This window comes from Apodemus sylvaticus, chromosome X (genome assembly GCF_947179515.1).
Source record: "Apodemus sylvaticus chromosome X, mApoSyl1.1, whole genome shotgun sequence".
Classification (NCBI taxonomy): Eukaryota; Metazoa; Chordata; class Mammalia; order Rodentia; family Muridae; genus Apodemus; species Apodemus sylvaticus.
The window spans coordinates 15,713,784-16,002,141 of NC_067495.1; the positions used below are offsets into that span (position 1 = coordinate 15,713,784).

General features: G+C 39.2%; 3 protein-coding genes across 5 annotated transcripts; all 3 read right to left on the reverse strand.

Annotated features, from left to right (window-relative positions):
- Positions 1-2,561: 2,561 nt before the first annotated feature.
- On the reverse strand, positions 2,562-160,336 carry Klf8 (KLF transcription factor 8). The gene is made up of 7 exons (XM_052171580.1): positions 160,194-160,336; positions 37,414-37,607; positions 27,868-27,941; positions 17,897-18,458; positions 16,215-16,326; positions 15,511-15,650; positions 2,562-8,077 (listed from the first exon to the last, which is right to left on the reverse strand). Exons 3-7 carry the CDS (start codon positions 27,937-27,939, stop codon positions 7,896-7,898), a joined length of 1,068 nt encoding a protein of 355 aa, XP_052027540.1. The 5' UTR covers positions 27,940-27,941; positions 37,414-37,607; positions 160,194-160,336; the 3' UTR covers positions 2,562-7,895.
- Positions 160,337-205,528: 45,192 nt separating this feature from the next.
- Rragb (Ras related GTP binding B) lies at positions 205,529-254,067 on the reverse strand. Of its 3 annotated transcripts, none has more exons than XM_052171512.1 (11): positions 253,325-254,067; positions 252,521-252,554; positions 249,931-250,030; positions 245,639-245,722; positions 243,762-243,828; positions 241,509-241,731; positions 236,550-236,645; positions 234,327-234,449; positions 231,126-231,217; positions 224,244-224,359; positions 205,529-206,141 (listed from the first exon to the last, which is right to left on the reverse strand). In XM_052171512.1, exons 1-11 carry the CDS (start codon positions 253,417-253,419, stop codon positions 206,134-206,136), a joined length of 1,038 nt encoding a protein of 345 aa, XP_052027472.1. In that variant the 5' UTR covers positions 253,420-254,067; the 3' UTR covers positions 205,529-206,133. The 3 variants fall into 3 exon arrangements, with proteins under 3 accessions (XP_052027472.1, XP_052027470.1, XP_052027471.1); XM_052171510.1 differs by lacking the exon at positions 205,529-206,141 and adding an exon at positions 222,610-223,333 and having other exon boundaries at positions 253,325-254,066; XM_052171511.1 differs by lacking the exons at positions 205,529-206,141; positions 245,639-245,722 and adding an exon at positions 222,610-223,333 and having other exon boundaries at positions 253,325-254,063.
- Positions 254,068-262,631: 8,564 nt separating this feature from the next.
- Positions 262,632-263,540, reverse strand: Foxr2 (forkhead box R2). Its single transcript, XM_052170515.1, has one exon. The coding sequence runs from the start codon at positions 263,538-263,540 to the stop codon at positions 262,632-262,634; it is 909 nt and encodes a 302-aa protein (XP_052026475.1).
- Positions 263,541-288,358: the final 24,818 nt, after the last annotated feature.

The window sequence follows — 288,358 nt, forward strand, 5'->3', positions numbered from 1 at the left end:
ATGTCCCTCAACAGAAGAATGGATGCAAAAAATGTGGTATATATACACAATGGAGTACTATTCAGCCATTAGAAACAATGAATTCATGAAATGAATGGACGGACCTGGAGAACATCATACTAAGTGAGGTAACCCAGTCTCAAAAGATCAATCATGGTATGCACTCACTAATAAGTGGATATTAGCCTGGAAAACTGGAATACCCAAAACATAATCTACACATCAAATGAGGTACAAGAAGAATGGAGGAGTGGCCCCTGGTTCTGGAAAGACTCAGTGTATCAGTATAAGGCAAAACCAGAACAGGGAAGTGGGAAGGGGTGGTTGGGAGAACAGGGGGAGGGAAGGGGGCTGATGGGACTTTCGGGGAGTGGGAGACCAGAAAAGGGGAAATCATTTGAAATGTAAATAAAAAAATATATCAAATTTAAAAAAAAGAAAAAAAAAGAGGTTGAGAAATGGTGGAAGAAAAGATTGAGACCTTTAAAAGGGTCTCTAAAAGCAGCAGAGAGGTGCAGGGATACAGGACTGCTGCTGTAGGAATTGGTGTCAGCAGCAGCACAGAGGCAGAGATGATTCACCTCTGATCCACCCCGACAACGTAATAACAATCAGTCTCAATGCAGAAACTGGAAAAGGTAAAAAAAAAACTTCATTTGAGGACTTAGAAATTTCCATTTTGGAAGCACAGGTTCAGCAGCTCTGAATCAGTGATCTGAGGGTGGGACAAGAGCATGCTTGTATTGGTGGAAGCTGTTGGATATTAAGAAATGGGCTCCATGACAACGAGATGACAGAAAAGGGAACCCTACACAGAATGGAAATGCAAATGAGGAGACTGTCTGATAATCATTCGTCATGTGTGTTAAGCCACCAGGCACAAGATAGTAGTCATTTCTCTGGTCATTAAAGGTGCTTCTTTATGAGCAGGTGGAGATGTTCAAAGTTCTCATGTCCTGTTTCCTGAATGACGGCCCAACTTCATTTTGTAAAGCTCTCTTTAATGGTACTTTCATAATGATTTGCTTCTCATAAAATAGTGCTGGGAAATCTGTCAGCTCTGAATTATGTTTAGGATCTGTAGTGAAAACTTCATTCTGACAGCTCTGGGAAAAGCCACTCCTGGCTTCAATCTCCTTCACTGAATCTCCAGTCTTTACATTCCTCCTAATGTTTCTCTGGAATACCAATGTTTTTGATGAGACTTCTTCCAATGGGTCTGCTCGGGGCTACTGTTGTATTGAGATGTCTTGTAAGTTGAAAGTTCTCTAAATACCCTCCTTTACCTATTGACTTCCCCCACTAAAAATATAAAATGGCAAAGAAAACAGGGCAGAAAAACCTAGGTAAAGTCTGTACCCTTCTACTATCCCTGCCCAGTGGCCAAAATCTGTAGGGATCCTATATAGGAAATACAAAAACAAAGCTTGCAATTTTCAACAAGTCCTATTCATGGTTATATCTGAATGTATCAGCAAGAATTGGGAGGGCAGTCGTGCTTAAATAGGGAAAATCATGGCTTAAGATAGGCTGGTTTCCTTTGTTATGGCACAATACTATATAGTACTTCCATCACAACCTTTTTGTTTGTTTAGTTTTTGAGACAGAGATTCTGTGTAGTAGCCCTGGGCATCCTGAAACTCAGTCTGTAGACCAGGCTGGCCTTCAACTCAGAGGTCTGTCTGTCTCTACCTTCAAGTGCTGGGATTAAAGTGCTGAGCCACCACTGCAGTCAGTTTCTTGCTCCATGTTGAAGAAATACAATGAGAAGATACATTGGACACGAAATCCAGGCTTTCTGGTTTAAAATATTTTTATTATTAAAAAAGTACAGTAATCAGACAGAACATAATTGCTTAGTACTCAAGCACACAGCCTGGCCTGGAAGCTGCAATGGGAGGACCCCACTGCGCTATATCAGAGTAACCTCTGGGTAGCCATGCTGACTGAAGCAATTCTCTTCAGGTACACCACAGTCTTGTCTATGAGAGATTGCTCAACACCATACTTCAACAGGAACAAGTATAAAATGGAGTGAAGATAGGTGCTGCTCTAAAGCACTAAAATGAGGAGGCACAAACAGAAGAGTCATAGAGACTAATGCGTAATATACTGCTTTATAATTTCTTTAAAGAATGACAAAAATCCAATAAATCCCTTCACTGCAGGCTCCTTTCCCCACCACAAAGAGTCAGCTTCTGGTGCTGCTCTCCTGTTGTGACCTCCTGTCAAAAACAGGGAAGGCCAGCACTAGGGACTTTCTTCCCCCTTTATTCAGAAATACAATAAAAACAACACTGTATACAACATAGTTATAAAAGTAAAGTTCAACACAGCTATTTGTACTGACCCTAGGAAACATCTACTAAAAGGGAAGGAGAATTTGTTAACAAAATAGTATCTCTTCCCTTGTCCCAAACCCACCACCAGAAAAAAAAAAGAAAGAAGAAATGGAAAGTGATAAACTGGTGCTTGGAAAACACCTCTTCAATTTCCCTTCTCTCCCAGTCCATGCCCAACCCAACCATCCCACCCACTCCCCTCCTACCTTGACTGTTCAATGTACAGTAGGCGCAGAAAGAGAAATTTTAACTGATGGAAAAGAACTGATCAAAGACTGAAACCCTTTGAGAAATTGTCTTTGTGCTTCTGACAAAGTTCTATGTAATGCAGTCCAACCAGAGTAAGAAAGGGAGAAAAACCAGAATTTGAAAATGACGATGTACTTTGCCTCCTACTGTTTTAGGTCCTCGTAGGTTTCGAGTCTGGAAACAGTTGATAATCCTATACTTAGAGGATACAGGGAAAGTGAGGGTAACAGAACAAATAATCTTGCTTCCAGTGGCTACTCTTAATTGATCTTTTATTGACTTAAATTTAGCTGTTTACTAACAATGAGGCCAATCTCCTTTTCCATAGGATACATATAGGGTACTCTAATTATCATCATAGTAATGATTATAATACTTTCTTACTCACTTAGAGATTACATATTTTTTAAAACATCTATTAATAAGAAGCCTCACAACACTCCTGTGAGGTAGATATGTGGATCCCCATTTCGAGATGGGTGAATAGAGGCACAGAGAGGTGATGTGACTTGCCTAAAAACTGGGGAAAATATAGAAGAGAGGCAAATCAGGGTACCGCCCAGTTGTCAGAGATCCATTTTCAGTAGAGAAAAAGACAGTGCTAAGTGTTTCTTCAAATTAGATCCAGGCAGCTGCTTTCTCTTTGATCCCTTCTATAGGAATTAACATACTACGGAGGATCAATTATGTTCCCTTGGCTTACTCAAGGCTAGGTCAATCACTGATGGTTTGTTTCATGTATGAGAAAGCGTTTGGAGACTAGGATAGAATTGAGAATACAGATTATCTCCAATTCAAGAATCTTGTAGATCATTTTGTTTCAAAGGGTTTAAGTTCTAAAAATGTTGCTATCATGTACATAAGCACCAGGTTCTAGGAGATTTTTCTCATGGGTATACAGGATAACACGTAAGACACTGTTACGTATTAACAGTATTCCTTAGTGTTAATAAAGATTTCAACAATTAAATGGCAGAAGATGGAGCTATGGTTCTTGCCAATAGAATGGAAAGATACACAGATAACTAAGGATTGAAGACAATGATATAAACTCATATAAATCATCATAAAGATGATTATATGTGAAAATGTTTATAGGCATGTGCATATATATAAAACTTAATATATGCATATTCTTTGTTCTACTGACTGAGAAGGACTTGAAAAAAAATAGATCCCCAAAGAAGCAAGCATATATAGTACCTACACCTTGGTTTCTGATACAATTCTTCAGTAAAAGGGATTAAAACTTATTGACTATTGATAAAATGCCTGATTATAGAATTGACCTCCATAAAACAAAAGCAAGATGAGCTTGGAACATCCTGCAACACCAAAAATTAATCATGTGCTGAAAAAAAATGGGGGTATGTAAAAAAAGACTTCACGATCAATTCAAAAACACTCCTAACAGTTAAAGCTACAATTTGGACAACAAAATAAAAGTTGCATTGGATTATAAGATACACTATGAAATTAATATCAATGAGTCCATGTTGACAAAAATAAACAATTATTTAAGTAAATAGATCGAGAGGAGGCAAAGCTCCCATGCAGAAGAATTCCAAAATATTTATATGAACACTTCCTCTCAAGGACATAGTACATAACTCACCATTTCTGTATGTGTGGGCTGAGCATAGTAACTTCCCTCCAAAGACTACTGCAGGATGATGTTAGGAAAAGGATATAGTGAAGAAATCTCAGACACTATCTTAGTCATGAGACTAAGGATAATATTAAGAATAAGTCACAGAAATATGATGTTATGAAAATAGTAACTCACTTGTATGGTTGTTTGGACCCAAATCAATTAACCCATTAAGGTAGTTTTTTTTTCTGAAACAGGGTTTCTCTGTGTAGCCTTGGCTGTCCTGGAACTCACTCTTTAGACTAGGCTGGCCTTGAACTCAGAGATCCACCTGCCTTTGCCTCCCAAGTGCTGGGATTAAAGGAAAAGTGTTTGCCACCACCACCCGGCTTTCATTAACCTAGCTTTTTCATGAGAAAATTTTCATGAGAAGAGTATCAAATAAACCCCATCTGAAGAACATACTCCAAGGTCCTTGAGAACAAAGAACTCCAAGAAGCTATCACAGTGAGGAGGAGAATAAGGAGCTGTTATTATTAATACAATGTTGTATTTTAAAGGGGATATTAAAACAGAAAAAAAGAACAGCAGATAAAAGCCAAGGTAGTCTGACTAAAGCATTGTTTGTAATTAATACGAATGTATCAGTATAATTTCACTAATTGTAACAAGTATACCAAACTTATGTAAAATGTGGAGTAAACAGGAACTCTGTTCTACCTTCACATTTTCCTGAAAATCTCAAAAAAAGAGTTCCAACATGTAAAGTTTATTTAATAAGAAATTATCTCTACAAACATTTGTGGGTTTGTACATAATGAACTCAACTAATCAATCAAACCAGTTTACATTTCTTACACTTTACAATGGCAATTACCAATAATTCTGCTCAGTTGCCAGATGTCTACAGGAGGAGAAACTTCACTACAACAAACTCCTGAATATTATCCATCCCGACAAAATTTCCATATCCTAGGCAAATATCATCCTAACAGTCTTTGGCTGTTGTAAAAGCCCCATTACACTTAGTTAAACCTCAGATGTTAACCAAGAGAGGTGCAATGGCTTCCTTTCCATTCTACTATCTAGCAAACTTAAAATGTGCTTTTGGTGCAGTAATTCTGCACTGTACTGTGTTTGTTTGAGTTCACTTACTCTGTGAAGTTCTCTTAATCATGACACATTTGTAAAGACTATAGTTGATTGTAACTGGAAAGATTTTTGCCATTTGGGGACAAAAAAGAGCAAAGAGAATATGGTTAGAATTGGTTCTTGACTAAAGACAATGGACAAAGCATTTGCAAAGTCTATTATGACTCTACAGAAACATTTTTGAATAAAGGCTCAGAGATGCTAGGAACATCAGTATCTGGGATCCTCATTTGATCACCCCTATGAGTACTATAATTTCATAGTGCTCATTAATAAACATATGTCTCAGTATCCTGAAGTCTAAGGGGCACATGCCAATTCCTCTCTCTGGAAAACAAATTTAGGATCCAAAGTGGAATAGAAGTACATAACCCTTTGGACTCTGGTCTATAATACTCTGGTCTGAGTATTGTACCAACTACTCAATTACAAGCTTAAGCCCATGTATGGTAGTAATATACATTTATCAATCTGTCTTACACTGTGGTCCCCATTAGTAGACTAGCCCTAGATATTGATTAGAGCTTAGTAATTAGAATACAGCCTGGAACTTGTATACCCAGAGTCAGGGCAAATCCTTTACCAAGGTGGTAATGGTAAAACCTACATGCCATGTTGAAAAATACAAGTAGGCCTTAACTTATGGAGAATTTATGCTCTGGAAAGACATTGAAACTTGAAACAAGGTAAATTAGAACAAATCTAGAATTATCAAAAATGTGACTTGAAACACTGTGTGCCCAGTGTTAAGTGGCCATGACCATAAGCACGCCCTACTTACTTCGTCACCAAATATATATGAATTTTAAGTGACTTAAAGTTTTCTGAAGTATAACATAAAATTGGACAAATATTTCAACCAATCACATAACTTTTTTCTTTAATTTGGTTTACTAGTGTGATCCCTGGGAGAAGGAGTATACAGGTCTATAAGGCCTCAAGGAATTATCTGGAGAAAGAATCTGACCCGTATTTGCCTCATCTGTAAAACGTGAGGGATGGGTAGAAGTAGACAGGACCCCTTCTGGATGGTAGAATTCTAGGTTTTAGTTAGAAAGTACAGCCACAGGAGGTAGTAACCTAAAGTGTTCAGGCCAGAACATTTTGAATATCTGCCAAGAAATAAAGGTTTCCTATGAAGAAAACCTTTAGGCCAGAGGCTGCGTCCAATCCTACTAATACAAAGCCCCTCTCCTTTTTCCCCAGGAGAGGAAATATGCCACGAGGAGGTAGATATGAGGTCCAGGGCCAGGAACAGAAGGTTTTATGCCCCAGAGAATATTATGAACAGTCTGATTGGGCAACCAAATGTATATTATGCATCCTGCTGTTATGTCTAAATAAAATAAATGGTTTGGGTACTAATAAAAGTTCTAAAACATCAAAAATGCTTTATATATGTCAGTGTCAGAAAGAAAACCTTTTCCATCCCATTAAAAACAGAAAAACAAATGCCCAAAATGGCATGAAGTAAACAAAATTCCTTTAGTGCAACCCCCTCACCTCTCTATAACGTGCTCAGTGTGCAATTTCTCATCAGGTAATATGCTAAATGGTTGCTTTATGTAAACAAAAGAATAAACAGTACAGTGTAGCCCATCGAAAGTGCTGTTTCAACAGGCTGCCCTCTGAATGAGGTTTGGGATTAACAGCAGTTCTAACACCTTATCCAAGTAAATGTCCACAGGGTGCTCCCAGGTCTGCTCTTGCCTGTCACTGCCCCCATATTTTCCCAGTATACTTCTCCCTACTGATCTGTCTTTCTGTGCTTTGAATATTTGTCCAAACTTAACCTAAAAAGAATGGAATTGTGCCATAAAACCTTTCATTGTAAAGGAGCATGAGGGGGAAAAGGAGGTCAAGGAATCCCTTCGTTGCTTTTGATGAACTTCAAAGAGAGGGCTGGCACTGCCTGTAAACCAAACTATTAAGAACAAGGAAAACTGGATCTACAAAACCTTAAGGTTTAGCATGAGACTCTGTATTTCAGACTCAATTCCATGTAAATTTGATCAACCAACTCTACTGTTATACCCCTTGTAGCTACAACTTTGAAAAAAAAAACCCTCATTTTAGGACATTGCTAAGTGACATTAAGTACTGGTTACAGTATATATATATACACATACATATACATATGTATATATATACACACATGAATAAAATCTTTAGAAAACAAGAGAAAACTGGGGGAAGGGGAGCAGCGGATGTTTGTTCACAGCCTTGAGTTTGATTCCTGTTTTGTTTGTTATTGTAGGAAAAAATGTCTATAATATATAGCATGAGGGAATCAGGGAGGGCAGCCATGGGCGCCGCACTGAATTCAACCCAGGAAGAGGTTGCAAAAACTGAAGTCTGGACAGTGGAGAGGTGAAAGTGGAATATGGAGAGCCGCATGGGAGACCAGCTAACTTGTTTTCCAGTCTCATTAACCTGGCTCAGTAGGCTGTTCAAACCCCAATCATGGGGGCAAGTTGTAGTCAAAGAGGCAAACGTAGTTACAACTTCAGCACACACTCAGGAGGAGACCATTGCAGTGTGTCTGCTGTGGCCTATGATATTCACATGGTATCATGACGCCGGCGGTGGAGGGACAAGTGGTCAGATCGAGAAAAACTGCGGTTGCAGTCTGTGCACCGGAACGGCTTGATGCCCGTGTGCTTACGGAAATGGCGAGTAAGCTCATCCGAGCGAGCGAATTTCCAGGAACAGCCATCCCAGGTGCACTTGTAAGGCTTCTCTCCTGCAGGGAAAACATGAAGATAGGATGGTAATCAGGAGATGATTGGTTACCAGAAAAACAGCAGAATTACCTAATTTACATCTTATCAACGCTTCAGTCAAAAAGACAATTGCCTTGAATAAGTGTTGTTATTCACCTTTTAGATTAATTAGTTTGACAAATAAATGTCATATTGCATGTCTTCTACTAGTTTCATGATATGTACACACTACAGGACTGATTAAATATAGCTAACTAGCATATGTATTACTTCACATATTTAGTGGCTTTTTTGGTGATGAAAAACTTAAAAATTGCTCTCTATACACTGCTGCTTGACGTGGTGAAGCTAGGCTGAGACAGTGCAGCAGGGAAAACAGGCTCTCCAAAGAGTCATGGAATTCTGCTTGAATTCTCCCTTTACCACATTAACCATATATTAAGGAATCCCTTTCCCCTGGCCAAGTCTATTTTCTCAACACTAAACAGAGGCAAAAATATCTCACAGGGTTGTTCAAAACATTTTAAAGGGGAGACAGTAGAGGCCAGAGGCAGGGGGAACAGTGCAAGTTCAAAGCCAGGCTGGTCTACATAGTGAATTCCAGGCTATGCAAGGCTATATAGTAAAGCACGGTCTCAAAAGAAGGAGGGAAAAACCCCCAAACAAAAGAAAACCTAGCTAGTAAACAGTACAATCTGAACCGTATTAGTTACATTTCCCATTTCTGGGACCAAATTCCCAGCCAGACATGTTAGGGATAAAAATAGTCCATTATGGCAAAGTAGACAAGGCGATGAGAGGCTCCATTAAGTCAGGAGCTTGGCTCATATCTCTATAGATCAAAAAGCAGAAAGACAGAAAGTGAGTATGGGCTATAAGCCTACCTCCCAGAGATTCACTTCCTACAGCCAAGGCCCAACTGCCGGAATTTCTATAACCTCTCCCAAACAGCACAACTAGCTGGAGATTTCAAACACATGAGCCCATAGGCAGAATTCTACATGCAAACTATAACAGAGATCCAGGTTGCTGCCACTTTCTACCCAGCCATACTATTATAGCTATGATCTCTCATCTGATACTTCCTAAGAAACAATCTGAAATAAAGCCATCCACAATAAGAACGGATGACTCAGTGGAAAGAGCACTCAGCAAAAGCTTGCTTCTGTGTAAGGTTCGAAATTCATACATAAAAAGGAACGGGGAAAGTTGTCAAGCCCAAGTATTTTAGATAGCTCCATGCTCAGAGTCTTAGTGTTACAGCTGGATTGCATCATGAAACATGCATGCTAAGGAAAGGAAAATGGGGAGTAGTATAAGAAGAACTACCACAGCACAATCCACTCATATGCACAGGTCACATACATACAAGACACTCAGGATAATGGCAATCTCAACACATTGAAATGTAAATTATAGAAAAAGTATTAACAATGAGAAAAGTGAAGCTGAAGGATGGAAGGAGGCCTTTTTTTTACAACCTTTGTACCATATCAATACTTTAAAATCATGTATGTATCTGTGTTTACATATAACACATACTAAAAAAACTGAGGTAGGAGGGTCAAGAATTTGAGATTAAACTGGGTTTTTAAGTAAGTTTCTGTTGCAAAAGTTAATTAAATGGGGTTAGAGAGATGGCCCAATGGTTGAGAGAGCACAGCCAGGCTCAATTCCCAGCACCCGGATGTGACTCACTGCTATCTCCAACTCCAGTTCTAGGGGATCTGATGCCTTCTTCTGGGCTCTGTAACACCAGACACATACATGGTGGACAGACATACACATGGGCAAAATACCTGTATATATAAAATGAAAATAAGTAAATCTACTTTTTGGGGGCTTTTTTTTTTTTTTTTAGAAAAGGTTTCACTGTGCAGCCCTGGCTATTTTGGATTCACTCTGTAGACAAGGCTGGCCTTGAACTCAGAGATCTTCCTGCTTCTGTTTCCCAAGTGCTGGGAATTAAAGCTGTGCACCACTGCCTCTCAGCCTAGTTTTTTTTTAATTAAAAAGATAAGCTCTATATGAACAAATATTCACTATGATTTAAGTGTACACCATAAATCATAGTAATATTTGTTTTCCCTTAATATGCTTCTGTTTCTTATCTACTATAATGAGTAAGTATTTTATAATCAGAGACAAGCAGTAACATAGACACAAAGTGTAAGAAGAGGAAGTGAGGGACCTGGGTGGAAGAGGAGATGGGGAGAGGAATGAGGAGATCAGGAACAGGTGTGGGGGAGAGAGAAGACAGAGCCAGAGGGCCAGGAGAATAATGGAAATATGCAGCTGTGGGGCTTAGGGGTATAACTCTTAAGAAGTACCAGGGACCTGGGATTAGGGAGGCTCCCAATGCAGATGATTTTAGCTGTGACTTGCAGTATTGGGAATATGGAACCTGAAGAGGCCACCCCCTGTAGCCAGGCAAGAACCCCAGTGGAGAGATAAGGATAGCAACCCACCCACAAAACATTCCACCCCAAATTTGTCCTATGCAGGAAGAAAGATAAAGCAAGGACTGAAGGAATGGCCGACCAGTGACTGGCCCAACCAGAGACCCATCCCATAGGCAAGCACCAATCCCGGACACTATTAATAATACTCTGTTCTGCCTTCAGAGTCTAGCTTAACTGTCCTCTGAGAGGCTCCACCCAACAGGTAACTGAAACATATGCAGAGAGCCACAGCTAAATACTGGAGCTGGGGGACTCTTACAGAAGAGTTGGGAGAAGGATTGAAGGAACTGAAGGGGACAAGAACTCCACACAGGTGACCAACCAACAGAATCAACTAACCTGGAACCTTGGGGGCTCCCAGAGACTGAATCACCAACCAAAGAGCATACACAGGCTGTACTGAGGGCCCTGGCACATATATAGCACATGCACAGTTCAGTCTTCATGTGGGTCTCCCAACTACTAGAGCAGAGGCTATCCTTAAAGCTGTTGCCTATCTGTAGAATCCATTCCCCAGCTGGGCTGCCTTGTCTTGCTTCAGTGGGACAGGATTGCAACCTAGCAGAGACTTGATATGCCAGGGTGGGGGGATACCCTATAGGGGGTCCACCCTCTCAGAGGAGAAGGGGAGTGGGGGTAGAGACTCTGTGAAGGGTCACTGAGGGACAGCAATCGGGATGTAAATGAATGGATGAATAAATGGAGAATTAAGATTCTATCAGTCTTTGTTCTTCTATCCCACCATTGTAAAACTTCCAAGACATTTACATCATTGCAGTTTTAATTTCTGGTGGCAATCAGATTTTCTTTGTTTCTTTTAACTTACTGCTAACACCTACTAACCCTCAAGTGTTCACTAATTAGTTGTATAGCTGTTAGATAATTGGACAACAGGATAGAGTCCAGCCTGACTCATAGGTTTGGAGTGGTACCAGGAAACTATTTGGTTGATTAAAAATGTTAGTTACTGATCATTTCAGCATTCAGAATTTTTCATATTAGCCTCTAAGAAGACAGACACACAGCTGAATGTTTTAAGACTAAAGATAACCTGAGTGTAGTGGTGCGTACCTTTTATCCCAGACCCATAAGGAAGAAACAGGGTGATCTCTGAGTTCAAAGCCAGCTTGGTCTACATAATGAGTCCTAGACTAGGCAGAACTACATTTTCTATCTCTCTCACCAAACAAAAGGGGAAGGACTGGAAGGTTACACATGATTACTGACATCTAAAAAGGAGCATGGGATTTCAGAGAATATAGGGAATATAAATGTGGGGTTTTTTTTACTTTTATTTGATATAGTAGAAGCCCATCTCCACACGTCATAGCAATTTTGCTATGTTTAGAATTTATTATAGTTGCTCAAGGATGTCTCCTAGGATTTCTCCTAGGAAATCCTATTTTTACTACACCCAAATGATCAGCTTGTTAAAGTACTGCCATCATGTGGCATTCTGAGCTCACTGCACCCTGAAGAAGTCTTACCTTTCTCTTTCAAGATCTTTGCCTTTTACTGTGATCAAAGAAGTATGTATTCAAACTAAGATCAGTGTTATGTAGATATACACCAAAATCCGAAAAAAAGGCAAACAAACAAGCTACAGGCCAACACTCTTGATGAACATAGACACAAAAATCCTCAATAAAGTATTTTCAAACTGAATTAAACAGCATATAAAAATATTAAGCCATGATTAACTTGATTTCATTCTTGATGTGTCAGGATGGGTCAATGTACACAAATGAATAACGTAACATAGTAATAAGTAGGATCAAAGATAAATATCCAAGGATAATCTCAATAAATGTGGGACAGGACTCAGATATAAGCCTTGAAGAAATTAGGAACAGGAGGATCACATCTCAACCTGATAAAGGCATATAACCAGCACAATACTTAATGAGGAGAGACTAAAAGACCTTCCTGTAAAAAAAAAAAAAATGTATACAAGCCACAGTCCTCTTAAATATAGCACTGAAATTTTATGCATGGCAATAAGGTAAGACAAATAAGAAAGAAGAAACAAAGAAAGATAGGCTGAGAAGGTTCAGTTGGTAAAGGTGTTTGCTACCAAGCTTGACACTTCAATCCATATGGTAGAAAGAGAGAACCAACTCCTGCAATTTTTCCTCTGACCTCCATACAAATACCTGTGGCACAAGTGCCTACCCAACACACAAAATAAATCAATAAATGCCATTTTTAAAGTAACAAACCCCAATCACAAATGTCTAAGATTATCCTGAAATAAATCTAGCCAAGGAGACAGAAGACCAAAAGATGGAAGACTAAGAATGAAAATTATAAAACACTGAAAAAAACAAAACAAAACAATTAACAACAACAACAATGTGTGTAGATACTCCAACATGGACAGACCTCCCAGTTTCTTGGACTGGTCAAGTAAGTATTATAAAAGTATCACATTTCTGAAAGCAATCTACTTATTAAGTGTAATTCCTATTACATTCTTCAAAAAATAGAAAGAAAATTTCGTATATTAAATGTATATTAAAGCATAAGATCAAAATAGTTAAAACAATCCTGAGGGGCTGGAGAGATGGCTCAGTGGTTAAGAGCACTGACTGCTCTTCCAGAGGTCCCGAGTTCAATTCCTAGAAACCACATGGTGGCTCACAACCATCTGTAATGGGATCCAATGCCCTCTTCTGGTGTGTCTGAAGACAGCTACAGTGTACGCATATATATAAAATAAATAAATCTTTAAAATAAACAATCCTAAGAAAATGTGGAATGCTGAAGGTTGTTTTGGATTGCCCTGGTGCTATTGGTATATTGATGTTAATTCTGCTTCCTCATGAGGGGCTGCCCAGAGGAGGAAAGGATCACATACTCAGGTGATTTCATGTGAACCTTGTCCTCATTTTAACTGGTCAAATAAAGGCTAGAGCCTGTGATTGGGCAATGGAAGAGAAAGGTAAATCTGGAGGTTTTAGAGAGTGAGGGAAGAGAGGAGAGAGAGGAGGGGTTGGAGGAAAAAGAGAGGAAGAAGTGGGAGGAAGATGGAGCAGAAACACGTGGCCTGGAGAAGCCACACATAGCAAGGGATCTCATAGCTGGGGAATAGAGTAGTGTAGTGGGAAATCTGCCCAATCTAGGCCAACAGTTTATAAATAATCGTAAGTGAATTGTGTGGTTTTTTGCACAGGCTTATTGGGGTTGGAGATTTACTACAACAGAAGGTATTATAATATTTCATTTCAAAACATACTACGGAGCATTATTAACAAAAAAAAAACCCAAACATAACACTGGTATAAAATCAGACACACATACCAACAGAATAGAATGGAGAATCTAGAAATAAACCATATATCTATAGCCAGCTAATCCTTGACTAAAGCAAAACAAACAAACAACCCATACCATTATGTTTTGGTACAAAGTTTATGTCCCTAGATGGTAATGCTAGGAGTGACTGAATTATGAGCGTCACGATCAATGCTTAATCCATTCTTGTTCTTAAAATTCTGTATCTCTTGTACACCACCATGAGGTGAACCTTTTTTTTTTTTTTTTTTTTTTTTTGGTTTTTTGAGACAGGGTTTCTCTATGTAGCCCTGGAACTCACTCTGTAGACCAGGCTGGCCTCAAACTCAGAAATCCACCGGCCTCTGCCTCCCAGAGTGCTGGGATTACAGGCATGCACCACCACTGCCCGGCGAGGTGAGCTACGTTCTTCTACCATGATGCTTTGCTTCACATGAAGCAATGGAGGCAGGTGGCCATAGACTAAAACCTCTGAAATCAGGAACCAAAATAAACCTTTCCCCCTTAAGGTTGGCTTGCTCAAATATTTAGTTACAATGATGAGAAGCGTCTAATATACAAGTACTGGAGAAGGTTCATCCTGAAATTTTGCTGGGGAAACTGGTTATATCCATATGCAAAACATTAAAAATATATCCTTTAGCACTCACTAAACAACACTCAATTCAAAGTGGGACAGAAATTAATGTCAGAACCATCATTTTGAAACTATTAGCAAAAAGTAAGTGAAATAGTTCAAGATATAGGCATAAGCAAAAATCTCCTCAAAATGACTCCAATAGCTCAGGAAATAAAATCAAGACTGGACACAAGGGGTGATAATAAATTAAAATGCACTGCAGAATAAAGGACACAGTTAACGAAAGATCTTAACCTATAGAATGAAAGAAAAAACTCTGCCTGTTATTCATATGATAGATGATTAGCGTCCAAAATAGACAAAGAACTCAAAAAAATTAACAGGAAATGAGTAATTCACTCTCTAAATGGGAAGATAATGTGAACATAACACTACTGAAAAGAAATACAAATATTCCAGTAAAAACATGAAAGAATGCTTAGTTTTTACCTATCACAGATACACAAAAGAAAAGTATATTGAGATTCAACCTCAGCCTGGTCAGAAGGGCTATAATCAACAAATCAACAAATAAATAAATAATCAATCAATTAATCAATCGATCAATCACAATGTGCTGAAAAGAATATGGAGAAAAACAATATATACTGCTGGTGGAAAAGTGAACCAGTCCATAACAAATAGGATGAGGATTCCTTAAACAAAACAAAAAAGTTGGGGGTGGAGACAAAAGCATCAAAAATTCAAAGTCTGCCTCAGCTACATAGCAAGTTTGAGGGCTGACAAAACAAAAATCTAAGGGACTGGTGATGTAGCTCAGTTGGGAGAGTACTTGCATAGCATAGCATTCACGCTGCCTAGCACCGAAAAACTAGGCACAGCAGCATACTTGCTTGGAAGCTACCAGGCTTTTTGTTTTGCTAGACAGTTTTTTTTTTTTAAAAATGAAAGTGGTTTTAGGTAAGAATGCAAAAGGGCAAACCCCATAAGCGATCTTCTCTTCCTTTTAGGTTTTTTCCTCTCTCCCTAGGCTCATCTCTCATAGTATCTATGTAATGCAAGTATGTGATGGAGCTGGAATAATGGCAGGGGCAGGGGATAGGGGGGCAGGACGGACCTGTATGGATTCTGCGGTGAGCTTTCAGGTGAGAGCTTTTGGTGTACACTTTGCTGCATCCTGCAAAGTCACACTGATGAATCCGTCTTCTCTTTAAGTCAAGAGACTCTTCTCCCTGCATGTGGACCATTGTCGCTGGTCTAAGCAAAGAAAGAGAGACAAGATCAATTACAGTGGTGCTATTTCATACCATCTTAATGCTAGCTCCCCTGGAGAAGAAATAGTTGGAACCCTGTAATCCATTCTTTGAACCAGGCCATTCTGCTGAGGAAATACAGCTCCCTGGGAAAGCACCGGAGGTGGTAATTTTTCCTTGTCAAACAGTGTGAACATTTCACTTCAACAAGTCCTTAACAAAATACATTTTTCATACAACATGTTTTGCTCAATGCAAGCTAATTGATTTCAAATCATTTTAAGATTGGAAGACCAGGCTATTTTAAACTTATAGAGAAAAACATACAAAACTACAATTTATAGGAAATTAAACTTTTTTTTCATGGCTAGAATTCATGATATATACAATCAAAATATAACTCTATGTGCATGAGCAAACATGTATATGTATGTACACACAGTCATACAGTTCTTGGGAAAAAGCAGGTTGTTTTTTATTTTCCTCAGACTTTGACTATTGTGTCCTGTTAATTCTACCTTCATACTGGTATACCTGCATGCACACACACACACACACATTTACTCACTCATGATGAAATCCCTGGAGACTCTGTAAGGCTGAAGAGCCACTTTCAATTGCGCTCTCATCACTATCACTCGGAAACTCCAGTGGACACATAGAGGCGGGGTCAACTTTGACTAAGAACAAAGAAAGGGGAGGGGGTTACTGTAGACCAGGATGCACAGATCTCTATAATTATTTTCAGGATTTCCAGTTTGGCTCATATTGAGAAGTAGAGGTAAAATAGAAAAATCATTCAAAAAGAAAGAAGAGAAAGGCAGTAGCTTCTCAACATTTTTTTTTTTTTTTTTTTACATAGGAAGGGACAGAGGTGTCTTTGAAAGGAAGGTAGCAGCTGTCCTTCTAGTGAATTTCCCTAGGACACAATCTAAGTGTGATCCATCCATATCTAGGCCTCAGGCTCCTAGGAAAGAGTCTACAGAAAAGTCAGCTTTGATGTATCCTGGAAGCACTGACGACTGTGACTAGTTCCGTGTCTTAGGGAAGCCCTAGGATTAACCCAACATTTATAGCACTAAAAGACTGATATCACATACTTTAGTCATGATAACTATTTCAAACCATGTCAGAAGCAAGAGACTTTCTTTGATCATTTCTGATTATGAACTAAAATAAACATAATTGTATAAAGGGAACTGTGCTGTTGAGGATGATGTTTCGTTTTGTTACACTACTTGGGTGGAGTGCAGTAGTGTAATACTTGTTTAATATGTGTGAGATGATCAATTCAACTAGCAGTACTACGAAACAGTAAATACACAGATAGATGATAACATATGAAACTCCTCTAGGCACATCTTCAACCTTGCTCAACGAATGGTCTGTGGTGAAACAACTGCTAGGCAGCCCTGTGGTGGGTGTCTCTGGATAGTGCACAGGCACATCCTAACAGCATTCTGGAGAATGTCTAACTTGGTTAGGAAAAGGCCCGCATATTCTTGAAGTCAAATATAACCGTAAAAGCAATCAAACCTTAAAAGGAAGGTTATATAGGTGTCAACTAATTGGCTGCACAGGAAATGTGACTATACTACAGAGACTCTTAGACACCAGGGGAGGTGTTGGAGTGACCAGAGTTAAGTGTGGTAGTGATAGGAAGGTTGAGTTTTCTACCAAAACTTTTCTACCTAATAGCACGGGAAAAAAAAAAAAAAAAACTAGCACAATAATCTAGAAAGTCCCAGAGACAGACGGTGTCTTAGTGAGTGTAAACTTTTTTGTTGTTTAGTTTGTTATTGAACTCAGTGCTCAGATTTTGCATTTTGCTTTAAATCAGCAATATTTTAAATATAATGCTTTAAATGATTTACCATTAGATAATAGTATATGAAGATTCTAGGAAATTACAGACTATTTCACTCAAAAATATGCAACCCTGTTTGAGAAACACGGTCTAAAGGAGATCAATTATATGTTCTTTTGTGACAGGATCTCCTTATGTAACCTAAGGCTAGCCTGGGATCCATAATCATTCTGCCCAGCCGTGTAATCTGAAGACTACAGATATGTGCCAAGACATACATTCTTAAGCATTAAATAGAAATTAATTTTAAAACACTTTTAAAACATGATAATTAGGACAATTCCCCTTTGGAATAGTGTCCCTCAAAACTGCAAACAATGAAGAGACAAGATAGGCTGACTGAGGAAGAGAAGATCTCTGAAGGTACATGACCACTTGCTTACCCGATCCAGCACTTTTGCCATCTCCTCCAATCAGTGGGACAGTAATGGCTGCAGGGCTCCCATCTGCAGGCAAACTGGTATAGACCATCGGCAAAGACTGAACCACCAGCGGGATTGTCTTTAGTCCACTCATCTTATTTGGCAAACTGACTGAGGGGATGGTGTGGATCACATGTAAAATCGGCTGGCCACCGGTCCCCTGAGAGGAGGCCAGGATAGAGCCTGGAGTGAGAACAGTAGGAATGGCTGCTGAAGTGACTGTGTCAGCTGAAGTAGGCACCATAATGGCTTGAGGTGCAGTCGGTGGCTTGGGAGGGCGGATTGGAGCTTGCAGCATGCTAGCAGGCTGGAGCGGAGCCTTCGGTTTGTGAAAGGAGAGATCAACTGGTTCCACCTGGGGCATGTTGAAATCACTCTCCAGGAGCTCTTCTGGGGGCTCAATCTTGATATCATTAAACAGAGCTGGGTTCTCCATTGGGTTGGCAGCCAGGAATGATGGAGAAGTCATATTCCTTCTGTCTGCTCTCACAGAAGGATCTCTGATAGGGACAGGGCCAGTGACCTAAAAAAAATTACAAGGGGAGAGAGCCACCGTTGGTACTCTAATGAGACATGGGAACAATGAAAGGAAGAAAGCTCCACTCTCATGGAAAAGATACATGATGATGAAAGAAATGAAACAGTGATACACTAAAGAATAAACAAGGGAAGAGAATGTTATTAGGCGCCATTTTTAAGTACTGGCATTGTGCTATCATACAATTGATAAAAATCCTTAATTTTTCACAATCAAAGATATAAAATGAAATGCAATTCTAACTTGAAAAATCCAATAAAAGGATATTCATTTAGAAAATAGCTCTCCAAATAAAAAGAGAAGAAGGACGGAAGGAAGGAAGGAAGGAAGGAAGGAAGGAAGGAAGGAAGGAAGGAAGGAAACACTTTACACAATCTTCCTACAAATGCATTGTGCTAAGTCCACTGACAGCATTTATAAATAAGACACAGCTAAGAAGTACATATGAACTATAATGCTGATTTGACATATGAACAAGAAGCTTCAGAGAAACAAAAGAGGAAGTGGATGTGGCACAGTGGTACATCACTTGCCTAGCAAAATCAGTCACAGGTTCCAACAGGAGAAGGGTTTCTTGGGGCAGGGGAGGAGGTAGGTAATTTGTTCTATCTAGAGGAAGCCTTTAAGGAGAAGGTGACATTTTAAATGAGTCTGAGTTAATAGGCTTTCTCAAGGAGAGAAAAGAGGTAAGAGTAATACTTCTACTTGCAATGGTATATTAGCAGGTACTATGCACAGGAAATGTGATACAGGGGAATTGTTGACTTTACATGCAAAATTCTAAATTATGGAATATTAAAAAAATAAATGCATGGCTGTAATTCCATCAATTGGAAGGCTGAGGAGGGAAAGGCTAAAGATAGAGGATCCTGAGTTTGAGCCACCCTGAGATATACAGTAAGACTTGGTCTCAACACACACACACACACACACACTCACTCCCTACACATGCACAAAGATAGAGACAGAGGCATTTGCATTGCTATTCACTGTGGCTCTGTTGATTCTCAAAAGGAATACAATCCTGTCATTACTTCAACATACATGGAATTGGAGATCTTTATTTTAAATAAAATAATGGACACACAGAAAGATAAGCATCACATGATCTGACTCAAGTGTGGAATTTTATAAAAGCTCAGTCTATACACATTGGGAACAGAAAAACTGACTACCTGAGCCTGGGGACAATTGAAGGAAGAAGGATGGGCAAAGAATAATCAATAGGAACCAATCTGCTTTGATAAAGCAAAGAAGCCTGGAATGCCATCTCATAGCATACTGTGTGGCTACATACTACATTAAGAATGCTTACTGCTCTTGCAGAAGACTTGGTTTCAGTTCTTAGCACCTACATGGCAGCTCACAGGCACCTGTAATTTCAATTTTAGGGCCACCCAACATTGTTTTCTGCCACCAAATACACTGCATGCACATGTATTCATATAAATATATATGCATACATAAAAATAAATATAAATGTAAGAAACGGAGGAAAGGATTTTGGAAAATTTCATGATAAAATAATAAATGTTTAAGGAATTTAAGCACATTATTCAATGTATACAGATATCCAAATGTTGCATGGCACCATACTAATATATATGAACTTTGTTTTAAATTCATCAGTTAAAAGACATTTAAAAATCCTATTAAGCTGGGCAATAGTGCTGCACACCTGTAATCCCAGCACTCTGGGAGGCAGAGGCAGGTGGATTTCTGAGTTCAAGGCCAGTCTGGTCTACAGAGAGTGAGTTCCAGGACAGCCAGGGCTATACAGAGAAAGCCTGTCTCAAAAAAAAAAAAATCCAAAAAACCAAAAAAAAAAAAATCCTAATAGCTGGGAAGTGGCACAAGCCTTTAATGCCAGCACTTGGGAGGCAGAGGCAGGAAGATTTCTGAGTTTGAGGACAGCCTGGTCTACAGAGTGAGTTCCAGGACAGCCAGGACTACACAGAGAAACCCTGTCTCAATAAAAATAAACAAAAAATCCTAATAAATGGTTACTGAATATGTAATATCAACATATAAAGTCCCAACCTAATTAAAATATTTCTAAAATTTTTATCTAATCAGATGTCAAGAATGCTATGTACTGTGTATACAATAGCCAAAGAACACGAATCATGAAACTGGCCCTTGATTCAGTACACTTGAAGTAGTACCACTTCAACCAATAATCAGAGCAAGCCTTCAGTCTCAGACAACACGATATTTGAGTTATGGAAATTCTGAACAGCAAGAGATGTTCAAAATGCCTACTTTACATAAAACTGAGATAGTCTTCAGTTATATATTTGGAAAGAAGGTGAAAGGGGGTTCAATAAAAGTCTGGGTTATGGAAGAGTAGAGGGGCATGGGCAATTTTGTCTGCCCAGTGACAAGACAACAATGAAAGAGGAGTACTGCATTTAAGGACACCAGAAAAGACACAAACAGAACCGTGCTGGTAAGACATTTGGAGAAATGTCACTACTGACTGAATATATGGTTGGAAGAATTTTTGCTAAACATAAGGTATGACGAAACTACTACAGTAGTAACTATTATGTTTAATTGATAAAAAAAAAAAATAAGGACCTGAATTCTGCAAAAGATCAGGAATATGGAGTGGTAGTGACCTCTAGCTGTGACTTCATTTATAGACCACACCCCCTAAGAGCATTCTGGGAACAGAAAATGAATCTATACTCAACCTACAAAACTTAACCAGACTACCATCTGCTTTTCTCTTTTGCTTACTGAGACAATGTTTTCCTGATTTGTAAGGCCCTGTGTCAACTCATGCCTTGTATCAATTTTTTTCATTGTGCTTCTCCAGATGCTTTCTTCCACCATTTTATAACTATCTAGTGCATAACTTGTGTGGATTAACTCTTTGTTTGTAAAAGAGGGATCAGTAAAATCCTGCTAGCAGGAGCCGGTATGGAGTCAGGTGAAGATTAAAGTGATGAAGCCATCAAGAACTGCTTTATGGGGGTGAGGGTGGGAGGCTAAGGAGATGGCTCAGTGGCTAAGAGCTTGTGGGGCTCATGCAGGGACTCAGCTTCAGTTCCCAGCACCCACATCAGGTAGCTCACAACTACCAGTAACGCCAGTTCAGGGGATCCAATGTCCTCTTCTGGCCTCTGTGGGCACATGCACACTCATGGTGCACACACACACACACACACACACACACAATGCATGCATGCGTACACACAAACACAAAATTTTTAAAAATAACTGTTTTACTTAACATGGCTTTACTGACCTCTGGGCCTCCCTAATCAATTTAAGCTACCATTTTTCCTACATTCCTAATTGTCTCTGACCAACTAGCTTCATTCACTGGTAGAAGTAGTAAAATCAAAAGACTCTGTTAGCAGAGTAGGCCATCCATTTCCATAGGGTTTTTTTTGTTTGTTGGTTTGTTTGATTTTTTTCCCTACCAGGGCTTTTGATGATAATGAAGTTATAATAGGAGCATGTGTTGTAAGATGTAATATTTTTTCTCTTTTATTCTTCTAAAAAGATTTACTTTCATCTTTAATTATGTATATACCTATGGGTATGTGCGTGTGATTCTAGGTGTCAGTGGAGGCCAGGTGCTGGGAACTGAAGCTAAGTCCTCTGCATGAGCACCAAGTGCCCTTAACCACTGAGCCATCTCCTTAGCCCTAGTAAAGCAATTCCTAATGGCTTCATCACTGTAATCTTCAACTCTGCCCTGCTCCTGCTAACAAGATTTTACTGGCCCCCCTTTCACAAAAGGGCATTAATCCACACATGAGTTATGGATTATATTAGATGCTTATGAAATGATGGAAGAATGAATATGGAGAAGCACAAAGGTGATTGAATTCCCTGGTCCTGGAGTTGTACATGGCTGTGAGCATCCTGATCTAGGGAACTCAGGATCATCTGCAAAAACAGCATACATAATGAACCATTGAGACATCTCCTCAGCCCTACAAATGGTATTTTCTTTAATAAGATCATTGGTGCTGATGTATAAATAGACACAACAAGGAAGTACCTAGTTAAAAATTGTAATGGGTTTTCCAGAGTCTATGCTTTAGGTCTAGAATTCTAAGGAAGCCAAAATTCTGAGTCTTAAATATAAACAGAGATTATTTTGTAAATTCCCTCTTCTGCCAAGGCCATTTCTAGAACAAGGAGTGCTGCCTATGATTACACTATCATCAGGGGAGCTTGCACTGAGCTAGTATATGATCTGCAGTAACTCCCTTTGCTGAAAACACTATTTGAGAATATCCATAATGGAAAGTGAACAAAGAAGTGATAAAACAAATACATACTCAATTGCTCTGATGAGAGAGAACGTTGCAGGTTCTGTTCAAACAATCCATCCTGGATTGTGTGTCTATCCACCAAGCCTGCTTTGTGGTTTGTCAATTTCCCACCCAAACTATCTGAAATCATTGCTCTCTCTTGCTCCATGGCTTTGAAACAAATGTTAGGTGGTTATTTAGACCTTAGTGTTTTAGTGGCTTCCTCAAAGAATATCACCACATTTTCCTTCTGGACATATTGATTCCATGTGTGCTTGTTATGTGGAAATGAATCTAGACTATAGCAAGTATTTCCTGGGTGTTAATGCTTCTCTGAAAAAGCTTCTGAAGAGAATGTACTAGAGAGTAGCTGTCAAGGTTCTTCTTACTTTCATTCCAACTGCTGTGCACCTGAGTCTTCATGTGGGAGCAGGGGAAGTCTCTGACTACATTGCCTGCCGTTGGACCCTGTTCCCCTAACTGGGCTGCCTTGTGTATGCACAATAGGAGAAAATCCACCTAGTCTTACTGCAACTTGATATGCCAAGGGAGATTGATATCCATGGGAGGCCTTTCCTTTTGAGGAGAAAGGGTGTGGGAGGAGGGGAAGGGAGAGGGACTGGGAAGAAAGGAGGAAGGGAAAGATACAATTGGGATGTAAAGTACATTTTAAAAATGAGAAAAAAAAGATCATCATTCCATATTTATTCACTAGCATAAGCAATGCTTTGGTTTGCATGTGCCAATGATTTAAATATGATCAAAATAATTTTAGTAAAAATCCTGATATGCAGTACAATGTATCCTATATTCTGTATAAAATGGTCACTGTGGTACAAAAAAGAAAAACAAAAACAACAAAACCAACCAAACCCATGCACTTCCTGCTTTGTTTTCTTGTTCTACACAGCGTGTCCTAGTTGGAGACTCTAAAGATGCAAGCAATGAGTTTACAGCCCTAGAATTTTTGGTGACACACTAGGATGACTAAGGATGGGCGCTGTGCACGTTCTAGTCTTCATTGAATACAATGACTACAGATTTGAAAGCCCACAGGAAAATTGGCGTAAAGCTCTGCTATGAGATTTTTCGTGTTAACATACGCTTTTCCTTCTTCAATCCTGTGGGCCAGTTTCAGGTTTTGAGTGTCCTCTAGTCAGTTAATTAACTCTCCAAAGGGAGAATAGCTGCTGCCTTTTCCCATTTGTTATGTTAACACTTGAAGCTACAGCTTCCCAGTATTTCTGATTCTGTGAAGAAGGCTACATGTGGACAGTCCAGTAACTTGGGAATGGTGTAAAAGATATCTTACTTCCCATAGTCTTCCTTAAACGCCCAGGATCCTAATCAGTAAACAGTATTTGAGTCTGCAGTTTTCTTAAGCTCCTTACTGACAAATTACCAGAGATCATGTAGAAAAGGCAATTCAACAAAGAAATCCTGAAAATAGCGGTCACTTTCATAAATATTAGCTCTTGAACATCTGATGAAGACAGCCTTGGCTTCAGGAGAGTAAGGGAAATCAAGTGAGGGAAACCAAACTGTTACTTTTCATTTATTTGAAATAGCTCTGATGTGGAGCTTTAAAGCAGGAAGGCAAGACAAGAAAGAAAATGAAAGAACAAAATACTGCAGGCAGCACAGTAAGTAGAAAGGAGAGGAAGGAGTGTTGTCATGGTAACAAGATAAAACCCAGGCTCCTCCCCAAGAGAAAGATAAAAGCTGTTTTTGTACACAGGTCTCTTCTAGCTTTGCTCTGGGTTTAGACTAATCATTTTCATGCCTGGGTGCACTCGTGTGTGCATACACATATATTATGCACATTCATTATTTTGGTCGAAAAGCCAGTTTAACCCTCCAAAATTCCAATCCTTCTTCAATAATGCCATGATGTGTTTCAGTATTAAGAGAAAACTGGATGGAGATGAATATTATTAAAAGGCTAAATTTAATCTAAACCTAGAGGAATTTTGAATCTTACATCCCCATCATCTCAATGGTATTAGGAAATAAAGCGCTATTGGACAATTCTTCTTTATACACACTAATGAATATGACAATTTTAAGAGACCAGAATACTAACAAAAGCACACAGGGGGAAAAAAAACAAGATCAGAAATGCATACACCTATAATCCCAGAATTCAAGGGGCTAAAGCTGGAAGATATTCAGTTCCAGACTAACCTAGACTACATATAAAATCCTCTCCCAGAACACAAACAGAGAAAACCACAGAATATATACATGTGGATATATACATACATATATATTCATACATGAATTCTAGGTATTTTCTTAGTATACAGCATGGAAATATTAGTATCTAGCTTGAAACTGAAAGTAATGAAAAAAAGGAAATCATTTGTTTTTGTGTATGATTTCTTTAAATGATACATGATCAAAACTATTTTAACAACTGTATTCTTGTATTATATATTAGGAAAATAACATTGTACCAAGCTGAAGAATGGTAACCCCAAAAAATTTTGCCCACATGTTAGCGCCCAGAATCAATGAATATCACCAATTTGGGAAAAGGATCCTTGCAGATACAATTATGGATTTTTTAAGGCAGAGTCTCTCTGTAGTCCTGGCTATCCTGGAACTCTGTATCCAGGCTGGCCTTGATGTCAGAGATGTACCTACCCCTATCTCTTGAGTACTGGGATTATTAAAGGCATACATCACCACTAGGCAGAGTTACTGATCTTAAAGCAACCATTCTGGATTACCTAGTGGGTGGGATTTAGTGGTCAGTATCTTTATCGGGACTACAAAATAAGATGGCACACGCAGATAGCAGAGTAATAGGGCCACATGCCAAGGAATCCCTATATCTACCAGATGTATGAAAAGAGAAGAAACCTATTCTCTAATATGCACATTTCAATAGGCCAGGACAATGGGACAACTTTCTTTGAGACATCTGTTTCTAGGATTCTTCAAGAATAGATTTCTGTTATCTTACTAGCCACACTGGGCAGCTCACAACTACCTGAAACTACTTCAGCTCTAAGAGGATGCAGTGTTTCTTTCTAGCCTCCAAGGGCACCTGCACTCAAGTGCATATAGTCACATAAAGACACACATTTACATTCAATTAAAAAAGTCAATCTTAAAAAATGAAAAAAGCAAGAGAAATGTTAGTTATATGTGACATAATAACAACTGATGATAGTAAATGTGAAGTTTAGGAGATGAAAATCATTGATAATAACATGAGATATTTCCATGCTGCCACTGACAGTACAGAACAAGAAATGAGTAGAACTACATGAATGACTGATAGAAATAAATTAGTATTTCAGGAGTGTGAGTGTACTAGGTATTTATGGGCATTAGACTGTCAGGGAAAATTCTATAGAAGACACAGAATTGAAATCTGGAATCCCAAATGTGGTGAGGATTGGACAGACTTTCTTAGCTACAGTCCTGGTGGACAAAATGAAGTTTAAGAAAATATGCCAGCCGGGCCGGGCAGTGGTGGCGCATGCCTGTAATCCCAGCACTCTGGGAGGCAGAGACAGGAGGATTTCTGAGTTCAAGGCCAGCCTGGTCTACAGAGTGAGTTCCAGGACAGCCAGGGCTACAAAGAGAAACCCTGTCTCAAAAAACAAAAACAAAACAAAACAAAACAAAAAAACAAAAAAGAAAATATGTCATTGAAAATCTCTTTGAAATGTTTGTGTATGTATGTATGTATGTATGATGCCTGTTTGTTCAGGGTTGAGTTCTAAGGCATGGCATAAGTGAGCCCCAAATACAATCAGAATTACTTTGAAAAATCTGTCAAAATTGCATGTACACTGAACATCCAAATTTGTTTCTATGGTACTCATCTGATTCTTTTGGCCTTAGTAGCATGCCCATATTGACGGGTTTCTGTTCCTTAATTTTGTGTGTGTGTGTGTGTATGTATGTATGTATGTATGTATGTATATGCACATACATACATATTAGATATCATTATGGAAATATTGTTCATTTGGGGATGTGGCAATTCTTCTGGAGTTTTAGAGGAGAGTGATTATTTGCAGGTGATACCCAGCTATTGAGGAGCAAAGTTTCTTGATGCAGCTTACTTTCTAAGTAAAATGTATATATGGTGTGCTGTGGTGTGGTGTGGTGTATGTGTGTGTGTGTGTGTGTGTGTGAGAGAGAGAGAGAGAGAGAGAGAGAGAAATAAAGCATGTAAAATGTTAACAGTCAAAGGATATATATGGGAAGGGACATGTATGACACAGTAAGACTCTCCCAAGTTTCAAACAAGAGATTCCACTTCAAGAAAACAACTAGAACTAGAAATAAAAGAGTATGACAGCCAATTGCTCCATTGTATTAGGTATGGCTACAGAAATCCAGAAAACAGACAGCAGCATATATGTCCTGAGTTAGAAAGCTTTCTGTTAGTATTATTTTGTATTACTATGACCAAGCTCCAATGATAATTTGCAACAACTAGGAAGTTTTCGATGTACTAATAGCTTCTAAATGGCAGCAACTACAAAGGTAAACAAGATATTAAATTCAGTTTAACATCATTAAAACATTACAAGAAGTCTCATCCAAATGCATACATAACTTAGATCCAATTATATGCCATAGACCAATCTTTCACTGATTAATAATAGAAGTCATTAGCTGGGCATTATGATATACACCTGTAATTCCAAAACTTGATAGGAAAAAGCAGCACTTAGGCCAAAAGAATCAGATGATTACCATATAAACAAATTTGGATATCCAGTGAACATGCAATTTTGACAGATTTTTCAAGGTAATTCTGACTGTATTTGGGGCTCACTTTATGTCATGCCTTAGAACTCAAACCTGAACAAACAGGCATCATACCACATCTATAATCCCAGAACTCAAGAGCCCAACAGTAGGTTTGCTATGAGTCTGAGGGTGCCCAAAGTTATACAGCACATTCCAGCTCAGCCTGGTCCATGGAATAGTAAAAGCCTATCTCAAAAAATGAACAACTGTTCGCATCATTTAAAACCAGTTTTCTTTTCTGTGAAATGTGAACACTGAGATTGGTGATAAGTTATATTTTTCATTTGAAAATGGAGCTTCAATTCTCTAATGTCTAAGAGATATTCAACACATAAGCTCACCTGTTTGAATACCTGCGTCGAACCACTTTCTGATTTAATTCTGACATCCATGTTGTCTACGAATTTATCCATATCTAGAAAAGATACAAGCGTAAAATAGCTTTCAAAATATTGAACACAATATAGGCAGAGAGTATGACATGTACACTTGGTTTTACCTGTATGTTCTCTATAAACAGTTTTTCAGACTAACTTTATACTAGAAAGCCATAAAAGCATTCCAAATTAATCTACTCACAGAAAAGATCATCACTTGTCTCAGAGTCTAGTTGCCTGCCTATATCTATCTATCTATCTATCTATCTATCTATACCTCCTTCCCTTCCATCAAGTGAATCTAGCCTCTCCAACCTGTTCTAGTATGGTAATTATCAATATATAGTTTTATGGTTTCAACACCTTTACACTCCTGTTCCAGTTCTTGTTTTTGTTAAGGATTTTTAAAGTATTGCATGAACATTGACCAGAGCAGTATATGTACAAAGCCAACCATTTTTGTCTACACATCTTAAATCTATAACATAAGCGTGGTTAAAAGCAGTTTTCATTTTCCTCTATAAATAGCTGCTCCTCTTATGAAGACATGGTATTGATGGCTTCATTCAGATATTTTGAACCATCAGTCATCCCATAAAAAGTGCCTATGTTTCCCTTTGCAACAGGTTTTGTTTATCTACAGTTCAATTTCAGTAAAGATGAAAAGAGAGGTTAAGGATACAAAGCCAAATCTACAGTTTACCTACAAACTAACTGGTCAGGTATCAGATTATACTTTGCTTCCTCTAACCTGTCTGGTTTTAACCCACGGGAACACCAGACAGTAGATGACTTGTAATTTGTCCTCACTACAAATAAGGACTTGTCAAGGACACAATGACTTCAAAGTAAATAAACTCTTACAGGTTTTCCTGGCAGCTATCAATCAAGTTCTTCTAGCTATTGAGCGCCCCCCTCTGGATTATAAGAGAATTATCTGACCGAACACGGATTTTTTTTCCCTGCCATCTCACCTCCTTTCCCAACTCATCCTATTTCCCAACTTAAGAATTGGAAAACTCTTAGCTATTCCTTGTAACACGTCTCTCTTCATGTTACCGACGCCACTTGCATGTTTCATACATAATCTCTTCAATTTTATCTCACTGTTTCATACATTTTCTTAATTCTTGTTCTTAATAAAAAAAAAGTCCTCCTCCTCTCTTCTTCACTCCCCTTTCTTTCAGTGAGATCAAGATAATATTTTACACTGCCTGGAATTTGCTTGTACCTCAGCCTGGTCTCAAACACAAGCAATCCTCCTGCCTTACCCACCCAAGTGCAGGGATTATAAGGGTAAATACCACTCCTGACTCCTTGCTCCATTTTTTGTCACTACCCAGATAAACATTCAGAAATTTGTTGAATATCTACCATAATTTCAGACAATGTTCTCGGGCCTTAGAAGACATGCAGGGGTGTGTTTAAGAGCTTAAATTCAGTTAGAAGTCAAAGTTCTCTTTCATCTGGCCCTAACTGTTCTTATTCCTTATTTTCCCTCCATGGCTCTAACCCTGGGAGGCTCTATAGAAGCAGTAGGGCTCTGCAAACAATAATGTAAAATCCTATAATTCTAGATGGACAAGTTGATTGGACAAAGAAAAAGGCTTTTTCGAGTTATACAATGTGACTCATGAGCATCTAACACTAAGATCAATACTCTCTGCTGTGTTTTCTTTGTGCATATATATATATATATATATATATATATATATATATATATATGCATGCTTCACTCGCCTAGAGTCCAAACTGGTAGTATTATGCCTAGTATAGCCTAGTATAGCCTCTGAATTTTCAAATGAAACTGGAAACAACAGGTTTCAACTGTCAAAATTCTCTAAATTCTTCCTTTTATTTTGTAAAGAAGTGTCCTTGAGAATTATGGCTTTTTCAACTAGGGGTTTCCTCGGTTCTTGACTTTCGATAGATAAAATTGATTTTAAATTCATTTTTTGCTATTTTGTTTTGTCTATCTTGGCTCCAAATATGCAAACCACCCTCTTCTTACTGCATCTCTTTTGAACAGACGCTCAGTGTATTGTAGCCCAGGTTATTCAGGAACTCATAACACCACCCCCTGCCTTCGCTTCTGAAGTATTTGGATTATTAACACGTGCCACCATTACTGGCTCAAAACTCTATAATGGTAAAAAATTGGGCAAGAATTTCTGATATCCCTGTGACAATAACCAGCACATAGATTACTGTAGGATTTCTTAAGTAAGTGTACAAGTTTTTACCAACACCTAACACAGAAACTATAATCTTAGATTTTCCCTATTTCCTAGTCATGCCTATTTCCTAGTCTGTACCCCTACCATTTAGCAGAATGGAATGCAGGTAGAGGCATACACAGAACTTCATCTTCAAAATTTAAAGGCCACACCCACCTTTAAAAGTTCTGATGATAAATTTAAAAAGCCAGTAGAGTCTTTCTTGTCCTGTCTATTAAGATATTTTTAGTTGAATGGCGAATGGCATACAGAGGCTATCTGACAAGTGAGAATGCCTCACCTGGGCCAGGCACTGTGGTGCAGGCCTTTAATCCCAGCACTCAGGAGGAAGAGGGAAGTGGATCTCTGTGAGTTTGAGGCTAGTCTGGTCTACACAGAAAATTATGAGCCAGTCAGGCTGACATAATGAGACCAGGTTCACTTTGACCACTGATCATTGACACAGGCTTAATAAGAACCTAGTTCCTTAGGAGGATAGGGCATTTAGACAATGGAAAGAATCACATATCCACCTATATAACATTACAATAGGTAAAGGGACAACTTCATATAATTTCCATTGCATTATACAGATAATGGGCTTGGAGGCCTGAGCTCAGAGTTTAGAAGGACTGAATCAATAGAACTTTTGTCCTCTGAGTCCAATTACAATATAATTTATCACTTTTTAGTACCCCAAATCTAACGAGTACCTTTCTTTCTGAAAAGAAAAAAATGACTCATAAAAGGATAATTTTAAGATAACAGCCTAATTGTTCAAGAGAATCTTGAGTAGATATCATTCCGTTTTCTCTTCTGACAAATAGTGAAGCTGACATCATAGGTGAACGTTAGTGTGAAAAAGGAGATTGCTGGCATATGGTAGCTGCTTACATTTCAACTAGTAAAGCATTGTGAAAAAAATGAAGAGACAACGTGACTCTCAGAGACTCACTGACCCTTTCTATATACCTGGATTTTCTTCTGTGCAAAATACAGATGTGAGTTTAACCCTGTCCCTTACATGGTTGTCAAGAAGATAAAAAAAAAAAAAAACACATGGAATTTGCATAATGTAATTATAAAAATCTCCATGTAAGTTTTAAGGATTACTCCTTACATCTGTGTACTTAGAAAAAAAATAATCACAAAAGATACAAAACTATAGTCGCCTTGTAAAGATCCAAACCAGTTACTAGCATGACACCTATCATTATTTTTTTCAGTTCATCCATCATAACAATCTCAGAGGTTGAAGTTATGCAGTGTCACTTGGAAACGCCCCAGTCATGTAGGTGGCAAATAGCATAGCCTTGAGAATTTTCATCCATTTTGTCCTCTCCTCTCATGGTAGCTCTAAGCCCCATTTTCTTTTATGCAAGAATGAAACACGTACTACCGTTGATGTCATATACACACAAGGGAATACAGGATCAGAGAGATCAAGCAATGCTAAAGCCATAGAAGATAGAAGTGATCGGGCTGGGATCTGAGTCCAGGTTTGATGCTCAGTACAGAAGCTCTTTTACTACCCAAACATAGTTGAATACTTTCTTCTAAACATGATCTAGTTATCACACTCAGGAACGAATAGCAGCTGCACAAGACCTGCTAGAAAGTACCGTGTGAATGGAGAAGCTCACAAGGCTCCACCTCTCAGAAGCTACAGTTGCTGAGACTGAGCAGTCTTGGTGGGTGTGGCCATCAGTAGGTTGCATGTGCTCCCGCCAGTAGATGGCTCCACATCCACGCACAAGTGGATAGTAGAGGTCCTTAGACTTATGGAGGTTTTTTTTAAAAAAAAAAAAAAAAAAAAAAAAAAAGGAAAAACTGAAGTTGTGTGGGGAACAGATAGTGGAAAATTGTTAGTAGGGAAATGAGAGGTGGATATGATCATATTCTACTATATACATGTATAAAATTCTCAAAAATAAAAATTTTTAGGTGAAAACAAATACAGCCCTGCACTCTGGAATAGTTTGGTAAAGAGGTACTTTCATACCTTCGCAATAAGCTCAGTTATTGATAAAGAGAGTAAAGGTCCCCACTAATTGTGGTATTAATCATAAGACAAAATGTGCAGTGAATACAACTGGCACACAGCAGGAAAGTTCCAGTTGAGAAAAAGAATGAAAGGCCACAGCTGCAAAGACTCATTGATCTGTAATACTATATAAAATCTTACCATATTTTTTAATCTAATTATTGGAGAAAATGGAATCTAGACTTTAAATTAAATCCAACTTAAAAATGTCAGTAACTGGCCAATTATTAGGAGTATGGGATTAGGCAAAGTGGATTGATGCCCCCACACCCCCAATTTGTATGTGGAAGTTGTCACTCCTGAGGTGACTGTTTATAGAGATATGGCCTTTATGGAAATAATTCAAAGTAAATGAGGTCATCTAGGTAGCGCCCTAATTACAGAAGAGCAGTCCCCTAAAAAGAAACACAAGAGGCTTCTCCATCTCTTCACTTACACAAAGTAGACAGCCAAGAAGCAGCAATTGCTGTACCTCTGGCTACGCTGAGAGCCTGATGCCCAAATTATAGCCCCTGCAACTAAAAAACCAGAATTTCTGTTGCTTAAAGCATCGTTAGTGGGATTTTGCTTTACATATACGACTTAAGAGTTTTCATTCGTATTAGAAACATAACAGAAATTTCAAAATATCCTAAATGTTGATCAATAGAAAACTGGCTCAATAAAGCCTTAACCATCTAGTAAAAAACGATACAGTCAAAAAGAATAATGAGGCATTTTTGTGAACCTATAGGGAAGTATCGCCAAAGTCTATTTTTAAGTAGAAAGAGCAAACTGTAGAACAATAATGCAGAATGTGTTATTATTTGTATAGAAAGGGGAAGGAATATAATTAAATTACACTCTCAAAAATAAAATTTTTAAAAATTAAGGGATTAAAAAGGCAAATAAACAGAGAAAGGAAAATAAGAAACTGATAAAATTAAATGTATAAAATGTATAATTTATTTAATTAAATGTATAAAAACAAAAAATTAAAAATGAATCCAGATTAAAAAATAATTAAAAAAACAAAAAATGTTGAATAACGTATATGTGTGTATTTATTATTTGATATACCTCAAATATCTCCACAAATAATCATAAAAAATTATAATTTTAGCTGCCTCTGGTGAGGAAGAATAAGTACCAAATGGCCAATAATAAGAAAATGTCAAAATGTTTGTTGTTATCCAGACCGGTCCTAGAACTCACAGATGTGCCGGCCTCTGCCTTTGCCTCTGCCTCTGGTGGAGTTTTGGGATTAACAGCATGCCACCACCACTACCAGCAGGCATGTTTGAAATATCTTAACAAGGTTCTAGAGTTACATGATTGTATCTTCAAACTCTCATAAGATATGGATGTACTTATGTAGCATGTACAAGACCCTTACATTTAATTTCTTTCTTTTTTTAGTTTTTTGGATTTGGTTTTTTCGAGACAGGGTTTCTCTGTATAGCCCTGGCTGTCCTGGAACTCACTCTGAAGACCAGGCTGGCCTCGAACTCAGAAATCTGCCTGCCTGTGCCTCCCAAGAGCTGAGATTAAAGGCATGTACCACCACTGCCCTAAATTTAATTTCTAACACAGCCCAAAAAATCCATATTGTACTTTAAAATATCTAAATACACAGATAACATTTTTAGTATATTATACAGAACATGTAGCAAGTTCTGGAGATTTATAACTAACTTCTAGATCAATAATTTACATTTCTCCCCTTCAGGTACACAATGACATTAAAAAGTAAACAATACACTCAAAACTGGTGAAATCCTTAATTTCAATACATTATTTATAACTTTAGAAATAAGGAACGAGACTAGGGGAATAAAGTTGAGTTATGGTTCATAACAGATCAGAAATCTTCTACTTATAAAATCGAAATAAATGATATCCATATATAAGCTGGAAAGAATACCAAACAGCTGATCAATTAGGCCAACCACACTGATCAGTTTCTCTTTACTTACCAAAAAAGCAGCTTAGCTAGACAGAACCGATGGTGGCAAGAGCCTTTAAGTCCAGCACTCCAGAGACAGAGGCAGGCAGATCTGTGAGTTCTGAGACCAGCCCAGTCTATAAAGCAAGTTCCCGGACAGCAGGGGCTGCCCTGAGAAACCCTGTCTGAAAAAAACTAAAAAAGGAGTAAGACCTTAGATCATAATCTCACAAAATATGTACCAAGCGTTTGCAAGGGAAAGGTTGTAAGGGAAAGGTAAGTGGTATGGAGTGTCATCAACTATCTCTGAGTCTCGAAGGGAACTGGGGGCTTAGTTATAAACAGCAGACAGTGATCAAGGTTCCAAAAAATTCAGGAACAATCATGTAGTGCTTCAAACTAATATTTACAGATGCAAAAGATAATAAAGTTTTCATAGTAATGCATTTTAGGTAGAAACCAAAGAGGGATAGAACCAAAGAGGGATAAATATTCATCAGGTCACACATTAAAAACAAGCATATTTATGATAAGGCAGTTTATTTGTCTTATAGAAGAACATATGCAGATATCTGAACAATAGCTGAGGAGATAAGGAAGATCTGTGGAGGACAGAGACTTAAATAAGAATACAAATTTGGTTTGAAGATAGAGAAAAGAATTCAAACAGAAAACAGAGCTTTAAAAACTTCTCAGTGGTTATAACAGTCCATGCAGATGATAATTGAAGCACTCAGGAGGCAGAGGGAGGACAACTCAGAGTTCAAGGCCAGCTTGACCACACCCTGCCGCCATTTTTAAAAACTCCACAGGCTGGAGAGGTGGCTCAGCTGGTAAGAGCAGGGACTGCTCTTCCAAAGGTCATGAGTTCAAATCCCAGCGCGCGCGCAAACACACACACACACACACACACACACACACACACACACACACACACACACACACGGTCGCTCACAACCATCCATAAAGAGATCTGATGCCCTCTTCTGGAGTCTCTGAAGACAGCTACAGTGTACTTACATATAATTAATAAATCTTTAAAAAAAAAAAAAAAACAAAACCTCCAATAATACACTAGATCCTGGTTTCAATATCTACTGACTGAGAGGAGAGGGGGGAGACAGACAACATTTTCCCTTGGTCCCTAACATCCAGTATGTCAATTTGCTAAATGAATTCTGTATTTAAAAGGTATTTTTCCTTCATTCAACAATTTAAGTGAGCCCATAAAGTACAACTGACTCCACACTAAGGAAAACAAATAAATGTACAGGGTTGGAGTGATAGCTACAGGTTAAGAGAACTTTTTGCTCTTCCAGAGGACCCAGGTTCCGTTCCCAGCATCCATGTTGGGCAGCTCACAATTACCCATAATTCTAGCTTCTTCACGCATGTAGCATTTGCTTCATACACATACAAAGCCACATATATAAAAATAATGAAATACAAAAATAAAGAAAACATCTAAGTGTATCAGACATTAATAAACCCCTGCCAGAGTAAAAAACAGATAAGTAGCCAATCTCCTCCTCCTCACATGAGAAATAGGCATTCTAGCAAGACTAATAATAGCTGGTCTTGGTATCTTGGAAATTAAAAAAAAAAAACAAACCAGCAGAACCTACCAAGAACCTCATCTCTGAAATGCATATCCTTCAAAAATGAGGGTAGCTGAGGTGAACATTTTTCCCCACCAATTTTCTTGGCTAGATGCTATGAAAACAAGAGGGTTCTATGAAAGTAGAGCTTTTATGCAATTTTGTCTTGAGGACAGACTGGGTAGTTATATTTGTCACTTACACTTTTGAAATTATATTTCCACCCTTCCTGCATCTTTTGCCTATCTGTCCTCTAAGCTAATCTAAAAGCACTGTGCCTAGCGTGTCTCACCAACAGTTTCCAAGGATTAATGTCTTTCTCCTAAGGGGTTACCCCCAAATTTTGAAGAGAGGATGAAGTCACTTGTGAGCCACTAGTTTGCTGTCCAAAGGTCTTGGTTAAACTAACCAAAGAATCAGAAGATAAACAGATTAGTGGCCTTTTCTCTTGCAACTGATAAAACCCAGTGAGAACAATGTTAAATCGCAAACAAATAAGGCAGATATTCTAGCCTGTCTTTGAGCAAGCTATTAAAACTGCACAGGCCTTCTTTCCCCCTTCGTCTGAAATGTGCTTTAAGGACAGCAAAGTCCAAAATCAAGCAGCAGTAAGCCAGAGAAAACCCCAGAATAGAATAGAAAAGAACGTGAAGAACGGCGAGGAGGACAGCCTGTATCATATAGACTTTCTGAATAAGAATTTTTAATATGCATCCCTCAGGAGAAAAAGCAAGGTGCATGGTCATATAACTAGTTCATGCTGGTTAGAAGGGTTTCAAAGTAGATCTTTTTATTATCACAAACCAACTATCTTCCGGTTAAAATCCAAATGTAGAGATGAGTCTCATTTTTTTCTTTTCTCCATCACTATTATGCTAAGTGACATACAAGCACTTTCTAATTTTCCCCCCTGAAATTACAATATTACAGAAAATAAGGTATTGTTCCCCTGACCACCTGTTAGGACATGGTTTGGTTTCTACAAAATTCTTAGGGTCAAAAAAAGTACAAAAAGCTTCACCTTGTAGCTAATCAAGTCCCTTCGCTCCAGTAGTCACAGCAATTCTGGCTGATCTTCCACCTACACGAACTAACCCCTTGACCACATCTTAAAGAGCCTAGACGGGGTTATGCTTTGGCTTCCTCCTGCAACCAAGCTCAGCCCCCACCCCCTTTAAGAGGGGGCAGGTCCTAAGCAGCTCCTCCGCTGAAGGGATCTTGCCTTCAGTACCTAGAGGCCAGGCTCCCAACTTAACTCTTCGTTTCCCCCTCCTCCCTCGTTTTAGAAGCATCTCCAGCTACCTGCTACTGCTTGGGGGAAGGGAGGGGTGACGTAAGTGGGTTCAGTGCTCCTCCAAATCCTCTCGCGCAGAGACTTTGGAAGTATAGGGTTAAAGCAAACCTTGCCACTTAAGGAGGATTGAGAGCACCTAAACAGGACAGACTGAACTAGACACATCTATCCATTCGTGCCCCCCTTCAGTTTTTCCACAAGGCTCCCTGAAGTACCCTTCCTCTTAGTCTCCGCGATCCTTAAGGGAAGTCTTTTTCCACTGAGTTTAATTTGATTCCACAAAATGTTCTTACCCCCTTCCGCTTACTCGCCTCCCCCATCCCACTTTAATGCTAAAACCCAAAGCCAAGTGGGTGTGTGCGGTTGGCAGCGGGGTGCGGGGATTAGAACCTAGATTGAAGCCGTGAGAGCGGTTCTTTCCCCGAGTCACTTACCGCCTATGCCTCTAGCCGCCGCCGCCGCCGACTCCTGAAGTGTCCGGAGCTCACGCAGTCCTCTCAGAGACTCATACTCCAGAGCAGATCTCAAGGCAGCTGTTCCCCTTGCACCCGCCCATGTCTGACAGCGCGCCTGGTTACGCGCTTTAGCCTTCTCTTCCTTGGTCCCCCACCTCCCTGTTTTCTGCAGGCTGGAAAAGGATGGGGAAAACGAAAAAGGGAGGGAGTCGATTTAGACCCAGCTGGGCCACCCTCTGAACAAGGGAAACAAAGCTTTCAAGCATCCAAGCCCCGAATCGGGGCGGTGGAGCCGACTTCCTAAAAAGAATCCTCCCACTGCAGCCTTCCCTGTGCTAAAAATATAGCGGCTTCTCCAGAGCGAAGTGGCCAGCGCTGAAGCTCCTGCGTTCCCCTTTTACCTCAACCGATTCAGTTCCGGCCAAGCCCATTCTCCACCCACCTCAGAACTCCTCAAACCCTCGCCTAGAGAGCACGGGCGGGGTCCCAGCAAAGCACCCAAGCAAAGTTGAGAGGGAGAGGGAGAGGGAGAGGGAGAGGGAGAGGGAGAGGGAGAGAGAGAGAGAGAGAGAGAGAGAGAGAGAGAGAGAGAGAGAGAGAGTCAGTCAGTCAGTGAAGACCCACAAGGAGACAGCGCCAGAGGATCCCCTCCTCACAGCGGTTAGTGCCGCACACCCGGCGCCTTCCTAAAAAGAAAGGAGGAAAGAAGCTGAGGATTGGTTGAAACATATAGGAAAACACCGGCCCAGGGCAGGGACTCCCACACGAGTGGGAGGCACTCCCGCAGGACCGGCGCCTGAGAGACTTCTCTGTGGTACCTGGCCGCCCCACTGGCGTACAGCACCCGCGGGTCAAAACCTGGCTTCGCCAGGCAATCTGAGCAGATGGAGTACATAGCTCTTTCTGTGACAGACTAGGCCCAGAAGAGAGGTGCAACTACCACGAGGATTCACTCCACCTAGGGTAGAGTTCCTTAAAAGGGACAAGTGGCCGCTAGAGGGGAGTGGAGTAGGAGGGGGTAGCGATGGGTGGGGCAGAAGAGGCGGAGGGACAGAGGAGGGGGCGGGGCGAGACCTAGGAGCCAGGAGCCAGGAGCCAGGAGCCAGGAGCCAGGAGCCAGGAGCCGGTCTCGCCCGAGGCTGTCTCAGTTGGCCTCCTGCAGCTGCAGGTTGACTGAAAGCCTTTTCCAGAGCATCCTTAGTCCCCGGCTGGGGTTTTCAGGCACACTACTTGGTCACTTATCCACCGGGATTTTAGCTCTCCAGGGGAGGTTGGGAAGGGTGTGGTGATTTGAAGTAAGAGATGTCTAGGAAGAAAGGGAAGCGAATGGGGAGTGCCAGAAAGATGGTAACTGTGAACGGGTTTTTTTTTAAAACCTTCCCAGTTCTCCATGGCAACATGTGACACTAGCAAGGACAGAGGGGTCACTGTATCTTTTTAGGGATGAAGCTTAAGAGGAAAGGAGACTGGACCAGGGTGGATTTTCTAGAAGGAGGTGAGAGGGAAGTAGGTAAAAAAGAGTTGCTCTCGGACTGCCATTTTGGACTGCCAATATCTTGTAGCCCTGGCAGAAAGGCTCTCTGAGTCTCTCAGCTAGCAGCTCTCTAAGAATAGAGTTCTCAACCCCCTGAGACCGCCTCTCAGCTAAGCATTGGCTAACATCCCTGAAGAACTGGATCCGTAGAATAGAAGCCACCACGTTTCCAGCATTTCCTTGTCCTTGCCTTAAAGTCCATCTCTAGTTCATTTTAATGGAAACCCAGGAAGTCATAGTCAACCACAGCCTCCTTCCAGTGCCTCTTCCCTACCACAATTCTTTTAAAGAGGAGGAAGAGGAGAGAGACAGACAGAGACAGAGAAAAGAAACAAAGCAGAGGAACAGAAGAAACAGCAAAGCAATAGAAATAATAATAGGTTCCATGTCTTCAGCACCTCATATGGGCAGTTCACTGGGCCACGTACCATTATAGTCCTCAATTTTCCTTTATTCCTCATAACAACCCAAGACAGCAGGTAGCACTATATTTTTATGTCCCATCAGGGAGTAATGGAGATTGAATTCAGGGCCTAGTGTATCCTAAGAAAGCATGCTACCACTCAGTTGGATCCCCAGCTCATGTTCCTTCTTCTTGTTTGTTTTGTTTGTTTGTTTGTTTGTTTGTTTGTTTGTTTGAAATAGGAGGTAATCTTATGATAGAGCTCAGGCTAATATAGCCTAGGCTGTCCTCAAACTCACCAATCACCTGCCTTAGCCTCCTGAGTTCTGAGTTTACAGGAATGCACTGTCACACCCAGTTTCAGAAGAAAAAGAGTTAAAAAATAAAAAAAAAACCTGAGGGTCACAGCTCAGTATGTACCCAGCATGTTTGTCCATTTGCTTAATTGCTATTTTTGCTCAGATGTGTTTGAAAGGTCTCATTTTCCTTCCCTCCCCAAACAATTGGTTCTCTACCAGTAGCTCACCAGCTACCCAAATGTTCAAGGCAATGCGTTGGAGTCCTTTAACCTGCTGTGATGATCTGGACCCTGCCTTTATCTCAAAGGACAGGAGTTTTGCTGCTCTACTGGATTCCAAATCCCTGATAAGACCAGGCTTTTCCCAATCTCTAGGCCATGCGACATCTTACCTTCTTTGTCTGATGTGGCCTACACTCTGTTCACCCTTTTTAAAGGACCAAGTAAAGGTCATCTCCTCTTCTTAGTTCATTACTTTAGGAAGAGCTGACCATTTCCTTCTGCACCTCCAGGTATGTGTTGTTACAATTATTTCTCATTATTATACTATAAAGTCCTGGTTAGGAATCAGGTGTTACTAGGTCTGTAATATAATGCTAGGTATTATTATCAATAATAGTTACAGAGCAGTAACTATGTTCTGAGCTGTGTTCTGAGCCTCACTGAATTGTTCTGACAGTGATACAGGTAGGTATCAGTGCTATCATTTTCATATGTAGAAATCAAGGGACAAAGATTAAACAGCGGGTATATATACTTGCTACATGAAAGAATGTCCCTTTTATAGGGGTTTTTATAAATGCCTATCTCTCTATACCATATTTCCATCACTGCCTACACACCCGTCCCACTTACAAGGTAAGACTTATTGAGGGATCCACATAATATACAACTCTACATACTCATCTTTAAAAAGGGTCACATTATACGTTGAATCCTTATGTTTTTAATGTATAAAATCTAGTAAATATTACTTTTAAGAAAAGGATATTTCACTAGTTAAAGGCTATCTTCAGTAATGACAGAAGGTTTTAGATTCAAGGATGTAAAACTGTTTATATCAAAGACAAATACAGTTTTGTGATGTGAAAAACAAAGATGGGTAGACTTCTGTAATAAATTCTGCCATCAATAGCCCCTAGAATTCTTTAGGCTAGGTATATCCTTTCATCATGGTATATTCTTTGTTTAATCTATGCAAGTTCAAGAAGATGTATCAGTCCACTTGAAGGTAGCCAAACAATTTATATTCTCGCTAAAAGTTTTTCTGAAGATCTAATTTATTTTACATCCCAGTTTTTGTCTGCCTCAACTGCATTTGTATAGAAAACTGTACTGGATGGGCAAATTCTGATTTTGGAAAAAAACAAAGTAAATTATTAAACCTTGGGTAAATAAACTCGAGGATCTTTCCCATCCCCTTTTCCATCCATGTAGTTGATGAAACCTACTGAGCAACAACACACTTTTATCTGGGATAGGTGTACCCTTTGGTCATTTATGTGGGATGGAATGTTGTGAGGGAGCAGACATGAAGAACTAACTAGACATAATGCTTCTTCATTCTAGGAAGCACCAAAGGTCCCCTTTTCTTAAACTGCTTAAGAAATAATCAATTAGCAACCGGCAGTATCTTCAACTTCTCCCACTTCACCTGAAGCATAAGGGAGCCAAGCAGCTTGAACTGCCATCTACATGTGTAAAGAAGAGAGTTAACTTACATACTGGACTTAATGAATGAGGCCAAGAAGCCTGGAGACATCTGGGTCTCACTTGATGCTGCTCTTTACTGCCTTTCTTCCTTTTCATTCTTTTGCTTCTCTTTCTCCTTGACAATGGCAGCTAACAAATGATGGTGGTGGAACCATAGTTTAATGAGGGCAAGGCCCGGAGAAGAGGAGGAAAGGCCTCAGGAAAAGGCCTTCACCCCCCACTGCTCCCAGCAGAAAAACAACAACAATTTTAAAATATTCCAAGACCTGGGGCTAAGGGTGATGACTAAGAGTGGGGACAAGACAGGGGACCAGCAGAGTAGAGCAGCCTGGGACCAAGGAGGGAAGCCAAGTAGCACATAAACAGAAAAATTTGCTCCCTTGTGTTATTATTGCTCCTGAGACAAGACTATCACCCAAAACAATTCTTACTCAGACTTAATGGAACAAGATTGCCTCCCCTTCCCTCTTTTTCTTCCTTTGTAGTTCCCCAGGGGGTATAGTCTCCTGCAAGCACCCTTAGAGGGACACCTTTTGCCTCCCTGCTAATGTTGAACCAGCATTGAGTTCCTCCTGTGTTTCAGAGGATAACACTAAGGTTACTGGCAGCAAAGGAGGACTTTGGAAGAGGGATAGCTAAGAAGAGAAGACCCGGAAAAAGACAAGGGAGGAAGCTTGGTTTATAAGCTTCGTAGCATTGAGCAAAAGCTCTCCACATCTCTAAGCACCAGTTTCCATATGGATTTATTTTACAGAGATTCTGTTAGTCCTTACTTCACAGAACTGTCAGAAAAGATTAAATAACACACAGAGGAGGCCTTTGCAGTGACTATCAATGTTAAACTTTGGGGCTTCTTTCTGAGAATGAAAGGAACCTGAAAGGAACCAAACTGTTTTTCTCTTAACTCTCTCCATAGTCTTATCAAGCAATTAGTTCCTAAAAATCCTACCTCAGCTCCGGTGAGATTAAGGCCTACAAAGCACAGTCCTTGGCATAAAGGAATCTCTCAAAGGTTAACTAGTGGTAGTATTCTTAACAATAGAACCTCTGGACTTTGAGTCTTTCTGGCTGCAGAAGTTGAAGCAACAACCAATCTTTGTATTTACTACCCTTATACATATAAGCACACTGATTTACAAAAACAGTAACCAAATAGTTTGCTCTAAGACATCCAGAGGCATGATTAAGTTCACCTTAGGAATGTCCAGTGAGCCCAGAACCTATGGCCAAAATTTGAAATCCTCTTAGGAGAATGCCATCCCAGGCAAGCTCCAGCAGGCTAACTTTATGAGTAAAAAGCTTGATTAGCTGTGGTGCTAGTGGTGGTAGTGTGGTGCTGTATGTGTTAGGCTCCCGTGTGTTGGGCTCCCATGGATTTTCAAACTACTCAGACTACAGAAGTTACCACACCCATAAATTGGAAAAAAGAAGAGCCTTCCTTTATAGTTGGCGACCAAATCAAACCAGAAAAACTGGGAGCCTCGGCCTCACCTGCAAGAAAGGGGTAATATCCTTGGCCTTTTCCCTAGAATGTATATTCCAGAGTCAGTGTAAGACTTGAATTCTTGCTGTCATATTAAACAAATAAACATATGAAATCACCTATAAATTCTTGTCCATAAATGGGATAGGAATCCCTTAATCAGGGAGCTAATCCAGGCGTTCTAGGTCCCCAAACTCACAATAAGCAGTTATCATATCCCTATAGAAGGATTTGGCCTATATGCGATTGTCTCCCAAACAAGTAAGAAATTAATCCATACCCTGGGGTATGTCTATTCCCTCTCCCAGAAAGCAAAAGGAGAAATCTAAATGGGGTTAAACCTATGGTGAGTTCTTAGAATCTTTTTTAACACATGCTACTGAAGCTTTATCCTGTAGTTCTTTGGTTCTCCGGCTTCACCAAAAAGCCTTGCATTGTAGTAGATCCCTCAAGTCAATACGACAGATATAGTTAAAGCAGCCTGACAGGGAGGGACGACAGGGCATTACTCTCTCAAGTCAGTACAGCAATGAATGTAAATGAGTATGGCAGGCAGATTAGCAGCAGCAATTCACAGCCTACAATGAGATAAATGGTTTGAGTCTAATTAGTATGCCACGGGGATTCACCTGTTTACATGGGTGAAAGACACAACTGAAATGGTCAGGGCTGTATGGCCAAGTAGAGGCAATATGCACAGTGATACTAAAGATAAAATGTGGGAGACACAAATCCTCATAAGAGTTCCTCACCCCAGCTATAGAATGTTGAGGCGTGATGATGGTATTTCAGTGGTTTTCACCATGTGGCAGGTATACCAATCCTGCATGAAGCATCATTTTGGGTGGCACACAGATAAATATTTTCCCATACTGTGTGTTTATTTTGATGGCTGCCTTCTATTTACAGAAAATAAAACTGCTTTTCCATTTTCTGTCATGCTATTTTCATAGAAATTTATTTTTATTAAAGTAAGTTCATTGAAAGACTAATAAGTAAATGATGCTACAGATACTGTTGTAGTTCCTGAAAGTAACTCAGACATAACTGATCTTCAGCAAGACAGTGTGACTCTAACTCTCCCAATCCAACTAGTCACTTATTGAATGGACATCTTGATTTAGAGGAGGAGTTTAATACCCTGCTCTACAAATAAAAATCAAACTCGTCTGTTTCTCCTATAGCCATGGCAGATGGCATTTTTCAGTGCAAACTTAGGGAAAGCCACCTGCCCTTTTTTCTTGAACCCCCATTTTGTATTAAAAGGCTTTCTTCTGGCTCTTACATCATGGTGCATACCTCTCTCATAGGGCTCACCCCATTTTATTAAATTGATCTTTTGGTGCAATCTCATTCATTTGACAATTAGCTCCTTGATGTCAGGAGTTTAGTAGTTAGGAGTTTAGGTCAATTTCTTCACGTGTTTCATTCTTGAGTGTAATGCCTGTACCATGGCAAATACCCAGTGAAAGCTGGAACAGTGTAATAAATAAGAATAAGAGCTAGGTGTCTGCATGTTAAACGCTGCTATCATCATTTAGTAGCTGCATGGCACCAGACAACTTATAGAAGTTACCTGGGTCTTGCTTGGTTTCATTGCTTGTTAGATGAGGGATACACACACACACACACACACACATCAAGAAGGTACTTGGTACAAGAGTGAGTGCTAGTACATTTTGCTATTACAGGCTAAGAAACCCTAACCCAGAACTCTAAAATGTTCTGAATTCTGATGCCTGTTGAGTGCTTACATAATACAAGTGGAAATATCTCTCACCTGCCCTCATAGAATTGTAGTTAAAATACAGTTATACTAGGCTGGTGAGGTGTTCTGACAGACCAACCTGGAACTGAGTTTGATACCCAGAATTCACACGACAAAGAGACAAAACTAACTCCACACAATGGGTTCTTCTACTTCCATACTTGTGCACACCTGCATACACATACCCATGACTTAAATGTAAATGCAAAAAGTATATTTTCACTTGATATTATATAAAATTACCCTTTATTTCTATAAGTATGAAACAAAAATATGTTTTATGTTTAAGCATGAAACCTATACCCCAAGATATGTTATTGTATCAATCAATCAATATACAAATATTCCAAAATCTGAGAAAAAACTTGCAATTTAAAACACTTCTATTTCCAAGCACTTGGATAAGGGACTCACAAGCTGTATCTATGTTGGACTCATTTACATCTTATTGGTCCTGAGACTCAACTCTGGAGAAATACAGACAAGACTACTTTTTCCATTTATGATCATTCAAATGCCTCACCTTCTTCCTTTTCTCATTCCTAATGGCTCAATCTACTTCTGTAACATCATTTCCACACTCTTTGCTATCTGCTATCTGAGCTAGTTACGACAAATTATAGACTCCCAAATCAGTGAAGCCATCTCACAGAAACCAAGATGCTTTAGCATATTAGTTTACCAGGTAATTAAGTACAAGACTTAAGTAAGTCAGTCTATTAACAGAAAAACAGAAATAAAGACAAAGGAAAATCACTTTACACGTAGAATGGGGAAGAGATTTCAGTGTTCAACGGTAAGATATTAGGTAGCTAAATTGCAGAATGCAATGATAATACACTGCTAGTCAGATTTTGTGTGTAGTCTCTCCAAGCTCATATACTTAAACCTCTATTCCCAAGGTATTAAGAGGTAAGGTCCTTGAGAAAGCTATTAGTACTCTTATATAAGGGCATAAGGGAAGAAAGGCTTTGCCCCTTACCCCCTTTCCATTCCTGCTGCCATGTGAAGAAAATGCTCACACCTTCTGGAAGGGCAGCAACAAAGTACCATCTTGAGAGCAGAAAACAGTCCTTATAAGATACTACAGGATCCTTCATCTTATCCGTACTGGGTTTCAGAACAATGAAACATAAACTCTTATTGTAAATTTAGCCAATAAGTGATGCTATTATAGCGGCATAAAGGATATAATATGCAGACATCAGTCTTTATGCTTTTAACTATGCAGAGTAGCAAATGCCCAAAATCATAGATACCTAAGAGGCAGAAAAATCACAAAGTGGAGTCTGGTCTTGGCTGCTAAACAAGGCCCTGTCTCAAAATAAAAATATGAATAATAATATACTGCAGTGAGGATAGGCTTGCTTAATTTTGAGAAGCCAAGTCCTATGTTCAATCCCCCTAGAACTACTAAAAAGAAGCAAAGGAAGGAAGGGAGGGAGTAAAAGGAAAGTAAATTAACTTTATTAATACAATCACGGTTATATGAAATATTATGTAATATTGAGATGAACAGTAAGAGACAAAAGTACATATAGGGTATCATTAAATTTGTTCACACACACAGCACATTTTTGTTACAGAAATACATGTAGCATTAAAAAGAACTGCTTACAGAATTATCTGAAACTTTATCTACCTTTTTTGCATGGTGGGGGGGGGAGAGGAGTGGGGTGGGGATTTTCGAGACAGGGTTTCTCTGTGTAGCCATGGCTGTCCTGGAACTCTGTAGACCAGGCTGGCCTCAAACTCAGAAATCCTCCTGCCTCTGCCTCTGCCTCTGCCTCCCAGAGTGCTGGGATTAAAGGCATGCACCACCACTGCCTGGCGTTATCTACTTTATTTAAACTATTTTTTGTAATGATCATGAATTACTTTTAAAATTGGAAAATATGAGTTGGATATACATTATTGTTGTGGTGAATTGAATGTTTTCACTGTACATATACATACAACAAGCAGATATAAATTAAGTTTTAAACTCTAGTTGGTTTTCCTGACATTTGCCATCCTGAACTGCAGTTATGATTGAACAATCCAAGTCAGAAATTTCCAAAAAGTTTCTGTCTCAAGACAAAAACTAATGTTACTAAGTATGTGCTACAAGAAATGCCTGCAGAAATAACCAATGGTTTTCTCCACAATGGCATCTCTTCAATCAATATTTGCCACCTGATAAAGACACTGCTTTGTGAGCTAAAGTTCACAAATCTTGGCAAAATGTTCTTCCACACTCACATGTTTGGCAAATCAATTTTCCCTAACAATAATAATCACAATTTCTAATTGTGTACACTGTGCATTTCTGTGCTGATCTATTTCTTCTATGCTTGCTTCTCCCATAAGACCTCGTTGTAAGAAGGCAGAATGCAGGTTGGATTTACTCATGGATGTAATGTAGTTCTTGAGCCAAAAGTAATTGCTCAATAAATATTTGTTAAGAAAGAATACTTAGGGGGCTAGAGAGATGGCTCAGCTGGTAAGAACACTGGCTGCTCTTCCGAAGGTCCTGAGTTCGAATCCCAGCAACCACATGGTGGCTCACAACCATCCGTAATGAAATCAGATGCCCTCTTCTGGTGTGTCTGAAGACAGCTACAGTGTACTTACATATAACAATAAATAAAATAAATCTTTTAAAAAAAAAAGAAAGAATACTTAGGGCAGTAAGAGAAAAAGGGCAAGTAACATATAAAGGAAGACCTATCAGAATCACACCAGACTTCTCACCAGAGACCATGAAAGCTAGAAAATTCTGGGCGGAGCTCATGCAGACTCTAAGAGAACACAAATGCCAGCCGAGACTACTATACCCAGTGAAACTCTCAATTACTATAGATGGAGAAACCAAGATATTGCGTGACAAAACCAAATTTATACAATATCTTTCTACAAACCCAGCCCTACAAAGGATAATAGGAGGAAAACTCCAATACAACAAGGGAAACTATACCCTGGAAAGAGCAGGATATTAAGCTTCTTTCATCAAACCCAAAGAAGATAACCACACACGTATAAAATTAAAATCAAAAACCTTAGGAAGCAATAACCACCACTCCTTGATATCTCTTAACATCAATGGACTCAAGTCCCCAATAAAAAGACATAGACTAACAGACTGGTTACATAAACAGGACCCTACATTTTGCTGCATACAGGAAACACACCTCAATGTCAAAGACAAAAACTACCTTAGAGTAAAAGGCTGGAAGACAATTCTACAAGCAAATGGTCTCAGGAAACAAACTGGAGTAGCCATTTTAATATCAGATAAAATTGACTTTCAACCTAATGTCATCAAAAGAGACATGGAAGGTCACTACTTGCTGGTCAAAGGAAAAATCCAACAAGAACTCTCAATCCTGAACATCTATGCCCCAAATACAAGGGCACCCTCATTCATAAAAGAAACTTTACTAAAGCTCAAAGTACACATTGCACCTAACACAATAATTGTGGGTGACTTCAACACTCCACTTTCACCAATGGACCGATCAGGAAAACAGAAACTAAACAGGGAGACAATGAAACCAATTGAAGCTTTGAACCAATTGGAGTTAACAGATATATATAGAACTTTTTATCCCAAAGCAAAAGAATATACCTTTTTCTCAGCACCTCATGGTACCTTCTCCAAAATAGATCATATAGTTGGTCACAAGACAGACCTCAACAAATATAAGAATATTGAAATAATCCCATGCCTCCTATCAGATCACTATGGAGTAAAAGTGGTCTTTAGTAACAGTAAAAACAACAGAAAGCCCACATACACATGGAAACTGAACAATACTCTACTCAATGAAACCTTGGTCAAGGAAGAAATAAAGAAAGAAATCAAAGATTTCTTAGAATTTAATGAAAATGAAGGCACAACATACACAAATCTATGGGACACAACGAAAGCAGTGCTAAAAGGAAAACTCATAGCTTTGAGTGCCTCCAAAAAGAAATTCGAGAGAGCTTACACTAGAAGATTAACAGAACAACTGAAAACCCTGGAACAAGAAGAAGCTAATTCACCCAGGAGGAGAAGAAGACAGGAAATCATCAAACTCAGGGCTGAAATCAATCAAGTAGAAACCAAGAGAACCATACCAAGAATCAACAAGACCAAAAGCTGGTTCTTTGAAAAAATCAACAAGATAGACAAAGCCTTAGCCAGACTAACCAAAGGGCACAGAGAAAGTATCCAAATTAACAAAATTAGAAATGAAAACGGAGATATTACAACAGAAACCGAGGAAATTCAAAAAATCATCAGATCCTTCTACAAAAACCTGTACTCAACACAACTGGAGAATCTGGAGGAAATGGGCATTTTCTTAGACAGATACAAATTACCAAAATTAAACCAGGATCAAATAGACCATCTAAACAGACCCATAACCCCTAAAGAAATAGAAGGGGTCATAGATAGGCTTCCAACCAAAAAAAGCACAGGACCAGATGGTTTCAGTGCAGAATTCTATCAGACCTTCAAAGAAGACTTAACACCAATACTCTTCAAACTTTTCCACCAAATAGAAACAGAAGGAACCCTACCCAACTCCTTCTTCGAAGCCACTATTACGCTGATACCAAAACCACACAAAGATCCAACTAAGAAAGAGAATTTCAGGCCAATTTCCCTTATGAATATCGATGCAAAAATACTAAATAAAATTCTTGCCCACCGAATCCAAGAACACATCAAAACGATCATCCACCATGATCAAGTAGGCTTCATCCCAGGGATGCAGGGATGGTTCAATATGAGGAAATCCATAAATGCTATCCACTACATAAACAAACTCAAAGAAAAAAATCACATGATCATTTCATTAGATGCTGAAAAAGCATTTGACAAAATTCAGCATCCTTTCATGCTAAAAGTCTTGGAAAGGACAGGAATTCAAGGCCCATATCTAAACATAGTAAAAGCAATATACAGCAAACTGGTAGCCAACATCAAACTAAATGGAGAGAAACTTGAAGCAATCCCACTAAAATCAGGGACTAGACAAGGCTGCCCCCTCTCTCCATATCTTTTCAATATAGTTCTTGAAGTCCTAGCTAGAGCAATTAGGCAACAGTAGGAAGTCAAAGGGATACAAATTGGAAAGGAAGAAGTCAAACTATCACTATTTGCAAATGATATAATTGTATACTTAAGTGACCCTAAAAACTCTACTAGAGAACTCCTACAGCTAATAAACAACTTTAGCAAAGTGGCTGGCTACAAAATCAACACAAGCAAATCAGTAGCCTTTATATATCCAAAAGATAAGCAGACTGAGAAAGAAATTAGGGAAATGACCCCCTTCACAATAGCTACAAACAGCATAATGTATCTTGGGGTGACTCTAACCAAACAAGTGAAAGAACTATATGACAAGAACTTCAGATCTCTGAAGAAGGAAATCAAAGAAGATATCAGAAAATGGAAAAACCTTCCATGCTCGTGGATTGGCAGGATTAATATAGTTAAAATGGCCATCTTGCCAAGGGCAATCTACAGATTCAATGCTATCCCCATAAAAATCCCAACCCAGTTCTTCATAGAGCTAGAAAGAGCAATTCTCAAATTCATCTGGAATAACAAAAAACCCAGGATAGCTAAAACTATTCTCAACAGTAAAATAACTTCAGGGGGATTCAATATCCCAGATTTTAAACTCTACTACAGAGCAATAGTGATAAAAACTGCATGGTATTGGTACAATATCAGGCAAGCGGATCAATGGAATAGGACTGAAGAACCAGAAATGAACCAACACACCTATGGTCACTTGGTCTTCGACAAAGGAGCTGAAAGCATCCAGTGGAAAAAAGATAGTCTTTTCAACAAATGGTGCTGGTTCAATTGGAGGTCAGCATGCAGAAGAATGCGCATCAATCCATTCTTATCTCCTTGTACCAAGCTCAACTCCAAACGGATCAAGGACCTCCACAAAACCTGACACACTGAAACTAATTGAAAAAAAAACTGGGGAAGACCCTGGAGGCCATGGGCACAGGGGAAAAGTTCCTGAATAGAACACCAATAACTTATGCTCTAAGATCAAGAATTGACAAATGGGACCTCATAAAACTACAAAGTTTCTGTGAGGCAAAGGACACCGTCAAAAGGACAAAACATCAGCCAACAGACTGGGAAAGGATCTTCACCAACCCTAAATCCGACAGAGGGTTAATATCTAATATATACAAAGAACTCAAGAAAGTAGAACCCAGAGAACCAAATAACCCCATTAAAAAGTGGGGTATGGAGCTAAACAAAGAATTTTCACATGAAGAACTTCGGAGAGCTGAGAAACACCTTAAGAAATGTTCAACATCATTACTCATTAGGGAAATGCAAATCAAAACAACCCTGAGATTTCACCTCACACCAGTCAGAATGGCTAAGGTCAAAAACTCAGGAGACAGCAGCTGTTGGCGAGGATGTGGAGAAAGAGGAACACTCCTCCACTGCTGGTGGGGCTGTAAGATAGTACAACCACTTTGGAAATCAGTCTGGAGGTTCCTCAGAAAACTGGGCATGTCACTTCCTGAGGACCCTGTTATACCACTACTGGGCATATATCCAGAGGATTCTTCAGCATGCAATAAGGACATATGCTCAACTATGTTCATAGCAGCCCCATTTGTAGTAGCCAGAAGCTGGAAAGAACCTAGGTGTCCTTCAATGGAGGAATGGATACAAAAAATGTGGTATATCTACACAATGGAGTACTATTCAGCCATTAGAAACAATAAATTCATGAAATTCTTAGGCAAATGGATGGAGCTAGAGAATATCATACTAAGTGAGGTAACCCAGACTCAAAAGGTGAATCATGGTATGCACTCACTAATAAGTGGATATTAACCTAGAAAACTGGAATACCAAAAACATAATCCACACATCAAATGAGGTACAAGAAGAAAGGAGGAGTGGCCCCTGGTTCTGGAAAGACTCAGTGCAAGAGTATAGGGGAATTCCAGAACAGGGAAGTGGGAAGGGGTGGATGGAAGAATAGGGGGACAGAAGAGGGCTTATGGGACTTGCGGGGAGTGGGGACCCAGAAAAGGGGAAATCATTTGCAATGTAAATAAAAAAAATTTGTTAATTTCACTGACTGAATAACTAAATCATTGATTTTTAAAAAAATGTTATGTTTATCTATTTTGTTTTAAGAATGGGTCTCTTTGTGAGACATGTTCTGATCTCAAACTCACTAGTGTTCACAGTACATATGCCATAATTTCATTAATATCTTTAATCTGACCCACATTTTTCTTTAACCTCTCTGATCTATTAACACTTCCCGATGATATATGGATGATGTTTTGATGGGAATAGGGTCACTTGTAGAAGCTTCTTTTCCCAAAATGAGAACTAGAAAAAGAACTTGAGGAAGACATCAGTCAAAAGTTCTATAATAGAAATAGTACAACTTGAACTGGGTACTTGCTATGTGCCTATCACTGTTCAAAACAGTTTACAAATAGTAAAACAATCCCTTCACTAGTTGGGCGGTAGTGGAACACACCTTTTAATCCCAGCACTTGGGAGGCAGAGGCAGGCCGATTTCTGAGTTCAAGGCCAGCCTGGTCTACAGAGTGAGTTCCAGGACAGCGGGGGCTATACAGAGAAACCCTGTCTTGAAAAACCACACACACATACAAATCCCCGCAATAACCCTGTAAACGGCAAACACCATTGTTTCTACAGAGTAGAAACTGAGAGAAGTAAAATTTGTGCAGATCATATATCAGAATTACCAATCCAGTTGTCCTGATGGCATATGTAGTCCAGGCTAGCTTTTAACTCTCTACTTCATCCTCCCCAGGGTTAGGATTATTGACATGCACCACCTTGCCCACCTGTATTAAATTATTGTATTTAGATTCAAAGAAATCAGGACATACCATAGGCTCCTCAAAAATAGACCTTTGATATCAATTAAAAAACTTCTGAATTTACATAAATTTCTCCAAATAACAATCCATTTTTCAAACCCATATCTGTCCTTGATTATGCTATGCTGAAATGATTGGATTGGGGGTGATTCCTGTAATAATAAATAAAATAAAAACAAAACAAGATGTATTTTTTTCATGGTGACATAAAAGGCACTTTACTATAGAATGTTTTTAATGTAGAGCTTTCTTAAAAACTAATCCCTGCAATTCCACAGTGTTACTGCTCCCTTTTTTAGCATGCCAGAAAAGCATGTGCTTTTTTGCATAAAACAGTCAATATGGCATATTATGTACAATAAGAAGATATAATTTAACTTACATTATTTTTACCAAAGATACAAATCACTACATTAAAAAAAAGGATACAAAAAAATCAAGATTTCTTTTTTAGAGGACTGTCTGAAGTGCAACTTAGTACCGAGATGATTCTGTGATTAAGAGCATATACTGTTCTTACATGGGGCCTGAGTTTGGTTTCCAGAATCCACATTAGGTAACCATCTGCACCTCTAGCTCAAGGAGATCTGACACATCTGGCTATATGGGTACCTGCAAACATATATACACACACAGATACAGACACACACACACACACACACAGAGGCATACAAAAGAGGCAGAGAGAGAGACAGAGATTTTGAAACACACAGGCCTAAATGAGATGTCTCTATCGAATCCTTCCTCTCAGTGGTCAGGGAACCCACAAAAGAGAAGGCAGAAAGTATAAGAGCCAGAGGAGATGGAGGACACCAGGAGGACAAGGCCATTTAATTCAATGTGAGCAAAGCTGACATGAACTCATATCAGTTTAATGGTGGTTTTAAATTATATTTTGTTTTAAGAAAAAGAAGACAGATTATTTAAGAAAGAGCAGGTATTATATAAATTTGTGCATGAAACATGAACTAATTAGGTAAGATAAAAAGCTATGTAAATAGCATCTCTTTGTGAAAAATAAGTGCCTCGCCCAGAAGGAAGGTTTATGACAGTTCTTAAAACTCCAGAACTCCCACTTCAGCATGGAGACTCATCTGCATGTCTTCCTAAAATCCAGATTGTGGAGTCCTAGCCTCATTTGAGGACCGCCCCCCCCCCAATTTTCATTTCTTGGAGGTTTCCAGGAGAAGCTGCTGTTTCTATTTCAGAGAGCACACTTGGAGTACCATGGGGCCAGGGGAAGATGCATTCTTACTGTGCTACTGTTCCAGGACTGCTAGAAACTCTTGCCATATACACAGCAACTACTTTTTGCGGTTACCCATATCAAGGAATTATTTCTATCATTACTTGTAAAACGTTCTTTCCACGGAAGCACCTAAAAATAATGGCTACCATATTCACACACAATATACTATATATTCCGTTTACTTCTCACTACAACCCTGAGGCTCATATTTTACCCCCAGACCTACTATTAAATAACTAAAGACAAAAATAGCTCTAAAGTTCACAACAGGATAATAGTAATAAAATTAATAATGAAGAAGCAGCAGCTACCATGAATTGAATGTTATGCTTAGCAAACTGTTCATCTTATTTAAGCCATGACATCATCCTTAAAGTTGCCCCTCTTATTTTTTTATCAAGTACTTGCTAGATTATATGTGCACTTCATCCTTAATGCCTCTCAATATTGACTCAGCTTCAACCTTTCAACAATTTTTAGTTAAGTGCCAGAGGAGAGAGGCAAGAATGAGGAGAAATGGAAGAAAAGGCCATTTGGCAGAGGAAGGACACCAGTGGCCATCTCTTACTGGTCCTCATCTCATCAGACTATCCCTGGAGTCTAGCCTCCTGCTCATGGATTTTGTTCATTATGGCATGCTATTTTGTGTGTGTTACTGGGAATTAAACCTATGAAGCTGTGCATACTAGACAAGAATGAGGCACTGACTAAGCTCTGTCTCCAGCCTTGCAATATTTTTGTTTGCATGCTTGTACTTTTCATGCTCTGTTTGTTTGGTTTTGGGATTTTTTTGTTGTTGTTGTTGTTTTGTTTTTTTCATTTTGAGACAAGTCTCTCTAACTTGCCTGCACTGGTGCTGAATTTCCTCTTTATCCCAGGCAGGCACGAAAATTGTAAGTGTCCTGTCTACCAAATACCTAGAATAAAAGGCCTGCTCCACCAGATCCGGGTTTCACATTTTTTTTTTTTTATTATGAGTGCTATAAACTAAATCTGGTCCCTTTAGTAACAACCCAGTTTTAGTTGCTGACTCTAGTTGCTGGTCTCTAGGGTTTAGACCATTGTGTTTGTCTGCATAGAACATCTGATAAATTGATCCTTCCTATAAGCATAGCTTTGATAACTGCTCACCAACCATGTAAGTTTAAGGACACTATCTTTTATCCTAGCCTATCACAGGGTGAGCCTGAAAAATAACTTGGTCAAGGCCTTGTACTTACAACATATATCACAGTTAGACTTATGTCCTTTAAATTCAAATGTGGAGTCTACAGTTAGGTTACATCTTCAAGAGTTTATTATGAAAATTGAAAAGTAATTATATATTTTTTGTGAATTTCACAATTTAAAAAAATTATTCCTCTTCCTTTTTCTTTCTTTCTTTTTTTTTTTTTTTTTTTTTTTTGGTTTCTTTGAGACAGGGTTTCTCTGTGTAGGCTGTCCTGGAACTCACTCTGTAGACCAGGTTGGCCTCGAACTCAGAAATCTGCCTGCCTCTGCCTCCCAGAGTGCTGGGATTACAGGTGTGCGCCACCACCTTTTGAGTCTATAACATAATTATATCATTTCTCCTTTCCCTTTCCTATGTACCCATCTTTGCTCTATTTGAATTTCATGGTCTCCTTTTTCATTAACTGTTGTTACATATGTGTGTGTGTCTGTGTGTGTGTACATGTTTGTATGTATGTGTATTCCTAAATATGTAAGAACAACCTGCTAAATCTATACTTGTCTGTATATTTTCGGGGTTGACAGTTTGGTATTGGATAACCAACTGGTGTGCTCTTCTTTGAGCATTCCCTAGTAGCCTGTAGTTCTTTGGGTAGAATGGACATCTCATGGGCTTTCATCCATCCATGTAATATGTCTATTGTTTTTGTCCTTGTTCCACTCATGTTTAAATAGTCATGTTGGTGAGACTCTATGGGTGTAAATTCTGACATATGGAAGAGAAACAATCTCATAGCAAACACCCCACTCCCCTCTCTCTTAAAATCCTCCTGCCCCATCTTCTACAATAATCTCTGAGCCTTAGACATGAGACTTAAATTATAGTTGTATCACTTGGGACTGAGCTCCACAACTCTGCATTTTATTGGTTGCAGGTTTTGTTCTGCAAATAGTCTTCATCTTGTGTAAAGAGAAGTTTTCTTGTTTGAGGGGTGAAGACGATGCTTATCTGAGAGTATGTCTTAGTTTATTTTTTGATTTCTATGCAGACACCATGAGCAAGGCAACTCATAGAAGGAAGAGGGTTTTATTTGGGGAGGGGGGGCTTACAGTTTCAGAGGGTTACTTAAGAGTCCATGACCATTGTGGCTGAATGTGAAGCAACATGCAGTAGGCCTGATGCCAGAAGAGTAGCTGAGGACTTGCATATCATCCTTTAGCAAGAGGCAGAAAGCTAACTATGAATGGCATGCCTTCTGAAACCTCAAAGCCCACCGGCCATGACAAACCTCCCCCCAAAAGGACACAACAACTGAGCACTAAGCATTCAAATATAAGAGCATATAGGGTAGGCATGGCACTACAGACCTAGCTGAGACCTTCCATCCTTACACACATTTCCAATAAGAAATACAAAATGTACACTTTAAAGAGAAAAAGAAGAACACTAGGAAATGTAATGAAGAAGAACACTTGGAAATGTAAAGCCGCCCAAGGAGTGTGATGAAACAGATAAAACGAAACTGAATAGAGGGAGAGATACCCTCAGGGCAGGACCCCACCCAGCTAATCCAGCAACTTGTAAAAACAAAAGGCCAGAGGAATTATCTGTTCCTACCCAGTAACAAATAAAAGCTTGTGCAAATGCAGTTCAAGGAAAGGGCCAGAGTTCATCCCCAGCAGGCAGCAGAACTTGGGAACATCAGCCACCTGGTTCCGGCTTTAGAGTCATGAAGGATATAGGAATCTAAGGTTTGGGAACCTTCCTCTGAGGTTAAGGCAAACCTCTGAGTCCAGGGAGGCCACCGTGGGAAACTGTGGGAAGTGAAGCATGGATTCAGGAGATGCCAGAGCCCTGGGATATATGCAATGGAGAGCTGTGTACACAGAGTGGAAGCAGCCCAGCCCAAGAGAGAGAAGAGTGCTGCCCTTTGACATCAGACCTAAGAGTGTCAGGATTTGGAGTTTGCCCTGCTGTGTTTTAACTACATGTTTGTCCTCTACTTCCTCACTATCCCTCCCATTCCTCCCTTTTGAAATAGTAATGTATATTCTATGTTGGAAGTATTCAATTTTTTATTATTTCATAGGGGGTTACAATTAAGAGATCACCGTAAGACTTCTGAATTTGGACTTTTAAACTATGTTGAGACTCTGAAAGACTATGGGACCTTTTCAAGTTGTTCCACCTGCATTTTGCATTGTATGCCCACAAGCCTATGGGGGCCAGGGAGTAGAATGTGACAGTTTGAAAATGATTGCTTTTATATTTGAATGTTTAGTCCCCAGTATTTGGGAAGGAACAAAAAGTGTGACTTGGAGGAGGTGTGCCACTGGGAATGGGCATTCCCTGTTAACTTTCTGCCTAATGAGTGGATGGTGAATCAGATGTAAGATCTCAGCTACTGCTCCAACATGCCTGCCTAGCTGATGCCATGCTCCCCACCTTAAATCTCACAGTTTCACCCTCTAAAACTGTAAGGCTACACTAAATACTTTCTTAGCATCACAACAAAAACATTATCTTAAGTGAATGGTGTTTTCAGCAATAGGGACTTCCCTTCTTCCACAGAGGGACAGCAGCAGCAGGAAGAAAAGAGCCACAGGGCCTGGCTTGGACTTTGGAAAACCCAGAGCCAACCCATTCCTGTGACATACTTCCTCCAACAAAGTCACACCCATTCCAAAAATGCCACACTTTTAAATCTGTCTCTAAAGACCAAGGTTCAAATATTTGATCACATGGGAGCCATTCCTATTCCTGTCCTCTTTAAGGACCTCTATCATCATCCTACAAGCTGTTTTAAGGTTTTTTTTTATTGTACTTTAGCCATGTTGGATTACTCAGGGCCTGCTGTGATAGAGTTGCTGGGCTATAGTGGAGATGTATTGTCCTGACTCTTATTGATTATGGTTTTAAACTGATAGCTAGGTTCGAGAAGATTGTAATTGTAGGTACTGATACGTGTTTTTGTCTTTATAAGGTGGGTGTATTGTTCCTTAGTGTTGATTTCCCTGTCTGGTTCTTAGTAGAGTGTGGGGACTGTGTGTTGCCTGGTAGGAAATTCTTTTTGGAATCCTGATAGGTGTGGCCCCTGGAGGTTCCATGTAAAATGTGTTTATAGGTATTGGAAGCTGACACTTAGGGAATGAGGATGGGATACAGAGGGGGGAGGGTCTGATGGGGTCCACAGGAGGGAGGAAATCAGGGTGTTCCACCAAGATCTGCTTAGTCCCCTGGGAATGTGGGCAGAGCATGAGGAGAGGCCACAGCACATGCCTGCTACAGACCAGCATTGTTCTGTTATCTTTACAAAGTAATACTGTATTGTATGTACTTGTTAAATCTTGTCATTTTGAAGGCTAGAGAAACAGTTTAGATTTCAGAACCTACATAACAAGCTGTGCATATTACTAGCATGAAAACAGCTGTATCACCAGATCCAATGCATCCAACAGTCTCTTCTGGCTTCTGAGTAAGCCCAGGCACATTTACCCACACACAGATGTGTGAGTATACTCACATACACAAATGAAATATTTTAGTGTTTTGTGGGACCATTTAAAATGTGCTACATTTATGGACACTGTTTTTGACAACTCATTCAACAATATTCTGTGAGTTTCAATAAACAGTCCACATTCCTTTAACCACTATGAAGACCTGGCTTAATAAATACGCTTATCTCAGGCTCTAACCTGCCTCTTCAGGCTAACCTCACATTTCTACTGTGTCCAGGTGAAAGCCAAACCAAATGTTCAAAAACCTTTTCACAGTGCTACCGACTGGAACAGAGTGACCAATTTCTGAAAGGTTAACCTTGCTATCATCTACAGTACAATTAAAGAAACTTCTTACTGGCATTCCAACTTTCCTAGGACTTGTTTCTATTGGAGCAAAATAGCAATTATGTGCACTGATAAACATATTAGGTGAACTTTTAACTCTTTATATCACTAAACTATAGAGGGTTTATAAACCCACTAAACTATAGAGGGTTCTCTTATTCTTTACATGTTCCTCAGATAAAATGGGGATGTTCTTATAACACTGAAGGAAGACTGGGAGGAGATACTGATTTTATGCATACTGTTAGCTTTGCCTCTAGGAAATGACCAATTTACTTAGGAGTTTTATCACCAAACATTTTAAAATTACAAGAGTAATTTCATTTTCCTTACAACTTAGTATAAGTAACCAATCTAACCCAAACTACTCACTAACCTGCACTGTTGGGAGTGCAGAGCTTCATCTGATACCTCAGGTATTTATACGGTTCTAAATGAACTTACTTCAACCTTCAAGTTCTTCCTCACTTGCCACTAGGAACAGGTTATCTTGGCTCTTCTCTATACAGACACCAGCACAGATTTTTCCTTTCTACTTTTGGTTCAATGCTTCTACCTCTGATTATGTCTGCTGCTGAAAAGGCTGTTTAGCAGTCCCATCACTGACTCAATTAGGTGCTGGGATTTTTCCAATTATAGCTTCAGTGTGACCCCCCCCCCCCCCACACACACACATCTGCAACAAGTGACCTCAGATGTCACCACGGGCCTTGAATCTTGGGACTAGCCACCATTTACCCCTCTTAAGTGTGTACCTCATTTCTTATTAGTCCCTGTATTAACCCTCTTAGTTTGCTTCCTTTATTCAATATTCTACCTATAATATTTGTTCATTTCCAATGTTGCTTTATTACTCAAAGGCACATTTTTTCATCTGTTCAGAAAGTTCACTGAATTTCCAGAAGCAAATGCCAGTAGAGTACTGCAGGTCTTAGTAAATAAATCCTCATTCACAACATCATCTACTCTTATTCATGCGTCTTCAATCTTTAAAGGAGCAATTGAGAATAGCATGGCAGAGTACTGGATTGTGTGATTTTGATCACATAGAACCTGAAATAATTGCCTTCCAATTTAGAATCTGATAATAAAAATATGAACAATGGAACTTCAAGGAGAGATCTGGTGTAAAATGCATACTACATATGAAATCACTACCAAGATGTGGTTCGTTGTCCTTAAGTACGCTACCAAGATACAAAATAAACAAGTGCAAATTTTTCATCTAGTTACCAACCTCAAATGTGCAACACATATTTTTACTACCATGGTGAAACCAACCATGCATAAATTACCATTTTTAGCCATGTAGCATACAGCAGAGCTAAGTATGAAACATCAATAAAGACTTCCTCTCAATGAATCTACTTAACAGGAAGGTTTCATACATGATGTATGCTATGAATTAGAGACGATGGAACAAATCGGCATGTGAACACAATCTGCAGAAAGTACTCCTGCAAGAGGAGTATAGCAAGAGGAACAAGAATATATGCAGCAAACTATCAGAGTAAGAGTCATGTAAATTAACTTGTTATAAATAAAATGTACTTTTGAAACTCCCAGTAACCACAAAGTTAAAGCAGATAATAAAAAAATTACAGAGATTTAAAATATATTGCAGGAAAAGTCAGTCATTTAATCACCAAGTAAAGGTGTAAGACAGTAATCCTCAGAGCTCCAAACTCCAACACTTAATGTCTCCCTCAGATCAGATAGAGTGAGATTTTAAAACCTTGGATCGGCAGGTACTGTTTCTGTCCCTGTTCAGAAGTAAGGAATTTGAAAAATGGAAGATTGACCATTATCGACTCTTAATATCAGGCAAAGTCTCAGAGGGAGAAACTGGAGCAAAAGAGAATGGCAGTGAAACTCAAGGAGAAATAGGAGAAGAAAGAAGGTCCTTACCCCTGCAGCTGTGAATCAAGAAAATCTGAAAATTTTCTCCAGAGCTCTCAGGGACTAAACTAACAACCCAAGAGTACACATGGAGGAACTCATGGCTCCAGCTGCATATGTAGCAGAGGATGGCCTTGTTGGACATCAAAGGGAGAAGAGGCCCTTGGTCCTGAGAAGGCTCGATGCCCCACTATAGGGGAATACCAGGACAGGGAAGCAGGAGTGGGTGGGTTGGTGAGCAGGGAGAAGGGGGATGGATGGCATAAGGGGTTTTCGGAGAGGAAATGAGGAAAGGGGATAACATTTGAAATGTAAATAAAGAAAATATCTAATAAAAAAGAAAAAAAAAGAAAATCTGAAAAATACAATACTGAATCTTATAGTCAAAGCATGTCCCGATTTCTCTGTGACCTATACATAATAAAAACTTTAATTTTTTTTGTTTTGTTTTGTTTTTTGTTTTTCAAGACAGGATTTCTCTATATAGCTCTGGCTGTCCTGGAACTCACTCTGTAGACCAGGATGGCCTAGAACTCAGAAATTCACCTGCCTCTGCCTCCCAAGTGCTGGGATTAAAGGCATGTGCCACCACTGCCTGGCCCGTTAAATCCATTTTGATTTGTATTTTTATATTATTTGTGTTTAAGCTTGTATAGTACAGCTCACAAACTTTTATTTACTAAGGAAAAGTACTTCAGGTATACTCAAGCATACCAAAATGCTTTCACTTAATCTTTTAAGTAAGTTGAGCGATGTAACTTCAAAACCTACCAAAGCTGTATATATAGCTAGCATCAAGATGGTTAAATAAAACATTGTCTTAAGAAGCCCACACTTTTTCTTAAGACATTTTTTTGTTTCTTGGGTATGAAGCACATGCCTATTATCCCAGCACTTGGGAAGCAGAGAAAGGAGGATCTCTGTGAGTTCAAGGCCAGCCTGGTCTACATAGTGAGATCCAGGACAGCCAGGGTTATTACATGGAGAAAGCCTGTCTCAAAACGGAAAAAAAAACAACAGTAGCACCAACAACCCTTTTCTTAATCAACTCCTCTTTTGCTTTACAAAAAGAGAAAAGAAATGGAAATTTCACTTCATTCAATTTTACATTTAAGCACACAAATAGATCGAGAGAAAGGGGATGGGATAAAACATTCAGTGTGAATGAAAACCAAGAGAAATTATGAGTAGACAACTATTCAGGGACAAATAGAATTTAAAATCAAATATAGTATGAAGAGAAAGCAATATAATGATAGAGATACCAATTCAAAAGCAGCAAATAACAGCTGTAAACAATATATAATATCAAAGTATACAAAGAAATAAAAGTATAAAACAAATATTAATAAACCTAAATGAAGAGACAGACTGTAATTTATAGTAGTCAAGGACTTTAACAGCCATGCTCATCAACAGGAAAAGCATTTTGACATAAGATCAATGAAGAAAAAAGAGTTAAATTGCACACTTGGGGCTGGTGAGATGGCCTAGCAGGTAAGGAAATTTACAAGCAAACCTGGCAACCTGAGTTCAAGACCCACAAAATTTGGAAGAAAAGAAATGACTCCATGAAGCTGCCCTCTGACTTCCATATATATGCCATGATAATGTACCCCCCTCATGGCAATAATAATAAATAAAATCTTTAAAAAAATACATGTACCCTTCATTAAATGGAAATAATAAATATCTAAAGAAATTCTAAAGCAAGGAACAGTGAGCACATGAAAGGCTGAGGAAACTCATGCCAACTATTTTTCAAATCACAAAATGGGAAATCTAGAAATGAAAGACATGAAAAGAGTTTAAACTATACAAGTGTATGAAAATAATTATCTTTTGAAAAAAACAATGGAAACAGCATGGTTTTTCTGAAGAGAGGGTTAGCTGAAAGAACTAAACCCATGTTGTAAGTTCACAAAAACAAAGAGCTGCTTAAGGAAAAAAATAACTCAATGAACCTTGAAATGGAGAAAAGGAGAGAATACTCAAAGTATGAGATTACAACTGACAACAGGGGTGCAAAAGTATCTCATTAGAGATTATCATAAACTGCTTTATGTCCAAACTTCAATAACTTAGAAATGGAAAAATTCACCAAAACAAAAACATTACCAAAGCTGTATTAGGGAAACATAGAAAGCATGAACAGGCTAGTAGTAAGTAATAAAAATCTTCCTATTCCAGAAAAGCTCAGGATCAAAGAGTGTCATTAATAAGTTCTATCAAACATTTATAAAAGAAACAGCATAAAATTTTCTAAAGCTATTTACCTTAAAAAAAGAAATTCTTCCAAACATATTCTGTAAGGCTAGTATTAGCTTCCTATCAAAATCAGACAAGAATGCAACAAATATTGTAGTATAATATTATTTTTACATTTTTAATATTAAAGTTTTCATACAATATATTTGATCATATCGTTTTCCTTTCACCAAATCCTCCTAGATCTTCCATGACTTCATACACACCAAACTTCACATTCTTTCTCTCAAAGCAAAATAAAACCCCAAAAGACAGAAAACACTAAACAATAAAACAAAACAAACACACACACACACACACGCACACACACACAAAACATGGAATCTCTTTTGTATTGGTCAGCTACTATTGAGCATGAGGCCTGACCTGGATGGAGTGTTGCTGATATATCCAATATCACTCCAACAGAGAAACTGAATTTTCCTTTTCCCAGCAGGTAGTAATTGGAAATAGCTTCTTGGTTCAGATGGGCCTTTGTGCTCACTTCCCTATTCTCTGAGCTGAGATTTTTGTCTGGCTTGAATCTGTGAGTGTCATGTACATTGCTATTACAGGCTCTGAGTTCATGTGTGTATTAGTGCTGCTGTGTGTAGAAGATACCATTTTCCCAGAATCCTCTACCACCTGTGGCTTTTACAATCTTTTTATCCCCCTTCCCCTTCTACATAGAGCTCTAAACCTGGAGGAGAGAATGTGATACAGACAGCCATTCAGGGCTGAGTGCTTCAAGGTCTCTCACTGTCTTCATGTTGTCTAGCTGTAGATCCCGGTGTTAAGTGCCACCTACTGCAAGAAGAAGCCTCTCTGATGAGGGCTGAGCAGTGAGTGCAGTGATCTAAAAATTTCATAATTTATTCTTGATGAACAGGACCACTCAACTCTTCAACAAAATACTAGCAAATGAAATCAGCACACAAGATGATTATGCCCTCTGATAGCCAGAATGCAATGGTAACATAATATGTATGTCATCCATCACTGTTAACCAAAGGAAGGATAAAAAACATATGGTCACCTCAACTCATAAAAAAAGCATTTGATGAAATCTGGAATCCCTCCATGATCAAAACACGAACACAGCTCAGCATAATAAAGGTCATTTCATAGGAATGGCAACAGCTACCATTATGCTAAGTAAGGAGCAGAAGAAAAAACGTTCTCTCTGCTACATTTCGAACATGTGCTTTCAACTCTTTCATTAACGATGGTGTCTGACTCTCTAGGCAGAATGAAAGGGAAAGAAAAAATAAATAAAGGACATCAGGTTAGAAAGGAAGGAAAACTGTCAGTGATGACACATGACATGAGCTTCTGGAATCAAGAAAATACTAGTAAATGATTAGAATTAGTAAATGAGGACCAGCACAAAGGCTTCCAGGTTAAGACCCTTGCCACATAAATCCAGCAACTACAGAACGGGAGAACCAACTCCACAAAGAAAGTTGTCTGCTGACCTCCATCCATATGCCACGCCACATGAAGCACCCCAACAACCACAATAATAAGGAATGAAATGTCTTCAAACAATATACCAGAAGTGGAAATTGGTACTCTAATATACAAACAGCAGTAGTATTTTATACTACAAAAGTAAATCCTATAAACGAACCAATAACTGTAATAATATACTAGCTAGGAATAAATTTAACTTAAGCAATAAAAAAAAATTCTACAGTGAAATTATAAAATGTGGATGAACAAGTTAAATAGCTCTCCAAAACATTGAAGATATTCTGTTGTTATAGACTGGAAGAAACAATATTGATAAACATCATAATGTAAAGCAATGTACAATTCAATGCAATCCCTATCCAAATTATAATTAGCATATTTCTTTCTTTCTTTCTTTCTTTTTTTTTTTTTTTTTTTTTTTTTTTTTTTTGGTTTTTTGGATCTTGGTTTTTTCGAGACAGGGTTTCTCTGTGTAGCGCTGGCTGTCCTGGAACTCACTCTGTAGACCAGGCTCAAACTCAGAAATCCGCCTGCCTCTGCCTCCCAGAGTGCTGGGATTGCAGGCGTGCCCCACCACTGCCCAGCTTGCATATTTCTTAAAGCTAAAAGACATCCTAAACTTCATATTAAACCTCAAATATCTTCAAACAGACAAAGCTATTTTGAATAAAATGACCAGATGAGGAGGAACTATGTTACCTGATTTCAAAATATTCTACAAAGCTGTATTAATCAAAAGAGCTGACATTACAACACACAGATCAATGTGACAGAGTAGAATGACCGGAAGGTAATCTACACATCCCCAGCAAAGAGTGGAGTCAACTCCAGAATGGGATAAAATACTTGCCGTGCACATATTCAACAAGAGGTTGCTGTGAATTTAAATGAGAAAAACTCAAAAACATTTCTGAAAATAATACATAAATATCAGCAATACAATTAATCTTTAGGTAATCACAATTCAAAGCTAGTGGGTGAAGTGGTTCATGGGTTAAAGGCTCTTGCCATAAGCCTGAGGACCCCAATTTGATCCTTAGCACCCACATGTTGTAAAGAAAGAACTGAGTGTCACAAATGTCTTCTAACTTCCACGTGTACGTTGTGGCATACATGTTCTGTGCACCCTCACACACATACAATCAATCAATTAATTAATTAATTAATTAATGTAAAATGTGATGAGGCATCACTGCAGTCTAGTAAGAAAAGCTATTATCAAAAAGGCAAAGGAAGAGCTAGAAACATGTTTCAGTCCCTAAAGTCCCTAACATGATAACCTGAGTTAAGTGCTGGAGCAATGGCTTAGCAGTTACACCTGACTGTGGATCCAAAGGTCCCCAGTTCAAATCCCATCTGATAACCTGAGTTAAGATCCCTTGTACCCTTGCAAAATCCAGGTGCAAGAAAGCGCTGCTATAACCCCAGTACTAAAGAAGAGTTGGGACAGAGACAGGTGAATCTCAAAAGGTCTTTGGCCAGACAGTCTGGCTAAATCAATCAACTCCAGGGTCGGTGAGAGGTTTTATCTCAAAAAAATCAAGGTACAGTACAGTCAAAAACAGCATCTGATGTTGAACTCACATACATGAAAGCAGTACACATGGTACGTGCATATGCACACACATACAAGTATACACATACAAAGTCTAAATATAACAAATGTTCATGAGGATGTCGGTGCAAGGGAACTTATGGACACTGATGGTGGGAATGTAAATGAGTACAGCCATAATGGATAACAGTGTTGATGTTTCTCCCAAAATAAAAATACAATGACCATATGACTCAGGGGATCTACACTCCTTGTTCATTACAGCACTACACAGAATAGCCAAGAAGCAGAAATAACCTAATGGGAACAACAGTTGATGAATGGGCAAAGAAATTGTGGTCCATATATACAATATGGCTTTAGAAAAGAATGGAATTTATAACTTGTAGCAAGATGGGTGGAAGTAGCTATCCTGGTGGTAAGCGAAATATGTGACAGAAATGGAAGTAATACTTCACTCATATGTGGAACTTATTACAGAAGTATAGAATGGTAGTCATAAGAACTCAGGGAGCTTAGAGCTCAGGAATGGAAGAAGGCTGACAGTGGATAGTGAGTTATAAGTTGGATAGGATCAAAAAGCTACAGTGAAGTGGGTGTAAATAACGAGGCCAGGAAAAGGGAGTTTAAGCTTACACCTTGAGAAAATTGTCGTGTTTTTAAAATAAATATGATTAGCCTGATTTAAGCATTGTATAACACATACATATACCAAAACTTACATAATACTCAAAAGATAGGAACAGCTGTTTACATTTATGTATTAGTTGAAAAATAAAGCATTTCAGAAATGCCAGTTAAGTTCTGGATAGCTAATATAACTATACTGCCTAGTCAGTGTCCTACTGTATACTTAAAATGTGCTGAGAGTAGATATTTCCTTAAACAAAATTATATTTTAATTTATTCTTTGAGAATTTCATACATGCATACAATATATTTCTAATATAGTTACCTCCTACTCTACCCCACCAACTCCACACACACCTCCTTCCAACTTCATATACTCCCTTTTTAAAATAAATTTTTATTAATTCTTTCAGACTTTCATGCATCGTATTTTTGATCATATTAACTTCCCTACTTCAACTCCTCCCAGATCCACCTCCTTACATACCCACCCAAACTATGTGCCCTTTATACAACACAAAGTATAATTTATGCTGTCCATGTTCTCAGGGGTGTAGGGCTATCCACTGGAGTAAAGTCAACCTTCCAGGGGTCACACCCTTAAAGAAAACTGACTGCCCCTTCCTCAGAAGCCATTGGCTGTCAACAGCTCCTCAGTTAGGGATGGGACTTGTGAGCCCTCCCCCATGCACTCTGGATTGTTGACTGGCTTGATCTTGTGTAGGTCTTGGGCAGACAACCACAGCTGCTGTGAGTTCATGAGTGCAGTGGTTCTGTCAAGTCCAGAAGCTGTCCCATTTATTCCTGAGTACTATACAGATATGTAATCTCTGTACTTTTGACTGGTGCATTTCAATATTATTAAAATTAGCCAACTGGGTGGAAGCTTCCAGGTTTGATTTCTCCAGTTCTTGCGACTGAAGTATGCAGTGTTTTTCAGCAATGGGGGTCTCATTATTATGTTCTGGTGGGAATCTAACCCCAATGACAAAAGCTTTTATTATTTTGGGGGTTCTCTTGGACTGGCACACTTGACAGGATATGTCCCACACCTTGCACTGAGATTTTCTGCTTGGCAACCTATAGCTTGTAGGAGAAGCATTATTCTCTGAGTAGAATGTTCCAACTAAACTCCTCAGTAAATTTCCATATGGCCCTTTCAAATGTTCTTATTGTTGATTCTATTTCTCCTACTTCCTCTTCTGCCCTCCCTTTCTTCTCCCTACCTAAACGTTATCCAATTATTTGGGAATAGAACTTACATTGTATTCTCATAGTTTTAAAAAAAAAAATCCAACCTTCCAACTTCCTGTCCTCTTCTTTTTTAAATTAATAACCCATTAAGTTCATTTAGCACTTCCTAAGTGTTTGTGAGTATGGAGCCGTTCATTTATACCCAGAGATGGGGGCTGCTTGCAACCTTAGTCAGAGAAGCTTCATTTCAGTGCGGAACAGTCAAGACAAGGCCTAAAGTCTAATCAAAATTCAGAGAATGAGTGAGTGTGAGTGCTAAATAGGACATCGTTATCAACCCCCTTCTCTCAGTGTCAAGTTTTGGGAAACATCAAAGGAGGGAAGGGAGAAAAAATATAAGTAATCTAAAAAATATAATATCACAAATATGTAAAGCCTTTCTGTTTTTAGTCTCTTATGCTTTTTTCTCAGTAGTTTATAATTGCTATTACAGAGGTCTTACTTCCTTAGCTAAGTTTATTTTGAAGTGTATATATATATATATATATATATATGAGCTATTGTTTTCCTGATTTGTTATACAGTTCAAAATTTTGGCATATTAACTATGCATATAGCAATTTCTCATAAATTGTTAATTCTAAGGGTTTTTAAGTTTCAAAAAAAATTATTATTTTGTGTATGAGTGAGGAATAATTTGATGATTTTTTTTTGTCTAAAATTTCAAGTACTAAAATTGAATGGAAGTGAAAATGAAACCTTGGTCATGTTTCTGATTTTAAAAGAAAGGATTATTAGGTTTTCCATTCAGTATGATATTAATATGAATTTTCATATGCGGGTTTTTTTGTTTGTTTTTTTTTCTTTTTTTTTCGAGACAGGGTTTCTCTGTATAGACCTGGCTATCCTGGAACTCACTCTGTAGACCAGGCTGGCCTCGAACTCAGAAATTCACCTGCCTCTGCCTCCCAGAGTGCTGGGATTACAGGCATGCACCACCACTGCCCGGCCATATGCGGGTTTTTAAAACTATTTTATGTATATTAGTGCTTTGCCTGAATGTCTTTATGTATACTACATGTGTGCCAGGTACCCTTGAAAGTCAGAAGAGGGTGTCAGATCCATGGGATCCAATTATTAGAGTGGAGTTATGGATATAGGTGCTAGGAACTGAACCCAGGTCCTGTGTAATATCGTCAAAATGCCTTCATATTTTTCTGAATTCTTTGATGTGTGCTGTCATGTTTGCCTATTGGTTTCTGACTCTGTTAAATTTGGGTCCCCTCTTTCTTTCCTTTGGTTAGTTGAGCCATGGGTCTATTGACCTTGCTTATTTGATCTTCAGAGTATTATAAGGGACTATTTTTAAGAATCTGTATTCCAATAAACTGGAAACTCCCCCTGTAAACATGGAGAAATTGGAAGCCTTCCTATTAAATGAGACAGCCCCCCCACTGTCCCCACTCATTTCAGTACAGTGTTTGAAACATTAGCTGAAGCAAGAAGTAAAAGACAGAAATGAAAGGGATGTAAACAAGAAACCAAGGCACCAAATCACCTCTATTTACAGATGATAGGCTATTATATTTCGAGACTCCAAGATTTTACCAGAAAACTCCTTAAAACAGTAAACTACTGGAATGAAAAATTAGTCTTTAAAGGACATTTATATTTCATCATACATTTGAAGGAAAGAATGCAATAATCCACAGGAAGATTTGGGGAAAAAATTTAATAAGGAGCAGCTAGTACTTGAGAGGAGAGTGATCTAGAACATTCTGGGATAAAGAAGAGGAACAAAATATGGGTAAAATACAAGAACACGGGGTAAAGAGCAGCTAACCATTGAGGGAAGACGGCATCTAGAACATTCTGGGATAAAGAGAAGGAACAAATTTATGGGTAAAGTACAAGAACTGGGGCTGGAAGAATAGCAGTAATTGAGGTCAAGGGCTATAGTGTGTAATACCTTAGAGGTTATGAAACGACTAAACTTCAAATGAGATCCATGAGACCTATTGAAAGGTATTTCAGGGAGAAAAATAACAACATCTGATCAATATTTTAAAGGGATCAATTTAGGCCAGAGGCAAGTAAGGAGACCATTAAGTCAGTTATAAGGCTAGGTTAGTAGCAATATAGGTGATGAGGGTCAGATTCAGGAGGGACATGTACTTGATCTGTTTTTCTGACAACATGCAGAGTATTAGAGAAACATCTGAGAAAAGATTTCTGGGTTTTCTTCCCCTTCTCAAGTCCCCCTTCCATTCTGGAGAAGATTGTTTTCTGTGTAGACTCTGCTGCATACATGTGCTTTCTTGGCCTAAATAAATGCCTTTTTTTTCAACTTTGATTCTGTCTGCTATCTGTTCTTCTTGCCTTTTAATTCTTTAAAAGGCAGAGAAAAATAAACCCAATCAAGGCCCCCTGAACAGTATCACTTTGGGGACTTCATCCCAGGATTTCTTTTCTTTTCTTTTCTTTTTTGTTTTGGATTTGGTTTTTTTCAAGACAGGGTTTCTCTGTGTAGTCCTGGCTGTCCTGGAACTCACTCTGTAGACCAGGCTGGCCTCGAACTCAGAAATCCGCCTTCCTCTGCCTCCCAGAGTGCTGGGATTACAGGCGTGCACCACCACCACCCAGCTCCAGGATTTCTTTTGAGGGCCATCAATTCATGAAAGTGAGTAAGAAATCAGTTAAACCTTGAAAGGGTAAGAGGATATGCCCCTTAAGCTGCCTGCACCCTTTCCCCATCCTGGGAAGAGACTGGTAATTTTATTTTATTTTCTTCTATCAAGGATTGGCCCCTCAGACCTTCTAACTCTAATGTCTGTGTACCCGAGGAAGCCAGTTAAACTGTTTGGTGGTCAGAGACCTGTGAACAGACACTAAAGCTACACTCCTAGCCTAAGCCCTGGCTCCAGGGCAATGTAGCCTCACTCTGGTCAGAGTGAGATCTGATCTGTGTGCTGGAAGGAGACATTTTTATGGAGATTAGGAAAGTTCCTCTCTACCAGGAGACAAACAGACCTTTGGACATTCCTGAGTGCCTGCATCTCCTATCCTTATACTCCTCTGCAATACTGAGAAAGATACACACACAGACACAGACACACACACACAAAGAGAGACACAGAGACAGAGACAGACAGAGAGAGACACGGACACACACACACACACACACACACAGACAGAGAGACAGAGACAGAGAGACTGAGAGAGACAGAGAGAGACAGAAGAGAGGGACAGAGACAGATACCCACTACTGTTTTGAACTAAAATTGGGTGGTCGTTAAATTTCTTCCCTATACTGAGAATTCTGGAATTTTGGTTTCTTAAAAAAAAAAAAACACGGAAAATATTATAAGAATGTGCTTTCATTTTAATCCCAGGTGTGGGCTATGGGCCTGCTTTAGACTACCCGCAGCAGCTGACTGTGAATTGCCTCCTGCTCTAGCAGAGGCATAGTTTTGCCAGCTGCAGATAATTTCTACAGTTGTGTGACATTTGGAATTCTGGGAGCTTTTCAGAGAGTACATGAGAGACAGGGTTGGTCACTCGGGGGAGGGGTGGTGGTTGTGGTTTGCTAGTAGTATTGTTCAAAAAAAAAAGAAAGAAAGAAATTACATCCACAGATCTCTCTCCCCTCTATCCTTTCCTATCTAGTGATAAGGGGGGTGAAACTGGGGGGGGGGGGGATAAAGGATGGGAAAAGAATCAGCACAATGGCAAAGACCAGCTATCTAACCTTCCCTATCCCTCTAGAAGCTACGGGGGGGATGTTGGGGAGCGAATCTCACACTGTGGTAGCTACTCTGAGATGAGACCATGGAAGTCCTTCCTTTTAGTTTGCTTTTGGAGACCTATTTGCAGAGGCCTTAGGATTGCCTCCTTCTATATCCACACTTACTTAACTAGAGTACCATTTGAAAAAAAGGGTATTAAAGTCCAAAATTAAACTGTGAGATATGTGGATCCCACAGGAACTTGGGCCTGATGGGAGATGGTGGGCTCACCTTATCAGGGGGACCTGGGCGCACCTTGAGAGAAAGCAACCATGTGGCTTGGCTGATGATCTCATCAAGATGGAGACACCCATGTGACTTGGCTGCCATCTTTGCTAATGTCACATTTTTAAAAAGAAAAATGTCTCATGACTTCATCCCCATGCCTCCAATATCAATTAAGTCCTGGGGAACAATGGGATATCTCTCAAAATGACTTGTAACTGTGGAAAGTCACCTGCTCTCTCATTCAGAGGGGACCTCGTTGAGCAGAGACTGTCCAGTGTCTGGTCTACAAAGAGGGGGGTCAACAGGGAGGAAAAAAATTCCTCCACACTTTCAAATGAAACAATGGCCAATGCCTTTGACTTCTCCTCGTACAGATGGCTTAAGAGAGAGGATAGAGGAGTCAGAGAGGCTCTTTCCAAGTACATGTGACCCCTTAGGTCCAGATCTTCAACTGACACTAACAGTGTGTGTGTGTGAGAGAGAGAGAGAGAGAGAGAGAGAGAGAGAGATTAATTTTGCCCACCTACATGTTCTTTTTTTTTTTTTTAAGTTTACTTTTTTCTTTTCTTTTTGATTTGTTTTTTTCGAGACAGGGTTTCTCTGTGTATCCCTGGCTGTCCTGGAACTCACTCTGTAGACCAGGCTGGCCTCGAACTCAGAAATCTGCCTGCCTCGGCCTCCCAGAGTGCTGGGATTACAGGCCTGCGCCACCATCGCCCGGCTCACCTACATGTTCTTAATCACCCAAGATTAAAGTGATCAGTATGTTTCCTTAGACATTGTATTTAACCATATGAGATGTTATCTGGACAACTATTTTCCACTAATTTATCTCTTCCTCACAACACTCTCTTTTTCTATAAGATCACTTCTCATAGCTGTAATATGAGGTTCTATGTCCTAACCAATCATGTTCCCTGATTAAAGGAGGCTATCAGGTACCTTACTAAACTCACAGATTTGGGGAAAATTGGGAGATATCCTGGGACATTGCTGAACAATTCTCAAAAAAAGTTTTTTCCTCTTTACAAACCAGACAACAGCATCTAATTAACTCTTACACAGTTAATTAGTTGCTGTTGTCAGGTTTGTAACATCAGTGAAGGAAGTCTGGATTTCATTCAGGTTCAGTCCATATTGTATCCTGCGCCTAGATGTTACAGCTGGCACATGGGCAGAGGAATCTCTTGCTGATAAGGTACTGCCTATAGGCCTTGTACAGGATTCTGGTAAAAAAAAGGTTCTGGTATCCAGTGCAGCTACCTACACAATTATGCCTCACCTTAGTGAACCAAACTTAGGTTAACCATGATATTGAGTAACTTTCCACAGTAAAAGTTTGTCTCTTAACATTCCCCTTGAGATGACAGTAGAATAAACTTGACAGCTGACTTCTGAACTTAAACTGGCTGAGGAAAGGCTCCTTGAATTCTTGAACCAGACAAATGGCCTCCGTGGTGTATACCTCAAACCTTAAAATTTTAGCAGAGAAATCATAAATCATGTGGAGCCCTGTGACAAGTCTGCCAAGGATTCTCTACGTGGCTTTCTTGCCCATTCTCTTCCTCAGTTTAAGGGCAGAACTGCCCCAGCTATTTTCCCATGCTCTTAAGGCAGGCTCACTTTCTCTCTGTTTCAGATGCTACCCCCTTGTACAGCAATCTTCAGAGACTCCTATCACGTGGTCATCTTATGTTCTGGATCATCACCATTGGGTGAGTTTTATCCTGGCCTCTTAGATCCAGCCTTCTTTGAGCCACTCTGACTGCTGCCCTCCCTTCCGTCTACCCATGTTAGGGAAAAGCAGTTAAGAGCAGCCAGTGCCACACCAAGAGCAGTTAGGCTGACAGCTAGAAGCGAGTGAATAAGAGACTCCAGGTTAGATGGACTTTGGTAGGCAGACAGATAGGAAGAGAGGCAATAACTTCTTTCTCACTCTCCAGATTTGAGACAAAAGCCTAGTGGCTTAAAACAAAGGCTTTGCTGGCTATTCGACTGTTCGTCTGTTCCCTCTCCCACCAGCAAGCCCCTGCAGACGGACTGGCTCAACAAGTTCCAGTCTGCATCTGGACATGTTACGCAACAGTTGTGGGCCATTCGACCATCCTATTTTTACTTCAAACTAATTAACCCTAAATCAGAGGAGGAAAACTCTTCAGGGACTTCAAAACCGTGGCCCTCAGAAGGAGACAATTTTTCAGCTTCCCAAGCCCCCCCTCTGCTTTGCAGAGAGTCATTTTCTCTGCAGTATGCTTGTGCTGCCTTGCCCCCAAGAAACACATTTCTTCAACTGCTCAAACAAACAAACAAACAAACAGAAAGTGAAAGAAAGAAAATACTTGAGGATTTTGTCTTCAGCAAATAAAAGGATGGAACTGCCAGGTTAAAAGAACGCGACTACAGGTTGTACATGCCTGGTGATGAAGGAAAACAACAATTAAGTAGCTGGTAGATAAAAAGTTATGATTCTTATGGGCATGATTTTAGTTTGGTATGTAATACTGAAGAAAAATCTACATGGCATGCACAGATGGTTGTGTGAAGTCATAGATTTCGATTTCATTAAAAGGGAAAATGTTTAGAAGAGATAGAAAGATTGAGCTTTGTAGGACCTCAAAGTTTACAGGTAAAATGTGTGATTTAGCAAAGGAGACCGACAGAGGAGATCAGAGGTTAAAAGGAAAAAGGAAAAAAAAAAAAAAACGGTAAGAGCCTAGACGTCAGAGAAGGAAAATGATTTCACACTAGTGGAATGACTAAGGTTATCTCTTGCTATACTAACTTGGAGGTCAGCAGTGACTGGCTTTCCCACAAACATTTTCAATGAGATGGTGCAGACAAAGGCTTATAGCTAAAAAGAGGAAAAGAACAAATAGGATCAACAAGGAAAAGAATCAGAAGTGTGTGGAAACACGCGCGTTTCTCTCAGTAATAACTCTAAACATAAATACCTTAACTCCACAAATTAACAAACTAAAACTAGATGTTTGAATTTTAAAACCGGATCCAACTGTGCATCCTCTACTTCAAACACAACTGTTCTGGTTAGTTGCTGGACAAGTTGACACAAGTGAGAGCCATCTAGGAAGAGAGAAGGCCTCCATCAGATTGGCATGTAGACAAGTCTGTTGACCATTTTCTTAAGTAATGATTGATGTAGACAGACCCAGCCCACAATGGGCAGTGCCACCCTGGGCAGCCAGTCGAAGGGTGCATAAGAAAGCAGGCTAAGGAAGCAAGGGGGAGAGAGCCAGACACTCCTCCAAGGATTTCTGCTTCAGTTTGTGCCTCCAGGCACTTGTCTTGAATTCCAGTCCTGAATTCCCTTCACAGACAACTGTGATGATAGGGACATGGAAGTTACAATTAGCACTCTTACTCCAAGTCATTTGTGATCATAGGCTTTACAAAAGCAACAGAAACCAAACTAAAACATCACCTCCCAGGCAAAGAAGGACAGAATAGAAAGGAAAAGAAGAAAAAAACAAAAAAACAAAAAACAAAAAAAAATAGGAAAGGAAAAGAAGACAGAAATGGTATATTAAACACAGAAAGACAGCAAGCAAATTGGGTTAGCCATCTTCATATCTAACAAAATTGACTATAAGCCAAACTTTGTCAGAAAAGATAATGAAGTTCAGTACATATTAATAAAGAGAATAATCCATCAAGAAAATATAATTATTAAAAATATATATACATCAAACTTTCAAGTTTCTACTTTTCTCTAACTTGTACTACTGGGCATAAACAGATTGATTTTAAACACACAATAGCTGTGAGAAATCTCAATAACTCATCTAATAAGTAGACCATCAAAACAAAAATAAAATAGAATTAAATTACAATATACTTGAGTGGATTAAAATGACTGCTTAGAATATTCTATCCAATAGCTGTGGAATACACACTGTTCTAAGCAGCCTGTGGAACTTTGACACTTTAGGCTATCAAACAAGTCTTAAAAATAGAAAATTTAGAAATGATTTCTGGTACCTTATCCTAGCACAATGGAATAAAATAAAAAATCAACATCAAGAGAAACTACAGAAAGTGCATAAACATGGAAATTAAATACTATGCTCTTAAATGTGTTATTGAAATAAGTGGGGAGACTGAAAACTTGCTAGCATTGAATGAAAATAAAAAAAACAGTATTTAATGGAACATTTTTCATACAGCAAAAGTAGTCATAAACTGCCCATAAAACTTTCGACCCAAATTTTATCCTGTCTCCAAGAAATGCAGGCACAGGGGATGAAGCAGAGACTGAGGGAATGGCCAACCAATAACCAGCCCAACTTGAGGCCCATCCCAGGGGCAAGCACCAATCCCTGACACTATTAATGATACTCTGTTGTGCTTGCAGAGAGGAGTCTAGCATGGCTGTCCTCTGAGAGGCTCCACCCAGCAGCTGACTCAGACAGATGCAGACACCCACAGCCAAACAGTGGATGGAGCTTGGGGACTCTTACGGAAGAACTGGGGGAAGGATTGTGGGGCCCCAAAGGGGATATGAACTCTACAGAAAGACCAACAGAGTCAACTAACCTGGACCTCTGGGAGCTCTCAGAGATTGAGCCACCAACCAAAGAACATACACGGGCTGGAACAAGGCCCCTGGCTCATATGTAGAAGACTTGTCTGCTGCCTTGTCTGGTCTCATCAAATCTGGAAAAGACTTGATGTGCCAGGGTTAGAGGTACGGGGGTGGGGGGTGGGGGTGGGGTGGGGTGGAGTAGGGGGGTGGGGGTGGAGGGGTCACCCTCTCAGAGGAGAAGAGGAGGGACTGGGAAGGGAAGGGGAACAGCATTTTGGATGTAAATAAATAAATAGGTACCTTATGTCATGACCACATATACAAAGGAGGAGGAGAAAGAAGAGGAGGAAGAGAAACATTATAGCTAATGATACTACATTACAACAAATTGAAGAGCTCTCAGACAAGTAACCGACTGGCTACTTACAAATCCCGTCTTACAAACCATAATAAAGCTCTGAGTTGGTTCACCCCAACATCTATCCCACCTATGAACCACTGTAACACATGAAGGGGCCTGTCCTGCAGATCCAAAGCTGCGGGATCTCCATGACATGGGGAAATAACTGGATATCTGAGAAGAGACCTGGGGATGATCCAGTGTTGACGGTGTGGCAGAAGTCAGAGGTCTCGAAACAGACTAATGACTCATTTCAATGAACATTTGCAAGTCAAGCTGTATGGCCTAAAGGGTATATATACTGTGTGACACACCATGACACACTGCAGCTTCCAAGGCGAGATGTTTGCTTGTTTTTTGGTCTGGTTTTGTGGGGGAGGTTGGAGAGACAGAGGGCAGACATGAGGGGATGGGGACATAGGTGGGATTGGGGAACATGATGTGAAATTCACAAAGAATCAATAAAAACTTCAATTAAAAAATAAATAAAAGATACGCAATGTATTAATTAATAAATGCAAATGATGCTCTAATAATATGTTTTAAGTATGAATAAAACAGGCATATGTGCAGTTGAAGCATATGTTAATTGAGCCAGACTATTAAGATTTAAAAGGGGAGCCGGGCGGTGGTGGCGCATGCCTGTAATCCCAGCACTTGGGAGGCAAAGGCAGGCAGATTTCTGAGTTCGAGGCCAGCCTGGTCTACAGAGTGAGTTCCAGGAGAGCTGGGGCTACACAGAAAAACCCTGTCTCAAAAAACAAAAAAACAAAACAAAACAAAAAAAAAACAAAAAACAAACAAACAAAAAAAAGATTTAAAAGGGGAAAATAAAATCTGGAGTGCAATAAATAAATAAATACCCCCCACCCCCCCCCCATCCCCCGCCCCAAAAGAAATGCTCTGAAGGTAAAGCTTAGTGCTAGAGTCCTTGTAAAGCATGTCTGAAGCCCTGGATTCAATTTCAGCACGATTTTAAAATACTTAAAATGTGAATACCTTTCTGTCAGCAATGTCTTGCCCAGAAATCCAGTTATATGTGTCCAAAGAGACATGATTGCATCAAGGTATCCTCATCCCTAATTACACATGAATATGAACAAGGAGTTTACCTATACTACTCTATCTCATCCCCACAGACCTGAGGTAGCTCCACTCAGTACTCACTTTAATATGATGCAGCACAAGGAAGATGGGTTTTGTTTTTTTGTTTTTTTTGGTTTTTTTTTTTTTGGATTTGGTTTTTTTGAGACAGGGTTTCTCTGTGTAGCCCTGGCTGTCCTGGAACTCACTCTGTAGACCAGGCTGGCCTTGAACTCAGAAATCCACCTGCCTCTGCCTCCCAGAGTGCTGGGATTACAGGTGTGTGCCACCACCGCCTGGCGGAAGATAGTTTTCTTCTTGAAGAAAGTGAGCAAAAGAATCCCCACTTCCCACCATGGGTACTGCGTATTATAGAGTCCCAGGAATGTGTCTCAACTTATTCTTTTACATTTCAATGTTATTCTATTTGCTCTTTTCTCAATTTGGAACATCGTGTCAATATACCACTCCATGCACCATCTTTCTCCTGTTGATCACTGAAGATTTGGCTCCAACTGTAGGTCACACATTTATTTGCCTGCTCATAAAGCCTTCCAGACTTATATCATCAAGCTCCTTCCTTAAAAATCCCACAGCCATCAAGCAAAAGTAGTTAGTATGGCATTAAGAATTATAATTATTTTTTAAATTAGTGTATATATGTATGTGGGGCCTGAAGAAGATGCTGGGTTTTCTTATCTAGCACTGCCTTATTTCCCTGAGACCCAGTCTCTTACTAAATCTGGCAGGCCGCAAGCCCCAGTGATCCTCTTGTCTCTGCTCCCACAAAGCACTAGGGAGTAGCCAAAAAGTTGGCTTTTCATGTGGATGATTGGAATTAGAACTCAGGTCTTTATTGTTGCACAGGAAACACTCTAAACCAGGGGACATCTGCAGCCCCTGTATTCTTATATTCTTTCTTTCAAGGCATCATCTTTCTCCCCTAGAGTGCAAATATAAACAGTTTTATATGGAATAGTTTATGGCTTACTTCCTCAAGGTTTTATGAAGTAATTACTTGTCCCCAAATTTAATAAGGTATAAATGCCAAAACCGTGCATGTTTATAATATATACTGTGAGGTTTTAATGTATATACACATGTAATAAGATTACCAATGAGTCTTCATCTTAGTTTTTGAACCTTCAACAGTTCATGATTTGTCTATAGCCCTGGCACTAGAGAGACTACACCATACCAGACACTTGGTAAATTTAATATTCACCTTTTTCAGAAGCAGGGGCATAATTGAAAATAACAAAATTCCCTTTGGGTTTCATTGTAGTCAAAGAAAATAGAAAATAACCAACATATAATACGCCAAAGAAAGTAAGAATGTGATGCAGAATGCTTGAGACATTGCTTGGATATTAAAACAGACCCCTCTGTGGTGGCAAACACAGAAGAAATGAAGCCATGCGGCTATTAGAAAAGGATTCATGCATACAGAATGTCAGGTCCGAAGTGCCAGTGAGTAGAATTGAGTAGAAGATGGTGTCAGCAGGGAGCAAGCCTGAAGACTGTTGCATGCCAATGCAAGCATATTGACTTCAGTTGGAGTCAGACAGGAAAACAGATTTATGAGGAAAAGCAATATGGTACCATTCAGGTATAATAGCGCCACTCTAGCTAAAATGTTTGGAACAAAGACAGAGGAGCTGAGACTAGTCAAGAGAACAAAATAATTCTATAGGGAGGGAAAATGGCCCATTGGACCAGCTAGTGCAGCTTGATGGTGATGAGAAGGGATTCGATTTAGGACTTGTTTTATTATGTATAGAGATAATCTCATGAGGAATCTCTCACACACAGATGACAGTGACTGCTCTGATGACTGGGTGTAGGAGAAGTCTAAGAGGAGTAGGTTGGTGCTAAGCATGGCATCTTGAATTCTGTGCTTCAGCCAAGCTAAACACAGGGCAAGTTAAATGAATGAGTAAACACAAAAAATGTTCTCATTTTTTCCTACAACCAGAAGTTTGCATGCATATGTGTGTATGTGTATGTATGTATATACATACATATACATACATACACAAACATATACACATATATATAAAATATCTCCTGGAGTATTATCCATCACAAACTTCACAAACAAACCCATTACTGCTATTAAAATCCTTACAGACTAGAGCTGCAGCTCTGTGGCAGAGTACCTGCTTAGCATGTGAAAAACCCTTAGGGTTGGTTCCCAGCAATATACATGGAGAGGCCTGTTACATGTAGCCTGCAATACACAGAAACATCCTCTTTAGTTGTCACTGTCAGTTGATATATTTTACTCCAGTACTCAGACAATTGTGATATGAAAAGGTGTGCATACACACACAAACACACACACACACACACACACACACACGCACACACACACGCACACACACACACAAAGATGGTCATTAGTCCATAAAAGATATTAATTAGGTTTTTATTTTCTTTCCAGGAAACGAGAAAGAGTTACATCAGATCTCTATACTACAATGATTTGTGAATGAGCAAGATGTTGCTGGGTCTCACGTTCTGATTTAAAATTCATTGCCTCTCATACTTTACACTTTTTATAACTGTAGGTAAAAAAAAAGTTACTATCAGCTAGGTGGTAGTGACTTATACCTTTAATCCCAGTACTTGGGAGGCAGAGGCACGTAAATCTCTGGGAATTCGAGGCCAGCCTGATCTACAGAGATAGTTCCAGGACAGCCAGGGCTACACAGTGAGACCCTACCTCAAAAAATCAAAAGAAGAAAAAGGTTACCATCATATGCTTTCATCCTAGCATATGGAGACATGAAAAGAGCTATGCTTAGCTGACTGCAATGTCAGAGATCTTTCAGTAGTAGTCTGTCCACTTGATTGCTAGCCTAAAATCCACTTCATATTAAGAATAAAAGTAAAAAAATGAGATGATTCCTAATGATATTCTGCTATATTTGTAGGCCAGCACATAACCCAACTGCCATCAAAGGCTTCTGTATCTGATATAAGCAGATGCAAAGATCAACACACAAACATTTTTTCTTCTTTTTTTTTATTGGATATTTTATTTATATTTCAAATATTTTCCCCTTTCCAGGTCTCCCCTCCAGAAACTCCCTATCCCACCTCCCTCCCCCTGCCTCTATGAGGGTGCTCCCCCACCTACCCACACACTCCTATCCTCCTGCCCTGGCATTCCCCTACACTAGGGTATCCAGCACCCTCAGCCTGGGGGGGGGGGCTCCCCTCCCACTGATGTCCAACAAGGCCACCCTCTGCCATATATGTGGCCAGAGCCATGGGTCCCTTCATGTATATTCTTTAGTTGGTGGTCCAGGCCCAGGGAGCTCGGGGCAGCAGGGGGGGGTGTCTGGCTGGTTGACACTGTTGCTCCCACCATGGGGCTGCAAACTCTCTCAGCTCCTTCAATCCCTTCTCCAACTCCTCTATCGGGGACCCTGAGCTTAGTCCAATGGTTGGCTGTGAGCACCCACCTCTGTATTTGTCAGGCTCTGGCAGAGCCTCTCAGGAGACAGCTATATCAGGCTCCTGTCTGCAAGCGCTTCCCGGCATGCACAATAGTGTCTGGGTTTGGTAACTGTATATGGGATGGATACGCAGGTGGGGCAGTCTCTGGATGGCCTTTCCTTCAGTCTCTGCTCCACACTTCGTCTCTGTATCTCCGCCAGTGAGTATTTTGTTCCCCCTTCTAAGAAGCACTGAAACATCCACACTTTGGTCTTTCTTCTTTTTGGGCTGAATTGTATCTTGGTCTGAATTGTATCTTGGGTATTCTGAGTTTTTGGGCTAATATTCACTTATCAGTGAGTACATACCATGACATGCAAACATTAGCAAGAGCTTTGAGAACCCTGAAGATAGGGAGGGACGATTGAGGGACCAGAAGAATTGATTACACCAGGAGAACACGGTTCACAGATTCAACTAAGCAGGTATCATAGGAGCTCACAGAGACTAAACAGACAATCAGGCAGTTTGATTGGGTCCTCTGCATCTATGTTAGAGTTGTGTAGCTTGGTGTTATAGTGGAACTCTTTTTTTTTTTTTTTTTTTTTTTTTGGATTTGGTTTTTTTTTCAAGATAGGATTTCTCTATATAGCCCTGGCTGTCCTGGAACTCACTTTGTAGACCAGGCTAGCCTCGAACTCAGAAATCCACCTGCCTCTGCCTCCCAAGTGCTGGGATTACAGGCGTGCGCCACCACTGCCCAGGTTCTTTTGGAGCTCTTAATGGAAGGAGCTGGGGCTGTTTCTGATGCTTTATCCTGCTTTGGGACCATTGTCCTCCTACTGGTTTGCCTTGTCCAGCCTTAATATGCAGGGAGGCGCCTAACCTTACTGCAACTTGATATCCATGGGACCCCTGCCCTTTTCTGAAGGGAAATGGGGAAGGACTGGGTGGGGAGGGAAGAGGTAGGAGTGTTAGAAGGAGGGATTCCTGTGGTAGGAATGTAATATATGGAAGAATATATTAAAATATATATATATATATATATATATAGTTTACAAAAATATATAATATATATCTTAATTACAAAATATATAAAGCAAAAACAAAAAAGAGGCTTCTGAATAGATGCTGTAGTGTATTTCTACTTATGAACAACATACACAGTTGAACTTCCACTGATTTTGATCGTCATTAACAAAGTTCTCTGACTCTAAAGGGGCCAGTGAGAATAACTAGCCTCTAAAATACTGCCGTTAAATCAAACAAGAGAATCATTTTCTCTGTGTTCAGAAACAGCCGAGACTAAAAAAAAATGCACAAACCCTGATCATGTCACCTTTCCTCAGTCAGAATGACTCCACTGTCCATGAATCTGGTTAAACTGAGCCCATAGGGGCTTTTGTCCGCTGTGATGGCTCCAGGGAAATATCTTGCTGGTGATGAAAAACAGTCTGGCCTCTCCCTGTTGACACCAACGCATTCTATGGCTTATGAAGGCAGATGTGAAAAGCACTATGTATCATATGACATAAAATTGATGAATAATTTGTATTCTTCCGGTAGAAAGCTAGTATAGTCTAGTGTATAGTCTAGCGGTTAAGGGGAGGCACTGAAGTTGCCTGGGCTTAGGTTATATAGCCTCAGCTAACTTATCCAACACCTATTTATTCTCCTAATATGTACAAAGATACCTTAGGCATATTAGACTTCTCAATGAACAACTAACTGATGGGGATTCTTACCTTTGGAAAATATGAGTGAGAGTTCATCAATACTCTATTACTAATGAGCCTCTTTGCCATTCCTTTCCTTTAGACAACGTTCTGTTCTGTTTGCGGTTTTTTTTAACTGCACTGTGTGTGTGTGTGTGTGTGTGAGTAGTAGTAGTAGTAGTAGTAGTAGTAGTAGTAGTAGTGCATGGGGAAAGATACATGTATGGGGAGCGGTGTGTGTATAAATCAGGGAACAATTTGCAGGAGTCAGCTCTCACCTTCCACCAGGTGAGTCTCAGGGATTAAATGTGGGGCAGCAGCCTAGGTGGAAAGTGCCTTCATCTCCTAAATCATCTTGCTGGTCAATTTGTTATTGACAAAGGGTCTCACACTATAGCCTAGGCTAACCTCAGTGCCATTATATAGCTCAGTCTAGTTTCAAACTCATGGTGATCCCCTGCTTCAGCTGTGATTACAAACCTGTCCTACCATCACCAGCTTAGCAAACTTTCTTCTTATAGCCTCAGTATTGGCCTCTTCCCACATTCCTTACTTTCGTGTGATTGTTACAGGGATTATAGCATTAAAGAAGTCAGAGAGTGTTTCTAGTTATCACCAATTTTAGGTCATGACTAACCATGATTTGTGACTTTTTGCAAATTAATGGGATTGCACTGGCTCTCTGCCAAATACACTTGGCAAGAAAGTTTAAGAAATATAAAAAGTACATGTTCAAAAAAAGCAAGATGCCTCTTAAGACACTGAGATGTCAGGGGGAGCAGGTACACTCATACATAGCTTCTTGGTTCCCATAGACTTATTCACTTATCTAACATATTTGGTGTTAGAAGATGAGGATTCAGGAAGATGGGAAGAATAGGGCATGATAGCCACCAATGAATAAAATAAAGAATGGAGGGAAGTACAGGAAATCAAATGAAATGAGGGACTGAAAAATGACTTTCAAAATGTATCATTAAGCAGTATTTCGTTTTCTTTTAAGGATGAATAATACCCATTAGACACACACAGACACACACAGACACACACACACACACACAGACACATTTTCTTTATTATTCTGTTAACAGATACAAAGGTTGATCCCCTAATCCTAGCTATTTAAATAGTACCTACTATAGACATGGGTATGGAGTTATCTCTCTGTTAAGTTGATTTTAATTCCTTTGTGTGTATACTCAGAAAAGAGCTACTTTAATCATTTGGTATTTTTACTTTTTTTTCTTTAGAAACTTCCATACTGATCTTCCTCTTGGTTATAGTCATTTACATTCCCATCAACTGGGAACACTGTATCAGAGTTCTTTCTTCCATATTCTTACCAGAATTTGCTTTTTATTTTATTTTTAATCTCATTATTGATCTTTACTTTCCTGATGACTAATGATGTCATGTGACATGTTTCCACATGCCTCATGGCCATTGTATCTCTTCTTTTGAGAAGGACCTATTCTATTCAAAGACTTTGTCTACTTACAACTGCTTTGCTAGACCAGCATAATTTCTTCCCACATTCTAAATCTTACTCTTCCACCAATAGATGAGTCTAGCTTACCAAAGAAGCTTTGATTTACAGAAAAAAATTACCTTATGTTTATAGGTGTTTTTGCCTAAGTGAATGTCTGTGTACCGTACACATGCCTGGTGTCCCCAGCAGCCAGTTCCCATAGAACTGGAGTTACAGATTGTTGTGAACCAGCATATTGGTGCTGGGAATCAAAGCTGAATCCACTGAAATAGTAGGCAGAGCACTTAAGAACTGAGCCATCTCTCCAGCCTATTTTGTCCTTTTAAATTTTAATTATTGGGTTTTCTTACTAGCTTTTCTAAGACCTTTATATATTCTGGATGACAATATTTATTGTATAGATAAATGTCAATTTTTTTTATTCTATAGGATGTTCTCATTCAATTATTTCCTTTGCTGAGCAGGTTTTTCCCCCTTGCTTGGCATATATCATTTGTCTATTCTAGCTATTGTTTCCTTTGGGGGTTATGTAAAAAAAAAAAAAAAAGACAATTGCCTATACAAATATAAATGTTCTCAAAGGTTTCTTTCATATTTTCAGCTCATATGTTTAAATGTTTAATCCATTTCAAGTTAATCTGAAGCTAGCCTTACTTTGATACCAAAACTAGATAAGGACATAACAACAACAAAAGAAAAGCTCTACAATAATATTTGCATTGAGCAGAGACACTATAATTTTCAACAAAATGCTAGCAAATGTAATCCAATAGCACATCACAAATCTTATTCATCACTATGATGAATCCACTTGGCCCAAAGCATGCAGCTACTAAATAGTAGAGCCAGATTTGGAACTAAGATTTCAATTTTTCAATTGCCAACTTTTTCATGTAGTATGTTTACTTCCACGAATAACCTTTTCACATACCCCCCACTTTTCCTACATTTTCAAAGATTGATGAACAATAACTGAGGTTTTTTTCCCCCCTCATTTGGCTCATAGCTCATATCACAGAGTACAGCATATAACCAATAGTATTAATTTCCTGCCAGGCGGCCATAAACCTTTATGACATTATCAACACTTTAGCTGACAATCTTAACAGTAATAAAAATTACCAACTTTTTACTCAAGATATAATTGTCTATTGAGTATTGCCTAAGTACAAAGATTACATAATAAAAGCACACATGCAGATACTTCTCGTAAATTGGGCAGAGTGGTGGTATATGACCAATCTCAGTACTTTAGATATAGAAGGAGGACCAGCAGTTCAGGGCCAGCCTTGGCTATAAAATGTACAGAGTGGAAGCCAGCCCAGGCTAGAGTAATTACTTTCAAAACAAACAAAACACAGTAAGAGCACACCTCTAAAAATATTTCTCCTAGTTCCTACTCAGTTAGAAATGATAGTTCAAGGTATTACGTAGGTATTATTAGGTCTTCACCTAATAAGACCATATTTACTAAGTACTGCCTACTTTTGGATATCTTCTAAATGTACCTCAAAATTATGTAGGTGCTATTGCACTATTAAAAGCTATAAGGCCCTGATTGGAGCAGCAGGTCTCTAGCTAACTCTAAAACATGCCAGCACGGGGCATGTGACTCGTCTCTAATCATCTTCCTACTAGACTGCTTCTGAAAAGCTAACTTAGGCAGAAACGTATGACAAGGTCCATCACAATTCTGCTGCTCTGTCCTTGGAGAAAGAAGGTTTAGGTTATGTTTTGCTTGGGGCAAAGTGAGAGAATTAACAGCCAGTAAATACAGAAAGACTCAGCTAGCCACAAACAAGAAGCAGCACAGACAAGACAGTCCCACCCTCGCCTTGAGACATGTGCTTTTCCTTTTGTTTCCTTGGTTTGGGAAATGTCCCTTCCTTTTGTCTCTTCTTCTTTTCCTCTCTCTTTTCTTCCTTTCCCCTTTTCTGCTCCTGGATCTTTCCTAGTTCTGGGCAAGCCTTCTGTCCTTCAGTGTGGCTGAGCTATGCTCACACTGCTCAGAACCCAGCAGGGGTCCTTGAAAAAACAAGAGAAAGGTCAAACACTAACCCTCACTTGGAACCTCTCCATATCCTGGCCTCCATGGGGAAGGTGGTAGAGATTCTTTTGGTCTGACTTTGGCAAAAGGGCATGGGCAGCTAGCTGTAGATAGTGGGTACAGGCAGCCAGGACTACACAGTGACATTGAAAATGGAGAAACTAAGTAAAGGCTACATAAACTGGGGAAGTATTTTCTTCTCTCAGCCCTTCACCCAAACATCGAGACATAGAAATGCCTTGTGCAGCACACTGCCTGCAGGGACCCTGGAATGTGCTCTCTCTTAAGATGAAGGGAGGCTGAAAATAAGGTAGAGATAGGAAGACTAAGAAACACAAAGCTGTATTTGCATTGAATGTATATTGTTTCCCTTAGATTGTGGACTACCAACCAATTCATTAAACATGAAGTTTTCAAAGATGACCTTATTTGCATTTGATACAAAAGAACACCATCTGGCCACTTAAAAAGATGTCATGGATACTACTGATAATATTGGTATGGTTGAAAAATATGGATGAAAATTATGTACACCCACCATCACACAGAACCAAGTTAAGATGTTGTGTGAGGAAACCAGGCCTTCTCAGGTGGCCTCCAATCCTACCCCCTCTTCACCCTTCAATAATAGAAACCCTTTTGGTGAAGAAGGCCTCTAGCTGGAGGGAAGAAAGCTCTGTGGGAAGTAAACTGGTGTCTGATTTCCTCTTTCCTTCATCCACAAAACTCTTCAAACCATCGCAAGTACATTTTGATCCTAGGGCTCTGATGACAATAGCCCTTAAAGACTAAAGAAAACTAGCCTGTGTCCTACAACAATAAATTATTCTCAACTTACTTTATATCTACACTTTGGAATTTCTTCTCATTTAAGAATTTCTAAATCTTTCTCTTATTCCACCCATCTATGAACCTCTGAGCACTGCATTTAATACACAGAGATCAAATCTGAGATAGAAATACACACAACAAATAAATACATATACAGTAAAAAAAAAAAGCTACATTAAAAACTCCTTCACAATAGCATAGGCTCAGTTCAGTTTCTGTAGGTCTCATGTACATATACAACCTTTATAACTGATTCTTAAATGATTCTTAAAATACATTTATTTTACTTGTTTTTATTAGTTCTTTGAAGTTTTTATACAAAGCCATGTACCATATTAATATATTTAATAGCACAATATTGCTGAAAACACACAGTCACAGATTATGGAGATATCAAGCTGGAACTCACCTGGAAACTTCAGCCCTACTGCAGTAGATGACTGCAAAGAAATAGTATTTTCTGAATTCAACAGAGCAGCTGTACATACGACTTCACAGTGATTGTGACAGCATACATAAGTCCCCCATGTAAGCACAAACCAGCCCAAATCTCAGAATGAAGAGAGAAGAGAGACATAAAGTCCCGCCCCTAGATGAGGTGAGTGATATCCATTAGAAGAAGCAGAATATTGCCCCTGCTACGCTGATCCCAACTCAGTTAGAGACCACACATCCATGAATATATGGACATTAGAAATTAGACTCGACAGGTCCAAACCCATAAAATTGGGTGGATAGCAAAGGGAGGTGTGGATCTGGGAGAAATTGAGGAGGAGGTCAATATGACTGAAGCATATTGTATAAAAACTTCAGAGAACTAATAAAAAAACAAGCAAAAGAAATGTATTTTGAGAATAAAATTTGAAAAAAGAAGATACTACTTACTATTTCAGAGTTCTCAAGGTGTATCTGACTTTCCAAGCCACTGATGAAGTAACAGAATTCAGGAGCTGGCTTCCTATGGCACATAATAGTACATCATGACAATGACAGCTATTTACATAGAGCAGTAGGTGCCAGGTACTATATTAAGTGTTTCTTATGTATTACTAGTGTTTAAACACACAATCAGGTACATAAACTGTTCTGTGAAAGGGGAAATAACTTCTTTAAGGACAGATGTTAAGTTGTAGCCAGATGGTGGTGATGCACACCTTTAATCCCAACATTTTAGAGGCAGAGGCAGGAATATCTTTGAGTCTGAGGCCAGCCTGGTCTACAGAGTGAGTTCCAGGACAGCAAAGGCTACATCAACAGACCCTGTCTCAAAAACAAAAACCAAAGCAAAAGTTGTTATAAACTGAATAGTGTGTCTTCTTCTCCTCAGTTCACATACTGAAATCCTAATCTACTAAGAGGGATGTCTGTGGATGTGGTAAGGCCACAAAAGTGAAAGCCTCATAAACGGAATTACTTCCTTTTCAGAAAAAAACACCACAGTGGGATCTCTTGTCCCTTTTCTTATGTCAGAATACAAAGAAGACAGTTTTCCATGAACCCAGAAATAAGTCCTTATAAGATACCAACATCTGCTGGCACCTTCATCTTTAACCACCCAGCCTCCAAGATTCTTACAAATAAACTTAGTTCTTTATAACAAAAACAAAAAAAACCAAAACAATATAGAACAACAACAAAACAAAACAAAACAAAAAAACAATATTTAACCAGTAGTTGGCTACAAAAGCACAAGACAGGTCCTGTTTAGGTAGCCATATTGTTGGAGTATTATGAGTGAAACTTGTCTGTCCCTTTTATAATACACAAATTCATAGCAGAGTTCCTGATCCTCTAGCTCTCCCAGCCCTTTTTGGTAGTGCTCCCTAGCCTTAGGTACAGGAGTTATGTTGTAGGTGGTATCATAGGTGCATCAACTGGATTGCACACCCTATGCTAGCTATTCTCTACACTTTACCTGGTGGTAGTTTTCTGTAAGCAACTCTGCCACAAAGAGAAGTTTTGTTGATGAAGGTGAGTGTTATATTTATCTGAAAACATTTATATATTAATGTCTTTGGATCCTACACAAAACTCTGGTACATGAGGGATACAGGCGATCAGAAAGGTGGTGCACGCCTTTAAACCCAGCACTCGGGAGCAGAGTTCTGGGCAGATCTCTGACTTTCTGTCCCACCTGGTCTACAGAATGAGTCCAGGACAGACAGACAGGAATACAAGGAAAATCCCTGCCTCAAATAAAAATTACGGGAATTTACTAAATTTATTAAGACATTATTCTATCCTTTAAAAAAAGCAGAATATGAAAATTCTAGCACATTATGCTTCTGAACTGTTAGGTATTTTAAAACGAGAACATTTTAAAGTCTTACACACTCTATACCAACATTCTACCCCGGTATAAATTCAGTCTCAGTGCAGTCCTTTAACTCAAGTGCATTTGAGAGAAATCATGAGCAAAGCGGAAATTTGAGTTCAAACTTCTGGGACTTGAGTGCCAAATGCGTATTTCCTCTAGACTGAACTTGGAGTCTTCTCTAGTCACCATTATCACTGCAAAATCACACAGCTCACTGAGAAGTCAGAATTCTAGCCAAGTAGCTTTTCCTATAAAAGGACTCCCCCCCCAAACAAAATAAAATTTTTACAAAATATCCACAGGCTATGACACAAAACAGATAATCAGCCAAAATTTGCCTCTCTTAAGTTCTGGCAAACTAAGGGTAGCATCATAAGTATTTTCTAATAGTAATGTACTGTTTACATGTAATTTTCTAAGAGAGCATATTGTGTTTTTTCAACATACACGTACATATTAAATGATAACTGTGTCATGTGTATTATGTTAATTAGCTCAACTTGAAGAATTATATTTATATAGAGTTATGCATATTAGAACATCACATTATACACCAAAATATAAACAGACTTTTTCCATTAATTTATTTATTCACCTTATATGCCAACCATAGCTCCCTACCCCATGAAATTTGCATGCAAATAGACAGAGCTAGAAAACATAAACAGATTTTTATAACATTATACCTTAAAGTTGAGCGATAAAAGTCCACATCACACTGATAGGATATCATCTCCCCTTCTCAGTCCCTACTGGATAGATCTATACTATTCAGTGCCTTACTACAATTCAGTCCACAAGGCTGGGTGCACAGAAACCCAAAAGATTCCTGTGGAGACCCTGGACTCTGGTCAGCAAAAGCTTGGAATTGCTGGTTCACCTATCAGTCAAGGAATCAGCAGCAGCAGCAACAGGGGAATTAACTTACTAGCCAGGGGAAAGTCCAAACAAACAACAGGAGGAAATGACCTGCCTTCTACATTACCCTTCTTATCTGGACCCCTACCAGTAGGTACTGCCTAATGTCCAGGAGGGTCATCCTACATCAATCAAGGCAATGAGGCTCCCTACTCAGTTGATTGCAATTTGTGGCAAGCCGACATTTACACCAACCATGAAGCTTTAAACACGCTACATAAAAACTTTAAAATTTCATTTTTAGTTTTATGTGTATGTGTCTAGTCTGTATATATGTCCATGTACCATGTACATACAGGGCCCATGGAGGCCGAATAGGACATCCAATCCCCAGGAACTACAGTTACAGTTGTCTGTTAGCCACCATATAGGTGTTGGGAATTAGACTAAGGTCCTCTGAAAGAGTATCCATTCAGCAATGCTCTTAACTACTGATCTTTAACAAAGGTCCATGTCCCCAGCTCTTAACTTCTATACTGACACACAGAGATTTTCAGTAACTTCAATTTCTCTTTCCCACCTGTCTCAGTTATGGTTTTACTGCTATGAGCAGACACCATGACCAAGGCAACTCTTAAAAAGGACAACATTTAATTGGGGCTGGCTTACAGGTTCTGCGGCTCAGTTCATAAACATGAAGGTGGAAAGCATGGCGGCATCTAGGCAGGCATGGTGCTGGCGGAGCTGAGAGTTCTATATCTTCACCTGAAGGCTGCTAGCAGAAGACTGACTTCCAGGCAGCTAAGGTAAGGTCTTAAAGCCACACCCACAGTGACACACCTACTCCAAGAAGGCCACACCTACTCCAACAGGACCACACCTTCTAATAGCACCACTCCCTGGGCAGAGCATATTCAGACCATTACACTGCTCCACAATACTGAAGGCCAAACCTAGTACTTTGAGTATGCTAGTTAAGTACTCTTACCACTGAGCCATATCCCCAACACTTCTGTTATTTTGAGGCAGGGTCTCACTGTGTTGCTTGTGACACCCTAGAACTCACTCTGTAAGAGTGAGTTCCATGACAGCCAGGACCACACAGAGAAATCCTGTCTTGAACCCCCCCCCAAAAAAAAAGAAGTTAAAATGAAGCTATACTGAAATGGGGTAACAATCCCCCTACTAGACCATAGGCAAACAAATAAAATCCTCAGTACCAAGAATGGGTTCCTTCTTTTGGAATCACCAACAGTGAGGACCCATGGACACTTAAACATTACAGGCTCTTGCCAATGTTAAGACCTGATAGCTGAAAATACCACATACTTGAATCATAGAACAAAAAGAAGTCAAGCTGGCATTCAAATAGAAGATTCTTCTCTACTAGCTAAATTTCATAGTACTGAAAAGTGCTATACATGTTGTCAGAGTTGAAAAGTAATAACCAATTTTGTACCCTGCTGTGAATCCTATGACCAACAATAATATATGTCCTAGCCAAGTATGCTCACTGATACACTAGTGGCACAAACATCTACTTTCTGTTGGAGTCCCACTCCAAAAGATGAAAGGCTACTTGACACTATTAACAGGGCCAAGAACCTGTGGTCAGGTCATATGCTCTAGGAAGAGAAACTACTACCATTATTCTGTTAAACAGGCACAGTATTAAACCAACTCCTAATGACTTAACATTATACCCATAGATAGATGAGTTTTTCAACATTCATAAAAGACGCTTCTTCTTTTAGCAGATACTGAGAAACAGAGATCCACAATGAGCCATGCTGTACGTAATAAGAGAATGCTCAGCACCACATGGGTCATCTTTATTTTAAGCCTTCCTCCAAAGTCTAATAGATCATTTTAGAAGAGGAGGCAAAAGCCGGGTGGTGGTGGCTCATGCTTGTAATCCCAGCACTCTGGGAGGCAGAGGCAGGCGGATTTCTGAGTTCGAGGCCAGCCTGGTCTACAGAGTGAGCTCCAGGACAGCCAGGGCTACACAGAGAAACCCTGTCTCAAAAAAAAAAATCCAAAAACAAAACAAAACAAAACAAGAAAAGGAGGCAAAAAGAATATAAGAGCCACAGGTTGATGGCTACAAGCAAAGTGTTTTATGGACACAGCCAAGCAATTGCACATATGAATTCATGGTAGTTATGACAGTATATACAAGACCTATGAAAGCCCAAGCCAGACAAAATCCCATCATGGACACAAAGTCTTAAACCTCACTGAGGCTCCTTTGTCAGTTAACAGTTGTCAGGAGAAGGAAGAGTCAGTTTTCTTTAAGAATGCAGCCTCTTGTGGGTAGACCACACTTCAGTGGAAGGTCATACATACATAGAGACCGGACAAAATGAACTTGATAGGTTTTTTTTTGAACAAGACAAAGTTGGGTAGGTTGAGAAGGGGATATGAATCTGAAAGGAGTTGGGGAGGAAGGGGAATGAACATATGAAAGTACAATGTACAAAATTCTCAAAAACATGATAAAAATGTGAAATAAAAATAAAAATATCAATAAAAAGAAAATAATTAGAACTGAAAATGTCCCAAAGATATGAAAAGAGAAGTTAATCCAGATACAGAAAGTATCTAGGACACCAAACAAGCATGATGAAAAAGAACGTCCACTTGTCAATTGAAATACTAAATATACAGAACAAATAAAACATATTGGAAGTAGTAAAAGAAAAACCACTCACATATAAAGGGATTTTCAGATTACAGTGGATTATTCAACTGAAAGTTTAAAAAACATGTGCTAACCGAGGCTACTATACTTAAAAATCAGCAAAGTTCTCTGTCACAATTGAAGGAAAAATAAAAACTCTACATGATAAAAATAGACTGAAAGAATTTATAACTGCTAGCCCAGCTGTACAAAACATATCTGAAGGGATTCTTCAAACAGAAGAGAAAAACAATCCATCACTGAGACCACAGGAAAGAAGAAACCATGCTGGAAGAACAGTCAAGCACGAAAGGAAGAGGGGCAAAACCACCACAGAATCAACAAAACAAACCCCAGGAACTGGAACACAGCTCTCAACAATAATTCTTAATATTAATGGTCTCAATTCCTCAGTCAAAAGACACAGAAAAGCAAACTACATAAAAACAAGAAAATATCTACTTGTTGCCCCCCAAACATGCACCTCACCACAAAAGATTGATACTACCTTAGGATAAAAGGATGGAAAAAGGCGTTTCAAGAAAAAGGAACTAGGAAACAAGCAGGTATCAATCCACTAATATCTGGCAAAACATACATTAAAACAAAACTAGTGAGAAAAGGTAAAGTCACTTAACGGTGTTTAAGGGTACATCAAGAGTATATTACAATCTAAACATATGCTATGAACACAGATGTACTCAATTTCATAAAAATATTATTAGATGTAAGGTCAGAGTACAACAGTAGTGAGTAACTCCAATACCCCACTCTTACCAACTGAGATGCCTTTCTAACAAAACATAAATGAGAAATATGCAAATTAATTGGTGTCCTGCATCAAACGGACCTAAGAGACATCTACAAAACATTCCATCCAAACACCACAGGATGCGTTTGTATTTTCTCAGCAGTTGGTAAAACTTTCTCTAAAATAGATTATATATTAGGGTACAAAACAAGTGTCAACAAACACAGGAAAATCAAGATCATTTGTTGCATTCTAGCTGATCATGATGTGACTACAAATCAGTAGCATAAGAAATTCTTGGACATACAGAAACATGTGGCAGTGAAAGAGCACACTGTGGAATCATGACATGGTCCTAGAAGTCAAGAAGAAAATGAATGTTCTTGTATTCAAATGAAAATGAAAACACAGCATATTAAAATGCATGGGATACAATGAAAGCATAGGGACGTTTGTATCCCTAAGTACCTACATTAAGAAATTGGATAGATCTGCTGGGGCAGTGGCACACGCCTTAATACCAGCACTTGGGAGGCAGAGACAGGCAGATTTCTGAGTTCGAGGCCAGCCTGGTCTATAGAGTGAGTTTCAGCACAGCCAAGGATACACAAAGAAACCTTGTCTTGAAAAAACAAACAAAAAAGGCAAAGAAAGAAAGAAAGAAAGAAAGAAAGAAAGTGGATAGATCTCAAACAGCTTAGGGAAAAGAAGAATATACAAACCCCAAACGTTAGATGAACAGTAATCCAACATCAGGGCAGAAATTAATGAAATGAAAAAAGAAAAGAAAATCATCATAAAGAAACAATATTTAGAAACCCTTAGCTAATCAAAAGAGAGGAAATATCAAAATTAGAGATTAAAATGTAGCCATTACAGCAGATACTATTAAAATCTACAAGATCATTAGATCTTGCATCAAAAATATATAGTCAATTAAATTAAAAAAATCTGAAACAAATGGATACTTTTCAAAATGCATATTACCAACCAAAATTATGTCAAAATGAGATGAAAATACACAGTTTATAACAAGCTGAGAGACATAACCATTAATTAAAAGCTCCCAACTAAAAAAGTTCAGGCCCAAATGGATTTAGTAGTGAATTTTATCAGATGTTGAAAGAACTAACATCGATGCTTTTAAAAATATTCCCCAAAAAATGGAAAAGGAGCATTACCAAACTTTCAAAAATGAAAATAGTTGTACTGGCTGGTTTTGTGTGTCAACTTGACACAGGTTGGAGTTATCACAGAGAAAGGAGCTTTAATTGGGGAAGTGCCTCCATGAGATCCAGCTGTGGGGCATTTTCTCAATTAGTGATCAAGGGGGGAGGACCCCTTGTGGGTGGTACCACCTTTGGGCTGGTAGTCTTGGGTTCTATAAGAGAGCAGGCTGAGCAAGCCAGGGGAAGCAAGCCAGTAAGAAACATCCCTCCATGTCCTCTGCATCAGCTCCTGCTTCCTGACCTGCTTGAGTTCCAGTCCTGACTTCCTTTAGTGATGAACTGCAATGTGGAAGTGTAAGCTGAATAAACCCTTTCCTCCCCAACTTGCTTCTTGGTCATGATGTTTGTGCAGGAATAAAAACCCTAAGACAGTAGTACTGATCTGATACCAAAACCAGGTAAAGACACAAAAACAAAACAAAAACAGAAGCAAAAGGAATGAAAATTAAGATTTTTTTCTATTTTTTTCTCATGCAAAAATTCTCAAAAAAAAAATACTAACAAACTAAATTCAAGAACACATCAAATAAATCATTTACCATGATAAAGCTCTGTTCATTCCAGAGATGAAGGAATGGTGAAATGGACATTGGAGAGGCAGAGACTAGTACTCCCTCTTGCTGAGAAGCAACAAGAGAGGAGGTATGGGAGGAATGAGAGAAGGAGGAAGGAGGGAGAGGAGCTATCATAGTGGTGGGCACATGCAACATGCTCCAGGCTGTGCCATGGTGGACCCTAGCCCACAAGGCCAGCTGTGCACACTTGGCAAGCAAGTGGTGGTATATGATCAATAAATGATGTTATAAATTACATAAAGGTATTCAACAACAGAAATCATAATGGTCATCTCAATAGGCACAGGGAAAGGATTCTGACCAAATCCAATATCCCTTCATGTTAAAGGTTTGTCTTAGTCAGGGTTTCTATTCCTGTACAAACATCATGACCAAGAAGCAGGTTGGGGAGGAAAGGGTTTTCCCATGTTGCAGTTCATCACTAAAGGAAGTCAGGACTGGAACTCAAGCAGGTCAGGAAGCAGGAGCTGATGCAGAGGCCATGGAGGGATGTTCCTTACTGGCTTGCTTCCCCTGGCTTGCTCAGCCTGCTCTCTTATAGAACCCAAGAGCACCAGCCCAGGGATGGCACCACCCACAAGGGGCCCTCCCCACTTGATCACTAATTGAGAAAATGCCTCACAGCTGGATCTCATGGAGGCACTTCCCCAACTAAAGCGCCTTTCTCTGTGTTAACTCCAGCCTGTGTCAAGTTGACACACAAAACTAGCCAGTACAAGGTTCAAAAGAGACCCAGAATAGAAGAAATATGCATCAACATGCAAAATGGTATAAGAAACAAACCTATAGTTAAGACTATACTAAATGGGAAAATTCAAATAATTCCCACTAAAATAGGGAACAAGAAAAGGGTTCCAATTTCTTTACCCATATTTACTATAGCACTCGAAGTCCTTGCCACCACAGTAAGACAACAGAAGTAAATTAAAGGACTCCAAGTACAAAAGGGTAAAAGGGTATCCTTATTTACAGATGGCATGACCTTCTGTATAAGAGACAATAAAGACTCCAAAAGAAAACTCTTAGATTTAATAAACACTTGCAGCAATGTGGCAGGATACAACACTGTCATAAAAAAAAAAATCAGTATCCTTCCTATATACCAATGACAAACTGAGAAAAAAAAATAGGGAAACTTCTATTTGCAAACAAAATACTTCAGAGTAAAACTAAGGAAGTGAAAGACCTCTACAATGAAAACTTTAAAAGACTAAAGAAAGAAATTGAGAAATACACCAAAATCAAACCAAACGAAATAAACAAGAACGGAAAGACCTCCCACATTCCTAGACTACAAAACTCAAAATTCTGAAAAGGGACATCCTATCAAAAGCAATCTACAGATTTTATGCAACTCTAATAACAATTCAGTGAAATTCTTCATAGAAACAGGGGAAATCATAAAATTGATGCAGAAGCACAAAAGACTTCAGCCAGCCAAAACAATCCTGAACATTAAAAACACCATTGGATCTACCACCATCCATGATTTCAAGTAAGGCTGCAGGTTCATTTTAAGGAAAACAGCGTGGTACTGTCACAAAAAAACAGGTGCAAGGCAATAAAACAGCATAAGGGACACACATAAAAAGCCAGGCTACCTACTGTGACTAGTTTTTTTTTTTTTTTTTTTTTGACAAAGATGTCAAACATACACTTGAAGGAAATATCATCATCAACAAGGAAGTGCTGGCAAGTGGGTATCTGCATGTAGAAGAATGACATTAGATCCTTATTTCTCATCCTTCACAAAATAGCAATTCCCAGTGGACTGAGGAACTTTCTTATTTTTTAAATTTTATTCGATATATTTTTTATTTACATTTCAAATGATTTCCCCTTTTCTAGCCCCCCACTCCCTTCTATAAGATCCTAAACTCTGGAACTGCCAGAGGAAAGAGTACAGCATATTTCAAGAGATAGGTGCTGGTAAGGACTTTCTGAATAGGATTCTGATCACTCAGGAAATAATGTGAATAATCAACAAATGGGATCTCATAAAATTAAAAAGTTTCTGTACAGTACCAAAGTAAATTGTCATTCAAGTTAAGAGGAAGCCTACAGAATAGGAGAAATGTTTTGCCAGCTTTACACACAACAAAGGATTAGTGTCTAGAATATACAACGAATTCAAGAAACTTTAATCCCAGCACTTGAAAGGCAGAGGAATGTAGATCTTTGTTAGAGGCCAGTCTGGTCTACATACAGACTTCTGTGACAGCCAGAGTTACATAGAAAGACCCTGTGTCCAAAACAATAAAAGAAAAAGAATTCAAGAAACTAAACATCAAGAAGACAAACAACCATGCTAGGTGGTGGTGGCGCACGGCTGTAATCCCAGTATTTGGGAGGCAGAGGCAGGCAGATTTCTGAGTTCGAGGCCAGCCTGGTCTACAGAATGAATTTCAAGACAGCCAGGGCTACACAAAGAAACCCTGTCTCAAAAAACAAAACAAAACAAACAAAAAATAAGACAAACAACCCAATCAAATTCACATTTTGTTGAATGTGATTATAAGGGCTACAAGATTCCATGGGTATTCCTTAGGGCATTAAAATGAGAAGCATCTCATTTGAATTGGGGGCTCATTTGGATTCTTCCTTTTCTGTCATTTTCCTTGCCTCATTCTGGTTAAAGTTCCATGCTCTACTGAGTGGTGAGAGTGGACACAGTCAGTTCAGGATTCTGGAAGAAACAGTCTGTCTTCATCCTGTTCATCATGGTGTCTGCTATAAGTTTGTGGCAGATAGCCTTTCTTATTTTAGGAATGAATATTTTTTCTTACATTTTCAGGCCTTTTATCATGAAGGGATATTGAATTTTCTCAAATTCATTGTCTGCATCTATGAAAATAATATGGGCTTTGTATAGCCCATGGTTATGTGTTAGACTATGTTTATTGATACATTTTGAACTATCCTTGCAACCCTGGAGTGAAACTATGTTAATGATGGGATATGATATTTTTAATGAGTTGCTGAATTCAGTTTGCAAATATTTTGTTGCTTATGTTACTTCCATGGTTGTGAACTTCCCATTTTGTCCATATGACTTTTTTCCAGTTAGCTTTTTGTTTTGTTTTGTTTTTTTTCTCAAGACAGGGTTTCTCTGTGTAGCCCTGGCTGTCCTGGAACTCACTCTGTAGACCAGGCTGGCCTCGAACTCAGAAATCCACCTGCCTCTGCCTCCCAGAGTGCTGGGATTACAGGCGTGCGCCACCACCGCCCGGCTCCAGTTAGCTTTTGAAATGCTGCTTTAGTGCTCATAAAGTGATCTAGTTTGTGCTTATCGTGGAGAGCCTTTGCTTCTCTATTCATTTTAAAGGGTCCTATCTGCTGGGGCCGGTAATCATAATTAGCAATTATATGCACTCAGGTATGAAATACACCCCATGCTTTCTTGGCCCTTAGGCTTTCAACTGAGTAGTCTGACGTGATTCTGATAAGTTTACCTTTATAAATAACTTGGCAGTCCTCTCTTGCAACTTTTAATAATTAACAACATTATCTTGTTATGTGTACAGATTACGACTACAGTGCTAGTTTTTTGTTTTTTGGGTTTTTTTAGGTTAGTGTTAGGATTTATCATATGATCTTCATTCACTCACATGTGCATGTGTTACTGTATTTCTCATTCATTCTCCTTCCCTCATGTCCTCCCCTGTACTCCTCATTCACATCCCCTAGCTGGATTACATTCCATTACCCTATTTTCACCTTTTCCTCCCTCACTTGATTCTTGTTCTTGTTTTATGACCCACAAATACACACATATAAAAACATGTACATGCAAAAATATATATTCATACAAATTTTGATTTAAACAAACTTTTGGTTTACATTTGCACTCCTCTCATATAATATACCCTAATCAGGTTCCCCTCCCTGCACTTTGCCCAACCCACCTCCCCTCTCCCTCAATGCACTGCTCCTTCATTTCCTTCCATAAAGATTCATTTATTTTAAATGCACACGCGTTTTGCTTGCATATGTGCATGCACACAAGTGTCTATTGGCCTGGTACCCACAGAGTTAAGAAGAGGGCACCAGATTTCCTGGAAAGGAGTTATAGACAGTTCTGCGATGCCATTCAGGTGCTGAGAATCAACCTGCTAGCACAATTAGAGTCAGCTACAAACTCTAGGTGTCTTTAAGATCTTCCTCAAAGACTAAAGTGAAAGAGCAATAAAAGAAGATCCTTGGCACCAATCTCTGACCTCTCCATGTACCTTTGTGCATATGCACATTAGATATACATACGGAAAGAAGAAAGGATAAAAAGAATGGTAACACTTTATATCATCCCCCTTGGTCATTACTGAAGTGAGAGTAATGGTGAGTTTTGATTTAAAAGCCTAATAAAAGCCAGGCGGTGGTGCCGCACGCCTTTAATCCCACCCAGCACTTGGGAGGCAGAGGCAGGCTGACTTCTGAGTTGCTATACAGAGAAACCCTGTCTCAGAAAAACCAAAAAAATTAAAAATTAAAAGCCTAATACTGTCCAACCCTGTCGCGACCACCCTCGCCAGCAAGGAATGACGCAATGCAGGAAGATCTTCTTCAAGCAGTTTATTCCCAGGGGGATTAAAAAAAAACAGAGACACGACTCATTCTACAAGGAGAATGCCCCCCCCCTTCTTTCAAACCTTACTGAGAGACCAGCAATATATATATGTACTAGAGGCCAGGGAAGGAACAGGAGAACACAATTATAGCCATAGGTCAGGCACCTGGGAAGTCTGTACCACACCAGGCAGGAAGGCAGGAATCAAGCTAAGCCACGGGATGTTTTGCTCTCAAGAAAACTGTGCAAACAGCTCAGCTGGGGGCGTTGAGCCAAACTCTCTGGTTCCCAACACAACCCACTATCTCCTCAAAATTAACTATGCTCCAGGTAATGGGTCTGTTGAGTCTCTGTCATATAACTTCTTTCATTTCTACTTGTCTGTTCTTCTTTCTTAAAATAGCCTCATCTCAGTTTTGCATAGCCATCATAGCTAAGGGATCACTCTCCATTGTCAATACTTTTTTTTTTTTTTTTTTTTTTGGTTTTTTGGATTTGGTTTTTTCGAGACCGGGTTTCTCTATATAGCCCTGGTGGTTCTGGAACTCACTCTGTATACCAGGCTGGCCTTGAATTCAGAAATCCACCTGTCTCTGCCTCCCATGTGTTGGGATTAAATGTGTGCGCCGCCACTGCCCGGCTGTCATTACTTTTAAACTTACTGCTATGATTTTGTGTGTGTGAGTGTGTGTATAAAATAGTATCTAATCATGTTTACAAATTATGTTGTAAATGTGTTCTTTTCCCTTCACTTACATTACACAATCTCCATAAGGGAGATGATTTCTGGACACTATATGCCTAGCACTAACACTACTTAAAACAAAATAGACATAAATAATAAATGATTTTATATTAATTAATCAAGGAATAAAAATTGCTATGTCATAAGTATTGCCAAAGTCTGACATGTACATCACTGGTGACACAAGATGACTTTAGTTAGCACACAGATGAATTATTTTTAATATCACTTTTCATACTATGAAATATTGTTGGCACATTCAATATGTATACACACACAAGAAATCACTGAAGAGAGCAAAATCAAGTAAACAAGTCAAGATATGAATATAAATTTTACCATATATATGAATCTTCTCATACTCATTAAACTTTTCAAATGTTTCTTCAAACCCAGCAATTAAATAACTGTAAGGACTAACTACAAAAAGAGATAGGGATTATAGTCATTGATTATTGATAGTCACTATTGGGTGACTTGGCCCCCAGCATAGCACATTCCAAGACAGCCAGAGCTATAGAAGGAGACCCTGTCTCAAAAAACAAAACAACAAAACAGACCAGAGATGACAATCCAGACTACTATACCTGGCATAACTAGGCATAACTATTTGTCATCCTTAAAGGAAAAAGAAATTTTTTCCATTATATAAACAGGCTAAAAGAATTCATATCATGCAGAATACCCCTAACAAAATACTGGAAGCAGTATTGTGGACTAAGGACAGAAATGAGCACAGCCAATAGACTATAGTTGGAAGCAAAGCTGTAATAACTGAATCAGAAAATATGGCTATAAATGCAATGAGTAAAAATGACTATAAGCAACATATACCACTCAATAACAACTTTAAATATTAATGGCCTCAACTCTCCAATCAAAAGATACAAGTTAGCTGTAAAAATTCAGAAACAAAAATCCATCTTTTTGTTGTCACCAAGAAACTTATCTTAGTTTTAATGATAGGCACCATTCAACACAAATGCAACCAAAACACCAACAAATATCACTCTCCTATTATTTGACAAAATAGACCTCAAACTAAAACTAATCAGAAGAAAAGGGGGTATTTTATTGTAATGGAGAGAAAAAAATTAGCAAAAATTCAACATAATTCTAAACAAATAGGCACCCAAGCTTTGTGTGCCCAATTTCATAAAATGTTTATTATTGGGATTAAAGACAAGTATTAATCTAAAAAATAGTGGTGACTTTAATACTCCATTTTCTCTAAGAGACAGGCCATAACAAAAACAAAACATAACAACAAAGAAATATCAGAAATAAATGACATAATACATCAATTTGACCTAACTTATCTACAGAGAGTCTATTTAAACACCAAACAATGTACAGTGCATTAAGCAGCCAATGGAAGATTCTCTAAAATATGCTGCATCCTGAATACAAAACAAACCTTAACAAATTTAAAGACTTCAACATTCTCCATGCATCCTATCTGACCGGTATTTCTTTGTGTATCCCTGTCTGTCCTGGAACTACCTCTGTAGACTAGGCTTGTCTTGAACTCAGAAAGATCCACCTGCCTCTGCCTCCCAAGCACTGAGATTAAAAGTATGTGTCACCACTGCCCAGTGGCAAAAAATATCCAGCATGTATCCATATTCATGAGCATTAAACAACAGTATATTAATGAATGATGAATGGATCAAAGAATCAATCAAGAGAAATATTTAAAATTTATTAGAATTAAAGAAAAATTTAAGAAATGAGACTCAAAACATTGAAACTGCTAGAAGAAAAACTCCTTCCCTTTGCAGGGATGGGTGAATGTACAGCTGATTCCTTCACCACAGTTTCTAATAGAAAAAGACTTTCTTGGATTTGGTTTTTTACAAGAGACAGGGTTTCTCTGTGTAGCCCTGGCTGTCCTGGAACTCACTCTATAGACCAGGCTGGCCTCAAACTCAGAAATCTGCCTCCCTCTGCCTCCCATAGTGCTGGGATTACAGGCATGCACCACCACCACCCGGCTAGAAAAAGACTTTCTAAATATGATTCTATTTGCCAAAGAATTAAGGCCAACAACTGGCAAGTAGGACTCATGAAACTTAAAGGAAACAAGCACTAGAGTTCAGAAGAATCCTACAGAGCAAGAAAGAATTATTGCCAGCTATACATCAGAGAAAAGATCAATAATAAGAGAATGCAAAGAACTCAAAAAGATAATAATAAAAGAAACAAAACAAAATTAAAAATTTAGCTTCTGTCTTAGGGTTTTACTGCTGTGAAGAGACACCATGACCATAGCAATTCAACATTTAATCGGGGCTGGCTTGCAGGTTCAGAGAGATTCAGTCCATTATCATCATGAAGGGAAACATGGCAGTGTCCATGTAGCTAGGTCCAGGATCTTAAAGCCCACAATAATACAACTGCTTCAACAAGGCTACACCTCCAAATAGTCCCACTCCATGGGCCAATCATATTCAGACCAGCAGAGCTTTGACCAAAAGGAGAGTGCAGTAAAATAAACTGGTTAAAAAAAATCACAAGATGTTTTCATCATCCTTAGCACTTAGGGAAATAAACACAAAAATATCTTTGAGATTTTAGCTTACCCTAGGCCAGAATGGCTCAAACTAACAAAATAACTGAAAATAAATGCAGGCAAGGGTGTAGAGCAAAAGGAATCCTCATTCACTGTTGTTGGAAATACAAACTGATACAGCCACTCTAGAAATCAGTATGAAAAATCCTCAGAAAGCTAGAAATAAATGTTCCACATGGCCAAGTTATACCACTCCATGGCATATGGCCAAAGGACTAAATATCTTCCTCCACAGATACTTGCTCATGTTTGCTGCTGCTCTTTTTACAATAGTTAGGAAATGAGAACACCCTAATGTTCTTCAACAGATGAACAGATAATGAAAATACAGTATGTATACATAACAGAGTGCTATTCACTATAAAGAAACAAAACATCATGAAAATTTCAAGGAAATCTATAAAACTAGAAAGTATCATATTGAATGAGGTTAACTCAGACTGATAAAAGACAAATGCCACATTTTCTCTTACCTGTGGCTCCTAGATCTAAATCCTCAGTTGAGGGTTTATATTACCTAGAATAACCACATAAACCAGGAAAGTAAAAAGAGACTGTGGGGACAGGCTAGGGAAGGGAATGGCAGGATATAAGCAATCTGCTGGAGGACATGAGGAAACACAGAGGGAAGTTTTAGCTGGGGACAGAGTGGAAGATTAATACACAAGGAAGGCTAGAAAAAATAAATAACACTACAGATTTTTGAAAATGCCTTAATAAGTCATATTAAATTTGCCTGTAATTACATATAATAAATACAATCATATGGTGTGGGTGTGTGTGTGTGTGTGTGTGTGTGAGAGAGAGAGAGAGAGAGAGAGAGAGAGAGAGAGAGAGAGAGAGAGAGAGAAGTTAGTTAGTTAGTTTAATGCAGTTGCACCATTTCCAGAGGCATCCTCAGGAGCTATAGACTAACAAAATCCCAGTTGCCAGGCACAGAAAACCTCCTTTCAAGTTGTTGGACAAGGAAGTCGAAGAGACTCCTAAAACAATACAGACTATTGCTATTGTTATCGCTTGTCTCCCAGAAGTTGAAGGTGAGTCCACATTGCTGAAGAAACCATAGTCTTTGGACACATGACATGAAGCAATCTAGGTGGGTCTGACCCAATAACATCTTCCCTGAGGATGAGTGAAGAGAGATGCCAAGAGAGGAAAAGTAATCAATAGGAGCTATGCGCCACGACAATGATCCCACCTCCCACCCCTCCCACCCACCCCCACACATATACAAGCAACACTAACCATACTCAGCAGGTTGCATTTATATACTTGTTCATGTATAGACATGTAACAGTCGGGGGAATTATGTAGTTATATTTAATTAAATAAAGATGATTAAAATATTAGGAATACATTACACTGCATAATACTTGTAGATCATAGTAATATATATTTCAAAAACTGTAGCAAAGACATATGAGGAAACCATGAATGAAGAGCTCATTAGGCTTGATTGACAATGTCTGGTTTTGTGCTGGCACCATGCCAGTTTTAGTATCTCATTTTTTATAATGCAACTTGAAATAAGGTATCATGATATTCCAAGCATTATAAATTATTGTTATGCAAACTCAAAGAAAAAAACCACATGGTCATTTCATTGGATGCTGAAAAAGCATTTGACAAAATTCAGTATCCTTTCATGCTTAAAGTCTTGGAAAGAACAGGAATTCAAGGCCCATACCTAAACATAGTAAAAGCAATATACAGCAAACCGGTAGCCAGCATCAAACTAAATGGAGAGAAACTTGAAGCAATCCCACTGAAATCAGGGACCAGACAAGGCTGCCCCCTTTCTCCTTATCTTTTCAATATTGTTCTTGAGGTACTAGGTCGGGTAATTCGACAACATAAGGAGGTCAAAGGGATACAAATTGGAAAGGAAGAAGTCACACTATCATTATTTGCAGATGACATGATAGTCTATCTAAGTGACGCAAAAAACTCCACTAGAGAACTCTTACAGCTGATAAACAACTTCAGCAAAGTGGCAGGTTATAAAATCAACTCAAGCAAATCAGTGGCCTTCCTATACTCAAAGGATAAGCAGGCTGAGAAAGAAATTAGGGAAATGACCCCCTTCACAATAGCCACAAACAGTATAAAGTACCTTGGGGTGACTCTTACCAAACATGTGAACGATCTGTATGACAAGAACTTCAAGACTCTGAAGAAGAAAATGGAAGAAGACCTCAAAAAATGGAAAAACCTCCCATGCTCATGGATTGGCAGGATTAATATAGTTAAAATGGCCATTTTGCCAAAAGCAATATACAGATTCAATGCAATACCCATCAAAATCCCAACTCAATTCTTCACAGAGTTAGAAAGAGCAATTCTCAAATTCATCTGGAATAACAAAAAAGCCAGGATAGCTAAAACTATTCTCAACAATAAAAGAAATTCTGGGGGAATCAGTATCCCTGACCTCAAGCAATATTACCGAGCAATAGTGTTAAAAACTGCATGGTATTGGTACACTCACAGGCAGGCAGATCAATGGAACAGGACTGAAGATCCAGAAATGAACCCACACACCTATGGCCACTTGATCCTCAACAAAGGGGCTGAAAACATCCAATGGAAAAAAGATAGCCTTTTCAACAAATGGTGCTGGTTCAACTGGAGGTCAGCATGCAGAAGAATGCGAATTGATCCATCCTTGTCTCCTTGTACTAAGCTCAAATCCAAATGGATCAAGGACCTCCACATAAAGCCAGACACTCTGAAGTTAATAGAAAAGAAACTGGGGAAGACCCTTGAGGACATTGGTACAGGGGGAAAGTTTCTGAACTGATCACCAATAGCGTATGCTCTAAGATCAAGAATTGACAAATGGGACCTCATAAAATTACAAAGTTTCTGTAAGGCAAAGGCCACCATCAAAAGGACAAACCGGCAACCAACAAATTGGGAAAAGATCTTCACCAACCCTACATTAGATAGAGGGCTAATATCCAATATATATAAAGAACTCAAGAAGTCAGACTCCAGAAAACCAAATAACCCTATTAAAAAATGGAGTCCAGAGTTAAACAAAGAATTTTCACCTGAAGAACTTCAGATGGCGGAGAAGCATCTTTAAAAAATGCTCAACTTCATTAATCATTAGGGAAATGCAAATCAAAATAACCCTGAGATTTCACCGTACACCAGTCAGAATGCCTAAGATTAAAAATTCAGGAGACAGCAGGTGTTGGAGAGGGTGTGGAGAAAGAGGAACACTCCTCCACTGCTGGTGGGGTTGCAAATTGGTACAACCACTCTGGTAATCAGTCTGGCGGTTCTTCTGAAAACTGGGCACCTCACTTCCAGAAGATCCTGCTATACCACTCCTGGGCATATACCCAGAAGATTCCCCACCATGTAATAAGGATACATACTCCACTATGTTCATAGCAGCCCTATTTATAATTGCCAGATGCTGGAAAGAACCCAGGTATCCCTCAACAGAAGAGTGGATGCAAAAAATGTGGTATATGTATACAATGGAGTACTATTCAGCCATTAGAAACAATGAATTCATGAAATTCTTAGGCAAATGGATGGAGCTGGATAACATCATACTAAGTGAGGTAACCCAGTCTCAAAAGATCAATCATGGTATGCACTCACTAATAAGTGGATATTAACCTAGAAAACTGGAATACCCAAAACATAATCCACACATCAAATGAGGTACAAGAAGAACAGAGGAGTGGCCCCTTGTTCTGGAAAGACTCAGTGAAACAGTATAGGGAAAAACCAGAACAGGGAGGTGGGAAGGGTTGGGTGGGAAAACAGGGGGAGGGAAGGGGGCTGATGGGACTTTCAGGGAGTGGGGATCTAGAAACGGGAAAATCATTTGAAATGTAAATAAAAAATATATCAAATAAAAAAGCAAAAAAATGCAAAAAAATAAATTATTGTTATGGATCCCTTTGTCTTCCATGTGGATTTTAAGACTATTTTATTTATTTCTATGAAGACTACTATTGGAATTATGACAGGGAGTGCTTTGAATTTGTAGATGACCATTGGCAGTACTGCCATTTTCACAGTATTAATATATTCTAATACATTTTTTTCATCTTCTAATGCAGCAGTTCTCAACCTGTGGGTCACAACTCTTTGGGGGGGCTCACATATCAGATACCCTTCATATCAGACATTTACATTACAATTCATCATAGTAGCAAAATTACAGTGATGAAGTAGCAACAAAATAATTTTACGGTGTGTGTGTGGAGTGTCACCACAGCATGAGGAGCAGCATTAGGAAGGTTGAGAACCATTGTTCTAGTGTCTTCTTCAATTTTGTTCTTTAAGATTTTAAAAATTCTGTTGTAGAGGTCTTTCATTTCTGATCAACAGCTGTTATTTTTTGCTGTATATATTTGCTTTAGGCAATTATAAGTAAGATGATTTTTCTGATATTTTCTCAGCATGTCTTTTCTTAATATATACAAAGGTCTGTAATATATAGCGTTTGTTGTTTTTAGTTACATTCCTTCTAGTCTTAGTCTCTTCATGAGGGATGCTGTTGTTTGTCAAAACCCTTTTCAGAGGGGATCATGTAATTTCTAATACTGTATGTCTTTTTGTTCTTCTATTACTGATTTCATATCTCTTAAATACCTTGAAAGATACCATTTTAATTCCTTTGTTTCTTTTATTGGTTTTTAAATATATTCACTAATTTACAAATACTTTATTCTTATAAATCCCAATTTCCTACCTCATCTTTTGTTGTGTAAATGGATTGTATGTACTGCATGCTCATCAGTATTCCTGTAGACATCACTTTCCCCCAAATTGTCTTGTTAAGTATTTTTGTTAAAGTATTCTTTAATTGAATTCTGAATATATTACCTTGGGTATCAGTGATAAATCTTTCTCTGGTTCTCCTGACAAATTTCTCTGGGTATAGAGTATTAAACATGAAGAAGATCTCAGTCAGACCAATAAAAGACACATTTGCACATGAGGCATTCCAAAGGGCTGCCACAAAAGTTAAATGATGACAATTTTCTGGAAATGGGACTTTAGAGATCTGACAAGCCTATTCTTCCCTTGCTAGTGGCTGCCAGATTTCTGCTTTCACTGAAAGCAGCTGGAGAAGAGAAATGGGAATGAGACGAATTATAATTATAAACTCACTGCTCTTACCAAAAGACGTTTCTCTTAATAAATGTCCCATGGATTTTTGCAAACCTCAGGCTAATTCCTAGTATACTAAAAACATCTATCATGACTTTCTAGTTCAGTGTTGTCACAATATATAGCTACATATACATATTATACATATATAAATATACATTTACATGTATATAATATACATATTATATATGTGTGTATGTATGTGTGTGCTCGTGTGTGCTCGTGTGTGTGTGTGTGTGTGTGTGTGTGTGTGTATGTATGTATGTGTGTGTGTGTATGTGTGTGTGTGTGTGTGTGTGTGTGTGTGTGTATGATAGAAATTCTATATAGGTCCGTGCTACAGCATTTTCACTGATGACAATCAAGATGCAACTTTTTTTGTTGTTGTTGTTTTTGGTTTTTTCAAGACAGGGTTTCTCTGTATAGCCCTGGCTGTCCTGGAACTCACTCTGTAGACCAGTCTGGCCGCGAACTCAGAAATCTGCCTGCCTCTGCCTCCCAAGTGCTGGGATTACAGGCATGCGCCATCACCGCCTGGCCAAGCTGCAACATTTTTAAATTCACACGTTTTATGTGAGTCTCCATTATTTGGATTTATTCTAATGACTACTCCTGTTCTGAAGTTTTACTAGGTACCATTATTTGACTCCATATTTTTCTGAATAGATCTATGGGACCTCAATAACCCAATTCTTAATGTCCTGAATAAGTGTACAAAAGTGTACACTGAGGACTACCCTGAACATGTACATAGTATTCATTTGGCCAAAGGCAGTGCCAAGGTGGAGTGATCATAAGTTCAGGTACATTTATTATGTTGGATTCCACTTTCATTCGAAGACATTTTACTTACTTTGCTGTCTTTTTTTTTATTAGCATTTTTTATTGATATATTTTTTATTTACATTGCAAATGATTTCCCCTTTTACTTTGCTGTCTTAGTTAGGGTTTCTACTGCTGTGATGAAGCACCATGGGCAAAAATCAAGTTAGAGAAGAAAGGGTTTATTTGGCTTAAACTTTCACAGTGTTGTTCATCATTGAAGAAAGTCAGGACAGAAAGTCAAACAGGGCAGGATTCTGAAGGTAGGAGACCATGGTAGGATGCTGCTTACTGGCTTGCTTCCCCTAGATTGCTCAGCCTGCTTTCTTAGAAAACCCAGGACCATCAGCCCAGGGATGGCCCACCCACATGGGGCTGGGCCCTCCCCCATGGATCACTAATTAAGAAAAAGCCTTACAGCTGGATCACATGGAAGCTTTTTCTCAACTAAGGCTCCTACCTCTCTAATGACTCTAGTTTGTGTCAGGTTAACACAACACCGGCCAGTACACTCACTCATCTACTAAATAATATTACAAACTTTGTATTTCTGAACATGAAACAGAATTCTGCAATCTCTGCCACTTAACTGCCAAAAATGGAAATGAAAAAAATAGTTTCCCTTTTTTCACATAGGGAAAAAGGAGAATGCATAAAGCCACATGAGAGATATTTGTGGCAGCACTGACTAAACACAGGAGTAACCTGGAACACAATTCAATTCTGTTATATATACCCAAGAGAAATAAATGTGCTTGTAACAAAAAAGTATCTATTAAAATATAAAATCATACAGCATCATTAATAACCAAAACTGCACATAGCTCACATATCCATGAAATGTACAATAATAACTAAATTATGGTACAGATGTGCAATGGAAATTTATGATAATATGAAAATAAATACAATGCAATATTATAGACCAATGTTAAAACAGCAAACCACTCCTGTATACAACAGCATCAATAAATCATATAAAGCTGAGAAACATAAACTAAATATAAATTAGTACATATCATATGGTTCCATTTAGATGATATATATAAACAGACAGTACTAATATATAATGCTAAAAATCTGCATAGTGGTTTCTTTTGGGATACAACAGCTAATAGAGGGTAGTGGAGACTTTTGACAGACAAGTCATTTTCTGTTTTCTCTGATGTGGTTTATAGATGCATGTTCAGCTTAGGAAAGTCAAAACAGCAGCCCATGTGTAATTTCTGTACTCTCACTTTCTTTACTACAATAAAACATTGGCAAACCAGACTAACCTACGTATTCTGAGTCCAGAAAGGATGTATTTAGCACAAAATTTATAAGGGTACTGTGATACAGAAAAGTATTCTGTGTTCTTCGAATGGTGACTGGTTTAGTGGGAAGGAGCCATCTAGCTAAACATTCTAGAAGCATATATACTGTGCAACAAAATGTCTGCACTCAAATACTATAACCATACACGAAGAGTTGTTCTTTATTTGGTACCTTGCATCATTCTCTACTCCATTGTCCAAGGCAAAAACTTAGGAGTCACCTTCACTTCCTCCTTGTCCACAACTAATTGGCTACTCAACACAGTTGCTACCATATTGTCTTGTTTATATCTTCTATTGGTGTCTACTACCATAGTTTAGGCCCTACTTGTTTGTTTGTTTTGTTTTAGGGGGTTTTGAGGGGGAGGGTGGTTTTTTTTTTCTTTTCGTTTTTTGAGACAGGGTTTCTCTGTATAGCCCTGGCTGTCCTAGAACTTTCTCTGTAGCCCAAGGTGGGCTTAAACTCAAAGATCCACCTGCCTTTGCTGGGATTAAAGGAGTGCACCACCACTACAGCCCAATTCACAGTATTTCTGGTCTGAATATTATTGTCTTCTCTAAATAAAGGTAATATCCTTTTAAAGAGCACCTTTCAGCTGAAAACTCGCAGATTCCAATTACTAAGAGCCTGAATGCTTAGCCCTAAGCCAGCCATCTAATTAACCCTAACACAAGAAGCCTCAGGGAAATTCACAGAAGCAGAAGCGGAAAGAATGCAAGCGCCAGAGGATAAGGGAGGGTGACAGGATATGCTGTCTTGGCTGTCACAGCAGCTGTGATTACCTACCCAAGGCCTACACAAGATCAAACCAGGCAAACTTCCGGAACATTAACAGTGGAGGTTCTCCAGGCCCCATACATAGTGAGGGGCTGTTGGCAGTGGACAATTGCTGACAGAGAGAGACTCATTCTTTTGTTAGGATGTGGCCACTGGTAGGTTTGCCATGCTCCACTGGGTAAGACCCACATCCATATACATATGGGCAACAATAACTAGCCTTAGTGATTTATAATATGGGGAAGATGTTGGGAAGAAAGGAGGGGGAATATGATCATACTTTCTCATAAATATGCATGAAATTCTCAAAAATTCAAGAAAAATGTCATTCCACCTTAAACATTCCTTTTATTTAGTGCATGTAGAATTCTAGAATGGCACTCATTGTGAAAAAAACAAAAACAAAAAGCCAACAATACAACAGATGAATGTCAATCACGATAACCCAATAACCTTAAAAATTAACAGTGAGCAGTTTGCTCAGAGAGCAGCACATTTCATGCCTAAATGTTCTTGGTGTTCTCTCTGAACTAAAAAAATAAAATAAAACAACAAACAAGTATCGGTTTAATAAGGGTACACTCTCGAAGAGAAAAAATAGGGGACCATCTCCAGAGATGGAGTTGTATATAAAATGGACTGTCTGCCAAGATTTGGTCACAGTAACATAATTTGGTACAAATTTTTCCACTGCAGTTACAAGATCATCATCATACACAGCTGTATATTATTAATGCTAATGGTGCATTTCTTTTCATTCTGTAAGAATACAGAATTATTTATTTCTTTTCATTCCGTAAGAATACAGAATCAAAGCAGGATCAGTTTTCAGAAATTATGAAAACACATAACGAACAAAGGCTGTTTGAGGCCCCGCCCCAAATCACTGAAGTCCCATGAGAAGCTATTGAACTGCCTTCCTTTAAAACATGAAGACAGCAGGAGAGACAGCTCAGCAGCTAAGAACACTGGCTGCTCTTCCAGAGAACCTGGGTTCAATTCTGAGCACCTACATAGTGGCTCACGACCATCTGTAACTCCAATTGTATGGGGCCTAATGCCCTCTTCCACCCTCTGCAGGCACCAAGCACACACGTAGTGCACAGACAGACATGTAGGCCAAATACCACAAAAGCCACTAAAAAAAGAGGAAAAAATATGGAGAGCAAGATCCTCTCAGTGACAAATCAGTGCTGGAAAACCACCAGCTCACTGTGGGCTTCAAATTGCTGTGGGAAAAGAACTGTCATATCAACCATAACCTCAGTAAGTACCAACAGTAGAACCTACATGAGATAAACATCCACGGATATGGCAGTGGCCATAGACATGTTAACGTACATGACTTTCCTCAGTGAAAAAAAGACCATGGTAGAGACTAAGAAAATGGTGTTCAGGGCTGTTCTTGCTGGGCAGCTATGTAGACCATATCCCGTTCCTCTAGACTCTGGTACACACTACAGACCTCAGCAACCCCACCAGCTACCTCACCTACTGGGGCTCTAAAACCAGCGAACTGATCACATTATGGCAAAATTCATCGAGCAGAGAGACTCAGAACAGACCAGGCCTGTTGAAACAACCATGTTACCAGCATGGAGAAGTCTCAGGTGACTTTCACAAGAACATGATACACATGCAACAGGAGATGTGGGAAGACCTCGCCCACCCAGATGCCCAAATATCTTAGTCATACTGTAAGATAACTAAGACTAGTAAGTACTATAAGTAACATTTAGCAGAGCCCTTAGCAACCACTGCTGGAGGGCCAAGACCCAACAAATTCCAGTTTGAGTTGACCGTAAAGAAGGAGGAAGAGGAAAATGCTTGGGACGTTCAGGATGGCCTGGAGCAGGTAAAAACACCCTTTGCTCCAGAAGAGATCATTGTCTCAGTTGAGAAATCATCCAAGGTCAAAGGCTGTGACTGCAGTGATAGAGGTAAAAGAGAATCTGAGGTAGGAGGAAACTCAGGCTGTGGCAACCCCTCAAGTCTTAGAAGGACTCCTTCTGCCTATCTTGAGAACCCCATGCATACCAGAAGACTCTATAGGCTTCCTGGACCTCCATTCCATGAGGACCTCTAAGCAACTGTCTAACTGCAAAGGGGACTTGCTTTGCCTGCTATGGGAACTCCAGGGGATTAATTACACAGACTACCTAAAACCTACATCCGTCATCCTCAGGCCATCTCTACTCCCTACTTCCTCCGTCTACCACTGACCTCCATCCCTGCTGCCTTGAAGACTCTAGGCCATCCTAAAAGTAAAAAAACAGAAAAGACAAAAAGATATGAAGATCAAATGTTACATTGTTTCTCTAAGGTAGCTAATAAAAAGACAATCAAATCTACAATTGTTATCATACGCATGGTTATAAGAGCGTCCTTCCTAAACACAGGTTTACAGATTCCTACAAATTGTGAATTGTATCTCTACATACATCGCATATACCCCCTTCTCTCTCCATTTTCCTCATCATTCTACCTTGTGTTCATCTCTCCATTTTCCTCATCATTCTACCTTGTGTTCATCCTAAGATATATATATAGCACACATATGCATATATATACGCTATATATTACATGGACTTTCTGATAAACAATACCATTTTCCCTAGAAAAGGGGAAATCATTTGAAATGTAAATAAATTATATCGAATAAAAAAAAATACCATTTTCCCGGACACTTTCACAGTATACAGTAAAATGATTAATGATATCACAGGTTGAAGAAGAATGAGAGAAAATAAAGAGGGAAAAGAGAACTTTTTTAGGGTATGGATCTATTCTGGAAGATACTAGAATGGTGAATACAAACACAATATGTTCATCAATACTCACAAATCTATACAAGTAGTTTAGCTATTAATGTTAAAACAATACTGGTACCATTATATGGGTTCTGTGCTTACAACAAATTCTCCACAGTAATGCAAGATGTAAATGACAGTAAAAAAAAAAACTGTAGTGGAGTATACATATTTTTCTTAAAATTGTCTGCTGAGAGATCTCCTTTGGGAAGCTGGTATGAGCGGCTGAAAATCAGAACCAAGGGGCTCCACTGACGTCAAAGGAGACCCAGGGAAGCGTCTCCCCTCAAACACAATGGTCCTGAAGGAACACAGCTGAACGAACAATGAATGAACACATAACTATCAGTAAGGCCTGGAAGCTGAAGAATTTGAAGCACAGAAAAGAGACTGCCTGAGATCAGTGGGTACCATATGGCCTCATTAAATACCAAGGGGAGAGTTCCTACAAGATCCATGATGTAAGTGAAATCAAGGGCCCCACACACTTCCATGGGAAGAAACCATAGAAATCCATCCTGGCCATGGAAGCTGTGGCCAAAATGAAATGCTACAAGACCTTAGGAAACTCCATGCTAAGACTGTACTGAGGTCAGCTAGGGTTTTTATGCTCCTTTCCCTAACACAGCACAGATCCAGACAGAGTTACCAACTACGGACCTGAGAACTACACTGCTCAGGGCCCCACACACTTCCATGGGAAGAAACCATAGAAATCCATCCTGGCCATGGAAGCTGTGGCCAAAATGAAATGCTACAAGACCTTAGGAAACTCCATGCTAAGACTGTACTGAGGTCAGCTAGGGTTTTTATGCTCCTTTCCCTAACACAGCACAGATCCAGACAGAGTTACCAACTACGGACCTGAGAACTACACTGCTCAGGGGAACATACCTGGACCAAAAGTTCAATCCAATGGCTAACCATCTCAATGCCACCTGGGCAATAAATAACCCCAATCTGATCTCATAAGCTTGAATTGCAATTACAAATTACACCACCCTCATTAGTGTAATTTCAGCAAATTATATCATGGGGGGGGGGGCATTCAAAATGCATCCCACCAAATACTACCAACTAATGTGATCATTGTAATTTAATGTACTTTATTATACTTTGTCTATTTTTCATGTTAATATCTTATCATTTAAAATATTTTTATTTATTAATTTCATTCTCATAAGGGTCTTGCTTTAGTCTGTAAATTACTAGTTAGGTTTTATCACTGTTCTCTGTATTTATCAACCCAGTCTACTGAGCCAGATATCAGTTCTACTCTGCTGAATCTTTCCTTCTCATTCCTCTTCTTTTTCTCTTCTCTACTGTCTTCGGATTTCTATTGCTATGAAGAGACACCATGACCACAGGAACTCTAATAAAGAAAAACATTTCAGCCGGGCGGTGCTGGCACACGCCTGTGATCCCAGAACTCTGGGAGGCAGAGGCAGGCAGATTTCTGAGTTCGAGGCTAGCCTGGTCTACAGGGTGAGTTCCAGGACAGCCAGGGCTATACAGAGAAACCTTGTCTTGAATAACCAAAATCCAATAAACCAAACCAAACAAACAAACAAAAAAAAACAGTTCATCGGAACTTCCTTACAAGTTCAGAGATTTAGTCTAGTCCATTATCATCATAGTGGCACACAAGCAGACATGGTGCTAGGGAAGGACCCCAACTAATCCAGTTCTACATCTGGATCTATAGGCAGCTGGGCCAAGGGGAAGGGAAGAGGCAGAGAGTGGGGGAGAGAAGGAGGGAGGACACACAGACAGGGCCTGGATTGGGTTTCTGAAACCCCCAAGCCCATCCCCACAGACACACATACTCCAATAAAGCCACACCTACCCCAATAAGGCCACACCTACTAATAGCACCACTCCCTATGAGCCTATGGGGCTATTTTCATTCAAACTACTACACCTAACTTCTTCCTCTCTTTACTTCCTTTTTTTTGTTTTTTTGTTTTTGTTTTTGTTTCCCACCCCACCCCCACCCCCAGACAGGGTTTCTCTGTATAGCCCTGGATGTCCTGGAACTCACTTTGTAGACCAGGCTGGCCTAGAACTCAGAAATCCGCCTGCCTCTGCCTCCCAAGTGCTGGGATTAAAGGCTTGTGCCACCACTGCCCAGCTTTACTTCTTTTTTAAATATATATGTGTGTGTGTGTGTGTGTGTGTGTGTATATATATATATATATATATATATATATACACACACACACACAGTATATATATATATACTGTCACTGTCTTCAAACACACCAGAAGAGGGCATCAGATCCCATTACAGATGGTTGTGACCACCACATGGTTTCTGGGAATTGAACTCAGGACCTTCAGAAGAGCAGTCTTAACTGCTGAGACATCTCTCCAGCCCCTGAGGTCATTTTTATGGAGTCAGTTCCCTCCTTCCACCTTTACATGCATTCCAAAGATTAAACTCCAGGTCATCATCGAAGCACTTCATTCACTATCCCACCTTGCTGACCCTTAACTACTTCCACTTGTCACTATTGAAATTCAAGGGAGCACTACTGTGTATTGGCCAGTAGATTTAATGGTGGGCCTATTCAGCAATAGTGGTTTTCCTGTAGTTAATTCTGCTCTCTAGGAGTAATACACCAGATACCTTGAGCATATGGACTGAATGTCCAATTTTTAAACAGTTCAAGTCTACATAACCCCACTACTCAAATATTGTAAATACTTCAAACGAAAGAATACAACTAATTTAGAACAATGCAATCATGTAACAAAGACAAAAAAAAAAAAAAAAAAACAAGACTGTATGACTCACACCCTTGAAAAATACCAATTCCACATTAATGGCTCCCAAATACAGAGAATTCAATGACATCTCAAAGACTTTAAAACAATGATTTAGGATGGTTTGTTAAAAATTAAGAGGTTACAAATAAACTCTGAAAAAATTCTAAGAGAATACAAGTAAACAACTGACTTTACAAAATCAATAAAAGATTCAATACCAATAAAATACTAAAGCAAATACAACTTGAAATTTAAAAGCGCGAAACTCAGTAAGTCTAGTTTAAAAAAAAAATCAGCAGAAAGGCTTAACAATAGATTAGTTCAAGCAAGACAGACTAGCAGAAACAGAGGATAAGATAGATGAATTAAAACATTCAGAACTGACAGTGATAAAATGTGAACAGAACATGTAAGTTCTAAAGGACACCATTAAGAGACAAAATTTACAAATCATAGAAATGGAAGAATATCAGACTAAAGGCATAAGAAATGTTCAACAGGGCCATAAAAAATCCTGAATATAAAGGAGATGATAATCCAGACTCAGGAGGCCTTTAGAACTTCAAAACAAGACCAGAAAAGAATGTCCCCACCCCATGTGACAATTAAAACATTAACTAGAGAGGACAAAGGAACAACGTTCACTGCTTGCAAGAGGGAAGTACAAAGTCATACATAAAGGCAAACTCAACAGAAACCAAAAAAGCCACGAGAGTGTAGAATACTGACCAATTCACATTACTACATCCAGCAAAACTAACTGACATCCTTTTGCAAGGAAAAATTACCTCTCTCCAATGGGATCTCACTGGGTATGTTAAACATACTTAGGGATAACCACACGCCCAGTAGTAAATGGCCAACAAGAAAAGAACTCTGATATTTTTGTAGAAACTGTTTAATATTGCTTTGATTGGGCTTGTTTTAAATCTTACTGGTCTTTTGCTTGTATGTTATAGTTTTTGATTTTGTGTTTTTATGGTTTGTATTATGTGTGCGTGTGTGTCCATGCACACATACAAGTACCTATGTATCTGTGTGTTTTTTCTTTTTTCATTATGGTTTCTTTGTTTGTTTTCTAGAGAGAGAGAGAGAGAGAGAGAGAGAGAGGATAAAAGGGCATGGAGTTGGCTGGGTGAGGAAGTAGGGAGGATGCAGAAAGAATTTGGGGAGAAGAAACCATGATCAGAATATATTACATAAAAATAGTATTTTCAGTAAAAATATATTAAAACTTGCTATTTTTGTATGCTTCAGTTATCTCTCTCTACATATATGTATGAGATAATATGAGAGAGATAATAAAGCAAAATATGGTAACATGTGATAACATGTGTTTAAGTATATATGTAAACAGTTCCATATACTTTTATTCCTAGAGACTTAGACAATATAAGCGCCCACGAATATCAAATGACTAAATTTGGTACCAATTTCATCATAATACAGATTAATTACTTGTTGCATTTTCCTTTTGTGATTATTGGTCTTAATTGTCAACTTAAGGCTATTTAGAATCTACCAAGAGACCAAAAGACTCAAGAGACGTTTGAGGGAAGGCTGCCTGTACAGGTAAGGGCCATCCTGAAAGTTGACATCACTTCTCAGTGAAAAAATCTGAGAGAAAAATTGCTGCCTTCCTGACAGATACTCTTCATGAATGCTTGAGTCTGCAACCTCTACTGCCATCTTCTGCTGCTCACAGAGCACAGCTTCAGCCTTCCAATGTGGACTGATCTCCAACAGCTTGCCAAGGAACTTCCAAGAGGTATAACTAAAACTATTTTCCTTCCGAGTGCAGACAGCTATGAGACTAACAAGTAAAGGCATTGCAAGGCAATCTAATAAATTTTAACAAATATAATATAGACTACATATTATATACATGAATATTCTGCTGCTTATGCTACTCTAAAGAAGTCTGTCTAATACAACTTTTGACATAAGATACACATTCATACAACAAGCAGAGGTACCATAAACTCTTTAACATCACAGCAACTGAGGACTATGTCAAAGACTGCTTTCATTCTCTCCTCTAGGCAGTACATTTCTACTTGCAATTACTAACATGGGAATTAAAATTTAAAAATATAATATAATATATAATAATACAATAAAATATAACAAACATAATAAATGAATAGTTCAAAATCTATTTAGGACAGAATGATAAAAGCAGAGAAAGAAGCAAAGCAGCAATGCAAGTAGAATGCTATTCTTTCACTCAAAATGAACACTATTTTTACTTACTTTTGTTGTTAAAGGGAAAAAACCTCTTTCTGGGGCTGCAGAGATGGCTCAGGGGTTAAGAGTACTGTTTGTTCTTCCAAAAGGTCCAAGTTTTATAACTAGCATACATAGTCGTCCACATTAAATAAATAAATAAATCCTCTTTCTTTTACCTTGAACTTGAGAGGGAATTAAATAAAGGATAATAAAGGATCAATATCTAACTACAGGGCAAAAAGCCATTCCACTCATGGCTATCACAGTAATACATGGCATACACCTGTCATCTCTCTCAGCACTTGGTAAGCTGGGGTAAGAGGCTGGCAAATTTGAGGCCAGCTTGCCCTGTGTGGTGAGTCCTATTTTGACCGAGGCTATAAAGATCCAGTACCTATAAAAACCTTAACAGTTATGACACTAATATTCACTAATACCTCCAAACATTCAACAGTCCTCTAGCAAAAATACTCCACAAGCATTATCATTACCAACATTACCCATGAGCACTGAGGAACAACGTGCTCGTTTTTCAATTGAAAGCAATCATGACGCTAGGCCAACACTTTGACCAATGTCACCCTGAGACCCGCTGATATACCCTACACTACATGTCCCTATTCTCCCTCCCTATACTAGACACATCCACATTCTTATTTTTTCTCTAAAAGGCTTGCTGTGGCTTTTGCTTCCTCCAGAGAATGAATGCTTTCATTGCCAGCCAGTAGCTTCAAACAGGGCAAGGAAGGAGGTTCTATTCCAAGCTTACTGCTATTATGCTTTGAAATCTACTTTTACCTCCATTATACCATCTGTAGAGCAAATTCACCAAAGTTACAGCCTGAATATATCTTCAAGCTTGGTGGGGCCCAACTCCTAGCTCTAAATGGCACATCATGGATGTCTGCAAGTTTGCTAGATCTCAACTTCTAGCTCTATCTGCTTCTGTGTTACAGAAAAAAATGTCAACAAAAGAAAAAATTATTTTTATGAGTCTTGCTGCTATTTATTTTAGTCAAGGCTCTGACTGAGACTGAAAACATTAGATTTTTAGACTAGGCACTGTTGTATACTCCAGAATAGAAGGCCCATTCTCAACGTTAAAGCAAATGTTAAAGAGCTATAGCAACTCCTATAATGATCCCAATGAGCTAATATCAAAGAGCTAATAAACTCTACAAGTATTCCATTATGAAAACCTTTCTTTTATAATACAGCCCTAGGACGTTTCATTTGAATGTACATTTGTGTAACAAATAAGAAAATAAACTCATAAGGTAAAGTAACTAACAAGGTAGATAAGATCTGACAGTCAAAATATATCCTTATACAAGAGAAAGACCCAAGATCTAAACGAGAACCTAGTTTAACACTAAGCAATGGTATAAAAGTAGGTAGGTTCACCTTGAGTAAAGTGGTTAAAATGTACACCTTAGAGCCAGTATGCACAAGTCCATGACTTGTTTTATGCCTTCATTTCCCACCTACAAAGTGATAATAATAATAGCATCTATTTCATAAGGTCATAGTCAATATTCAGGGTTTAATTAATGTAAAACACTTATGCAAATATATAGATACAGTATTAAATGTGAGATTTTTCATTTCCTGTTATTTTTCATCTGGAATAGCAAATTGATAGCATACTGTCTCAACCCCATGGTCTAGTAAGCTAAGAATTACTGTGTATATCACCAGAAAGCCCTACTTTTAAAATTAAATTATTATACAAGATAAGTTGGTAGTTTTCAAAACAACTCCAAATACTATGGTAGCTTCTAAAACTTTAGCAGTGATGACAGGAAGTTTAATTGATCCATTCAGCAAATGTGACAGGTACTTTCCCATGAATTTTAACTATCTCATACTTATCTAGCATAATATGTAGGTCTATATTAAATTCTTTAAGAAATTTGAATGCTGTTTCCATGATGGCTGCCCTAATATATTCTTCCACCACTAGGATATCAAGATAACCTTTCTTCTGTATCATTAACATTTGGTATCTATGCCATGTCCCTAAAGGCTATTTCAGTGGATGTGAGATGGTATCTCACTTTTGTTTTAATTTGAATATTTAAAATTGATTAGCACACATTTTTGAAATCTTAAGTGCTCTATCTGCAATGGTAAATTTGGAAACTATTACCTATGACAGGAAAATAAACTATAGCATAGCTGAGCAACTGTAAACAGAAGAAAGACATATTTTTATGAATGAATGTGGCTACATTGCAGAAGCCTCAGTCTGTATAAGGAAAACATGTGCAAGATATTTTCATTTACATCCCTTATGATTCTACATGCTCAACTATATGATCTATAGGTGAAACCATATATACAGATATGTTAAAAGTAGCAAATAGACTATGGATATAGGTTAAATGTGAAATGCCCTTTATATGTTTGTCATGGTGCTGTTTTGGAAGGTTATGGGGTCTTTTGGAGGCGAAGCCTTGCTTGAGAAAGTGAGTCACTGGGGCAAGGTGGAGATGGAGGTGGAGGTTTTACAGCCAGGCTTCCAGACTGCTGATGCAGTATGATCAACCTGCCTCCTGCTCCTGCTGCTTCTGAGCTTTCCCTACCACAGTGGAGTGCATTCCCCTGAGCTGTAATGTCCTTCTTTCCTTAAACCATTTCTTGTCAAGAATATGACTACAAAAAAGAGCAAAATAACTAACGTCTAAACCAAGCCCACCTAATGGCTTCACCTTGTGCAGCAGAGATATCGGTCTGAAAAATAAATATTTCCGAAATTATTCTACATTTGCACATTCTACTTCTTTGTCTCTATTTTTTTCTCCCTCTGAAATACTTGAATTATTCCAACTGATGAATGCCTATATCCAGAACTACTTTCCAGTCACTAGTGCCTGTAATCCCAGGGCTCAGGAGGACAGAAAAGAAGGTTTATGCCACAAGTTTAGGTCAATGTGGGCTACACAATGAGAGAAACCCTGTCTCAAAAATACAAATCCAAAAAACCAAAAAAAATGTTTGTATGGTTTATATATGATATTAACATGTTCCCAGAGCATTGTGTCTTTAAAACTTGATCTCTACCATGGCAGGGTTTCTCTGTGTAGCCCTGGCTGTCCTGGAACTCACTCTGTAGACCAGGCTGGCCTCGAACTCAGAAATCTGCCTGCCTCTGCCTCCCAAGCACTGGGATTAAAGGCATGTACCACCCGCCCTGCTTTGTAGAACTTTTTATGGTGTAAGGCCTAGTGAAAGTTGATTATATCAGTTGGAGACATAAGTCGCTCTTATAGACCTGAAATCGTTCTGAACAGTGATTCAAAAAAGAAAAAAGGACAAAAAAATGTTTCCTTCTCCTTGATTGGCTTCCTGTCTTTCTGTGTGATGGTTCCCACTGCACATGCATGCATTACTGTCACTGGTATTCCATTATCTATGAAGTATTCATCACTGTCACACAGATACCAGTGATGCCCTTGACCTTCACAATGGTGAGCTTAAAGCACTTTCTTTATAATATATCCAACCATGAGTACCTCATAATACCAGGAAGCAGGGGTGGGTGGGGGGCAAGTATATAGGGAATAAAAATCAAAAGAAGTCTTCATTGGAGATGCTTCTGTTGAGATCATTTACTTGACTCAGAAGCAAAGTACTTGCTATAGTTTGGATACAAAATATTCCCCTGAGGATTATGGCTGAATACTTGCTCCCTGTCTGCAGGTGATGCTGGAAGGATCTTTGGAACCTTTAGGGAGGGCCTTGCTGGTAAAAGTAGGGCACTCTAAGAATTAGAACCCACTAATATTTCTAACCCTGGCTTCTCTGCTTCCTGATCTTGCCATCACATGATGTTTTCTTCCACATACTCCACTGACCATGCACTGAACTTTTCTTGCCACCAAGCCTCCTTTGCAGTGAGCTGAACCCTCTGAAACGATGAATCTAATTCAATGTTTCCTCCATTATATTGTATCTGTTGGGTATATCATAGTGATGCCAAACTCACCAACATAGTGAATAAATTTACATGTAGACCAACATATATACCTTCCTAAAGAAATCTTTAAGGGCACATGCAGGTGATTTGTTCACACCAAAACTACTTCACAAATTGTTTTCGATACAGAGTCATGACTGTCAATATTTCCTATTTTATCCTGCAGATCATTTCCCTAACTCTCTCCACTCTGGCCTGTGACCCTGGAAGCTGGCATATGTATCATAAATGGTCTCCCCTTCTGTAGCTTTTGTCTGTGTTTAAGGAATCAGAAATACCATCAGGAGCCCTGAAAGAGGAAGAATAAAGTGTTTATTTAAGTACAAAAACTGGGCCTGGTGGTGGTGGTGGCGCACACCTGTAATCCCAGCACTCTGAGAGGCAGAGGCAGGCGGATTTCTGAGTTCGAGGCCAGCCTGATCTACAGAGTGAGTTCTAGGACAGACAGGACTACACAGAGAAACCCTGTCTCGAAAAAAACCAAAAAATAAATAAATAAATAAATAAATAAATAAATAAATAAATGTTACAAAACCTGAAAGACGGCAGCAGACTGATTTTTACATCTATTCAAAGATCATCACTTTGTCCAGTGGCTATCAATATTAATTCTGGGTTTTCCAGGCATCGTTCTTTGTGTATGTCCTATCAGTGTGAAGAAAAATAATATCACTTGCTATTATTATACACTGGAAATGATAACATCTTTTGCAATTATTTCCCTATCCCTTTCTCCGAACTCTATAAGTAGTTACAATATTAAATTCTCCCCCAAATCACTCAGTATGACTTGGACCTATGTTATCTGATAGAATCAGCTATAAATTACCGTATTACCTTTCTTTCTTTCAAATCCAGATGTTTTCCTTTCTGTTTCACTATTAAAAGAAATGGGGGCCCCCTCATTCACCCATGGTTTAAAGGAGTGGAAAGGATAAGCACCCCCTCATCCACCAAGGAATATAAAACTAATAATAATAAGGTAGCAAAAACGACATGTTGTGATATTCAGAACAAGATAAATAAAACCAAAAAATTGTATAAACAGAAAAGGTTCTTCCCTACCTTCCATTCTATAAAGATTTTTTTTGTCCTTCTGTCACAGAGAATTATTTTAAGACTAGACAGAATAAAGAGAAATAAATGCAAAGACAGATTATTTTGTTATTTGACAAGCAAATAACAAAAATTATATCAATGAGTTTAACAAGTTGCTGAAATTATTCACTAAAAAGAGAAATAAAAAGGACTGTACTTAAAACAAGCTAGAAATACAAACTCAATATCTAATTAGAAATGTAGGAGGCTGGAAAAAGTGGCTCAGTGGTTTAAGTACAATGGCTGCTCTTCCAGTGGACCTGGGTTCAATTCCTAGCACCCATTTGGCAGCTCACAACTGTCTGTAACTCCCATTCCAGGGGATCTGACACCTTCACACAGGCATACATGCAGGCAAATCACCAATATACATAAAATAAAAATAAATAAATAATTTTTAAAAGTATTTGTTTAAAAGAATATGGTGCTTTATTATTCTATCTAATGCTTTGTAATGATAACAGATCACCACACACCATGTGCATGTGTGTCTCTGTATTCCATATACAGTCATATTGTTGTTTAGTTATCTCATGTATGTTCTTGTTCTATTACAAAACAGAGGAAGATCCTTCCCTTTATGCTGAAGCATGGTTCACTAAGAAATCCCTGGTCAGAATCCTTTTTGAAGAGCTCCCCAATGCTCCTGAAATACCATCTACATAGTTTTCAAAGGCTGTATGGATCAGGGAAGAGAGCACAGAGGAAAGAACTGACTGGCTGGTTTGGAAAGGCTGAAAACAAAGAACAGTTTCTGTTTCCATTCATTTTACCCTTTAGATCTCATTTTAAATCACGTTCCCCTTTAGCTGCTGTATTCAGGATATCAGTTCACTTGTAAAACACAGAGAATCTAGACATCCCTTTGTATCAAGGACTTTGTAGCTACCATTCTCTTTGTCTGACATGCTAAGACAAATACACACATTCTATCACAGCAATTATATAGGAGTAGCAATTAGATATCAGAAAAGAAATTTTCATTAATTAGGCCAATCATGCATGCCAGATGTGAGTTACAGGTCAACACTGGGTGTCTCTCTCAACTATTTCTCAATCTTAGTTTCTGACATGATCTCAATTAAGCTGGGCTCAGTGATTTGACTAGACTGGCAGGCTAGTAAGCTCCAGATAGCCTTCTCTGTCTCTTCAGTTGCAGGATTTCAGGGTATTTTTATGAGTACAGGGAATTTAAACACATGTTAGTATAACAAGCGCTTTACCAAGAGAACCTTTCCCTCTGTACCATTAAGCAAGTGTGGGGGTGGGGGGTGGGGGGTTAGGGGGTTGGGGATAGGGGGGTGAGGGGTTAGGGGGTGGGGGGTAAAACCAGATACACTGAATCTGACAGAAGAGAAAATAGGGAACAGCCTTGAACTCATTGCCACAGAAGACATTCTAAACAGAAAGCCCTAAGAATTAAATGGGATCTCATGAAACTGAAAAACTTCTATAAGGCAAAGGACATCATCAATTGGACAAAGGGCAGCCTACAGAATGGGAAAAATTTTTAACCAACTATACATCCAATAGAGGGCTAATATCAAAAATATATATAGAGACAAATCAAGAAACTAGACATTAAGAAAACAAATAACCTAATTAAAAATGGGGCACAAATTTAAACAGAAAATTATCAATAGAAGAAACTCAAATGGTTGAGAAACACTTAAATAAATATTCAACATCCTTAGTTACCAGGGAAATGCAAATCAAAGACTACTTTGAGATTTCGTCTTATATCTATCAGAATGGCTAAGATCAACAAAACAAGTGACAGTTAATTTTGACAAAGATGTTCAGTAAGAGGGAACCCATATCCACTGCTGGTGGGAGTACAAAGTTGGTACAACCATTATGGAAACCAGTATGGCAGTTCCTCAAGATGATGGCAGTTGACCTACCTTAAGATTCAGCTATACCACTCTTGGGCAAAAGGATGCTTCATCCTACCACAATGATACTGTGAACCATGCTCATTGCTGCTCTGTTTATAAGAATCAGAAATTGGAAACAACCTAGATGCCTCTCAACAGAAGACTGGATAAAGAAAAGGTGGTACACTTACACAATGGATACTACTCAGCTCTTTTAAAATGACATCATTAAGTTTGTAGGCAAAGCTCGTGGAACAAATGAATGGAACAAAATAAAAATCATCATGAGTGAGGTAAACCAGACCCAAAAGGACAAATGTAGTTCATATTTACTGATATGTAGGTATTAGCTGTTAAGTCAATGATAACCAAGCTATAATCATAGAACCACGGAGCATGAGTATAGAGTAAAGAGCTAGAAGGAACACATCAATCTCTTAGAAAAGGGAAATAGAATAGTTATAGAAGCATAGGTGGGGGCTGGAAAGGCAGGATCAAGTGGGGGAAGTGGTGGAAAGAGGGCAGTGACAACGGAAATATGGGAAGAGAAAGCTAAAATTAAGGGGCATTTGAAGGATGGTATGGAAACCTGATATAGTAGGACCTTCCTAAAATACACTCATATATGATCTAGATGAAATTGCCAAATAATGAAGGAGAGAGAGTCCCAATGGGTCATCTCTTTTTCACCAAAGGAAGCTTCCAAAACTAGGATTGGGTTACATTTAATTGAGCTGTTGGCCAAAGAATTCTGATGGGAATCTCTAAACAAGCCAGATTGTTGCCCAGACTATAGTTTGCTTTTCAGACAGATAGCAAGACCCCATTGCTGAAGACCACATCTTCACATGGCGATGTCAGTGCCCATGTAGATCCTTCACCCTTACTTTCAAGCAACTTTGTTACACAAAAGTACTCTGCAGACTACTACAGAAGACACATGAACACCAAGTCAGCCACAAACCTTTTGATCTATAATGGTGTCCTGCCTGCAAGATATACTAGGGCAATGGTGGCATGAGCTTGTGGAAGGAACCAACCAATTTGACTTAAAGCCCAGTGCATAATATAGAACCTATACCCCATACCTGATACTACTTGGGTGACCAAGAGCCAGAGAAAAGTTTTAAGTTTTGGTCTTAAGAGAACAAAAGAAAAGTAGTGATGAAATGCCTCCTAATGATATTCTGCTATACTAATAGATCAGCTTATTTCAGCCATAATTAAAGAAGCTTCCTCCTACAGCATATAAGAACACATTTAGAAACTGACATCCAGATTATGGAGAGAGAGAGAGAGAGAGAGAGAGAGAGAGATAGAGCTTGGAAGACATAGCTGTAAATGATATGTCTCAATCCAGTCTCTCCCCTCAGAGCTCAAATAACCCCATAGAAGAAGAGATAGAGGGATGGAGGTCACCAGGAGAGCAAGGCCACCTATATAAACATGAGCAAAGCTCATATGAACCCAGAGCCTGAGGCAGCATGCACAGGGCCTGCATGGGTCTGCACCAGGTCCTATGCATATATATCATGCCTTTGGCCTTAGTGTTTTTATAGGATTCCTGACTGTGCCAAGGTAAAGTTAGTTTGTACAAGGAGGCACCCATGTTTGAAAGTGATGTCTAATTGAGTGGCAGACAAAGTAACGAATCAGAAAATGATTTGATAGGAGAGGATATGCCCAGCTCTCCCAAGAAGAGAGAGGAAAGGGCAGCTACTTAAGGAGCAGTGTAGAGAAGAGGAGAGGCCGCTTTACTGGGAGAGTTTTACAGAGACAGGTTACAAAGACAACAAGCTAGACACAGATGAAGACAGAATGAGCCAGTAGGAACCAGAAGATTAGAACTTATTGCAAAAATTAGTATGATGCCAAGCAGAAAAATTCAGGAGAGGCTGAAAGAGAGAAGCCAGATTGAATCAGTCCACTTAGAGAAGACTTTACAATAAGATTGTACAGAGCTAGAAGCTTTTAGGACTAGACCTAGGTTAACAGATTGAGGCAGTAAGCCTCAGAAACAACAATTACTTCAGGAGAATAAAAGCTACTTTTACATAATGAATTAAAATCTGTAAAAGTGTGAGCCCAAGCAGACCTTTTTGTTTTGAGTTGAAATATGCCTAGTTAACACACATACCAAACTGACATCTCCATATACATCTTTTGAGAAAAGCAAAGCCTCCTCCACAAAAGAGGTAGGAATAATTAATTCACCAGATATGCAAATTTCAACACAGAAGCACAAGATATATAAACAGAACCCAATGAGAGATGATACATGGTAAGAAATTTATAGGAGCCAAACCAATAAAATGACTTTTAATGTAGACCCATAGATCAGAGCATTCATTACTCAGCCCTCACCAAAGAAGCTGCATTTTTCAGTAAATAGGAATTAATACCAAAAAAAGGGGAACTTAAAGCAAGCCAGTAGTGGTGGCTCATATTTGTAATCCTAGAACTTAGGATAATATAAAGAAGATCAACAGTTGGAAGGCAGAAGCCTGGATGGCCGATGATTTGAGGCCAGTCTGTAGGAAATATGAAGACATTCTACAAGATAAATAAGAATCTAATAAAACAAAACATAAAATTGAATGGACAAAATAATTATATACAATGATCAATGGAATTCAAGAATGCAAATATATCCTGGAGAAAATTAAGAGAATAACAACTAGTAGGAATAAGATATACAGCAAAGGAATAAGATATTCAGCAAAGGAATAAGATATTCACACAAATCTCATTATAAGGAGCTCAATAAGTCAAATAAAAGATACAGTTAGACAGTTGTGGTGGCACAGACTGATAGTGGTCTTTGCTGAAGGATGTGGAGGTAGGAGCATCATGAAAAGATCGAATTTAACACCACAATAGACTGACTCTCTCAGAGGAAGTAATAATACCAGAAGCTAGGGGCTGGAGAGATGGCTCAGCGGCTAAGAGCACTGACTGTTCTTCCGAAGGTCCTGAGTTCAAATCCCAGCAACCACATGGTGGCTCAAAACTATCCTTAACAAGATCTGACAACCTCTTCTGGAGTGTCTGAAGACAGCTACAGTGTACTTACATATAATAAATAAATAAATCTTAAAAAAAATTTAAATTTAAAAAAAAAATACCAGAAGCTAAAGCTGAGTGGTATATTGAAATACCAATTAGACAAACAAAAAGAATGTGGGGAAAGGACTAGGAGGAAGGCTGGGAAGGGGGGTGGGAGGCAGTAAAGGTGGTGGCAGTAACCAATATGTACTTTGTCAAAGAACCAATTCAATAACAAAACAAAAGGAAGAAATAAGACAGCCTTAAGATGTAGGATGTTATAAAAGCAACAAATCTCCACACTCTGAGGTATTGCAGGAGAGGATCAAGTAAAAGGTGGAGGAAAACTATACAAAGAAATAACAGCAGACAACTTCCATAACCTTGAGGAAGATGTGAACACATACGAACAGGAGGCCCACAGGATATCAAATAAGCATGATCTAAACAGAAAATACCTTTGCTCCTTACATATTAGACTTTACCAAGTCAAAAATATAAGACAAAGAGAAATTTCCAGAAAGTACAATAGAAAAACACTAAGTTATATTTAAGAATACCACGATTAGATCAACAGCATTATTAACAGAAATCTTACAAGTCAGGAGAAGATGCAAAGCCACCCAAAAACAACCACTTTCAAAAAAGACCTACAAGCAATACTTCCTAAAACATCCCAAAACAAGAGTAACAAAAACAGCACCCCCAAACTTTTTCTATGAAGTGGAAACACAACCAAAAACAAAACAAAAACAAAGACAAAAAAATCCCCTAAAAACCAATATGCCTAATGAACATAGATGTAAAAATCCTAATAATATACTAGCAATTGAATATATACTCTAACATGAAGGTCATCCACCACAATCAAATTGGGTTTTTCCAGAGAAACAGGGATAGTTCAAAACACATAGCCAATAATGTAATAAATTGTACAAATAGACTTACACACAAAAATGTTCTTTTACATAAAGAGAAAAAAATTTCATATGGAACCAGAAAAGACCCTGAATACCCAAAGAGAACCCGAGCAAAAAGAAGATGGTAAGTATCACAACAACAATAGGATTACTATTCCAGATCTTAAATTAAAGAGTTACAGTAATAAAATTAGAACTGTTCAAGCACAAAGGCCGACATGCAGACCAATGGAACAAAGCAGTTGAATACTTTGATGATACAATAATTTGCACACCAGAGTCTTTTCTTTTATGCTTTGTGTTTCCCAAGCACTAAATAACCCTTTCTTAGAAGTGTCTACTTTTCCTACACTGATGACATTTCCACCGAAGTATTATGCACCTTGCTTCTTTTCCTTCTGTCCCCATTTCAGTGAGTGACAACTTATACATGGGCAAAACTGAGTAAGTCACTTTAGCTCTTCTCTTTCTATCATTTTCCCATGTCTAATTAATTATCAGAACCTGTTATATAAATGGCAAATGGTCTCTCATGCCCAAACTTCCTTCTCCATTCGCACAGCCATTGCCCTAGTCCTAAAGCAAAAACAACCCTGAATAAAAGCACAATGCTGAGTACACTATGGGATTTAAATTCTATTGCAAAGCAATAATGATAACAACAACAAGAAGAATGGCACTGATACAAAAAGACATAGACCAATGAAATAACTGAATGAAAAAACAGCCAGGAAGTTAATCTACACTTTCATGATCAATTGATCATCAATAGAGGTGCCAAGCCCACAATAGGAAAAGAAAATCTCCTTTAATAAATGGCATTGGAAAAACTGGATATCCAGATGAGCAAGAATACAACTATACCCTCATATGTAATGCCTACCCGCGGTCTAGTAAAGACTTCAGCATATAATGTACAATGTAAACCACTTGAAAGAATGCACAGGGAAAAAATTCCTTGTGACATCACTAAGGGCAATTGTGTTTTGGCTATGGCCACAAAAACACATGGCACAGAACATAGGCAAACAGAAAAATTCAATGCAACAAAAATGCTTTGGCAAAAACAAGGAAACAACCATTGCTATAAATAGATACCTACAAAATGGGAGAAATTATAAGTCAGACTTCTGCTAAGGGGTTACTATACAAAGTACATAAGAAATGCAAACAGACAAGATTAACCAAATTAAAATTTTCGCCAAATTAAAAATGAAGAAGACATACAAATGGCTTACAAGTACAAGAAAAATATATTCAACACCATTCACGGCTCACTAGGCAAATACAACTCAAAACTACAATTGAGACATAACATCATACTATTTCTTCTAAATCATTTAGGTTTTTCGAAATAAGGTCTTGCTCTGTAGACATGGTGGCCCTTTCTATGAGGACCAGCTTGATGTCTTTGAAGTTGCTGCATTCCTCCAAGCATGAACCAAGGGCTAGTAGCTAAAAGATGGAAGGTTTATTTTTGTAAGAATGGGGGGGGGGAGCTAGGAACCAGTATTCACTGCTGATATAAATTTTAATTGGTCTAGCCCCTGTAACAAACAGCTTTGGAGCTGTCCTCCAAAAATAAAAATGGAACTACCATATCAGCCATCCATCCCACTCCTACTTAAACACCCTCAGAAACTGAGCTGAGGATCCTAAAGGAATTATATACACCCCTGTGCCTGTTTTAATATTATTCATTTGATTTATACAGAATCAATTTCTTTTTCGAGACAGGGTTTCTCTGTGTAGCCCTGGCTGTCTTGGAACTCACTCTGTAGACCAGGCTGGCCTCGAACTCAGAAATCTGCCTGCCTCTGCCTCCCAGAGTGCTGGGATTACAGGCATGCGCCACCACCGCCCGGCTGATTCATACAGAATCAATCCAAGTATCAATGAACATATAAAGATATGTCAGGTGCACAACACAGATACAAACAACATAGAATATTATCTACTTTAAAAAAAAAGCCGAGTGGTGGTGGCACACGCCTGTAATCCCAGAACTCTGGGAGGCAGAGGCAGGCGGATTTCTGAGTTTGAGGCCAGCCTGGTCTACAGAGTGAGCTCCAGGACAGTCAGGGCTACACAGAAAAACCCTGTCTTGAAAAAAACAAATCCAAAACACCAAAAAAAAAAAAAAGAAAGAAAGAAAGAAAGAAAGATAGAAAGAAAGAAAGAAAGAAAGAAAGAAAGAAAGAAAGAAAGAAAGAAAGAAAGAAAGAAAGAAAGAAAGAAAGAAAGAAAGAAAGAAAAAGGGGGGGGATGACCCTAGCAGACATTGTACTAACTGAAAAGGATCAGGTACAAATATTACATGATCTCACATGTAGAGTCTATAAAGTTGAACACACAAAAGCAGTTCCCAGAGGGAAAACCCAGTCTTATGTGAAAACATAAAAGACCAGTTGATTAGAAGAACTTCTGTGACTCTGGAGAGCTTAATGCTTCAGGTCTGGAGCCAAATTAGCCTGAGCTATCTTTAGCCCCTTAATAGCCATTTATTGCCTACTTCTGTGTTGACCCAAATGTCTTGTGACTATCAGTCAAATCCTTTTTTTTTTATTGATATATTTTTTCTTTACATTTCAAATGATTTCCCCTTTTCTGGGTCCCCATTCCCCGAAAGTCCCATAAGCCCTCTACCCCCCCCCCCCCCTGTTCCTCCATCTACCCCTTCCCGCTTCCCTGTTCTGGAATTCCCCTATACTGTTGCACTGAGTCTTTCCAGAACCAGGGGCCACTCTTTGAAATGTAAAAACAGACACTTCGCTTTCATCAACCCCAAGGTTACTAAGAATCTGGGCCTACAGCAGACCCTTTGATGTAACCTACCTAATGGATGTTCCCACCTTATCTTTAATTTAAAAAAGAAAAAGTTCATTTGTGATTTTCTTTGTTGCTATTACAAAATCGTCAGTAAACTGTCAGCATGCTGGTCAATGGCAATAATTGGGGCAACCTGAAAAAACTATGTCTTATTCCAAGTGAGGTGAGAGCTATGTTTTTATGTGGACAATAGGGATGCAAAGAGCTGCAGGCTTTAGAGAAACAAGGACATGCTGCCCAAAAGGTACAGTTTTAGGTATGAAGTACTGAAAGTTCTGTAATTTTTGCAGTAAATTCTATTCCTGACTTTTTCCTGTGTTGACTAAAAGCTAAAAAAAAAAAAGTTCAAAAGAATAATTTTTGGAATTTAAAAATGTTATGAAGTTTGTGAGTGTCCATGTATATAGTTGTATTAAAACTAGTTTTAAACGTATATTAAAGTATACTTTTCAAACACACTCAAACACAGATCACATTTATCCTACCCTAAAAATAAAAGGTCATAGGCATATTCAAAATTATGTGTGATGCTTACATAAGGGGAAAACACATCTAAACAGTGAGATTAGAATAAAACAAAAAGCCGGATGGTGGCGCACACCTTTAATCCCAGCACTGTGGAGGCAGAGGCAGGTGGATTTCTGAGTTCGAGGCCAGCCTGGTCTACAGAGTGAGTTCCAGGACAGCCAGGGCTATACAGAGAAACCCTGTCTCGAAAAAAAACCCAAAAAGAAAAAGAAAAAGAAAAATAGAATAAAACAAAAGAAATACTTATAATCTGAAATATCTATATTAAAAGCAAAGATTTCATTACAAATTCTATAACCCTATATTCCCGTCTTTCTAGTCTTCTTGGTCCCTTTCCTACCACACCCTGTGTCTCTACAGCACTGAAATCCTCCAATATGTAGCTCATTCAGTCCTCAATGCCTGGTGCAGAATCTTCCTGTAATAGCACCTTCCTCTCACCTCTGACCTTGCAGGTTTTCTTTTGTCAGTCAGATCTCACTCAAATGCTACTTCCTCAAAGTCCAAGGCACTATTTGATATGACCTCCCTTTTAGTCAGCCCACTTGACTACACCCTGTTATTTTCCTTCATAAAACATTTCACAGTTTACACTAAGGTTCAGTAGTTGTATATTTATCTTCCTTATTATCTGTCTCCCTCCACTAGACTACATCCATTATACTTATTTCAGCACCTGTCACATATGGGGGGCATATGGAGGGGATACTATTCAGAATACATTTTGAAAAATATTTATCCAGGTTTTATGTTAATGTATGGTATCGCTTATAAATGAACAATATCTTAAATATCCATCAGAGAAATGAACAATACACAAATGGTATTCAGCCAGTGAAACCTGAAACCATATTTTTTATTGCACTTAATCATAAATTATACAGATGACAGGACTCTATCTATTCTACACCCTATTCAATGCATAAATCCTTTTTATTATAGTAATAGGTGATTTCTTTTGCTTTTACAAAATATTTCTAGACAAATTCAGAGCAACTTTTAGTCAGATTATGCATGTTCTCTCTAGTCCATAAAACTATTTCAATTAGTTGAAGAAGTATCTCCATGCATGTATAAAGTAGAAAGCATACTTAACCAGGATATGGAAAATATTGAATGTGGGCTAACAGAACCAAAACAGCACCACCAACAAAAACCAATACTGCACAAAACACCACTAACCCAACCTTCCTTTCTGATGCCAAACAGAGATTAGAACAGCCTGATGATTTTCTTTCTTTTTTTCTTTCTTTCTTTCTTTCTTCCTTCCTTCCTTTCTTTCTTTCTTTCTTTCTTTCTTTCTTTCTTTCTTTCTTTCTTTCTTTTGTTTTGGTTTTTTGGGTTTTTTTTGGGGGGGGGTGGTTGGGGTTTTTTTTTTTAATTTGGTTTTTTTCTCGAGACAGGGTTTCTCAGTATAGCCCTGGCTGGCCTCGAACTCACTCTGTAGACCTGGCTGGCCTCGAACTCAGAAATCTGCCTGCCTCTGCCTCGCAGAGTGCTGGGATTACAGGCGTGCACCACCATTGCCCAACCCTGAAGATTTTCTTGCCACAACATACTGTTACTCATAAGCAAGCTTCTTCTTTGATGCAGCAACAATGGCTAACTCTTCCAATCCCCCACCTCAATTTCTGCCACTTACCTTCTTATGACGGAATAAGCCAATGGGCCAAGCAGCTTGCAAATTGTAATGTGCATTTAAAATTCTACAATTTTTAAGGTTTATTTATTTTGAGATCTCTCTCTCTCTCTCTCTCTCTCTCTCTCTCTCTCTCTCTCTCTCTCTGTGTGTGTGTGTGTGTGTGTGTGTGTGTGTCTGTGCATTTATGAACCATGTGTAGGCAGGAACACTTAGAGGCCAGATGAAAGCATTGAACCCCCTGGAAATGGACTTGCAGGTAGCTGCGATCTAAGATATGGGAGCTGGAGACAGGCGGTGGTGGCATAAGCCTCTAATTGCAGTACTTGGGAGGCAGGGGTAGATGAATGTCTGAGTTCCGAGGCCAGCCTAGTCTACAGAGTGAGTTCCAGAACAGCCAGAGCTACACAGAGAAACCCTGTCTCAGAAAAAAAAAAGATATGGGAGCTGGGAACAGCATGTGGGTTCTCTGAAGAGTGGTAAGTGCTCTTAATCACTGAGGCCTCTTACCCAACTCCAGCTTTGAAACGTTTGATGATATACACAAAGCTATGCCTATACTAGAAAGAACATGCAATACTGTGATACATTCTGTAATACAGAAATCAAGTTAATCAAAAATTCCTTTCTCATAAAATTTTTTAAAATATTTTCTTCTAAAAGATACATCTCATTTCTGTTATCAATTGTTATCAATAATATGCAAGAGGAGAGGAGAACCTTGTAACTAACTGTAACTTAGTATTCACTGATCAACTATTATCTATTCTCACCCCTGTACACTGTGGCTCAAAATAGTTAGAAAACTATTTTAAATGGATAGGCTAATTAGTCTGATTCTATCATCACCCAATGAATCCATGAACCAAAAGATCATATTGTACATCATAAATATTTTAAAATATTGTTGTCAAGCAAAAATAAAGTTAAAATGAAAATAAATGACTTTTTAAAAAACATGATGCTGCTCTAAGTGTAAATACATTGTTCAATAAAAATATTTTCAAAAGCCAGGCAGTAGTGGCGCATGCCTGTAATCCCAGCACTCTGGGAGGCACAGGCAGGTGGATTTCTGAGTTCGAGGCCAGCCTGGTCTATAGAGTGAGTTCCAGGACAGCCAGGGATATACAGAGAAACCCTGTCTCGAGAAAACCAACAATAAAAAAAAAAAGCAAACAAACAAACAAAAATTTCAAAACCATAATAAACTCAAAAGTTTAAGAACAATTTTATTTTTGACAGACACAATGAATGCAGTATGAATACATGATAACTTCATCAACAATCGAGTTGAGAAAACTGCATATCTTCATACAGAAGAATAAAATTGCTGGGTGGTGGTGGCGGCGGCAGCGGTGGCACACGCCTATATTCCCAGCACTCTGGGGGGCACAGGCAGGCGAATTTCTGAGTTCGAGGCCAGCCTGGTCTACAGAGTGAGCTCCAGGACAGCCAGGGCTACACAGAGAAACCCTGTCTCAAAAAAAAAAAAAAACAAATCCAAAAAGGAAAAACAAAAACAAAAAAAGAGAGAGAATAAAACTGGACCACTTTGCACATCATATGAAGAAAGTGAAATAAATAGTTTATATCTAAAAACAGAAACTCTAGAGCTACTAGAAGACAACATGGAGGAAAATTCCATATTTCTTAGATAGACTAATCCAAGGATTTCTTAGATAAGACTCCAAAAACACAAGGAAAAGCAAAAAACAGGAAAGTTGTGAATACATCAAGCTAAAAAAAAGAAAAAAGAAAAAAATGGTTACCCATAGCAAAGGAAATAATTTACTAAATGAAGAGCCCTGATGTCACACTGGGCAGTGGTGGCGCACACCTGTAATCCCAGCACTTGGGAGGCAGAGGCAGGCAGATTTCTGAGTTTGAGGCCAGCCTGGTCTACAGAGTAAGTTCCAGGACAGCCAGGGCTACACAGAGAAACCCTGTCTCAGAAAAAAACAAAAATACAAAAAAAACCCAACAAAACAAAAGAAGAGCCCTGATATCTGATAAAGGGTTACAAAGTACAGAACCTTCTCAAGACCAAGTGAACAAATCACACTAATTTAATACTTATCTTTATTAATTCTTTCATATGACACTTTGGATCATAGTCACCCCTTAGCTCATTCCCTTAACTTCCCCCAACTTGCCATGATTTTGAGTCAACATGAAAACAAATCTTTGCGCCTATCTGTGAGGAATTAGTCAAGGTGGGAAGACTCATACTGAATGGAGGTAAGTCCATTCCCTTGGCCATGGTTCTGCACTGAATCCCACAGAAAGTAAAGTGAGAATAGTACTCATTTCTTGGTGTTGCCTCACCTTCCTACCATTGCCCATCATGATAGGAACTGTACTGTGCAACTGTGAACTCAAATAAGTCCTTCTTTAAGGTCTTCTGTGGCAGGGCAATTATCTGAGCAAGAAGACAAGTAAGGAAAATTTTGAGGAACTGGGGAGATAGCTCAGTTGTTAAGAGTGCTTACAACTCTTACAGAGAAACTGAGTATGTCAGGAAACTCAAAACTACCTGTAATTACAGCTCTACAGGATCCAGTATCTCTATGTGGTAGATTATGTGTATTGATTTATATACACCATCCCTGCATCTCTGGGGTGAAGCCAACTTGATCGTGGTGAATAATCTTTTAGATGTGCTCTTAAATTTGGTGTGGAACTATTTTATTAAGAATTTTTACAACTACTACATTCATAAGGGATTTTGATCTTCAATTTTTGTTGTTGTTGCTCTTGAATCCTTGTGTGGTTTTAGTGTCAGGGTAAAAATGGCTTTGTAAAAAGAACGAAAAAAATGATCTTTCAGTTTCTATTTTGCAGAATAACTGAGGCATGTTGGTCTCATATTATTAGTTCTTTGAAAGTGAGATATAACCCTGTACTGAGTCCATCTAACCCAAACAGACCACCCCGTTAGAGGAGTAGGGCTCTATGAAAAAGAGAAGCAGAAAAATTGTAAGAACTGGAGGTAGCAGAAAACTCCCAGGAATCAGTGTTTTCCAGACACAACAGGACTGATGCAAACATGAACTCACAGAGACTGTAATAGCATGCACTAGTCCAAGTCAGAAAAAATCACAGAGAAAAGGATGGGAAGCCCGGTGGTGGAGCACACCTTTAATCCCAGCACTCTGAGAGGCAGAGGCAGGCGGGTTTCTGAGTTCAAGGCCAACCTGGTCTACAGAGTGAGCTCCAGGACAGCCAGGGCTACACAGAGAAACCCTGTCTCGGAAAAAAAAAATCCAAAAAACCAAAAAAAAAAAAAAAGTACTATCACATCATCTAGTCATGTTGTTTTCAACATATATCTACAAGAATCAAAGACAGACTCTCATGGAAAAGCTTATGTACTCAGTTTCACAGTGTATTTATAATAGCCAACCAAGAATTGTAATAAATGTCTAACAGTTGGTAAATACATGAGTAAAATATGTTTGCATTAATTAAGGAGGAGGGGGGTCTAGGAAAATATGGACAAATTGAGACAGCAAACTGAATCCAGAGAAAAGCTAAGCGAATCGTGTACGGCATTCTCTGACCTCTTTGTACATAATAAATAGCTCCGTGGCACACCCACTCCTCCTGTGATTTTGTACACTCTGAATTGCTACTGTTTGCCTTGCAGCACTTCTCATTAACTTCATTTTGTCTTTACATTCAGGTAGCCTCCTCAAGAATATGAACCCACTGATTACCAGAAGCCTTGGCTGATACATCAAGGTATCTGACACTTGGTAATGTACTCAGACAACCATCATGTCTTTTGAATGAACAGCTCAGCTCTTAAAGTCAGGGATACTAGGGAAAGTAGTCACACACTGAGGTTAGAACACTAAACTCAAATGAATCTGGGCTTGAAATCTAACTTTACCATTTACTTGTTACGTGATTTTGAACAAGTTACTTCTGTGGATAATAACTGCACCTGACTCCTAAGCTTAAACTGAGTTAACATTAACACATTCATCACAAACCCTGTCCTACAACTTCTTTGTAAAGATATTATGTTAGTGTACATAGCCAAAGGAACTTTAGAGATGGGCCTAGGAAATTTGAAATTAGGCGACTATATAATATTATTCCATTGGGCCCAATGTAATCAAAGGGACTTCTAATTGCAAGGCAGAAAACAGAGAAAGAGGAGTAAGGCAGCTTTTCAGCTGAAGAACATGGAGCCTTTAGAAGCTAAATGCCTTCTTCTAACTTTGAGAACAGTGATAAAATAAACCATGCTGTTTTGAATCACTAGGCTTGTAGCGAATTGTTACAATAAAAATATAAAATTAACATAATCACTGTAAATATTTCCTAGAGATGTGAATTCCTTTGAGTTGTGGCAGTAATTTTGTTATTTAAGAGTGCTTTTCACACTGGTACAGAGACTGCATATCCTTGGCAGAAGTGAGCAGACTAATATTTTACTGTATAAGATGGACAGACTATAACCTAATAAAGCACTTGAAGTCCTTACAGAAACATGACTGTACAGTCGGACTCTCAACTTCAGCTGCAGGACAAAATCACTAGAGTGGCTTAACATAGCCACAGTCCCCATACTATCCCAGACCAATCCCATCAGAATGGCTAGGGATCAGAGGATAGCTTTCATCACTTTAAGCCACTCTCAAGGTGTTTAGAAGAATACCACACATCACCCTCATTAGCTACCCAGACTTGGAAGTTCTTTTTGTTTTGTTTTGTTTTTCTGAGACAGGATTTCTCTGTATAGCCCTGACTGTCCTGGAACTCACTCTGTAGACCAGGCTGGCCTCAAACTCAGAAATCCGCCTGCCTCTGCCTCCCAAGTGCTGGGAGCACAGGCGTGTGCCACCACCGCCCAGTGACTTGGAACTTCTTAAAGCTTCCTTTATGAACCAGGAAATAAAACAAAAATGTTGTAGTTATAATTGCCTTCCTTTCCTTCAGAGTTTTATGTATATATCCCCATAAACCTGCCACAATCTTTTTTTCCACACAAAATAAACCAAAAGATATTGCTTTAATTGACTTGGCAATGCTTATTGCAATTATGTTCCACTTCCCAGGAGCTTTGGGACTATGATAGATAATCTTGAACTATCTCTATAGAATACATGATGATAAACCTCTGAAAATAAAAGAGGGCTCAGTGGGTAAAGGCACTTGCTGCCAACCCTGACGACCTGCATTCATATTCCAGAATCTATATGAAGGGAGGAAGAGACCAACTTCCACAAGTTGTACTCTGACAAACACACACTAAATCAATCAACTAATCAATCAATTAAGAAAAATCTTATAAGCCAGGCATTGGTGGTACACGCCTTTAATCCCAGCACTTGGGAGGCAGAGGCAGGTGGATTTCTGAGTTCAAGGCCAGCCTGGTCTACAGAGTTACTTCCAGGACAGCCAGGGCTACACAGAGAAGCCCTGTCTTGAAAAAACAAAAAAAAAGAAGAAAGAAAGAAAAAGAAAAAGAAAGAGAAAAAGGAAAAGAAAAAGAAAAAGAAAAAGAAAAATCTTATAAAGAAGTGAGATGAAAGGTCAGTGGGAGTGTGGCCACAGATAACAACTGGCCCTATACTTTTATAACTCTTCTGTAAACATAACCACTTCAACCAAATTCAGCTCATCAAGTATTAAAAACCTAGGATACACAAATAAGGTACTCTAGCCCACCGTGACATATGTAAATTCTGCTTTCAGGTTATTTTTCATGGACTATGAAGGGTTGATGCAAAAACATTCATAATTTTCACTGTAAGGCAGAGGCAGGAGAGGGAGAGGGAGATATTGATTCATGCAAGTCTCTCACTAGTAGAATGAAAGCTCTTTGAAAGTAAGGACACTTTGGTCTGGTTACCCACCTATTTTGCATTCATTCATGTATAAGTCACTTGAAGATATATAGAAACTACAATAATGAAAATCCATGTAAGTGCTTAGAAATTTGTTAAATTATAACCCACTGCTATGTGCTCTGTTTACTTCATTCAGCTCCTTTTCTGTACATGCCAATTTACTGTATGTACTGCCAATGTAGCAGTAACTTTTTCTGTATGCATATGTGCATGCATGCGCATGCATGCACATGCATGTGTGTGTGTGTGTGTATATGTATGAGAGAGAGAGCTCATATGTGCATATGTGTGTGATTATCCCCATAACTCTGGTTCATTGTTTGGTGTAGTATATATGCCATCAAAATATTAGAATTATGTTTTCTCATGATATTTAGAAGGTTTATATTTTCTTACCCAGTTACAATGAAGCTGGGAAGACGTTATCTGGTCTCCTTGTGCATTTGAATATTTCCTAGATAAGTCTCAAATCTTAATACTCAGAAAGAACCTTGGGGATTTTGTCGACTTTCCGATCCTCATTTTGTAGGTCTATGGTGGGCTTGAGATTATATATTTCCTGCAAGCTCCCAGCTGATACTGAAGCTACCCCATAGACCAGATGTGGAATAGTTGTCTGGATTTATTCTGATGGAAAAGAGAAAAATGGTGATTGTAGAAACCTGGCACACGACCTTAACCAAGAGATCCACGATCTCATCTCCAATAACATCACGTGCATATCATGTGTTTTCTGAAATGACACCAAGATAAGGGCCTATCAGTTCTGTGTGATTCTGCCCCACAATCCACAACCTCAATTCCATCAAGAGCTAAGATCAGATAATCCCAAATTAAGTGACAAAATGAAAACTAAATGCAGTGTGTATTTCTGGATTGGGCAGTAAACAGGACATCAGCTGACAACATGGGGAAAGTCAAATGGAATTTGTAGCTTAGTTAATAGCATCATATATCACTTCTATATTCATGGGGTATTGGCTAAAGCCCATAGTCTATAATCTACATGTTCATACAAATCTGTTGTAGTGTCTGCTCAGTACATCAGAGCTTATAATTACGATCCACAGTGGAACTTCTTAAACCTATAACACCTCTCTGTACATCAGCTTTTATTCTCCCTAGAATTCATATCCATATTCATTTTAACATTTGTTCATTTGTATAGGTGAGGATCTGACCTAGTTTGGGGAGGTTTCAATAAGGTATCAAAGTCATAAAAAGGAGATCAAATGACTTCTTAATCCTAAAACGTAGTATGTTTCTAAGGTTGAAGTTATTGAAATGTCCCTTTTTTCAAACGGTACTTTATTTTATGGTATAGCAATATGATTTATATATTAAACACTATAATAGTATGATGTGATATATTTAAAAAAAAAAAAAAAGAAAAGGAGAAATCTGTATCCTGGAAATGTTCTTTTTTGTTCAAGTCCAATTTGGGACAGACACCTCTGCTATACAAATAGTAAACGAGGGTGGGTTTTGTTGTTTTTATTTTTGTTTTGTTTTTGTTTTTTGGCACAGTGTTTGTCTGTGAAGCATTGTCTGTCCTGGAACTTTCTCTCTATATAGACATATCTGGCTTCCTGTCTCCCAAGTGCTGAGATTAAAGGCATGCACCACAACAGTAAAAAAGGGTACCTTTAAAGGGTAGAATACAGGATATTTTAGCTATAAAGCCCAGGCTCTGGTCCCAACTTTTAATCCCCTGTATACAACGGAAATGATCAATTTCTTGAAACTCTGTAACTGAGCATGTAGGAGAGCAAATGGCAAGTGTGCATCTCAGTAAACAGAAGAATAGGAAGCACAGGCGGATGACAAATGCTATGCATTCACAAAGACAGTCTTCGTGGAGCTCCTGGATGCCCCCTCTGGTCCTCTATGTCTGCAGACTCACAGGACATGTAATAGGAGCACACTTAAGAGACTCATCCATACGAGAATTCTATGCAAAATATTTCCTACAATCAATCCGTATTACTAACTGCTCACTTATTTCAGACTGTGTTCCATCCCAATTTCCCAATTCAGAGGTGTCACCCTGTGACCACAACTCTCTCTTATGTGGTCAACCATGCATTCAGCACTAAGAATGTGTTATTAAAGCAGGCAGGCATGGTTCTAACCTTCTTGAAAATTAGAGTCAGGCAGGTAGACTCCAGAACAGTCCTTGTCCTCACCAAAAAATAAACAAATAAAATAAAAATTGTCCTTCTCTTGAATGCTTCCTTGACAAAAATTTCATCCTCAAAGCTCAACTCAAGCCTTTAAATGTCACTGAAGTATTTTTCCAACCATTGTCACCCATATCATTCATCTTAAACCTGGATTCTTGGAGCATTTATCATCTGTCTGTTCCCTTCAAGTGGGGCATTCAGCACTGCCTGCTATAACTATTTCCTTATGAGCCTCACCCACCCCAGTGGACCATAAATATCTTCACGCCACATATTAAGCCATATTCATTCTTACCCTACTGCCTGGCATAGTGCCTGGCATGTAGTAAATGCAACAGATGGTGCAATTGCTGCTGTTGCTGTTGATTAAGATAGTGTAGTACACTGTGGGGGGTATTTATAGTGATGCTACAGTATGCTATTGCTTTTCTTGGTTTACACCCACACCCTCACATTTATCATCCCTTCACTGTTTTCTCTGGCCAATATCCATGCCTCTTTCCAAAACCAGTGAAATGCCACCCTCTTTCTGCACCAAGTTCTTAGCTCACTGAGGAAAAGACACACAGTTTCTTAGTTAGAAATGCTACATGGCTGGGCTGTGGTGGCGCCCACCTGTAATCCCAGCACTCTGGGAGGCAGAGGCAGGTGGATTTCTGAGTTTGAGGCCAGCCTGGTCTACAGAGTGAGTTCCAGGACAGCCAGGGCTATACAGAGAAACCCTGTCTCAGGGGGGAGAAAACAAATCCAAAAAAAACCCCAAATCCAAGAAATGCTACAATACAACCATGAAATGCATGGAACCACAACCACTGACATAATAGGAAGCCTTCAAGACAAAGAGGAGCTGGTTTTTATACATGCTTTCACTTGGTCCGCCCTTGTTTATTTGTTATTACAAAATCCCTCCAGCATGGATCAGTGATTAAGAGCCCTTGCTGCTCTTCCAGAAGACTAAGGTTCAGTTCCTAACACCCATGCAGCAGCTCACAACTACCTGTAACTCTAGCTCCAAGGGATCTAGTACATCCTCTTCTGACTTCTAGCACGTACTTGATATGTATACATGCATGCAAGCAAATACTCACACACAAAATAAAAATGAATAAAAAATACCCACCATCACATTTATGCTCCAGAAAGACCTTCTTTCTCTCTGTGCACTGACTGCATAAACAGATACTAAATGTTCACAGTGGGCTATATACCATTTCAAGTACTGGAGAAAACACCATTGAACACTAACAAACAGAAGATACAGCCTTTGTGAAGGGGTAGTCAATAGTGAGAAACAAACAATAAGTTAAATAAATAAACAGTTGCTGGATACTCTTCGGTAATAAATAATATATACATGCAGGGCAGTGGTGGTGCACAGAGGCAGGCAGATCTCTGCGTTTGAGGCCAGCCTGGTCTACAGAGTGAGTTCCAGGACAGCCAGGGCTACATAGAGAAACCCTGTCTCAAAAAGCCATATGTATATATATATATATATATATATATATATATATATATATACACACACACACACACATACACATAATACACATATATAAATATATAATATACTAGTTGGAAGAAGCAAAGGAGATTAAGAATATCAGGATTGACAGACATTTTAGGCAGAAGGATGTAAATGCAATATCCAGGGAAAATGTCTAAGCATAAACAATAAATGACAAGTCAGACTAGAAGTATTTACTGATCCCTGCCTCATCTTTACACTGCACATGAATAGTATATATCTTTACAGAGATCCAATTGTTTCGGGTTGAGTTGTGTTCTCCCAAAGGCTATCTTGATGCTCTGTGTAGATTACAAATTTAACACGTTTATGAAAATTCCATGCCAAGAGAATCATTATTAGTCTTGATTCAAAGGAACAGAGAAGAGCAGAATTGAAAGAGGGAAGTGAAGAGACAGGGTGTGTCTACAGAGGCCTGGCCCAAACACTTCATTTCCAGAAGTAGGAGAGGCTTCTTAGATTGGCGGGAACAGCAAATCTAAGAAGCCTAGGGGGACAGAGAAACAAACCACAGAATTATTCTCAGGCTTTGACCTCTAATACAATGTTCCTTGACCTGCTTTGACCCCAAGGCCCCTTTTATTCTTTTAGCTTGAAGGATTTTGGAATGACAATGACAGTTTTGTTCCCATCCCAGGGTTTCTTAGTTTTCCCTCTAGGAAATGCAAATGCAAATGCAAATGGAAAAGCATTTTGCCCTTGGGAGGTGGGAGCCTCTCAATCAACCATATCTTATTGAAATGAATGACAGATGAAATTTAGGACTTTTGTATTGATTTTATTTAGTTGACATTTTAGACTTAGAACTGATGCTTGGACTGGGTTAAGACCTTTGAGAAGACCAGAATAGGTTGAGAGTATTTTCCCATATGAAGGACATGCATTCTGGAGAGCTGGAGAACATGCCCTTGTATCCCCTTGTATCCCAACTCAAAATATGTTCCTGGTATTTGACATCAGACCTTGCCAATGTGACCTTCCTAGGAAATAGTGACTTTGCAGATAAAATCAAGATGAGGTGATTAAAGCAGACCTTGGTTCAATATGATTATGTTCTTACAAGAAGACAGAGAAACATACATACAAATGAAAACACAGAGCATCAGTTATCCTGTCACAAGCCAAGGAATACATAAGGATATAAGAAGCTGAAAATGTCCAGGAAGGATCTTAGCCTAGAGGTCTATGTGGGCCCCTGGCCTTGCAAGCATGTTGATGCCAGGCTTCTACATTACAGAATTATTAGAATGAATTTCTGTTTTAAGCTGTGGCCATAGATATTCTACTCAGGTTCTGCCTGCACTATAATCACAGAAACAGGTCATTTACATACAGAAATTTTGAACCATGCTGAATACTCAGTATAAGAGACATGAAAGAATGTGTATTTCATTAGAAAGTTAGGAGGCCACATTTGGTAGCATGAATGGTGCTTAAAATAGTATTTGTGGTATGATAGCAGGAAACCAAGTATATTCATTTATGTGATATATCTTTGTGAGTCTGTATATATCAGGATAACAAATTCTGAATGTATATATTTATAAGTTTATAGACACACATAAATAATTTATATAGTGCTGACAACAAACATGTAAAACAATATACAACCTATCAAGATGTTACAAACTATGTAGATGATTGCCCGAAACTAGATTTATTCATACATTTGTTTATTCATTACTTCAATGGGCAAATATTCCCTGGATTTCTCTTATACTGTATACATTGAAGGCAGACAGGACCAAGATATTCTGAGATAACTCAGTCTAAAGGTATGGGAGTCCAGAGGCTCCTATAGGTAGGTCTATGATGGAATTTCTGCTCACTGTAAGGCAGTAAGAAGGAAATAGGAAATGACCGGTGAATACTTACAAAAAAAGAGGTCTGTCACATCTGAATCTGCCACTTTGCTAACTTCAGCAAGTAAAAATGGCATGACATATCATTTAAGGTACTACTTGTGGGATCTAGAGACAGGGAGATTTAGTTAACGTCACTATTTCTACATTGACTTATTTCATAACACGAGAAATGGAATTTCATAGGTTTGTATTAAGCAGATTCAACAAAATAACATTTACACAGAGGGGAGGGAAAAACAATACTGGGCATTCAGAAGCTTGTGCTGCTCTGACCCTTGACTACTCAACAAGAGGCTGTTTTGCTGGAATATTTTTCCCACTCCATGAATGTGCTGTTTCTGACTAGCAGAGGTTGAAATACAAATTTAGATTCCCGAGGTTAAACCTACCCAATCATGAATATTATATTTTACATTCCCTGGCAGAGTCAAAAAAGGACAAATTTAACGCAAGTGCCCCAAATGCACTTTTAAAAAACAAGAGAAAGCTTGAAGGATATTAAAGGTACTACTCACTGGGCATCATAAACATGCTCACATGCACGACAGCATAGCTGAAAGGGAAGAACTCAAGTGGTAGATTCCAGTGATGCTGAAGAGGAGTTTTCAGGCTCTCAAATGTTACATCGAGACGCTATCAAATTATCTCAAGTAAATTCACCAACTTGTAGGTATTATGAGTGGAAGGGCCAGGCAAGAAATAGTCTGAATGATGTATCTTTAAAAATCTGTGGGTTTCCCACTTCAGCTAAGGAGTAAATTGTCCACTGTCCCCTCTATGCCCTGGGACAAGAGGACCTCAGTATCATTCAGATACCGTTGGCATGCTGTAAAAGAGAGCTCATTGTAAACAGTTTTTACCTCTCCCTAATTAACATCTATGAAATATTTGAATCAGCCTCACTTCTCCTTTTCGACCAATAAAAACTGTATGAATAATGCAATAAATTGGCTTTTAAGTTATATAAAGCTTTCGTAAAGCAATCATCCCACAGGTTCAAAATTTGACTTAAATCTATTTACAAGGAAACTTGGACGTAAATACAGTAATAATTCAAGGAAATAAAATTGTGTCTAACCAAGATATCATAGGCTCCTCTGCTGTACTTTCATAGGCTAAGTTGAGCTATAAAAAGCAATTCAAAATCAAGGAACTGTCTCCAGAAATGATTATAAGCAGAGAATATAAAAAGAAAGTACAAGAAATAGTAGGATTAAAGTCTGCATTTGGTCACTAACAAGCTCTGTGACCTTGATAAAGTCATTAAACATATTTAAATAGCAATCGCTTGACCTTTAAGGAAAACACAGTTGAGGAAGTGTTATCTTTTTTTCTGTCCTTACTACTCAGTGGGTGATCTATTCAGGGACTACTGCACCACTCAGACTTTAGAAAGGAGCACTTAGTTCCCCAGGCTCCAGCCCAGAGCTCCAGTACTCAATTTGCATCACAAGTAAGACAACCGGAGGGGAGGTGTTAGGTGTTTTAAATGTAACAGAATAACAGAGACCGGGAAAATTATCCCCTGAAAAGTCCTCACTGGTTAGCAAAGGAATAAGGCCTCAGGAGACATATAGCAGTCCTTAGCTAAAAGAAGCCAGGCATAACAGAGTCCAGTGAGTTTGGAATAGAATGATGAGATCCAGTGGCATTCTATGTAAATGAACCGTAACAACTGTAACAGGAACTCAGCAGTCAGAGAAGCTATCTCTAGCCCCAAGCTATGACCTTCTAAGAGAGAGGACATCAATAAGAGAGAGGACATCAATGGATACGCCAGGGCAGAAATATCTAAGATTCATTTGAAACCTTGGATTCATATCAGCTTCCCATTTCTTTTCACGTAATCTGACTTTTCCTTGGTTTAAATACATATTTCAGTTGACTTGAGTTAGTTAAAATGTTAGTACCACCACTATCAGTATTAGAGGGAACCGTTTATCTTGGCTCATGTTATTTCAGAGGTGTCAGTCCATTGTGGCAGGTGGGTGTGATAGAGGAATTCAGCCTTGGCAGTGGGCCAAGAGGCTGAGGTGAAGTGTCACCACTCTACAACTTCCCATTTCATAAACTCAGTCCATTCTTAAGATCTAGTAACCAGTACTTGGGGCAGAAACACATGAATCTTGGTGAGTTCCAGGCCAGCTTGGTCTATATAATGAGTCCTAGGACAGCCTGAGCTACATAGTAAGACCCTGTTTTAAAACAACAACAACAAAAGATCTAGTCACATTATAACCAAAAGATATTAACTTCGATTAGTAAATAAAATGTTTAAAGTGGAAACTCCTGCTCATGTTCTAGTGACTATCACCATGGAGCCATAGAGATGAGATATATTTAGTTTGTTTGTTTGTTTTGTTTTTCAAGACAGGGTTTCTCTGTATTACACTGGCTGTCCTGGAACTCACTCTGTAGACCAGGCTGGCCTCGAACTCAGAAATCCGCCTGCCTCTGCCTCCCAAGTGCTGGGATTACAGGAGTGTGCCATCACTGCCCGGTGAGATGAGATATATTTTAAGAAAGGCTTTATGTGTATTCTGTCACTTATTTTGTTTGTTTGTTTGTTTTGTTTTGTTTTTGTTTTTCAAGACAGGGTTTCTCTGTGTATCCCTGGCTGTCTTGGAACTCTCTCTGTAGACCAGGCTGGCCCTGATCTCAGAGATCCACCTGCCTCTGTCTCTACCACCACCCAACATGAACTCTATCTCTTATACACTGACAATGAATTCTAATTTGGAGAAAACATAGTTTAAAGCCACAGACATGTGCAAACAGATAGTGGTACATAGGTCTTTGAATTGTGGCCTGCCAGGAAGTTTTCTATCTTACTATTTCCTCATATTATTTCATTAAAATGGCAGTGTCATCCAAAGTTAGTAATCCATCTTGACTTGTTGCAGAATATTTGATCACACTGTGAACTCCAAGATTATGTTATTTACTGGGGGGAAAAACTTCTAGTTGTAGTTTGGCTCGGCCCTTAGAACACACCTTTAATACCAAACAATGAAGGTATAGTTAAGTTTGTAGAAGAAAGCAGCCATGTTTGAAAGCGATGTCTAATTGAGAGGCAGACAGACTGGTGAATCAAAGAAAGATCTGACAGAACAGGAAATGCTCAACTCTCAAAAGAAGAGAGGAAAGGGACAGGGACAGTTTTACAGAGACCAGCTGAAGAGAAAGGACAAATTAAACACAGGTGAAGACCAACTGAGCCAGAGAATGAGAAGGAGTCAGAAGATTAGAACAGATTGCTGGAGTTAATAAGATAGGGGGTCTTTCAATACCAAACAGGGCAATTCAAAGGCTGAAAGAAAAGCCAGATTTCTCTCTAACCTTCACCATCCTTATCTAAAAGATGGGCATAACTTTATTGCAAATTTAAAATTATTGAAAAGTATGCAAAGGGCTTTGCATGGTCACCAGCATAAAGTAAATAATCAATAAATTATAAAGGATTGTCTGTTTCCCAGCTGAGGATATCTTATAAAAACTGGAGTCTTACAGTTTTGTGTTCCCAAGCTGTAGCTAAGAGCTGATTACACAGGGTTCTGGTATATGCTGAATAAATGAATGAATGAATGTATGAATGAGATAGAGGCTAAATGTTTCTTTCATTATCTCTGCATTATAAGTAGAAATGGCTAATCTATATGATAGATTTTTTTAATTTATTACTATTTTATGGTCATTGATGTTTTGCCTGCATGTATGTCTGTGTGTGTTAGATCCCCTGGAACTAGAGTTACAGACAGTTGTGAGCTGCCATGTATATCTTGGGAATTGAACCCAGGTACCCTAGAAAAGCAGCCAATGCTCTTAACTGCTTAGCCATCTCTCCAGCCCCTATATGAGTAGATTTAATTAAACCAAAGATACACCGAAGATACTCTAACCTAGTTTTAATCTGTTATCTGCAATCACACACACGTGCACACACATGCACATACAGTGAGAGTCTGCATGCTATTAAAATATCCAGCTTTCCACACTCTCATTTCCAAAATACCTTGAAAACATTAACCAGAGAGGTAAAGACTAACGATGAAAATTAGCAAAGGACTGTGAAAATGCAAAATATGTAAATATATCACAATCAAAAGAATAAACATTAAAATATGCACACTGGCTATTCTAGCAAGACACACATTCAATGCAAATCCTGTTAGGATGCCAATGACATTCTTTTCATGGATAGAAAAAAAAACATAAAATTTGTATATAAACAAAAAAATTCCTAAATACTCAAAGCTATCTTACAGAAAAAGAAAAAAAAAGGTGTCACACTACCTGGCTTCAAAATATACTATTAAACTGTAGTAATCTGAATAAAAGCACAATCACATTCCAATTGTTAAAAATGACCTAAAAATAGATATAGAGACTAATGGAACAAAATAAGAGAGCATAAAAGTAAGCTCAGAGAGTTACAGACAATAGACTTCTGGCAGACATTCTAAGAGAATGAGTCTAAGAAATGACAGTCTTTCTAGAAATGATGCTAGGAAAATTGAATATACATGCAGTTACAGAGATCAACTCAAAACTGTTTAAAGAGTTATTTGAGTTAAATTTAAGAACCCAAACTGAAACTATTAGGGAAAAAACCCACTTCAAGACATTGAAATAAGCAAGGAATTTTGGACAGGTACCCAAAAACATGGGAAGAGAAAAGGAAAGAAAAGAATGTGATTTTGCATCAAACTAAAAAGTGTCTGCACAGCAAAATAAACAACAGAAGGCAATCCAGGGAACTGGAAAGATATTTGAAAGTATTGTATTTAATGAATAGTTAACATGTAGAGCCTAGGGCTGGAGAGGTGGCTCAGAGGTTAAGAGCACTGACTGCTCTTTTGGAAGTCCTGAGTTCAAATCCCAGCAACCACATGGTGGCTCACAACCATCTGTAACAAGACCCCTCTTCTTGTATCTGAAGACAGCTACAGTGTACTTACATATAATAAATAAATCTTTTTTTAAAAGCATGTAAAGCCTAAAAACTCAACAGCGCAGAGGCGTGGTGGCACACACCTTTCCTCCCAGCACTCATGAGGTTGAGGCAGGTCTCTGAGGCCAGGCTGGACTACATAGTGAGATTCAGGCAAACCAAGGCCACACAGAAAGGCCCCATCTCAAAAAAGTCCTCAATAACAAAAAATAAATAATACTTAAAATTTAAAACTTTATTTTATTAATAATAAAGCTGGGTTTGGAGACACATGCCTTTAGTGCCAGCACTTGGGAGGCAGAGGCAGGTGGATCTCTGAGTTAAGAAGCCCAGCCTGGTCTACAGAGTGAGTTCCAGGATAATAAGACCCTGACTCAAAAACTAAAGTTTTATTAATAATGGATTTAAATGAACAGTTTTCAGAAGAAGCCATACAATTCACTAGCATGAGAGGAATCTAAAATATGTCACATCAAATGAACTAAACCAGGCACATCAATGAGTGTATGAGTACTGTACTGTACATTACATTACTGTATGAGTATACTCATGTAAAATCTAAAAGGGTTAATGCTATATGAATTGAGCATTCAATGTTCATTCCCAAGGCCAGGGTGGATAAGAAGGAAAGGATGGGACATGGCTTATTAGTGATTACAAAGTTTTAATCAAGTAAGTAGTTTGGGTGTATCATTACTCATTAGAGTAACTGTAAACAACAGTAATGCACTGGTTATTTCTAAAGTCTACTAGAAAGGATTTTGAATAAATTCATCATAAAATGGTAACTATTTGAGGGGGAAAATACATTCATCTTTTTTTAAATGGTAAATAATATAAGTATTTAATCTAACACTTGCTACCCCTAAATATGTATAATTTTATGTCTTCATATATAATTTAAATGAAAATAAATAGATTTAAATTTTACAAAGAAGTCCAGATTTCCATGTGATAAAAATATAGGTGGCTTAAGTGTCAGGATTAGGCTCAATTCAGCATTAGTATAATTCTTTGAAGCTCAGATATTTTCCTGAACTACTACAAAGGAAGAAACCTGTGGCCTTTTTCTCCAGCAGCTGTTTTTGCTTCACCACTGGAAGGAATTTCCTAAGCTCACTCCTTCTCTAATTCTACTCCACCCGCCTTCAACCCACATGACAGTTGTGCTTAGTCCAGCCTTGTTTATACAGTTCTGTTGTTCCTGATTGGAATATCCTTTTCCCTTCAACCTAGCTATCCAAGTCCAATTTATACTTCAACATACAGCAAGATTTCAGAAAACTTGAATTGGGTATTGTGATATACCAACGAGTTTGCCAAAAAAGAGAAAACTGAGATGAAATGGTGGGATGAAATAGAAAATGAGAGGACTTTTTAAATGTTTGCAGTGCTAGGGATGGGAACTGTTTGGTTGGAAACCCTGTACAAGCTAAGAAAACCTGTTCACTCTTCCTCCCATGACCCCACCCGTGTGCAAGAACTCCAGCTAAGACCACATCTCTCCTCATCTGCTTTTTTATAATACACAGATACAATCTCATCTCCTAGTTTACAAGTCATCACCTGTGCCCAAGACCTATAAAAACCCCTTGCTTTAGCCCGGGCATGTGAATGAAACACATGTTAGCGCATACTCAGCCCATAACAGAGAACACAGATATTGCAGACAGACAAGAACAACAACAAAGAACCTGTTTTAATAAGCCACATTTGATATGGTAAAAAAAAAAAAAACATAATTTTGAAGGTAAAGGAAAAGAGTGTAGTAACTGATGCTGTTAGGTCATTGTTGATCGAAGGACAAAAATGGAAATGGAAGGTTTGATAATATAGAAAAGGTGTTAGACACACCACATGTAAGAGGCTGAAATGTCCATTCGGTTAACAGATGGATGGTCTAAGCTCAGAAGAAACATTCGTTTGGAAATGGAGACTTGCCATGCAGACAGACATCATCCTACAAGTGGCAGTAGAAACATTTAAGGATTATAGAGCGGCAAGAGAAGTGAATGCAAAGAACAATCAGGCAAGTGGCAATCCGAGAAATAATACTGACATGAAAGGTAAAGAAGGGGAGGCTCTAGAGAAAGGCTAGTCTGTAACCCTGAATATAACCGTTAATTGGGTTAAAGACCTAAACTAGAGCACTAGGCAGGATAGAGCCTATAGTAGCTGGTAAGAGCATTTCAGTAAGGATTTCAAATGACAGTAAAGAAAAAGTGAGTTTTAGTGTGTGTGTTAACAAAGAAAGATTGCTTGAGACTGGGAAAGAAAGTATATGCTAAAAAAGTGTATCGGAGCCGGGCGGTGGTGGTGCACGCCTGTAATCCCAGCACTCTGGGAGGCAGAGGCAGGCGGATTTCTGAGTTCGAGGCCAGCCTGGTCTACAGAGTGAGTTCCCGGACAGCCAGGGCTACATGGAGAAACCCAGTCTCGAAAAACCAAAAGAAAAAAAAAAAAGAGAGAGAGAGAAAAGTGTATCGGTTACTTTCCTGTTGCTATGACAAAATGCTATGAACAAGGCAGCCTATAGAAAAATGGGTTTATTTGGGATTATGGTTTCAGAAAAGTAAGACTTCATCATGGTGGGGAGCTATGGCAGCAAGTGGCAGTCGTGGTGGTCATAGTAGTGAGCTCAAATTCACATCTTAAACCATAACACTAAGCAGAAAAAGCAAATAGAAAGTAAGGTGAGACTATAAACACTCAGTGCCTGTTCCCAGTGATAGGCTTCCTCTAAGAAGGTTCCATCTCCCAAAGGATCCACAACCTCCCAACAGTCCCACCAACTGGGAGCCCAATGTTCAAATACCCAAGCCCCTGGGACATACATATTTCTCATTCAAACTATCACAGAAGATAAAGCAGGTTGAGACAACAGTGTACAGATTTTGTACACTGCGTGCCAGATAGATGTCTGTCTGCCACTTGCAAGCTTTGGAAGTTTGGGCAAGTTGCTTGGTTTCTCCTGTGCTCCATTTATAAGACAGGAAAAAATAATGGCACCTGCTTCGAGGGATTATTGTGATCAGAGTGTGCATTGATGCATCTAAAAAGTGCTTACTAGGCAATCTGGTGCATGGTAGTATACCATGTAGGCATGGCCAGATGAGAGAGGAGAACAAAAAGGTGAAGAGGACAGAACAAGAGGACATCCGGTGATAGATCAAAATCCCATAGGACTCAAAAGAAAATAAACCTTCAGACTAACTAGCAATGTGATCTTTAGTATTTTACTTTCCTGTGTCTCGTCTCTGAACTAGAGATGATAATAGTGTCTACTATCCTACAAAGTAATTATGACTATTAAATAACATAGTGCACACTAAACAAAGAATATTTAAGCTAAAAGAAGGGTGGACAGATGATGAATGTAATACGAACACTGAGGGATGACATTGGAATGAGCTTCTGACATGGGATGCTAACGGGCACATCGTTCTTACCTTTCACACAAAAACAGGGAACTTCTCTTATTGAAAGCAGGCTATTATTTCCTAAGGTGTGTTAGACCTGGAGTGAACCTCTAAATTTTAAAGCAGTGCGCAAACTGGAAGGACTTGTTCACATCTGTTTCACTGGGTCCCACCCCTAAGAGTTTCTGAACCAGTTCATCTAAGGTGGGGCCTGAAATCTGACTTTATTTTCTGGTTTTTTGAGACAGGGTGTCTCTGTATAGCTCTGGCTGTCCTCCAACTCAGAGATCTGCCTGCCTCTGCCTCCCCTGAGTGCTAGCTAGATTAGAGGCTTGTGCCACTACACCTGGTTGAAATTTGACATTCTTAAAAGGTTTTCACTGTGAATAGATATATAAAACAGCCTTGTCATGAAAAGAAAAAAAGAAAAAGAAGGTTTTCAGGTAATGAGGTTGCTTCTGGTTTGGCTATGATACTAGAGTAACCTCAGATCTAAGTGCTAGGCAAACCTTGCTTCTACATTAGAATCACCTGAAGACTATTTTGAAAAATCCTTTTTTTCAGGTCACTCCTGCAGTAACCTAATCTGAATCTTTGCGGATAGGCCAAGGTATCAAAATTTTCTTAATATATTCCTCAAGTGAGTCTACTATATAGCCAATTGAGAATTATCTAGGGAAGATGCATCCAACATAACACCTACCTTCCCCCTAATGAGGATCTGCAATGAGAAGGGGGATTTTCAAGGCCTAAAAGGTATGGAACTTTCAAATTATAAAATGGAGATGCTAAAACTCTTGTTACATTTTCCCCTGTGGATGCTGGGTCTTTTTCTCTCACTTTTAATCCCCTTCTCATTTTTCTCTTTCTGAATTCACTAGGCTAGGGATAGATCGAAATTGGAAGCTTCTACTTGGACGACTTGGAAAAAAGCAAACTGAACAACCAACTTAAGAGAAATAATGTACTAGCAGTACTGAATGTTTAAAAAGATTTCCAAGCAAATACTTCATATTTCTATGATAAATAGCACTATATAATCTGTGACACTTCTGTAATTAAAGCTAAGAATTTTCCTAGTGCTAATAAATTTATTGTGATTTTTTTTTTTTTTGTTAAAATGCACTGGAGCCGTTTGTGTTTAAGTATTTTCATATGTGTATGAAACCACGTTCAGATAATTATGTTTATAACAGTCACAATAAAATTAGGTCCTGGATGGCATGAACAACTCAGCAAAAGCTTTCCTAAGATTTTCTACAAGGAGCATTGTAGCCAAAATGACAATCTACCTCAGCTTTGTCAAGATGAGCAGTCCGACACTCTTTAGTGAAGTAGAATGTAAAATGATTGGTGATGGTTTTCATAAAAAAAATGCATCCTTTACATACAAGCAACAAAAATGTACTCAGCCAATTATATTTACATATTTGTGCATATGCATACATATTGTGTGTAACAGGAATAATCAGAGGAAAAGATGCTATCTATTTGTGGGAGTGGTTTAAAAAAAAAAGAGTATCAGCCGGGCGGTGGTGGCGCACGCCTGTAATCCCAGCACTCTGGGAGGCAGAGGCAGGCAGATTTCTGAGTTCGAGGCCAGCCTGGTCTACAGAGTGAGTTCCAGGACAGCCAGGGCTACACAGAGAAACCCTGTCTCCAAACAAAAAACAAAAAACAAAAACAAACAAACAAACAAACAAACAAAAAGAGTATCTGAGAGGGGCAGAAGGGAAGAAGAAACGCCCTGGAAGAGGGCAGAAGAAGTGAAGCAATTCTACTGCAATTAAAAACAAAGGAAATTACAATATTAAAGAACTGGAAAAAATGCATCCTAACCCCCTTCAGAATAAAAGCCAAAATATTCAATTTCCTCTATCTCCCTGACCTCATGTCAGGGATGATGTTACACCCCCCCTTCCTTCCCTTCCTTGATTTCTTGGACAACCTTACTATGTACCTCAAGCTAGTGTTTAAATTGCTGTCTTTCAGCTTCCAAAGTACGAGGATACCAGGTATTTACTTTCATGGCTGGCAATAATTTGCCTCCTGCTCTTCCTGGAATATACCAAGTAGAATAGCTTTCTCAAATATCCTTGTGACTGTCTCCCTTATTTCATGAGATATATTGTTCTTTATCATATCAAAGAGGCTTTCCTTAAATATTCTATATTAATTTGCTCTCAATAACACGTCCCACTGTCTTCCAAATTTGGAGCCTCACCAAACTTATCTTTGCTGTCTATTCCCTTCAAGAGCACTTCTCACAATCTCCAAGATGGTGCAATGGTACAGAAAAGATTTTTAGCATACATTTGTTAAATGAGCAAATGACCAGCTTGACATGATATAATTTTGTGTTGCAATTTTCTTATTTGCAGCTTCCTATTCTTGAGGCCTGAGTAAGAACCAGAATAGGATTTAACCAACACTGTCCAAATTTTTCTAGTATAAGAAAGTCTAGGCATTCCAAGAGGCAATTTGAGGGTTGGAACTAGTGCTATAGAATTACAGAAATAGAGGGCAGAGAGAAGCAGAGGCAGGGGCAAAGGGGAAAGGAGGGGAAAGGAAGGGAGAAAGGAGAGAGGAAAGGAAAGGAAGGTGGGAGGGAGGGAGGGAGAGAGAGAGAGACAGAGACCGAGCAGAGACAGAAAGCCCAGAAGGTTTTTGTTTGGTTTCTGAAATTATCTCTCATGAAACCACTTTTCCTTGTCCTAAATGAAAATTCTAGTAAGCAGAATGACACCGAAGTGCTGTGGGAAAGCTACTTAAAACCCTTGGAGAAAAATTCTACTCTTTCCTTGAGTACTCCTTAGTAGGTTCATAAAGCTTTCCTTGTCCTATAAAAGCAAAACGCACATTTCAACAGCAGTATGACAGCTAAGAGTTTCCTAGTTCCCATATATACAACTAGAAATTCCCCCACAAAGATAATCGAACTAGCCACGAACACCAAGAGATGAGCAAATGTTAGAAGAGAAACACTGCAGCCCCTAATAAATGACACAGAATACCAAAGGCAGAATACCGGCTGTGGAATCAACACATAGTTCCTTCCCCGCCCTCCATTCAAGGGGGGTATGGCATGCACAAGTGGCTTTTGACTCAATAACAAGACTACACTCCCAAGCAGTCAAAACCAACTAAGTATGTTTCTGTTGAATGTGTGCTTTCCTTTGTTTTCAGGAGGCCATAGGGGAAAATGTTTAGTCCTTTTTTTATCTTAATTCCTTTCCAAACTCAATAATATGGGCTGTCTGGAATAAGACTGTTTTCGAGTTTAGATGATCTATGGAGGAGACACAGAATAGAGGACTATGCTTTGCTTTAAAATGTTGTCAAGGAACCTACAACAGACACCATCCCCGGATGAGAACTGGTACTGAAGATGGAGTAAATCCCAGCATAGTAGAGAAGAAAGCGACTCTGGACTTTACATTTAATACTAGAGGCAGCTAGCTGCAGACTGATGGGAACTGGGTCATTCCTTCACCCACACAGAGCGTTTCATGGTAAAATGATAGCCCTTAAACCTCGACAACAATTTCATTTCTTTGGTTTGTGGACTAAAGCTCTATCCACAATCCTGCCACCCTCCCTAATCAGAAACAAAGGCGAAGCATGTAAAAGATGTCATTGGTCCATAAAAGCCATTTCTAATGAATGGTTGCTATACCAACTCTTTCTTTATCTAATGGGAAGGAGCTAATGAGGCCCTTTTTCCCAACACAATGTAGCAGGTAAGACAGCAATAGGAAAATCAGAGCATCCAGGATGGCCTCAGCTATCCTACTGAAGTATTCAGTCCTGTTCTCTTCCAAATGCTTTTTCTTTTCAAGACACAGTCACATTCTCTAGCTCTGGCTGTCCGGAAACTCACTATGTAGACCAGAACGGCCTTGAACTCAGAGATCTACCTGCCTCTGCCTCTTGAGTGCTGAGATGACAGGCACACCCACTTTGCAAGCCATTTTGACTTGCTACATGTTTTCCAACCTGAGCTCCCAGTTCCTTTGATTTGAGTATATGGATTTCCAGCAATAACAGAAAGAAAACACATGTGAACTAGGAGAGAATATGTTAGAGATGGTTGGCAAATGTTAAAATCAAATTCAACATTCCTCTCCCTATTCAGGGAGGAGATCTTGGCCACCAATCAGCTAAAAAAGGAGTCAGTAGCAACATTCTGCAGGGCCTTGAGATCTTACACACAATGTCCAGCTGCATGATCTGCCACAGGCAATGAAGTTGGCATTAAATAAATATCTGTAGAATTGATTAATTTGCTCAACATCATCTACATGGTCATGTTGCATCTGAATGGAAATGCTACCCTTCAGCTAAAACTACAGAACCAACTGACTCTGTGGGTAACTAATGTGCATATTGGCATAAATGCCCACATTGCACTTCTAAAAATCCACTGGGTGTTAGAACCAAGCTTGAAGGGTAACCTGGGAGAGGGAGGAGCTGTCCTCTGCACATAAATTCCTTCCAATAAACAGGTAGTGTTACAAGGTAAGACACTGATATTCTTTAAACTGAATTTCCTGTCCAAGTATAGACGTCCCCTAGGTAAAATTGTGCACTGTCTCTTTAAGAAGCCAGGCAAGATGGAGCCCTCCCAGCTCGAAGCTAGAGGTTTTGAGCAACCTGATAGGGATGCTGGAGTGTGACAAAAAGAAAGAATGCCAGAAGGATGGTAGCAACCCGCAACACCAGGAGTGGAAATAGAGGCTGTAAACACATATCACGCTTCAGTGAGCACGAACTGGTCGCGTGGCCACTCTGGGCACCAGAGCACCACCCTCCACCCCTCTCCTCCGCCCTACTCCACCCTGCCCCACCCTTCTTTCCTCCTGGAGTGAGCCACCAGCAGAACTGCGGCCATGTCCCCGCCCCCTCCGAGACCCCGAGAGGGCAGCCGAAGGCGAGGTGCTGGCCGGGCAAAATGAAAGGGACTTACTTTGGGGTTCTGCGCCTCCGAAGGCATCCTCTCCTTGCAGCCCCTGTCAGGGGTAGGGGTAGGGTAGCGCGCACGGGGTCCTCGCTGCCTCGCGCCACGAACCGAGCCCAGGGAGACTTAGAGAGATGCCGGTACACTCGATATTACTGATCTTAAGGCGAGACAGAAGGGTATGAAGGAGTTAGCCAGTGGTGGGGGTGGTGGTAAGATCTAAACCCCTCCTTTCCCCCTCATTCGCACGAGCGTCCCTCGCCCAGCGTTAAGGATTTCAGGGGCAATGGTTTTCTTTTTTTCCCTTTTGGTTTCTCCCAGCTGCCTGTCCCAGACCCCACCCAGCGGCTCCACCCCATCCACTGCTACACATTCTGTCAATCACCAGCCCCTTTAAAGCTGCATCACACAACTTAGCTTTTCCTCCCTCTTTGATGGGCGGACAGAATCCTGGGGCCTTTTTAACAATGCCCCGGACATTTTTGTTGGGTTTCTGAAGCTGGGGTCACCTCCTTGTAGAAGCCTCCCCGCCCTACCTCTGGCTTGAAGCTGGCCGACTGTACCCCACCCAAACTCTTTCCGGACAAGCCTGGCCCAACCTCACCACACCACACCCGGGTCTCTTAACTTCGTCTCTGGTGAAAGCTCTTCCTTAGCCAGCCAGAACTCCAAGAAAGTTCCTGTAACGCCCTTCTTGGCACCGCCCACTTTCTCGTGCACTTTTCTAGACTTCGGGGGCTTGAAAGCTCTCCTAGCCTTGGGGCTTCTTCAGTTCTGCCTGGGAGAGGGGGGGGATAATGTCTTCACCTTTCATCCCCGTGACCCTCCAAATTTCTGACCAGCCTGGAAAAACAGATAGTAGTGACTCCCAGAAATCTGTGTCATACCTTTAACAAACCATAAAACGCCTTCCAGTACCATCCCCCCCCTCCTGGATCAGGCAACTCAAAAGTCAGAAAAGCATAGAGGACCAGTCTAGCCAGCTTACACTGGAAGCCCACACTAAGCCACAAGAAGTTACGTTTGTTGCCATTTCCCACTTCAGTTAATGATAACACCTGGTTTCAGAACAAAACTATCTCTGGGGCCATCGTTAACTCTCTCCCTCTCGTGCCACTTCCAGTTCTTCAGAAAATCCTTTTGTGTGTATCTTCAAAATGTGTCCGGTTGGCCACATCTCGGGGTATCTACTACTTCTCAGGATCCGGCCTACTGCCAGCTCTCAACTAAATGAGTCTCGTCTCTCCCGCTTTTCTACATTGACTTCTCTAAAATCCTTCTCTAGTCAGAAAACTGTTTTACAGGACAAATTTTAATAGCAAACCTGAATAAGAGATACTTCTTTTGTAAAAAAAAAAAAAAAAAAAAAAAAAACTTTGATTCCCATCGCATTTAGAATTCAAATTCTACCGGAAACAAGATCTGTCCCTCCCCATCAATTTCTAAACAACCTTGTTCACCGAGGTAGATGTTCTGGTGGTTTTAGTTCAGTACACAAAGATCTGTCTCAGAGGTTGGCCTCTGTGTTACCTTTCTGTTTTGTTCAGTCCAAATCTAATATCCAATATTAACTCACAGAACACAGGGGACCTCATCCCATCTTAGTTTTACCACAACACCGGTCACAATTTAAATGGATATTTGTGAGTTTTTTAAAGATGGTTTATTTATTTATATTTTCTGTATACTGGTGTTCTACCTGCTTGTGTGTGTGTGTGTGTGTGTGTGTGTGTGTGTGTGTGTGGTGTTATCAGATCCCCTGGAACTATAGTTACAGATAGTTGAGTTGCCATCTGGGTGTTGGGGCTTGAATCTGGTTCACTGGGAAGACCAGCCAGTGCTCTTAAGCACCGAACCAACTCTCCAGCACCTGGAAACTTTGTACCAACAGAGGCTTGTGAGCACAGGAATTTACCTATCCTTAACATACTGAATAGTGGCTTCCATATAGTGTGAAGCCAATAAATATTCCTTTAAAGATATTATGGGGGGCCGGACAGTGGTGGCACATGCCTGTAATCCCAGCACTTGGGAGGCAGAGGCAGGCAGATTTCTGAGTTCGAGGCCAGCCTGGTCTACAGAGTGAGTTTCAGGACAGCCGGAGCTACACAGAGAAACCCTGTCTCTGAAAAAAAATCCAAAAAACCAAAAAAAAAAAAAAAGATATTATGGGGGCTGGAGAGATGGCTCAGTAGTTAAGAGCACTAACTGCTCTTCCAGAAGTCCTGAGTTCAATTTCCAGCAACCACATGGTGGCTCACAACCACCTGTAATGAGATTTGATGTCCCCTTTTGGGGTGTCTGAAGACAGCTACAGTGAGCAGGCCTGAGCTAGCAGAGCCAGAGTGAAACCTGGAGAGTTGGCTCAATGGTTAAGAGCACTGACTGCTCTTCCGGAGGTCCTGAGTTCAAATCTCAGCAACCACATGGTGGCTCACAACCATCTGTAATGAGATCAGATGAGCTTTTCTGGTGTGTCTGAAAACAGCAACAGTGTACTCACATATAATAAATAAATAAATAAATAAATCTATTAAAAAAGATATTATGGGCGGTATTTTCACAGATGTATTGGATAATATCTATTATTATGATGATGATATTTTTTTGGTTTTGTTTTTTTTGGATTTGTTTTTTTTTTCGAGACAAGGTTTTTCTATATAGGCCTGGCTGTCCTGGAACTCACTCTGTAGACCAGGCTGGCCTCGAACTCAGAAATCCACCTGCCTCTGCGTCCCAGAGTGCTGGGATTACAGGTGTGCCCCGCTGCCACCGCTGCCACAGCTGCCTCCACCTCTGCCGCCACCACCACCGCCACCACCACCACCACCTGGTGATGATGATAATTATGATATGTTTTTGTTGTTTGCTGTTGTTGTTTGAGACAGGGTTTCTCAGTGTAGCCCTGACTCTCCTGGAATTCACTCTGTAGATCAGGCTGGCCTGGAACTCAGAGATCCAACTACCTCTGCCTCCTGAGTATTGATATTAAAGGTGTGCACCACCACTGCCAATCTCATTCCTTCTTCTGAGAAGAGTTTATGAAACACTTTTTTTTTTGGCTAGGTACATTGCAAGTTTATGAAAGCAAACTAGATGATAAGTTTAGGCTAACATTCAAGACATTCATGAGCAGAAGTCTGGAGACTTGGGCGTGGTAACATCTGTAAGCAAAATAACACTGTTTCAAATATATATACATATAAGTATATAATATATGATATATTACACAATTTATATATGTCATATATAGCATATTGTATATTTATATACCATATATTATTGATATATCATATAATATAATAACATATTATATATTATCATATATTATATCAAGATAATAGTATACGTTATAATATGTGATATATATATAAAATATATAGTATATCATATATATGATAGCTGAGTAATTGCGAATGTGTTGATAATGGCTTAAGACAAATCTTAAAAAATCCTTGCTCTTATAAGATTTTTTTCTTGACACTAAATAGCCTTATGTTCTCATCCTGGTGAAGACAAGTGAGTGCCTTGACTAACCTTGCATCAAAGTCAGGGTATAAAATTGCTCAAACAGTTCCTCGTGCAAATACCTAATGCCATTTATTTGCCTTTGTTTCCTCTCTGACCAATTAGCAGCCAGCAGATTGGCTTGACTTTTCTTCCCAATATCATAATTAACTACAAGTTTCATTAAAAATATAATGGGAAAGTACTTGTCTTCAGAACCTTACTACTGAAGTTCAAATCCCAGCTTTACCACTTCTTTGAGTTGTGGGTTTTGGACAAGTAATTCTGCCTCCTAGACCTTCTGTCGTCTCATCTAAAAATGATAATGATGATGAAAATAATAATAGCAATAGCAGCTAACTCATTGTGAGGTTGTGCAATTAAATGATGTAATGCATACTAGAGGGTACAAAGAAGGCTCTATTAATTTAGACGGTCTAAGTTTCCAATAAAAATACTATGCTCTCTGGAACTATTAAGAACCCTAATCTAGCAACTGCAAATCCTAAAGCCAACCCAAAAGCCCATGGCTAGCAGGCCACAGCTTCTACCAATTAACCCCAACCTAAGCCGAAGGGTAAAGTATCTGACAGATAGTCTGACAGATAAAGGCAACTTGTTTATAAAAGGCATGTATGTCTTTCTCCCTCCCCCTCCCTCCCTCCCTCCCCCTCCCTCCCTCCCCCTCTCTCCTTCCCCCCCTCTCTCTCTTCCCCCCTCTCTCTCTCTTCCTCTCTCCCTCCCTTCCCCCCTTCCCCCTCCCCCCTCTCTGTCGGAGGAGGGCATGTTTAAAAATAGATACCATGCCAGGCACTAGTAGCACTTGTCTTTAATCCCAGCACTCAGGAGACAGAGGCAGGCAGGCCAGGCAGATCTAGAGAGCAAGTTCCAGGACAGCCAGGGCTGCGCAGAGAAACCTGTCCCAAAACAAAACACAACAAAAGAACAAATGAACGAAAGAATGAATGAAAAATCTCCCTCTGACAATTTAGTAGCCCCAAACTAATTCAAATCCTTGTTTTTCTGACCTTCCATTGCGTTCCAATTTGTTTAAGACTATAGCTATTTAGCGGCTGCCTTACTAGATTATACAAAGTCCTTAGAAAATTGATCTGTATCTTGTTTATCACCAAACACTTTGCAGTATCTGCACAATTTGCAATGTTGAACTGACTATATATGGTTCTTCATTTAGTCATCCAGCAAACAAACAAAAATATATCCGTGCTTGATGTGAAAGGCAGCTGTGTCATAGTGTTGAAAGTGTTAGGTCTCAGAAACCCCCAGACAGCAGCCTAAGATACCTATTAACATATCAAAGTGAAGTCAAGGCAAGTTCTCTCCAAGCCGGTCTAAGCCTGTGGCTCCTCCCAGTTCTCATAGCCTTCTTCACTACCTGTGGCTCCGCCCAGCATTTCTCACCCCGCCCCTACCCTAAATCTCGAGCTCCCTGGGGCGGTCTTCCACTTCTTTTTGGGGGGGCGGGGTGTGTGGGTTTTGTTGTTGTTGTTGTTGTTTTTCTTTCGAGACAGGGTTTCTCTGGGTCTTCCACTTTTTTCCCCCTAAACCCGATTCCTACTTAATACTGCCATTTTGGCAACACTACTCCCTTGACCTTGACCCAGGCTGCGCATAGGTAGGCTGCTCCGCTCTTGCTCCTCCTCCTCTTTCTTCTCAAGGCCCAGTTTAGTCTGTCAGATATTTCCATCCAGGATTCTTCCCTGTCTCTGCTTTCACCCTTATATCTACATTAAAATCGTCTCCATAGTCGTGCCCTCCATTTATTTCTTTTTCTTATTTCATTCAGAAAAAGATTGGATTTGTATTTTTAAGAAAATCTCCTCATCCTGGGATATCTTTGACTAGCCACGTAGCGCAGAATATGGAGGAAAATAATTCTGTTATCCGGCTTCTCTGCGTATACCCTAATATTGCTAAGAAGGTAGACTTTGACTACAAAACATTTCTTGTTAAAAAAAAAAAAGGGGGGGGGGTTGCTGGAGAGATGGCTCAGAGGGTAAGTGCACCAACTTCTCTTCCGAAGGTCCTGAGTTCAAATCCTGACATCCACATGGTGGCTCACAACCATCCATCATGGGATCTGATACCTCTTCTGGTGTCAGAAGAAGACTACAGTGTACTCACATATCATAAATAAATCTAAATAAATCTTTTTTTAAAAAAGGAACAACCTCTGATAGTTCTTGATGTTTAAAAAAAAAAGCCAATTTCATATTTTTAGTGAAAATCAGAGCAAGCATTGTAGTGGAAAGACTCCAGGCAGTCTAGCAACAAGAGTCAAAATTGCTCAAAAACAGAGGTCATAAACCCACATTTCATGTGGTCAACAGATTTATTTTGTTTAGCCTATAGTATATGTGTGCATACATACATACATATGTCTGTTAAATTGATGAGAATACAAGCATTGAAAAATTAAGACATTTCTGCCGGGCAGTGGTGGCGCACACCAGTAATCCCAGCACTCTGGGAGGCAGAGGCCAGGCGGGTTTCTGAGTTCGAGGCCAGCCTGGTCTACAGAGTGAGTTCCAGGACAGCCAGGGCTACACAGAGAAACCCTGTCTCGAAAAAACCAAATCCAAAAAACCAAAAAAAAAAGGAAATTTCTACATAAAATTATTTTCTGTGCTTATGAAGACAACAGTAACTTAATTGGCCATTAATCTGTTGGAGATAACCAGTACCTGTCATTTTTCTTACCTCATGAGTGCACCATGGTCCCTACCTGAGCATTTACCTCATTTATGCAATCACTTTTAGGTTTTTTTTTCGGGGGGGGGGAGGGGGACAGGGTTTCCCTGTGTAACCCTGGCTGTCCTGGAACTCTGTAGACCTAATCTGTAGGCCAGGCTGGCCTCGAACTTAGAAACCCACCTGCCTCCATTTTAGGTTTTAATCTTTACCAAATAATAAATGCGTAAGACGACGCCATTTGAAAGTTACCAGTGATCCTTAAGTATCCAAGAGCAGTTCTTTGAGTATGGTTCAAAGGGACTTCGACTTTGAAGGTACATTTAATATGAGGCCTGGCTGCTTTTGCAGAAAGCATACCTTATCAATATGCCACGACTGTGCCACCTTTCTGACTCGAACATAGTTCCCTGAGAGGGAATAGAGGCTGTATATAAGTTAGTTCAGTTTAAGAAATATTTATTGAACATTCATCAGGTGGAAAGAACTGTATCAGGTACGTAAAGTTTGTGTTTTCATTCTCTTTAGAAGCTTCCAGTCAAAAATTCTCCATATGGTTTCTGTGATATTCCATGTGTAAGCTAAAAGTCTCAGCCTGCTTTTCTTCCATGTGACTCCACTGAAATGGTGACTTTGAAGACCCACAGTGACATCCCTGTTTCTAAATCCAATGGTCATTGTTCAGTCTTTCAATTTCTTTGCTATTCTGCAATATGCGGTTTAATTGACTAGTGATAAGTCTCTTGGCATTCTTTTCTTCATGTGTTTTATATAGAACTACTCTTATGGTTTTATGTTTACTTCATTGGCTTGTCTTCAGACTGCTTTTCTCCCAGTTCCCTGAGCCCTAAACATTAGACTACCCTGGGTTTCCCCTTTAACTTTCTGTTCTCTGTATATTTGTCTCATGAAATCTCACATAGTATTGGGTCTCTGACTATGAGCTGATGTATTCATAAATCTGTATCTCACATCTAAACCTGTTTAAATTCTACCTCCATATATGGTTCATTGGACTGGTTCTGAAGAATCCTAGTCACTTCCTGTTACTGTATTACAGACATCACAATCCAAACTACTTGGAGAAGAAAGGGTTGATTGGCTCTACATGTCCTGCTCACAGTCCACTATACTGGAAAACCAAGGCAGAAATTCAAGCAGGGTGGGAACACGGAAGCAGGACTGGAGCAGAGACCAGGAAGGAACATTCCTTCCTGGCTTGCCCCTCAGAGTTTTCTGAGCTTCCTTTTTGATACCGTCCAGGACAAGCAGCCCAGGGGTGGCACTGCTTCCAGTATGCTGGGCTCTCCCATATCAATAATTATCAACAAAATGCCCTACACACTTGGCTTCAGGGAATCTGATGGATACACTCTCTCACCCTTTTCCTAAATGACTCTAACTTCTGTCAAGCTGCCAAAAAATAAACCTAACTAGGACAACTGACTGCTTGCCAATTTGACACACCATGATATAATATCCATATGATAAACCATAACCTTTTGTTTCTTTCATCCTCAAGATCTCATTACTATCAATACCACAATACAAAACACATTCCATTTTTGTCTTTTTCCTCAATAATGTATTTTTTATTTATTTTACATCCCAGTCACAGCCTCACTTGCTCCCTCTTCCCCTCTTTGTCCCTTCCCCTTCTCCTCAGAGGAGGGGGAGACCCCATTGGGAAGGGAGATATAAAAACTGAAGTGGTTAACTCCTGTACCCTGGCAGGACTTCTAGAGGAGGGGGAAGGGGACATCAATCTACCCACAAAACCTTCAGCCCAAAATCTGTCTTGCCCAAAATCCAATTTTTAAAGTCCCATGCTCTTTAAAACTTCAAACACTAAGCGCTGGAGGGATAACTCAGTGGTTAAGAGCACTGCTCTTCTAAAGGCCCAGCACCCACACTACAATTCACAACTGTCTGTAATTCCAGTTCCAGGGTATCTAACGCCTCCACACAGACATACATGCAGGCAAAACACCAATGCTCATTTAAAACAAAAACCCTTCAAATACCAAAGTTCAGTTTCTTTAAAATATTCAGTTTCTCTAATATTTCAAGAGGAAAGAACCAGGACACAGTCAGAATCAAGGCAAAGCAAAACCCAAGTCCAGAAGTGTAAATAGCTTCATGTCTGATGTCTGGGATTCACAAGCTTCTGGAGTTTAAAGAGTTTGAGAAGCGCCACTGGAACTGGGCTTTTGGCTACCTTATTGGGTTCTTTTCCCTACCACCCTTCTCTACCCTTCTAGTCTCCCAACACTAGGTAGGAGAGAAAGAAAGTTATTGGGGAATGAGGGTATCATTATCATTAGACTACTTCCTGCTGATTAGGGGCATCGAGTTCAATTTATTATACTTAACAAACAGCAACCAACTATCCAAACAGCAAACTGCAAGCAGCAGCAGCAGTATGGAAAGGGGGACAGGGGGGAGCAGCTACTACCTCTCTTGGGGCTTTAGCATTTATATACCCTCTGAAGAGTCCCCAGAATCCCTAACAAACTATCTACAGCTGGCAAAACCATGCCTGGGCCATATCATGAGACAAATCACAGCAGCTGTGGACAATTTGAAGCAGCCCATATCCCACACCTGGGATTCAAACAAAACCATAATTTCACATAACATTTCTGTGTTTTTAAAGAAACCAAAATTTTCACCACACTCAACTTGTCTGGTTTTGCAGTCTTGTAGACTCAGGCCAGCTCCACTTTACACCTGCCACTGTTTGGGGCAAGTACCTCGTGGTCCTGTTGCCTCCCATATGCTACAGTCTCCACTATAACTGAGGCTTCACCTTCACAAACAGCCTGGCCTATCTGTAGAGATTCTAACTATGCTATTTGGTGACAAGCGTCAAGATCTTCAACTCTGGGGTTCCCATTGCAACTGAGGCTGGACATTCACCAGTGGCATCTCCTGGCCTCTCACAATGTAAAGGCTTAAATGTTTTCCACAACCTTTTTTTTTTTTTTTTTTTTTTTTTGATACAGAGACAGGGTTCCTCTATATAGCCCTGGCTGTCCTGGAACTCACTCTGTAGACCGGGCTGGCCTCAAACTCAGAAATCCACCTGCCTCTGCCTCCCAGAGTGTACAGGCATGCGCCACCACTGCCCGGCTCCAAAACCCTTTTAATACTGTAGCTTGCTGCCAAAGCCTGTAACATAGAAAAGACACTTATGACTTACCAAGTTCCACTGCCAGCTTGAGATGCAGCCTTAGTCCTACTTTGGACCATGCTCTATATACTGACTTCCCCTGCCCCCTCCTCCCAGGCCTCAGTTACCTAGCATCAATTGTCCCAGGAAAGCAAAATGGTTCTGACCAATATAACTAATTATTAGAATATTCCACATTTCCCATTTGATGTCATTATTATCCCTCTCCAATTGTGGGAAATGTGCCCTATTTTCCCACATCAGTTGCCTATGTTCCTGAGAAGTCATTTTGGAAACCAAAGATGCTCTAAATGCAACACTCTAAATGCTACAGGTTCTTGATTTCATCTAACAAGTTTCAATTTTTCTCTGACCACAGAGCCCTAAATAAAGATTTTGTTTTATGCCTTTTCTTAGGAGAAAATAGTTCAATGGAAAGTTTTCTCCTTTTCCCCACCATTCGTTTCTTGCCAAAGTTAAAGATGAACCATAGGATCCTCACGCCTTCTTTCTATCCTTCTGTCATACTTGTGTATGTGTGTACCTAGAGGCCTGAGGTTGGGAGCCAGCATCTTCCTTGATCACATTGTTCCTCTCAAAGGCATCAAGAGCTTGCTAATACAGGCCACTGTCACTGGTCAGATTGTACCAGGGATCTGGTTTGTCCTTGTGCCGCGGAAGTATATGCAGGCTCCCACACCCACCCAGCATTTACAGGGGTTCTGGGGATCTAAACTCTATAAATATACACTGGGTGTGGTGATATGAACCTATAATTCTACTCCTAGGGAGGCTAAGGAGCAGGATTGTGAATTTGAGGCTATAGTGGTATACAGACTCTATCTTAAGTGTATTTTAGCGGTTTTTTTTTTAAGATAGAGTCTATGTATGCCACTATAAACATTTTATCGCCTCTTTTACATTATTTTTTAAAGATTTATTTATTACATGTAAGTACACTGTAGCTGTCTTCAGAAACACCAGAAGAGGGTGTCAGATCTTGTTAAAGATGATTGTGAGCTACCATGTGGTTGCTGGGATTTGAACTCAGGACCTCTGGAAGAGCAGTCAGTGCGCTCAACCACTGAGCCATCTCTCCAGCCCAACCTCTTTTACTTTAAATGTAGGCAAATACTTACATTTTACTACTTCAGTCTGACCTGCACTAGCATAATAAGGACAAAATTTAGAAGGCCTTTTAGAAAATACATTAAAAATAAAAAAATAACAACGTTATTTGGAGTCAGTTCTGTCCTTCTACTACATGAGTCCCAGGGATCAAACTTGGATTTTTGGTCTTGGTGGCAAATACCTTTACCCACTGATCCAACTCACCAATCCCCAAAAAAACTTTTTTTAAAACTCTGGAAGCCACATAGTCTTTGTATTATTTAGTCTTCTAATTTAGAACAAAAGGGAAGGAATTCACAAATACATACCCAAGCACCTTTTTTACATTAAACATCCACTTCTGTTTGCATACTAGGTTAATAATAATAATAATAATAATACACAGATTGCAGCACAAGAGCCATGCCCATTGTTTTCATCTTGGAGAAGCAAGCCTGTCAGTGGCATCCTAAGAGTTTCTCATGACTAAGTGTGAGAGACAGAGCAAAGGGAGAGCTGGCTTTTCCATTCCAAAACAGGAAGGTAACGTGTAGAAAGACACTCACACTTCAACAGAGAAAAGTGTCTGTCTACAAGAAGCAGGGCCACTGACGGGAGACATAACACTGAAATTCCCGCTGAGGCCTGAGTTCAGAATTTTAATACAGATTAATCCAAAAGCACTGAAGGTCAAGAATATGTTCTCCCTTTGTAATAAGGATCTTCACTGGACTCAGCTTCCCCAGTCCAGAAGTGAACTGGATTGTTGGGCTCACACTAGCATCTTTATTTGACACTCTAGCTCCTTTCCATGTCTAGGAATCTGCCATGGGCAGCTCCTACCCACTGTAAGTTAATTACCTAGTTAATTAATTTTAAATTTTTAATCATTTGGGATTATCTTGTGTGGATGTGTATGCATGGATGTGTGTGTTCAGTGTGCTATAGCACTTCTGTGGATGTCAGAGGACAACTTGCAAGAGTCAGTTCTCTCCTACTGTGTGGGTTCCAAGGATTGAATTCAGGTGATCAGAGTTCACGGCAAGCACCTTTACCTGCCAAACCATCTTGCCTTCTATCCTTCTTTCATGACACAGACTGTGTGATTCTCCTGACTAAGGGGATTACCAACATACAGAATTCCTTTTCCTTTTGATTCACTATTGAGATTGCCTATATAGAGACAAGATTTCTTTAATTTTATTTATTTACTTATTTATTTTTCAAGATAGGGTTTCACTGTGTCACTGTGCAGTTCTTGTTGTTCTGGAACTTACTTTGCATGAGGCTGGCCTTGAATTCACAGAGATCTGCCTCTCTCTATCCCAAGTGCTGCAATTAAAGTCCTGAATCACCGCCTCCTAGCTGTCCTTACTTCTTCATTTAAGCAACCCCGTTTTGACAGTTATTCCTATTCTAGAATTCAAATGTAAGGAATACGAAAATAAAAAAGGAAAAATATGGGCAAAGAATCCAATGTACAATACTATAGTGTTTGTGTTGGAGTTTTAAGAACAATCAATCTAACAAAATTTAAAATATTGTGTAGTCTTTAATATTATTTTTGCAAAGTGGTTAATGACATGGAGAATGACTTCAAATATAATACTAAAGCAAAACTTCATTAAAGTGGTTTATGGTGAGTTCAATTCTCTGATGTAAAAAGTCCATAGAAACTGTGTAGACATGTATCCAACGTTTCTTCATTGCCACCACTGCATCAATGAGATGAGCTGGGATTTTCAACTAGGTCCTATCTTTTTTCTCCCAGATTTTAGAAAACATAATCAATGCCAGGCAGTGGTGGCGCATGCCTTTAATCCCAGCACTTGGGAGGCAGAGGCAGGCAGATTTCTGAGTTCGAGGCCAGCCTGGTCTACAGAGTGAGTTTGTGACTTTCGAGATAGCCAATGCTACACAGAGAAACCCTGTCTCGAAAAACCAAAAAAAAAAAAAAAAAAAAAAAAAAAAAAAAAAAGAAGAAAGAAAGAAAGAAAGAAAGAAAGAAAGAAAGAAAGAAAGAAAGAAAGAAAGCATAATCAAGAGAAAATTTAATTGCAGGTACTTGCCTCTGCTGCCACTAAATGGGGAATATAGATTGATGAACATAGAAATACTGTTCTTAATTAAAGAAAAGGTGGTGCTAAAATTGGGATAATATCAAATGAAGAATTCACATTTCCCATTCCCCTCCCTTCAGCAACAATCTCTTGTGATAACGTTTCCATGACAAAAACAGCAAAAAAAAAAAAAAAAAAACCTACATGCAAATTTGGCTGACAAACATTTACAGAGAAGCACATACATAATTAGGCACGACATTCAAAATAATAAAATCTTCCCCGGAGCCTAAAGGAATAGCAAATGATTGAGCATAGTCATTCCATTTAGGCTGGTAAACACGATAGTTACCTTTGTACTTTGACAGAATCCTGTGACTTGTGTACCTTGTGACTTCTGGGAATGAACTTGGTGGTACTTTTTTGGTAATGTAATTATCAAATAGAAAAGATTTGAAATAATGTTACTGTTGAAGCAAATAAAGAAATAAAGTATGAAGCAGAGTCTATAGCTCTATAACTTACCTGGCTTGCATGAGGCTCCGGGTCCAGGTCTCAGCACCACAGAAAAGAGTTCTAAACGTGGGTGTCAATTCTTCCTCATCCTGGATAATACAGAATAAAGGTTAGTTTTGTCAAATGCCAGGATTGCAAACTCTGGAAGTTAAGCTTTAAGCACAGATCATCAATGGTTAAAAAGTTTGGGAAAACATGCTTAAATGAATAAACTGCTGCGGAAGTCATAGGTAGCTTTCAGAGAAAGTCAATCCTAGTAAAGTAATATCACTAACGATACTTTATTTTTAGAATTCTGCCCAGAAAGGAAAAGATAATAGTAATCAATATCAATGGACCGAGGACACTTCTGGTTGTGGAACACATTTAAGGACTAAGTCAATTCTACACACACCTGTGATGGGATGCTATGCCAGAGAGATGAAACAAGTCCTTCTCCTGGAGAGGCTCCTAGTCTAAAGGCAGCCTTACAGAATTGATTAACATACCCATTGTCAGCTCCCTAGGGAAAAAAGGACTTGAGGACAGCTGCAAGAAGAAATTATTGACTTGTGGTAGGCATTTGAAAGGGCAAATGTGATAAACTTCGTTGTTCTCTAAGGATATCTTTCAAGATTGTGCAGGTCAGTGCAGCTATTCAAGTGTGCAAAGTAGCAGGCTGTTTCTTCTCTTCCGTATTCCAGATAAAGATACTTTCACAGCCTGTCACTGATTAACGGAGATTGAATTGTTGCCATTAAGTAAACCTGACTTTTCTGTGTGCCCCATGTAAATAGTTTTGTTTTTTGAAACTGGGGTTTTCCATTTAATTAAGAATGGTGAATTAAATGTCTGTCATTGTGAAGGCCTGTTATTTTAAGTTAAACTGCCTAAAATATGATTTGGAAAAATAGGCATGCTTATAGTTTAAACTAGAAGTAATCTAAGGTGTTAGGTTTTATTGTGTGATGCTATATTTCTAATGACAGATGGTGCTTTAAGAAGTAATTATAGAAACTAGAGAGGACAACTCAGAGAGAGAGTTGGTCAAGAGAGCTTCCTTCTCTTCTAGAGGATCAGAGCTGGGTTCACAGTACTTATATGGGATAGTTCACAACTACCTGTAACTCCAGTTACAGTAGATCTAATGCCCTATTCCTGTCTCTGTCCTTGCACACCGACATACATATACAAATACGAATGAATTTTTTTAAAATCTTTCAAAAGAAGTAACTATAATTACAAGTAGACCATGAGTACTATCTCAGTTAGGGTTTCTATTTCTGTGATAAGACCCCACAACCCAAAAAAAAAAAAAAAAAAAAAAAAAAAAAAAAAACATGTAGAGGGAAAGGTTTATTTCAGCATACACCTCTCAGGTCATGGTCCATCAGCAAGGAACCAGGAGGCAGGAACTGGAGCAGAAGCTATGGAGGAATGCTGCTTACTGGCTCACTCTCTGTGGCTTCCTTTCTTATACACCTCAGGACCACATTCCCGGCAGTGGCACCACCTACAGTGAGCTAGGTCCTCCTATATCTATATCAATAAGATCCTATATCAAGAAAATGACTCCACAGACTGGCCTACAAGCCAATGTAATGACAACATTTTCCTCAATTGATGTTCCTTCTACTCAGAGAGCTCTGTACCTTGTGTCAAGTTGACAAAAAACTAGCCATGAGGGCTGGAGAGATGGCTCAGCGGTTAAGAACACTGACTGCTCTTCCAGAGGTCCTGAGTTCAATTCCCAGCAACCACATGGTGGCTCACAACCATCTGTAATGGGATCAGATGCCCTCTTCTGGTGTGTCTGAACAGAGCAATGATATAATCATACACATAAAATAAATATCTTATAAAACAAAAAAAGCCGGGTGGTGGTGCTGCACGCCTGTAATCCCAGCACTCTGGGAAGCAGATTTCTGAAGTTTGAGGCCAGCCTGGTCTACAGAGTGAGCTCCAGGACAGCCAGGGCTACACAGAGAAACCCTGTCTTGAAAAAAAAACAAATTCAAAAAACAAAAACAAACAAACAAACAAACAACCCCCCAAAAAACAAAAACAAAACTAGCCTGACAAATGAAGTTATTTTTCACAATAGGATCACAATTTTACATGGGGTTGGGAATAGGATGGGGAATGACCAGCATAACACCACAACAGAAAAAGGTAGGCCCTAAGCCCCTAACCACAAATCAGAAAAAGAAGATGGGGCCCAGTGCATGCACAAGGTTCACTTCCTTTTTTTTTTTAATTCGATATATTTTTTATTTACATTTCAAATGATTTCCCCTTTTCTAGCCCCCCACTCCCCGAAAGTCCCATAAGCCCCCTTCTCTCCCCCTGTCCTTCCACCCACCCCTTCCCACTTCCATGTTCTGGTTTTGCCAAATACTACTTCACTGAGACTTTCCAGAACCAGGGGCCACTCCTCCTTTCTTCTTGTATCTCATTTGATGTGTGGATTATGTTTTGGGTATTCCAGTTTTCTAGGTTAATATCCACTTATTAGTGAGTGCATACCATGATTCATCTTTTGAGTCTGGGTTACCTCACTGAGTATGATGTTGTCTAGCTCCATCCATTTGCCTAAGAATTTCATGAATTCATTGTTTCTAATGGCTGAATAGTACTCCATTGTGTAGATATACCACATTTTTTGCATCCACTCTTCTGTTGAGGGATACCTGGGTTCTTTCCAGCTTCTGGCATTTATAAATAGGGCTGCTATGAACATAGTAGAGCATGTATCCTTATTACATGGTGGGGAATCCTCTGGGTATATGCCCAGGAGTGGTATAGCAGGATCTTCTGGAAGTGAGGTGCCCAGTTTTCGGAGGAACCGCCAGACTGATTTCCAGCGTGGTTGTACCAATTTGCAACCCCACCAGCAGTGGAGGAGTGTTCCTCTTTCTCCACACCCTCTCCAACACCTGCTGTCTCCTGAATTTTTAATCTTAGCCATTCTGACTGGTGTAAGGGCTTCACTTTCTTTTTAAGGATTAGTGTTGACGAGGGTCAGTCATTTGAAGCTCCAACTGGGACTTGAACACCATGAGGAATCTGAAACTTGTGTGAAGTGGTACAGTACTTCAGCCTAAGAAAACAGAGGAGGAACTCCCTGGGTGTGCCTCCGGTACCCTAAGGTTGCAGGCTCTGTACAGAGCATGCTGAAACTTCAAGAGCTTCTGATAGCAAAGTAAGGCTGGGGCTGGGCGGTGGTGGCACACACCTGTAATCCCAGCACTCTGGGAGGCAGAGGCAGGTGGATTTCTGAGTTTGAGGCCATCTTGGTCTACAGACTGAGTTCCAGGACAGCCAGGGCTACACAGAGAAACCCTGTGTCGAAAAAAAAAAAATCCCCAAAAACAAAAAAGAAAAAAAAAAACAAAAACAAAAACAAAAACAAAAAAACACAACAACAACAACAACAAAAGGAAAAGTAAGGCCGGACTTGTAGATAGTCCCTCTGGGTCTAATTCAGAGCCACAGGACACTCTTTCCACACCCATATTGGATTCAGGAAGCAGTATCCAGCTGATCTACCGGGGAATGCACGTGGTCTTGTGCTGAACCCTACTACAACATAGTTCCAGAGAGCTGAGACCTGGTCAAGGGGTCAGGCAATCTGTACTGCTTTGGGAAGAGGCTTTTGGAAAGTGGCTGGCTGTGATGATGACTGGAGAGATTGCTCAGTGGTTAGGAACACTGTCTGCTCTTCCAGAGGTCAGGAGTTCAAATCCCAGTAACCATGTGGTGGCTCACAACCATCTGTAATGGGATCTGATGTGCTCTTCTGGTGTGTCTGAAGGCAGCTACAGTGTAGTCATATATATATATATGAAAAAATTTTTAAAAAGGATGACAGGTCTTGTCCTTTTTTTCTCCTCTTTCTCTTTTCTGCTTTGTGTCCAGCCCCCCTCCCCACACAATAAACCTCTGCCATGTAGAAGAAAAAGGATGACAGGTCTTAAGGGTAAGGGAGACAGGCACAGTGACATGCACCTTAAATGGCTCTTACCCTACAACCCTGGTGACCTGAGTTGAATCCCTGGGATCCATGTAAAAAGGAAAAGAGACAAGTTTTCCTTTAACCTCCATATGTGTACTGTGGCATAATATACCCATCACGCACACAGACAATATATTTTCTTTTTTTAAGACTAGTTTTATTTATTTCATGTATGTGAGTACACTGTAGCTCTCTTGAGACACCATAGGAGGGAATTGGATCCCATTGCAGATGGTTGTGAGCCATCATGTGGTTGCTGGGATTTGAACTCAGGACCTCTGGAAGAACAGAACCATCTCTCCAGGCCCTGACAGTGTATTTTCTTTTTCTTACAGGAAACAAACAAGGTGGAAATTCATTTGCTTTGCTTGGCACGTGAAGAGCCAGCTTGGGCCAGTCATGGTGGGACACTGTTTTTATCTCAACACTTACTAAACAGAGGCAGGAAGATCTTGGTGAATTAGAGGGCTTGGTGTACATAACAAGACCTTGTCTCAAAGAGAGACTGAGGGAGCACCAGCTTCAGTGGTAGCATTGAGGGCTACCTGAGGATTTGCTCCAAGTGACCAGTCAGCAGGTCTATCTATGCTTCCAAGAGTTTGGCTGAACAGCTTCACCCTGCTTCTTCTATTCACCTTGCCTCCTTTCCATAATGGCTCTAGACCAGTGCGCATCATTAGAAGTTTCTGCAACTACAGCCACTGACCACAAGCACTTGAAATGTAACTATACAACTAAGGAAGTATGCTTTAATTTAATTAGCACAACTTAAAGGTGTGTGGAGCCAGTCTGGTCTACAGTGCAAGCTCTAGGCCACTGAGGAATACACAGTGAGACCTGACCTCAAAAATAAATATGTAGAAATAATTGTGGGGCCAAAGGAGTGGCTCAGTGTAAGAAAGTATCTGTTTAGCATGTACTCAATATCCAATGCCAAGCAATGAAGGGAGGGGAAGGTAAGAAAGGTCAGTTGAATTGGTTCATGGCAGTCACATTAAACAATGCAGGTCTAGGCAGCCACTTTGATGGGTTTTGTTTTGTTTTGACAAGTCACTTTGGATGTCCCCCCAATAAGCAGGTTATATCCACAGGGAAGGCACAGGAACCCAGGGCTGTGCATTGCCTGCCTACTCCTGCCCTGAAACACAGTGGCACTGCTACCTTGAGCTGGTCTACAACCATGCTGATGATGCGATGCAGCAATCTGGTGTAGGCTGATGGTCCAGCGCTGTGATACTATACCAATTTTTTTTCTGGAATGGAAGGCTAGATAACTTCTCCACAATGGCAGCTTTCCCCTGGAACTGCTGTCCTTCCCATGTAAGGCATGATGTATCAATATAAATTGCACCTAGTTGGGTTCTGACGTTATCAAATAACTGATAGTAATGCTGAATAAAGCTGGATACAGTCTGATCCCAAATTTGCTTATTTCCCATCCTGGAGAGTCACCCACCTTACTGAGACCCCTGGGGCTGACACAATGTCAACAGCGGAGGCTGCAACCCAGCATGGTCTGTGACTGACTGTCGGTAGTTGGCATTTTTTAAAAGATTAAATTGTTTTCTTTTGTGTGTTATACTTGAAAGCTTTTAAGAAATATTTTCATGGCAAAAAAATCACTAATTTACAGTAGAAGTCATAGTGATTAGCAAATAAAAGCTGTGAAGAAGTGTGTACCATCAGCACCACAATCTATGCTTTGGTGTCTTTTTTTAAAGATTTATTTATTTATTATATGTAAGTACACTGTAGCTGTCTTCAGACACACCAGAAGAAAGCACCAGATCTCATTACAGACGGTTGTGAGCCACCATGTGGTTGCTGGGAATTGAACTCAGGACCTCTGGAAGAGCAGTCAGTGCTCTTAGCTGCTGAGCCATCTCTCCAGCCCCTTGGTTTTTTGAGACAAGGTTTTTGTATGTAACAGAGCTTCTGCTGTCCTGGAACTCACTCTGTAGACAAGGCTGGCCTTAAACTCACTAAGAACTGCCTGCCTCTGCCTCCCAACCTCTACCTCATGAGTGCTGGGCACAATCTATGCTCTTAAACTCTTAGAGCCAATACAGCTGAAGAGTAGCACTGAAGCCAAAGAATGCTGTAATTAATTAACATGAGTTCTCACAAGGAAATCCACCTTAAACCCTGCATTATCTTTAGCATTCCCTCCTGACTAAAGGGAGGGGTAGTCCTATTGTGTCTCCTTTAAACATTTGGAAATGGGTTCAGAAAGGTTAAAAACTTGCTCTAAATGGCACAAATAAAAATGTCCTGTGCAGGAAACTTGCCTGCCGACCTCTCCGTCCACCTTTTAGCCTGATGTTGCTTTTACACGCTTGCCTGTGATCTCACTCCATCCACGGGTTTCATTAGCATTGCTCTATGTGTTTATTGTCATGTCGTAATTTCCTTGATTTGAACCTTTTTTCCTGGGCTTCAAATCTCTACCTAGGCCTTCCATTTACTCACCTACTTAAACCTGTGTTCTCTTTTCCTCTCACATGTCTGATCAAGAGTAAGTCATTCTGACTTTACTTAAAACATTTTAAAATAAAATGTATCATTATTATTAGTGTGTGTGTGTATGTGTGTGCATGTGTGTGTGTGTGTGTGTGTGTGCGCGCTCATTCCATGGTGTGCCCATGGAGGCCAGAGGATATCTTTGTGTAATTGGTTCTTTCCTAGCCTCCTTTTATGTAAGTCTTGTATAGCAAACTCAGGTTGGAGGCTTTCAAGTCAGTGATTTTATATGCTGAGTCATTTCCCTGAACACACTCCTAATAGTTTTATTATTAGGAGAAGAGACTCCTGTCTCTTCTTTTTGAGTCCTAGTTACTCCATCTGTTCATGAAGGATGAAAGGCACCAAGACCTTGACCCTGTCTTTCTAGGGCTCCCCTTTGCCTGATATTTCAGGCACAAGAAATTATTGTGTTTTTCTAAGAGTCGTGGAAGAGGCATTTATTTCGTGCCCATGTCTTATCTTTGTTCCAAGCGTGCACTTTTCTTCCCATGACCATAACAAGTACCTGTGTGTGTGTGTGTGTGTGTGTGTGTGTGTGTGTGTGTGAGTGTGTGTGTGTGTGTGTGTGTGTGTGTGTGTGTGTTATTTCTCCACTGGCGAAATGAACCAATTCAATTCAAGCCAGATTCTCTTAAATGCTGGTTTATTGGGAAACTGCTCTTAAGAACCGAGGCCAGGGGAGAGGAGGGGGAGGGGAAGAGAAAAAGAGAGAAGGAGAGAAGGGGAGAGAGGAGGTAGAGAGCAGAGGGGAAGCAGGAGGGAGGGGAGGGAGAGATAGAGAAGAAGAGTTCCGCAAAATGTCTGGATTATATAGGGAAGAGTTGGGGGAAAGAGCAATTGGGGAAGAGATACTTGGAAAACCTAGAGTTCAGGTCTGCTTTGATATGTAAAATAGGTACCTCACCTCAGTTCCTTGGCCCAGGTCTGGAATCAAATATCCCAGTCTTTTGTTGATAATAAAGAACGGGTTGCATAATCATCTATGACTACTTCCTGCTGACTTTGGGGCGCCACATTGCCTATGTGTCCCTGATCCCTTTGGCCATCCTTTCACTTCCTTTGTGGATTCCCAAAGCTCTTCCTTCTCTCTCCCACATTCTTCACTGTCCACAGGGGACAGGGGTTAGACTCAGTATACAAGACCATTTTAGGATCTGCTGTGACAATGATGTTGGCAAGTGCTCCCTATGTTCTCAGCTAGTATTTCTTCATCTGGGTTCGGTTTTTTTTTTGGGGGGGGGTGGGTTTTTTTGGACTTGTTTTTTTCGAGACAGAGTTTCTCTGTATAGCCCTGGCTGTCCTGGAACTCACTCTGTAGACCAGGCTGGCCTTGAACTCAGAAATCCGCCTGCCTCTGCCTCCCAAGTGCTGGGATTACAGGCATGCGCCACCACTGCCCTTTTTGTTTTTTTTTTTGGGGGGGGGGTTTCAAGACAGGGTTTCTCTGTATAGCCCTGGCTGTCCTGGAACTCACTCTGTAGACCAGGCTGGTCTTGAACTCAGAAATCTGCCTGTCTCTGCCTCCCAGAGTGCTGGGATTATAGGCATGCGCCACCACCGCCCGGCTATCTGGGTTCTTTTATGGGCAGGAATAGTCTCAGATTGCAGATCATAGGAACTGGAGTCAATATTCAAGGTGATTTCAAGGTCTATAGCTAGGAATGAGATTTATGTGCCTGTCACCTAAAGCATAAATAAGCATAGCTCCTGCCAGGTGTCTTGGCAGATAGTTCTCATAAAAGAACTAAGGCCCGGGGGTTGGAGGGGGGGAAACTAAGTCCACAGAATAGTTATTTCTGGGTCTGGAGATAGGACAGCAGTTAATGAACCTGTCGTCTAGGTTAGGTCTCTGCTTTCAAAAGATGTCTGCTAGGTCATGAGTGCTACAAAGATATCAGAAATACCTACTTCAATTCCAAAACTCTCAAAAGGACACTTTTATCCACGGAAGTCTATGAATTTCTTCTTGCTATGGGGGAAATATAAGCAGGTGACCTCCTAATCTGAGGTCATGTTGGCAGTGCCCCTCCTTGAGGTTTGAGCTACATGTATTTCTAAGTATAGTAAAGCTGAGTACTTCATAACATAGCCCTGGCTCTACCATTTGACAAACTGCTTACAAATATCCTCTATTAAATATGCTAAGTTTTAGTTGATTTATTGCTTTCCATCCGTCCAATATTTATAAGGAATTTTAATTGAAATTTCATTACAATGTACAAATAATTTGAAAGATAATATTATTGTTATGTTATGTTGTCTTAGTCATGCATATGACATATATTTCCAAATTGTCAGGCCTCCTTTATTAAAAATAGCTCATTAAGCCGGGTGGTGGTGGCGCACACCTGTAATCCCAGCACTTGGGAGGCAGAGGCAGGAGGATTTCTGAGTTCGAGGCCAGCCTGGTCTACAGAGTGAGCTCCAGGACAGCCAAGGCTACACAGAGAAACCATGTCTCGAAAAAACCAAATCCAAAAAAAAGAAAATTAGCTCATTAAAATATAACTTGCTTATCATAATATTCACCCATTTTAAATATCCAGTTTATTCCACTTTTGACTTGCCATTATTATTTAACCTTGCTTAATGTTTGTATGCTCATTGTGTCAAAATAAGTTTATACTTTCAATTTTATACTAATAATTTGTTTGAATAGTAATGCATGGTTAATATTGGCCTTATAATACTTTTATTTCAGGTTTAACACAGCCAATTTAGTTATAAATACACTGAATTTTGGTTTCATCCATTACTTGATGAATTTTAGAAATACTTATAAAATGAAATGCTGTTGTTTTAGTATTATGCAAAATAAATACTGGTATGTCTCTTTGGATATTTGTAGTGCCCTCCAAACATTTATCTGGAAGTCTGAGGATAAAAGAGCTCAGACTGAACACAGAAGTGAAGTCTGAAACACATGGAAAAACCATAAGAAGTAGCACGATCTGACTGGCTACAGAGAGTGAGAAGAACTTTGAGATAATCGTCATTATGATGACAGACGACCTTCATTAGGAGTATCCAGATGAATAACTGGCTCAGCTCCCTACATCATGTCTACACTCATACAAGAGCAGTGAGTGTTGGGAGAAAAGCCAAAGAGGCAAGGCAGTGAGAGCAGTCCCTAATGAGGGACTCTTATATCCAGAAGACAGTCTATTATCACACTCTCCATTTTGATCTGCTTCCTACCAATTCTCTGCTGGTAATAAGAAGTAGAGACTATCATTTGAAGATAGTCTAACAGGAACTGAACCTCGGTCCTCTGCAAAAGCAGTACTGACTTTTAACTGCTGAGGGGTCTCTCCAGGTTCTAAATCTACTCCTCTAGGGAAGTTTAGAGCTTCAAATATTAAATATCAGAGAGCAAAACAGACACAGATAGACAAACATGATATATATTCACTTGTAACTGGGTATTAGCTGTTAAGTAAAGGATAATCATACTACAAACCCACAGACCCAGAGAGGCTAAGGAACAAAGAAGGCTTGGGGAGGGTGGTGCATGGATCTTCCTGCGAAGGGGAAACAGACGAGATGTTTTTGGGTGGACTCAGGGCAGGTAGAAATAGGAACAGAAAGTGTCATGTGGGGGAAGGAGAGAGGGAGTACAGGGAAAGACAACAGGAATAGAAGGACACTTAGAGGACTATGTAGAAAGCCAGTGCATTGTAAACTTCCTGGAACCTATGAGAAGTAACCCTATTGAGGACTCCTAGTAATGGAAGATACAGAGCCTGAACCTGCCATCTTCTAAAACTGGGCGAGGTTTCCAATGGTGGGACTGGGACACCAACCCAGCTACAAAACCTTCAACCCATACCTGTCCTGCCTGCAAGATGTGCTGGGGCAATGGTGGTTCAGCACATTTTGCTGTGGCCAATCAATGACTAGTTCAAATTGAGTCCCAAGCCATGAAAGGGATCCAACTCCTATAACTGACTACTTTGATTGCCAGGAACCAGAAGCTGAATGGCTCAGGGACCTAGGGAAGAATCAGAAATGACTGACACACACACACACACACACACACACACACACACCAATGAAATGATTCCTAATGATATTCCGCTACACTTGCTGATTGGTACATAGCCCAATAGTCATTAGAGAGGCTTCCTCCAGCAGCTGATGGGAGCAGATGCAGAGACTCACAGCCAAACATTAGGCAGAGCTTGGGGAATCCCACACAAATGGAGGGGGTATTGTAGGTACTGGAACAAAAATAAGCAAAAAGAGAAGAAATCACAACAGTCTTAGAACTGGTGAAGTTCAATTAGTAGGAATGGAGCAAAACACTCATACACATAGAAATACTTAATAATACACAATGGGATTCAACAGCATATAAGAAATATTATGCATCAAATGAGTTATTCCCAGTATATATAAATTGCTCACCATACAGAAATCTATGATACATGTCATGTTAATAGACTAAAGAGGGGATGAAACATAATATTGTGTTTTTTTTCCTCAAATGATACCAGAAAAAGCAATTGGCAGAATGTAGCACACATTCATGATGAAAATCAGGAAAGGGAAGACCAAAACATAGCAAGGGATATGTAAGACTTCAGTACTGAAGACTAAAGCAGCATAACCAGGGTACTCTTTCCACCACTTCTAGTCAACATGGCCCTAGGCCGTAGTGACCACAAGTTCTAGCTGGAGCAATTAGGCAAGAAAGGGAATATCAAATTGGGAAAGAAAAATATTTGCAGAGAAAGTGATCTTATATGTAGAAAACCCTAAAGATTTAGCCGGGTGGTAGTGGCACACGCATGTAATCCCAGCACTTGGGAGGCAGAGGCAGGGGGATTTCTGAGTTCGAGGCCAGCCTGGTCTACAGAGTGAGTTCCAGGACAGCTAGGGCTACTCAGAGAAACCCTGTCTCAAAAAAAACCAAAAAAAAAAAAAGATTCAATAAAAGTTTTTTTAAAAATATTTATTATTATGTGTGAGTACACTGTAGCTATCTTCAGACACACCAGAAGAGGGCGTCAGATCTCATTACAGATGGTTGTGAGCCACCATGTGGTTGCTGGGAATTGAACTCAGGACCTTCGGAAGAGCAGTCAGTGCTCTTAACCCCTGAGCCATCTCTCCAGCCCCTCAATAAAAGTTTAACATATTGTAATTCACTGATTAATATAAGGTTAGCTGTATTTCTATTCAGTATGAAAAAAGTGATAATTTAAGATTATGATTTCATTTACAGTAGCATCAAAACCAAAATACTTAGAAATACACTAAGAAGAGAAGTGATGTTGAGTTTAAACCATCAAAGAATTTATTTAATTATGATTTACTCTTGCATCTCTAGGAACACTTGATGCTACACACATTAGTAGCAGTGAACAATATATAAGCATGTAATGATCCAGGCAGGTTGCATGTATCACTAGAATGTAGAAATCATTCCTGTACAAGTGTGTTATGTAAGGATTCAAAATATTCAAAATTATAATTTTAACAAAATTTATGAAAAAAGAGAATCAATGTTAGTCTTTTGATTTATAATATAAATATATATTATAATATAAATATCCTTAAAATTTCCTAGTGGTCAATGAATGAAGTTTGTTTTTTGTTTTTTGTTTTTTGTATTTGTTTTTTTTTTTTTTTTTTTGAGACAGGGTTTCTCAAGTGCTGGGATTAAAGACATGTGCCACCACTGCCTGGCTTGAAGTTTTTAATATATGGGCAATTTAAAAAACATAACAAAATGAAAGCTAGCCTTACTTTTGTGGTCATTATAGGAAAAACCAAATTAAAATAACAATGTGTTAAGTATTAAAACCCTGGACAAGGGGCTGGTGAGATGGCTCAGCAGGTAAGTACTCTGACTGTTCTTCCGAAGGTCCTGAGTTCAAATCCCTGCAACCACATGGTGGATCACAACCATTAATAATGAGATCTGACGCCCTCTTCTGGTGTGTCTGAAGACAGCTACAGTATACTTACACATAATAATAAATAAATCTTAAAAAAAAAAAGCTGGGTGGTGGTGGTGCACACCTGTAATCCCAGCACTTGGGAGGCAGAAGCAGGCAGATTTCTGAGTTCAAGGCCAGCCTGGTCTACAGAGTGAGTTCCAGGACAGCCAGGGCTACACAGAGAAATCCTGATTCAAAAAACCAACCAACCAAACAAACAAAACAAAACCAAAAAACCAAAAACCAAAAACCAAAAAAACAAACCCTAAAAAGCAAACAAACAAACAAAAAAACAACAAAAAAAATAATAACAAAAATACCCTGGACAAATGGTTGTAGTGTTTATTTAACCTATCAAAGCAAACCTGGCTACCAGGTTCTCCCAGCATCCCTCAGTTCTTACCTGTTACTGGCTATAGCTATCATTCCCTGACATACTGGCCGTACCTCTATGGACCCTGAACTCTCCAGCCCAGGGGTTGGGCTGCCCTTCCAGCAAAGGTTCTTCCCTATCTTATTTAGCCATTTTGGGATTTGGCTGCTGTACCTGGTTCCCGCTCTCCGTTTTCCATTCCCTTACCTCCTCTTCCCACATGGTTCAAGGTCATGACCACTCTGGACTCTCCGAGATGTCCCTGCCTCTGGCTATGCTCTCCCACATATCTATAATAAACTTTCTCTTCCACCACAAGTAGGAGCAATCATGACCTTTCCTTTCCTTTTTATTTTTCATTCAGAATGAAATGTCAAAATCCTTTCATTAGAGGGGACCAGCATGAGGCAGGAAACAAATATGACACCACTGACTGTATGCTATACACAAGGAGTGTAGTCAGTGAGGTTTTTTGAGTTAAGAAGACACAGACTATCACAGGGAAACAACAGAGGACATAATCACAAAGCCCTTGGTGATGTTTCCACTTTAGTGATGAGGCCACTCCTTGCTGGGATAAATAATTCAAATTACCGAAGGCGTGTTAAAGGAATCAAGGAAAATTCAAGGACTCAAAGAGATAAGTCCACTTTGCACAAGGTCTAGCAATCCACCTATAAGGGATTTATGTAAAGCATAAATGTGTCAAAGTTCCTTCTGTCTACCTGGGAGTTCTTTCAAAGATGGCAACCACTTCTTAGGAGACATTAAGGTTCCCCGTGGCCCTAGATTCCTTGCTGATCCCATCTGCATCAAGTTCAAGACCTGTACTACTTAGGTTTTGTCAACTAGAGTCACTTGGGAAGAAGAAACTTCTGCTGAGAAATGGCATGCATTTTAATGGCCTATGGGCATGTCTGTGCAGGCATTTTCTTAATTAAAGATTGATATGGGAAAGCTCTGCTCACTGTGGGCAGTGACCCTTTTGGGAAGGCTGCCCTGGGAAGGAATCTTACATGCCAGTAAGAAGCATTCCTCCGTGGTCTCTGCTTCAGTTTCTGCCCCAGCTTCCTGTCTTGATTTCCCTCTATGATGGACTGGAAAGCATTTCCTCTTCAAAACCAAAGTAGGCCAAAACTCCACCTCAGAGTAACAGGGCATGATTTTTCAAGAAGATGTTGAGGAAAACACAAGTAAAAAAAGCCACACTGAGAGAGCTGCGTAGGGGAGGCACAGAGGCTGGGCTACAAGCGTTAGGGCAAGAACGTCCTTGTCCTCTGAGGAAGAATGGAATGAGGAATTACTGTGAAGCTGGTGTGTGATAAGATCTCTTTGGAAGAATGTGCTCTGCTAAGGCAAAAGCCTACTGAGCACAAACACTGCGCTCCAACATTATGACCAGTCCCATGACTATTTCCCTGAGACATTAAATATGTGTCATAAGCTAACCAGGTAAAGCAGTAAATGGAAGAAGACCATACCTTTGAGCCAACCATATGATAGCAGCTCAAAGTTGTCTGTCTTGGCTAGAGGATCACAGACCTGTAGCCCAGTAATTCTTAACCTGTGGATCATGACCCCTTGGGCTCTTTCACAGGAGTCAGCAAGGATCATCAACAACACAGATATTTACATTATTATTGATAACAGTAGCAAGATTACAGTTATTAAGTAGCCACCAAAATAATTTTATCGTGGGGGGGGGGGTCACCAAAACATGAGGAATTGTTCTCTCTCCCAGAAGTCTCTAGCTGCTCTCCCTCCAGGAAACCAGGCCAAACCAGGCCGGTGTGCTGTGACCTTGCACTCTGACAGACCAGAGTTCTCTCCCTCCCCCTTGCAGCTGCAGGCAAGGCTAGTCTTCTTTCCCACTGCTCAGACCGAAAACAACCTCCAATTGTAATTCTCTCTTATCCGGAGGTGCCTTCCGGACTTCTAGCCCTGCAAACTAGGTAAGGAGCTCCTCCCACCAAAAACCTGAGAGAGCAAGGTACTCCCTTTGTTTTTTTGCAAATGAGAGGTCAATGTATTTCCCCCTTAAAATCAGATTGCACTATGCAATTATGTTAATTCTCCTAATTCTTGGGAAGGGAGAGATCTTTTCTTTCTGGATCATTATAAGCTTGGTGGCTACCTCCTAGTGAAGCTCTTCCTCCCACGAGAAAGCACAATCTCCATTCAGATTTGGTTGCTTGGGGCTTTGATGTTATCATTTTTTTTTCTCCTAGTAAAATCCATGTGAAATGTAAATTCATCTCAGCTTCTTCTATTGGGTGACTTCTCCTGGACATGCCAGCAGCACACACATCTGCACACTCCAGATAGGAAACCCAATCTGGACAGACCAAAGTATGGATACTACCAAAGTACAACTTTTTTGGTGGTTTTTCGAGACAGGGTTTCTGTGTGTAGCTCTGGCTGTTCTGGAACTCACTCTGCAGACCAGGCTGGCCTTGAACTCAGAAATCCGCCTGCCTCTGCCTCCCAAGTGCTGGGATTAAAGGAGCCACCACTGACCAGCAAAAAGGACTCTTTTACGCAATAGTTTCCTCAGGGATTAAAACCACCGTCTGCCGCTCAGGAAGCTCCTTAAGGCAGAAGGTAAGCAACTCAAATAACTCCAGGAAGCCCAAGAAGCTGACCAGATTTATTAGGATCCTAACCCTGAGGACTTCTCAAGTAGTGATGTAATATTAACATAAAACCTATGGCGATCCCCCTCCACTGATTGACATCTATGACTGTGTATAAGAGAGACAAAGAGAGAAAGAGAGAGACAGAGAGTGTTTATTGCATGTAAGTATCAATGGAGCCCAGACATTTTGGATCCCTTGAGCTGAGAACCAAACTCAGGTTCTCTGGAAGAGCAGCAAGCACTTTTAACCACTGAGCCACCTCTCCAGCTCCAATGTCTGAATTCTTCTTTATAATATCTAATACAGTTTAAATGCTATATAAATACTTTTCAGAGTATAGTGCTAAGATAATAGTGAGAAGAAAAGCAGTATTCATTCAGTGAATGTAATTTTTAAAATATTTTCAACTCATAATTGTTGAGTCCACAAATGTGATACTCATGGATATAAAGAACTGTTTTTTAATATACTTTTATTTTAGTTGGGTGTGGTGTTGCACTCCTGTAATCCAAGCACTCTGGGAGGCAGAGACAGGCGGATTTCTGAGTTCGAGGCCAGCCTGGTCTACAGAGTGAGTTCCAGGACAGCCAGGACTACAGAGAGAACCCCTGTCTCTAAAAACAATATATATACTTTTATTTTAACTATGCATATTTGTGTGAGAGTATGTGCACATGAGGCCTGTGGCATCAGAATTGACTGGAGTGGAGTTGCAGGTGGGCGCTGGGAGCCAAACTCACACTAGCATATGCTCTTAATCACTGGGCCACATGTTCACCCTCAGAATTGACTTTCATAAGTTCATACCTTTGAGAGCTTCTACTAGAATCCTCTTCATGGTATTGTAGGAATGAAATGAAATGATGCTTCTAGAAATGTTTTATAAAAGCGTTTGCCAACTTATATATGTGTGTATGCATATATATAGTAAATGTGCAATGAACAATGAATTCTTTTATTATTATCATAAATATATCCATTGTTTATAGGTTAGAGATTGAATCCTATAAGTATACTGAGTTGAATTTTAGGTCTTACAAAGAATTATTTCTCGCATGACAATATTTAGAAACAATTTGTCATTGACATCTGGTAAGACCTTTTTCCACTTTCATAATGATGCCATAATAACAACCAGAAACAGGCCTAACAAGAAAAGAAAGACCAGCGAGCAGCGGTGGTGGCGCACGCCTGTAATCCCAGCACTCTGGGAGGCAGAGGCAGGCGGATTTCTGAGTTTCAGGCCAGCCTGGTCTACAGAGTGAGTTCCAGGACAGCCAGGACTAAACTACAGGTTTCGAGAAACCCTGTCTCGAAAACAAACAAACAAAACAAAAAACAAAAACAAAAAAAAAAAAAAGAAAAGAAAGACCAAGGAGTGAGGTAAAGACTAATATAGAAGTGGGTCAAGAACACTAGAGAGAGGCTTTTCTGGGAGCTTGACCACAAATGATAAGAAGGTTGTAGTATAGACTGTAGAGATTTAAATTCTACCCATCACACTGATACCTTACCCTCTTTGTACCTCATAAGGAAGTAGAAGATAATGATAGCATCAACAGTAAAGGTTTTTTTTCTGGAGCAGATTAAGGGACCGAGTGTACACAACGTAATTAAGAAAAAGAGGCAGCATTACGAGAAAACCCCAGTGTAGCAGTGTGGCAGTAGGATGATCATGCTGGGGAGCACTTGAAGCATGTGGTGACCCTGAGTGGCCATTAGTGACCCCTTCAAAGAGTGGTACTGCTATTAGAAGGGATTGGGGGATGATAGTATGAAAAATAAATCAAAGGTTGATATATGCATACATAGAAATGGCAGAGTAGAAACCATTTATTTGGTACAATTTATATGCGTTAATAAGTATAATTTAAAAAACTCAGTGGCCTACCGTGCCTAGTACTAGAATTACCTGGTGCACAGGCCACCTATCAAACCATTGTGATCAAACACCACTACAGAAGGGATAGTCAGCCATCCATAAATTTGATAGCTCTGAAGGCAACTCCAAAGTTGACAATCTTTACATGTTTTTACATTAATAAGCTTTTATCTATTTTGAAGTTGGTATATAAAATAGTCTACATATTTTAAAAAGATTTATTTATTTCTATTTTCTCTGTATGGGTGTTTTGCCTACATGGATGTCTATGCCCGTCTAGTGTGCTTGGTGCCCACAGAGGGCAGAAGAGGCATCAGAGCCCATGACTGATGGTTGTGAGCCACCGTGTGGGTACTAGGAATTGAACTCAGGACCTCTGTAAGTGCAGCCATTGCTCTTAACCATTATGTCATCTTTTTAGCCCCCTAGATATTTTTAAATACTTAAAAATGAATGATAGAATTTACCCAGTGGTGGTGGCACACACCTGTAATCCCAGCACTTGGGAGGCAGAGGCAGTCGGATTTCTGAGTTCAAGGCCATCCTGGTCTACAGAGTGAGTTCCAGGACAGCCAGGGCTATACAGAGAAACCCTGTCTCAGAAGAAAAACAAAAAGCAAAAAAAGATAGAACTTTGGTGTCATAGATATTGACAATTTAAAATACTCCATAGACTCTCACTAATGGAACTAAATACCTTACTTGGAGATCTGCCTCTGCCTCCCAACTGCTGAGATTAAAGGTATGTACTGCCACCACCTGGTTTAATTTGATATATTTTGATAGCTTATTTGGATTATTTAGTTAGCAAATATTTATATGCACTAATATGCACTATATCTTTCCAGTGTACGTGTCATAGTTTGTTTCTTGGTTTGTCTTACAATTATTGTTGAAAAAGAAAATGACCCCTAATTGGGTCCCAGAAGTCTGACACTGAAATTTGGTGTTGGACTGTGGTTTTGTTAGATTCAATTGTGACTGTCCTGTTCTGGCTAGTCCTTCTTGGAGTACTTTTTTTTCACATAAATGTTGTTTTGTTTTTGACAGACACATATATTCATGATGACTGTATCATACAGAACAGTTTTGTGCTCTAAATGTTGTCTGGATTCTTTCTACCCATATTCCCCTTGTTTATCCTTCAATTCCTGGCAACTATAGCATTTTCTTTTTTTTGTTTTTTTGTTTTTTTGTTTTTTTTGGATTATGTTTTTTTTTTTTTTTTGAGACAGTGTTTCTCTGTGTAGCCCTGGCTGTCCTGGAACTCACTCTGTAGACCAGGCTGGCCTCGAACTCAGAAATCCACCTGCCTCTGCCTCCCAAGTGCTGGGATTACAGGCGTGCGCCACCACCGCCCGGCTTCTTTTTAAGTTTTGTTGTTGATGTTGCTACTTTCCTAGTCATTTTGCTTTTGGCAGATTGTCGTGTGTTTTGAACCACTTAATATACAGACGTGTCACAGCTTTAAAAAAGAAATCGCAATTTGGATTTAAATTTTGTCCTATTTGTCTACCATTTCTTTCTTTCTTAAAAAACTATTGATATAAAAGTGCTGGCCACGATGAATAAAATTAATTGGAACAGAGTTAGAATGGCAATGGGATTTCAATTATGAGACTTGAAGTCATGAAGGCAAGACATGAAGGTGGGTTGGATTGCAGAAGACTTGAGTAAAACGGAAGAATGAGGGTGGGGGGGGTGGGGGGTGGGGGGGTGGGGGGTGGGGGGGGTGGGGGTGCACACCTGTAATCCCAGCACTCTCGGAGGCAGACCAGGCAGATTTCTGAGTTCGAGGCCAGCCTGGTCTACAGAGTGAGTTCCAGGACAGCTAGGGCTATACCGAGAAACCCTGTCTCGAAAAAACCACAATCCAAACAAAAAACAAAAAACAAAAAACAAAAAAACAAAAAGAGAAAAGAAAAAGAAAAAAATGGCAGAATGAAATCCACTTAGCAGCTGGCTACCACCCATATCAGCACTGCCTGCAGCCACTGGGCAGGTAGAGCTAGGAAGATCACTGTTTGGAGGCCAGACTGGGCAACAGAGGGAGAGCGTGTTGCCCAGACAAAATTTTATAAAGCTCCTACGGGTAATTTTGGAGTGTTTCATATTGTGATATTAAAATTAACATGGGATCTCAGGAACAAATGACAGTTGGTAGTTGAATAGTGATATGTTTGTGTGCCAAGTTGATTTCATTGATTCTAAAGCTCACCAGAAATGAGAATTAGGGTCTTCCATCATCACTGAACATGCGCACCATTCAAAGAATAAATGTGGCCTTCTAGATTCCCAGAACACAACAGAGATTTTCAAAGTCACTATCATTCCAGATCTGTCTTTTATGGTTAGGCTACTGTTTCTTTATACCATGCTATAGATTCAGACAACCAACTATGGTAGGTTCATTTTTTTTTCTTTCTCATGAATACCTGATGGGAAACAGATACCAGAAGCTCTGAATGAAGACAAAAGAGATAAGCTCTGTGAGCGAGAATGTATAGGAAACTCCCAGACAGGTCGAATAATGAGCATTTTCTAAGAATGACGCTTTGAAGGCATGCCAACTCTATTGTCATTGCCCCCGTGGTTGCCAGGCTATGGTTTATTATTATGATGGTTGCCTTTCAAATCCACACTGGAGCTGAGGAGAGAGCATAGCAACAAGAAAGGCATTGCATAGCTATTCTCATAGCTTATCTCACCTTTCCTAGATAAATGTTGTTACATTACTGTCAGCCTTCAGTTAATTTTCAGGATAGGATCCTGAATAACTTGTGGCAGTGTCACTGTTTCCTCTTTTATGGAGAAGAGGATTTCCGAAGGTCCATGCAACAGTATTTTTGTTGCCCTCTGTCAGCACAAACCACAACTACCATTTCAAAAGGAGAAGGATATAGCTTATCCTGAGACAAATATTAGCTACTGACCACAGTCCAGGAACGATTTTGGTTGTCTTGAACGTCACATTCTATCACAGAAGTGCTTCTATGAACCTTTTCTAGTTATGGAACAAAAGGAATCCATAAACCATCTACAAAATACACTGGTGGTGACATCAGATGAGCAGGAAGTCAGAGCAGAGAGAAGTGTGTTCCCAGGTTCAGATGCTATCTTAGAGCAAGCAAGCTTTGCTTTTGGATCAGTGGAAGCAAATGGCCAGCTAAGTCACTTCACTTTCAAAGGTTTCCCTGAGAGTCCCAAGGCTCTTAGATCAGATAGAGAAGGGAATGAACGGTGGGTGATAAAGAGGATAAGGATCACCCAAGATAATGTTGGTTCATTATCTGCGACATTCCAACCCTTCCCAACCAGGGACCTGTAAAGAGTGAATCTGCAGAACTTCCTACATACTTGTAGCTCTTCCGGGAAACATCAACTCTATCAGCACTCAATGTTATAACTTTCACAGGGACCCAATGGTTGGACTTTAAAAAATTAAAATGAGTCGGGCATGGTGATGCATGCCTGTAATCCCAGCACTCTGGGAGGCAGAGGCAGGCAGATTTCTGAGTTCCAGGCCAGCCTGGTCTACAGAGTGAGTTCCAGAACAGCCAGGGCTATACAGAGAAACCCTGTCTCAAAAAAAAAAAAAAAAAAAAAAGCCAAAACAAAAAAAAACCAAAAACCAAAAACCAAAAATGAAAATGCCTTCACATAATCCTATGCCTGGGATGAATTCTGAAGGTTTAACATCAAAAGGAGACCTACCCACTGCAAGACAATTTTTACGCTTCTACTAACTTAGCTCAAGGCTAAACATATAGATCTTTCCTAGCTTTTGTTACATTGGAAGAAATTGTTGTAAGACTCATACAGGAGAAAAGGAAATGAAGTTTTCACTCAAGTTGTACCCCAGACTATAAATGAATCTGTTATTCTTTGCTATTTTGTATCGCCTGGGTTTTTGATAAGACCAGAAGGGCTCCTCTCTCATTTGTTTTTTTTAAAGATTTATTTATTTCTTATGTATATGAGTACACTGTCATTGTCTTCAGACACACACTAGAAGAAGATACCAGATGCCTATTACAGATGGTTTTCAGCCCCCATGTGATTGCTGGGATTTGAACTCAGGACTTCTGCAGAGCGGTCAGTGCTCTTAACTGCTGAGCCATCTCTCCAGCCTGTGCTTCTTTAAATAGTACTCCCAGTCTAAAAAAACTACACTATAAAACCCACCCACCCTGGAGGCAAGATAAGCACATTCCTTACACACTTAAACCCCAGGAAGGGTCAGCAGTACTTACCCCTGAAAGTCAAATGGTACCACCCTATAAACGTGCTAGCATAGATTAGGACAAAATCACCACACAGGGGAATTCAAACCCTGTGGGAAAAACCAGGCCCAAGGACTTAACAAACACACCAGACCAAAGACAGACAGAATGACCTCCCATAGACTGCATGAAGTCCTACATCAGAGTTTTACTACTTGTGGATGGTAGGATTCATAAAAGACCCTAAAGCCTCCACCCAACAAACAAAACCTGTTAAAGCTGAAGTTCTCCGCAAACTGGCAGGATACAAAGTTAATATAAAAAAAAAAATCAGTAGCCTTAATATACTCCAATAAAGAAGCTGTGGAGGAAATAAGGGAGATAATGCTATTCATAATTTCCTCAAAAAATACCTGGCAATGAACCTAAACATGGAAGGCAAAGGCCACCATGAAGAAGGAAACAGAAAAAGACAGAAAGACTTCCTGTGCTCAGAATTCAAAGGCTCAATATGTGAAAGTGGCTATACTGCCAAAGGACTTTACAGACTCGGTGCAATGCCCCTCAGCCTCCCTGTGACATTCTTCTCATAACAAGAGGGACAAACTTAAAACTCATATGGAAACACAGAAGAATGCAGTTAGCCAAAGCAAAAAGTATCAAGATGCAATGCCTACAGCAGTGATGTTTATTGTAGCATTATTCATAATACGTAAGTCACAAAGACAACTTACATGTCCAATAGCAGAGGAATTAACAAAAAATGTGACATATATAGATGATGGGATTTTTTTCCCAGCCATTAAGAAGAATGATTCCTCATTTGTAGGAAAATGGCTGAAAGATAAATAACCTATGTTTTCTCTTATACACCGTTCTTTGATTTTTTACATAGAGATGTACAAGCAGGTATGTGTATACAACAGGAAGGTAGAAGTGAAACTGTCCAGTATGACAAAGGAGACTAACTGGAGCACAAGGTGAGAACGGTAAGGAGGAAGGAAGGAACTATGTTCAGGGTGTAACATTCACTGGAATGAAAATGCTCTTAGGCAACACATCACCATTTATGGTAAATACACAGTACAACCAAAGAAGGCACTTAGCACGGAGATTGCGGCAGCCCCGCCAGTCTATCAACTAACAAACAGATCTGTATATCAAAGGCCAGGAAGAGAATCCTACAGCCTCAAGGGCTTCCGCTCAACTCTATCTCCCCTCCTGGCCCGGCCTTCTCAAACTGCAATCCCAATGTTCTTCCTGCCCCTTGAGTCATCCCAGAGGCTTGGCTCAATCCTGTGACCTTGTGGCTTGACTGGGCAGTGTCCGCAACACAGTTTCTTAGGTATTGAACAGGCTTCTCCCAAACTCTCTATCTGCACCACCTCTTCTCTGGTGCCTCCAGAAAGGCTTCTCCAGCTCCCCAACACTTCTGGGGCCTTGTTAACTCTTTGTAGCCATTCTGCAATGTACACATAGACATATATGCAGAAATAATTTGTGTGATGCGTAACCTAAGAAGTAATATTAGTAATTAAAATTAAACAAAAGAACCCGTGTTTTCCAACAGCCACCCCTCCAGGGAAATTGGGATCACTTGACAAAGCTACTGTTCTAGCTTGTGAGTTTATTGTTATTCAACAGATGATGACAACTTGGAAAGATACAAACATATCCATCTATGTCTGTGGTATATAGGGCATTCATGACATTGAGTCTGATTTTGGGTAATTTTCCACAGATACTCTGATAAGTATTTATCTGTTTATTATAACTAAAGGGCCAGTGGGCTCAAAAGCCTAAGACTGGCTAAGGATCCTGGGCAGGAATGTTGATAGCCACTAAGATCTGAAGACTGCTGGGATCCTGGAAGCCTCTGATAAGGAAGCCTAAAGCTGTGTGGCCTCCTAAACTAGGGATAGGCAGATACTATCCGCCAGCCTCTAGGATCTGGAAGGCTCCTCACCCAGGAGCCCAAAGGATGGTCTGGTCTCATAATCTAAGAAATTTCCCTTCCCCCAAAGAACATTCATCCCTCCTGATAAAGCAACTTTAGCCTCCACTGCTTTGACACTGCTGGAGAACAGACCTACAAATGGACTTTTCCTGCCCAGAAACCCCCTAAACCACATACATATGAACCCTATTCCAAAGGAAACATTGTCACTTCTCATTGTTCTGATTAAAGGACAATCTGCTCCTGTTGACGGTTGATTTACTCTTTCTTTTTTTTCTATGTAACCTAGGTCAATCCTGATCTAACAGTATTAATGTTGGTAATAGCAAAGCACAAGAAAGAACCTACATAAGTTATCATCAAGAAACCAATAAAATTACATTGTCTAGCTATGATTATAACACGGTAACTGTAAAAATGAAGCTTTACACTTTATTAACAGATCCACTGCCAAGTTACTCAGCTGAGTGAAGAACGTGAAAGCAGATATATTAATGAAGTGCTAATTTTTATATGAAAACATGACCTCCAGAGGATTTGTGAATTTGTAAAACATCACTAAAATAATATATAATGAAGTGTTAGCTATTAATATTCTAGATGGCCGGGCGGTGGTGGTGCACACCTGTAATCCCAGCACTTGGGAGGCAGAGGCAGGCAGATTTCTGAGTTCGAGGCCCGTCTGGTCTAGAGTGAGTTCCAGGACAGCCAGGGCTACAGAGAAACCCTGTCTCGAAAAAACCAAAAATCCAAAAAACAAAATATCCTAGATGGGTAGGAGGCTTGGGATACTGAAGACTGAAGTGTGTGTGTATGTATGTGTGTGTGTGTGTGTGTGTGTGTGTGTGTGTGTGTAAGTTGTACTTTGCTTCTGTGTGTTATTTGAATGTAAAAACTTCTGTACTTTTATTCCTTAAAAATTAAGTTGCTGGGGGTTGGAGGAGACGGCTCATCAGTTAAGAGCACACTGACTGCTCTTCCAGAGGTCCTGAGTTCAATTCCCACCAACCACATGGTGGTTCATGACCATCTGCAATGGGATGTGATGCCCTCTTCTGGTGTGTCTGAAGAGAGCAACAGTGTACTCATATACATTAAATGAAGAGCAATGTCTGCTCTTCCAGAGGTCCTGAGTTCAATTGCCAGCAACCACATGGTGGATCACAACCATCTGTAATAAGATCTGAGCCCTCTTCTGGTGTGTCTGAAGACAGCTACAGTGTATTTACATATAAATAAAATAAATAAATCTTAAAAAATTAAGTTGTTTATGCCAGGCAGTGGTGGCACATGCCTTTAATGCCAGCACTTGGGAGGCAGAGGCAGGTGGATCTATGTGAGTTCAAGGCCAGCCTGGTCTGCAGAGTGAGTTCCAGGAAAGCCAGTGCTATAACACAGAGAAACCCTGTCTCAAGAAAACAAGACAAAACAAAAAGTTGTTTTATTTTCAGAGCATCTGTGTAACTATATTGTTCCTTAAATATCAATGGCCTAACCAAGAACACTAAAATACAATTCTCTTAAGAAGCTGAAAATAGTAATATTAAGAATTGTCTTCAGACCAAACATACAGAATAGAGTTAGAACTAGAAGAACAGTTAGCTTTATGTCCTCTTTCATAACTTGCACCTACTGACCTCGTGTGGGACTTGTGCATACAGTCCCAGTCCCTGTGAGTTAATGTGCACAACAGCCCTGCCATGTTTGGAAGGCAATTTCAAATCACTCCTAGTTCTCACGCTCTTTCTGCTCCGTCGTTTGAGTTCATCTCAGAGCCTTACGGGGAAGGAGTGTGATGTATATTCCCATTTACGGCTGAGCACTTCAGAATCTCGTATTCTGTTCACTTGGACCATTTCTGAGTCTCTGCATTAACTTCCATTCTATTGGCAACTGTGGGTTTCTGTGGGAAGGTCTCTGTGTTCTTTAGATATGGGCCCTGACCTGAAAGGCTGCTCATGTTCCAGTGCACACACTGGCAGCACTGAGTAAAGTCAATGGTTTTAAAAGAATACATATATTTTACACTTTCACTATTGAATATATTTTATGCAATTATCGACAATTGAACCCCAAAGAACCTTAATAGAGTTAGAACTAGAAGAAGTTAGCTTTACAACCTCTTTCATAACTTGGGTCCATTATCTATATTCAGTCCTTCCTCATCTCCTAATATGTAACCTTTCTTGTTCTTCTCTCTACATGTTGTAGTGTACCCATATGCACATTCTTTTATGTGTGTGCATATATTATTAACTAGGTTCTGCATATGAGGGAGACACATACTTATTTTCTTTCTGAGACTGTGTGACTTTAGTTATTATTTTTTGTTTTGTTTTTTCTTCCGAGACAGGGTTTCTCTGTGTAGCCCTGGCTGTCCTGGAACTCACTCTGTAGACCAGGCTGGCCTCGAACTCAGAAATCCGCCTGCGTCTGCCTCCCAAGTACTGGTGTGCCACCACCGCCCTGCCAGATTTCATTACAGATGGTTGTGAGCCACCATGTGGTTGCTGCGAATTGAACTCAGGACCTCTGGAAAAGCAGTCAGTGCTCTTAACCACGGAGCCATCTCTCCAGCCCTACTAAACACTATTTAAAAAACAGTTTTAAATAAACAGTTTTTTAAAAAAGTCTGTATAGACCTGGCGGTCCTGGAACTCACTTTGTAGACCAGGCTGACCTTGAACTCAGAAATCCGCCTGCCTCTGCCTCCCAAGTGCTGGGATTAAAGGCATGCGCCACCACTGCTAGGTTTAGAAGTTTGAATCTCAGATTTTAAAGATTTATTTATTTACCTGATGTATGAGTGCTGGATCTGCATGTATGTCTTCGTGCCAGCAGAGGGCGACAGATACCTGTGTTGATGGTTGTCAGCCACTACGTGTGATTACTGAAAATAGAATTGAGGATCTCTGGAAGAGCAAACAGAGCTCTTTATTTTTTTAAAATAAATATTTATTTATTATATGGAAGTACACTGTAGCTGTCTTCAGACACATCAGAAGAGGGCACTATCTCTCATTACAGATGGCTGTGAGCCACCATGTGGTTGCTGGAATTGAACTCAGGATCTCTGGAAGAGTAGTGCTCCCAACCGCTGAGCCATCTCTCCAGCCCAGTTTTTCTTTTCTTTTTTAAAAAAGATTTATTTATTTAGAATTTCAGGATTTAAATTAAGGCTTTTGATCCATTTTGAATTGTTTTTTGTGCAAGGTGAAAGATAAATTCCTCTGCAAGTAAAAACTGAGTTTTACCAGCACCATCTATTGAATAGTCTTTTTCCAATTTAATCTTTTTCCAACGTATGATTTTGCCTCCTTGTAAAAAATGAAAAAATAATAAGTGGGCATAGTAATATACCACAGTAATGTTTAATTTACAGGTCCCCTATTATACTCAACTTTGTTCATGCCTATTTTATGTCAGTACCAGACTGTCTTTATCACTATAGCTCTGTAGTATAATTTGAGGTTGGTCCCTGTAATGGCTCCAGCATTGTTCTTGCTCTTTGGAATTTCTTTGTCTATTCATGGTCTTTGCTGATTAAATATGGATTCTTGTATTATTTTTTCTGAACCTGTGACATATGAGATAGAAATGATGATAGGTAATTTCATTACTCCTGTAAATTAATTTTGGTAGCATGGCTACTTTTTCAGTATTAATTCTGTCAATTCAGGAGCATGCATATTTCTTTATCTTTTGGAATCTTCTGTGATTTCCTCTTTCAATATCTCAATGTTTTTGTTGTTGCAGTCTTTCACTTCTTTGGTCACATGTATTCCAAAATACTTAATTTTTGAATACTGTTGAATTAAATATATAAAATAATATATAAAAATAAAAAGAACACATGATTGGATGTAGTGGCGCATGTCTTTACTACCAGCACTCAGGAGGCATAAGAAGGCAAATATCTATGAGTTCTAGGCTAGTCAGATCTACATAATGAATTTCAGACCTGGCAGGGCTACACTATGAGATATGCTCAACAAAACCAAACAAGTCCATGAAGCTGGGAGGGAAAAGAAGTAGAAGTGTTATAGGCATTGAAGGGAGTTTTAATCGAGACATATCATATTAATATACAAAATCAGCACTTTTCTAAAGGGGATAAGACATAGTTTATTATGGAGTCAACTTTGTCAAATAATTTTTAAAAGCCAATTGGATGAACTTATCTATTAGATAAAAGTTTAAGTTTCATTGCAGAACATAAGGAACGTGCCTAATTTCTTTAACTAAATTTTGCTCTGTCCCCAGAACAACTTACATTCATAAGAGTAAGAATGCGATACCCAAGTATAGTAAATGTTCTAGGAATAGGAGTTTACAACCTCGTGTTAAATTTTTCAATCCCAAAACTTTATCAGGGAACACAATAATAAAGCTAAGACCCCAAATTGTGATTTTTCTATCTTAGTTGCAGTTCTTGTTCATAACCACTCACCCACAAGGCACTGTCCATGCCAAATAGACAAGAGGTTTTGCATTTAGAAGGGTAAGGCTTGGAATTCCACTTTCTGTCTGTGTGATCTTGGGTGTGTTGCTTTACTTTTTTGAGCTCCCATTTTTTTTTATTCTAAGAATATAAGTCATTTAATACTGTTAATTTTATAGCACAAAATAAAACAAGCTATGATCCCCAAAAATAATTTTAAAAGCTTACACAGAAAATATTATTGCCTGATGCTTATGATTTTTAAGTTATACATGTCGAGAGTTTTATGTCATTTGAAAACACACAGTGAAGACCGTCTAGAAGCAAGGCCACTGTTCCTCCTGTCTCATTTTTTAATCTGAATAGTGGAAGATTTTTAAGATCCATAGGATTGTTGGGGAGACAAAATGAGCTCATATTATTTGATTATAAAATATTAGTCTTTATTTCCTTCCTTCCTTATCTCTGCTCCTAATTAAACTACCCAACACAATATATATCAAGTAGCTCAGAAACATTCTGCACAGGAGTTTTGTTTTTTTTTTTTATTCAGGGTCGTGAGGTTGTGGCTGCATATGATTTTCACTCTCCATACCTATCTTAGTCAGGGTTTCTATTCCTGCACAAACATCATGACCAAGAAGAAAGTTGGGGAGGAAAGGGTTTATTGAGCTTACACTTCCACGTTGCGGTTCATCACTAAAGGAAGTCAGGACTGGAACTCAAGCAGGTCAGGAAGCAGGAGCTGATGCAGAGACCATGGAGGGATGTTTCTTACTGGCTTGTTTCCCCTGGCTTGCTCAGCCTGCTCTCATATAGAACCCAAGACTACCAGCCCAGGGATGGTACCACCCACAAGGGGCCCTCCCCACTTGATCACTAATTGAGAAAATGCCCCACAGCTGGATCTCATGGAGGCACTTCCCCAACTGAAGCTCCTTTCTCTGTGATAACTCCAGCCTGTGTCAAGTTGACACACAAAACCAACCAGTAGAATACCTAAGGCACAATGTACAAGATATGTGTTTGCTATATGAAAACATCTGTTGAAGTTTGGCTTAGAAGGCAAATGCTTGCTAAAATTTGATAGCTGATCAGTAATACTATGGAACTGAAGACATGGCTTTAAACAACCTGAATATTTACATACTAAATATATATGACAGAAAGCATATGGTCTGTTCATATACAGCTTAATAAGGCCATGCTAACTAGCAGAACGGTTTGAGTTATAGAAACCAGGAGAGGTCCAGATAGTGTCAAGTGGAAGTAACCATTAAATCCAGAAATAATATCTTGGTCTTGTTTACCTCTCCTAAAAAAGCAATATTAACATACCTTTTACCATTATTCTCCCAAAGGAAAAAAAGATTTTGCTTTCTGTTTATTCATGTGGTTTTGTTTGCTTTTGTTTTGTTGTTTCCTCATGAGAAAGGGTCTTATTGTTCAGCCTAACCTGACCTAGAACTGACTAATAGGTAGCCCATACTTGCCTCAAATTCTCAATCATCCTCCATCAGCCTCCCAAATGCTGGGATTCCAGGTGAGAGCCATCAAGCTCAGTTAGAAGATAAACTCTGGATAGATTCTTTCAAATTCTTATCAGTAGGCTTTCCCACCCCCCTTTTGGTTTTATTTCGTAAGATTAAAGAAAAAAGATCTGTGTATGTGTGTGACTCTGTGTTGGGGTATATGCACATGAGTGATGGTGCCTGCAGAGGCCAAAGAAGGCTTTAGATATTTAGAGTTGCATTTACAGGCAGTTGTGAACCAGAACCGAACATAAGTGTTTTGTAAGGCCATTAAGCACTTTTAACCATAGAGCAATCTCTCAAGCCCTGTACTTTGGGGTTTTGTTTTGAGACAGGCGCAAACTGGCCTTGAACTCCCTAGATAGCTGAAGAGAAACTGAAACTCCTGATTCTGCTGCCTCCGCCGCCCAAATGCTGGCCCTTACAGAAGTGAACCATGGTGTTCAGTAGCAGTCTTTTAAAGTAAAGTCATCTTCCTTGTCTCAACACTTGTCTCTTAATTGGCTTGTGGTACAGTAAGGTCAGTATACAGCTGGGTCAAGTAATCATATAAACCCCACAGTTTCCTGTTGATCATCATCCTCAGCTAACTCCCTAGCCTGCTTTCCAGGCCCTACTTGTTTATCAATAAGAAGTTCTGGAGAAATGTGATGGAGGAAACCTTTTTACCTATTCAATTAGAAGTCAGTGTTCTAAAACACTTGGCTCTGGGCTACTGCTTAACATATCCTAGTAGCTTCGTTTCTGCAATATAACTATCATGTATGTGTGCATTTGCTAAGACTTTACACTTCTTTCACAGAATGATACATTCATTCATATATACATTCTCTTTTCCTCTCCCCCTCCCTCTCTCCTCTCTCTCTTTCACACACACACACACACACACACACACACACACACACACACACACACACAGAGTATTTATCTACCTCTCAAAACCAATTAAAAAGTATTTAAAGTAAGAGGACAATGGATTTTATAAACCCAGAAAAACTATTCCTATTCTATATAAAATTAGTTGCTCAGTTCATGAGGCTGGTCTTCTCAGCTGGTCTTCTGTATATGCTGTAATATCAAAGAAGTGTGCTCCAATGGTAGTGAAGGAATGGGCTTGCTAGCGAGGCCAAGCAATTGGGCAAACAGAGCAAGCTTCCTTCCATGTCTTTATAGCACAAGATGCAGACCAGATTAAAAGTAGATCTTCCCATCTCAAAAGATCCAGACTAAAGGTGGTTCTTCACATTTCAGATGATTTAATTAAGCAAAAATTCCTCACAGTGTACCCAGCCACATGGAATTTGGTTAAGTTCATATCTAGTCAAGTTCATAACCAAGCATAGCTATCACACCAGCACATATCAGTAACAGAGCTGGAGTTTAAAGGCATGACTCCTTGTGCCTTGATTGAATACATCTGAGTTTGTGAACTGACACAGAAATGCTATGTTTCCCTGAGTGAGTGGCCATACTAGTTTCCCATTATTTCCTCAGGAGACACACAAAGCATAAAGCATTTGGTCAGAATCTAGAAATTCACAATTTCTTTGGTTTTTTTTTTTTTTTTGTTTGTTTGTTTTTTTGAGACAGGGTTTCTCTGTGTAGCCCTGGCTGTCCTGGAACTCACTCTGTAGACCAGGCTGGCCTCAAACTCAGAAATCTGCCTGCCTCTGCCTCCCAGAGTGCTGGGATTATAGGCGTGCGCCGCCACTGCCCAGCTGAAGTTCACAATTTCTAAACGCTTGGGTCTCTCTTTCTCCCTCTCCCTCTCCCTCTCCCTCCCTCTCTTTCTCCCCCTCCCTCCCTCTCTCTCTCTCTCTCTCTCTCTCTCTCTCTCACACACACACACACACACACACACACACACAGACACACACATACAGAGAGAGAGAGAGAGAGCAGCATAACAGCACAGAACTAAAGGGAAAATGTGCAGATACAGAGTCATGTGTAAATGACCTGAGAAGTTACTTGGAATTCTAAATAATAATCATGGAGAGATTCTTTTTTAACTAAGTCATGCTCTGGCAGAGGGGATACAAGGAGCCATCGGGTCACAGCTCCTGTCTAATTATAAGTTCTGCCTGATACGTGATGCAGCTACAGCCACCTTACCAAGAGTCACATGAGCACAGCATGTAGTACATGTTCTTGGTGACCTTGCAAACATTGCATATTCAAATGTTTCATTTGCATCTACTATGTTTTTGGTTCTGATTTCGAAAATATAAAAACATTTGAAATTATTTGACAGAGCAGAAGAACCAGGAAAGGATCAAAATGAAGACTGGCAAACTGTTTAAAAAAAGATGGCTCATTTGGGGAAAAAAAAGAAAAGGTTTCTGGGGGCTGGAGAGATGACTCAGTGATTAGCAGCACTGTCTGCAATTCCAGAGGTCCTTAGTTCAAATCCCAGCAGCTACATGGTGGCTCACAACCGACCATACAGGAATCTGATTCCCTTTTTTGGGAAGATAGAGCAGTCATCTATATAAAATAAATAAATCTTCTAAAAAATTTAAAAAGGTTTTTGTCTACATCTGTCATAGTTAACTTAGTCTGAAAACATGCTTTGTATTATTATATTCAAGTCAGGTTTATCTAATTTAACTTTTTCAAACTAAGGGGACAAACATGTTCAGGTAAAGAGTAAGAGTAAAACCCAAATAGATGAGTGCATAGTATCAGACTGGGAGACACAGATGACTCCTTCTGTTGTTTTGATTTTTTTTTACAATAAAAATTTATTGAACGTCTCATACATTCCAGCTATTGTGTTAATCCTAAATGAATAATAGTAGGCAACATAGCATGGCTCCTGTATTTACAGGGCATACAGAAACACAGCCAAAGATAGATTTTAATCAGTTACACCAAGGGCTATATAATTATATGACAAGTATGACTCTGTGTGCTAGGAAGGATTCTCTAAAGCAGCAGCTCTCAATCTAGGAGTCACAGTCTCTTTCCGGGTTTAATATCAGCTATGCTACATATAAGATATTTACATTGCGGTCCATAAGGCTGTCAAAATTAACAGTAATGAAGTAGTAACAAAATAATGTTATGGTTGGGGGTAGATATCACTACAACATGAGGAACTGTATTAAAGGGTCACAGAGCATTAGAAATGTTGAGAACCACTGCTCTAGAGAAGGGAACTGATACAGTGAGTATATATTGTGAACAGAGATTTATTAAATTGGCTTACATGATTTGGGGCAGTTAGTCCAACAATGGCTGTCTGGATGCTGGAGAGATAGAGAATCCTGTAGTTGCTCAGTCCACAAGGCTGGCTGTCTCAGCAGTTCCAATCTGGTGCTGAAGCCTGGAGGATTCTTGGAGAGTGCTAGTCTTCAGTTTATGTTAGAAGGCTGAAGAAGATGGGTTCTGATATCAGTGAAGGTGGTAGCAGCAGTAAGAGCAACATAGTAGATGCACTGACCAGCAAGGAGCAAAGGCAGACAAGCAACAGCAACATTATTTTTCCCTGAACCTTTTTATATCTGAGTCACTACTAGAAAGTGATGCCAACTCTGGAACAAACAAGAGTCGTAGTTCTTAGTAGAGTCCAGGTCCAATCAAGTTAATAGCCAACACTATTATTTTCTAACCCCACAAATTCAGATATTAAAATGGTTAACTGGTAAGTTAAGAAACACCCGGGGTATCAATAAAGCATACATTTCAGTGTCTTTGAGGGTTTTCCAGAGAAGATTAATAAAGGTGGAAAAGACTTGCTCTAACATGCATGGTACCATTCATCCATGGACTAGAGTCCTGACTCAAATAAAAATGGAAAAGGAGAAGCCAACCAAGCTTTCCTGATTTACCAGAATGTGAACATGGCAGACTTCTGTTGTTGCAGACAGGAACCGATCCTGGTGACAGACCTGCGTCAGGATGGCATCCCTGAACCACTGAGCCAAAATAAACCTTTCCTCCGTTAAGTTGCATCTTGCCAGGCATTTCTCCCTTTTACTTGAAGTAAAATACTGCCTCTAAATAGATTATGGACAATTAATTAGGGATAGAAGATTCTAAATAAGGTTGGGGAGATTGCTGAGTGGTTAAGACCACTAATTGCTCTTCTAGAGGACCTGAGTTCAATTCCCAGCAACCACATGGTGGCTCACAACCATCTGTTGGAGAATCTGATGCTCTCCCTCTTCCAGTGTGCATGAAGACAGCTCCAGTGTACTCACATGCATTAAAATAAATAAACCCTTTTTTTGTTTTTTGTTTTTTGTTGTTTTTGGATTTGTTTTTCTTATAATACTTTTTTTTTTGGATTTGGTTTTTTCGAGACAGGGTTTCTCTGTGTAGCCCTGGCTGTCCTGGAACTCACTCTATAGACCAGGCTGGCCTCAAACTCAGAAAGCCACCTCCCAGAGTGCTGGAATTACAGGCGTGTGCCACCACTGCCTGGCTTATAAATAAACCTTAAAAAAACAAGATTCTAAACACTTTTCTCATGCCCCATTTTATCAAGCTGGTAGGATAGTTGATGTAACACAACATTAATAAAACCTCTACCACATTCCACCTCCCATTCCCTATCCATCTCAACACTATACAAACTTGTAGAGCATTTAATCAACCCATTTCACGGATTCTTCTGCATAATATATGATCTTACGTAAAAACCTGTATGGTCCTTTGCCATTAAAATCTGAGGGTGTGTGATAATGTGCTTGTTTTTAAACTTGGTGAATTTGAAGGGCTTCTAGATAATTCTAGTAGAGATAACACGTGAGCATTTGTACTGATGACAGAATGACACAGGCAGATCATAAAAGCAAGTTGGAAGGCTTCTTCATATACAATGGAATTTAAAGTTTTTGACTTCGTTTATATGCACAATATACAGTGAGAGGAAAATAAGCATTTTTTTTTTACAAAAAGATTACTGTCTTAGTTAGGGTTTCTATTGCTGTGATAAATTACTATGACCACAAGCAACTCCGAGGTACACAGTGTTTATTTCCTTTACACTTCGATATCACAGTCCATTATCAAGGAATTCAGAGCAGAAACTCAAGCCAAGAACCTGAAGGCAGGAGCTGATGCAGAGGCCATGGAGGGGCATTGCTTACTTATTTGCTCAGCCTGCTTTCGTATAGAACCCAGGACCACCAGCCCAGGGTGGTACTTCCCGCACCAATCGTTTCTCAAGAAAATGCACCACCGGCTTGCCCTCAGGCCAATCTTAATTCTCAATAGAGGTGTCCTTATCTCAGATGGCTGTAGCTAGCTAGTTAACTTGAGAAGTAACTACCCAGCACACATACTGTAGACAACAGTCAAAAAGGCAGGGGCAGTTGTGCTATCAGAAGAAATTAAAAAATGAGTATTCCCCCCAAAAGTGAGTAGTAAACAGTGCCAAGTATTATTTTAAAAGTCAAGTAAGATGAATAGACAACTCTCCCATTGGCTTTTCTAACATGGTTGGTGACAGTGATATTAACAAGCGCTGGTTTTGTAGAGTGATCCGGACAGAAGGCCGGAATAAGTAAAGAAACGAATGGGGATGTAACAAATTTTGGCTATAAAAAGAAGAGATGGGCAAGCACCAATCCCTGACACTATTAATGACATTCTCTGTTTTGCTTGCAGATAGGAGCATGGCTGTCCTCTGAGAGGCTCCACCCAGCAGCTGACTCAGACAGATGTAGACACCCACAGCCAAACAGTGGATGGGGCTTGGGGACTCTTATGGAAGAACAGGAGGAAGGATTGAAGGCACAAATCACAAGAAGACCAACCTGGACCCTTGGCCTCCCCACTCATATGTAGCAGATATGCAGCTTGGCCTTCATGTGGGTCCCAAACAACTGTTGTGGGGGCTATCCCTGTCTGTGGGATATATTCTTCTAGCTGGGCTGCCTTGCCTGAAGTCAGTCAGAGAGGAAGCGCCTAGCCCTGCAGAGACTTGATGTGCCAAGGTGGAGGGATAAGCCTGTGATACACTTCCTTGATGAATGGTGTGGGAGGGCCCAGTTCATTGGGGCAGTACCACCCTGGACTGGTGGTCCTGGGTGTTATAAAAAAGCAAGCCAGTAAGGAGCATTATTCCATGACTTCTGCATCAACTCCTCCCTCCAGTTTTCAGCTTCTTAACTGCTCTGTGGAACTGTAACCTGCAATAAACCCTTTCCTCTTTGAGCTACTTTTGTTTGTTATGATCTTTGCCATAGCAATCGAAAAGTACCTATGAAAGCAGGGTTTTCAACTCTTTCTAAAAACAAAAGGCAGCTGCGTTGAGCCCATTCTATAACATGAAATTGATAGTCACAAAAAGTCCCTTCCTCTGGTATCTGTCCAACGAGCTCCTCAAGGACATACAGTGAAGACGCTCTAGTAATACTGTGAACAGTCAGGAGCACAGCGAGTGCTGTACATATGCCAATCAACCATAGGCTGGCTCACACAGTCTCTGAAAGTCATGATTCCTTGGACATATGTGGGCTTCTTTTGGATTACTTGTCACTCTGCAGTCCTTTGGAGAAAGCCATTTAAACGGAAGTCATGTGGTAATATGTGATCTGGCAAGAAAGAGCTACCATACCTGTTATGGGGCCCTCCTGTTTCACTGCAAGTAGCATCAGTATCCTCCGTACACCTAGCTAGCTCTCCGCCCACGTCCTAAAGCCAAATCTACTCAAGGGCAAGATTAAAAAGATAGTTAATGACATAGCTAGTGCACTGTGCCCCAAAATGTGCATTTTCTTCTCAGTATCCATAAGTAATCTTATAGAAAAGAAACAGCATGCTTTTATAGCTCCTCAAATTACCTGCTCATCTTTTTCAGTGTGTGTTTCAACAACTCGTGATGAGAATTCTTGAAAGCCTTAGTAATTAGTCATTTCACTCAGGTGTACATTTGAATTATTCAAAAGAAATTATCTTCCCACTAAAAAATGAAACAAAACATCCTTTCTCCTATCTCTCTGCTTACTGTCAGAGGGGCAGAAATAGCGAGACACCCAAATGAACATTTTCTTTCTACAGATTTAAGATTGTTAAGGCTTCCTTTAATGGTGGTCTATGAATATTCATTTCAAATATATAAGCTTGTAGCAAAATCAACTGTTTTTTTCCAAATTATTATTCCAACAGCCACTCTCCAATTTCTTTAGTGAAAAACACGTTATTTCATTTGAGGATGCAGTTTACCTAATGAGAAGTTGACACTTCTTAATCTGATGATTAGATTCTGGCCAATGTGGTGGGAATGGTGTGAGTGTGTGTGTGTGTGTGTGTGTGTGTGTGTGTGTGTGTGTGTGTGAGAGAGAGAGGGGGGGGAGAAAAAGGAGGGAGAGACACAGAGACACACAGAAAGACAAAGACAGATAAAGACACAGAGAGGTTTCCTGAAAGTAGAAAGCATTCTGTTGCAAGGATGATGGATGTGATACTTATGGTTTAAAAAACCATCTTGAACCATAAGGTGATATTTTAAGAACAAAGTACATGCAGCTTTGGATATGGCTTAGTGGGTTAAGTGGTGTTGTGAGAGATGAGGGTTTGAATTCTGAACCCCAGCACTAATGTGAAAGCCAAGTGTAGTGTTCTGTCTATAAGTCTAAACTCAGAAGAGACAGGTGAATCCAGGGTGGCTTGCTGGCTAACCAGAGAGATAGGGTCTTAAATAATAAGGTGGGATCACACACACACACACACACACACACACCTGCAAGGAGGGAGGGGACAGTGAGAGCAAGCAAAGCATGAACAAAATTGGGTCTTTGGAGGCAGTCCAGTTCTAGACAATATGATGCTCTATTGCATTACGTCTTTAGACAAACATTAGGTATCTGAAATGTTCCCACTGCTCACTATTTTTTTTAAAGATTTACTTATTTTCTATGAATGTGAGTACACTATAGCTGTCTTCAGACACATCAGAAGAGGGCACTGGATCCCATTACAGATGGTTGTGAGCCACCATGTAGTTGCTGGGAATTGAACTCAGGTCCTCTGGAAGTAGTCAGTGCTCTCAACCACTGAGCCAGTTTTCCAGCCTCACTGATGACTATTATTTGTAATGCAGAATTATTTTTTCTTTAAAAAAGAAATTCCTTCAATATAATTTTACCATTTCCTATACTTTCATATACTTTTACCATTATTTTTCCAAATAAAAGAAATCATATCAAAGTGTTGGAAACATTGTGCCACATTTCTGCCATTATACTTATCAGAAAGGACAATGTTGAAGGGATAGTGGTTAACACAAAAACTCACAACTGGTCAGTGTACACAGAATAGGTGTCACTGAGGTACTCCATCACAAATGGAACATTCATGTACCCCACCCCACCCCAGGCTCAGAGACCATCACAGAAATGGAGACAAAAAAGATCTAAAGAGCCAGATGTGAGGGAGGACAGAAGCTAAACAGTGTCTTCTGGCCATGACAGGACTGCGGCACTCAGACACTCAGGAACTCAGAGCAGCTGTGGTTGCCTGGATTAGGATCATGTCGATTATAGATGGAGGAGGGGATCATAAACCTCCACACATAGCTGAAGATTTACTGACAGTTGGTAGCTTCTGGGAGAGTTGGTTTCCTATAAGGTTGGGTCCCTGATAAGTTGACCATGCTCCAGTGGATGGCCATATGCCCAGGAAGAATATGGAGAGGACAAATTGGAGTCAATGACTACTAAAAGTTGAAGGGCTACAGTGGTGGGGGTAGATTTGGAAGGAGTTGGGAGTGAATGTGATAAAAATACATGGCATGAAATTCCCCAATAATTTTCTTTTGTTTTGTTTTTTTTTCCGAGACAGGGTTTCTCTGTGTAGCCCTGTCCTGGAACTCTCTCTGTAGACCAGGCTGGCCTTGAACTCAGAAATCCACCTGCCTCTGCCTCCCAGAGTGCTGGGATTACAGGTGTGTGCCACCACCGCCCTGCTAAATTCCCCAAGAATTAATAACATTTTTTTCAAAGAAAGGACAATTTCGGAACACTCAGCAATATGCCAGTATAAACTAAATATTTGCTTTGTATTTTGAAAGGTGCACAGAAGCTATGTTAAACTGCATTTCTGATGGCTAATGAAGCAATGCACATTTTTCTACTAAATTATCTTTATATATTGTTGCATAATTTCACCCAAACTAGAAAGGAGATCCCCTAGTACAATAGAACTAAATCCAATACATCATTTATTTACCTATATTTGTAACATATTGCTGGGTAACAACCGTATGAACTTAATAAGCTATCTTTTCCTATTTTTTGTAGGTATACAAAACAGGTGGAACATTAACTATATCTCTATCTCAAGGTCTCCCTGAAGCCAGCACTCAAGAAAATGATGGGGACTGTGGTGTTTTCTAAAGGCTGTATTAGAGGAATATTTGCTTGTCAGATCACTACGTGATTGATAGAAAGACTCAATAAATCTTGGAAGCTTATTAAACTGAAGTCTCATTTTTCCTCTGGCTACGGGCCCAAGGCCTCGTGCAGTCAGTTTGTCTAGGTAATCATGCAAGAAAGAGAGCAAATGAACATTCTGTAGCCTAATCCCAGAAGTGACATGCCATCGGTGTTATCAGATTCTCCTTGTAGAAGTCATGAGATGAAGCTGGATGAGATGAAGCATGAGATCTACATGAGAAGTCATGAGATCTCATGAGATGAAGCATGAGATGAAGTGGGCTATGTGAATGCATGGCAGCTGCTGACTACAATGGCTGAAGGGCCTGAAGGAAGCATTTGTTGAATAGGATATTAGCCCAGAAGCTTGGAATACCCAAGACACAATTCACATATCAAATGATGCCCAAGAAGAAGGAAGGAGAGGCCCCTGGCTCTGGAAAGGCTCAGTGCAGCAGTGTAGGGGTATACCAGGACATGGAAGTGGGAAGGGGTGGATGGGGGAAGAGGGGGAGGGAATATGGTTTATGGGATTTTCTGGGAGGGGGGAATCCAGAAAAGGGGAAATCATTTGAAATGTAAATAAAGAATATATCTAATAAAAAACAATAAAAAATTTTTTAAAAAGAAAAGAAAATTTTAAGCAGAGTGGTGGTGGTGCACGCCTGTGATCCCAGCACTCTAGGAGGCAGAGGCAGGCGAATTTCTGAGTTTGAGGCCAGCCTGGTCTACAGAGTGAGTTCCAGGACAGCCAGGGCTATACAGAGAAACCCTGTCTCGAAAATACCAAATCCAAAAAAAAAAAAAAAAGAAAGAAAGAAAGAAAAAATAAAATAAAATAAAATTTCAATATTAAACTTAGGCACATTTAGATTGTATGATGGCTGTTTTGTGTTGTCAACTTGACTATATTTGGAATTAACTAATAACCAAGTGGTTGAATACACTGGTGAGGAATTTTTTTCTTAATAAAATCATTTGCTCACCATCTGATGAAAGCCTATATAAGGCCATGGAGATGGAAGCATATGTTTTTTGTCTTCCTGCTCTTATTTTTTTAAGATTTACTTATTTATTATATGTGAATACACTGTAGCTGTCTTCAGACACCAGAAGAGGGTATCAGATCTCATTATGGATGGTTGAGTGCCACCATGTGGTTGCTGGGATTTGAACTCAGGACCTTCAGGAGAGCAGTCGGTGCTCTTAACTACTGAGCCATCTCTCCAGGTCCAGTCTTCCTGCTCTTACTCTTGCTGGCAAGTCCATTCCTTTACAGGCATTAGAGCCTACTTCTTTGGGATTCCAGAGTATAATGAAGGCATCCATCCAACCTTGTGGACTAAACTGGATTCTTGGATTTTCTGTTCATAGCCAGACATTGTTGGATGACTAGATCATAGCCTGTAAGCCATGCTAATAAATCCCCTTTCTATACACACAAAGAAAGTTATTCTTTTGGTTCTGGTCCTCTAGAGAACCTCGACAAATACAGATTTTGGTACCAGAAATGGTTCTAGGGCAGTGGTTCCCAACCTTCCTAATGCTACGACCCTTTAATACAGTTCTTCAAGCTGTGGTGATCTCAAACCAACAAAGTATTTTAGTAACTACTTCATAACTATAATTTTGCTACTCTTATGGATTTTAATGTAAATATCTGATATGTAACCCCACAAAGGAGCCACAACCCACAAGTTGAGAATCACACTGTTCTATAGCAACAGAAGTATAAGGATGACTTTTTTTTAAAAAGAGATTCATTTATTTATTGTAGTATGTGAGTACTCAGTACATTGTCACTTTCTCAGACACCCCAGAAAAGAGCATCAGATCCCATTACAGATGGTTGTGAGCCACCATGTGGTTGCTGGGATTTGAACTCAGGATCTCTGGAAGCGCAGTCAGGGCTCTTAACCACTGAGCCATCTCCCCAGCCCAAGGATGACTTTTTTAAGTATCTGGAATACGCTTTCCAAGTTGCTAACCCCTATAGTTACCGAAACTTCTCCAGTTACTGAAACCTCTTATGGAAACTCACTCAGAGAGAACTAAAAATTCAGAGTGTGAACTATTTTATAAACCTAACGAATTAAGAGCATTTGCTTATCCCGATTCACCAATTGTGACAGGCAATGGATTTGGTGACTCTGTATGTAACACTTTTGACCATTTGTGGTAAAATCAGGCAAATGATGATACCGTCTGGTTGCTCCCAGCATCTCTGGTTAAATTGACAAAGGGAAGGAATAAGCTCCGTGATAAAAATTAACCAACCAGCATTCGCGCATCTCCTGATACAGTGAAGGGGAAACAATGAACTCAGTGATTAAAAACTGGTCCGCGCCAGATGCTCACAGTCTAAAGGTTTCTGAGTGTGCGCTGGAAGAGTCTTCTCTCCAGCACCCAGAGAGCTCATGTTGTGGGAAGTCAAACTGAAGTCCTCACTACAAGGTTGGCTGAATTAGAGTGAAAATTCACGTCCCAACATTGGAGGCTGTTGGCAGTTACAGACAGGGCAGTAATTGGAGGTCTTGTACCTTGGGATGGGGATGTGCGGGAGGACCTTAGTGAAGCTGAGAACTTTGAACCCTCAGATCCTCATGGGTTTACCTCACCTGAGGACGCAGTCTCTCCACGATCAGCAGAAGGTGAACCCCAACCCCCACACACAAAGCCTTTTCAGCTTTGATAGAGGAAATTAATCCTTCATTGCCTGCTAAGCCAACAGTGACTTTCTCTGAAGGAGATGCCGGGCAGGACAATACTGACATCCCAGTGTCCACCAATAGTTGCCTCTAGACCTATAACCAGACTAAAGAAAGACTCAGCAGGCTCCTAGAGGGGAGGTGGAAAGTGCAGTCCATGAGGAATTCCACTACACTACTAAAAAGATTAATGAGTTTGCTAATTCATTCAAGCAGAAGTCTGAGCAATGTGCATGGGAATGGAATAATGGTGGAAGAAACATAAAACCGAATCAGGCTGAGTGTACTGATACAGGTCCTCTGAGTGGAGGTTTTATGTCTAATATGGAAACTCACACACTTTTTTAAAGGTGTTGTTGGGTACAAGGTGAAAGCCAAGAAAACTCACTTCAGATATGGAAGCTTGAAAATGAAAGCTTTAGCTTTCTTTTTGGAGCACTCAGGGAGGTGGGCGATTGGGGATCTGAGCCCTGCCTCCTAAGGGAGATTGTACAACACTGCTAAAGAAGAGGAACACAAAGTGACGGAGGAGCTGGAGGAAGGAAGCTGCAGTGCTAGTCAATTTTTGTTTTGTTTTGTTTTTGCTTTTTTGGATTTGGTTTTCTCGAAAAAGGGTTTCTCTGTGTAGCCCTGGCTGTCCTGGAGCTCACTCTGTAGACCAGGCTGGCCTTGAAATCAGAAATCCACCTGCCTCTGCCTCCCAAGGGCTGGGATTACAGGCGTGCGCCACCACCGCCACCCAGCTAGGAAGAGCACTCTTAATCGCTGAGCTATTTCTCCAGCCCCAGATTTTTTTTTTCTTAATTAAATCATTTGAAGTGTGAAGACCCACTTCTAATCCATATCTTTGAAGTGGGAAGATACACCTTTAATCCAGATCTTTTGAGGTGAGAAGATCCAGCTGTAATCTTGGCATACCTTCTTCCATGTATACAGGACAGGAAAGAAGGAAGGTTGCTCTATTTGTTTGATTATGATACGCTCCTTAAGTCATTTCCAAGAGCTAGCACATTAAATAAAATTTAAATATCTTCCTAAATCATTTTATCTATGCTCACTGTTTAGTTGGTTGATACAGTATTCACACTAAATGAGAATGTCTAGGCTCCATCTCACCCGAGTTCAAACCTGAATACGCAGCTATGTCTCTGTTCATGCCTGACACAGCACAGCAGTTCCCAACTCCCCTTCCTAGCTGGATTCTCCTACACTTAGTACTTCTATAAATCTAGTTGCTTAAGCTGAAAACCCTGGCTTATCCCTTTCTGTTGTTGGACACACCTTACTAAGAACTCCTTTTGGCTTTAAGAAACTAGCCAGAATCCTACTAATTTTCATTATTCTGGCATAAAATCCCAACATCTTGTTACATTCTATTTACTCAGATCTCCAAATGGTTCATTTTCTATCAGTAATCAGTTTCTGAAAATAAGATAATGTCAGTTCTCAGCCGAAAACAATTCCCACTTTAATGGGAATAAACATTACAATGTTCAGTCCCCTAAAGAACCTGATGGTATTCTGCCCTACCCCTTCCTATGTTTAGATGCTATCATGTGTGCTCCTTGTGTTTACACACACAGTGGTTCACATATGGAGGTCACTTCTTCCCCTCTCCCTTTACACGGGATATGGGGGTTGAACTCAGGTAGTCAGGTTTGCTCAGGAAGTGGCTTTACCTGCTTGCTTCCAGTTAAAAACAAAATCTCCTACCACCTCATCTACTTCTCAATACCATCGACCTTGCTTCTGCTCCTCCAATATTTCAAGAAGCCTCCCAAACCAGACCGGACTATGATTGCCTAATGACATGGCTCATTAGTTTTATTCACCTATTTGTTTGAATCTCATTTCATCATGGAGGTTATCTCTGCTTTTCGTAACAAAATAAGTCTCTGCTATTAAGTTTCTGTCAACTTGACTGAACCATAAGTTGTTCAAAGACTTCAAAGACATCATATCCATGACTTTTTTTTTTTCCTCGAGACAGGGTTTCTCTGTGTAGCCCTGGCTGTCCTGGAACTCACTCTGTAGACCAGGCTGGCCTCGAACTCAGAAATCTGCAAGTGCTGGGATTAAAGGCTTGTGCCACCACCGCCCGGCTCATGACCCTGTTTTTTTTTTTTTTTTTTCTCATTAAAATAACATTTAAATCGGTAGACTGAGTAAAGCTGTGGGTTAACCTTGTCCATTGACGATGAGAAATAGAAAATATAGAATGACCCTTCTGGCAGCAACAGACCAGTCTTATTGTCATAAGTAGGGGTAGTCATTGGTTTCTTCCTATTTTAACTAACACTAGCTTTCTTGAACTAGCGTCTGGACTGGAACTCATACGTTTAGTTTCGTTGTTTCTCTAGCTTCTGGATTAGACACCTGGTTAGATATTAGAGGCTAGAACTATGTTTAGATTGGACACCTTCTTCATAGTCAACTGCTTGGAAAAAGATCCAGAAAAATTGAATTTTAATAGCTGTTAGAAAAATTGGACCTGAGTCATACATACCTCAGGCTCTGGGAGGAAACACATCCTTAACTGCATGAAAGGCTAAATAGGTAAATATTTATACCTGGTGCCAGGACCTCTAAACCTTATGAGATTACTGATAAAGAATGTATCATTTTGCTGGGTGGTGATGGTGCACACCTGTAATCCCAGCACTTGGGAGGCAGAGGCAGGCGGATTTCTGAGTTCGAGGCCAGCCTGGTCTACAGAGTGAGTTCCAGGACAGCCAGGGCTATACAAAGAAACCCTGTCTCAGAAAATAAAAATAAAAATAAAAATAAAATAAAATAAAACAAAATTAAAAAGTATCATTTCTTCTCTTGTAAGACAACCTGTGGTAGTTTGGATGAGGATGACCCTTAAAGGCTCATATATTTGAATAGTTGGTCTTCAGTAGGAGGAATTGTTTGGGAAGTAATAAAAGATACTCCAAGGCTTCAAATGACCCTGCCCATCCACCCTCACTCCCATACCCCCTGCATCCTGGGATCTGATAGACAAGTGAGCTCTCAGCTGTTACTCTAGCCAGCATGGTTGCTGCTTGCCTGCCCACCATGATAACCTTAACCTTCTGAACCCAAAAATGGCCTATCAGTCACCTGCACAGGACAAAGTCCTGTAGGAATTGCTGATTATTCTAGAGATCTCTTAGAAATAATATCCAGCCTGCCTAAAGTGCATATCAAGGCCCTGATGTCTTTGACTATTGTTTGCTCTCATCCCATAATTGTATACTCTAAACCAACTGTGTCTATATTTGGCACTATATTCTGTATGTCACATCAGAATACTTTTAATGGAGATCACAAGGGCCAGAAGACAAAGAGAGTCCAGACCAAGGTCCTGGTGATATGTTATCTCGGGCTGAGACATGCTGGCTGTTCTGTGTCTCCTGTTTGCCAATTATAGACCCCTAGAACATCTCAGATCTCCATATAGTTATGGAGTTATAAGCCAACCCCCTATATTTACACCCCCACCCCCACACTACCTTTTTCTCTTTATAACTGCAAATACATTTTCATTTGTTGTTTAATAGATTATCAGGAATTTGGTGACTTGAAATAATAGAAATTTATTATAGTTCTGGAGGTCAGAAGAATGATGTGTTTCACAGGCTTAAACTCCCAGGTGTTAAGGAGGGTATTTCTATAAACCAGTTGGGGACAATCATCTGCACATTCCTTGGCTTGTGGTTGGTTACCCACTTCCATGTTTAATCCCCACAACAGTGATTTCAGCCTTTCTCAGTGACTCTTGATACTGATTGTCCTGCCTTCCTTCATAGAAATTTAAAAGGCCCTTGTATGTTGTACTAAGTGAATCACCTAAGAAAATCTTGTTTAAGATCAGCTGGTCAGTAGCTTTAATTATATGAAGTTTATATATAAAAACTTGAACTTCTCCTTGCTATGTAACATATTGACACATTCAAGGAATTAGGAATGAGTAATTATTCTGCCTCCAATATAGTCTTCATTTTCTTTATAGTATTTCTGTCTCCAAAATATAGCATATTTAATTGGTAATTGTCTATCTCCCTTATTAAAATGTGAAACCACAGGTTCTGTGGTTTTGTTTTGGGCTCTGAAGATATTATTTGAACCATAATATATTGTGGATAAAATATCTTCTGACTACAGTTAGTCTTAGTTTGCGATTTTGTTAGTGAGGAATTGGTGTTCCTGCTTTAAAGAGAAGCCCCAAGTTTAAGTAGAAAATCATAAGCCGTGTTTTGTAAAGCATTGTTTTTGAAGGCCTAAAATGGATACACATTTTGCTTCTCCTCTTTTAAAGGGCTCCAGGGAAGTGGAGACTATAATCCTTCACAGTAGCAGTTAAAGGAAAACTTACAGATTACAAAATTGCTTAGGCATGACCTAAGTCTTTTTCAGCTCTACAGTTTTTCCTTTTGGTTTCCTGTAAAGTGCTTTGCTTCTTCTACTATGGGAGGGTTTTTTTTGACAATTTTTTTTTATTTTATTCGATATATTTTTTATTTACATTTCAAATGATTTCCCCTTTTCTGGTCCCCCACTCTCCGAAAGTCACATAAGCCCCCTCCCCCCCGCCCCCGTTCTCCCACCCACCCCTTTCCACTTCCCTGTTCTGGTTTTGCCTTATACTGCTACACTGAGTCTTTCCAGAACCAGGGGCCACTTAAAAAATAAATAAATAAAATAAAGATGTATTTTTGAGTGCTCTATCTGCATGTACACCAGAGTGCCAGGAGAGGGCGCCAGATCTCACCATAGATGGTTGAGAGCCATCATGCAGTTGCTAGGAATTGAACTCACAACCTCTGGAAGAGCAGGCAGTGCTCTTAACCACCAAACCATCTCTCCAGCCCCTGTGAGAGTTTTCTTTTCTCTCTCTCTCTTTCTTTCTCTCTCTCTTTCTTTCTTTCTTTCTTTCTTTCTTTCTTTCGGTTTTTTGGATTTTTTTTTTCAAGACAGGGTTTCTCTGCATAGCCCTGGCTGTCCTGGAGCTCACTCTGTAGACCAGGCTGGCCTCGAACTCAGAAATCCGCCTGCCTCTGCCTCCCAAGTGCTGGGATTACAGGCGTGCACCACCACTGACCAGCTCCTGTGAGAGTTTCTTAATCCATTTAGCAAAGCCCCAGAGAAAATAGAGTGAGAAAGAATTGTGTCTGCTTTACTTTTTTTTATAGAACAGATAGAGGTAGGCTAGTAGACAAGTTATACACACACATGAGGGCATCATTAAGGAGGAATGAAGTTAGGAAGGCCATATAATTGTGGATATATAAATGAATTGTGGATTAGATTACTGGAGTCCAACCAGTAGTTTCTCCAATAGTATATAACTGTGCTTAAGTTATCTTAAACATTTTTCTAACTTGCAAAATGGAAGTCATAAGAGTACTTATCTCATAGAGTCCTCATGAATATCAAAATGAGATAATCTTTACAATACACAACTTCATAATTAAGTAGTAACTGTTTTTCTTTGGCAACCTGGCTTACCCTTTATAGAGTCAGTAAACTGATAGAAGGTGAAAAAATGAAGACAGGTTCAGTAAGAATCAGTACCTACACTCTCCTTATACTAATGACTACTTTCCTTCCTTTTTTAAAAGATTTCTTATTATTATATGTAAGTACACTTCAGACACTCCAGAAGAAGGCATCAGATCTCATTACAAATGGTTGTGAGCCACCATGTGGTTGCTGGGATTTGAACTTAAGATCTTCATAAGAGCAGTCAATGCTCTTAACTGCTGAGCCATCTCTCCAGCCCTAACGACTACTTTCAGTTGTAATATATTACCTATAAAATGAAGCTTCCAAATTATTGTTTCTTTTTAATCTAAAAGAGTTCTGTTTGATCTCAAACTTGATGATCATTTTGAGAACCAGTGATGTGAATTTTTTCCCTTAGCATAATGTCTGGTGACCATGTTTTGTCACAACTACTCCCACTCCTAATTTCTTCTTTCTTTTTCTCTGAAGCAATGGTTTCCAAAATGTAGAAGTAGGTGGATAAGTAGGTGGAGCTTCAGCATCATTTGCAAACCTGTTGGAAATATAGATTCATGAGGCCCACTCAATGGAGCTTTCAAGGTGGGTCTTGGACAACCATCTATGTTTTGAGATTTTTATTTTAGGTTTATGTACACACATATATATATACCACGTGTGGCTGGTGCCTGCAGAGGTCAAGACAGAGATGCTGGATCCCCCGGCACTCAATTACAGATGGTCGCAAACCACCACATGGGTACATGTGGTCCTGGGTCCAAACCTGGGTCCTGAACAAGAGCAACCGGTGCTCTTACCTGCTAAACCATGTTAGGCCCGAAGAATGCTATTTAATGAGCTATCTCCAAGCGACTGTGGGATATACTGACATTGGAGAATCACTGTCCCATCCTGCTCACATATTAGTATAGAAAGCATCACTTTATTTGGGTCACGTTTACACATCTCCTTTTTATTTTTATCCACGTTGCCATATGGATGCTTTCATTTTCTTATCTACCTACTTAAAGAAAGCTTTCAAAAATCCCACCATAAACACTAAAGATGAGAACAGGCTAAAGCATGACTATCAGTCACAGAGTAGACCTCTATTCATTTGGTCTTTTAATTTTACTACATATTAATGGGAAAGAGTCTGGAATATCTACCTAGAAGATTTCTTCTGTGCTTGAAAACAACTTCTAAAATTACTCCCATGATGTTCTTTTCAGTCGATAAGAACATAGGTTACTTAAAAAGTGGTATTTTCTACTTAATGAAAACTATTTATTTCTCAATCGGGAATAATAAACCAAGACAGAGTGAGACTGATCCTCGAAAATATTTCCTTCTGTTTTGTTGGTTTTTCTTTATTTTCTTTTATTTATTTACTTATTTATTTTTATTTTTTGAGTCAGCATCTCTCTGTGTAGTCTAACACCTGACACCGGAAGACATTTTATACCACGAAGTACAGAAGCTATGAGATGAGTCTATAGGGCTGTGTATCCCTAAACACATGTTTGTGCCATGTTTTGTTCTAATGGAAAACAGAAAAAGGTTTGAGGCTATGGCAACTCTAGTTAATGTTTTAACATCCATCCTATTTGGTTACAGAATATATAAATAAAATAGTAACCACTGTTGGACCTCAAAAATTTTCATCTCGCATATCTTACTTTCTATCCAGGTTTTATTCATTCATTGTCTAGTTGCTTCCTAGAACTATTACTCTTCCAACATTTTATTTATTCAGTCTCTCTCTATAGATACATGGGCACACGTGGAAAGATCGCAGGACAACCTGCAACTAAGAGTCTTCACCTTCCACTCTATAGTTTGTGGACATTGAACTCACTTCACCTGGCCTGGCTGTGAGGACTTTGATCCACTGAGCCAGCACTGGAGACTTTCAATCTAGATCAGGCCTGGATTAATAATATAGCTTCTCCAACTGTTGTCAGTCTATACAGTATATATAAATTACATTTTAAACATTGAAGTCACATAATTATCCTGCTCAGTAGCTTCTTGTGTTTTCCTTGTTACTGTAAAATTCGGATATCACAGATCTCAGACATTTAAACTCTTCCCTGGAATTTGAGGCTAAAATCTGGCTCCATTCTTTAATGAACTCTATTTTATACTTTTTCCCAGTAAGCAAGTTTTATTTTTTTGCATAAATGAAACTTTCACTCTTAGTGAAAAGTTCAAGATATAAGAAAAAGAAACACAGACACTGGAATCCCTAACAGCACAAGTTTATTTACATTGAAGTTAAGGAATATATATGTATGCATGTGTGTTTGTGTGTGCGTGTGTTTATGTGTGTGTATGTGTGTGTGTATAATTTTTTGAAGCAAGATCTTGATATATATCTCTGGCCTGGACCTCCCTGTGTAGACAGGTTGGCCTCAAATTTGCAGCAATCCTCTTGTCTCTGTTTCCCAAATGCTGGGATCACAGGCATAAGCTACCTTGCCTGGCTGAGTTACAGAATATTTTTAATTCATGCTGAGAAAACAGTAATACTTCAAACTTACATGTATATATTTGTAATGAATACAAGAGGTGCTGGGAAAGACTTTGGCATACACAACTATTAAAAGCAGGTTATCAGAACACTTAAACACCGTTAGAATCATGTTATAAGAACACTTACATATATTGCCTACGTATACGTTACATCAACTTCATAGACACCTCATCTTCTAACTCCTCAAGCTATTTGAATAAATAGCATTCAAAGATAAACGTTAAGACTGGGGAGTAGAGAAGAAATACAGAAGTGGTAAGCATCACAATATTTCAGAGCCTACGTATATGAATACAACAATAAAATTAAACAGTGTTTTAATTTTTTGTGTGAAACATTATTCAGCAATGTTTAGCGCATGAGAAGACACTGTTTTGGTCCATCCACTCTCTCCAGCTTTTCAAAGTGTTTTCTGGCATTGCGGATGTTGATCAGAGTAGCTGCAGAAGCTGAGGGTGGGGTGGGGAGACACCCAACACAGTAAGAAGGGCAATCAAAGGAATGTCTGTCTAGTAAAAGCAAATCAGTTAAAAGATCTAAATCCTTCAGTGTGTGCCAGAGCACAGGAGCAGAAAGTCTCAAGCTATCAAGGTTTTATATTTGTAAAGCACATTTGCACACATCCTAAACATACAACTCCACAATCTTTTGGTTTGAGACTTATAGAATAAACCTCAATATTTTATCTTACCTTTAACTATTAATGTAGTATAGATAAAACCAGGAGAAGAGAGATCATTTAAATACATGGGAATATTTTGGAGACACTGTAAGTATCTTTAGTCTAAAGGCTGTAGCAGATATGGCTTCCACGGTAAGGAAATAACAAATACTGCTCCTTAATACCCATAACGGAAATATGTGGCTGTAGAACATGTAGTGATCCACAAAATAGTTCATTTTTAAATAACTTAGAGGTCTTTTAAACGTTCATGGATCTGGGTTCCCATTTCTTTTAAACTCCTCAATTTAGTGATCTGCTTTCTTAAATTCTTATGAAGAAAAAGCACAATACCTGAGATAAATTATTTTCAGCTCCAAAATAGACACCTTTTAAAATTATTCAACATTCCTACTACTACCACTATTACTAATTTTTAACTGTAGCTATATATGTATAAATTATACATTATTCATGTATACTATGTATATTATACATTATTTATGTATAATATATAAGATGCTTGCCATGCTTATCATATTTAAATGTACAGTTCAGTGAGATTAAGAACCTTCATGTTATTGTGACACTACCTCCACTACAAAATAATTTAAAAATATCTAGTAAAGCCCTACCTCTATGACATTTGCTTTAAAACTCTATTATTTTGAAACTGTGTCAGCCAAGTTTGAACTTACGAATGGATGGATCAGACATCACGACCATGACGTAAGTGTTGGATGTGAATATGTCAATGAAAGCAGCAAAGTTAGAGTTTCTCACTTCCATACTCTGGAAAGAGGCAGCCAACTTGCTATGGGAGAAAGGAAAATGGTGGTTAAAGAAAAAAAAAGACTCAGGGAAGTGGTGGTGCATACCTTTAATCCTAGCGCTTGGGAGGCAGGGGCAGGTGGATTTCTGAGTTCGAGACCAGCCTGGTCTACAGAGTGTGGCCATAGCTACACAGAGAAACCCTGTCTTGAAAAACCAAAACAAAAAAACAAGAAAAAAGAAGTTGCTTATATTAGACATTTCTTATAGGACTATGTCTTAATTCACCACATTTTAAATTTCTATGGAAACTCTACTGATAAACTTAACATGTTTCTTTAGCTGTGAATCTATTGATGAGAGCACCAAGGCTGGATATATGAAAATCCTGTTAATAAATCAGCAATAACATGGATGTGCAAGTATCTCTGTAGACAAGTGGTTTTCAACCTTCCTAATGCTGTGACCCATGAATATAGTTTAAGTGTGCCCCCCCAAATTACCTTTGTTGCTACTGCATAACTGTATTTTTCTACTGTTATGACTTGTAATATAAATATCTGACATGCAGGATATCTGACATATCTGACCCACCAAGGGGGTCATGTCCCACAGGCAGAGAACCTCTGGTCTATATACTATGCTATCAATCAATGTATCTGCTTTAGAGTCTATAACAGAGTTTTGTCATTATAGATCTGTACTACAATTTGATATCAGGTACTATGATACCTAAAGTGCTGCTCATTCTGCTTGAGACCGCTTTGACTACTCAGTATTATGTGACACTAGGCTTGGCTTTTATAGTTCTGTGAAGACTGTAATTAGAATTCTGTTGTGAACGGCAATGAATCTTTGTATTGCTTTCAGTATTATAGTTACCTTACAATATTAATATGATGAATCTATGAGCATGAAAGGTCTTTCCATCTATCTTCTTTAGTCTTCCTTTTGTGCTTTTAAAGTTTTCATTTTAGAGGTCTTTCACTTTCTTTGTCCAGTATATTTTAGATTATTTTATTCTTTTCATTTATTTATTTCCTGGTTACTTTGTTTTAAAGCAACTGTGAATGTGACTTCTTTCCAAGTAAGTTCATTATTGTTGTATGGAGGGACTATTATTGTTGTATGGAGGGACTTTTTTTTTTTTTTTTTTTTTGATTTGGTTTTTTCGAGGCTGGGTTTCTCTGTGTAGCCCTGGCTGTCCTGGAACTCACTCTGTAGACCAGGCTGGCCTTGAACTCAGAAATCCACCTGCCTCTGCCACCCAGAGTACTAGGATTACAGGCGTGCACCACCACCGCCTGGCTGGAGGGACTTTAAGAAAAAAAATGTTGCGATTACAGTTACACCATTTCCCTCTTCCCTTTCCTTCCTCCAAACTCTCCCATGCACTCCCCGTGGCTTATGTGTGTGCATTTCTAAATATAAAAATACAACCTACTTAGTTTATATAATGACTACTGATTTTTAAATGTGGATTTAGAATCCTGTTATTTCGTTCAAAGTGTTAATTAAACAATTATTCAGTTGAATAGTTATTTGCAAATACAGATAACTCTTTATCTTTCTTATAGTCCTTTAGTCCCTTCCTTCCTTCCTTCCTTCCTTCCTTCCTTCCTTCCTTCCTTCCTTCCTTCCTTCCTTCCTTCCTTCCTTTCTTCCTTCCTTCCCTGTTCAGTGTTGTGTCTCTGGTTTTGATCATTATATTGAATAAAATGAAAGGAGTGGATACCCTGGTTATAGGTTTGTCATACATAGCCTTTATGATGTTGAGATAGTATATTTATTCTGAGTTTTTTCTGGCTTTTATCATGAGAGGTTGCTAAACTTTATCAAAGGCTTTCCTGCACTTGTTATATAATTGTGTGAGTTCTAGCCCTATGTTCATTTATGTACTATGCTATACTTTTGTTTTGTTTTTTGAGACAGGGTTTCTCTGTATAGTTCTGGCTGTCCTGGAACTCACTCTGTACACCAGGCCGGCCTCGAACTCAGAAATATGCCCGTCTCTGCCTCCCAAGTGCTGGGATTAAAGACATGTACCACCACCACTGCCTGGCATACTTATTAATATATATTGAACCAACCTTGGATATGTGAGATGGAAGCAATTTGGTCATGGTATATAATCGTAGTGTGTTCTATAATTTAGTTTTCACATATTTTGTTGACAATTTTGCATCCATGTTCATCAGGAAAACTGGTGTAGGGTAATTTTTGGTGCATCCTCATCTGGTTTCATAGAGTTAATTTGGTAGAATTCCTTCCCTTTATATCCCATTGGACAGGTTAGGTAGGTTATAAATGTTTAGGAACATGCCCATGTCTTCCAGATTTTCAAGGGTTTTATTTTTGAAGAAAATTATTCAATGTGTTCCCTAAGAATACCCTGGATTTTATTAGATTCTGCCAGAGCATCCCCATTTATATTTCTGATTCTATTGATTTAATGTTTTCTTTTTCTTCTCTTTAGTTTAGCTATTGGTTTATCAATCCTGTTTAGCCTTATAAGGGAACATATTTTGCCCTTAGTCTCCATTTTATTAACTTCTGCCCTGATCCTTATTATTTCTTGCTCTCTACTGCTTTTAGGTTTGACTAGTTCTTGTTCTTTTTCCCTGTTCCAAGTCAATGGAAGAGAATTTTATTTGGTCCTGGGTCATGGGCCAGGGACAGCCACAGCTTTATTTGACCTTCTTCTTGAGGCACAGAAGTTGGTATGGCTGCACTTCTTGCAACAGTTGACTGCACAAAGGTGCACGTGTGCTTAGCACTTGCAGCAGAACATCTTGTCATGATTTTACTTCCAGGCAAGCTGCTGAAGGGATGGCTTGATGACGCTGCCACACAGGCACAGTACCAGGTGCAAGGTGGACTCTGGATGCTGTAGTTGAACAGGGTGCAGCCATCCTCCAGTTTCTAGCTAGCAAATATCAGCCTCTGCTGGTCATGTGAGACACCTTCTAGTCTTGGATCTTGGCCTCGACATTCTGGGTGGTGTCACTGGGCTCAACCTCAAGACTTGTCTGTCAAGCTCTTCATGAAGATGTGCATGTTAGTGTCTGCCACTGGACTGCCTTGTTAAAAAGAATGAGGATGTCTGACTGCAAACCTTCCAGTTCTTCTTCTTCTTCTTCTTTTCCTTCTAAGACCCAAAGGTACATAACTGCTATTTGAGATGTGTTTAACTGCTAATGTAAACACTCATAGCTTATAGCCTTTTCTGTTAGAACTGCTTTAGCTAAATAAAGAGATTAGGTAAGTTGCACAATCATTTTAATTTGATTTGAAGAATGTTTTAAACTTTCTCTTTGATTTAGTCTATTAGTCAGTGTTTTAGTCTATTTTAGTTAATCTATTATCCAGAAAACATATGCTATCTACAATTTCTTTGTGTTTCCGTTGTTTGTCATTTTAGTTTTGGTCCCACTGTTATCTGATAAAATACAAAGAATTATTTTAATTCTTTTGTTAAGGCTTATTTGGTAGTCTATAATGTGAACTGATTCAGAGAATGCTCCATGGACTGCTAAAAAGAATTCATATTCCATGGATAACAGATGGAATATTCTGCAGATATCTGAAAAAACTTTAATTGGTGATATGGTAATGTTTATTTTGGCTCTTCGTCTCTCATATTCTTAAGTCTGGGCTCTTGAACATATCCATGTCATGCTATTTTTTTTTTTTACATTTACCTGAATGCATTTTGTCCTCTATTTTTAATAATCTTTTTTTCTGCACCATGTTGCGTGCTATTGATTTTTCCCATTGTGCTTTCTGAAAGATTCTTTTGTTTGATTCCCTTCTTTTGCTTGTCTGATTATCTGAGTCCTCTACTTGAATATTGGTATTTCTTAAAAGTTGGATTTGGAAGACTTTTTGTGACATTTCAGGTACCTCGCTGCCTTCGGTTTTCAGTTTGGAGGGATTGTGAGCAGATGTACACAGTGGCTCATTTTCTCTCTGGTGATGCTTTCTTGTGTTTTCTGTCTCTGTTGGGATGTGGCTTCTAGTTATACTGTTTTGTTTTCTTACTGGTTTTGTTTATTTTATGTGAGTCATTATGGTGAGCTGTCTTTAGTCGGGTTTTTTTTTTTTTTTGGTTGTTTTGAAACAGGATTTCAAAACAGTAGCTCTGGCAGTCTTGGAACTCACTCTGTAGACCAGGCTGGCCTTGAACTCAGAAATTCGCCTGCCTCTGCCTCCTAAGTGCTGGGATTAAAGGCGTGTACCACCACTGCCCAGCTTTTATTTCTTTGTTTATTGTATATGAGTACACTGTAGCTGCAAGACACATCAGAAAAGGGCAGCAGATTCCATTACAGATGGTTGTGAACCACCATGTAGTTGCTGGGAATTGAACTCAGGACCTCTGGAAGAGCAGTCAGTGTTCCTAGCTGCTAAACCATCTCTCCAGTCTTTACTTGAGTTTATATTCCTCACAATTATGTAGCAAGTGAAGCCAATCCAGTAACAGAAACAATGATTTGACAGTAATCCTGATGTTAGCTTGCTGTAAAAAAAAAAAACAAAAAACAAAAAACAAAAAACAAAACAACCCTCTGTACTTCATTTATGTTTTTTAGGTTCAAGACTTGGGTACTATGGGGAAATGTATCTCAGTTGTTTAATAACTAAAAAAAATAAAAAGAGCAAGGAAAATAGAATAGGGAATGAATGGAATACAGTATAATGAAAGGAAAGTACAGGGCTACAGATATGAGAAACAACAGAGAAAACCAAGAATAAGTGTGGGGAAAGACCATTATAAAAACCATATTTTTGGGGCTCAGTGGTTAAGAGCACTGACTGCTCTCCCGAAGGTTCTGAGTTCAAATCCCAGGAACCACATGGTGGCTCACAATCATCTGTAATGAGATCTGGCGCCCTCTTCTGGTGTCTGAAGACAGTGACAGTGTACTCACATATAATAAAGAAATTTTTGTATAAAAATAAATTGCAAGCCGGGTGGTGGTGATGCACACCTTTAATCCCAGCACTTGGGAGGCAGAGGCAGGTGTATTTCTTAGTTCGAGGCCAGCCTGGTCTACAGAGTGAGTTCCAGGACAGCCAGGACTATACAGAGAAACCCTGTCTCCAAAAAAACCAATAATAATAATAATAATAATAATAATAATAATAATAATAATAATAAATGAAAGATATAAATTAAAAGAAAGCCATTAAACAACTAAAATGCAGGCATGTAAATGAATAATTAGATGAAAATAATAAGTAAAATGAGACAACTGCCATTATAATGTTAGTATTTCTTCCTCTGGGGTGAGTACAATTCCTCCCCACTTTGATTCTCTCTCTCTCTCTCTCTCTCTCTCTCTCTCTCTCTCTCTCTCTCTCTCTCTCAAGATTTTTTTTCAAGAGAGGGTTTCTCTGTGTAGCCCTGGCTGTCCTGGAACTCACTCTGTAGACCAGGCTGGCTTCGAACTCAGAAATCCGCCTGCCTCTGTCTCCCAAATGCTGGGATTACAGGCGTGCGCCACCACCGCCCGGCTTGATTGTCTCTTTTAGCTGCTTCTGACAGTCAGCTGTTAGCTTCCTCTGCAATACAAGCACATTAGGCGGATGTTTCTTCCCTGATGTAAGCTGTTTCTCGGCTGTACTTGTTTTCGGTAGGAGTTCCCCAGCGTGAAAGATTCCTTCTCTCAGCTCCAGCCTTATCTTTGGATTATTCCTGCTCTCAGTTTCTGTGAGTGGCTTTGAGAGTCCAGGCTCTGAGGGAATGTGAAAGGAGGTGCTATACCTGTATGTACTTCTGTCACATACTTGTATTTACTGTTGTCTTTAAATGCAGAGCGTTGATGTTCATTTGCTAATGACCCATACACCTTTCCTCCAAATACTTGTGTCCACCCATAACAGCATGCCAGGTTCAGCATAATTCTTTTGTGTTGCCACGGTGTTGCTCATGCAAGCAGTGCTGTGGGTGGGGGGGGCAGTGCCTTTCATTTATTCTTCAGGTTAGTTTCTCTGGGGCTCCTGATTCCTACACCCTTGTTGCATTTCTATCCTGGTATCCCCAAGAGTATCAGTACTCATGGTGTACTCAGTTCCTGGTTGTGTCTCCAAAGCCTGTCTCCAGACTATTACTGTTCCTATGACATGCATGCTCCAGCAGGGACAGCTTCTCCCTGGTATTAGTAGTGCCCTTGATCCCATCTAATTGCTCACTGTTTCTACTGAAGATAGCTTTTCCTATCTCAATTCAGCTTATTTCTTTTCTATGTCTGCCCCCATCCCATCCCCAACCTGTGCCGACACTTTGAGCAGTTCTATTTGGATGTTGCTAAGTCATACACTCTTCTTAGGAACAGTGTTTCCTTTTTTAAAAAAAAATCCAGGCTTTTCTCCTTCACCAGGCCACAAGTTCCCCCTCCCTTTTCAAAACCTTCTTCCATATTCTACTTTTATTTCCCAAATGGTATCGAACATTTCTAAGGGATACTTGACTTGTGTATGTTTTTATATGCTTCTATATCAGCTTGGTTCACATAATCCATGGATTTGGATTTTTTTTTTTAAATTCCTGAATTTACTAACTTACTCTCTGAAGTCCCCATGAAGAACATACTATCCTTGCTCAACTGCTTTTCATATTCAAAATACACGCCTGTCATGCTTCAATTAAAAGGACAATGGAGGACACTTCCCTCACTTGTGGGCTCCCTTAGACCTCAACTTTTCATTTGATTAAACAAACTATTGTAAACATAAATGTACAGATTCCTTAAACCTCAAAAATGGTAAACACTACCCAGAAACCGTTCACATTGATAGTCTCTTACCTACAGCTCAGCTTGAACTGCTTAATAATGTTGCTGATTTTCTCAAATCGGTGGGCATCTCGCTGCTCTTTGCACTGATAATGAGAAATCACCTGTGGAAAGGGATATTATGATTTAAATTTGTGAAAATACTCATATCACTGTTACTAATTAAAACAGACATCTTGATCCCGGAAGTGGTGGTGCACACCTTTAATCCCAGCATGTGGGAGGCAGAGGCAGGCAGATCTCTGAATTAGAAGCCAACTTGGTCTTACAGAGTGAGTTCCAAGATAACCAGGGCTACACACCTGTCTTAAAAAAGAAAATGAATAAATAAATAAATAAATAAATAAATCTGACATCGTGAAGCCTTTGGTCATGCTGGTAAGCAATGCAAATTCAGTACAAACCATATTTTGAATTTTCCCAAGCTTGGAATATATTGTACAATACTTTCTTGTGAAGCTGAACAGCAGTAGTGCATGCACCCCAAGTTCTAGTTTACAAAGGTAAATTCCTGGGTTACAAAAATAAAGATCAGATCATTTCAGAGAATCTGCATTGCTACCCTATGGTGCTTAGTGGGTTAGACACATTTAAATGTATTTTCAGGTTAAGAGTTTACTAGAACATAATCTTATCCTAAATCATTTGTTGTTTTTCTTAATTACCTTAATCATTAAATTTTACCATAAGACAGTCTCATAAGACAGTCTTTAATTTAAAATAGTATAAATATATTAGAAAGAAATAAAAATATCGAGCTGCTCTTCAACAGTACCTAACATTTTAAAGAAGACTGTAACAAAGTAGGTGTTGAAATAATATTTAAAACCTTTTACTAGATGATGCCAAATACTATCATAAAGGCATATATTCAGGACAGACACCCACACCAGGTAAAAATACTTTAATAACCCCTTCCAATTTTAATAAAACCACAAGTACTCTAAAGGCTGAATAAATGTACATTTTTAGCAGAAGAAAATCCACATCACTCGCCAGAAGAAAATTCACACTGAAATCCTGATATAATGTTAAAAATTTGAAATACAATTCTTAAACCAATGATAGAGTAGATCTACCTTGCTTGAGTTTACCTCCCTTAGTACAAATCATCAATATAACACATAAACTTGTTTGTTTGTTTTTTTTAAAGAGAAACAAAAACTCTCTGTTAGGAATAGAGTCTGCATTGGGCTGTCACTGTATGACCATGTGTGGTAGGTATGACAAGGGAATAGTTCTAAAACAAGGTTTTGTTGTGCTATATATATCAAAACAAACAGAACAGCTTGCTTACTTACTGGTATAAACATTAGCCAGAAAAAATTAGGTTGAGTGGTAATTCCAAGGAAGTAAGTTGTACGAGTGGGCTGACAGAGAGAAGTCCTCCAGTTAGGACTCAGCTTGAGCTCCACCATGCAGCAGGAAGAGTGTGTTTTCATAAAGAAAGAGGGGGAAACTACATGCATGTTCTCTGTCCTCTGTTGTTAAGTACATGCCATGGTTTGTGCTGGCTGCTTACCATTACCCTGCCTGTCCATTTTAAAGATTTATTTATTTATTTTGTTTATATGAGTACACTGTAGCTGTTTTCAGACAAACTAGAAGGCAACAGATCTCATTACAGATGGTTGTGAGCCACCATATGGTTGCTGGGAATTGAACTTAGAACCTTCGGAAGAGCAGTCAGTGCTCTTGACCACTAAGCCATCTCTCCAACTCCATCCTTTCCCATTTTTATGCATACAATAAACTGATTATATAAGCATTATTACTTTTGATTTGGAGAAGAGGAAACAAGCTCAGAAGGAATAATACATTTGCTTGAACTCATGTAAGCATTGATAAAGTTCAGAAAATTAATTCTTCACTGAGAGCTGCTTTTAGCATTACATTAAATGAGTCTGTTACTTATGCAATGTGTTTTGACAAATTAGCTTTTATTGCTATTTTGTTGTTGATGTTGGTAGTGGTCGTGGTGGTTTTTCAAGACAGTGTTTCTCTGTGTAGCTGTCCTGCAATGCACTCTATAGTATAGGCTGGCCTGAAACTCAGAAATCTGCTGCTTCTCTCTGACAAAGGTGTGTGCCATCACCGCCCAGAGGTTCTTAATAGTATTATTAAATGTATACATTAGGCAGGAGAGATGGCTCAGTGATCAAGAGTGATTTCTGGTGTTCCAGAGGATACAAGTTTGATTCTCAGTACCCATGCCAGGCAGCTCATAACTGCCTGTAATTCCAGGTCTAAGAAATTGGAATACTTTCTTCTGGCCTCCATGAGCACACAACACACAAGTGGCAACTACCTCACAGACAAACAGACAGAAACACATATGTATAAATTTAATTCTTTAAAATACATGTATGTATTATACAGGTTTTTGCATCACTCACAGCTGTACAGCAGACTCCGTTATCATTGCTCAATTCAATTTATAAGAAAATTAAAACTACCAGTGTTTTTTTCTTAAAAGAAAAAAAGTCACTCCTTTCTTTCTTTCTTCCTTCCTTTTTTTCTTCCTTCCTTCCTTTCTTCCTTCCTTCCTTCCTTCCTTCCTTCCTTCCTTCCTTCCTTCCTTCCTTCCTTCCTTCCTTCCTTTCTCTCTCTCTCTCTCTCTCTCTCTCCCTCCCTCCCTCCCTCCCTCCCTCCCCCCCCCCCCCTCTCTCTCTCTCTCTCTCTCTTTCTTTCTTTCTTTCTTTTTTTTCAAGACAGGATTTCTCCATATAGCCCTGGCTGTCCTGGAACTCACTTTGTAGACCAGGCTGGCCTCGAACTCAGAAATCCACTTGCTTCTGCCTCTCAGAGTGCTAGGATTACAGGCCATTCATTTCTTAATAGGAGGTAATAGGAGCCATTTATCATAATTTAATAGTTATTACTAGAACTAATCTGAAGTTTATAACAAGGCATACCTGCAAAAATCTAAATTTTGGGGTTGGGGATTTAGCTCAGTGGTAGAGCACTTGCCTAGCAAGCGCAAGGCCCTGGGTTTGGTCCTCAGCTCTGTTAAAAATAATCTAAATTTTACTAATTACTAAAAACGTTATTTACCAAAGGAATTTTCCACACCACTGTGGTTGGTATTGCTTTATAAATAGGAACATACATGCTGATGTAAAATGGGAGGTAGTTCTTTCTAAAAGCAGTAACATGGTGTTCTGACTGCAAGAAGGCAGTTTGAGATATAGCTGTAGAGCAGAAAGTCCTTACCAGAAAGGTAGCTCTCTCAAACAGAAGTACTTCATCTGCCTCAATAATCTCAGCAAAATTCCGCAGGTTCATTTCCAGTTGCTGAACATTGGGAATCAGCTGATAAACAATGCTGGACCAAGCCTAAGAGGACAGAAGCACAACTGACTGTTACTAACAGGTAGCCAATTCCAGGCCTTGGAAATGAGTAAGTACCCTACAAGACACAGACAGAAAAAAAACAATGATAACTGAGTGAAAAAAAATACAGACGTTACATCTAACAAAAATGAAAGAAGAAAATTAGCCTAATACTTGATTTGCATCCTTGAATTGAATTTCTAGAGTTTAAACACTTAAGAAATGCTGGAGAAATTTCTTTCCATGAATAAACAGTAATTTAATGACATCCTGTAGCTTCAGGGGAAAAGTTGCAAAGTATGATCTATTGTGTTGAAACCCTTCTAATCCTGCCATTCAACAAATATTGAAGTCCAACATTGGGAACAGCTAAATAATGGTATATTTAACGTACATCCAAGAGTCCATTTACTGAAAATATCAGAGCCACAATGACAAGTTAGTCCCTCCCTTCAAAGATATAACATCATTATGGAAGAAACAATTGGGATTGTAATTTTCAAATGTTTGGTGACATGTGTAAAAATTACTGGTTCACATGAATTTTAAAAGGCCTGTCATGTGACTGCCTGAAGCTGACTTCATCCAGGAGTACGACTAATACATGCAGATGAAATTAGTTTCACCATCCTAGTATTCTCTTAAGGTGCTTGTATTCCTGTCCTTTACTCTCACTCCCGATTTGTCTGGTTAGGTGTACTTCGTTCCTGTGTCTCCTACAAGATGTTAGGAACCCTATTGTAGCCATCTGTGTATGTGACAGCAACCAATAGATATACAATGAATGCTTGTTGAATAAAACGTAATATACAAATTTAAGTCAGGTCTGTGCAGCATTGATGTCAGAGAAAGTAGTAGTGCCATGTCTCTGTCCCAATTAGTCTTATTACTTAGGCATAGTGTTCCAAGTTCCCAGGTTGGTGTTAATGTCACTGCTGAATTTACCTTGGAGAAGGCACCAAAGCTAACCACAGCAGAGACATTGTCACTCACAGCAGTGTTGTGATTAGCCAACTGTCTTTGGTTGTGTTATGTATTGCCATCCTTCATACCGCAGCTGGTTCTTATCAGTGAGTCATGTCCATCTTTATTCACAGTTGTTACCTGTTCTATAGGAATAAGGCTTTGAGAGAAATTCGGCCCATAGTAATCTAGAACAGTACTTCCTAGATAGGTATTTCAAAATGTTGTTAAGAGTAAGCCTGGGTCAACATAATACTGGGGGGCGGGGGGTGAATTGGTTTAAAAAACCAATTGCTATTTTTAAAAGTCCAATGGTTTTCCTCCTTGCAAGTGAGGGTTCTGTGCTGGTTGTTGATACTTGTCAGATGAGTTGACTGAAGTTCTAGCTACCAGTGACAGAGAAGGCTCCTTTGCCACCTAGACTCACACTTGCCAATGAATATCAGAAGTGGTCTGAAGGAAAGAAACAAATATAGTCAATCTTTAAACCAGTGGTAAGCAAGAGAACTGGAAGAAGCAGGAGCCTCTGTATCACTAAGGTGACTTCATCCCAAAACTACTGAGAGAATAACCTCTAGACTGCAAACAGTGCGGTGATCATTCCAGCAATGCTAACAATGAGGGTTGCATGCTAACCATATCATCTCCAATTTGACATGAAATCTGAACTTAATATATACAATGTATATATCACATCTCATTAAGATTCATGTCTCCCATTTCTCCACTAAACATTTTTTTCTATCACTGTCTGAATTTAGGCAGATTAGTTTATCCCATTAGCTTGTAGAAGGACCTGAACATTAGATGCAACTATTAATAATCACTGAGACCACAATGGGTCAGAATGGATGGTGGAAGTTAAACATTTTTTGCTATGACAAAGCATAGCAGAAGATTAATCATATTCATATCGCAAATCCAGTGTGACTTGGTGACAATGTCGACCTGATCTAAGATTAAAACCAAATTCTTTGGATGTTAAGTTTAATGTTCTTCGAACAAAGTGTTATAGATTATTTTCTTTTTAGTACAACAAATCTAGATGGCTATGAAGTAGTTGAAAATATTTTAGTTTTGTTAGTATCTTTCTAAATTTTATTCATGCTCTTAAAGTAGAGACTTAGGAAACATACACACCTTATACAGAGTTTCATCCCAGATAGAAGTTCGGAAACAAGAACATTCTAACGGACGTGATAAACGCCTTAAGTCTTCTTCTCGTTCTTTAAAAATCTGAATTAAAAAATTCAACAACCTGATGAGCATATAACAGCTCTATTCTTTCATTGAAATTTTTGAGACTTAATTATTTTATTATATTTTGACAAGGACCTTTTACTCTGTCTTCATAGGAATCTTGAGTATTATCATTTCTCAAATAAGGCTATAAATGTATGTATTCATGACTATTAGATTTCTTTAGGCTTATCCAACTTTTGCTAAATATTCAGAGATCACTATGTTAGAAAATAAAATTTATCATACAGATCTTCAAATATATAATGCAATCATCAAATCTAGGTAATTTTAATATGGCAATCCTATATTAAAATTATGCAACTCAAAATACATTTAGTTCTCCAGTATTATAGACATACATACTCCTTAATAACATGTTATGCACATATTACTCATATATATGTGAACATATACATGCTTAGTGTACTATATATGCCTGGTACTAGAAACCTGTGAACATATATATGCTTAGTGTACTTAATTTACAACGCATTTATAACCCACACGAGCAACTAAGCTGTAGCCAGCTAGGATTTGTTTCTATGTATACATCCCTGCATATTCAGAGAAAATATCTATATAAAATATGTATACTCAGATACATTTCCCTGCGTAGGTAGATTGCTAGTATGTGTGTACATACAATGAAGGCTAATTTTTTCTTAATTTTTAAATTTCATCTTAAATTAAAATGTAATTACATTACTTTCTTTTCCCTCCTAAGTCCCCTCCTTCCAACTCCTTCCTTGACCCCTTCCTTTTAAAATTGATAGTATTTTCCTTTACTTTGTTTCACACACACACACACACACACACACACAAATATATATAAATGCAAGCTGCTGTGTTTGTTTTTGCTGTTTGTACATATTTGGTTTAATGGCTGACCACTTTGTACTAGGAAGCCAACTACTGTCTAATTGGACTTAAGCACCCAACAAAAGGGAAATCATGCCTGGTACTAGAAACCTAGTGACGTCATGGATCTTAGAAGAGAATCTACTACTGCCGCTCTGCTAGACCAGCATAATTCCCTGCTATATTCTGAAGCGTATCCTTATACCTACAGCTAAGTGTAACTAGTACCCCTCATCAAAGAAGCTGCTCTTTACAGCAAATGGAGATCATCACAGGAAACCACAACTGGACACGACATATCCTTCACAGCTCTGTATCTATCACTGCGTCTATAGCTCAGGAAACACTGCAGAAGAGGGGGCAGAAAGAACGTGAGAGCCACGATCCTGGAAAACCTGCTGTGAAATACTCTCCCTTAGACATGTCTAGACCGCCTTTTTATTTCATGTACAGCATTGAAATTTTATAGTTCTCTCGTATGTTGGCCTCCTGTCCAATTTTCATACTTGCCAGCTTCCACCTGACTCCATGTGTTCGTTCTCTCTCTGCCTCTCTCCGTCTCTGTCTCTCTTTAAAAAGAAAACCCTGAAAATTAAAACATATTGCTATACCCAAAAATCTGAGAAGCTTCTTGCAGTAGATGGTAGTTCACAATGACCCACGACTGCTAGACATAGTGCCTAGAGTGAGAAACTTTGCCACATTCAGCCCCAAATGAGATGTCTTTAACCTAAACTCCAGAGGCTCAGGCTATGTAGTCAGAAGAGTAAGCAGAAAGATTCTAAGACTTAGAGTGGAATCTTAGGATGAGTTTTCTGAATTGATTTTTTTGATTCTGATTAGAATTAAAGATGCAGTCTCAAGAAGTAATAAGAACACCCAAGAGAGCCTGGGGGTGTTGTGGAATTCAGATCCTGAATCATACAATGTTCTGGCAAGCACATATGTGGCTATTTTTGTCAAAATGAGTATAATGGATTTGGTAGCTGATCCTAATTTTGCTGTATGAAATGAACAGCGATAAGGGTGAGCTCAGATTTGGGTATCCAGATCAATGATAATACAGATGACCTGAAGTTCCTATATTTGCCCTGAAAGATACTGTCAGTTGCTACAGCCACAGGCCTGAGACGGCTGCAAACTAGATCTGAACTAGGATTCTCATCCCGTGAGCAGAAAAATTACAGTGCAGATTGAATGCCCATCTCCATGTGGTACCTGCTTAGAAGGTATGTCACATGATTCTGGAGACTGGAACAGTTCTCACTGAGTAAAAGCTTGAGGAAGTGCTGAAATGCTCAACTCTTTTCCCATAGAAGCAGCCACTACATTTTTATCTAAGAATAATCCAACTTTTCCAAAAAACAAAACAAACAAACAAACAAAAACTAAAATGGCCTCCTTGCAGGTAGCTTCAAGAGAGTTTTGATTCATTTCTGCCATATCCCTTTGCTTCTAGCACTATAAAGATTCAAGAATCAGAAGATTTCTAAAGGTGAAATATGCAGCCTCTGAAAGAACTATATGATTTTTCTAATATAGACCAAAATACAGGGATAACTATGAGAATAGATATTAATGGGGTAGAATATGGTAGAAGGAACCTAACATTTACTTAGGACAAATTTACTGATGTGGATTCAATTAGTGGAGGATTTGTAGGTGAAGGGTTAAGAAGGCATTCTGTTTGCTTAGTTTCTGGCCGAGACATGAATCAAAACATAACCAATACTAACTGAAGTTAAAATGCCATAGCTGTGAGGCTGGAGAGATGGCTCAACGGTTAAGAGCACTGGCTGCTCTTTCAGAGGTCCTGAGTTCAATTCCAGCAACTATAGTTACAGCCATCTGTAACAGGATCTGCTGCCCTCTTCTGGCATGCAGGTGTACATGCAGATAGAGCACTCATACATAAGAGTCTTTAAAAAAATGTCAGAGCTGCATTGATCTACTACACAAGAAGAAATCTAAATGCTTAGCAAGACGGCAATGTTCATGGTTTGTCATCTACAATCTATTCATCAATACTGGGAACACAAAGTCAATGAGAAACAAATTTGTAAGAGGAACCCTAACCTCTTCCAGCTCTCTGATCACTTTCTTCTATAGGCCAAAACTTACAGCGGTAATTGCTACTACTTAATTGGTAAGTCTAATAGAGGGGAAGTGGTGCTAGAGTAACAGGCAATGTGAAGACATTTTACCATCAAATACAAGGAAGGTAAACTTATTTGACTGGACAAAAGAGCCAAAGTACCAACTCACAGAAACCTGTAGTTTTGGCTAGTTGATCAGAGTGCCCCTATAAATGAACTGGATGGGATACCTACTACATTCTCATTTCATCTTCATTAATGAAATAACTTAAGTCAAATGATCAGAAGCCTAGCACGAATCATAAAACGTAATGGCTGCTCAACTCATATCCATCCAGATTTGTGCCCTTTTGTAAATCTAGAGAACCCCTTGAATGAAAGAGAAGGTTGGGTCAAGTATAGGAAGGATGCTGACTCAATTCCATTCAGGTTGCCTATTCAAGTTTTTGTAGAAGACATGGCTATTGGAAAGTGGGGTATCACATACTTAAGAACTTTCCGACTGCAGCTGCAAGTACAAGACCAAATGTAGTTAACATACCAACTCATCTATTGATATAGGAATCAACATTTCCTGTTGTTTATAAGAAGGCTACTGATTTATTTCTGTTAACTTTGTATCCTACTTCTTTGCTGAATGAATTTATAACTGTAGGAGCTTTCTGGTGGAATTTTTAGGGTCTTTATGTAAAGAAACACACTATCTGAAAATAAAGATACTTTTATTTTTTCCTCTCCTTTATGTTGTTCTTCTTTTCAGGTCTCTAGCCCATCTTCTCAGCTCTCCAAATTTCAAACTACTTCCAGAGGTGGCTTCCAGAATCAGGTAAGCTAATTCCTTAAATGAAATGTGTCTTTGTCTTTCTATACACAAACACATCTGACTGGGTCTGTTTCTAGGGAAAACTTAAACATACATATTAATGTATAATTGAGGCTATTTATATGAACATTTAAAAACAGTAAAAAAAAAAAAAGAATGTGATTAAAATAGGAGCTCATTTGTTGGTTATCAGCACATATGTAATTCTAGCTCCATGGGATCTGACACACTATATGTGTTATGGAACATGTTTTCCTGACTAAAGCTATCACCAAAAAAATCCTTTAGTACGAGGTTTTCCTTAAGGCTCCAAGCTAAAAGCTGGGCAGTAGTTGCTCATGCCTCTAATCCGAGCACTTGGGAGGCAGATCTCTATGAGTTCGAGGCTGGCCTGGTCTAGAAAGAGTTCCAGGACAGCCAGGCAAAATTAAATTCTATACTAATATAATCTAAAACTCCTTTCTTTAGTTCTCTATAACATAGAGAAGGATTTTCTTTTTTTATCTTAAACCTTAATACTTAATGTTCTTACTTTGTACTGAACACACTGAAGGTAGACTATGTCTTACTGGACCCAGAATCTCATAGCTAGCTAAGAATTTGCTTATTTTGCTAAACTTCTTCTATACTGAGCCCCTGAGTCCTCTCTGGGACATTTTGGGTTATAGGTAGTTAATTTTGTGTGTTTTTTGTTAAGGAAATGAAGGTTGACATTTCCTACTCTACTATCCTTAGTCATCTTTGAGTTATCCTCATGCATATTAAGTCATTTATGCTAGTGCAATTGTGAGGTCTTGTGAACAGTGCTTGACACACTTGAACTGGTGCATACAAGTTTCCTAAATTAATCCAGTGACAGCAGCAACCTTTCCTCATCTTACTCCTGGTGTGTCTTTCAGCTATGACAATACAACAGGGGCAACTAATTTTTAACCTGATAAAGGTTACTTAGTGAAAGCACATGGTCAGAGGCTTATCTCGTTCTGAAATACAGAATGGTACAAATTGACCTTCACTGTTTATAAAGGAAGTCTAGAAAGCATGCTAATCATTTGGTACAGCACCTTTTCCATTTCTTACCAAGTCTCGCTGATCCTCCTGTATCAAATCCATTTTGTGTACCAAGCAAAAGATTTTGGCTGCTGGAGAATTCTGCAGAATAGCCTCAAGGCATGACTGATAGTAGTGCATGTCCTTTTCAAGTTCACGGCTCTCCACATCAAAGACATAAATCAGAACCTCCACATTTCGGAAGATGTTGTCACGCTGGCTAGTGAAATAATTTTCCATGAAGGTGTCTTGTCTGGTAGGAAAAAAAAAATCTAGATAGTAAACGAATTTTCTCTTCAGTCACTTCTGCTTGAGCTTTTGTTGCTTGATCGCGTGGAATATGATCTTAAACTTTAATTCAAAGAGCAAATAACAACCAAAATGTGGTGAGCTTTACTTTACTCTACTTCAAGGACATAAGTTGCAGTCCTGTAAAATCCTCTGCCTTTCTCGTTTTGTTGTTGTTATTGTTGTTCTTGAGACTCCATAGCCCTGGCTAGCTTAAAACCAACAAAGATCCACCCACCTCTGCATACTTACCATGTCTGGCCTCTCCTTTGGTTATAAACACACTTACCTTCTGTTCATTCTTTGAGTGGTTAGCAGTTTAACTCATGAGTCATTTACACGTATTGATCACTCTTTCATGCTACTTGTTGCCCTCTACATCTCTAGCTCCAGCTTGTTTCCTTATATTTCAATCCAATCCATACATCCTCATACAGACTATCCCTACTTTGGGCTAGCTCACTCACTGTAGGCTCTCTACCAACACATCCCTTTCATTTGCAACACTTACCACAGGCATGCTACTATACTTATGAGTTCTTGGTTAATAGTGTTCAATTCTCTATACAACCAGATAAGAATCACCCCTGATATTATCTCCCACTGTCTCACAGCTTTTAAAAGAATAGCACATTCTTTTTAAAAAAAAAAAGATTTATTCATTTATTCATTTATTTTATGTGAGTACCCCATTGCTCTCTTCAGACACACCAGAAGAGGGCGTCAGATCTCATTACAGATGATTGTGAGCCACCATGTGGAATTGAACTCAGGACCTCTGGAAGAGCAGTCAGTGCTCTTAATCACTGAGCCATCTCTCCAGCCCAGGATCGCACATTCTTAATGAGCACTTGCTGAATAACACTAGTGAAATAGTCTACATTTATGAAAATATGGCTCAAATGATGACTTTTCAGCAGAATGTTGCCCTTTGCTCCTAGGTTGGCTGTCACGTCCCCAAAAGATCTCAACAGCTGGACAGCAATAAAAGAGCTGAGTCATTTAATGGTGTATATGGGGCAGTATTTACAAATTTCTAATCCTGCATCTTGCTAATTACAGCTGTGTGACTTGGAAGAATCATATTTCCCCAAAGTATAGATACTTGATCTACAAAATTAAATTTCATATTTTAATATCTTAAAACAAGGAACTTGGGTAAATCTGTTGTCATAGACTAGAGAGTTGGAATGATTTACAATAAGGGAAGTTTTTTATCCCAAAGTGTTAATTCAGTTTCAATCTATCACGGAAGATCTACTTTCCTAAGACTATTTAGTTATTTATTATTCTTTCAAAACCACCATCTGAGCATCTTTTGTATGTATGGAGCTGGGATATACTTACCAGATAACAACATCTATTTTGTAAGACACTCTAATGTATTTTAACTTAATCAACATAACTAATTCATGGGTTGTTATTTTGCTCTATTACACAGGTAAAGCCATAGCACACAGAGTTTGGATAAATATACCCTAGTCAGAGGACCTGTGCTCTTCTTAATCACTCTGCACTACACACTGTTGCTTCGACACAGAGGCACAGTAAGTGCAAATTTTATGATTACCCTGGTTATAAACTAACACTAGGTTAAGTACATGCTCAGAATCCAATCTACAGTGATGAGACTATCTAGAAGTAATTACTAAAATCACTAAGAACAGTTAAGAATGCAATACTAGTATCAGTCAACCTGAAAAAGAAACCTAATTTGTGCTACTGCAAAAGAGGCATGATCTATTCCATAGTATATGTATTTAGATGGAGCTTATATTAGAGCTACTTAAATATTCTTTGCGTAGAAGATATTTTCCAATTTTCCAAGTTGTACAAAACACAGATCTTTATTAATTAGCCGACAATTCTGAAATATGTTTTAGCCAGTACATCTACGCAAATGATAGTTTTCTATGTATATTTGCCATGTTGATTAGACTAGATGACACCATTATTGCCATCAGCTTCACAAATAAGTAGGCACATAGTACTTACCCACCACAATCCCACAGGTTCAAAACCAGGTTTCCCAGAAATCGAACATGAGAGTGTTCTACATCAACTGGAAGATAAATGTTACAAGTCTAGTATTTGTAGTAAAGAACATGACGTTAAACATAAGCAAAACACTAACCCATGGAGTTTAGAAGGACCAAAGTGGAGTGAAATGCTCAAAGCCATAACAAGAAGGTGATTTTTAGCTTAGTCATATGGTTTAGTGGCAAGGTGGGCAACTATACTACCCTATGCTAAGGAATTGGCTCTTGTGTAAGTAACTTTTTAATTTCAGTAGTTTAGTACCCAAAGCAGAAACAATCTCCAATTATATTAATGTTAAAATTTAACACGCAAGACAGCGACATATACCATCTAACAGATATTCCCAAACCCACATCCTTACAACTTCCGAACAAAACTTAAAGACAGAAAGCAAACACAAAACAAACATAAAACATAACAAAACTAACTCCTGTACTGATGTCCTCTTCAGTTAATGTGTCTAGTGATTTTTCTTTCTGACTCTTCTAAGGCATTCAATTCACTTTAAGTCCTTTGTACTATCTCTTAATTCCAGTCTTTATAAGCCAGCACTCAACATCAAGGAAAGCCCTTGTCTCCTCATGCCTATACTACAGTCTTACTGACTTTATATCAATTATTAGGCTACTACAAGGCTCATCTTCTTAACACTACTTTGAACATATCACTCCCCATTCAAAACACTCTCAATGGTTCCTCCATGTTTAATGGGGGAGCACTCAAGGTCCTTCACACTTTGGCTTCCAATCTACCTTTATAATCCCCGGTAATTGCATTAACAAATCCTCTCACTTCAGCTCAGTATGTTTTTATTCATAGTGCCCCAACCCTACTACCTCCCCATTCCCCAACACATTTTCCTTTCAGGGGTCGCAAACTTTCTAAATCAGGCCATGTGAGCAAACCTATACCATTAAAAGCTTGCCAAATTTGAGAGGAAATATCTACCATGGCTTCACAGAGATGAAAGTTACTCAACTATTGTTCATTTCCATGAAAAATTATTGACTCAGGTTTACTAGATCTTTAACATCTTAAATAGTAGCCTGAATTCTAGGTTATTAATAAAACTTTTACAGGAGATTACTACTTCTAATTTTTCTAAAACAATGGACAGGCCTAAGAAAACGCATCCACAGGCCTCATCCAGCACACAGGCTGTCTGTTTGCGACCTCTGGTGTTTTGTTCCCTCCCAGTATCCATTTCCTTTTCTGTCTGTCATTTGCTGTAAAACCCCCTTCTTCCTTTCAGTTAATCCTAAAACACGGACTAATTTCCATCTCCTCCAAAAGCCTTCTTTCCCTGACAAAAATCCCACCTACCATTATCTCTCCCTTGGAACTCATTTAAACATTTATTAAGCAACTACTCTCTGCCAGGCACTAAACAATCTCAAGAAAGAATAATGGAAAATTTTATCAGGACTATTTCTCAGTATCTAGCAATTTTATTTTACATCATGTATGTGACTGTTAACTCAATCACATAGTAATATTTCCTGTGTCTATCTCCAAGTTGTTACCTAAACTAATTGCTATCTACTTTTCTACAATTTTATTTTCTCATAATGTATAGATACAAACCATCATGAGAAAGGATACCATAGAGACTTTAGTTTATATAACAGTACTATCTCTGAATGGCCTTAGGCAAGTCAAGAAAGCTTTTAGAAAGCTTCTTGTGTGAAAAAAGAACATAGTATTGACCTCACAGGATTGCTGTGAGGATTCAAAGAGCTATACACATAAAGTGCCTGGCACATAGTAGATACTCAAACTACTTCCTTTTTCCCCTCTACTTCCCCCTCCTTGGAAAAGAAATCATATCTTACATGTCTTTGTATTTCCAACAGAGTCTACGAGAGAGTAGGTGCTCAAACTGCTATTAATTTGAAGACTATGTATACGGTCTAGTACTAAAAAAAAAAATGGAAAGAAGTGCTACTGAGAAAGGGAAAGACAATAACAAAAGAAGCGACAGGATTCAGTGACTTTTAGATATGGGGCATGTAGGATAGAAATCTGGTTTCTATTCCCATATTGCAGAAACAGTTCTCATCAAGTGACTGATGGCCCCATTGCCAAATCCAGTGGACTTTTGAGTCCTTGTCTTACTTTCTGCAGCATGACACTGTTGACTACTCTCTTTTCCTGAAAATTAATTCTCTTTTCTTGGTCTCTGGCATCATTATAGTTACAAAATCTTTGGAAGCTCCTCCCTCATGGGTTCCTATTCTTCTTTCTGTTCCATAAATATTAGGGTTCTTAGGGACTCAAAATAGTCTTCCCCAAAGCAATCTAACTGTCATAATATTATATTTATCATGTAGATACTAACTAGGCAACACTAGTGCAGACTTCTCTACTATTTTTCTGACTCATATACTGTATGTAAATACTAAGCTCGATATATCCAATGTAGCTCATCTCTCCTTTCATCCCAACAGATCTGTTCCTTTTTCAGGGTTCTCCATCTTGGTGAATTTAACCAGCTGCCTAATATAAAACCTCTCATAGGTTTTTCTCTTCCCCCTTTCTCTCCAAGGCCCCCAGAAAGTCCTGTTGACTCTGCTGCTTAAGCATATCCCGCAGCTCAGCAGTTTTACACCATAGCTGCTACCACTACGCCAGTACAAATAAAGCCCCTGGCATCCCTTCATGTTTTTTAATACTATAGAAATTTACTTCTCATAGTTCCCAAATCTTGAAAATCCTGAGATCCAGCCAAGAGCAATGTGGAAGTCTAGTGAAAACCAATTCTCTGGCTTATAAGTGGTACCTGTTTCTATCCTTGCGTCATTCCAGACTATCCAGATTACAGATACACTGGTGTCTCCAAATTGCTGAGTTTTATACCATTCTTTTTTAAAATTTTTAAATTTTTACGTTTTTAATTGAAAAACGAAGTAAAAACATTTTATGATAGCATACCATTCTTTAAAATAGACTTACACATCCATGATTGTATACACTAAGAAGAAGGCCTGACTAATACCCACGGAATTACTAATGGTGGTTGTCTCTAGAAAGTTGGCTTAACAATGAAGAATAAAAATGAACGTTTTATATGTAAATAATGTTTGAAGCTTTCACAAGTATTATTTTGAAATACATATGTAACTTTGAACATGCTATTTTTTTGTTTAAAAATCTTCATAGGTTGACAACTTTTCTTGGCTTATAAGACATTTTATATATAAGCCCCATTTCCTGCTTTCCTGTTAAATTTTATGTTCCCTGTGTGTCCCCCTCTGCGTTCTCCTATAGCCTTCCTGCTCTGTTATTATTAGAGCAACTGAAAATAATAAAGAAAAACAGAGCTTTGGGGAATCATATTCACTTATGGAGCAGAAAGAAAACATCATAAAGATTAACTTGTCTTTTTAAAGCAGGGAGGGGTGATTAAATGTAAAAGAAGAAAATTGGGATAATAAAAAGCCAAGAGAACAGAATTTTGAGGAGATAGGAAATTTTGGAGTTGTCAACAGTGTTTGAGACTAAAATATTTCATAATCACTTCAGTGACGAATTTACCATTCCAAAAACCACATTTTAAACATTTACCTAATAAATTAATAATATCGTCATTTCTGTACTCAAAATTTCAAAGTTTAGGAGGCTTTAAATTTGACAAAATAAAACTTGACTTTTTTGGGAATGATAAACCAGGAAAACATTAATACATTAAAAGCAAACAATATTTTAAAAGTAGTATTTTTTTTACTACCTTTAAAGAAAATCAGTAACTGCACCAAAAGGGATAACGAATACAAAGTAATGCACTACATGTATTCTGAACTAGTCCACACATTTAGCAACAAACACAGACCTTTTTTCATTAGTGACAAACTCATTAATAATGATATGCTAAAACATTAAGATCAATATTTTTCATTATATCTTTGATGGAATTCAGGAAATACTAACCATGTATTACCAGTCAACTTACTACATGAGATATCTTTAGGGGCAAGAACCCCATCCCGCTGACATTATCTAGCAAGAAATACTTCCAGATATATACTTGTTGAGTAAATGGCCTATTTTAGTGAATATGATTATATAATTTACACCATTATGCTTGTAATGATGCTGCTGGATTATGTCAAAAGTATTTACAGCAGTTTCAGTAATTCTGAAATTCTTGCTGTGAGACTATTCATTGGATTCTGGGTAATAAACCAACTCTGCTGATAAATTAGAAACAGGATTATCAGTGGTACCGAGAAAAGATGTTTCAACAAAGTGAATAGAATTTGAAGTATGAAGAAAAGGTCTTCCAGGAATTGATGAGTCGTGTGATGTAGACAGACTTTGTCACAATAAAAAGAAGAGCACAAACTGTGATTCCAACACTGACACTTACAGGCTGAATGTGATTAATTTTTAAGTTATACTTTCATCGTCTATTAGAATAAATAGAAAACTAGAGCAAATGAGAGCAGGCATAAAATTACAGTAGCTTAATAAGCATCTTTACTGAAACCACACAGATACTAGCCCTATATGTTTAATCTAGAAGAGAAAAAATGAATATATCCAATCAAAGCACAAGACAGTAAAACATTTGGACAAGTACCCTTTCTGGAGGCTTGATATCAGCCACAAGTATGACAAGATAGGAAACTGCCTTGACCAACATTTTTTACAATTACTTAGATACTTATCAAATACAGAACTGTATATAACTATGAAAGACAGCTAACATATCAAATGAGACAATAAGTAGCTAAAAACCTTTGTATTATGTACAAGAAAACTGCAACCCAATGGCTTGGATTTAAAAAAAGAAATATGAGCCATCTAAGGATTCATTATTAAGTTCAAAATATGAACTGTACAAAAACAAGATGTGTATGCATCAATAAAATATATGCAAAAAAAGAGTTGTGGCTTTATTCAGTAAAACAAAGGTTGCTCCAAGACAAGAAGGTAGGATTTTGTCATGTTAATGGCAAAGTAATGACCAGAATCAGAGATATAGTAGGCCCACTTGTCCTGATTAGACCATATCTGCATTCAAGTCTTATAAGACATCCTTAAAAGCATTTCAAAAGTATGTCACATGAGGAACCAGAGATGTTTAAGGTAAGGATAATGAAATTTGGGAGGTTGAGAATAAGTAAGATAAATTAAGATATTGAGTGTTCTCGGAAATGTGTAAAGAGCAGAAGAGAACCATAATAGAAAGAAAAAAAGAAAGAAAGATAGACAAATTTGGTACTTTATCTAGGGAATAGTTTTCTGATCACAAAAACTGCTCTAGTTATGAAGTCTACACTATATTCCAAGCCTCCAAATAGAAATAAGGTTCCTCCTCCTTTGTATCGCACAGTCTGGAACATAATGTTCTTGAAAACAGATTAGGGCACCTTAACAGTGCTAACTTGTTGCTAAAAGTACTGAACATGCTAGAAACCCAGATTGTAATCTGAAGGCTAGGAATAGCAATGCCGGCCCTCACCCTGAAGCCAAGAACAAAGGCAGAATTCAGAAATGCTTTGATGTTTCAGAACGAAATGACAATCTGCATCAGAGTAGGGTACTCCCAGGATCCTCCATTCACTGTTCTGGTAGCCATTATAGCTAAGAAAGACTATACTAACATCCTAGCCATAAAGGTCAATAAGATACTTCCCAACTCAATGTAGATGCTCCAAGAAGAGCTAGGTATAAAGGAGCAGAGTGTAGAACAGGTATACCTCTCTCCTTACTATCCCCAAGTTTACCTTTTAATAAAGACAACTAACTCCTGGCTTAAAACCATCTTCGGTTTTAACATACTTTAGTTAAGATCTATGATTCCCCCCTTTGTATGAAAAGTTATAAACAAGCATTCTCCCCACAAAATAAGCAGGCAAAGGGTCCCTATCCTTGCCTAAGTCAGGATACGAAGGAAGTTAGCTAAGAACATTCCACTTTGCAAGCAACCTAGAAAGGAAAGCAGCTCCCCAGGATAGTGAGAATAATAATCAGAGAATTAGGCCATACATTCTGAAAAGGGAAAGCATGCTCCAAAGCAAATTCATCAACCTGTGCATTCTCAAGCTGCTGCAATCAAGTGTGTTATGCAGATTATTAACAGCCAGGTCACCTCACTTTACAATAGGATGAAACATCTTACTTGTTGCACCAAGACGACGTGTGTCTCTGGCAATATAATTTGCAAAGATAATAGACCTCATGCTGGTCTTACCAGATCCACTTTTACCCATCAACAGGACCTAAAGACAAAGTAAGGAAAAAAGTTAGCAAATCTAGAGCACATCTAGTGCGAAGGGAGCCATTTCTCTTCTGTAGTTGGCATTTTACAGATGTGCAAGTACCAATGACCAGTATGGATACCTGGAATTAAACCATTTCCTAGACAATGGTGATAACATTTGAAAAGACAAGCACATCTCTGAGTTACACATCATTTTAGCAATACTACTGTGGTAAGTTTGTCATTACACATATTATTTATTTAGAACTACATTACAAAAATACCACTTCAATAGTAAACTAACCCTATTCTCTTATAATGTAAGGATATCTATCTATCTATCTATCTATCTATCTATCTATCTATCTATCTATCTATCATCTATCTATCTATCTATCTATCTATCTATCTATCTATCCAGATTTCATATAACATAACTAAAAAGTTCTTCCTAATTCTCTGTTCAAGGTCAGGTTGTTTTCCACTTTGGCCCATGATTTCATCCCTTTTACGTATTTCCTTCTTTTCTTCTTCTTTTTTTTTTTTTTTTGGATTTGGTTTTTTTTGAGACAGGGTTTCTCTGTATAGCCCTGGAACTCACTATGACCAGGCTGGCCTCGAAATCAGAAATTTGCCTGCCTCTGCCTCCCAGAGTGCTGGGATTACAGGCGTGCGCCACCACCACCCGGCCTTTATTCTTCTTTCTACTAAGTCCCAACTTATCCTTCAAAACTTGGTTCAACAATCATCTTGGGAATTTTATCTGTAGTTGGGGATGTAGTAGGGCACTTACCTAATACAAGTGAAACCTGGGTTCAATCCCCAGTATCCTTCCCATAACGTTTCTCTGTCCTAAATGCCTTAGGCCACCATTCCTCAACCTCTGGGTTGCAACCCCTTAGGGGAGTCAAAAAAACCCTTTCACAAGGATCACCTAAGACCATCGGGAAGCACAGATATTTACATTATGATCTGTCACAGTACAAAATTACAGTTATGATGTAGCAATGAAAATAATGTTGTGGTTGAGGGTCACCGCAACTTGAGATACTGTAATTGAAGGGTCACAGCATTAGGAAGGCTGAGAACTACAAGTTTAGGCTGACAGGTATCTTGCCTGCCCCCCAGTGGTGGTACTATATCATTGCAGACCATAAAGCTCTGCAGTCCCTCCGGGTAACTCTCTCCCAAGACAGGAAAGACTTGAAGGACAGAGGGAGAGTCTTTGTATTCTTTGTGTACTTTTTTTTTTATCTCCAGTGCCTAAGATGTAACAAAAGCTTTAAATACACTCATTAAAAAAATGAACAAGGCATTAAAGGAAAAAAATGCAAGGACAACTATCTGGTTGAGAGCAAGACTCTGCAGACATCTTTCTTGTGTAAGGATTTGACACAAGAAAAACACCTGTGAACAAAGCCAAATAATCTTGCCCTAAAGGAAACAGAATAAAATGACTTTCAGAGTCCTTTTTAAGCACAAGGTTTATGAGGTACAGTTCTGTTAACTTTCCTTTTCAAAGGAAAGAGATGCCTATTCTACCTCCAATCCTAACATATCTTATTGAAATATCTGATTAGAAATATAAGGAGCTTTAATGAAAACATGTTGGACATGGGTTTGTTTAATTCAACAAACAAGCTGGATTTAGATACCCAGCTTTACCTAAGAAAATGTAATTGCTTAGCTAGTCTAAAATTAATATGGACATTTCCCTTGTCTTTTGTAAGACAAAATAGCTAACAATTAACTAGATTAGCTAAAATTAATTAAGCAATAACTGCATCTATTTCTGGGGGTAAAAGCTGATCCTTCAATGCATGTGCATTGCAGAAGCATTAAAGCAAACGGCAGTTTGCCCCCTTTCTCTTTTCACAGTTCCTTAAGCTTTTCTTTGTATTTACCTTCCCCCCACCTCCTAATTACGGAGCGATTTCTGGCATGCTTTTAGGCCTCCTTGTTGATAGCAACTTCAGACATTCATCAAAAACAAAGAAACAAAAACAAAAACCATCCTCCTAGCAAACTTGAGGCCAAGAATTAAATTTCAGATAAAGTCAGGCTACAAATATGGGAGCTTTTTCATCCTTTCATGGCAAAGATAATGGTATTTGTGGTATACAGGGAGTTTATTCACATAAACTTCCTAATAGGCCTACGAAGGTTATTACCAGTGCTTCACAAATGATACTAAATCCCCAGAAGTTTCAATAAAAGTGCAAAGCAAAGAACATCCAATTCCAGCTAGGAAAAAAATGCATGTAACATTTGATTTGGGTTAAAGAATTAGTGCACACACGGAGGGTTGTATAATATTTGTATCTGGCTTGACTCCATGACTCCATAAGATTAAATTTTAGACAAAGTAAATCTGACAGTAAATAAAGGGATGAGTGTCTCAAACATCACATAGATTCTCGGCCATAGTCCAGAAAAAGCCAGATTTCCTGAACTGCAGCTTCTTTCTTACCTTTTCCTTCATGTTACTGATGTACCTAACACATCTTACCTTTTTCTTCATGGCTGCATTTGGCATTGCCCACCTGTAGATATAAACCAAAAGACAGTGTTTCCGTGATCTAATTGCCTTTGGGGAGAGCAAGTAAACAGAGAGATGCACAAGAATATTCTTTCAAACAGCTAAGTATGGATGAGACCTCATTTCCGAAGTCTTCATTTTCCTAAATTATAAAGCTGGGTTATGTTCCCTGTTTCCTTCATCAGCTCAGGAGATGCTTCCTAGGGAGACATATTTAGGAATATAAACCATTTAAATTCAAGATCTGATATTTTGTCATAAAGCTGAAGCAACACTCTGGGTACTTTTCTAAAATCAAACAGTATTTTCATAATCTGAATAATATTTTTTAAACCTAACTCCTTATTTTTCAAATCTAGAAGCATCTTTGAACCTTCAATCGTCCTTCCAAGCTGTATTTCATTCATTAAAGGCATGAAGTACATACAACGCAGTTCTCAAATAGGCATATCGCACTATACGTCATTGGTCAGCAAATGTCTGTCCTCTCCTTTTCTATCACGAACAAGGTGGTAACATCAAATAACCGTTATGGAAAACACAAAACAACTCAAAACTGTGTCCATTAGAACACTACGCATAAACCAGGAATCTCAGAGCCAGGCAAAGGGCTGTTTCTATTCTGTTTTCCGTCATCAAGGACATGATATCAATCAACCATATTGGTAAATTATAGCAATTCATCACTGCAGGTTAGGGATTGTCGCATCTCACAATACTCTTTACAATTAGCATGCCCTCCCTCCCAGGTGCAATATAATCCCTTTTACCCACCCAAGCGATCCTTCCGGCTCCCCTAGAGGAGGCTCCACTCTTGGGCCCACATTCTCTTCCTCCGTCTTTTTCTCGGAGTCAGATTCTTCCATCATGCAACAAGTCCTTCACAGCGCCTTCTAAATACGCAGTACCGTTCTTCTGGCTCACCTCGTCTACTGCCTAAGCTCAGCTCCCAGGGCCCGCGGGGCCTGCTTTATCTCTGCCTCCGCCTTTGTCCACTGGGGGGCCGCTTTTCCCACAGTTACCTTTACCGACCCGAACTTAGTCTCCAGGCACAGCTGAGCAGGCCAGCCCAAAGGAGCAAGCGATTCGGTGCGTGCAAAGGAAGAGATGGAGGAGAGGGAGGGCAAGGTGGATGAGGAGTTGGTCCCGAGTTTGGGCCTCACTCTCCAAGGTCTCAAGACCAAAGGTAACTTGGTCAGCTTCTGTGCAGACAGCAAAGGCTGAGATAACGGAATGAGCTGAGCCGAGCTGCAGAAGCAAAGCAGTCACTGCCTGGTGGCTCCTCCCGACCTCGCTGCCAGTCACAGTCCGCCTAAGGATGCTCTTACTTCCGCGCCTGCCCTTCAGGAGCGCAAGAAGCTCACCGCAACCACGCTACTGCAGGCCAGGATCACGTGGGAACCTGCCGTAGTCCCAGGGCCTGTCACGTGCCGCTACCCTTTTGGGGGGGCCCTGGGTTTGCTTGGAAGAATACCATAGAGACTGCTTTAGGAAAGCCAGAGTGCCACCCGCCATCACGTGGCCCTGGCTCTCATTTCCGCGCCATTGGCCCTAAGGGCGGCCTGCGGGCACCTAGACACTGATGGACGCGGCCCCGCCCACTCGGTGCTTAGAGTTAAAGGAGAAGGTTGCAATTTCAGCACCTGCCAGCTAGCAGCTTTCACTACTCCTTATAATTAGGGCTCTGTGCATTTTTGCATTTATGGTAGGTAACTTTTCTTCCCGTTAATCCTTATGACAGTTCTAGTAATTAAAAAAGCAATACATTGAAAGTGCTTTAAACTGTCTTTCCCATAGAAAACTCTCAATAAGTTGTTATTGCCAGGACCAGAAACACACAAAGGGTTTAACACATCTACCACTTAAACTTTTAAAAGTTGCAAACATAATCTTCAATTTTCTGATGACCATGTAATACTACATACAGAGTCTTATGTGGAAAATAGGGGGTTTTTCAACCAGCTCTCAAATCTCAACCCAGCAAGTTCCAATCTCAATGACCTAAGATCTTCTTAGTCTTGGAACTCTCTTAAATGTGACACCAAGGAAACAAGCTTGGAAAAGGAGTTGCATAGGTTGATGCTCCTTTAAAAAACTGAATTTGCCATTCACAGTTTGAGATGGCCTCAACTCCCTCAGCTTACAGGTAATTTCCTCTATAGGTCTTCCCTACCACACTCTATTAGAGTATGATAGTCTTTTGTACCCGCAATAGTTATTTCCTGTCGTATCCTTTTTAATTCATAATATTTCTTTGTACTTTTTCTTTTGTTGTTGAAATTATGCTGTAGATACATCATTTCTTCTTTCCCTTTCTTCCCTCCAAAACTTCTCATATAACCAACCCTTCTTGCTTTTTCAGTCATGGCTTTGTTTTTCATTGGTTGTTGCTATATGCACATATATGTATATGTATATATATATATATATATATATATATATATATATATATATATATATATATTCCTAATATAACCTGCTCAGTCTGTATAATAATCTCATTTATATGTTTTCAGGGCTGAGTAGTTGTTCGAAATCCAGTCAGTGTATTCTTCCCTAGGGAAAACTATTTCTCTTGCTCTGGGCATTCCTTGATTGCCTGTAGTTCTTTATGTAGGGTATAATACTTATTGATACAGTAATAATCTTGTTAATTTGATCTCTGAGTACAGGATTTCTATTTAAATGCTATAAGGACAAGCAATTTTTTTGAGAAATGTTCTCCTACACACCAGGTTCACAGACCTATACTCAGTATTCACTGAGTACTGTTTTTATAAAGATAAGAACAAATACATTAAGGAATTTCTGATTAATAACAGAAAGGAGAAAAATGTATGATAGTCAGTTCTTTAATACTCACAACACATGTGTGTATTTTGAGAATGAGCATGCCTAAACATTTTTAGGGAGTAAAGCCAATGAAAAGACAGGAAACGATTGCTACAAAATTTCCAGAGAGGAGGAGAGGAAGCCAGAGTACAGCTAGGAAAATTCTTTATAGAGTATATGAAGAACTATCCCAGCTATTGTATTCTATTATCAGTGTTGGAGAAGCAAGGTCATTTTGGGAAAATGAATACAGATGAGACCTAGAGAAATTGGCCGAGATGTTAACCATTTGATGGATAAGCAAAAGAAAAGCATAAATAAACATGACACGAGGATTTCTGTTTGGTACTGAAAGAACAATTAAGGTTGGAAATAGGAAGATAGTATGAATACATGGATTGGTTTTGCAGTGTGGTTTTTGCTCTAAATGTAATCAACAACCTTAGTGGAGATGATTATAAGACAGGCTAGGTGTGGCCTCTGAATTTTTGTCCAGGGCTTTTGAAGGTTAAGTGGGAAAAAAGGGTAAGGATAAGGAGTCAAGGAATCTATAAGCACTCATGTTGATATGTTCAGTGGATGCTCATATGAATAAGGAAGACTATAAACGTTTCAGAGATTTGGATTTTCTTAAAGACAGAAGAAGTGGGAAAAAGCTAAATTGAGATTGGTTTTAGTGAAATAGTGTGATGCTTTGAACAACAATGTCCCTCAAAGGCTCATGTGTGCATTTGTTCCCCTGAGTTGAAGGTGCTGTTTGGAGAAGTTTAAGAGGCATGGCCTTAATGGAGGAAATATGCCACTGAAGGCAGCTTTTGAGAGTTTAAAAACCTGCACCATTTCTAGTTGTTCTCTCTGCTTCATCTTGTGGTACAAGATGTGAGCTCTCAGCCTCCGAATCGATCCAGCTGTCATGGCTGCGGCTTGCTGCCTTGCTTCCCTGCCGTGATGGAGTCTGATGTCTCTGAACCCATAACCCAAATAACCTCTTCCTTTTCTAAGGTGTCTTGATCACTACATTATATCAGAGCTGTAGTAAAGGAACTAATACAGATGTTTGAACAATAGATGGCTAATCAATTTCATATTTAAATTTAAGATGTAATAGAAGCTATTCTGGATAGATACTGAGATCTTGATAAAAGAGCAGGTCTTCAACAAATTATTAGAATTTTCGGAACCTCATTTTCCTCTAGTATAAAATCTTTTTAATAACAACTTTCTCAGATGGTTTAAGGATTGGACTAGACCGTGAAAGAAAATTGCCCTGTATAGTGGCTTCCCTATAACTGGTACTTAATAAATGATATTTTAAAATGTGAAGCTCCATGCAAACAGAATAAGGGCTATACTGGTATCCGATAAAGTAGCCTTGAAGTCTGAGACAAAAGAGCCATTCTATCATAAATAGAGGCATCAACTCCTTAAGAATATACAACAGTTAAGTTCATATGTATCCAATATATTTACCAGGTATGTGAAACAAATATTCTGGTTGTAAAGTGAAAGACTCTAGTATGTTAGAGCATGGAATTTCAATACCACGCTTTACAGAACAAACAAACATCTATACAAACTCAGGAAGACTTAAAATACACTTTCTACTGAATGGACTTGATAGACATATCTAGAGTATTCCACAAAAGAACACAATAGGCATTTTCTCTATTCCACTTGGAAAATGCCCCAGGATATTATTATATTATATCACAAAAATAGAAGAAATTTAAAGATTATAATCGTTATTAAGTTTCTTTTCTGACCACTATGCTATAACACTAGAAATACATTTCTGAAGTAAAGTTGTAAAATCCATAAACATGAAAATTAAGCAATATACTCATGGATATCCAGTGAACAAAGAAGAAATTACAAGAGAAAAGTAAAATGATGTTTATAGCAAAAATGGCTACATTAAAAAAAAGTGTTCAAATTAACAAAGCACAACAATGCTCCTCCTTCTCAAGTAAGTAAAAATCAAAAATAAAGTCCAGAGTCACAGAGACATTCTCATCCAGTAAAGATCAGAGCGAAGTGTTGAAATAGAGATAAGCAAAACCAATACAAAGCTCAGCAAACTTGAATAGCTTTTTAAAGATAAATAGAAGTGGCATTCCTTTAGCTAGGCTAATTAAAAAATCCCCCTCCCTCCAAACCCTCAAATTGTGAAGAAAACAGGAACAATTACACCTGCCACCTGCAGAAAATTCAAAGGCTTATATGAGATTGCTATGAGCAATTTAAGAACAATAAACTGAATAAACCGGACAAAATGGGTAAATCCTTCTTAATTTTTTTCTTTTCTCTTTTTATGTATTCTCTCATACAATACATTCCAACCACAGCCTCCCCTTCCTCCACTCATTCCAGCTCCCCTCCCCCCAACCTCCCCTCTCCCTGCTCCTTTGTTTTCCATTAGAAAAGAGCCAAACAGGACTGACAAAAAGAAGAAAGAGAAGAAAGAAAGAAAGAAAGAAAGAAAGAAAGAAAGAAAGAAAGAAAGAAAGAAAGAAAGAAAGAAAGAAAGAAAGAGTCTTAGTAATATACAACCCACCAAAATGGAAGTATGAGGAAACAGACCATAAGAAATGATCTGTTAAAAATAAAGGAGAATAAATACTCAAGTATGACCTACAAAGGTGAAATCCAGGACCTGACAGCTTCAAGTCTACCAAACACTTAATGAAAAGAAATACTCTTCTGTCTCATGCTATTCCTGAAAATTAAGAAGAGGAATACTTCTAAATTCTCTTTGAGAAGAATGGAAGAATTTTGTAAATTTTATTTATTGAAATATATATTAAGTTTGTCTCTCTCGGTGTGTAACTTAGAAGACAAAAATATATCCATTCACCCTATAGGCCCTTGAATAAAAGAACTTTCTAATATGTTTGGAGCTTTTTCATCTTCATTCCTGGGTGTAATCACTATTCCGGATTTGGGTAAAACTCAATTCACTATTATTTTTATCGTAAGTTTATGTGGTCCTAGGTAATGCGGTTGTTTTTTTTTTTTTTTTTTATGGTTTTGCTACATATACTGTCTTGATTTTATTGAACCTAATCTGAAGATTTACATTTTTAATAAAATTAACAACGCTCCATCACATTGTATATACTCTAAATACATACAGTATGGCGATCGTTAGTTTTAATTGTTAACTTGAAAAATGTAGAATCACCTGGAAGATAGACCTCTGAGTATGTCTGTGGGATTAATCTCATTACAGTAATCAAGATGGGAAGACTAGTGCTTAAGAGAGTGGCATCACTCCTTGGGCACCATATCTTGGACTGTAAGAGTGGAGAAAGTGAACTAAGCACTAGCAAGTATGCATTTATTACTCTCTTACACTTATGGATGTAACATGAGCAGCTTTATCGAGTTCTTGCTTCTGTGACTTCCCTGCTCTGACAGATTGTAGAAGCATGGAACAATGAGCCAAACATAATAAAATGAACCCTTTCTCCCTACAGTTGCTTTTGTCAAAGTATTTTAGCACAGGTACAGCAAAGAAACTAAGGCAAATACATTTCAAAGAAAATGAAAGTCATTAACTTTCTTTTTAGAACAAGTTTATAGAGTACAGGAGTTAAATCGTTGGTGCCTCTAAGGAGCATCAGACTACACTTGAATTTTACAGATAGTAATCTGAGTTTGAGAACAGTGAATGTAGTTGCTTATATGCCAATCACTAGTTGTATGAAGAACAATTCCAAATAAGCTTTGTTAACCTGTCTTACCATGACACCATCTTGTTACAAAGAAAAAAATGACATAAGGCAGAATGGCTTTTGGCTCAAAAGACTCAATGTGTTCTTACTTCTGAATGTCTGAGGACCCCGAGACATAAAATTGTAAGGATCTGAAAGGATACAACAAAAGAAACATTCTGCTGATACATAGTATGAAACCCCACCTCATCTATGTAAAGGGTTCTGAAAAAAGATACTGCACTGGGAAAAACATAGGTGTTGCAGATACCTGATAGGAGTGGAAAAGAACCCAACCTGTATTCATGCCTATCATGTGAGGAAAACAGCTCATGGAAACTGGTAACTCCCACAAAGGATTCAGAATTTCATTTTCCTGGAGTTTCTGACATAATGTACTCACTTGAAAAAAAGTTATTCTAGCTGATGAGTTAAGCCTGGTAGTCATCACAGCTGCTTAGGAGGCAGATGCAGGAGTATTATAGTCTGAGTGTTGTAGTATGTTTTCTTCTTCTGGGAAGCTGCCGAAGACCCTTGACTCAGTATGCACCCAAGAGCAGAAAGAGGCCTGCTATTTGGCCTTGTGTCCCTGGCTGTTACAATGATGGCTAGAGCCATGACAATGCTCAAGTCCCCTTCAGCATACTCCTTTGGGCAGTGTAACAGTGGGAACGATGACATCATCTGTCATCCTACCAGTAAGAGGCGCTTGAACACAGTAGAGTGGGGAGAGATGGTGAAAGTCTCCTAGGCACCAGCATTCATGCTTGGCAACTGCAAAGGTCTACCTCCAGCTGCCATGCTCCTGGGCAAACCTCATCTCCTAGCTTAGGAAGGTGCCATGCTATGTTATATCACACATACACTATAGTGCATGGCACAACGTGGGCTTGATTCACAGTCACGCTTACTGAGCCAGATTCCTTAAAGCACGTGCTCATACAGGTAGGGAGGGCTAAGCCCAAAGTTTCAATCCCCAGAAACTTACCTAAATGCCAGATGGGTGTAGCAGCCTGTCTATAATTCCAGCCTCAGAAGCTGGAGAAAGGGAATTCCCAGAGAGAGCTGGCAGGCAAGGCTAGTCAAATTTGTGATCTCTGGATTTAACTGAGAGACTATAGCTCAGTGTATAAGGTGAGGGAGTGCTTGAGGATGATTTCCAGTATCAACCTCAGGCATCAATATGCATGTGCACACTCGCGCTTGTGTGTGTGTGCACACACTGAGGTAATTCTTAAATTGAGACAAAGGAAAACTATAGATTACATTTGTTTAGAACATAATCCTATGAGAACTGTGTATCTTTTTTTCCATTCAAAAGGCTTGGATTAATAACACAGTCAGTGATCCCTGAATCACCAGAGACTAGTGAAGAAGTGCTGTGACTACTTACTGCTTTGTTCATGGAACCAGAGCAGGAGGAAGGAACAGAACAACTCCAGAGATGAAAAGCCCAAAACTGTCAGGTTGCACACACACAGCATGGTTGTGTTCTGAAAATGCAGGTTTCCCTTGTTAGGAAATGTACAGAGTGTATATGGAGAATGCTATTTGTGAAAATTACAGAATGGATACATGAAGAATACAGTTTATATGTTGAAAAGGTAAGTCTTCTGAGTTTTAGAGTTAATTTTGTGAAAACCATGAAATGAACATCAGCTCTATTAGGTAGAAAATTTTATTAATTCCAGACTGTTTTGTCAACATTTTCAAAGTAACTATGATACAGAAATGACATTTACAATTACTTTTGGAAATGATTCTGCTGGATTATACAGCCTTTGCAATTAAACCTAAATAGTTCTGTATCTGCTGTAGTAAGCCATTAAAAAGTAAGGTCTTCCCTATTGTAATCATATTAAAGTAGTTGCTTTTGTATGGTACAAATATTATACTCTCATTGAATGCTTGGCAACTAGACACATACTTAAAAGCTATTTTTCTAAGTGTTGGTATACATTTAAAAATGTATTAAGAGAAAAGGCAAAAACTATGCTTACATTGCATGAACTTAGTGCCTACAAAAAATAAATTTTAAAATTAGAAAGCTAAAGGCTGAAACATTTGTTATGTTGGTATTTTGTTTGTGCTTTTTAGCAATGCACAAATTATGTCTTTTAGTTAAGATGTAAGCACAACTTAAAAGCAATTTGGTTACATTTCTTACAGTGGCTCTTGACTCTAGTGTAGCCGTCTTCCTAGAATGCACCAAACACCTGGTTAATGCTATTCACACTGTTCCCCTTATAATGTTTCTTCTCAGCTTATGTGCTCAGCAGATTCCTATTTGTTCTTCAAATCTAGCTCAAAAGGCACTTCATTTTTAATGCTTTCCTGTTTCCAGGAAGGATGTCTTCTTATTTCCATGGCAACTTCGCACCTCTGTTTTATCACACACAAATATCGATGCTTCACAAATATGTGTTTGCTTTCTATCTTTTAACACCGAAGATGGACCTTACAGTTCCTCAAATAACATTTGGTGAAAAACACAAACGAGCACCAATGCATTGCCATCATAAAAGCTTAGGGTTAATACACAATCAATGTAAGGACTTTCAATATTCAAACAGATAACAGCTGCCTGCATTTGTCACTGCTGGAACTGGATAGCAATAGAACAAAGCTGTTAAATCTAGGACTAGAAAAAAAATGAGGCTCTGATGGATACAATGGGTCATTTCAAAAAAAGATGCAAACGATGAATGGTAGAGGGGGATATTTGAGTGTCCACACTTTAAACATCAAACTTAGTTCACTTTATACACATATACGTTCACATGGCAGCGGAGGTTGCCCATATCCTGGGTTTTTAGCATTTTCATCCTTTATGTTTCACAGTTTGCTCCAATAGACGTAACATAATCTTCTATCCTTAGATTGCATGCCATGGTTCCTAGACTTTCTCCTTCTGCTCAAAGTGTAGAACATTTGCAGCTGTTGTATAACTTTCCATCATTCTACATCTGGATTTAATTTCTGCCTCCCCTGTAGTCACCTCTGACTACTTAACAGTGGCTAAAGACAGGCTTGGCGCCAACCAAACAGGATTACGGATGAGTAAAGGTTAGTTCAGCATGGTAAGCAGGGCAGTGTTCCAGAGAGTGAGCAGTTGTCTTTCAAAAATGAAAGAGGAGGCTGGGGAGATGGCTCAGCAGTTAAAGTGTCTGCCATGCAAGCAAGATCATTCAGATCCCCAGAACCAAACTGGGTGGGCACGAGGACCTGCCTACAATCTTAGCCTTGGAATGCATGCACAGACAGGGGATCCTGGGAGCAAGCTGGCTAGTGAGACTCACAGTATCTATGAGCTCTGGGTTTCACTGAAAGACCCTGCCTCAAAGAATGAGGTGGAAGAGTAATGGAGGGAAAAATCTTAATGTCAACTTTGGGTCTCTACACACATGTGCACATGTATGCCCACACACATACAAGCATGCATACACACACTTACACATAACACACACACACACACACACACACACATACACACGCACGCACATGCACACGCACACGCACATGAAAAGAAGAAAACATTAAAGATGAAAGAGGAGGTCTATCAGCTCTGGTTGGCGCATGCTCTGTTTGATGCTCTCCCTTCGAGCATAGGCCAAGACACGGGTGTCCTCCTGAAAGAATCGGTTTCCCTCATCAGTGAGCTTCCAGAGGAAAGAGCGAGGTTTTCCATCTGGCTCATCTTCAAGGTCGACTGGCACCTTTTCAAAGCAGGTCAGGGAGCAGAGGTTGTGGCGAATGGTGTTTTTCCAGCCCTCTGGTGCTGTCCGGAAATAGGGGAAATGTTGTCGAGTAAAATTGTAGATCTGTTGCACATTGAGGCCACTGGAGGGGCTGCTTTTTAATGCTAGAGCAACTAGATGGCTGTAGTTGAGAGGAGGGCGTGGCCAGGACTCCTTCTCCCGGTGGGGGCCAAGGCACACTGTCTGCTTCTTGGAGTATTTCTTAGAGGATGTGCATTCTTGTTCCTTAGTCTCCTCTTCTACGGAATCAGGGACAGTGGAGTAAATGGGCAGCTTTTGTGGCTGCTGCTGCTCGGTATGGAGAACAGACAAGGACTGTACCACTCTCTGGGTCCCTAAGCACTCAGACTCGCCAGTCTGTGGCAATGGTGCACTTGGCAGAACTTTTTGAATGGCATTTGGAGGCTCCTTGCTGTTGATGGGGCACACAATGTTAGGATTCACCCACATCCACAAATTGGGTTTAGTGGGAGGACCATCATCATCAGAACTGAGTTTCTTCTCCTGAGGCAGTTCAGGTGGTTTTGTCAGTTGGATTTTATATTTGGCGAGACTCTGCTCAGCAAAAGTGCACTGATCCATGGTACAAGGCAGGAAAAATTCATTCCCCATGTCCCAGTCCAGCATTCCAGGGACTTGGCCATGGAGAGTATACCAGAAGTCACAATTATTTACCTTTACATCCATCTTTACTGAAGAGACAGATGAAGGTAAACTTCCAAATAGATAAAAGTCTCTGTGGAACTTTGCCAAGCTATTGCTGAGGCACTATTTAATGTCTCCTCTCCAGCGCAATCTATCAGTAGTAGTCCTGCAGGAAGGGCTGACACGAGGACACTGATACTTCACTGGTCAGAGAAGCCGCAGCTTTCTGGGACACAGCTCAAAAGAGTAACTAAGAAGACCATTTTATTAGGACAAACTGCTTTCAGTTTTTCCAAGTCTTTTCTCACTGTTGATCACAAATGATGTTTGATAGCTCTGCAAGATAACATGGTACATAGCATTAACCCGAAGTCACAGATATGGCAACTGACATTTACAGAGTCATTGGAACTGTATACCTAAGTAAGTATAAGATAACGGGACTTATTGCCTTTTCATAGCCTTTCACAATCCCCATGTCCTGCAGATTTCATTTAATATTCTTGGGTATTGAAGGCATAAATCTGAATCATAGAATATAACTGTTCCTGAGAGAAGGCTCCTCTTGTTGGACTCACACATGCTATTTTCAATCCTTTTCTAATAATCAGCTGGCCTCTACTTCTCCAGCTTATCTTCTCAGACTATGGCTTCTGAGTCATACTCTAAAGACCACACCATCAAAGGATTGCTAAATTGTGTGAGAACTTACCTTTCATATAGGTTCATTTTAAGGACATTTGCAAGAATTACAAATAGGGAGTTTCCAGTCTCAAAAAACATCTATAAAGAATATGATTTCACTAAAACCATTATATAGGGCCATATCACAAAGGTTCCAACAAATGTTCATGGAGCTACTAAAGGGCATGGATTCCTATGCATTCCCATTTTCTTGTATTAACTTCAAAAAATATTCTTCATGCAAGCTTCTAGAATGACTTTTTTGCACCACTATAATAATTAATAATAGTATGAACAGTCAATATTTATTGATGCTCTCAGTATGTTACATGATTTAACTCTATGCCAAAAATTACTGTGAAACAAGCAATCATTCTCACATTATGTAGTAAAAAAATTCTAAAAAGAAATCACACAGCTAGATAATGGTGAAACTTCTTTCAAAACTATTCAGAGAATGTGACTTTATTCACTAATTTGTACTGTTTCTATATCACAATACAGAATCCTAAAATATAATTATCATTTCAGCACCATTGTTTCATAATTCATATGTCAGAAATACAAACATGCTAGGATTTTCTCTAAATACTCTGCCTATCTTTTTCCTATGTTCCTTTGATCAAGAGCCTCTGCTTAGAATGACCTATACCTGAGTATCTTGTTTTATCTAATATCTACTCATCTTTTTTACATTTAAATTTTAGTGTATGTGTGAGAGAGAGAGAGAGAAAGAGAAGGGGGAGAGGAAGAGGGAGAGGGAGGGAGAGGGAGAGATGGGAGTAGGGCATGCATGCTATTGGTGTGCCTACAGAGGTCAGAGGACAATTTTGTGGAGTTGATTCTCTCCTTCCACCTCTATAGGCATTCCAGAGACATATCTCAAGTCATGAAGTTTGAAGAGAAAACACCTTTATTCACTGAATTGTCTTGCTGGACACGGTCTCAACTTTTAAGACTGAAGAAATGCTGTTTTAACCTCCACAGAAATGATCTCTTTCATAGTGGGGTATCAGCATGGAGAAAGCATGGGATAGAACCTGAAATATTTAGATTGTGCCAATTCCTGGCATCCTGGCAACATTTGAGCTTTCAGCAGTCCATTATTCCCTTAAGGCAGGCTTTACTGTTATACAGAATGTTTCTTTCATCTTTAGAGAACAGAGCTCAATTGTATTTGTAATAAACCAGCTCACTACTATGCATGCATGTGCATGCACGCACAGGTGTATGTGTACCTGTGTGTGCATGTGTGTCAATGAAGGTTGGAGAACAATTGCAGGAATTAGTTATTGCCCCCTGGAACTCAGGTCATCAGGATTGGCACCAAGTATTTTTATCTACTGAGTAATCTCACTAGTAGTGATTACTGCTATAATCTCACTTTGCTGAGATTATAGGTGCAAGCCACCACACCCCACCCTTTAATATTCAAAAGCATCCCTGTGCCCTGATATTGCTTTCCCTCAAAGGACTGGTAAAGGAGATAGTTGATATGTTTTAGGTCCTGAAAAAAAATCCAAGTAAATCTTTAAGTTATTACAAAGCTCCTGAATTGTTTCAAAAATATCAGAGGTAGCATTTAAAAATTAGAAAAACACCTTCAAGGGTCTTCCATTAGTAAATTTTAACTTTTGACTATACATATTGTCATGAATTGAAACTATTTTAGTCAGTAAAAGACTGTGTATATGATTTCCAAAACTCATGGAAAGAACAAATACTTCAGGGTACTTAAGGTTTATTACTTTTATAGCAAAGTGCATGGATATTTATTTTAAGTATATGCAAATGTACATATATACTTATTTCTATCTGTGGCCAAGCAGGAAAGAATAAAGGAAAATTAATGAGTTAATAATAAAGTGTTTCAGAAAAACAAGAACCATATCAGTGGCTGTTATGTATGATTACATAGACTGTGTGAAGTACAAGGGTGCCCAAGAACATAACATGAAAATATGTCCACCCTTGGTTTTCAAAGCCAGGTGCCCCAGTTCTGGGACTATGTCAATCTGCAGTAGGTGCTCCTTTCTAATTCATACACAAAAGTCATTGATTCATCAAGTACCACAAATCACATACTTGTAGAAAGGGACTCTTCTTTCTAATTCATACATAGACCAACACCCACATAAGTAAGAACTTTTAAGAATGATAAACACTGATAATAATCAGGTTGGAAAAAATCCAATAGATGAAAAGATTTTTTAAAGAAGAGAATAATCAAAAAGGATCCAATCCCTTATCTACAAATATATGCAAATTATAATGAAACACACATAATGAATGTGTAAATTTGAATAATGCTAAAAGACTAGGAATAGTAAGACGTCAGGATAATGGGGTTCACTAAATAGTCATACATTAAAGAATGCTTCAGTTTTTTATAAAACCAAGTTATAAAGAAGCAGGTCCAAGTGTTAACAAATGAAATGCTGCTCTTAAAAGGCCCCCAACCTATACCACACACTCAGTTCAATATCAATAAGTCCCCAAAATGACTTTTATTCTTTTACCTTGGCAAGTCCTGTTTTCTAGGTAGTTGAATAAAAACCTGAAAAGACAAAAATAAAACAAATACCACATTAAGGAAAAGTCCAAGGGCAAGTATTAAAGTAAATTAATTCCAGTTTGTACTTTATAATAGGCTTAAAAGTAAGGATAGGAAATAGTTTTAACTGTTGGATTTGTGTACACTTAATATGCTACACAAATGGCTTGACTTGTTTCCTAAAAAGCCACATTAAATGTGTAATTACAGATTACAGCTTTTAGGGAATTCAATTCATCAAATAGCCAATATTTAGAAAGCCAAAAAAAGTAGTTTACAAATAGTTTAGACATCTGGCTTATGATTATCTGAATGTAATGATGTTGAGCAGTAAACAAAACACAAATAGCAATGAGTTGCCTACAATGTACAAAAACCACTGGACACCAAAAAGCATGTATTAGTTATTCTTTTCATTAGTTTCTCTTTCTAGTAATCTGATTGAAGTTCAAGTTCCTAGATGCTTTCTCTTCTGTCTATATACCACAATTGACTGGGTGTGGGGCTGACGAGGTGGCTCAGTGGCACTTGCCAACAAATTTGATGACCTGAGTCTGAACCCCGAGATTCCTATGATGGAAGGAGAGAACTGACTCCACAAAGTTGCCCTACAACCTCCACACAAACATGTGCTGAGACACTCTGAACACCACCACCTCCATAACACATAATAAATAAATAAATAAATGCGAGAAAACCACAACAGAATTAAGTTTTGAACACACTATAGGTATGTCTGAAGCTATGCATGAAGCAAACTATAGTAGGCATTGAGAATAAATTATTGTCATTTACTCTCCAACTTATTTCTGCCATGCCATACTGTTCCCTCATCCATAATACATAAGAAACATACCCCATTTAGTCATTGATAGCAAATGAAACAATATAAATTATTCAATTAATGATATTAATTAGCTATATCAATACCTAATTTTGATGTTTGACATATTAAGCTCCATAAATATAAGATCTTATTTATGTTCTTTGAAATAGAAATATGGGTTTTTAAAATTTTTTTAAAAAATTCATCATATTTCTCTCTCTCTCTCTCTCTCTCTCTCTCTCTCTCTCTGTGTGTGTGTGTGTACATGTATGTGCACATGTGTGAAGGTGCCTATGAAAAGATAGTGTTGGAGTCTCTGGAACCGTAGTTGCTGGTAGGTGGATGCTCTGAACCAAACTTGTGAATAGCACGTTTTTTAACCACTGGGCCATCTAACCAGCCTGAAACCTAGATTTCGAACCATGAATGCTTCATACATAAGTCATATTGGAAAATAAGAAGAACTTATTTTAACAACTATACGAGGAAATCTTGACATTCTTAAGAACTTACTTTAATCTTTAATTTTGAAGGCTCTTTGAATGCTGCAATGTGAGTTCAAAAGCCTCAGACAAAATTTTCTTTTCTTTCATTCCAACATTTCAAAAGTCCTGAAATGGAGAGATAAGTAATTCGCAATAGCTTTTCATTTATAAGATACGCTGAGGGCTAATAACTCCTTTATCTCTTAACTGCTTGTTTTCCAAAAGATATGACCTCATCTTCCTGGGTAAGCAAAGAGGACTCTATGAAACAAAACCAATATTAGGTCAAATAAAAGGCTTGTCTAGACAGCTACCACCAGGGACAAATTTCACATAGCCAGTGCAAAAAGGCGTATAACATTTGGTACTAAATGATTGTAAAAATAGAGTGCATAGAGAAGTGTCAGGTTTTGGTTCTACTTCATATTTCACACCAGGTCATCAGACTTGTCATTCTCAAAAGGACAATTCACAGCAACATTAATATGGTAAATGTATACATATACATCTGTCAGTCCAATTTGGTAAGGTGATTTCACATATTTTGGTAAAGTCCCTCCTATTTCCTTCAAACTTATAAGGAATAGTGGATCAAACTACACAGAGAAAGAGATACATCATACAAGACAACAAATCTCACTGTAAAAAAAAAAAAAACCCTCAGAATACTAGAAACTTTGGAAAACTGATGAGTAAAACTGAAGTCATTGATTTGCTGACATTTTGAATATCAAGCAGGAATTAGAAATGCAGATTGTGGCAGTAACCCAGAATCTTCATCCTGGCATCTAGTGTACTGAAAGCTGGAGTACCAGCAAGGAGCAAGCAAAAAATAGTTTAGAAAAAAAAAAAAGGAATACGTGTTAGATGTTGGTCTCTGTGACAGAACACATGTGCAAAAGAACTTGGAAAAAGACTTTTTTTGGCCCCAACAACCTCCAAAATAAATCTTTGTGCCTGAGTAGCTGAATTCTGGAGATACACCCTATCTTATCAATTCTCTTCTCAAAACAGCATTTTCAGTGATTTAAAAAAATCCTTTCCACTCTTGATGTGGAAATGGGTGGGGTCTGGCCAATTTCTCAGATTCATTCAAGACATCTTTCCTATTGTGGTGATGTAAAGTACCTGAGTTTATTTTAATGGCCCTAGGCTTTAAAGCAGCCACCATTTCCTTGCTCCAATTCCACACAGGCTTCACTTTCACTTTTCTAGGAAATAAAATTTTCAAGCCTTTCCAAAGTCCAGATGCAGGAATGCCATACAATTTCCTCTACCATATTAGTCCACTGCCTTTTAACCCAGTCTTCCACAAAGTCTTAGGATATAGATAAAATGCAGATCAATTATTTGCTAGATTTAATGCCCTCCAGTCTAGTTTGCAATACAGGGCTAGTTGCTATCTGAAGCCTCATAAACACAGTGTTCACTTGTTCTTCTGGGAACCCACTTCTGTTACCTCTTATACTCAGCTTACACAGTTTTATGTTTTCTCTAGCTTGTATCACCAACCTATAAAACTTCCTCTCAAAAACTGATTCCTAAAGTCAGGAAGGAGAGAAGGGGGATTAGGGGTAGGGGTGGGGGGCAACTATCTGACAGAAACAGAGAGTGAGAACCCGAGCCTGGAGCCCACTGCTCCCTTCCCCCACCTTATTCCAGGCTCATTTCTAGCCCATAAGATGGCATGCATGGTACAGTCCACGTTCAGAGAGGGTCTTTGTCCCCTTACTAAATTCTTTTTGGAAGTGCTTTCATAGACAGTTCGCAGTTGTGTACTTTCCTAATCTCTTAGATGCTTCTGAATCCAATGAAGTTAACAATTAATATTTAATCATCATAGAAGCATAAATGTAAAGGTATGTAAGAATAGAAAATCAAGTACAGGTATGTAAGAATAGAAAACTCTATCTTCAATTCAGTTCCATTGATCAATGTGTCTAATTTTTCTGCAAATACCACACTGTTTTTATTACTATAGTTTTGTAGTACACCTTGAAATCAGGGATAGTGATATATCTAGTAGTTCTTTTATTGTTCAGGAAATTTTTTAGCTATCCTGAGTTTTATGTGTTTCCATATGTACCTTAAGATCATCCTTTCAAGGTCTGTGAAGAATTGTGCTGGAATTTGGATAGTAATTGCATTGAATCTATAGATTACTTTTAGTAGATTGACCATTTTTATTGTATTAGTCCTACTGATCCATAAGTATGGAAGATCTTTCTATTTTCTGATATCTTTTCAATTTTTTTCTTCAAAAACTGAAGTTCTTATCATACTAGTTTTTCACTTGCTTGGTTAGAGTTATAGCAAAATATTGTATATTATCTGAGGCTACTGTGAAAAGTGTTGTTTCCCTGATTTCTTTCTCAGTCCTGTTGCCATTTGTATATAGTAGGGCTACTGAATTTTCTGAGTTTTGTATTCAGATACTTTGCTGAAAGTGTTACAATAGGAGTTTCCTGATAGAGTCTTAAGGGTCACTTGTGTATACTAGCATATCATCTGCAAATAAAGATACCCTGACTTCTTCTTTTCCAACTTGCATCCCTTTGATCTCTTTTAGTTGTCTTATTGCTCTAAAGTGTCTGGCTTTTAAAGAATTCATTGAGAAGTCAAGTGTAATTCTAACAGTTCTGCCTTTATATATTACTTGGCCTTCCCCCCTTGCATCTTTTAATAGTCTTTGTTTTGTACATTTAGTCTTTTGAGTAGAGGGGACTTTCTTTTCTAGTCCAGTGTATTTGATGTTCTGTATGCTTCTTGTACAGCATATAGGCATCTCTTCCATTAGTCTACGGAAATTTTCTTACATTATTTTGTTGATAATATTTACTGTGGCTTTCATCCAGGATGCTCCTCCTCCCTCCATTCCTATTATTCTGAGATTTGGTCTTCTTGTAGTGTCCTAAATTTCCTGAATGTTTTGTGCCAAGAGTTTGTGAGATTTATTATTTTCTTTGGTCAATATATCTATTCTTTTTTTCTATTCTGTCTTCAATGCCTGAGATTCACTCTTCCATTTCTTGAATTCTGTTGATGAAGCTTGTCTCTCAGGTTCCTAAATTCAAGGTCCTAAAATTTTAATTTTCAGATTTCTTTATGTTTGGGTTTTATTGAATCTTTTTCCACGTTTGGATCTTGAAGTATTGTTTTAGCCATTTCCTTCTGCTGTTCAGGTTTTCATAGATTTTTAAAAGGGATTAATTTATTTCCTCTTTAAAGGACTCTATCATCTTTATAAAGGCTGTTTTAAGGTCTTTTTCCTGAGCTTCAGCTATTTTGGAATATTCAGGGCCTGCTGTGGTAGGGTTGCTGGGCTCTAGTGGAGACACACTTTCCTGGCTGTTATTGTGTTTTTGTGCTCGGGCTAGGCATCTGGAATTGGGAATATCTTAATTCTAGGTACTGATATCTGGTCTTGTCTTTGTTAGTTTTGTTTTTTGGCATCTGTTTCCTTTTCTGGTTCTTAGAAGAGTATCGTGCCTGTGTGTTGCCTGGTAGGAAATTCTCCTGGGGCCTTGATAGATTTGGCTACTGGGGCTTCCAATTAAAATCTGTTTCTGGGTATTGGGGCTGACATGTAGAAATGGAGATGGGCTAGAGATGGTGAGGGGGTCTACAGGAGGGAGAAAATCAGGGTGTTCCACCAGAATCTGCTTAGTCCCCTGGGACTTGGGCAGAGAATGAGAGGTCAGAGTAGAAGGTTTGCTACAGATCTGGGGATGAAACTGGGGGATTAGATTTGGAAGAATGAAAGAAGAGGTGGAGATATGCAGTTGGCTTATTTGTTTCCCTGGTCAGAGTGGCCATTGAATTCCTAGGGAGTGTCTGCAGGTGTTGGGGGCTGGGACAAAGGAATGAATGGGTGGAGAGAGGTTAGGAGGGCAAGACCTGGGGATCCACTGGAGATGGGGCAGAGGGGGGAAGGGAGGCTGCAGCAGGTGTTCTGCTACAGAGCTGAGGATGTGACCAGGGGGTTGGATTTGGAGGAACATGGGGAAAGGTGAAGTTAGCCTACCTGCTTCCCAGGCCAGAGTGGCCTGAGCATTCCCAGGGAGTGCCTGCTGAAGTTAGATGCTGGGATAAAGCAATGACTGGGGAGAGAGACTAGGAAGCAAAGATCAATGGGATCCATTGGAGATGGAGGCAGAGGGGGAAGGGAGGCTTCAGCAGGTGGTCTGCTGCAGAGCTGGGGTGAAACTGGGGGATTGGATTTAGAGGAGCAGAGGGAGAGATGAAGATCTGCAGTCAGCCTACCTGCTTGCCTGGCAGGAGAGGCCTCTGGATTCTCAGGCAGTGCCCGCTGGAGTTGGGGTCTGCAATAAAGTAATGAGTAAGGAAAGGAGGTTAGGAGGGTAAAATCTGTCATCCAATGGAGGTGGGGGCGGGGAGGGAAGGGAGGTCTCAGTAGGTGCTATGCTGCAGAGCTAGAAATGAGACTGGGGGTGGGGTGGGCGTTGGCTGTGGAGGTGAGCAGGGATAGGTGAAGAGCTGCAGTCAGCTTACCTGTTTCCCAGGCACAAGTGACCCGTGGGTTCCCAAGGAGAGTCTGCTGGAGTTGGGGGCTGGGATAAGCATTGTCTGGGGGATGGGAGGCTAGCAGCAGGTGTTCTGCTGTTGGGCTGGGGATGAGAGGGGGAGTTGGATTTGGAAGAACAGAGGGAGAGGTGAGGATCTGCAGTTAGCCTATCTGCTTCCCTGGAAGCAGTAGCCTGTGGGTTCCTGGGAAATGCCCGAAGGAGTTATTTTCTGACTCCCAAATGTACAATAAATTAACATTTCCCCATTGGTAAATGAAAATGCTATAGTCAAAGAAGAGATCAATGAACTGTACATACCAGTAGTCAAAGACTCAGTCAACACAAAGCAGGAATCATAACAATATAAAAGCACAGTGAAGAGAAATGGGAGCTATATTGAGATTATGTAATATTCATCTATAACTTAAAATAAATTACCTATAATTCTCTAGATTTGAATGACATATGTTTTCATACCAAAAACTAAGAGCATAAAACTCATAGACACAGTGAGTAAAAACCTAATAATATGAAGGAAAAAAAAATACAGGGAAGGGCTAATATAGGGTCCTGCTGGTCTTCAGAGTTCCCAAGAGGCCAGACACATTCTACTCCTGACATGTTATTTATCTAAAATAGTCTCTCAATATTTGAAATAATAGTAAATACTGATGCTGAGGCTGTGTGTCAGAAGCAGGCTAATCAATGATGTTAAGACTTTAATTGATAAAGCCAGAGTACAGGGCATAAAGCTACTGGTTTGTTTTACAATGACTGTCATGATGATACCAGAGGCTGTAGCTCTCTGTGATTCAAACTTGCTGTACAATTTGGAGAACATGCAAATCCCAATACTTCTTTTCTTTGTAGAATTTTCTGTGTTCATATGGATTCTACTGAGACCTTTCTACAGTATGATGGCTGGATATATGACTCTACCCTCAGAAGGTACTGAGACCTCTATGCAGGATGCTTTCTACAAAGTAGCATTGCCTTCTTACACATTTACAATTAGAAAGAATATATATATATATATATATATATATATATTATATATGCTTGAATCAGCCATTTTAATTCACACACACACACACACACACACACACACACACACACACACATATATATATAATACGTGGGATGAACATATTCGGTTTGATCAATTTTGACACATGGATGCATATGTGGAAATGTCATCCAGAATAACTTTTAGAACATCTGTCTAACCAAAGAGAATTTTCTTATTCTCTTTGTAGTCTCTGTTCACTCATCCTTGCAAATTATTTCTAGCTCTTATTGCTGTAGATTATTTGTGTCTTATTTAAAAAATTATACAGTAATAACAATAAACAATAAAAATAATGTTATGAACCAGTTGAGGATTAAAAAAAATTTTTTTATTAAGGGCCATCAGTTAAACTGGGGAAGGTAACAATGGATGCTAAAAATATTTTAAATATTGAAATAAGATAAAATAGATCTTTGTATTTTCTAAATTAGTCAAGTGGGAGGACAAAATAAAGACCATGTTAGAGGTTCCTTAGAGACCATCACTATGCACAAAGATATACGATTAATTTTTAGCCATAAGAAAATGAAGACAGAAAAAAAGAAAACAGACGAAAAGAGACAACTAGCAAATGATGTGTTCAAAATGTAAAAACATAAAAATATCTAAAAATAATGAAGAATTAAAATGGCTGATTGAAGCATATCAAGGACTCTGCCATAGTTAATGGGACAGAAATACTGAAGGCTTTGGTAGTAATTTTTTCAGTTTACTATTTATTTACTTATTTATTGATATATACTAAGTACAAAATAGTAAGAATGTGAATGCCATTTACATTTTAAACTGGCAAGCACTACATTTCTAGTTGCTGGTTTCAATTCTCACATGTTCAACATCTAATGAATGTCAATTCCAAAGCAGAAGAGGGAGACTAAGAAGCCAAGATGCTAGTCAGAAAACAAGATAATGGAAATGAGTGAAAAATATATCAATAAACCAAATAACAGATTTACATGACTGAGTAAAACCAAGATTATTAAAAGATCTTTTCCTAAACATTTCTATAAAACTAGGGTGTTTGGTTTTTCTTTTTTTTTTTTTGGAGTTTTAGTCAAAATATGCCCCTTTTTCACAGCTCAATTCATCTAACATTCATATTTTTTCATACAATGAATTTAAATTGCTTAAAAAAAACTGCTTGGAGTTTGAAAGAGTTAACTCAGGAACTTTAAAAAGGTCAGAAGCTAAGTTATATTCCTCAGACCACAAAGAGGTGGGGGAGACTGACCTAAGGGTGAGTACACATTCTGAAGGACTGACCACTGGCCACCTACCCCATCACCTAACAATCAATTAGTTTGAATGTAACACTGTTCTGCCAATCACATTGTGCTTAATGGCGGCGTCCCTGAGGAAGGTATAAAAGGCCTGCACAGCATGATGGTCCAGGCAGTTCATTTTCTCTCTGTGTGCAGGACAGCCCTAGTACAGTACTGCATTTCTAGCGGCTGGTTTCAACTTTCCCATGTTCCACATCTAGCTTTTGAATGTAGCAAATCATGGCTTACTTTCACTTGAGTATTGCTAATTTGGAGTATCTGGTACAAAGAGTAATTCTGTAATTGAATTTGTATTGACCATCTAAGAATCATTTCTAGTCTATAACGTGCCCCAAATGTAACATCCAAATCCAAATCTGGATGTTCATCATCCAGAGTCCTTGATACAGAATAAAAAAGCTTTTATCGTTAGTTAAAATTTCTGCAATATTTTTTCAAATGAGTGTTCTTGAAGTGTTTCTATGACCGAGTTCCTTATACTAGTAGGCAGCAAACCTACTGGTAAGTTGTTTTGTTTTGTTTTGTTTCTTGGCCCTTGGTACATTAATGTGAACCTTGGCAATGCTATTTAATATAGACTAAGAAGTACAGTTTTGCACAGTTTTCCCTAAAACTCTACTTTTTTCTACCACTTGAAGTATTCTAGAAGATTTACCAAAACATTGTTTGGTTTCAGACCTCAGGACAAGGGACGAAGCTACATATTTTATATACCAAAGCAGACCCGACACAGACCTGGTTTTCTCAGCATCCCTCAGTCTATGCCTGGCACACCCTGGGCCCAACCATGATTTTTCTAGGCCAGGGGCTGAGATGCCCTTCCCCCAAAGGTTCCTCTCTATATAATCCTGACATTTTGTGCCCCCTCACTGTTTCCTCCCTCTTTTCCCCTCCTCTCTCCCTCCCTCACCTCTTTTCTCTCTGAGTGTTCACCCCTTTCTCTCTCTCTCTCCTTTTCATACCTCTTTCTCCCATGGCGACTTCCCTGACCTTGGAGACAGTGAACTTGCCCACTGGAGAGCAACTTCCCAATAAACCCGCCTTTAATATAATGTAGTCTGGCATAAATTGGTTCATTTCACCCATGGCAGAGAAATAACCTATCAAAAACCTCTTAGTATTTACTTCTGCTGCCCTCAGTTTCCCTGAAAACAAAACAAAACAAAACAAAACAGGATGATGCGAGGAGGTGCAGGGGACTGATGTCGGTGGGGGTTTTTTAGCCATTTTTTCCCCGAGCTTCAGCCTTCTTATGATAAATAAGACTTGCATTTAAACAAAATCAATAATCTGAGCAGAACACTTGAAATATCATGAAATCAGTGCCACGCAGGGGAATCCTGCTAGGACCTCAAGAGAAAAGACAGTGGGCCGAAAAATTGGAATTGAATTACTGGTTCATGCTCTGTTAGCTAATTTACCCACAGTCTCTGCACAGCAGCCAATTTGAGTATCCATGAAATAGAAAAGACTTGTAGTGACCTAGGTGTGAAGGCTAGGACTTACATTTCCAGGTGGCCCAGCCATGTCTAAGAGATGAAAGACATTCACTTTGTTTAACTCTCATTTAAACTCTGCTGGAGGCAGGGATGATGACCACTACCTTCCACTCTAAGAATGAAGCCTTCAGGTAATGTCCCAGCTTAGAAGCTTTCCAAGCTAACTGATCATCAAAAGAACATAGAGCCTGTAATCAAAGCTTCCTTCCTTGCTTCCTTCCTTCCTTCTTTTTTTAATTAAAGATTTATGTATTATATGCAAGTACACTGTGGCTGTCTTCAGACACTCCAGAAGAGGGTATCAGATCCCATTACAGATGGTTGTGAGGCACAATGTGGTTGTTGGGATTTGAACTCAGGACCTCTAGAAGAGTTGTCAGTGCTCTTAACCGTTGAGCCATCTCTCCAGCCCTCCTTTTTTCTCTTAAAAAATGTTTTTGTTTTTTTGAGACAGGGTTTCTCCATGTAGCCCAGGCTATCCTGAACTCACTCTGTAGACCAGGCTGGGCTTGAACTCAGAGATCCATGTGCCTCAGCTTCCCGAGTGCTGGGATTAAAGGTATGTGCCACCACAATCCAGCCCATAATCTTTCTAATTCAATTTCTCTGGTTTCTGGAAGGATCAAATGGATTATGCCATACTGTCAAAGTCCACACACAGCCAGACAGTCATTGTAGTTTTTTCCTCCTTTAAGAAAGGAAATCTTGAGATTTCAGGTGTTTGTATACCCTCAAGATGTAGGGCGTGGCTTGTAAGCATCAGGTGGAAGCCCCACTACCAATTACAAAGTCTGTTTATCTTATTTCTGGAGAAACCCTGTTCACACAAATCTCTCTTACATTTTCTTGCATCAGAAGAGAAACCCACACCTCAAACTTTGCCCCAGAGCGATTCATGTTCAGAGCCAAGTTGCAGGGGCCCATCAGCAGCATCAGTCTACTCCTGCTGAGTGAAGCCCATAGGTCAGGCAGGGCACTATCCCTGGATAAAACCCAAAGGCAGGGCTCCCGAGGCCTCCACAGGGGCTGTACATCTCACCCTATGCCCCAGTACAGACCAGAGCCATACATTAAAAGATATTTGGAACTGAGTTATAGATTATTAAAGCTGCACTTAAAAACCAGCAAAACATTAACTATTAAAAAGATAAACTGTGGGGTTGGAGTTCAGTGGTTAAGAGCACTGACTGCTCTTCCAGAGGTCCTGAGTTCAATTCCCAGCAACCACACAGTGGTTCACAACCATCTGTAATGAGATCTGATGCCCTCTTCTGGGGTGTCTGAAGACACAGACAGTGTACTCATATACATAAAATAAATAAGTCTTTAAAAAAAGATAAACTGTGTATGTGTGTATAGGCATGTTTCTTACATATATGTGTGTCTGTAGTGTGTGTAGGTCTGAGCATACACTCTTGTGTGTTTGGTTCTTAAAATGCAGTTCAGAGCATCCAACACTCTCTGACCTCCATGAGCATCTGGCACAAATGAGGTACATATCAACTCATGCAGGCACACACACAAGTATGTTTGCATTTTAAAAAAGGGTACTCCATAATAATAAAGATAACAATAATCTATGTATTTGAATGCATGTAAAAAAACTAGGTAAAGTATTTAAATCAAAGAGTACACATGGAGGGACCCATGGCTCCAGCTGCATATGCTGCAGAGGATGGCCTTGTTGGACATCAATGGGAGGAGAGGACCTTGGTCCTGAGAAGGCTCGATGCCCCAGTGTAGGGGAATGCCAGGTCAGAGAAGCAGGAGTGGGTGGGTTGGTGAGCAGGGAGAAGGGGGATGGGAGAGGGAGTTTTGGAGGAAGGGAAACGAAATAACATTTGAAATGTGAAAAAAAAAAACTAATTAAAAAAAGCAAAACTAGCCGGGCGGTGGTGGCACACGCCTGTAATCCCAGCACTCTGGGAGGCAGAGGCAGGCGGATTTCTGAGTTGGAGGCCAGCCTGGTCTACAGAGTGAGTTCCAGGACAGCCAGGGCTACACAGAGAAACCCTGTCTCGAAAAACAACAACAACAACAACAACAACAACAACAACAACAACAACAAAAAAAACCAAAAAAAAAAAAGCAAAACTAGTACAATTGCAAGCAGACATTTGCACAAACAAGAAAAATGAAAAGCCCCTTTATTGTATGGATGAAGAAAATTCATAATGGGAAGCTGAATATAATTGAAAAGAGTGACAGAAATGGAAAATATATTGTTTTTAATCATTTACAGAAATTTACTATAAATTAGGTCATTGTGGAAGTTTTAAAAATGTTGAATGATCTGTACCATAGAGATACTTCATGGTTGACACTGGGGGAAAAAGTCATAAAATGTAATCAAAAGAAAGTAAAAAAAAAATGCTTAGAGCCTTCAAAGTCTTCTCACTAAATGAGTGGTTGTGAACTGGAGGACATTATGTTAGGTCCAGATGAAGAAATGTGAGTACCACAACTCTTCTTTCAAATATGGAGGCCATAACTGTTTACCTAAATGTAAAGTAGGAACAACCAAAGCTTGGGAATATTTGGAGACTGTGAATGGATATGCAATTAGCTCACTTTGTATATATGTGTTAAAACATCCTCTTTTTTTAAAGATTTATTTATTTTATGCATATGAGTACACCACCATTACTCTCTTCAAGCACACCAGAAGAGGTCACCAGACCCCATTACAGATGGTTGTGAGCTACCATGTGGTTGCTGGGAATTGAACTCAGGACCTCTGGAAGAGTAGCAGTGCTCTTAACCACTGAGTCATCTCTCTAGCCCCCTTAAACCATCCTCTTAAAGGTCATAAATATATACATGTTATACATGATGAAGAAAAATACAGCATTAAAACAAATTTATGAATAAAATTCTCATTACTGAAAGAATTCATAATGAAAATGACAACATATTATAGTCTCCAAAATAATACATACAGTTTTTGTTTATCATGTATAAAGTATGTGTATATGTATTAATGACTTTTTAAGATGATATTTTGAGATGCAGTAAAGTGGTATTCAGAAGGAACTTATATCCAAAAATGAACAATTGCATTGAAAACCAAAACACATTTCATACCAATGATGCATTCTACCAAAATGACAGAAAAGAAAAAAATATCAAAACATAAAAGTTGCCTATAATAATGAAGGTTTATATATGATGCATATATATCACAAAATTCAGTATTTTTTTAAAATAAATCTAGGTTTTTGCATTATCCTCCAAAAGTAAGATATTTCAGTAAAAGCCCCAAGATTATAGAAACAAAACCTTTTAAAGTGAATTCAGATATTAGAGAAAACTGTGAAATATAGGAAATGCAATCCATATAGGAAATCAAATACTTAAAGTTACAGAAAGTGCAGTAAAGGGATTTGTCCTACCAGAGACCAAGACTTATTGTGTAACTAGATTCTAACTAAGTCTGTTGTAAATGAGAAAAGACAAAAAACAACAGGCGTCCACAAATAAACCCCATTATCAGCACTGAGTCTCTTTAGCACTCATTCCCTAGCATGCTATAAAACTATTATTTATTATCTATGCCCTTTAGATGATAAGGATGATGAAGACTGACATTTATCTATTTCAAGTAGATATTCCTACTGCCTAACAAATGAGGAGCCTCAATAAACACTGGTTAATAAAAACACAAGTGTAAAACCTCAAAACTAGAATTCTTTTTAAAATATAACGGAACAGATGCATCATATCCTTGGAGTAGGAAAGGACTTCCTAGAGATAGACAAAACTAGATTACATAAAATTTAAAAAATTTCATAGGTACTTGCAGACACCACAAAATGTTGTAAGTAAAAGGTAGAAATAAACTACTAAATACTTGAAGATTTATATGGTACACAAGCAGGAAGACATATGGGGCTCAGGAATGCATAAGGGATTTAGGAATGCATAAGGGATTTAGTACGCCTAAGGGATTTAGGACTGCATTGGAGGCTTAGGAACCCCACGAAGGACTTAGACATATCAATAAGAAAAGATCAAACAGCTTCGTAGAACTGGCAAACCACACACAGAGCTCAATTTGCAGGAAGAAAAATGAAAAACAAAGAACCAAATAACAAAAATGCTAGAGACCTCACTATTATTCAAAGAACCTCAAGCTAAACAACAGAAAAGGTGATGTCATGCAATATAGGCAACAGCAGTCATTTTGAAAAGAACTCAGGGTTAGAAACTAGAGATTTTAGTTTTAAGTACATATACAAGAGAGCTTTTATCATGCTTTTCATGCGCATTTACGTTCAAGTAGTGTGTTTTACAGGTTAGTATATATCAGTTTATTTCTGCACCTACTAAGCTATTGCCTCCCATGGTTTTTTCTTTTTTTTTTGAGAAAATAATATAATCGCATCGTTTCTCCTTTTTTTCCCTCCAAAACCTCCCATACAACCCTCTTTGCTCTCTTTCAAATTCATAGTCTCTCTTTCTTTTAATTGTTACTGCATGTTTATATATAATAAACATTTATATATATAAACATTACATATTTTAAAATATTTATAGACTTAAATATATTTATATATTGTAAAATAATTATTTAAATACATAAATATTTCTAAAATATTTCTGTATTTAAATAAACACATTATACATAAATACATTCATAATACATCCATTATTTATTATTATACATATATATTCCTAATATATAATTATATGTAATGAATATATATAATATATATTATATATTATATATAATAATCAAAAACTTGTTTTTGATTTGCCAAAACAAGTGTGTGAAATGGTATCCTGATAACTTTTCTGACAGTACAGCCTCAGTAAGAAGTCTGTGTGTATTCCTCTTTAATTTTACTTTTCCTGTTTAAGTGAATTAAAACTGGAATTTTTATTTATGCTTATCTTCTGACTAAATGTCTGCCCAACTGGGTTCCAGACAAGCTTCTTTCAAAATCTGGTTCGTATCAATATTTTGCATTTGTAACTTTTCCAGAAGTCTGCCTCCTCTAATCCAAACTATGTACACACACACACACACACACACACACAAATTTCTTGGATGCTCAATATAGACAATGTACATTAATTTAAAAGAAATTATAAATGCTGCAAAACAGCAGTGACTTAAATATATAAATTTAAAAACATGCAGGCACAGTTTTAATTCACATAAACAGGAAAAGTAAAATTAAAGAGGAATATACACAGACTTCTTACTGAGGCTGTACCGTCAGAAAAGTTATCAGGATACCATTTCACACACTTGTTTTGGCAAATCAAAAAATAAGGAGATAACACCAAGCTTTGATAAGAAGGGAAATTTTCACCTATGTGTGAGAGGATAAACTGACTCAACTTATTAAAAATTATAATACTTGGCCAATGACCACTTGTTACTATGCCTGTGTGTATGTGTGTGTGTGTGTGTGTGTGTGTGTATAAATAGGTGGTTTGGGATGGTGGGAGGTATATAAAGAGGGTGTGGGAATGTGAGCAAGTAGGGATGTGGGTGGGGTGAGGGGTTTTGGGCAGGGGTGGGTGTATGGGTGTGAGGGTGAGGGGTTTTGGGCAGGGGTGGGTGTGTGGGTGTGAGGGTGTGGGGATTGGTGTGGGTGGGTGTAAGGGTTTTTGGGGGCTGGTGTGGGCGGGGTAAGGGGTTTTGGGCAGGGGTGGGTGGGTGTGAGGGTGTTGGGGCTGGTGTGGGCGGGGTAAGGGGTTTTGGGCAGGGGTGGGTGGGTGGGTGTGAGGGTGTGGGGGTTGGTGTGGGCGGGGTAAGTGGTTTTGGGCAGGGATGGGTGGGTGGGTGTGAGGGTGTGGGGGTTGGTGTGGGCTGGGTGAGGGGTTTTGGGCAGGGGTGGGTGGGTGTGAGGGTGCTGGGGGTTGGTGTGGGCTGGGTGAGGGGTTTTGGGCAGGGGTGGGTGGGTGTGAGGGTGCTGGGGGTTGGTGTGGGCTGGGTGAGGGGTTTTGGGCAGGGGTGGGTGGGTGTGAGGGTGCTGGGTGTTGGTGTGGGCTGGGTGAGGGGTTTTGGGCAGGGGTGGGTGGGTGTGAGGGTGCTGGGTGTTGGTGTGGGCTGGGTGAGGGGTTTTGGGCAGGGGTGGGTGGGTGTGAGGGTGCTGGGTGTTGGTGTGGGCTGGGTGAGGGGTTTTGGGCAGGGGTGGGTGGGTGTGAGGGTGCTGGGTGTTGGTGTGGGCTGGGTGAGGGGTTTTGGGCAGGGGTGGGTGGGTGTGAGGGTGCTGGGGATTGGTGTGGGGGGGGGGAGAGCGGGGCGTAGGCAGGAGTGCCAGGGAAAGTTCGGCTAAACTCCTAGAGGGCCACCAATATTAATAGGAAGCCACAAATATATGAAAAAACTCCCAAATACATACCTAGATCGAAGACAAGCGACTCTAATATCACAGTGCTGTTCAAACGACTGGAACAACACGCTTTGCTACCACAAACAAAAGCTTGCGGAACGTTCTAGAAGCAGATCTCCTATAGGACAAGACTGCTGATGTAAGCATTAGAATTGGCCTATGAACAAAAACCTCATGGAGGTGGGGCTAATTTTAAACCTGCCAATAGAAATGAAATGCAACTTTGTGTGTGTGGTTGTATCGACTGTGGCATGAAGAGGAGCCAAACACAAAGAGTGTTGTTCAGGAGATAGCCTTATAAGGAAGAATAGCTTCACTGTTGTGGGCCGGCCTAAACAAAGGCCTCCCATCCAGGCAGTGAGCAGTGGTGGCACACGCCTTTAATCCCAGCACTTGGGAGGCAGAGGCAGGCAGATTTCTGAGTTCGAGGCCAGCCTGGTCTACAGAGTGAGTTCCAAAACAGCTCTTGCTCTCTAAAATATGAATATATCTTTACATATATTATATTATATCATATTATTTATATTATATAGCACAATATATTATGTAATAACATATAATCTACAATAATATATTATTAAATCAAATTATGTTATTAATTTATATAATATAATATAAATTATAATATAATATAAATATATTTCTAAATATATAATATGTGATATTATGTTATCAAATATATATTATATATTTAGAAATATATATTTATTTGTGCCTATATATAGTGAAATATTTATATCTATATATTTATTTCAAAATAGAGAAATATATAATATGTAATGCTATACATTATTACACTAACATAATATAATAGTACATATTATCATATATTATATATTGTATATAATGTTTATAGACTATTATATTTATATATTTATAAATCATATCAAATAATATGTTATATAATATTATACATGAATATGTATTACATTTATATGTATTTCTATTATATATTATTTTATATATGCTATATACTATATAATTAATATATAAATAATTATATACAATTATATAATATACTATAATATATAATATATATGCATATCTATTCATATATTATAAATATATATTAATAAATAGAGCAAAAGATATGTAAAGAAGCAGAGAGGCTATCAGGTTAGCCTGAGCTACATAGCAAGACATGTATGTGCATGTATATGTATATATATGAGATATGTATATACAAATACATATTTATATATTATATATGTCATAGATTTTTACACACACACACACACACACACACATAAACACACACACTTTCCCTCATCCACATTGGCATGTCACTTGGTGTTGCCATTTTTCACATTTTGTCTAGATAACCATATTTTCTATGACGCTCTCTGATTCTTCAATTTGAGGAGGTTTTAGATTACTGAATCATTTTCATAATTTGTTTTTAATATAATCAGGTTTTCTCTTTCTTATTAAAGTTTGGTAACATGTTGATTTATTAGTTTTTTTCATGTCAATATTTGCTATTTAATTTGTCATAGCAGTGTGTTATGAACTTCTTTATTTATGTGGTATTGGTTATATGCTCCTTTTCCTAATTTTGTCTTTTGAAATTAATATATAACTACATCATACTATAATTATCTAATTACTTAATTATATGTATAATTATATAAATATAATTATATTCTAAATCTGCATAATGCTACTGGTATATTTATGATTTCAGGGGTTACCGTTTGGTATTGCATAATCAATTGGTGGAATCTTCCCTGGAGAAGACTATTTCTTCCACTCTTAAACTCCTTAGTTGTCTGTAGTTCTTTATCTAGGGTTGAGTCCCATAAAATTTCCTCCTTCTATGTTAGTATATCTATTAGTGCCCTCCTCATTCCCGTTTTGTTTTGGCAGCTATGTTGCTAAGACTTCAGGTATAGCTTCCATGACATTTCTAGGAGACACGATCTCAAAGCAGGAGGCATTCTGTTCCTCTGGCTTTTACAATCTTTTTGTCCCCTCTTTTGCAAGGTTCCCTGGGACTTAGGTATTGGAGTTGTGTTGCAGATGGATTCATCAGAGCTGGACAAGACAGGATCACTTCTTCACTGCCTTTTGGTCAGTTGCAGTGTTCTGTGATGTTCTCTGTCTATTACAAAAAGAAGCTTCCTTTATTTTTTTCTTAAGATTTATTTATTATATGTGAGTACACTGTTGCTCTCTTCAGACACCCCAGAAGAGGGTGTCAGATCTCATTACAGATGATTGTGAGACACCATGGGTTGCTGGGAATTGAACTCAGGACCTGTGGAAGAGCAGCCAGTGCTCTTAACCACTGAGCCATCTCTGCAGCACCAAACAAGTTTCTTTTTTGAGGGGTGAGAACTACACTTACATGTGAACACAAGAATAAGTATTTATTTTTTAAAGATTTATTACAAATGGTTGTGAGCCACCATGTGGTTGCTGAGATTTGAACTCAGGACCTTCAGAAAAGCAGTCAGTGTTTTTCACTGCGGAGCCATCTCTCCAGCCCAATAATAAGTATTTATAATACAGTTAGTAATTACACCGATTTAGAAAAGGGTCAGTTGTAGGTGTTTCTCTATGATTCATCACCTCACTGGACCCTGATACATGGCTATGTTTCCTGTACCAGGTATGATTTCCCTCATGCTGAATGGTAATTAGGTGCAATTAGAGAACTGATTGTTATTGCCAACATATGAAATGTCAGTATTGCACTCTTGGGGTTAGCATGTCATTGTTGCAGTTTATGTAAACTTCTCACAAGCTAGAGTCATCTGAGAAGAGGAAACCTCAATTTAGACAAATGCCTCTAGAAAGTTAGGCTGTAGGCAGGCAGGCCTTTAGAGCATTTTCTTAATTCATGATTGAGAGGAGGGTGCAGCCCAGTGTGCATGGTACCACCCTTGGGTTGGTGGTTCTTGAGAAAGCAAGCTAAGCAAGTCTTGAGATCAACCTGATCCTCCATGGATCAGCTCCTGCCTGCAGGTTCCTTGCTTCCCTCAGTGAATAGTGTGAGTCAGGATATGTAAGCAGAACAAACCTGTTCCTCCCCAAGTTATTTTTGGTCATAGTGCTTCATCACAGCAGTAGTAACCCTAACTCCGACACTGTTAAATCTGGGACTATTGATCACTTTTCTCTCTTGGACTCTCACATGGGATCATGAGGTTCCATGAATACTAGCCCTCAGGGAAGAGATTTTCAGGTTAGTTCCAGCTCAGGAGTCTCAGGAACCTCAGCGTTCTGTATCAGAAGTACATGGTGTCTTCAGCAATAGGAACTTACCTTTCACTTCTGGGGGTCAACCAAGGGCAATAACAATAGCCTATAATGCTTGGGGAAGTCTCTTGGACTGCCTTGACCAACAACTCATAAGGGAGCTTCTCATGCCTGTTTCTTTCTTTAACACTATGGGAAACTTTTCACTCAAAGTATGTAGATATGAATATATGTATACACATAGACTTCTATCTGTTAGATGTAATTTTAGGTAAACAGACAATACTATGATTCCTTATGACTTCTTCAAATATCCTTACCTTTATTTTTGCCCTTCTCTCATTGATCTTCTGTGCTCAACTTCTTTGTTCCTCTCTCCAAGTTACCACTAACCCCCATTCCTCCTTTCAAATTATTTTTACCTCACTAAGTTTCTCTCTCTTGCTTACCGCCTGCCCCATGGTCCATTTTTACTCTTATTCCGATTTTTTCATTTTCATTTTGTTTGAGAATATCACACACTATACACTAGATAAATATAGTACTCTACTCATATTTCCACCCCCGTCTCTCCCACTTAAAGCTCTTCCTGCATTCTCATACTTGCTTTCAAACTCATGACCTCATCTTCTATAATTATGACTTTTTTTTTTCTCGAGACAGGGTTTATCCGTGTAGCCCTGGCTGTCCTGGAACTCACTTTGTAGACCAGGCTAGCCTTGAACTCAGAAATCCGCCTGCCTCTGCCTCCCAGAACAGGCATGAGCCACCACCGCCCATCTAATTATGATTGTTTTACCCCCCCCCCCCCACACACACACATGCACGCACGCAGGCAGGCAAGCAGGCACGCAGGCACGCAGGCACGCAGGCACGCAGGCACGCAGGCACGCAGGCACGCAGGCACGCAGGCACGCAGGCACGCAGGCACGCAGGCACGCAAGCACACATGCACTTACGCACTTACGCAGGCACGCAAACACACACACACTTACGCATGCACGCACTTAGGCACGCACACGCACTTTCGCACTTACGCATGCACATGCACACATGCACGCAAACACGCACGCACTCACATGCACTCATGCAGGCACGCACTTACGCACTCACATGCACTTACGCGCACATGCGCACGCACACGGGCACACATGTACGCACACTCGCACGCAAGCGAGTTCACTTTAGTGTTGCTCCTATGCATAAGTTTCAGACTGACCACTTGGGATTCCATAACCTAATAGGGGGCTTTTCTGTAGCGAAGAAGGATTCTCTTTCTCCTAGCATCCATTAATTGCATGTAGCAGTTCCTCTAGGGATGGGGTCTTGTGATACTTTCACCATCTATGTTGACATGGCGACTGGTATTGTCATTGTTCAGACTTGTTTAGGCAAATGCATTATCTGTCTGTGAAGTCATCTGATCCTGAGATCAGAGGAGTTTTTTTGATTACTGATTCAGTGTCATCATTTGTTTTAATGTATTTAGGTTTTCCATGTCTTTTTTGCTCAAGTTTGTTAGTGTGACATTGTTGTAATTATGTGTATTTTATGCCAGTGTTTTGGTGTGTAATAGTACACTATGATCTGCTTTATTTCTATAGTATTGGTTATAAAGTGTCCCCTTCCAAATTTTTAATTTGAAATTTTATTTTATTTGAGACTTTCATTCATGAGTACTGTATTTACATCATTTCCACTCCTTGCCAGCCCCAGCTCTTCCTGCAACGCTCATTCTCAAGTTCACAACTTCTTTATTAATTATGGTGTGTGTGTGTGTAAATACAACTTCCTTAGTCTCTTTACTGTTGCTCATTTGATAGCTTATCAAGTGCCTGTCTCTGGAGAAAACTGATCCTCCCCCTCTTCTTAGCCAGCCATTAATTGCCTGTAGCTCTTCATCTAGGCTTGGGGCTTTGTAAGACTTCTCTTATTGTGGTGTTTCAGCTGGTGGTGTTCTTTTTTTTTTTTTTTAAAGATTTATTTATTATTATCTGTAAGTACACTGTAGCAGTCTTCAGACACCCTAGAGGAGGACATTGGATCTCATTACAGATGGTTGTAAGCCACCATGTGGTTGCTGGGATTTGAACCCAGGACCTTTGAAAGATCAGTCAGTGCTTTTAACCACTGAGCCATCTCTCCAGCCCAGCTGGTATAGTTCTTGCTCAGGTCTTGTTTATACAACCATATTGTTGAGATTTCATTTGTGTAGCTTCTGTGTCATGTCTAGAAGACACTGTTTCATAGCAAATGCCTTGGTCCTCTGGCTCTTACAATCTACTTAACTCCTCTTCAGTGACATTCTTAGTTGTAGGTGTTGTGTTATATAGATGTATCAGTTGGTGCTGGGCACTTCATGATCAGTTGCTCCGTGTTTGGACCA

What these genes read in the sequence shown, in the direction of transcription:
- Klf8 (XM_052171580.1), bottom strand. Translation starts at nt 27,939, where the DNA reads ATGGATAAATTCGTAGACAACATGGATGTCAGAATTAAATCAGAAAGT. An exon ending in CGACGCAGGTATTCAAACAG is followed by an intron (nt 18,459 to 27,867) that starts GTGAGCTTATGT and finishes AATTTTTTTTAG; the next exon opens with GTCACTGGCCCTGTCCCTAT. An exon ending in CTCCAGGGATTTCATCATGA is followed by an intron (nt 15,651 to 16,214) that starts GTGAGTAAATGT and finishes TTCTTTGCTTAG; the next exon opens with ACCAGCGACAATGGTCCACA.
- Rragb (XM_052171510.1), bottom strand. Translation starts at nt 253,419, where the DNA reads ATGATGGAAGAATCTGACTCCGAGAAAAAGACGGAGGAAGAGAATGTG. An exon ending in ACGTCGTCTTGGTGCAACAA is followed by an intron (nt 245,723 to 249,930) that starts GTAAGATGTTTC and finishes TTTTTTTTTTAG; the next exon opens with TACTAGACCGTATACATAGT. An exon ending in GGGATGAAACTCTGTATAAG is followed by an intron (nt 234,450 to 236,549) that starts GTGTGTATGTTT and finishes CTGTCCTCTTAG; the next exon opens with GCTTGGTCCAGCATTGTTTA.
- Foxr2 (XM_052170515.1), bottom strand. Translation starts at nt 263,540, where the DNA reads ATGGATGTAAAGGTAAATAATTGTGACTTCTGGTATACTCTCCATGGC.